Genomic DNA, 243793 nt, shown 5'->3' with positions numbered 1-243793 from the left:
ACATATTTTAGATTGGATTATAACTTTGAAGACTCATCTCCACAAATGCATCTTTGTTATGCCCTTCGCTGTTGCAGCAAACAAAATTTTGAGGAGGGAAACATCCCTGATATTTTATGCCATAAGCACAAGGTAAGTGCTCCCGCTGCATATAAATAGCATCATTTCATGCCAACCATCATTACGCACCACATCATTAAACATTGCCTCAGTCAATCAGACCTCCACAGAGAGCCTCTGGCCAGGGTTCGTAATGCCACAGCGGTTATACACTCAAGCCTGCAGCTGTCTGGAGTCTAGCGGTGGATATTTTTTGTCCTTGCATGGCCGTAATGTAGTTTTATAGATATTAAAAAGACAACTGGACAATGTTTATATTGTCCTACAAAAGAATATCATCGTCATGTTCAGAGGTTATAGCTACAGTTTATCAGCATGAGCAAAAGGATCCAGATTATAAAATGATTCATTCTAAAAAGAAATATCCACCTTTTCATACACTGACATCTTTAGCAGAATATCTGCTGTTAACGTTGTCCCCTATGTATGTCTTGTCAGGATAGAAACACCTAATATTTTAAAATGATGATCAGTCAAAATTAGAAAGTATATTGACCATTTGCTAAACCCTGTCAACCCCCTAAATTACTGTTGCTGTTACTGTCAAGCTTTCCATTCTTGCACAGTACAATTTAAAATGATAATGGTGGCAGATTTACCACTGGAAATTTGTAGTTAGCAGATTGTATCAGCTGTAGCTAATTAAGCTAACAACAGCTCAATGAGTTGGTGGAAAATACTACTGTATTGTATGTACTAGATGGGAAGCAGGTTTTTTTAATGTAACTTGTAACCCCACAAACTAATGTAGGTTAGTAACTAAATGATATGCACCTTGGCTTTGAAAGTAACGGTAGATGTAGGCAGTAAACTAGTTAGCTAACGATTGCAGCTTTATTTTTAGAGCAGATAAGCCTATTAAAAAAAGCTCTGTAAATGGAGGGTGGGGGTGACCGAGTACACTATTATCTGTGTCTGTTCAACCAACTAAATTATCTGTATTCGTGCCTGTACTCGGAAAGGGCGGGGCTTAAACCGAACATGGGTGGTGCATAAACCGGAAGCGGACGGGGTTTGTCAAAAGTCGTTAATAGAAGCCTGAAATTGATATAAGTTGCTAGAAGTTGCTATATTAAAACTATTTACAGAACAGCCTCAGAATTGAGCTTCAGAGCAATGTTTTTGATTACAAGAGTAAGAGAACTATTTTAGCAAGTTGCTAAAAACAAGGTTTTTTTTTTAAATAAAAGTTGCTACAGAGTACAGATATTGACACATTTTACAGTGATGATACTCGTACTCGTAAAAAGTACATTATCTGTACCATATACTTGTTTCAGCCGAGTACTCGCTCAACCCTAATGGGGAGTATTGCTCTTATTAAAATCCTGTGCACACCATGTGGAGAAAGCTCCTGCTGTGCCTAGTTACGGTTGCTAAACTATAACTCCACAATCGCTGTTTTATGGGAAGGATTTAGCGATCGGTCTGAATTAATATAAAACAGGCTATACCACTTTTTTCATAACACACAATGTTTGTTTTTTATATATAGTTATTTTTTTAGCAACTCTCAGCTCCTAAATACACAGTGATATGTTGTGTAAAGCTTATCTAGACAACAGTAAACTCCTCAAACAGACAACTTGAGGCTGTTTGAGTCCCTGTGTTGCAATCCTCAGAAGAATCTTAGATTAAGCACTGCAGCTTGATGTGCTTCCACTGTGAGAGGGTATGTGATTGCATTTCACTCTCCAATGAATTGGACATTTTCCTTTGCCATTACTCAAACCGTGGCAGATGGGAAGTGAAGTCATCAGCATGCGACACCTATAACGCCTGAACTGAGTTGATGTATTCTGAGGCGGGGTGTTGCCATAATCGGACTTAATGGAAACAGATGTTGTGTTCCATGGGACATGGCATCTCTAGCACAGTGTGCTGGCTGCCAGGCACTTGGTTCATGAGAGACATCTTGCTGCTTTTCATCTCCACACTCACATCACATCAGAAATAAAATTTTTGGGAACAATGTCGGAAATAACATCCCTACGCACTAGCTGAGGCAAAGTGCAAAACAAGAAAGGATCCTCAAATATATCACAACTACAAACACAAATCCATGCAGAGATTACATGTGCGTTTTTCTGTTTCTCTGCTTTGTACATGCAAGAACACAGAAAGAAAGAAACAAATTGCCTTTCTCAATAACCCAGACATAGCTGAATACAAAATTGCCTCTTAAAGGCCAGGGGAGAGGCAAAACAATTTCCTGACAAGTGCAAAAACAGTGGGTGCGAAAGCGGGGGTTGAGAGACAAAGAATATTATTATGCATAGCCAGTATGTTGTCTAGGAAACTCTAATTGGAAGTAATTTTGCACTCAGTTCTAATAAAGCTAATGGAAGCAGAGGTATCATATCATGGTCTAGCATACTTCTCTTTTTATTAGCTTGACTCTATGGAAGCAGGGTGTGTCTTTGTTACCTATTCCCTGGCTGTGCTGTCAGCAAACGTGCAGCCCTGAAAAGGCTCCTATAGTTGCAGCAATGGAAGTCAGCGCTGACTGACGATGGTGCCATCAAACTGATGACATCCCGACTCTGTCACAAACCATAAAGAAGGCAGGAACAGCAAGATGGAATCCATTATCCCATCCTCTCCACTCCAAATGAGGCATCGGCAAGCACTCAGAGCTCTCTTCAATGCCTCGTGAAGACATCTCACAATCAATGGGCTTTAATCACGTCCATTTTCCCTCTCCCCCCCCCCAATAAAGAGGAGAAAATGTCTCAAGCTCAATAGAGGCTAATAACATTGGAAGGAGCAAGATGTTCATGTGGGTGGGCAGGCTGCATTTGGGGAACAGTGAGAGAAGTGATGGGTCACAAGTTTATCACACTACAATTATCCACAGTGTTGTCATTAGGACAGGGTCTGTATAAGCCCTGTGCGCACTGTAAGTTTTAATTAGAAACATAAATAGATTTTTTTGGCCACATTGGGGCAGGGAGACTGAAATAGAGCCCAACTGATACTTGATTTTTGTGGCGATATTTAAGAGTTTAAAAATGTAATAACTATATATATTGGTATTTAATTTTTTTAACATAAATCAATTTTGCACAACATTTTTTAACCAAGCCCGGCTAGCTGTTTCCCCCTGCTTCCCGTCTTTATGCTAACCTAAGTTGACCGCTTGCTGGTTGTCATCTAACTCTCAACAAGGTAGCGAGTAAGCATATTTCCCAAAAAAGTCAAGCTATTCCTTAGAGTTGTAACCAAGATATACACTGAGTGGAACATTTTACATTTGAAAAATAAACATATCAGCGCTCTCTGGTTGACAAACTATGTTAATGGCAGCACTTTCTAAATTACTTTAAACAATTCTTTGGCATTTCTGTACTACAAAGTCTTCTTACTTTGCAGACACATACACCAATGCAATATATCTCTGAAAAGCTGAAATTATATGAAAATATCAGCAGATATGTGCCATAAAACCAAAACAATGAGCTAAAAAGCTCCTTAGAGCTGCAGAGTTTGGTTTGTCACTGCAAATTACCATTTTCACATTACATATAGTCATTTGATTTATTGTTTATATAAAAAGTAGTGGTTAGTGAAGCTTTAACAATACAGCATCAATTTGGCATGTTTTTAAGTCAGGTGTCAAAGTCACTGTGTTCATTTCAATAATGCTTCAGCCATTGAGTGGCTAATTATTGATCTGAGATCACGAACATATATAATGCAGTGTGGAATTAACTTCTGGCATCTGAGGCCACTACTGTAAGAGAACACTGATTTGTCGCAATGCTACCTCTCTTCACCGTGACAATAACAGCGAGAGAGAGAGAAGAAAAGGGAGTAAGTAGATTCCAGATAACAACAATCCTCTGCCTAAGCCTTAAAAAATGTCAGTGTGACACAAGCACGCTCATTTTGAGAATGGCGTGCTGCTGAGGCAAAGCTAAATGATGTTATTCATTAAATTACATTCATTTTATTCATTTTTAATCTGTGCTCCTCAATTGCTGGGGCTGCAGTTGATTAGTATTCCCTCATGAATTCAAAAATGAAGGTGTGTCTACCCCTGGTTGGATGCATTGCACAAATTTGGATTGGACTAGTAACCTATTTATTTATTTATGGTTTATTTGACAGGGACAGACACAGTCTGTCTGGCAACCTCAGTGCATTCATATCTTCTGGCATGTTTGGAGCAGTTTATTTGAACTCAAGAGCATTTACACCTTTAACTTGGTGAGAACTCAGCTTTTTTCTTGTAAGGAGTGAGAGAGCGTAATCTAGAAAACAACATCTAATTGGCAAATAAGTTTCTTTGGTTAGAAGGACAGATGTCAACATCTGATAGCCAGCACATCTTCACACTGAAAGTCTGACAAAATGTACCAAGGGCAGAAAGTCAAGCTGTAGTCTCGACTCCTGCTCTGAGTCACCTACATAATTTTGCGTGTCTCTGTTCATCAAAGTCAGATTTTGTGTCTGAGATATCAGACTTGATGGATACGCACATCTGGATAGCCCCATTGTGATTCACATGAAGGCGAGGACAGGATTAAGTTGTGTTTTTAAAGGTCTAGGTCGACATTTTGTGAAATATGCTTACTCACTTTCTTGCTAAGAGTTAGATGAGAAGATTGATACCACTTTCATGACAAATATGAAGCTACAGCCAGCAGCTAGCTTAGCTTAGCACAAGACTGGAAACAAGGGGAAACAGCTAGCCTGGCTCTTTCCAGTGGTAACAAAATCTGCCTACCAACACCTCTAAAGTTCACTAATTAACATGTTATATCTCGATGGTTTAATCTGTACAAAAACCAAAGTGTAAAATGGCTTTGGTTGTAAGGGGGGTTATGTCCAGGATTAAACAAACGAGATACGATGTGTTAATTAATGAGCTTTAGAGGTGCTGGTAGGTGAATTTGGTTACGTTTGGGTTTCCAGCTAGCTTGATATTTACTGTACAGACATGAGTGGCATTGATTTTCTCTCTGCAAATAAGCAATGAGCGTATTTCCCAATATGTCAAACTAAGAGTAGGAGTGAAAATATAGCACCAGTCAAAAGAGAGATGAATTGTATGTAGGCAGCATCTTCCATATGCCTGCCTGCTCTGTCTTTTCAAGGTAGGGGCCTCTCCGGTGGTGATGGAGCACCTCGAGGAGCTCTATGAATGCAGAAATTGCATGACAAACTTATTCTGAATAGCTATTTACAGATGACTGCGTGGTCCATCTTTCAATCCATGAAAGCCCCCTCCAACAGGAAGTCATTCCTGCCTGTGGCCATCAACCTCTCTAACTCCTCCCTCTAACACTCTAACTTATATCCACTTTGTACTAATTTATCTTAGCTGTATTATAGTGTATTATATTTTGATTTGCTTAGTACTTCTATTCCTGTGTGCATTGACGTGATAGTGAGCTGCTGTAACGAAAGAGTTTCCCCTCGGGGATCAATTAAGTATTTCTGATTCTGATTCTGATCTGATTCTGATTCAACCTTTCCCCATGTTTTTCTTTATCTCTGAACGCCTCTGAATAAAATATGCAGAAAGCTGAGACAAAGTTTTGATTCCTTTGGCGATCTTGTGTGGAGAGACTGAGATTACTCACTAGATATCCTCCTCTTATCAGAGCAAATCTTATCAGTGGAAGAGTGATCTCACTTTTCCAACTGGACGCCAAAGTCAGTGTGAAGGTTGTTGCTTAGAGCTGAGAGGATATTAGTAGACGTGCTCTTTGTTGAAATGGCAAAATCACAATGGATTTCATTCACAATTTTCAGAGCTTGTTGTGCGATAAGAAAATAAAAATAAAATTGGTGTCAGGGGTGTCAAAAATTAATTCAGATTCATACAATAGCTTTAATAAGTGAAAGACATCTCCAAACATGCACTGACCTTAAAGCAACAAAATGCCAAGGTCACCTTAGACGGTCTGGCCTTAAAAGCTAGTTGTTATCTCCAGTAGTGTGTCTCATTCTGAATAGCAATTTAAATGGCATGACACAAAATGCGACACAAGCTTTAGTGCTGCTGTCCATGCAAACAGAATACATGCATTACCTTACACTTACATTTTCAAGTCATGGGGTATGAATTCTCCTGGTGCTTTTTCCTTTTGATTCCTAAACTCTTTGTTACCCTCTGTTAATTTTTTCATGTCAAGATGATGGTGTGACTCTGTGTCACATACTATCTTGTCTTCTCTCTTTGGTAATTAAAGCGGGGGAAGCTGATTGGTCAAAGACATGCTGATAATTCCCCAAAACTAAAGCAAAAACTGGAATCGGTTGCCATGCTGAATCTAGTTGAATCCAGTGAGCTACTTTTCTATCTTTCTTACTTTTCCCACTGTACATGGCTTAGTCCCTGAAGTATAAAAAAGTAATGCCCAAGAGGGTGTTCTTTAAAGTGATTATGGCCACTCCAGTACTCGTCTACACCTTATAGCTAGTAGTTCCACCACTGCTGCCAATAATGACAGTGAAAAACTCCCTCTTGGGGATTTTTGCTTTGAAATTGCCTGCCATTATTTTGCCATTCCTCACACAAATCACCTGTTCTGTATGTCAAGGACATAGTCATACTGGCCTTGGCTACTGTCATGTCCCATGCTCATCCAAGGGAACAGGACATGACTGCTTGAAGTCATCCATAGGTAGATGACTAGTAGAGGTGGAGAGTGCACGGCAGAATATTAGAGCTACAACTTTATGACTTTTTAAGGCACTTTTTGATGTTTTATGATGTTTTAAGGCAGAACAGATCATAAGGATTTCATCTTGGTGAGTTTTCATAAAGAGAATGAAGGACTCACGGGGCTTTTTCTATGGTGAGCAAAAAGCAGTGGTGGAATAAGTATTCAGACCCTTTACATAAGTAAAAGTAGCAATAGACATATAGTACTTAAAAGTATAGAATAGTATTCTATTAGATTAGATTAGATTCACTTTAATGTCAGATTTCTCTGCGATGCAAGAATACTTGCAGAAAAATTTGACACTAAAATCTAATCTAATCAAAAGTAAAAATACCCATTGAGTGTTATATATGAGTGTTATATATGTTATTGAATTTTTAACATTGATGTGTTGATGTATCATCAGACAAGTCATTGTACTGTTGTGTTTTGTCAAGGTGGAGCTATTTCAACTACTTCATACCCTGTTGGGTAGTTAAATCTACAACAATGCATCAAATTATATAAAATGATCATATGTTGTGACTAGCAATTAAAACTCATATAATACTTTCCTCTGCAATGTTGTGGAGTCAAAGTATAAAGATATAGTATAAATATACAAAGTACAAGTACCTTACGTACTGCTTATGTACATTACTTGAGTAACAGTACTTATCACTGGAAGTAAAAAAAAAGTGAGCAAAAGTAGCTTTGTAAAAATAGTCCATTACAAGTAAAAGTACATAGGTATTGTCAGCAAAACGTACTTTGGTATCGCAAGTAAAAGTACTCATAATGCAGAATATCCCCTTACATTAACATGAGCAGGTTTTTAATACTGTAGCTGGTTTTGGTGGAGATCATTTTACAAGCTTTAGGGCAGGGCTGGATTACTAACAGGGCAAATCAGTACCTGGGCCTCAGACACCCGGGGCCCCCAAAAGCCCCATGTTCACTGTGTAGTAATTTATTGTAAATTTCTTAAGGAATTTGGGAATGTGCAAACGACCAACTGCCATGATAATGGCTTTCACACGGGTCCTGATTTTATGACCTGATATTGAAACCCTGTTTTGACATGGATGTGGAGAAGGGAGGGTGAGGGTGCTGCTTGGTTAAATGTGAAGATTATATCATCCACACACATCAATTGTACTTGAGTAAATATACTAAGTCACTACACTTTTTATTATATTAACCATATTTTATATTGCACAATTCAGTAATTGCTCTCATGCTATTCATAGGTGAAGAAATTAACAACAGTCAGGAAATCACACGGTTTATTGACAATGTGGGGATCATGTGAAAGTAAAAGTGAGCTGTGATAATCCCTTAAAACTGTGGGAAAGGCTGCAATACATGCTTCAAGTGCTAAGAGTGCTAAACATAGATGCTGTTTAAATGAGACAATCATCATTAGGCAATTCTCTTTGAATTAGCAGAACTGAGAGAAAAAACAAACACACACACACACACACACACACACACAGAAGTTTAATTTGTACAAGCTTAACTTTTCCTGGCTCTAAGTGGGGGAAACACACTACTTCCAAAGAGTATGATAGGGTATTCATGGACCAGATTCATGCTTTAAAAAACAAAAATAAATGTGCTCTACTAGCACAAGATGGTAAGTCGTGTTAAGCTTTTCTCAAATTGATAAATTTGTTTTTGCACTTGTCAGGAGAATTTGAAGTGGGACCTGTAAAAGCAGTGGAAGAGTATCTGAGGACAGTAGCATTCCTGGCACAAATAAAAGGATATTTCAATACACAAACGTATTTACCAGCTCAACTAGCTGAGGTTTTTCCCCTGAAGTCTCTATAGGTCTATGTTGTCACTATGGGCTCTGTGTAACCATGTGCCTTTATTATTACTGTTGTTATTATTATTATTATCATCACTCTGACTTTTCTTCTCGTGTGTTTGTTTCCTTCTTTCTTGTTTTCCTCTGTGTGTACTGTAAAGCACTTTGGATCAGCTGTGTTGTATATAAAGTGCTATATAAATCAAATTGAGTTGAGTATTATTTGAAATACAGTATACCCAATTCAGAAGCTCACGCACTGGCCTCCGAGACAGATGATTTATTTAACTTTGTTCTGCTTTATGTAATGCTGTAGAGCAGCTAAACAGAATAGTGCTGAGCGTATAAATAACTGATTCGATGACCTGATTTTGTAATGAGCAGTAGCTACTTAACAACGTGAATGTTTAAAATGATCAATATTGCCAAATGGTCCAGTGAGGCTGCAACTCTATTCCATAACCCGGGGTCAGATATCAAGAGTCAAATGAGGAGCTTGTACTGTGAATGAATTCCTCTCCCAGTGCAGACCTGCTGGAGAGTGATAAACTGGAGGAACAGGCGCGCACACACACACACACACACACACACACACAGGCCCTAGCAGCGTTGTCAAGGAGCTACCATCCTCTCTTCAGACCACCAAAGGCAAATTTAAGTCTGCCTGGATCCCACTCGGTTCCCACCAGATAGCGCAGAACGAGATTCAGCTCTCCACCCGGTAGCCATGCATTGAAGCGCTAACATGCAGTGGAGCGAATGCTCAATTTAGGGGGAAGAGGATGAAAGAGGGAATTCTGTGCTGGAACTGGGGATGGTGGGAGATTGCGGGGGGGATTTTTATTGATGCCCTGGGTGACTTTTTATGCACACGAGCAATAACCACCAAAGAGTACAACAGCTCCAGTGAGACTTATGAACAAATCCAAACCACAGCCAGAGCGCTGTAATGACTTCTGGTCATGGAAGGCCGGAGAGCTTCCTTTTGTTTTGCGCATGGTGAGTGTCAGCAGGTGTTTTACACACTCTAGTGAATAGACATGGTGCATGAGGGAAAATTGATTCATCACCAGAGAACTGTCTACATGCAAGCATCAAGTGCTCCTAATCGTTCCCTTGCTTACTCAGCATATTAATTTAAGACAGTATATAAACAACCACCTGCAGTGAAAGCTTAAGACTAATACAGTCCCAAAGAGAAAGAAATGAATCATTTGAAAGACCTGGATGTAGAGAAGGGAGGGTGACGGCTGCTGCTTGGTTAAATGTGAAGATTATATCATCGACACACCACTTAAGTGTGTGTAATCTCTATGTGTAAGAAAGACATTAAAGTCAAGTGGGAGTACTCTGAACAGTTGAGAAAACCCATTCAGGTAAACTTGGAGCAATCAGCACCTGCTCACATTTCCCCCCATTTAATAGTGATTGATATTAGGAGAAACCATCATGAAGAGGTATTGATTCCAGACAGGGGCAGGTTTAGAAACATTTTGAATGGGGGCAGTTTTAAAGAGGAGTGTGGCCCACATTAGTAAAATTAGTAAAAAATGTGTTAAAACTTACATTTAAAGCCCTGGTTTTTGATTGATGCCAACACATCTCGTATTAAGTGCCTCAATGTATGTTATTCTGGCCTTAACCAAAAGCCAGACTTGGGATGCAATAAAGGGAGTGGACAGGCATCACATTCACCATCAGCTCATTTCATGTCTTCGCAAGAGACTGAGCAATCACACCTGAAGGCGTCTGGACAACAAGCCTTCCGAGATGAGCCTTGCATTTTCTGCAGCATGGCAAAACAGTAATTGCCCTCCTTGTCAGGCTGTGTCATTAAGTCAGGCGAAGTGAAACATGCCATCCGGTTAAAGCGATAGGATACACAAGAGGCAAAGGGCCGGCTGCTCGGCAGGCCTGTGCTGAATGCCAAATAATTCAGCTGTTTACAAAGTGGAGGGATGGTTGAGAGCACCTGTGTGGGTCGAGTGGAACTGTGACGTGACTGGTTCAGCTTGATAATATTGAGGTGCTTTGTGATGTAGAAAAATATCCCCCTACGGATGATATGGACACCGAGCACTGAGATAGAAAAATACACTGAAATTCAAATGCTTGTATTTACCCTATTAACATTAATGACCAATTTAGGATATTAACAAACTTGTTAGAGCGTTATGCTCTATACAAATTTTAGAACTGTTCTCTAAAATACTGTTTCTCAATCAGAGGTCGATGAACCAATAATGGGCAGTGGAACATTTTTAAATACATATGTTTACTGTATATATTTGCTAAATTAAAGCAGCTATAATCAATATTGTTATATTAACAATGGATCACAGAAATACTTATATGTGACTTGTATGAGAGAATTACCACCTGACTCTGCAGTTACCCTCAGCTCTGCAGCGTTTGAGCATCTTTCAGCTATGTGTTCTGGTTTTCTGGCACACAATTTTACTAATTTGGCTTTGTCTTACCGCTCTCATCAAAAAAGCTCTGATAAACCCACTGTATGCTAGCTGCTCAGCACCAAACAACAAAGTTAGCAACTAGCTGGTGAACATAGTGGAGCATTTAGCAGCTAAAAAGACAGATATTTCCCTCAGTAGTTGGTAAAGACCAAGATCAGAGCTAGAATGAGCTACATTTTTCAGGTCATCAGAAACACAACTCCAAATGAATGCTAATGTTGCTCTTTATTTCAACTTATAAGTTGATAAAATCAGTGTTGTGTTCACAGCTTGTTTCCACTGCCCCCAAATGGTCAATATTCCGTAATTGCAGGATTAAAATCATACATATACTAACATAACTCTTTTGCTTATGAAAATGTCCATTAGATTACAAAAGGCATTCATTTTTTCATGATGCAGGCCAACAAGTTAGACAAGCCTGATGCTGAGTCCTTGTCTACACCGGCTGCGTGATGTAAGCAGCGTATCAGCAGCAGCTGCAGTCCATTCCTTTAAAGCGGCCAGGTGAGACAGTGGCAATGTCGGTCAGTCCACCACTTTAATCCAGACTGAAATTTCTCAGCAACTTGAAATTTTCTACAGACATCCATGGTCCCTCTGGGATTTGGTAGGAGAAATCCTACTGACTTTGGTGATGCCCTGACTTTTCCTCTAGCGCCACTCGCAAGTCAATGTTTTCACTTATCCAGTGAAATATCTGGATATGGCTTGGACATTCATGGTTCCCAGAGGATGAATCCCAATGACTTCGGTGATCCTCTGACTTTTCCTTTAGCACCATCATCAGGTCAAAATTTCAAATTTTCCAACACTTTGGCTTATGACTAAATACTGATGACACTTTCCATCAGGCTCAGCTGTACTTTGTGTTTAATGATAATTACAAAAGGTTAGCATGCTAACACGCTAAATTAAGATAAACATGATAAACACTATGTGTTTAACATCAGCATGTTAGCATGCTGACATTAGCATTCGGCTCAGAGCACCACTGTGCTTAAAAACAGCCTCACTGAGCTGTTAGCATGACTGAAGACTATTAGTCTTGTTAGTACACGATAGATGCTAAAGTCAAGGCAAAGTCTTTCTGGAAGTGTTGATTACCATGCCTAGTTTAATGCCAGCAAACTTGTTTGTGTATTTCATAAATGTCAACGCAATGACCCGTTTCATCAAATTATTAAAACGCAGAAAACATTTTAATAAAATCGAACACAGTACAAATCAAGAGTAAAGTTAATGCTCCACATGCAAATACAGTTGAACTAATCCAGACTGTTCACACATGGAGCGGATCACATAAAATGACAAAAAAATAACCTCAAAATACAATTTTTTTTCAAATAGGAATTTAAGGACTTTTAAAACATATTAGGACAAACCATCAGCATAGCAAGCAGCCTTCATTTCTTGATGAAAAAGGCAATACTGTATTCTTTTGAAAATGGCATGACTCCTGGTATAACGAAACTGTAACTTCTTCAGTGAAGGGATTAATGTTGGTCAGCCAAACCTGAAGCAATTCCTCATCTGTTTTTCAGTACAGTGCTTTGTTACACTTCACCAGTGAGACAGTTTCTGTGTGTCAACATGAAGCTGTTCAAGAAAAATAACTTAATGATAAATGTAAATAAAGACTGCATGGTGTACAAAAGATTTGTGTTTACAGCACGAGACAAAAATTAAAGTAGGCTCCTTTATGACCACGACAGCCTTCACACACATGCCACATAGTGACAAATAATGTTGCAAAACTGCCAGCTGTGTATACAACCACTTTGACTGTACTAGCATTTGGCTAATGTGGGAAAACAGATCAAATCTGATGAGACATTCTTGGCCATGGAAGACTGTACGCGCATTTATGTTTGTGTTGTGGGAGATAGAGTATATGATGAAGAATAAGAGGCCACATGTCAAACTCAACTGAGATGCACCACATAGGGAAATAGTGGATGAACCGGCGGGTGGATGGAGGGATGAATGAACAGGGGTTGGGTGGGGAGGGGAGACGTTTCACGCAGCCGACCGTCGACGAATGACAAACGCTCCCCTCTGCAGCTGTCCCAGGTAGATCCTCATCTTTGTACTGTCGCTCGTCTTCCTCACCCAAATCTGGAGAACAAAAACAGAGACAATTCCTCAATATAGTCATTAAGAAATAATGCATTCCAAAGAAGCGGTCACTGGTTAGATGTCAACGTAAACCACAATTATCTACTACAAGCCAGTTTGTGAGAAGACAGCCAAACTGCATTCCAACATTTTTATCCGAATGCTCACAGGAAAGATGAACTTTCCTTTTCCAGTGATCATTCCTTCTTAGTGATAGTCTTGTGTTGATTAGAGTGGGAAATTAGCACTTGTTACTAGTCAAACACTATTAACATCTGTAAAATAAATCTGTGGCTGGTATCTCTTTCCGTTCTACCATTCAAGCAAGTACTATTGTCTGGCCCTTGACTGCACAGTAAGACTGGTGTTATTTGTTCATTTACTAATGGTTAACAAATCCTATCGAAAGACCATAACTGAGAATGGCTGCGGACCCAAGCCCATGTGTTTCAGTTGAATACGTAATTGTTTAAAAATGTTATTTAATCTACTTTTAAAAGCTGTACAGCTGGGCGATGTATTTTTCAGAAGTAAATAGCGCATTTGTTGGAGACTATTTTCAGCTGTGGATTAATACACATTTGGTGCTCTGGTGAGTATTTACAGCAGCAGGACGGTGTGTGTGGGCTTGAGTCAAAATAAACAACAGTGTGTGTGTGTTCATGGTAATGAAGGAACATGTCACCCAGTGCAACAGTGTAACTCACTGATGTGTTTTTAATGGTTTATGGACAACAATGGAGTTCTATGGCACAGAGGAATAAAATATATCAAGCTTTGGCTACACAGACAATACTTGTTAGTAGGATCGATTAATTGGTCTTTTCATGGGATGTGTTGACAATAAGGAAAATATAGAATATCACCAGCCTTATTTTTTTAAGCAGTAAACCCAGTTCTATATGCATCAGGAGCTGGAGGAGTACTAAAGCTCACCTCATTGGTCCCCACTGAGCTGATGACACAGCTAATCTTTGTGTTGTCCTTTGACTCCAGGTAGATGGCCTGGCTCTTATGGTACCTGTCAGCATAAACACACACACACACACAGCACAGAATGAGGGATAGGCATAAGTGCAGACAGGAGAGGCGTTCATTATACATAATTTTACCCAGGTGAATAAACCACATTCCGCATGAGATGGCACTAAGTAGATAATTGGACTAGAAAGTCAAAACAAAAAGTCTGTTATTTTTTTTTTAAATGGCTCCAAACTGTCAGAGGACTGAACCAACCCAGGGGGAGGAGACTGACAACCAAAGCATTTGATCATTAAGGGACCACTGAAGAATAATGATGCACGCGTGTCCCTGCGGCTTCTTTGAGAAGGCTTTCCGGTGGCGGCGTCTTCTTTAGTGATGAATAAATGAGACTTTGCCTTGAAAGAAAAGTGCACATACCTCACAGCTCACTCCTCCTCACTAATAAGACAGAAGTCTATTATTTTTTACCCCTCTTCAAATGACCTTATGTTCCGACACGTGTCTGATGCAGAGCTCTGCTCTCAAACAGAAGGGCATCAGAGCCTTGTCTGGTCATGGATTTTCATTCTCTTTATGTCTGCATCAAAGCAGAATGCAGCACTGGCTCTAATGCAGCCACCTTCTCTGAATATGTACCTTTATGGTGGCTTCAAGCACCAGTACTTATTCAATGGCTCCTAAGAAATATATCTTTCTGTAGCCCAGACAAAAATAGACTGCCATCAAAGTGGTTATAAAACATCTTCTGAAAACCAACCAAACACCACAGCCATCCAACCCAGGGCAATGTGGCCATCTAGTGGTGACACAAGCTGTAGTCAAGCTATGTGAGAAATGGCACACTGAGATGCCTGTTTTAAGGATAAAACTTCAAATTCACCATCTTTTGTCGTAGTAAAGTTTCCCCTCCTCGATGCGGGCCTCGTAACGCTGGGAGGGGTTCTCCATTGGAGTGGAGGGGACGTGCTCTGGAGACGAGGGAGACACTGAAGAGGGAGAAACACCTGATTAGTATCACTATGCTAAACTTATGTACAAATTGTTCAATGTTTTAAAGAATAGTTTTGGGACAGTTTGGGAAATATGCTTATTCAGTATAATCCAGATTACCTAGCTGCAGGCTAGTTAGTTTCCCCGTTTCCAGTCTTTGTGCTAAGCTAAGCAGCAGCTGGCTGTAGTTTCATATTTATTGTACAGACATGAGTGTTGTCGATTTTCTCACCTAATTCAGCAAAAAAGCGAATAAGCATACTTCCCTCATTGAGCAAGACAAGTGTAAATTAAAGTAAAAGGTGAGCACTGACATACCTGGCCGTTTTGGTGACTTAAGCTGTAAAAGACAAGGTGTGAAATGTTTAAAAAGAAACACTTTTTTCAGCAGGGACATGCATAATAAAGAAATTCAGAAACACTTACCTTATTAAGGGTTCTTAGATCTTCCATTATCTGTTCATCTGTTAACAAATAATTTAGCTGAGGTTTGAAGAGTTAAGGAAGGCATTTTTAAACACAACTTAGCCGAGGACCTTAGCTAGTTCCACAGATGTTAGCTGACCCTGACCTCTGGCCTCCCTTAGACTGAAAATCTATCTTGAAAAAGTACAAATATTACCAGTAAAAAATAATTATTATATAACTGAATAATTTACCCCTCACAGATTAATCTAAAGTGACAGCTAACTGTAGCCAATCAGAGACAAGTTGATGTGAAGGATATCTGGTGCAGGTTTTCTCCGTTTGTCAGGTATTGGAACTGGATCATTGGGCCGTCTCCTCAGCTTCCGAGTCATGATAGGTTTTACTTCCATTGAGTCTATGTATGAAAGAAATAATGACAAACTCAGATATAACAATAACATCTTTTTTCAAAAAGCACAACAGTTGTAATTTATGAAAAAAACAAACATCCCACACAGACAATTCAAAAGGACAGACACCAACATCTTAAATTACCGTATCTGAAAGTCCTAATCAGGTCAACTTAATATTAAAGTGTGTAGAGAGAAAAACTCTCATTTCCACCCATACTTTTTTTTTTTAAAACCCCACTTCTCTCACTGAGCAAGTCCCTGATTAATAATCCTGTTCTGGCTCCCTTACCGCCCGTCAGCTCCATTGTTAATTTTTCGTTCTCGATCATCTTCTTCTTCTCCTCCAGCTCTGCAATTAGGTTTTCCTTCAGTTCAACCTTTTTATCGTCAAACTCCTTCACCGCTGCCTTCTTCTCCTTGATGTAGTTCCTCTCCACCTGCTCTGACTGCAGAAGGTTGAGACACGGAAATGACAGGAAAAGAAAGAAGGGATGTATTCCTTGTTATGCCAAAAAAGTAAAAGGTCAATTCTGTACAAACCACATCAGTCAGTCAGCAAGATGAATTATACTCACCTCAAGCTGTAGAAACAGATCTGTAAAGGGAAAGAAAAACATAACTGGTCACATAGAACAAACATCAGTTCAATGTCATTGTACTGGCACATTATATCTGACATTTGACAACTAAAGTCAACTTTGGTCACCCTGAAGACTAGAAAAGACAATGCTCCAGAAGAGGGTGCAGTACAGGGTCACAAAGAAACAGGAGCGTACAGCTAAAACACCCTAAAACCTTTAGCAAATAGCTACTTGCTTAAAAACCAGGGAGAATATAATGCCCCTGTAGTTTGGAATGCATCTTTTGCTGTGTTTGACCCATTTTTATGTTCAGTTTTCAATTGATCATTCATGAATGCAACTACTACCCTCCACTTGGGCTACTGTGGGTCAATTACCAGGGCCTTGTGTATGTTGTTGAATGTGGTATTCTAGGCAAAACAAACATAGTAAGTAAAACACACAGTGAGCAAAAGGAAAAAGCTGATCACACACACACAAGCCACTGATTCAACAAAAATAAAGTAACTAATATAATTAAAACAGTCAAGTCAGTTGAGAGCAGAGATAGGAAGACGGATCAGTCCTTTTTAAAACAAATTTGATTTCCGTTCCTGTAAGATTACAAGAATATGATGTCTTTAACCGGGTAGACACTGTACTTTTTCTTTAATATTGTATGTTGTGTTAAGTCACACTACATGTTTTAATCACCCTTTCTGCACATGCAAAATGTACGACTTTCTTAAACATCAAATTCAAGGACTTTTCAAATTCAAAAACCCAACATGGCATAGTTTGAGACCAACATGAAGTGTCTTAGTATGGAGTCAGGCCACCACGAGCCTCCAGAACAGCTTCAGTGCTCCTTGCCAAGTCTGTGGAACTCTACTGGAGGGATGAACAACATTCCTCCACAAGATATTCCCTCACTTATATACAAAACTTTTATTTAATCAGGTAATCTCTTTAAGATCAAGAACTCTTTTGCAAGAGAGACCTGAGTACAGCAGATAGAAAGAAAAACAAACATAGCCAGACATACCAAATGACATATAGCATCAGAGACAGTCACAGACATCACTAAATAGATTTGAAGATAAAAGTTTAAATTATAGAATTTGGTGTTATGGAGATGGTGGTGGAGAGCATTGTCTTACACGTAGGTCCAAAATCTTCCATAGGTGTGAAACTGGGTTGAGATCTGGTGACTCATTTTAGCATTTTATTTATATCATTTTCATACTCGCCAAACCATTCAGTGAGCCCTGGTGAACGGAAGCATCTGCATTTGATATGTTTCTCCACTCTTCTATTCAGGTTTTTCCTTTAATTTGTCCCCCGTATGTATGTATGTATGTATGTATGTATGTATGTATGTAGCATTTGAGCAAGTTTCTTTTTCCTAGTTCTTACTTCCAAGTAGTTGTTTTGCAGCACTGTTTATTGCCAATGTTCTCCCCTGGCCAAACAAACCAAACGAAAGCAGGAAGCACTCCAAATTTTTAATAATCTGCTCCTTATGGTTGGTGTGGATGCATCAGAAGCAAAGCAGTGTGTTCTGTCTCTCAATGTTGTTCAACTTGCCTGCATTTCGGAGTCTCTCTTTGTACTGCTGGTCCAGCTTCTTCATCCTCTTCTGATACTCCTGCAGTGTACCTGCAAAGAGAAAGTGTCATTTAACCAAAATGAAGATCTATGGAATCACAATGTTTGCTTTAAGAATTGTATGGTATTATCTAATTATGACGTATATGTTTGTGTAGGGTGAGAGCAAGTCAGTTCTTAAGTTATTAAAACTCCAATACAAGCGGTTTCATTAAAATACATCAGTACAACTCAAAGGTAAATTCTGGCATCCTAGACCTGCTACTAACTCACCCACCCACAATCTAGACTAGATTACATTGACACTGTACCTACATTTGGATTTACATAGAGCCCACAACATGTCACTCCACAACTTCTCTACTCAACATCAGTCATGGGACAGCTGATGGTGCTACAGTACCTTGAAACAGCCCAGCCAGCTGTTCAGAAAGAGTTCGTATCAGTAAACAACAGACAGACTTGACGATTCAAAATGAGCCGTTCATGGTGTAAGACTGTTATCATCTGTTTTTCAGCAGGTTTCTCTTTTAAGACAAAGACAGTGACTGTAATTTTAAACTGCCTCTGAAACTGCCTTCATGGCCTGATGATGTAATCCCTAACCACCACCATGACTAACCAGTTAGGATCTGGCTGTGTCCTGTATCCCCACGCCCACACAGATCAGATAAAGAGCAGCAGTCATTCACATTTGGAAAATTCCTGACACACTTCCGTCATAAAAAAAAAGTGATCACCTTCTTGTAATTGCTGCAACTGTCTTTTCAGAGAGGCCAGTTTGTCTTGGTACATTCTGCAATGAAATAAGCCAGAGCTAATATCACATTTCCTTTCACAGTGTGCAGCATTAGGGCAAACATTCAAAACTTTCACCTTCAAATGATTCTCACTGAGGTCAAAACAGCTGATCCATGGTTAGCAAAACACTTACTGCTCTTTGATTTCAACATAGTCATCCTCGTCATGCTTGGCAAGGTCTGTTTCACTGGCATCTTCCGTGTCTGGAAAAGGGCATGACAGCAGAAGAATCAACTCAAATTTCAAAACGATTTCCCCCAGCTTTTCCAACACAAACTTGATACAATTAAGTTGAGCCCACCGACAGAGAGAGAGAGAGCAGAGATCTGTGCAGATCAAAGGAAGTGCGTGGCACTTGTAAGGTAATGGTGAACATCCTACTTGGGAATGCCCTCCGGTTTGTTAGATTAGGAAACAAGGGGAAATCCAAGTTTGCCATGAAAGATCATACACTATATATTCTCGGATCAACAACAGAAATAAGTTCAGCTAGACAAAGCTAAGGCTTGTAAATTGAATCCAATTACATCAATATAACGCGCGATACAAATGTAGCTGATATTTTGAGTGTCAAGTATTTGCCGCATGGTAGGATTAATCAGAAACGGTCCCCGGCTAACTTGGTCGTGCTGTCAGTCCAACGGCAACTCTCTCAAGACTAAGCTAACATGTTTAGACTAGTGCGATGTGGCAAACTTGGGAGCCAAGTTTCTAAGCAACAGCTGACCGAGGTCAGTCGGCGTTACCTTCAAAACCCGACACAAGAGAAGGGTAAGGCCCAGTCGTATTAAGCTGACACAGCAGCTTTTATTTTCGGTTAGCATTAATGTGCTAGCTACAGTTAGCTAGTCTACTGTTTAAAGAGTAACCCGATTCTAGCTCACGTAGTTAGGCATAACAGACCCGTCAACATATCCGGAGGAGAAAAAAAAAAATAAGTCGAGCTCTTCGCTTGGAAGTCAATGTCAGAAAACTAGCTAACCTTGTAGTGCTGTCATCGCCTTGCTTTCCTCTTGTCTTTCCTTCTCTTTCACTGCAATCCGTCCTGTCTCCCTGAATAGTGTGAAAAGGGCAGTGCAGTGGACACAGCACGCAAGGTTTCGCCTGCCTGCCGACCTGTCAATGCTCGGAGCTAACGTTACGCAGCTAGTTAGCTAATTGACGCTATGTACCCCATTTAGAATATTATTTGTCAAAACTGTTATAGTCCAGGAGGACTGAAACATGTCTACAGTTAGCTTAACTTAGAGTTACGTTTTGTTGGAAACGATGTATTGCACAATAACGTAAAGCCAGTCTGGCCAATAATGTGGTTACAGCTGATTGATGCCTTACGCGCAACGTTAGCTACTTAACATGTAAACAAAGGCGATTTATTTGACGTTAACCGTGAGCTCTATTTTCCATCAGCATTGGAGACGTTCCGCTAATGTAAAGCGGTTTAGCTAGTTTACATCACCTGCTTCTGAAATATTTCTCGACTGGACAGAAACTTGGCTGGCGGTCGTCAGGTTGCTAGCTAACTTCTTATGTAGCTAGCAAGCTAACTACGTGTGGCTGAAGCTCGCATTGGACTAGATTTTCAGCTTTGGGAACAAACAGTTAAAATTTGACTTAGGAAGCGTTTAAAAAGTGCACGCCAACTGTTCCCACTCGAGCTTAATCTGTAGGTCACTTTAAATGCTGCATTCAAAAATGTCCTACATTAATGCAATTATCGTACGTTTCCGTCTCTTTTCCAACAAGTAGACCGAGCCGGAGCTTTTGGTCAATTGGTTTTGCATTACCTTCTTCTGAGTCCCTTCCCCTGAAACTTCGATCATCGTCGTCATCCACGCTATCAAGTTCTTCTTCATCATTGTAATAATCCACCATAGGTGATAGCAAAGTCGAAGCCATTTGTTCGCTTGAAAAATGTAAACAAACACAAAATAAACAATCGATTTGTGTTTTACAGCTTGCTTGGAACAGCGCCTACAACTGGCAGGACCTCCGAGTATCAAGCTGTCCGACCTTATGCCTGCATACAATGTCTGTAATATTAAGGTGTAATATGGAAAAAAAAACATCTTTAATCTGATTTTTCAAACAACTAAAATCAAGAATTTAAGATAAAGGATACCACTCAATAATCAGCGTGTTTTCCATATGCGCATTGAAATCTCCGGTAAAACATTGAATCAGGCATATTTCCGAACGTCAAGGGCTGTCGGGTCTTTTTGTTTTGGCTCCCTTTGGCTCGCTCTTTATTTAGTTTTTCTACACTCAGAGGATCTTCGAAGAGTCACTGGGTGGTCCTTAGTGAAATCCAGTGTTTTTCAATTAAGCCACCACCGCTGAAGATGTATACCTGCTCCTGTCTGTTCAATGCTTAATAAATGCTTAGTAAATGCTTAAACATGCTTATCCAGTAGGTAACTCCATCACTTTAAAGAATTTTTTGACAAGTAGGCACCAAAAGAGCTGTACAACTTTCTTTCTTTCCCCCCACATTTATGTAGTCATTCAACTGATCAATTATGTTTATGTTATCTCCCAATAATCTGGTATACAGGTTGTTTCAAAACCTTCACCAGGAATATAATACTAAACCCATCTATTTTGTTTGGATTAAATTATTCATGATTATTTATTCATCAATTTTTTTTTGTATCCAAAAACAGCGCAAGTTGTGTGTAAAAAGTATCAGAATCAACCCTAAAAACCTACCATGTGTAAATGTGTGTATAATTGTAGAATGTAAACTCCTCCTATGGTGATTCTCACATTGCCAAAAACAATTACGGAGGACATGACCTCAGTGTGCTCAAAGGTAGCTATGACCCTGTGTCTAGCCATGCTTCTTTGACCTTTATGCTAAGTATGTTTGTACAAATGGTCATTGCCAGTCACATCATGCCATGGAATAAAATCTTCCAATTACTGGCATGGTATTGCAACGTTGAGGTCCATGGTTAAATGCAAAATCACGTGAGATTAGTGTCCCTTCACCAAAATCTTGTCTATTCTTAGACCCCAGTGGGTATTTCTAATAGTGAAGTTGGTTTTGCAAATAATCTTGTGACATTTAATTGTTTCAGTTTTCTTTCTGTTCTCTGATCCTGGAACCTCCCCCTTGTCTGTGTCAAGTTCACAGTCACACACAACCACCCTCTTAATAATTAGTAAAATCACCTTAAAGTCAAACAGTTCATCATAATTGCAACCACCACACAGGTTACAGTTGATTTCAATGTACTTTATTTCACCAGAAGTGGATTGCACTTACTTAAAAATTAAATTAAATTCATTTAAAAACAAACAATTAAAACACATCCAACAGTGGCAACAGCCTGGTAACAGGCTTTTACATTTGCCTGTAGACTAGTTTGATTTGTAGGCCATACAGTTCCAGTTCACTGGTTCTAGCTTCTCAAATATGAATATGTTTTTCTTAGATGCCTGTGATAGTAAACTGAATATCTTTGGGTTTTTGACTGTAACAAACTAACAGGTATTTTTCACTTGTCTGATGTTTTACAGACATCAGGCATGCACTAAACACAATTCCCTGAAACCGAAAGAAGCCCCAGTGGCCTAATGGATAAGGCACTGGCCTCCTAAGCCAGGGATTGTGGGTTCGAGTCCCATCTGGGGTGTGTACTGGGCTGATAAACTATTACAGTTTTCAACTGATCATTCAATTGCAATGCAATCCAATTGGGCTATTGTCAATTACCAGGGCCTGTGTATGTTGTTGAATGTGGTATTCTAGGCAAAACAAACATAGTGAGCAAAAGGAAAAAGCTCATCACACACACACAAGCCACTGATTCAACAAAAATAAAGTAACTAACAAGTTAACAGTCAAGTTCTTAGGTGAGATTACAAGAATATGATGACTTTAACTGGGTAGACACTGTGCTTTTTCTTTAATATTGTATGTTGCGTTAAGTCACACTACATGTTTTAATCACCCTTTCTGCACATGCAAAATGTACAACTTTCTTAAACATCAAATTCACATTCACAAACATTCAATTCCCTGAATTTACTTCCCACAAAGGGTGTCATCCCTGTCCATAGAAACTGAACTTTTGTGAAAAGGATTATAGCGTCATTGTTACTACCAAGAAATACACAGTGGCTCCCCAATATATATGTAGAAGCCCCAGTGGCCTAATGGATAAGGCACTGGCTGATAAACTGGAGATCAATGGCTTGAATCCATCCTCTGCTGTGTACACTGAACAAAAGCTTTCACCAATCCATTGTGAGCTACTGGATTTTTAGACCTGCCTTGCATTTTTAGATTAGTATTTGACTAACTGGATACCTTGCTGCTACTAATCACACCACTATGTCACTCATACTTTGTAATTTTGACTTTTGAATTCTTACTTTTATTTTCCATACTTCTAATTAATAATTTGTTATTTTCTCTGTTTATCTGTACTTATTTCTGTCCTTGTGCTGCTGCAACACCTGAATTTCTGAATTGTATAACCACCCCTGACAAAAAAATGAAAAAAAAAAATGCTATAAATTCAGTGGTATTTAAATTTCAACATGAACTGCTATTATTTGCTTTTATCAATACAGTAATGGCATAAAGTAAATACACAAATAAAGGGGTGTTTTCCCAACCTAGTAACGTTCCTCTAGTATATTATTTTATACAAAGGATTCACTTTCGCCCATAATTCCAGGTACATCCGGGTTTGTTTTTTTTTTTTAAAAAAGGTATGTGGTCTTAATTAATTCCTGATACTGATGAACATATAGTACATTGCTTTAAAAGTGTTAGTTGAACTTCAAAACATTAACAGCAGGTGGCAGCATTGTACTGAGTACATTCAGGAGATTGCCATCACTTAAGTTGCAACAGAATCGGGATGACTCAGTCCATGCATCTTTAATGATTTGCAAAGAAAATAAGGTGTAGCATTGTCGGTCGTTTACTTTTTACATCAGCACTTGTTATTTAAAGCAGCATTACGGAAGATATATTTAATGCTGTATATTTTTGCACTTGATTTGGGTAAACCAATTGAGCAAAAGATACTTGCAAGACAGTCAATTTGGTGTTTATTCTGTACGAAGTACACCTGGAAAGTGCACATTCTTCAGCGGACCCTTCGCTACGTGAGGCAACTTTGTTTCCGCCTGTCTGTCAAACTAACTGTCAAACACGGGCGAGGGGTTGTGCTCCTGCTGCTCCGTCATTCAGGAAGTCCAGACCAACTGACAGCACTTCGCAAAGTCACACCGACATTTTCAGAGTCGGACTAAATGCTCCTGAAGTGAGCACGCTTTTCAACAACAACGACGAGGTTTTTTTTTCGCAAAGGTGAGCGTCTTTTTCTCTGTTGTTGTTGTTGTGTTGCTGTCACGGTTTGTTCCCCCTTAACGGTTAACAGCTCGTGCTAGCCTCGCGCTCTCAAACTGAAATGACACTTCCTCTCGTCTCAACGGTTAAGTTAAGCTACTGTAGCTAAACGTCAAATCGGTAAAAGTGGATTTAAATGAGCAGTACCGCTCACGGGTTGCACCTGAAGTTGTAAATGACCACCATCGCCTGGTTTCGACGTTGTTCGGCTTGTTGTTTCAACGCCACTCTACTCTGAGGTGGTGAGTACAGAGACCTGCATCAGCTCGCGGGGGTTAAGTGCGTAGGTTTGCTTTCTAAAGGTCTTGAGCAAGTGCATGTTTGTTGATTGATGTGTTTCTGCACCTGCTTCAAATCTACGCTAAAATTTAGATACTTACGTTGTGAACTGACGGGGAAGACTCTTTGCTGTTTGGTTTCTTCCTCAGGGGGTGAGTATGGAGAGCAAACGGACGACAGGTTGTAATAATGAAGTGTACAGTTGAGGGTTTTTAAAGCCGACAAGGCGGCTGGACGTTGTGTAAACTTGTCCTAGGTGTTATTTTAGCTTTGTCATGCAATGTGGGCCAGTCTGCGCGAATCTGTCACATCCAAAATGACTGTGGTACCTTCCATCGCTCATTGTTGTGAGTGAGATTTTACTATCAACGCAGTCACAATGGCTTTGGGTTGAGACGGTGTAACATCCACTACACATGACCCGAACCACATTTTACTATATTTACTACGACTCTCTGCACTCGTTCACCAGTCGACCATTATCTGCATCCTTGACACATTTTTATTTTTTGCGATTTCGATTGTAATATTGGCTTGCATTCATTTAATGCAAAGACAGTAACCGCACGCCATTCATCTTTTTTTTAAATTTTATTTATTTATTTTTTTTACAAGTCCTTTCTGGCGTGTATGCTACAAGAGGCCGTCATCCGCATGCAGGACAGCGCTTGGTTAAATAACCAGCGTTAAAAGTAAATGTAGGCAAACATGACGCGCTCGAAATGGCAGATGCAGATAGCAAGCTGAGCACCAAAACCCAAGCTGACCCAACATGATGTCATCTCTTGTGTGTAGAGCGCATGAGTGAGAGGCAGCAGACCTGTTTCACTGCTAAACTGTGTCATTTGTAATGATTTATTTCAAGAAGCATTTAATGCCTTATTATGACATTGCACCTGCAGGTCAGTTAAATCGATTTCTAGTATGTTCTGACTTTATGTCTTTCCACTCAGAGGTGATGGGGGTGTGGGTGGAGAAACCCATATAAACTCATTTCACACATTGTTTTGAGGTAATGCTGAGTAAGTAGTGTCACTGCTGATGTCAGATAAAGAGAATAAGATCTTTTGAGGAAACGGCTGAGTTTTTTGTAAGCAGCTGTTATGGTTGGTGCTCTTTACAATCTTTGTGCCATTATGTTTCTAGTCAAGAGTTTCAGTGTCCTTCAGTTTTGCAGCCGACATGCTTTCGTTCAAAGGGCACAGGACTGTTGTGCAAGTCCTCTCTCCCTTGTTCACATCACCCATATCTAGTAGGCTGTCTTGCAACCTATTAACCCACCAACTGAGAGGGAACAGAAAGTGACACACTTCCTTGTTAGTGATGGTATCTAGGGTGGTTCAGCATTTCTGATTTTGCTTTAACTGTGCCATTTTCAGGTAAATGTTTCACTCATAATATAAAACAATACGATGACGTTATGACGTGCTAAATGCTTGTTTCTTGTACAGTTGGACCCAAATGAGGTTAGCCACATCTGATCAGGTAAAAGCTTTTTATCGTGCATGCTTTGAAGCGTGAGACTTTCAAGAAATGGAAGAGACAAATTTTTAATAAGCACATAATCAATATTATTGTTCAGTGTTTTGGATATTTTATTATGTTCTCCTCTGCTTTAATTTGGCCTTTGTTAAACACTGGGTGATAGCGGCCTCTGTACGTAATGTGACAACAAGCTTCCTTTAGACAGGCAGAAGCAGTCATAAGCATATTGCTAACAGTCATGTCTTTTTATAGAGCTGTGTGAGAAATTATTGAGACGTTAGCCAGGGGTCTTCTCATGATTTTGCACAAATCCCTTGGAGTACCAGGGTTGTGTGTGTGTGTGTGTGTGTGTGTGTGTGTGTGTGTGTGTGTGTGTGTGTGCGTGCATGCTGATGGATGCACTGGGAAAGGACACATCAGCTGCTCTTGACAATTGGCTGATGTGTCTGTCAGAGACAGGGGTGGGGTGGGGGTGTTAGCCAGACAGACTTGCACTGAGGTCATGTTCACACTAAAGGCAGGCGCCCATTTGCACACGGCAGTGGCTTAAATCAGGTTCAAGATTAGGCTTAAAGGGACAGTTCACCCCGAAATCAAAAATACATATTTTTCCTCTAACCTGTAGTGCTATTTATCCATATAGATTCTTTTGGCGTGAGTTTTGGAGATATCGGCCGTAGAGATGTCTGCCTTTCTGGAATATAATGGAACTATATGGCACTCGACTTGTGGTGGTCAAAGCACCAAAAAAATACATTGCTGTTGAGTTTTTCAAATGTGTCTATCCAGAAATCATGACCCAGTTACTCAAGAGAATGTAGATCTTGTTGTGAGTAGTTTTATGTAGGAACTATTGGTAGAAAGAAAATAGTTCCTACGTGAAACTGCTCACAACAAATAGGTGGATTATCTTGAGAAACCCGGTCATGATTTCTGGAAAGAGACATTGCTGTTGAGTTTTTCAAATGTTTTTTATTTTTTTTATTTTTTTGCGCTTTGAGCACCACAATCCAAGTGCCATATAGATAGTTCCATTATAATAAAAAAAGGCAGACATCTCTACAGCCGACATTTCCAAAACTCGGCAATTCACACCAAAACAATCTAGATGGATAAATAACACTAAGTCAACCATTAAGTCAAATTGTCAAAATACACCTTTTTTTTTTTTAGGGCTGCGCCAACAACATGCTATGAGAAGATTGTCGTTTCAAAAATGCTTGAAATCAATAATAATAATAATAATAATTAATAATAATAAAAACTTTATTTATAGAGCACTTATCAAAACAAAGTACAAAGTGCCTCACAACAAGAGAAATAAAATACCACAGTGAATGATGAAATATAAAGAAATACATAAAATACACAAAAGCAATAAAATAAACAGCCAGTTCAGGTAAAGTCAGGATACGCTTTCCGATAAAAATGTGATTTGAAAAGAGACTTGAACGAAGACACCGACTCAGACAACCTAATTTCTTCGGGCAAGTTGTTCCAGATCCCCCTCGGGGCCTGATAGCAAAAGCTCTGTCACTCTAGCCAATTAAAACGTCATGCACGTACTAATGTTCCAAGTCGGATTCACCAACCTCTCTTAACTGCACAAACTTGGTGAATGCCACCTACTCATGAGGAGATGCGTGTTTGTGAGATTTCATCATAATCAACGTCCCTAAAATCACCATATAAGGCTACCTCTTCCATTCTGTTTGTGGACAAGTGTCCTTCACAAAAATGTTACCGAAAAGTAAAAAGAAGACTTTCACACTGTGGAGCATCTATTCCTGCCTTCGCAAATTAGCAGACAAAAACATAACAAATTCAGCGGTGTCACTAGTAGTATTAGAGGACCCAAAACAATTAGAAAATATTAATAATACAGCTGCCAATGACGTGTGATCAGACAGCGCTGTACTGTGACAGACATAACGAGGGAATGGTTTAACATCAAGTTAGATGCTAAAACATGTCGTTGTAAACCAAAGTGGCCCTTTTACTAATAAAAGAGGCAGTCAAGGGGACGTGGCAATCATTGAGATATTCCTAATAATTCCTACTCTGGTGAACTGACACCATTGGTCAGATACAGGTTAATAAAACCAAATTAATGATGAAACCTGTATTGTGTAATTGCTCTATTTTGGTATTCAAAATGAGCATTTGCAGAGAGAGCCAGAGGTGATGGAAAGTTGGCCTCTTATCATTACTGCTACACAGCACCTGACTGTGTCTGTGCAAGCATCATTTTGGATGAAACTTGTCCACACTACACCGCAGTTTTTTTTTTCTCGGATTAACCACTCTGGAGAGCACGATCAAGATGCACCATTTTTGGGTTGGAAAAATTATGGTTTAGTATTGATGGAAGGCCAAAATGAGGGGAAAAAAGGTGCATTTTCAGAAAAAGCCAGCTTAGTGTGGGTATGGCCTGACACAACCAACAGAACTGACATGGGCGTGGGGAGTTTAAACCCTTTGGCAGCAGGCTTAATACATGCCCTACTCTGTAAAGGGGTTGGATTATCTGGGTGTGAGTGAAGTTCAAAATAGGGCTGAACAATTATTCAAAATATTATCGAAATCACAACATGGCCAAGTGCAGTATCCAAATCGCAGGAGCTGCAATTTTTTGATAAAGGTAAAATGGGTCACAACATACCATTATGAATGAAGCTCTGTGGTGCTACAGAGATGCCCTGGCCTACAAATCATATTCTTCAGACGTAAGGGAACATGCTTGGTTGGTACAGACCCCGGCAAAAATCACATCATTTTATTTTTCAGTGAAAATGAAATGCAAAAATTACCATTCCCACTGAAATCGTGACTCATATTGCAATATTTATCAAAATAATTACAAATGATTTTTTTTTTGCGTATCATTCAGCCTTAGTTTAAAATATGTAGCAGAATGGGAGGTGGGTGTGGCCTCTCTTCTCAAACACAGGAGTACTGTCTCCAACACCAGCATCTATGATTTTGTACCAAATTCATTTAATCTGAACAATGATCATGGGATTTGCTCATAGAGGAAGTAAATCCACGAACAACTTTCAAATTGCATAGCAAGAAGGCAAAGCAGCATAGTATAGAACAGTGGGAAGGACATCCCCAAATTTAGATTCAAACCACATGGTGGCAAGCATCCAATATGCTGCAGAGTGTTTGAGGAAGACACTGAGTCTTAGTGTGCTCTAAGTCTGCTGTTCTGTTGCTGAGCCTAACCTCTAATCCTAATGAGAGAACATGTCCTTGTGGGAGCTGTAAATCATTGCATTAACTTCATAAAGAGGAAATAGACTCAACAAAACGGAAGCCTAAATTCCCACTGCTCAATCACAAGCATTTCTTGTTTCTGCAGGGTGCATGTCCACATGTCATTTTTATGTACTAAAGGCTACAGCTGATCTACAGTTGATCTGTACAACAAATAATCACTGCCGCCCTGTAGACAGGCTACAGTAGTTACAATTGTTTGTGTGACCTCTATGTGCCTGTTGTATCTTCTGCTTCACAGCTCTTCTAATGTGCTGCCGTGCCTAATGCAATCTCAGTTGAATCCTGACTTGTCTAATTTAAGAACGACCAGAAGGCACACGGGCAGGCTTTTGGCCTTACAGAACCTGGGCCTATATTAATTAGCATTGAAAACAGTGCTTTGGATAGCCTCCTCTGTCCTGCTATGACCTTGTAAGTGGTGTCTTACCAGAGTATGCGTCTCTTCTTTACTCCCCCTCCTCTTTACTTGTCTAGGGTCATGTAGATGTCAAAGTTAACAAGTTTACCTGCTCTGCTGTCGAAGAACCATGACAGCCCCACTAGTAGGCCCATATGTCTTATGGCTTACCACCAACCCTGTAATGAGTTTACTGGCTGTGTGCTAGGTCAGCTCTACATATCCGTGAGACAGCCATTATGATATTTTCCTAAAGTTTAAACCCTTGATGCCAGTAGAGAAAGTCTTGGCAGGTTTTGTTTTGCATCTAGGGCAACCTGTTGAAAGCACCAGTGAAAAACGCACATTTCTCCTCCCTGCTGACTAATGCATCTCAACATCTCTCACAACTCTCTGCTGAAAGTGATGAACTTTTCTCCACTTCCATGTGATGGAAGGCTGACTTTTGAAAAATATATTAGAGAATTGTCAGTTTAGCTGGTGCTACAACAGTTTGGTGGTTTATACCACGGTAGCAGTGCGCATCAAATATTAAAGCACTACTGTCAGGCTTAATGTTCTGCAGTGATCTGGTTTAGCATGTCTAATATAGGAATGCTGTCTCAGATGACAAGGAGAATTATGCCCTCCCTACCCCCACCTCTCCTCTACCAGCAGACGCATTAACACGTAGGCTACTGCTTTTAATGATGATTTCAAAAGACAGCAAAACTGCACTTCTGCAAGATCAGTCTTGTGAAGCCAGCAAGAGAGAGAACCAGTACAGATATTTGGTAACAGGATTAATCTAAAGTAGCAGTAGCACTTTATTTAATTACCCAGTTATGAGGACTGCATACACATACCCATGTTCACAGCGGGTGCATCCCTTAGCCTTCTTCTGGTGGGCATCAACGCAGTGTTTGTATCAAGACAGACTCAACCATCTATCTTCTCAATTTAATGAAATGTGTGTTTGTAAAAACGCAAACAAATGTCTTTGTTATAATCCATCTGATGGTCCATGTCCATGAAGGCCCAACACGCCAAGTCGTAATCATTAACTGTTTTATCTGCATTTACTTCTGGATTTGATGGAAACTTTGTATTTGCACCACTGACCATGATAGGAGTCACAGGGAAAAATGTGAAACTGATCTAGTCATGGCCCAGCAGCTGGTGCAGACCTGAGTCATGGCCTTGGTCTACTGAAAGCTGTCTCGGAGGGAGGAAGTCACGGCCCAACAGATGTCTCATCAACAAATGCCTCCCTAGTGAGTGTGCCGCTTCTGCTGTTCACTCGCCACCTTGCACTGCTGAAAATTGTCTTTGTCTGACCAACCGGTTTAGATCTAATGAAAATATCGTGCACATTTAAAAGACATTTATCATGGCATTTTAAATTAAATGTTATTTATATAGCGCCAGTTCACAACAGAAGTTATCTCATTGCCAGCCAAATGTAGGCTCATGTCTGAAGGCACATGCCAGCCTTTATTCACCTGGCAGGTCTAATCTTTTTTTTTTTTTCTTCACACCTTTCATAGGCTCTCTGCTAGTGTGACATCTGGCTTAACTTGTTTACCGCACGCAATACAGATGTTATATACCAAAATGCAGAACACATTGGTTGTTAAATACGTCATTCTTTGTTGTACATTACATGGACTGTTCTTGCCTCCATTGTTTTCTTCCTCAAGCATGCTAAGCTCTATTTCATAAGAGAGGCATTTTGGCAAGTCAGCCTCAGTGGGTGTGGAAGGTTAGCATGAGCGACTTGATTACAGCCCTTCATTAGGAGCGCGCCTCCAATCCTCTGGCGAGGTTGCAGCTGTGACCATGAGTTTGCCTCTCCACCCCCCTCTTTTCAACCCCCATTATGTCCGGCTACATCTGTCTCCAGCTCTCCTGTGAAAACCGCAAGCCTCTCTCTGCTCTTCCATGACTAGGCCAAGTTGAAGTGCTGGGGAATTATGGCTGCAGCCATCATCATCACCCAAAGAGACATCACCATTGCTGATGGCTGACTTGTCTTATCTCTGCCCACCACCACCCCTCCTGGGTCTGGGGCTTAATTTAGCTTGGCAGAATGAAGGAAAGGGCTTATGCAGGAGTATTTTTAGAACTACATGGTTCACTGTAACAGGGGTTTTTGAAAAATTTAAAGTGTCATGTCATAGGCTTACAATTTGCGTCTGTTCTGCTGACTCTCTCCTACTTGCAACTGGCTAGGAAAACTCCAATATGCACTGCTAGCTTAGCAGAGTGGGGCATGTCAGCAAGGCTTAGGATGCATGATTTTGATGGACACATTTGCTGATGTTAGTGGGGGTGAGGTAATACACTGCACCACACTGGTCTATTTTGGGAGCTTCCTTTGCCTGCCCAAAGCTCTTTTGTGTCTCATAGTCCTACATCATAATTTGTACTCAGCGCCTTTAGAACATGTTTCCAAACCTGTCTTTCATTTCTTTTTAAGTGTCATTGCAGAGCACATTTCACTGGTGTGTTGGTTGAGCACTTCCATGGCAACGCAGCAGTGAGCACTGTGGCCAATGTTGGTATTATTTAATGACTGTTGACAAGCTTTCATTCCTTAGCATTACCAAATGATGCAAGGCTTTTAAGGGTGATGTTGCCTGGATGAAGATTGCACTGAACCTTTTTGGTCTGGCTACCACAGAACGTAAATGCTTGAAAACTCCTCATCTGTTGGGCTACCAGAGTGTGTGCCAACCCCCCCCCCCCACAGTCCCAAGAGAAAGTAGGCCTCTGCCCAAGCTCTGTGCAGCCCTAATGCTGTGACTGGACAGCCTCCATTGGGTCAAATGGAGATTTGCCTCTGATGAATCGAGGGGATTCAGTCAGCAGTGAATCAGGCTAAATGTGATATTTATTTTTTTATTTTTTAGTTAAGTCTGTGGCTCGGCCTGGCTGAATATGTTTATCGCAGGATTCCCCACCACTAGTTTACAGTTCAAGACAACATCGAGGTTATCAAATTATGGAGGTTATGCTATTTTCTCCCATAGATGCTGCCATTATCTTACTGTATTTATCTTATTAACTGAGCTTTTCCACTGGCTGGATGTGAAGGGTGTGTCATATTGAATGAGGGAACATAGGAGTTGCACATGAGGAAAAAGAAGGCAATGAGAGCCAAAGCAAGTACTTCTGCCACCCTTTTCTTTCTTAATAATCCATGCTAGGACAGCTTTGTATGCCTTTGTGAACCCAGAGAGCCCAAGGTTGAACTATTGAGTCCAGTTAAACTGTAACTTGGAGAAAACTCTGCCAGTCAACACCCCACCCTACTACTTCCCTCACTCATTCTTGGTCTTGTTTCCTCTCTCACTCGTCATACACAAACACAAATGAACCAGATGTGCAGCACTGCTGAGCAAGGAGGCCACGAATCCTAGGATAATTGCAGGGATGATGTCGTCCCAGAGGGCAACTGAGGAAATGGTTAAATTATCAGGCCATGAGGGTATCAAAGAAGCCGATGCATGCACACGCCATTCTTGGCTTTTCATAGACGGCACGACCCTTGTCCAGCTATTGTTTCCTGTTGTGATACAGGGGCCATGTCAGATAGGAAAGCCTGTTGTACATTCTTAACCAATTCACAGGGAGGGAGCAGGAATCAGGCCAATATTACCATCAGATTAGATGTCAAGGTTCAAGTTACTGTTGTCACCAATAATCACAGGCTGGATTTTATTGCTGATGCACTTTATGATCACTGTAACACAGGATAATTAAGCAGTCCTTCATAGATTAGCATTTAAACTGTTGATTGCATCTAAGAGTTTTCAGTTGTACAGGTGTGTCAGAAAATCCACCACATTATAAGAAAATTAAAGAAGCTGGGTCTGAATACTGATACTTCCTCACACATGACTGTTATCATGGTAATGTCATGGTAATAAACATGATTGACCATAATAGATAGCAAGTGGGACTACTACATCTGACACTCCCTGACATCTATCTAGTCTAAGAGCTTTTGTCTATCTTTCTATGCCTCTCATTCATTCTCAAACCTACACACACACTCTTTCTCACTTTCTGCATCACAAATAAAGGGTTCCCGTTATTAATTTATGGCCCTTCCATTTTTCCTAACAAATATTTGCAATATAAAGATTTACCCAATTAATTATTGATTGGCAACACACACAGGACTACAGTGTTGTGTGGACTGTAGGGGTCTCTGACATCTAATCTGTGTGGTGAGATCAGGCTGCACAGCTAAAGTGGAGAATGGAGTGATATTGAAAATGTACTGGAAGGAACTAGTGACTGCTCTCCAATTCCCTTTCCCAAAGAGACAGGGTGTGAGGTTGCAGAACTTAATAGATCCCACCAGGAACAGCAAGCCTGAACAAACAGTGAATGTTAGAAATGGAGAGAAAACAGCAGAATAAATAAAGAACAGGCAGCAGGGTGATCTAGTTGTTGGACTGACACTGTCCTTTTTAAATATAAAACCTGGCTATTCCCTACAACCTCTATATTCCCTCAGACATTACTAGGCAAGAAAGGTACATACAGAGAGCTTGGCAATATGTAAGATTATGGTTATGAGCATTTGTTGAATATAGGCGAAACGATAAACTAACCCATTAATTGACAGAAAGAATATCAGCAATTATTTTGATAATCAGTTTATCATTTAAGTCATCTTTCAAGCAAAAATATCAAATCATCTGGTTCCAGCTTCTTAATTGTGAGGATTTGCTCTTTTTCTTTGAGATAATGAACTGTATATCTTTTAGGTTTTGGATTGCTGGTCAGACAAAACAAGCAATTTGATGGTATCACCTTGGGCTTTAGGAAATAAAGGACATTTATGTAAAGGGCATTTTGTAAATAATTTTCTGACATTTTCACTTTTTTTTTTAAATCTAATTGTTAATTTAAAGACAGTTATGTAATTTGTGGTAACAAAATTGCTAATATTAAACGTAGTGTTGAAACGGCTATATTAATTAGTCGATCAACAGAAAATTCAAATGAAATCCACTATAATTTTAATAATTTCCCCGTTCATGACAACTGTGAGGGGGTTGAATTTTTTTATAACTCACCTATTTAAATTATATTAAGGCTTAAAGTTACGCGGAATTAAGAACGTGGCCACTTTGAGTGACAGGTGGGTGCCCTCTTAGGTGGCTTGCCGCTAGGTGGTTCAGCAACCAGGCTTCAGCTACAGTTGGCATATTGATGCATATTGATTCTTTTTATGTAATTGGCCTGACCATCTACAACTGTATTTCTTGCATACACACACACATACAACTCTAAACATAGAATTGGCAAACACGTCATTTGATTTAATGACTTATATTAAACCACAGTACTATAATGTTGGTGCTACATTTTTTTTTTTAAGCAATTTGTGTGGGTAAAATCTATCCTCCACAGTGCATATATTATATTTTATTTTTTACTCCCCCTCTCTTTTTGTGTGTGTGTGCGCGTGTGTATATATAAAAGAGGCTTGGATGAATCAGTACAGATCTAAAAGAGGAAGAGGGAGGCTAAGTTCTGAGCCTGAATTAATTCCCAAACTAATTGCGGGCAGACTTTACAGGGGATAAAATTCTGAAATCCTAAAGTCCTAAAACCCATGGGCCCTCTCCCACTTTGTGTAAACCCCAGTGATGATGTACATAATTTATACTGTCAGTGTATATTTGAAAAAGAAGAAGAGGCAAAACACAAGGGAAATGACTCAGTGGCCTAGATGCATGTTTCCTTTTTGGGGTTTCCTCTCCTTGATTTCCTCCCCCTGTCTTTCTCTTTCATTTTGGCTGATCATTCTCTCTTTTTAAAAGGCAGAGGAGGGAAGATAGGTTGTAGGTTAGCATGCTTAGGCTTCTCCTGCTGTGTCGCATTCGATGAGGTGTAATAGCCAGTCAAATTACCCACCACCTTGCTGGTACTTCTCAAGTACTATGATGATCAAGGCATTTCTGTGTTGACTTTGACACACCAACAGCTCTTCTGTCACACTTATCAAATGAGAACAATGGGAGAACTGTCATATTAGCATTCATTGAGCAAGGCGAAGTTTGTGGTGTTTCTCTGGAACCGCTTTTAGAATTTGACACACACAACCCCCACGCCCATATCTCATTTTTTTGTCTTCTCTTCAAGGTCAACTAAAAGCCACGGGCTCCTTCAGAAAATAGCTCCCTGTGATACACTAGTGGTTGCAAAACATTTTTTATCCAGTCTATTATGAAGCTGACAGGTCTGGGAGTCCTGGCCATAAATGTATAACCGTGAATCACAACATCCCTTGCCATCGCGTGAGGCCCTAGCGAATGACTGCATGACATCATCGTTTTCCCTCCAAGAACACAGCCTTCAAGAAAGTCAAAGAGGCTGTCTCCTCCACCCAGCATATTCGTCTTACATGGAATCCATTCACTGAGCTGGGAGATTTAGAGTAGACTCGTGTTCATTGCTTTGGCTTTGTCTAGAGGGCAGTCAGTGTTGCTCTGAATTCGGCAAACCTTGGTTGGCAGATTAAGAAAAGAAGGCTGTTGAAAAAAAATTTAGATACTTCCTCAGGCAAGGGGTCTAAATCTTTATTCTCAGTCTCTTGCACCAGATCACAGAATGAGGGGATTTGCACACGTGCAAGAACAGTAGTAGATTGACTCTGCCATTCATGGCACTGGAGCACCACTCACACTTCAGGTAATGGCAGCTCACCATGTCTGTAAATTTGAGTCTCTTTAATATTTCATTATGAAAAAAACTCAAGCAAGGGGCGGCCGCATGTACTACTCAATGTAATAATTTCTCTTTTGCACTGCTTTCACTACAGAGCGTGCAATAGGCCTCTATTAATCTTTCTGCTGCTCTTGATTGGAAAATCCTGTTGGGCTTTAGAGTAGCACTTCACTATGCACAGCCCTCCCTATATACACATACGTACACACACACACACACACACACACACACACACACACACACACACACACACACACACACACACACACACACACATACATATGGAGCTGAAACTAGATCAGCTGGTGTGTACTTCCAGTCCCTCAGTCTGTGTGTCCATGCACACTGCTGATTAAATGACTATAGCACTTCATGTAATGATTACATGTGTTCTCCATGTAATGTGTGTGTGTCTGTGTACGTGTGCAAGGTATGTGTGTGTTTGCACATTTTCTCTTATACACAGTATAATTTTTAAAATGAAAACAAATCATATGAGATATATATATATATATATAATATATATATATATATATATTTTTATTTTTTTTTTTTTTTAAGGATTTGCTTCATATTGTCAAGAATATCGTTATCACAGAAATACCCTGAAATATTGTCGTATTATTTTAGGGCCATATTGCCCACCCCTAGTGTATGCACCTGAATATTTGTTTATAGTTGCACAAAATGTAGGTCTTAAATCATTTGCACTTGTGCCTTAGTGCTGAGTGCATGTGTGATTCCACAGCTATCATGTGTTTGGGTGTGCAACTGAAGAGTATTTTTGCAGCCACAATGAAAATTAACACAGCTGGGAATTGATAGTATCATAAACAGGCCCGGGTTATTGCCTAGTCAATATGGCCCATCTTGTCACCAGAGTCCCAGCTGAGTCTGGCTAGATGTGGCCAATGGCAGTGAGTGTTACACACATTGATGAAAACACAAGCACTTATAGAATGGCCTATCTTTGGCAATCACACCAGTTTAGCACCAGCAGCAGACCTATGTGTTACACAAGGTCAATAGAAACTCGTCCTCAGTGACCAAACCTAATTGACATTTACCCTTAATTGTTGTCTGTCCCTTTTTTGTGAATCAACAACATAATTTTATTTTGCCTGTAGTGGAAGCTGCTTATTCCACATGTGATTATTTTTAACTTGTAGGACATCCTAAATAAATCCCTCAGATTTTCCTTGGGTTAAATTTATTGTTACATTCCCATTTCCTTACCTAACCAATCTCCTCATGCATATTATTACCAAACTAAAGGGTCTACTTGCGATTTTTCCCTTTTTTTGTGGTAAGCATGAACTGTAAGCTGGCAACAGAGACTGAAACTAGCTAGTTGTGAAGGTGAAGAAGCACAGGCAATGGGTGTGTAAAGACAGTAATGGACACTGGCTAATGACAATTTTTGAAGTTGGAGGAGTGACAGAGGCTGCAAAAACAGAGCTGCCATTGCCATCGCTTTTTCTACTATAATGGCAATATTTGAACCAGAAACCGTTCTTGGGTTGCTTGAAGTGTTAATAGATAGAAAGGAGGTAATCACTGGCTTTTTATTTTTCCAGGCCGCTAGAATGCTATCCATCCATCAGCTTCTGTATCAAAGCATCTCTATATTAGTCATATTCTCCTTCTTGGTGAAAAATCCCACCATACTGTGTCCCATGATTTGCCTTTCACTCACCCATATTGGTAGACAAATTACCGGTGTGGAATAAATCATGGCGCCAGATTTGGCATATTTTCTGTAAACGTAACAGTCACAAGTTTAAATCCTTGTAAACGCCTTTTATGTAGATCGAATTTCCCTCAAATCATACTGCAGCTGAGAGAAAAATTTGCTTTGTTCATGTGACTGTGCTATCTTGGATTATGCTGTTTATAGTGTAAGCGTGCAATAGCAGGGGAAGTGTCCCAGTGAGAAAAGAATCTAAAAGTTGAATAATTGTTTTATTTTTAGATTATTTTTATTTTCCCTGTAGTATTCTTATAGTATTAAAACTGCAGTGCCTGAAGTTTAAATTTTGCCCTTGTTGCAATGCTAGATTTTTCTTACCACCTATGCACATTATGCATGCTGGCCAAAAACATATTTTTTAACAATATTTTTATGCCTGTGAGTATCGAGGAGTTTACGAATTTTTCATTTTTACATTCTCCAGTCGTTGGAGCCAGCCGTTGAAGTTGAAATGACCACTTAACCGGGTTAATAAAATTTGTGCAGCTATTAAAACTTACAGTGGGTACGGAAAGTATTCAGACCCCTTTAAATTTTTCACTCTTTGTTTCATTGCAGCCATTTGCTAAAATCAAAAAAGTGCATTTTATTTCTCATTAATGTACACTCAGCACCCCATCTTGACAGAAAAAACAGAAATGTAGAAATGCATGCAAATGTATTAAAAAAAGAAAAACTGAAATATCACATGGTCATAAGTATTCAGACCCCTTGCTGTGACACTCATATTTAACTCACATGCTGTCCATTTCTTCTGATCCTCCTTGAGATGGTTCTACTCCTTCATTGGAGTCCAGCTGTGTTTAATTAAACTGATTTGGACTTGATTAGGAAAGGCACACACCTGTCTATATAAGACCTTACAGCTCACAGTGCATGTCAGAGCAAATGAGAATCATGAGGTCGAAGGAACTGCCCAAGGAGCTCAGAGACAGAATTGTAACAAGGCACGGATCTGGCCAAGGTTACAAAAGAATTTCTGCAGCACTCAAGGTTCCTAAGAGCACAGTGGCCTCCATAATCCTTAAATGGAAGAAGTTTGGGACGACCAGAACTCTTCCTAGACCCGGCCGTCCAGCCAAACTGAGCAATCGTGGGAGTAGAGCCTTGGTGAGAGAGGTAAAGAAGAACCCAAAGATCACTGTGGCTGAGCTCCAGAGATGCAGTAGTGAGATGGGAGAAAGTTCCAGAAAGTCAACTATCACTGCAGCCCTCCACCAGTTGGGGCTTTATGGCAGAGTGGCCCGACGGAAGCCTCTCCTCAGTGCAAGACATATGAAAGCCTGCATAGAGTTTTCCAAAAAACACATGACTATGAGAAATAAGATCCTCTGGTCTGATGAGACCAAGATTGATCTTTTTGGCGTTAATTCTGAGCAGTATGTGTGGAGAAAACCAGCCACTGCTCATCACCTGCCCAATACAATCCCAACAGTGAAACATGGTGGTGGCAGCATCATGCTATGGGGGTGTTTTTCAGCTGCAGGGACAGGACGACTGGTTGCAATTGAAGGAAAGATGAATGCGGCCAAGTACAGCGACATCCTGGAAGAAAACCTCTTCCAGAGTGCTCAGGACCTCAGATTGGGTCGAAGGTTCACCTTCCAACAAGACAATGACCCTAAGCACACAGCTAAAATAACAAAGGAGTGGCTTCGGAACAACTCTGACCATTCTTGACTGGCCCAGCCAGAGCCCTGACCTAAACCCAATTGAGCATCTCAGGAGAGACCTGAAAATGGCTGTCCACCAACGTTCACCATCCAACCTGACGGAACTGGAAAGGATCTGCAAGGAAGAATGGCAGAGGATCCCCAAATCCAGATGTGAAAAACTTGTTGCATCATTCCCAAGAAGACTCATGGCTGTACTAGCACAAAAGGGTGCTTCTACTCAATACTGAGCAAAGGGTCTGAATACTTCAGTTTTTCTTTAATACATTTGCATAAATTTCTACATTTCTGTTTTTTTTTTTTCTGTCAAGATGGGGTGCTGAGTGTACATTAATGAGAATAAAATGAACTTTTTTTTTATTTTAGCAAATGGCTGCAATAAAACAAAGAGAAAAATTTAAAGGGGTCTGAATACTTTCTGTACCCACTGTACCTTCCTCTGAATCAACTAATGTTCCAAGTATAATAACTGTAGAGGAGTGTGTCATTATCCCATTGGCGCAAAGACATTACAATAACACTATACCAAGTACTGTACATACTAAGTGATTTGTCACGGTGTGTGGAGTATTGAGACTGGTTTAATTTTTTCTATTGAAAGTCGAAAGTCAACTGATTCTGACAGATTCTCTGTTGAACCCAGTGACCCTGGGTCAGCATTATGGATTATATTTGGCTTGTGTGTGGGCCAGTGCTTTACAGATTACACCCTGTTAACCCGCTGATTGACTGGCCCCCGTCACCCAATCCTGTCATTAACCCCTGATATGGGCTCTTTAGTCAGCAGGACCATCACCTGAGCAGGCCACAGGAAATGTGAAGGTGGAACAAAACTACAAAAGGGTTATGCTTGTCTGGAAATGTGTTTCTACTCAGATTTGTGATCTCTGACTTCTTGATAACAATTCCATCACTATTGTGTAATGAGATTATATGAGCTGAAGTAGGTGATGTTGGTGGCTAATAATTGCAATGGGATGTAAGCTAAGACTCAATAAGGCATGCATGTGTTTTTCAGCTGGGACTTTGAAGCATCCTGTGTGGTTACAGAAGCCAAACAAAGTTAAAATAACAGTGTGCAGTGAAATAGTATTACATTTAGAGTGACCTTTTTCTGGGCTGTCCACCCTTAGCACTAGAATTTCATTTTGATCAAATGGGACAAATTTACATCTCACTTAACAGGAATTAAACATTGGCTGCCATGATGGGTATACTTCTTGTTTGCTTCACATTTAAAAACTGTCCATTCCTACAGAGACAAAGATTATACTTCAGTAAACACCTTCCACTTTGGCCTTGTTGAATTCTTCCTCACAATGGCAATATCAGTAGAACAATAATGCATGAATGATTATCTTGTATGGAACCAGCTTTGGACACTTCCCACAAAAGGGCATCACCCCTACTTAGTTCACTACAGCTGTTGCATCTTTACTATCTATCCTCTGTGTTGTTATGCTGTGCAGATATTAATTTGTGCCAACTCAGTGCATTTAGGTGTGCAAAGCAAAGACACATTTTCACACGTCATAGCAGGAAAAGCACAGGTGTAACTAATAACGTTAATGATGGCTCTCCTTCATTAAGAGCTTCAGTGAGACATGTCTGTGAGCCAACATGCACAATAACAGTGACCTGGAGTTAGCACACCTAAATGCACTGCAGTCGTTATTAATGTTATTAATTACACCTGTGCTTTTCCTTCTATGACATGTCAAAGTATCTGCTGTGGAAAAGCCATTGTAGGTGAATGGAATCAAAGGCTGGTTTTCAACGCTTTGACAAATGACAACACTCAACAGTAAAGTCTCTTCACAGACATAGTGTCCTGGTTACTGAGGGTCACCCAACGGTTCCAAAGTGTGGTTGGGACCCTTCCTAAAGATCACACGGTAAATCTGAGCGGTTGTAAGGTGATTAACTGAATAGGAAAAACGTGTTCCTGGGACACAAAATGGTTGACTAAACATTTCTATAATTTTAGCTTTTTTCATGTCAAATGCTGGATAATTATGTCTGTATAAAACAATCTAAGGACAAAAATGAGTTTATCATCTGTTTAGTTGAACTGCTCATTGCTCGTATACACGCAGGTTCGCAAGTGGACATTGCTTTGTTTTAAGGGGTCACAGGCCAAAAAGTTGGGGAACCACTGGGATAAAACCTTGCTGTTGACAGTTTTCATTGGGACTATTTCTCTGCTAGAAACTGGTTCTAATGAAAAGGACCCAATTTCTCTACACTTATTCACCTATATCCCTCCCTGTACTGTAAAATTTTGCATAGCTGCGTGTGTGAGAGTGAATCTGTGATTATGATGGAATCTAGCAGTAGAGATGGAGATTCAGTCTCAACCTATTCTCCCCTTTGTGATGTCATGTACTCCCTCCATCCCTACCTCTCCTCCTTTCTCTCTTTGTCTCTCCCTTCCTTTCTCTTTTTCATCCTCTCCTCATGATCTCTTTATCGCTTTCTCTCATTTTAATCCAAAGATGCATTATTAGCACATAACACACACTCAGTCATACTTGTCCTACAAACTCTGCCCATACACGCATATATAGGAAATTGTCCTTTCACATACTCATGCTGTACACATACTCTTACTGACCCACAGCCAGAAGCTAATGTAGGATAGATTTTGCCCAAGCTGAAAAGAGAAGATCTAGGTTACGGTGCGTCTACACAGGAGGTGTTTCAGCTGCATTTTCCAGTCGTCCGTCTCACGCGCATAACCACAGTAATTGTGTATTGGGCTCTGAGCGATTCCAAAATGCGGGTGACCTACACTCAGTACTGTGCCTGAACGCATCCTATGTAGACACAGATGGAGGGCTGAATCTGCTGCTGCTGCTCTGCTATCATGCTGCTCACGTTATGCCTCCTGTGTTAGGGTGAGCCCTGGGGTGATTCAAGTGTTATTTTATGTTTATTAATTTATTTATTTCAAATTCTCCTTAGGTCAACGATTTAGGGTTGGGGGTTGCTAAGGTGCACATGCACAGTCTCTGCGTTTCGCTTCAAATTCATTGAATGGATTTCGGACATAATTTGCATAAAATTCAACACGCGAGCATGTTGGTGTTTGTTCAGTGAGTCAGCTTAGAGGAGGTGGCGCTGGTGGAGTCGTGCTTTTAAAATAATGAACTGGTACTGTGCGGGGCCTACAAGGGTTTCCAAAATAGAGTCAGACCAAAATGATTGCCCGAGAGAAAATAATTTACATAAACATCAAACTCCCACATTTGGATATGTGTTTTACTGCAGGCATGTCATGGAAGACACATGGTGCACCGGGAAGCTGTCATGATGCAGCAAAAAGTGCTCGCAAAGTAGAGTGATGAAGATATTACCAAATAATATCTGGTAGGTTAGGGTATGATTCTAATGTTTTTTTGATACTGGTACCAATAGCAGTACTTCGGCTCCAGTTCTTAAATGATCATCTTTCAAAAGCTTCGAAAGTCTTGAGTTAAAAAAACAAAACAAAAAAACAACAGCTTTTTTTTTTTTGGATCTTAAAAAAAGTTTTCAGAAATAAATATTTTTTAAGAAATGGGGAAACACCCAGAGAATAGACCCAGAGCAGGGGTATTTTTAAAAACTCAAAGCAGTTTTACAACATAATAAAGTTGTAAGTGCTCTTTTTTTTTTTTTTTTTAAGATTTTTACTCATCTTTAATACTCTGCATGGATTCACAAAACAAACACATACATCCTCTATCACCATCTTTATCTGAGAACTAAGGGCCGTAAAATGTCAGCTATTTCAGCCATCTAAAAGTGGAATAGAGTTGTGTGTGTTTGAAATCAAGGTTCGGTTAATTTACTCTCTTGTTTATTGCTCTCTGTCCAGGGGTTTAATCAGGTGCATCTGTTCCAAGTTTCTTTCATTCAGGCCACCAAGCCTACAATTAATGGCCAACTTGCTCTACCACCTTGGCTACTGTCTCCCAAGGCCCTTATAAACAGTTTAAGGGCAATAACAATCACTGTTAAGTTGGTGGTTATAGTGGATTACAAGGTACTTCAAGTAAAAGGATATGTAGCCTTCTCACTTTGAAAGTGAAATAGCATCTGATTACCTGTTTTGGTTAAATTGCAGCTTCTATAGCAGAAGGTGCTGCTCTTCAGCTCTCTACCCTGTTCTCTCTGTGTGTGTGTGTGTGTGTGTGTGTGTGTGTGTGTGTGTGTTTGTGTTTGTGTGTGTAACCTGTTGATCCTTATAACACTCAATCCCCACTAGCGGTACCAAGGAGTAACCCCCTGCTCCTCCTCCCTCACTTTCTCTGATGTGCAAAATTGTCTGTGAGGGACTGTTGAATAATTTAACAGCCCGGTGACAGCGCTCTGTGACACTGCACTTATGTGTTTGCTTGTTTCATTCAGTGCGTCTGTGTGTATGTTTGTATTTATTTAAGGGGGAGGGGTTTGGAAAAAGACAGTGCAGAGATTGATTTTGTGAATGTGTGTGTGTGAGAAAGACTGTGTGGGTTTGGAAAATGCAAGACTGTAGACCACACACACTATTGACCAGGCTGAAAAAAAGCTCAGCTGAAAAGGCCCTAGCACTGATAGCTGCCAGAGAGGATGAATGGCTTTAATAGAGAAAACTCCAGGCTTCACTCTGGAGGGATGGACACACACACTGACCCCTCTGGATTCATGGGATTGCTCTAAAAAAGCTTTCACACTGAATGAGGGATGGTCTTTGTGTGCCAGAATGTGTGTGTGACCAAAGCTGTGCCTGTGTGTGTATATGAGCTTGCCTAACATATGCCTTATGTTAGGTTATCGCTGAGATTTTGATTTTGCTGAAAGGATTTTGCTCTGTTTTCTCACTGTTTAGTGATCCTCGGGGCACTGAGATAAATACAGGTTTTCCATTGCAATCCATCTGAAAGAATGTTTTATTTATTTTGAGTAGGGCAACATTATTATGCCCTGTGTGAAAGCAGCAGACTCCCAAAAGCAACTGGTCAGTTGTGTGTTAGACATTCATTTATTAACCTTTTTTCAGCTTGAGGAAGTTTCACTACTTAGTTGACAGACAAAAGTTAAAATATAAAAAATGTTTGCACTTGCATGGCAAGTATGCATATAAGTAACTGTATATATTGTTTTTATTTATATGGGCTGCAACCAACGCTTTATTCTTGTAATTATTTTCTCAATTGATTAATGTGTGGTCTATAAAATGTCCCCAAATGCCCCTCACAAGTTCAAAGAGCCCAAGGTGAAGTCTTTAAATGTCTTGTTTTGTCCAACAACAGTCCTAAACCCAAAGATATTAAGTTTACTAATATCGAAGACATTTGAGAAGCAGAAACCTGTGAATTTTGTTGCCATTTTTGCTTAAAAAATAACTTTGCTATGATTATTGAAGTAGTTTACAAGTAATTTTCGTGTTAATCAACTAATTAATTGATAAATAATTTCAGCTCTAAAAAAAATAACTGTACGGAAATCTAATTACATAAATGGGGGATTCCTCCAAAAGGTTGCGTGTGCGTGTATGTTATGTGTATGTGTGACTGATAAAACCATTGTATAGTGTTATTTATTTATTTATATATATATATATATATATATATATATATATATATATATATATATATATATATATATATATATATATATATATATATATATATATATATATATATATATATATATATATATATTGTAATAGTGTTTGAAGTTTATATAGTGACAGTGCCATAGCATACTAAAGTCCCCCACAGCTCCTGGCTACTCCCAAACACTTCACAAATGTCCTAGGCTAGCTTAGTATTGCATAGCTGCCACTTGACATATGAATTCTATAGATGGACATATGTGAGGAAAACACTGTGTGAAAATATTTCTCACGTGTGAAGGCTTTCATGTGTCGTTGTTGTGCGTGTGCTACTCCCACTATATAATACCCTGTAAGTCTGCATCATTGCAAGTGGCTTTTCTACATCAATATGGAGATTAAGATTGATATTGACCTAAAGTTTTAGGGCAAAAAAGGAGCTGCACTCTTCTGCTTAGTCTAGTAGTGTGAATGATTTGGCTTGACACTATCCAGAGCTAATCTACTTTTAGTGCCATGTATATAGAGGGGAGGGTTTAACATTGTTGAAAATATGGATTATAGTAGCATTTAACTGCTTAAAATTTTCAACATTTCTTTTATTGGCAGTGGTAGCCAAGAAATTAATAGAATGTATTTAAATATGTTAACAGTGTTCCATCTTTTTTGGTAGCACCATCTTGCAACTACACATTGACCAAAAGGTTTGTGCTTTGAAATACCCAAATAGCTGGGAAAATCTGTGTCTGCATATAGTCGAGTGCACAGTGATGGACCATCTCCCCCTGACAGTGTATTAGATTGTCATACTGTCCTACTACATGGTACACTGGTACCTACCATTGTTTGGTATTTATCAAACTATTCCTTTAACTATTTATATTTTTCTAAGTGGTGACACGTAGCAGGTAGAATACCTATTATGTTGGTGAATATGCATGTTGTACCTGTTCAATATAGTCAGTTGCACTTCTACTATACTACCAGTTTGATGACTTGTTCAAGGGCAGCTCCAGAGTTTTTGTGCAGTCATTGCTCCCCAAAGACACTGATTTGTTTTTTGTCTCTCCCGTTGTCAGGAATGAAAGGCTCACAGGCTCATCTCTGATGAGCACTTCATCCCCAGAGTGCTCGAGCACGACGGAAATGTAGAGGTCTGTAAAAGGTCTTTGGTGCCAAGTTCAACTTTTAAACATCCACAACACAAGTGGAGTAGCCACTGTGAGGTTTTGGGCTGTTTTTGCTTTAAGGCAACAAGAGGAAATCGCTTCAAATAAACTACAGATTTAGAATTGGCCCAGGGTTTAAAGTTGGTGGATAGGCCACTTATTTGTCTCGTATTTGTCCCTCAATACACCAACACCCACATTTATGTTGGCATTAGCCTTAAAACTAATCTGAGAAGGTAACGGTCTTTGGTGTGTATGTGTGTGTTTGTACGTATGCATGTCTCAATAGTGTCACTAAGCTCCTGAGATGAGAGCTGCCCTGAAGTCTCCAAATCCTGCTTTAGAGTGGTGTGTGTGTGTGTGTGTGTGTGTGTGTGTGTGTGTGTGTGTGTGTGTGTGTGTGTGTGTGTGTGTGTGTGTGTGTTTCACTCTGTGAAAATGAGTCACTGCTATAAAAATCCACACCATGCCGCCCTGGCAGGATAATCAGGACATAATGTTTAGTTTCTTTCTATCTCAGTGGATTAGTTTATTTTCATCCTGGGAGAATTTCGCATATTGTGGAAATCGCCTCATATTTGGTTGTCTCAGCTGTATTTAAAGCAGTATTTCACAATGGGACGTGTGATTTAAAGCACACCTACCTCCAGCATGACTCATCAAAAGCCCACCTCAGTCATCATCAGGCACTTTAGGAATTATCAAGTGTCTCATTATCATTGATTCAATTCAGACAAAGACAGATAAAGTATCATAACCAGTTGTATATTTGTTTGTAGTGCTTTAAGTGTGCACATTAATTCATTCAGATTGACGAAATCTATTCACACCTGAGAGCTAGTCAGTTCAATATTTTGAATCTACTGATTGCTAGTGAGCAATTTTTCTGAAAGTATTGCTCGTTTAGTGACTTGCTCAACAGTACTTTTATAGCTGCTGGCGAACGGGAATCATTCCCTTTAGGCTACACAGAATCCCCTAGGTAGTCATCCAGGAAGTGATGTCATCATGGATACCTGCAGCAGCCAGTTTGTTTGTAAACATTTCATGAACTCTTGGAAGTCAGTGTCACTTGGCCACAGTTCCTCCTTGTTTGATATCCGACATCACATCCAACTTGATGAATTGTTTGGCCAATCCCTCTGAAAGCTTGGATTGTTTTGCCTGAGAACAGAAATGCAATACAAAGTTGTTGAAACAGTTTGCTTGGCCAACTTCTGCCACGGAATTTGACGGCTTGTGATTGAAGGATTTATGAGTCATATCACAGCGTGTGTCATGTAACAGGAGGAACGGCAAGTAGGAGTTGGATATCAAGAGTTTTATCATTAAATGCACCAACAAACTTTGTCAGAAAGCCTATGGTACTACTGTACCAGGGACGGTGTGATGTTTATCTAACTGTTAGAGCATACATTGCCTGACCTTAACCCGACAGGCCTCGGAATAAGTAAGAATTCGCTACAATGATCTCGCTTCACACACATGTCCTCACTCTGAAGGTCTGAAACTCTCAAAGATAGCAAAACACACACAAGTACTTTCTTTGTATGTTTTCTGTCTCTCCCATTTCTACTAATGGTTGTAGTTTGGAATGCACGTGGTGAGCACTGTCCAATTAATTTAGTCCTACCAAGCTGTCTGTCAAAAGCAGCTTAATATTAACCTAAAAAAGAAGCAAGGCTTGAAAATCAGGAAGTGGATCATCGCTGGCTTTAACTCCCTTTGCTCTCTTTTGGATTCTTTATAGCTATACCTATCTCTACCTTTTCATGTTACTGTTTATGACACTATCACATCACATCCCTTGTGCCTCTTTCTCAGCTTTTTTCTCACGCCTTTTCTGTGTGTTTAACAGATTGTTTCCATGCCATGCCTCAGCTGGCCCCCTGACCTTTGTAACCCAGTCTTTTCCTCAAACAGAACGCATGCACACACACACACACATGCACACACACACACACACACACACACACACACACACACACACACACACACACACATTGAATTCATGGTCACAGGGACAGGAACCACAAGGCCACCAGACAACCAAGTTGACCTCTTATTATTTATTTTATGCTGTTCCCACTCACAGCAAATTTGCATATATACAGTATTATAATTCTTAGTTTTCAGCTTCTCCAATGTGAACTATACAATTAATGGACTGATTGCAGAAAATATTTGGCAGATTAATTGAGAATGAAAATAATCGTTAGTTGCCGCCCTGAAAGTAGTATATGTTCACATCGTATCTTTAAAATGAGATCATTTTAAAGGCCTCTTGAAGTTGGACTTGCGTAAACCCTTACACCTTTTCTTACTTTTTCTCTCTATCTATATCTTTCTCTTGTTGGTTGGTCACAAAGGCCAAGCAGGGTGGAGTGAGCGAGGAGGAGGAGAATAGCAGCCACAACTTCCCCAGAGGCTCATGCAAGCGTCAGTTTGTGTTATAAATCATTCAGGGAAACTCAGAAAGGGCACAATACATTTTTATCCTTCTTCTCTCATCCCTCCATCCTCTCTCCTTTTATTATTAAATGCGGTTCCTCTGAGCACCCAATCTGCCACTCGGCACGATCAAAAAGAGAGAGGAGGAGGTTGAGGGGGGTGAAACCAATAAGACAAGAGGGGTGAGAAAAATGTATAAAATGGAAGAGATAGAAGAGAAGAAGAAAGGAACCGCTCCAGTTTGATTCCACCCAGGAATTAAGTGTCTCAAAGCAAAGGTCACAGGGTCATTTATGTACTGAATAATGGATCTACTGTACTTCCTGATTGTCAGGCTGCTTGTGGACAACAGTTGGTTTTATTGTGTGCTAGTCCTGACGATGTGTATAGTTCAGGTTGTGTTCACTGGTAATGCTGTGGATGCTGCACCACCTGCTTGTCAAAACGAAACACAGTCCAGTAGCTGACGGCACTCTGCTGTCAGAACAACTTGCTCCCATTTGATGTGTGTGTGACACTGTGTGTGTATGTGTGGGAGAAAGCAAAATATTGAATTTGTGCTTGCTTGTGGGTGTGTGCATGTAAAAGCTTGTGTTTGTCCACAGCACTGTGTGTAGTGTCCTTGAACTCATGTATTTGAAAGGGAGAGAAAGAGGATGTGTTCAGCTGCAAACAGGAGGCACTTCCCTTGTATAAAATGGCATTTTGTTTGAGATACCATCTTCCCCGTGTATTATGGGATAGACATTGGACTCCCTGTGACCCTGAATGCGGACAAGCAGGTGTGGAAAATCAATTAACATGAAAATCTTGCTATCATATACTAAATACACTGATACTTGCAACATTTTAAGACATCAGCGCCATGTACAGTGTATTTTTACCACCTGAGTAAGTTAACCAAAAGCCATTATCTTATACTGGCGATACTGTTCGTGCCAATACTTCTGAGAATTGAGACCACATTTCCTCATATCACATCCTTACATTGTCGTGTTTCCTGAAGCTGATAAAGGAAGGGATCGTTGCTGTGCATCCGAGAGTTGTTGAGAGGATATTAACTGACAATCATTAAAGAGATTTTCATTGGCTGTTGAGTCATTCCACCATCTGCTATCGTGAGGAAATTTGAAAGCTTTCCCCCTGTTTGTACTGGAAGATCGCCTTCCTCTTGCTCCTCTCATGTTTTATGAGCAAAAGCAAGCAACTCTTTGTGCTGTAAAGCAATCCTGCAAATTTCTTATAAACTCTGACTCTGTGGCACATGATATAAAATGTATAAATTGTTGTGCAGATGCTTGTGGAGGCTGCTAGTCTTGCCAGTAATGGTCTTGTGTTTGGTAATATCTCAGTAAAAAGGCAAATATAAGAGATTAAAAGACAAAAGAAGAAGGGAAGAGAAACTTTATTTTGGCATTTTGGTATTTGCAGAAGTTGCACAAAGTATATCAGATCATCATCAGTGTCAAAAATACCAAATTGAAAGACCCATATTTAAAACTAGAGGGTGTCATATAATAGTCACATTTAGGGCTGCAACTAATGATGACTATCATTATAAATCAAGCTGCGGATTATTTTCTCAATTAATCTAATAATTGTTTTGTGTATAAAATAGTGAAATTATACCCACAGGTGTTTACTATCAGAAGTCTAAGAAAAAGTTGGAAAAAAATAAATGACTTAGATGATTAATCCATTATCAAAATTGTTGCTGATTAATATTCTTTTGATCTATTATTCAATTAATCCACTTATCATTTCAGCTCTAGTCACATTATCCCATGCACAATTTTCTAATGTATTTAACCTAAATACAATCATTGAATCTTAATCCAACCATCTAACCCTATGCTACCCTTTGCTTCTCTCCTACCTCAGGTGCGGTATTATTCCAGTCATGAGGAAAGTCGGCAAGAGGTCAGCCCTGGACTTAAACTAAGGAGAGCGAAAAGGAGAAAAAGAGGGAGACAGAGGCTAGTCTGACACCCCCTTTACACATTTCTTACAGGTAGGTTCTACACATTTGACTCTCTGATGCTGTCTGGTCTATTATTTTCTATACCGGGGCACCTCATCATGCGTTATCACATCTATTCTTTGTTTTTTGTTTTTTTATATTTATGTTGTTTTTGTTTTTTTACCAATGTCTTCCAGCATGCATATAAGTTAACTAAGCAAAATGTCTGACAGGCCATACAAGTGATTTAGATTGTTGCAAGCATCCAACAGAAATATCTCATGCTTGTCTAGCTGAGGTCACCCTACACTTTCTGTTTCACTCTTTGTACAGTGTGTGTGTCAAAATCCCCTTCATGTTGCAGTTGGACACCCAGCGCAGCCATCATCCAACTGTAAACTGGGTCTTGTTTGCCTTGTAATGAAAGCTCGCTGGCCTGCCGGCTCTCAGATATACATAACAGCTAACCAACCCTCTGTCACACTAAATTAAAGCTGAGTCTGAAAGGAGTCAAAGTTTCTCTGGCCTATACTATACAATGGCTGTCTCAAGTTGTCTGTGTGTGTGTATATGCACATGTGAATTCCTGTGTGTGGGGATTGCTGCAACTTAAATATTTTAGGATGCTTGTTGGCACCGTGCAAAAAGAAATTGTTGCTTACTTTAAACAAGACGCCTGTTGGCTCAGACTTGTTTTGTAGCTGACAGTATTCAACTTAAATGTGTTTGATTGTTCATGTTAGACTTTCCATTTCCATTTTGCAGCTACACATCACTCTTAATGTCTTGTAGCCAAGTAAAGACCATAGTCATTGTGTTTATGTTTGTTAAATCACTAGAAATTAAATATTGCAGTTGGATGTGATGGACAATTGTAGCCTTGAAATGCAGATTTTTGTTTCAATATATATATTTTTTGACAACCACTTTTTCCAAAATACTGTGTGTCTTTGCTTTATTTTGTTTTGGAATGTTTTTCTTTAATTTTTCATAGAAAGTTGTCTTGCTCAGGCATCTTTAAGCTATAGTGATTGAAGGAAGCTTGAGATTTTTCTGTGGTTTGGAGTCTTTTGTGAATTGAGCAGTAATATAAATCCTTCTGTCAACTTGTCATCATCGCGCAGAGAGCCAACACCAATCACTGGATTGGTACATTCTGTGCCGTGGGCAAATCTTGCTTTTGAGTCACACCCTGAGTGGGAAAAGAGCTTGTGGGGATTGGGTGTGGTAGAGGGGAACAATTTGTGTTACAGAACGACCCTCGGGGCAAGACGAGGACTGATTTTCAAATGTCTGCACTTCCCCTCACTTGCAGACTGGTGAACTTGAGGGCAGAGTACCTGTGAGGTTTAGACTGGCCAGGGCTGTCCAATTCTACAGTCAAGTCCACAAGAAGGCTCAGTGTAGCCCTGCATGCCCATGGTCCACCTATTCAGGTGTTTTCACTTATTTGCCTGATTAGACCTCTTTTAGGGCAGTGAAAAAATGTAATCATTATAATAAAACTAAAAATAGCATTTGCAGACAAAATGTTGGTTATCATTACATGAAGAAAAACATGCATGGAAAGCGCCATTGGTTACCATCTGCCAATTCAGAAACATGGAAGCCTTATCTGACTGTTAACGGTCCGCCATGCTGTAGTGTTTTTGTTAAGGTGATGGTATGTTTGTGTGTGTGTGTGTGTGTGTGTGTGTGTGTGTGTCAGTGTGTATGCATGCATGGATACCTATACCCTATCCATGCATGGTCATGTGTATTGAATCACAGGAGGAACAGCCACTTCAGATTTTCTATTGATTAAGAAACAACCCTATCACATTTGGCCCTTTTTAAATTGGCATCATCTCCATACAACCCGACATTGTGCATTTAAATAGGCTTCTATTACATTCATAACGACATTGACCCATTTAATGTACACGTCACACACACGCATGCAGTACTCTCCAGGGATATTGCACTCCGGTGAGATGTGAGGCTATATCTGCTCGCAGTCTTGAAGTTTTTATTAGACAAGATTACTGAAGTGCAGTGATTTTAATTTTTTTTTTCTGAGTGTGTATATGATCCAGGCTTCCTTGCTCACTCATACAGTACATTATATGTGCACTTTTACACAGAAACACACACAACTCCAAAGCTCTAAGCCTGTTCTCTATAATGTCATGACAGGAGTTAAGGCTGAATCATTACGTAATTCTAATTCTTATTCTTTCTCTCTTATACACACACTGCCCTCACGCTATGTCTCAACGCGGATTTACCAGTTCTTTTTTTTTTCTGTTTCTGATTAGAGCTGGTGATTTTAATCCCAGTAAGAATTCCCACAGTCTGCCTAATTCCTGTTCCTGCCTAAAGCCGGTAGGGGGGCCAGTAAGCCGCTAAACCCCCTGGCTATACACACACATAAACGGACAAACACATATGGACACTTGTGTGCTCTCACTGATGTAATGGCACAAATATATTTTTGTGCACACTCTACATGTTTATATATAAATATGCACTTCAACTGCACTCTCATACGAGTTTAGATTTAGAAGGGTGTAGAATACAGGCAAACCCAGGAGACTGAGTGCAAAACGAATGATAAGAAAATCACATTTTCTTCCTTGTCAAAGCTTTTCTTTGAGAAAAGAAATGAAAGCGAAGTGTTATAGAACTGATGGAGTTAAGAGACAAGACTGAAGGAATTCATGCAGGATAAGATAGGAGGGAGAATGAGATGAATCCGCTTTGCAAGTGTCCACACAGAAGGAATTTGGAGTTTCTGTAAAGTTGTTTTCTATCAAACTCAATCTAACACATCTCAGTGAAGGGATGTTGTCTTATATCCATATTGTTCACAAGGGCAACTATACAATAACATCATCTGATATTCTCCTCTTTTCTGTCTTGTTTGTGTCAGCCCTGTTCATTCTTGTGATCTTGCAAGAGTGAATGCATATTCAACCATCCCTGCATTATTTGCAAGAACTTGAATCTTTTTCTAAATCCTCACAATATTTTACTGCACCTCAAATGAGTCTGAAATAAAAAAAAAAGCTTACTTTTAAATGTTAAGATTGTACAGGAAACACAACTGTAGATTATTTTAACAAGTTGTGTTAACGTATTGACTTGAGCAACTCTTTTCAAGTTTTTGAACTCGACTTTACAGTTCTGGACCTCTTTTGTTACAGTGTATATCTCTTATTCTTGTATATAATTGGCCAAGAATAGACAATGTGATGTCCCATTTGAATATGTCTGTTGCAGCACATGGTATAGAGCCATATCCACCAGCCTGATGGACTTGGTCCTGCACCAACATGTTGGTACATGAATTAGTCATAACAGCACCAACAGGGGGCCTGGGGGTGGGAGGTCGTACAGTATTTGTTTGTTTGTGTGTGTGTTTCTTGTGTATGCATGTTGAACTTTGGCCCACATTAAACACATGTATGCTTGCATGTGCTTATGTAGAGATACAACCATTGGAGAAGTCCCAGAATAAGTTCTTGTATCTATTAGATTGTGTTTAATGGCTTGAAAATAGATTTTACTGGCCTATGTGAAATATTGGATATCAGCCAGTCACTGTTGAGTCTTGGTGTTTTTTTTTTCAATGCTGCCAGAATAAATGCAGTCGTAAAATACTGAGTTCATGTTTTAAAATTTCTTTGGCAAGAAAATGTCAAAACTTTTAGATATTAGCCATCAAGACTTTTAGTTAAAAATCCTTTTTGTTGTCCTTCAAAAAACGTTGAATCCTACAGTGTTTTCAGGTGTGTGTGTGTGTGTGTGTATTCCAGGCCAGATTAGCATAAACCATATAATCTCTTTTTAAATATAATGTTTTTATGATGTATAGTTTATTGTATATAGCAAACCTTTTAGCACCATTACCCACCCCCACAGTAACCCACAGACACGTCATCTCATTTACTCACTCAGACACCCGTGCGCTTGTTAGTCCTGCACATACACACTAACACACACCCGCACATAAGTACAGTGTCATGTAGTGGTGTGTAGTAGTGCACATGTAGTAAAGAATTCACACTCGCTCACACACACACCAAACATTTAATCTGTCTAAGCCATTTGCCTAATCAGCTCTCTCTCAGCACAATACCATTCATAGATCCACAGTAACCACATGCAGACACACACACACACACACACACACAGTGGATGAACTGACCAAACACTGGGCTTTGCCGGACTAGTAACTGCTTTACCAAGCCCCCTGCGTTACAACCTGTTGTTGCCACGTTGCATCACTTTACACATCTTAAAGGAGAGGAGGAGGAGGAAGAGTGGAAAGAGGGTGAGAGGGAGGTGTGCAGAGTCTCCAGAGTGATCACATGACATTAATGTTTATTTGCTCCATTTTTATCTTTTACTCATTCGCTGAATCTTTCCATCATTGTGGTTTAGATCTTCTTTCAAAGCTCCTTCACATTGGGCAAAACTGCTCGTTGACTCTCAGTAGGTCTGTTTGTCGAACCTTCATTCTCTCTCCCTCCAATTTTCTTACTCCCTCTTTCCCCAAATTTAGCTTTTCTCTATTATTTTGTAACCTTTTCCTTCTTGTCTTATTTTCTATTAGTGAAAGCAGCATAGTCATACTGTGTGTGTGTGTGTGTGTGTGTGTGTGTGTGTGTGTGTGCACGCTCATGCTGTGGGCGCGTTTTTGATGGGGAGAGGGTTAAGATGGGGGTTGTGTCAGGCTTTATTTCAGTAGCTATCTGGAGAGCTCAAGCAGGAGAGATGAGACAGACAGGGCTGATGCAACCAGGAGACACACAGACACATACGCAGATTCACTAACACACATGGACACACACAAGTTCATATTGTAGATAAACAGATACAACAGAAACACACACAGTAAAATACACACTTAAGCACATATGATTACACAAAGACATAGGTATAAACACGTACAAATAGAGACACTGCATGGTTTTCTTGTAGGTCCTAATTTGTTGAATATGTACATATTTGGTACTATGTTTGAGTGAAGTTAACATGCACATTAATCAAACAGAGTACTGACAGCTAATTTACATCTTTCAGTGTTAAACAAATCCATTGATAAGATATCTAAAGAACCAGAATTACATGAAGCATCTAATGAAAGCCTAACAAGCACAGAGCCTAATACTTACTTAAAAGTGTAACCAAGTGTTTTTCATAGAACCATGAATAGTGTACGGTATACAAGAATCTGGAGCCTGCAGGTGGAATGCATACAGTTAACATTGCAATGCTGTACTCTACTTTTCATTCATCATTCGTCACACCTCTATCACAGGCATGGAGGTCTCAGCTGAGGTTTCATGCTTCTCAAAAATGCCTCAGTGACCACGAGATGCCTTAAGGCAATAAGCATGTAAGCTTGTGTATGGGATCTTTCGCATTATGTAAGCGGGAAAACTGAAACCATGCCTGTTGTTTATGTGACAATCCTACAGTGATTTCCAAGCATTCTTAGAGAGAATCAAAGCTTCATGCCATGAAATTGACTTTAGTCAGGCTGTAGTACAACTGGCTGCCATTCCCATTGCTCAGATGTTACTGTATGTTATAGCAGCTTTATAGCTTGAGCAGGTTGGCATGGTGCTTCAGGAGGCCCTTTCATGTACAGAAGGTAATAAGAGGCAGTATGTGCGTCCTTGTTGACGTTTACTTGGTCAATGCATTGCTCTCACCTGCTGTAGGGATAGCATGTATGAAAAGAAATAAATCCCTAATTTTATAGTCACAACCTGAATTACCCCCTCACTGCCGCCACAAACCTTTTGGAATCAGTATTTTCTATTTTCTGAGGTAAATGATCACCCATGTCTTCCCCTCAACTCTACAGGGTAACAAATAACCAGCATCTCTTGATGTAGGCCTTCAACACACAACCACTGGCAGAATCGCTTTGAGCTGCTTTGAGCCAGTGTTATTGAGAATACGATGATGCTGAACCTTGAGGCCACACTGGAGACCTTGGGTGTTCTGCACCTCTCGTATTTTACAAATTCTTGGTAAATCTTGTTAAAAAAGATCATTGGATTTTACCAAACATAATGCAATGTGCATATATTTATAGCAAAATATAACAATTTCATTGAGATTGGGAGAAAAATGTTTTATCAGGATATTCACATTAATGTCATTGTTCAAGTTCCTCAATGAAATAGTGCAGAATCCCATACCTAAAGTATTCCCCCCCAAGCTTTCGAGGCTGCCATCTTTATGCATTTGGTGCCATGGAACAGAGGGCACAGGACTTTGCCTTTTAATACTGATATTTTTAGAGTGGGTGTGATGGCTTGGATCCCTTTAAGAGCAGGGGATTAGGATGATGCTGATGCTTAGTGTCTTGGCCTGGGTGCCTGCGTGTCTTGCTGCCTCTGCCTGTATGTCAGCTTGCTCTGTGTGGGGCTGGCCTTTGGAGCCAGATTTACTTGCTGCATCTGGTTGATGTGCACAGAGATTTCATGGTAGACAGAAAAAGAGAGAGAGAGAAACAGGAATGAGAGAGATGGGGTGTGTGTGTGTGTGTGTGTGTGTGTGTGTGCGTGTGTGCAAGTGTGTGATGCATGTGCAGCGAAGCTAACTGGAGCAGAGTGTCCAGAATGCGTACACGCTTGATGGCCTGGCTGCAGCCTTGTGATACAAAACATTTAGCATTAGTGTGTGTGTCTCCATGCACACAGGCAACTGTTACACTGTGTTCATGGGTGGAAATGATGCATAAGTGACTCAGCTTCAGCTGTCAAGTGTGTTGTGTGTGTGTGTGTGTGCGCGCATGTTTACGTGAGCAAGTGTGACTGTGACTTGGATGAACAGCAGGACTAGACAGCTCTTTTTTTCCTTTCTTATCACTTATCAACTGTCCATAAAACACACGAATGCAAACATTCATAGAAAAGCATGCGCGCGTGCACACACACATACACACATACACGTGGATATTCTTGGAAGGGACTGTGAAGTAACATTAGATCAAACAATGTCTGGGTGTTCCCAGGTATCAATGACCAACCTCAGTTGTGTGTGTGTGTGTGTTTGTGGGTGTGTGTCAGTGTAATTTAATGCTTTAGCATGCATGCTATCGGTTTAACTACATAGCAATTAATGTAACACTGATTATATTAATAGTAATTCACTCTACATCCTGTTCATAAAAGTTTTAATATTTGTTTTCTTGGGTCAGGGAGTGATGTGTTCAAGCTTTTCTGGCAACAGCTTAGTGTCAAATTTAAGAGGATCTACATAGTTAGCCTGAAGGAAACAAATGTCACAATCCTGTCCAGTGCAGTGCACAGCGATACAAATGTAATCAGCTTATCACCTGTCTTCTTCACGATTCTGTTTCTCAGGTCTAGCTGGCCAATGCCGGGCCCGTCGTGGACATCTGGTGGCGGTAGCAGCAGTAGTGTGTATGTGAGCGTGGTCCCCGGCGCCTAGCCCATGTCCAGCCCATAATGCCGTCGTCCACACGAAAAGGGGTGCCGAAGGACCCCGAGCTGGCCGACCTCTTCTTCAAAGATGACCCCGAGGACGTCTTCTGTGACCTGCACGAGATCGGACATGGCAGCTTTGGGGCTGTCTACTTTGTGAGTGCCAATTCATGATTGTATGTACATAGGCTTCCACAGGCCATGAAGGTTCTTGAAAGTCCTTAAAAGAGTTTTGAACATGGATTGAAGGACTTCATCTAAACTGGTATTTAACCGCTCCATAAATGTCCTCTGTTCGAAGAGATTAAAAAAATGGTTTTCAAGCTGTTGTCACGGCCATATTGTCAGGACAACAGCATGTTAACGATGGGCTGGACCATTATGTCCATTATGGATGAATATTAATACATAAATATAGTTTTGATTTATTTATTAACTAGTTACCCTACATATTCATTTTTTGATTCACATATTTGTACACGTTATAAGTGTAGCCTGCTACATTATGGCTCTTTGAATGCAATTAAGTGGAGCCAGATTCCCTCTTAGCACTTTCTCTGTAGCCTTTCTTATTAATCTCATCATCACTAATTACTCATCAAGCCTTTGATTCTAAAGCTGCATGGAGGGGGAGTTGAAAGCATGCCGCATCTCTCTGCTCTCTCTTCATTTCTTCTCCACTTCTCTCGTCTTCAGTTCATTCCTCTCCTCCAGATGCAGGGCTAGGGGCGATAAGCCTCCCCCCTCCCTCCTAAGACAGCTGTTTTCTTGGTATAGAAAAATAGACGCTGTCGATAATGGGGCAGGATTTTCTTGGCTGGCAGGCCTTTACGATCATCTTCTATCCCATGTCATTTACACACACACACACACACACACACACACACACACACACACACACACACACACACACACACACACACACACAGAGCCCCAATACATCACTAGTAGCCCTGGTGCCCATGTCCGTCTGGCTAACAGGCTCCAGTGTGTGTCTAAATCCTGCCCTGGTGCCAGCGCTGTGCTCACTGACACACTTATGCTGTCCGCATTACAACTGGTACACTGCTAGCTTTAGCTGTTGGTCAGAGCAGCTTTAGTGAAAGTAGTCCATGTTTTGTTTTTTCTTCAAAGTTTAAATAGTGAAATTACTGATCTACTAAGAAATATAAGAGGTTACATGTCTATATATAGCAAATAACACATTATGATGACATTTGTTATCATGCTAATATAAGAAAAAAAATGTAGAGAAATGCTATGTATATTGTGCAGCTTATTGATAATAATCGATGGCAAATCACATGAGCATATCAACTAGAAATCAATCAGAGCTTCTCCCATCTGGATTTTATCAGCTGGACACTAAGAGGATACAGACATTTTAGTAAGAAAATCTAAGTGAAACTGTAAAAGTGGAATTATTGATACACCCCCTTTCTTCTGCAAAGACAATGAGCCTGAATGTATTTCAATATTTCAGTGTTACATGATTTTTTTGTTCTCTCTTCTCTATAGCCATCTATCTGTACACTACACCGGAGGGAACGGCTATTATGCATGAACTGACAGTCAATCATAGGGATCAAATGAATCTGAAAAAGTCAAATGGGAATACTCTGTTGCCTGCTGTTACTGTAATTCCATTTGAATCTCAACATGAGATTCCCATTCATTTGTAAGTGGGATGAAGCCGAGATAAGGGCTTAGGCTGAGCTACAGCGTAGCTGTCCATAAGGCCAAATGCCTTTTGAGGTTAACACCACAGGTTTAGCATGGGCATGTGGATGTGCACAGACAACGCAAACAACTACAGTAGCTGCAGAATAATTACACATCACTTACCTGCGGGCTTCCCCTAATCACGTTGTTGAGTGCTTTGATCAGGAGGAAATTTGTTTAAATTGAAATGTTACTGCCGTACCTCTCTGTTGTAGATGTATTGCTTTGTGCATGGATCATGATGTTGTGCATGCATTGAATTTATCCGGCTAACTTGGATCACCCTTAAGACATTACATGAGTTGGTAACACTTTACTTTATGTAGCATTTAGCATTCATGAGTAGTATATAAACATTTAATAGATGGTTTATAACACACTATAGTGTATTTGTAAATGTTAACGTATTTGTCAACAACTTCAACTCCTTCTATAGGCATGACCAAAGACAATAAAGTAAAATTCAGTCGTTGTTGATGTATTGTACTTTAATAAAACACTTAAAATATCCTTATATTATAAACCATTTATTAAATGTTTATATAATGCTTATAGATGCTAAATGGGTGGGTTAAAGTAAAGCATTACTGTCCAATGAAAACTCATTCTTTTGTAATTCAAAGAATCTTTTTCCTTGCCGTAACACTCTGTTAGTACATACTGTTCAATACTGCATGTGATGCTTTTGTAATGTTATAGTTTTACATTTTTAACAGAAAGCCATAAGTAGTTACCCTGCTTAATCAGGAATATGGAGCGTTCTAAAGTAATTTAACATACAACAATTAAATTATTTTTCTAACCAGTGTGTTAGCTCTTTACAGTGTGTTGTATCAATGTGTGTCAGTTTTTAAGTTATTAATGCCAGATTTTTTTTTTATAGAGTGTTATGGCCAGGGGACCAAAACAAAACTTGAATTCCTGTGATGTCTTGTGAGAGGTTTACTGTATGTGTGTTTGTAAGAGTTGTCTTGTGTTTTTAGACTTCAAATTTCAAGACTTTACTAGAATCTAATCTTTGTTTTCTTCTCCAGGCACGTAACTCCTACTCCAACGAGGTGGTGGCCATCAAAAAGATGTCCTATAATGGCAAGCAGACTACCGAAGTAAGAGAGACTATCAGACACAGGAGACATGCCAGACTTTGCCTTCAAAACCAAGTTGCCACTGTAAATGGATCACCACAATTTGGTGGTTGTCTCTGAACCATATCTCAAGCTCAAAGTCAAGTGGGCATTTGGTTAGGCCGCAGTCAGATAACATTTATTTCTCTTGCTCTGGCAAAAAAATAAAGTGAAAATAATTTAATTACTCACCACCAGATGCAAAGTTTGGAACAAACATGTCCCTCCCTCCGTGGTTTAGTAAACCACCTTCTTTTCATAAACCTGTGAGTGATGGTTTTATGTGAGGGCTCTTGCATGACATTGTCAGACTGTTCCTAACTAGCTGAGGCTTTTGGTTGCTATATCAACTCTTTTGGTAAGCAGAGAGCTAGCTTTCTTTTTTTTTTTTGTATTTTATTACTCTGTTTATTATTTATGTTAGTCCAGTGCTATTAAAAAAACTTTCCTGTCTGTCTATATACAAAGGTAATAGATGTATAAAAGCCATAATACCTGTGTGAGTGGTTACTACAGTGAGGCCAGCTGCGCCACTGCAATCAAAGTCACAGCAATGCCCACTTAAGTGTTACTGTGATTGTACCTGTAATGTGTAACCATCTGTGTGTCTGAATTTGTTTTGGACAGAAGTGGCAGGACATCATTAAGGAGGTCAAGTTTTTGGGACAGCTGCGACACCCAAACACAATCGAGTACAAAGGCTGCTACTTGAAAGACAACACTGCCTGGGTTTGTGGATCCTTCACATCTCTTTTTGTCCTCGTTCCCCTCTTTGTTTCAGTCTTGCAGCATTGTTAGTTTATCTTTTTCTTCCCATCCTCTTTGTCTGATTATTTTCCTCTGTCTTTGTTTCTTTTAGTCTCCTACTAGTCTGACTCACAGGAAGTAGGCTGTGGGTATAAGCCTGCCATTGGCCGACTATTTCAGTCGGCGTTCTCCTCCCCTTCCGCTATCTGTGTGTTACCGTTTTGCAAGGGCACCGTTGCTGCATCCTGGGCTTAGCGCCGCCCAAGACGATTGTGATTGGTTTAAAGAAGTACAGACAAGCCAGAGCGTTTTTTACTCCTATACCAGAATGATAATAGATTCAGCCAGACCTTTTTCCAGTGCTGGCACAGCGCAAAAATGAAGTGTAGACATAGGTCTGGCTATACAAGACTACTCTCCTACTGACTGTGTTTTCCCACTGCCTACTTCTGTTTCTCTGAATATATTGTAATCAGTACCACCTCCATTGGAGACATCATAATGTGATCAGTTTGCAATAGAGAAAGTTTTCACAAACTTTACCTGAAGCTTTGTATTCAGGATATTTTATGATGGAGCGCACACCATGTGAATGATTAGTTATTCAGCTGTAACTGTATTCTGTTTCAGCTGGTGATGGAGTACTGCCTGGGCTCCGCATCAGATTTATTAGAGGGTAAGTGTATTTATTAATGTATCAGAGTGTTTATCCTAACATTTTTCCAAGAAGCCACTACCCCCGGCCAAGAAATAGTCTCAAACCCCCCCCATAAAACAAAGACTTGTTGTTTTTACATTTGGGTTATTGTATGGATTAAACAAACGAGATATAATGTGGTAGTTAGTGAGCTTTAGAGGTGCTGGTAGGTTTTTTGTTACCTTTTGTTACAGAACCAGGCTAGCTGTTTTCCCCCTGTTTTCTGTTGTCAGTCTAAGCTAACAGATGTAGAAGTGGTCACTCTAGGCAAGAAAGAGTAAAAAGCATAATTCCCAAAATGTCAAACTATCCCTTTAAAGATCTTATAGTATTTGAGTATGTGACCGCTGAAATCAGACCAGTTTGAGGTAGTGATGGCTTTATGACCTTAGTTCATGAGGTTTTGCTAGACTCTCTAGACATGAGGAATTGCCTGCTATCAGATGGCTGCATTAATCTCTTAAACCCATAAAACCACATGTTCTTTGGTTGTTTCCTGTGGTTATTTGTTATCATTTTAGACATGTGAACCTTTCTTAAAAAAATACCAGAACAATGACCTTCATACATGCTGGGGGTCAATCACTGCTGTAATATCTACGAGTAGCTTCCTGGAGCAAGATAATACAATGTAAATGTAGAATCTACTCGCTTGTAACTGAATTTAACATGTTTATGTGGTCTGACCTGTGATGTTACATTGAGCACTTTTGATTCATAAGATGTATACAGATGGAGGACCACATCTGTGTTACTTAGATTTGGTTTCTAGCTTAACTACTTTTTCTAAAGACCAAATAACATTTTCCTGTTCTCAAAGCTTGAACCTCCTTCACTGTTTACCCTCTTAGCATTTCTGACCTGAAAAACTGTTCTGTTATTTTTATGCACCTGTGTGTGTACTCATCACTGATGTAGATACACAGACATGACAGTTGGCCTGCTTTTGGGACTTTAGCCTTCATGAAATTTCTCAGTAATAGTGACTTGTTACCTTTAGAGGGTTCCTACTTATTTCCACTGTACTTAATTCTCCCGAAGTTCATAAGAAACCACTCCAAGAGATGGAAATTGCTGCCATTACCCACGGTGCCTTGCTAGGACTGGCTTACCTACATTCCCATAATATGATTCACAGGTGAGTCAGTTTCTTTCCCTTCTGCAAACATTTCCCAACAGGACCATACAGTGACTTTAGCAAAAACATGATAAGATGAGATGAGGGACACTCATGTTCTCCCTTTATTGCAGCATTTACTAATTAGGCTGTAAAACCTCATGTCTGTACTTATGTTTCATCCTTGTTGAACATTGCTGTGTGGAGGTAACCACCCTCCTGTCTCTCTGGTGTCCACAGTATTATCTTTTATGGTAGACAATATGATTTGCCTCCAACAATGACACTGTATCAATCCTTTTGACTGTTTTGTGTCATCACAGGTCTCATTGCAGAAATAAAAAAATGACATAAAACCCATTTAAATGAACGTATCTATCTATCTACACATCTATAAAGACACCATACCAGTGACCAGTTTGTCAATATCGAGGGAAAAGCATAATGCATAATAGATCCTTGGAACTGATATGGTGTCTCTTGGCTGCTATGCCTATATCTTCTCTTCATCCCCCTCTCCCCATCCAGAGATGTGAAAGCTGGTAACATTCTGCTGACTGAGCTGGGTCAGGTCAAGCTGGCCGACTTTGGCTCTGCCTCCATTGCCTCACCTGCCAACTCCTTTGTCGGAACACCTTACTGGTCAGTATACACAAGACTACATATGGTAGAGCACAACACAGGACTACATGTCCTAAGAAGACCAACATGAACTAGAATATTTTTTGTTAGTGTGTTTCTTTAGTGTCTGCTTGCTTTTGCACATAAATGACAATTGTTTTGCACAAGTTATCGGCTTTTAGGGCTTTTGTTGTTTGTTTTTGCAGTGTTGTTGCCATCATGCTGTCAGTGAGTTTTGAATTTTGACACCTGAAGCCAATCTCATAAATGCTAGGAATTTTTGTTGGCACACAGACATGTATTACTCTAGAGCCCTCAGACATGCACCACGTTAAATGTGATGACAATTTACGTGTTGGTCATTTGTCTGAATTAAGCGCCTGAGTCACTTTTACATAAGTCACAACAGCAATTTTAGGTCGGACAAAATTATACTAATAAATGATGAAAGTCGTGAAAAATATAATTAGGGAGAGGAGAGGGGTGAGTATGCCTCACGCTCAAGATACAGCCTGTGAGAGAACTGACAACACTTTTCCTCATTCATATCAATAGTTTTCAACCCACCGCTGTTCTCCAGCAGTGACCGCGCTCCCTCTTGCACACCAGATGCCAAATGTTGTGCTAGCATTGTGGCTCTTTCTGTAATAGTTCTGTCATAACTGAAAGGAACATTTATGTATTTAAACCTTTTGTCTGAATGACAAAAAGACTTTTAACAACTTGATGAGGCCAACAATGTTACATAATCCATATCTGAAAAGAACTTTGTTTATATATGTATTTATATTGTTACAGAAGCAGCTGTAATGCCCTCTGTTGTTTGCCTCTCATAGAGAAAACATCAGCTCTACCTTACCCACCATAATACTCACTCACACACTTCATGTAGCTTTGAAAATCATCACAAACAGCTGGACCAGTGTCGGACTCTCGTGATGCGGAGTTTCTCAGTCGTCATGTTAAATTCACTCACTCGCTCACACACACACAAAAGCACAGAAGCACACATATATTCCAAAAACTGTGCTGTCATCACAGCATACCAGAGTCTTTAAAAGCTTTGAAAGGCTTAGCAGATTATAACATTTTCATGAATTTCCCCCCATACTTAATAAACTGTGTGTGTGTGTGTGTGTGTGTGTGTGTGTGTGCGCATCTGCACGTGTGTCTCTCTGTCCTTAGGATGGCCCCAGAAGTGATCCTAGCCATGGACGAGGGTCAGTACGAGGGGAAAGTGGACATCTGGTCCCTGGGGATCACCTGTATTGAACTGGGTGAGCATACATCTACCTACTGGTCAAATAATGCATTTATAAGCTCATACAGTCAGAACTTCAACTGATTTAAGCTGATTAAAAATGATTCTTGAAACAGGAGGACAAAAAACAAACAAAACATTTGTTCCTGCATGACTTTAAGACTTTGAATCTGTCTCTTTCGAGGAGAAGCTGATTGGTGATTGTGAAAACTTTGGCACTGAAACATCACTCTTCTCCATCTATCGCTGACTCTCCCATCTTTTCTTATTTTAGCGGAGCGTAAACCCCCCTTGTTCAACATGAATGCCATGAGTGCCTTATATCACATCGCACAGAACGACTCTCCCACGCTACAGTCCAATGAGTGGTGAGTTGAAAACATACCTCCCTTTTTGTTTTGTTTTTCAGTTTTTAAAAAAATCTTTTAATTAAATAACCATAGTCTTTGCAGAATGCTGTCCAATATGTAATCAGTCACAAAAACTTGTAATTTTATTGAACTAAGAAAATGGCCACAAACCAAAAAAATCCAGTGAAACTGCTGATACAGTACTTCCAGTCAACTGTGATTATTAAAGTCCAATCCGATCTGGGCCCAGTTAGGGTAAGACATCCCTGTGTTAATCTGCCCGACCTGTGATCCCTGCAACGGGCTTTGTGCAAGGTCACACTCTGAGTCTCTTATGTAATTACCTGGGAAACCTCTACCAAAGAAATACTGTGTAACTATCCACGCCATTGATGCTGGGGCTATAAGTTGTATTTTAATGTATATCAACATCAAAACAAAGCAGTGTGATTATTCAAATATTATTCTAGTAGTTAAAACTCTCATTTTTTTGTTTGCCATACTAACTAGGGTGTTTCTTTGTACACAGACTCAGTGTGTTAAACATATTATGGGAAAACAGCCCGCCTTGTGCAATACTTTATGCTGCTCTCAGCCTCACAGCTTATGATTGTAGATTTTAATAGAACCTCCAGAGACTGTCCTTCCAGACATCAAAAAACTTAAAGCAATTAAATTTGGGCCAGCAGGTTTTAAACAGCTCTTTGCTGTGTCTTTGAAAAAGGTTGCACACACACTGTGGGTGAGATGCTGTTGCAGTTAGTTGTCCTACTGGATATCATCATGAAATATGACATGGTCATGTTTAGTTAACTCATAAATTAAGAAACTGTATGTGAAATTGTTGATTTCTGCTGATACAGATTGTCTCTGTGCCTGTTCATATACTTTTCATGTAAAGAAATAAAACTGATTGGTTCTTTGTCAAAAACATTCATAACATCATGAGTGTTTATTGTTGCTTGGAGGAGGACTCCATTTTAAGAAGATTCATTGTTTCATAAACAATAGCATGTTAATACTTACTGTATACTCTACGCTATATAACTAACCAGTAAATATTCCATGCACACATACAGTATCCTTTATGTTAGCTAGTTGACACATTAATATACATCATATACCATACTAGTTACCTAGTTAATACGTAATTATTTTACATGCACATGTACTCAGTATGAGCTTGAACAAACCTGGAGATATATTATCAATATTTATCAGTATAAATGTATAGAGAAGTAGGTTATCTCAATTGGCAAAAAAAAGATGTAAAAGGATACTAGCAGGAAATTAGCGAGGCAGCAAATATTCCACCGTTCCTCTGAGTTGCTGTAGCCGCTGCTCACTTTGCATGTGAGGTGCGATTCTCATGGGGGAAACAATACTCATCAAATATCAGCCAAGGCCAAGGCGAGAAGCTGAATGTTGCTCTCTACTTGCCTCAGAGCAGCCTGAAGGCATCAGTGGTCTTCCTTTGCCTACCATCCAAGCTTTCAATTAAAACATGTTTACACCTTAAGAGTGCATATATCGTGGGCTCTGTCTGACAAAGAGCAAGTCATCAAAAACATGAGGCGGGGGAGTCTTAAGTTAGAATTTGCTGCTTATGACATGCATGGAGGACGCCTGGTATAAAATTAGCGTTGGTTTCTAGCATCGCGCTGAGGCAAGCGATTGTGTGGGGCGCAGGGTTGTGGTATTTTTGGAGGAGCTCCAGCGGCCCGAGGCATTAGCAACATCCCGCCAGATGAGATGAGTAGAGACATCAGCTCCATAGTGTAACTTCAGTACACATGCACAAGGCCACACTGTATACACATTGGCATGACATACTCATGTGCACTCATGGACCTTGGTTAACCACAGAGGGCACTGAGGTTGAGGAGGAGCTTGGTGGTGTATAGGTGCACTTACTGACCCTACAATGACCCTGAATGTGCATATTGACTACGAAAATCTTAAATAGCACCACAGGCTACTTTATCTTAATGACCCAAAGCAGCAACCCAAACACACGGTGTTACATATACTGTGTTATCATGAACATATTTCTAGATCGGAGTCAGTGGCACGGTGTTCCACAGCTCCAGTGGCCTATATTTTTATTGCTCCACATTACATAATCCATATATGGTTCATATATGGGGCTACACTAAGAGATTATATAGGATTGATGGTTTAATTCATTGATATGATAAACACAGCACAACAGAAGAAGAGATTACTCATCAAGTTAGATTAGGCATTGACAGTGAGTACAGTAGTTGTCATTAGATCAGTATCATTATATTGTCACTGCTATTTCTGCTTAAATTATTCTGATTTTAAATATGTTTGACTGAGAAGGGGAATCGCTGACCTCTATCTTACTGTCCTCTTTACCCAGGTCTGACCCCTTCCGGAGCTTTGTCGACTACTGCCTACTGAAAATTCCTCAGGACAGACCCTCGTCAGGGGAGCTGCTACGAGTGAGTGGGCTTCCTCTGTAATCCTTCCAGCTGTGACCTCACTTCCTGTCTCAGTCAGTCCCTGAGCCTTGTGGATGAGTCATTCCCACCCACCCACGGCTCCCTAATACGCAAGCATATACAGTGTCTTCTTCAAGCACAGGAATCAAGCACCCCGCTGAGAATGGCTTATTCTTTCTCTTTTTTTTCTTTGTTGTAACTCTGCTTCCTGTACTGCTCCTTGTAGCCATGGTCCTTAAGGGCTCCGTAGAACTGTGTTTATTTGCTGCTTTCACATTAGTTCTTTTATTTGGGTCCAACTGGTATGTGTTTTTCCAAATGCTGGTGCTGCCCATTATTCATGCAGTTATTCAATGTCCATTTGTTTTTTACATGCCAGAATTACAGATTTGTAAAATAAGAAGCATTCAGGCATTTCCTCATTCTTGACAGATTGGAAAGTTACTTTCCTTTTTTAAATCGTATTTTTTAGGCATTTTATGCCTTTTTTTGATAGTTAGAAGGTAGAGAGATGACAGGAAATGAGGGGGGAGAGAGATGGGGTTAGGACATGCAACAAAAGTCCCAGGGTGGAGACTGGGGATGTTAGGGTTCATGGTTGGTGCCTTAAACCCTAGGCCACCAGTGTGCCCTGTTCTTTTCCTTTTTCTACAACTTTTAGATCGTTTTTACAAAAAAATATTATCAAAAGGTCGACTTAGTTGGACCTTTCTGAAGTTTGGGGGGGTGCAGCTGCAAGTCAAAGTGTAAAAATGCAGTTGCAAGTCAGCCTTTATAATTCCATTTTTTTTAGCATCCTGTTAGCATCCTGCCCCACAAAATCACAATGAACTTACATGATGTTAATCCATGTATGTTCATTGTGTTTCCCTGTAATTGAGGAGTAGATCTTTTTGTTTGTGTGACAGGTAATCCTATTGGCCCACTAAGAGTTTTATGTTCTTGGTGATCACGCTCAACAGTGCAGGAGCTCGAGCAGGAGTTTTCACACCTGCCTGACCTTAGGGAGGATGAAGGGAATGTTAGAGGTGAGGTAGCCGTTAAATAAGGGGCTCTGGACTGTCGTCTGGATAGGATCGACGTTTAACCTGGAATTCACTCTTCCCAACACCCCTGACCCAAATCCTGGCCGAAAAACCATTAAACAGGGATAAGTACCAGACTTTGGATCAGTGTCGAAGGGGCTGCTTTATAGTGAAGAGCTTGCGGGGGGGGGGGATGTTAGCTTATGATTAATACCCCCCTTTCTCTTCACACACACAAAACCACACATCTTCAGTACACACACACACACACACACACACACACACACACACACACACACACAGAGGCACACGCCCCTCCAAGCTCTTTAAAGGAGAAATCAGGTCACTAATCTGGAGGCCTTGAGCTATCAGTGTTCTGGCTTCAGGTTAAACACACACTCTCCCTGTATACCTCATTTAGAGTAATAGTAATTATATACATAATGAAATAATAACCTCTCAGTGACCTCCCATAAGTACCCACCGTTTAAGCAAAAAATACTCTGTTGAACTGTTAAAAATAGTTCTAAGTGTCTGCTGGCTCCAGCTATATATTTACTGTACAGATGTAAGAGCAGTATCAATCGTCTCATCTAACTCTCGGCAAGAAAGATAATTAACGTACTTCCCAATATGTCTAACTATTCTTTTAATACATCAAGCATGTTAGTCTTGCTCTCTTGGGATTCTCACTACTGCTACTGTAATTGCAGGAGAAGTAAACGAGATGGACTAAAGCGTAAAGTAAATCTGTGAGGATGGATTGGTACTTCTGATAGAAGAAGCTGGTGATGCTACAGTGTACAGACAGGGAAGGGACTGAAGATGCTGTGGAATTGCTGTCGCTTCTTCTTAACACTAACCTTATAATGAGGAAGAATCCTGGAGATAACTTCTCGCTGGTCGATGGGACGGGGGTGGCCAACCACCCACACTCTGGTGTAGGTCCGTCAGAAAACGGGACAAATCACTCTCATCTCTATTTTCAGAGCGTGATGTCATTCCCCTGTGTCCTGACTAACCCATTACACCAGCATCTGTCACATGGAGAGGAAGGTGTGCAGAGAAAGCGAGCTGGAAATTTATATATATATCTATATTTATATATATATAGATATATATATCTCACATTTTTGATGCATCATTTATATTTTAGTCCTGTACTCTGAGGTTGCAGATACATCATATATATTTTAGCCCTATATTCTGAGGTTGCATACATTACAGCCATATAAGCACACAATATTTTTAATGAATGAGAGTGACTAAGAGGTGTGTGTGTGGGGGGTGCGGGGTGGATGGAAGCGCAGGGGAGAGAAGATGTTGTGTTTTATTTTCATCTTGATACTAAAAAGTACACAAATTTTAAAAACAACAACAAAAAAAACCCCACATACATCTTCACCACCACCACCACCACCATACCCACCTTAGCCAACCACCACCAGCCTCACCCACCCTCTCTGACCTTCGTTATGTAACACAAAATAAATAATCACATAAATGCATAATGCCCCGACCTCCACCAAATTACACCTCCATCAGATTACAGAAGGGTTGGTTCCTTACAGTAGAACTGGTCACAGCTTAGAAATGTGATTTAAATGAGTTACACCAGACAGTTTAGTGTAAAAGTGTGTTAGAAAATATTATTAAATAATCCTATTTTTATAAAGAAAATCTGACCTTTTGTGTAATTTTAATGTTGCAGGGATTTAACTTTCTTGCTGTAGGACTTTCTTGTAAGAAATCTTTGGTTGGCAGTATCCAGTGTGTATACAATATGGTCCTATTATACTTTGTATCCCACAGATTCTGTTATTATCCTTCCAGTTAAGTTAATGTTTGTAGGCCTTCTGGACAAAAAATTCCCAGATTAAAAGATTGAAACCTCTCAATTAATTATCAGCATATTACTCAATGGTTGTTTTTGTTTCTTGATATAATTTAATTGAAGCTGGCATTAATTCTGTGCCAAGGCAAATACAGTTATGATATTATTTATTGGAATGAAAAGGATTAAGAGTATTTATGAAAATCGATTTTTACGGACAATCTTCCATGTACTAGAGTGTGTACTAGAGGATGTGAGTGCTGGGACTCCCAGGATGGGCTGAGCAACCTACAGGCGCCCTCTAGTGATAGTCACAGTTGTGGTGCTCATTGAAATATTACACTGGATGAAAGAAGTTGATGGCAATGCAGTCCTAAAGTGTAAAATTAGATGTCTTTTAAACACAATTTATAAGACCTGTTACGAGCAGCAATGTGTATGTCAAAGTGTAAAAAAATGTCCTGCAGCTATGAAATGTTCTCAAACCACAGTTGTCATATAGTGCCCATGCGCCAACGTGCATGCTGCCTGTTACCATAGCTCCGTCTCGTCATCTCACTCTGACGTGATAGTGAGCAGCTGTAACAAAAGAGTTTCCCCTCGGGGATCAATAAAATATTTCTGATTCTGATATTTACTGAGAAGTAACTAACCTTGTATCATTGAAATTCCCTGCGTCATTCCAGCAAACCTAATTTCCCGAATACATGTTTATTGGTTGCTATTAATATTTTAATTAATAGGTTAAATTGAAATAAAGTGTAACATGTAATCTATAACACATATTTTCAGGTGAAAACTTTGGAAAAACACAAATGCAAATTGTACTACAACACACAGACAAATTAAAGAGTCCATTTCCAAATTGCTATTCAGCTATTTTGACAAAAAAAGTCATTAGCATTACCTGAAATTAGCCATTTAACATCCATAAATTGTATGTTATGAAGGCTAAAGTTAAAACATAATTTTAATTAAATCAATTACTGTATAAAAAAGGTTATTTTTAAATGTATAAACCAGTTGTTCCCTTCTTCTGACCCAGCTAACTAACTCACTTTCTCCCTCTTCTTCTCTGTCCAGCATGATTTTGTGCGTCGGGAACGCTCGCCGCGCATTCTCATCGATCTCATCCAGAGGACCAAGGATGCGGTGCGTGAGCTGGACAATCTGCAGTACCGCAAGATGAAGAAGATCCTCTACCAGGAGAAACACAATGGGCCCATGGGAGAGAGCCAGGAGGAAGAGGAGGTGGGAGGAAGAGGGAGAGGGAGGAGAGAAGGGTTAATGTAAAAGATAAGGGGGAGTTGATTGGACAGAGTCTCAGTGGAAAAAGAAATCATACAGAGATGAGAACAGACTTATCTTTTGAGCTCTACTGCAGAGTATCAATTTCTTATTGTAATTTAGCACTTGTATTGCCCTGCAGTGTGAGAGTTTTTCATTTAATTTGAGTCAACATGCAGGACTCTTCGAGCTCAGATTCACAGCACAAAGGGTGAGGACAAGATAGTTTGTCTGAAGTGATGTTAATGAAACCCCAAAAAGGCACTTAAGTCACAAAGGGGGAGAAACCAGATACTGCGCTTAAGTAGGCCACTTATCTGGCCACTTAACTGCAGTTTTTTCAGTTCTAATAACGTTGGATAGAACGCAGAAATACAGTTGGTGGCTGCTCCAGCACTTTGATACCACAACAAATAGGAGCCTTCGTCCTGCAGCCACGGTAGCCTGACATTGAGATGAAATGTCCCTTAGTTGACCTGGCCTGAGACAGCATGGACAGCCAGCAGCCACAATTTTGTCATCCTACACCACGTGAAGCAATTCAGAGCAGCCACCAGACCTCACTGCAACAAGATGCCGCTGAAGGCTTTACTGAGAAAACATGCAGTCCCAAACCTCATTTTCTGGTTCCAGGGGAGACGCACTGCATGTGGAAGCGCTGATTATAACACTATAATATAGTCTGTTACGGCAGACTTAACTGAACTGTCTGCTGCACCTAAAAGCTATGTTGTTTGATTCCCTTTATCTATCATGTACACACACTCAAGTGGCCTTCTAATCTGAAGACATCTCAGTCAGAGCAATGCGCATTAGCATAAAAATTGACACAGGTGAATGATACAAACACACATGTGAACAACTTGAGGTTAATAGGCAATTTAGCATGACTTTGACTCTAATACACTCTAGACGTCATTAGTTAATTTCCCTGTATTGAGGTGACTGCATTTAATGATACAATTTGGAGAAGCCTGTGTATATTGAGGGTGAAGTACACGGGAGTCAATGTGTGTATATTTGTATCTGTGTATAATTTCACTCTTGAGTGTTCACTTGCGGAAGCATGTATTTATGAAAATGTGTGTGTGTGGACGTTCATTTGCAGGACAGCGAGGCAGCCAGCTGTAAGATGAACAGCCTGGGCAGCAACCACTCCATCCCCAGCACCTCGGTCAGCACGGGCAGCCAGAGCAGCAGCGTGAACAGCATGCAGGAGGTGCTGGACGACAGCTGCTCTGACATGACCATGATGCACCCCCAGGACTACAGCAGCACCCTGGAATCCTCCCCACACATCAAGAAGGTAAAGTTCAGGGGTGAAGGTTGGATGGTGGGAGGGAGGGGGTGGGTATTTAAGGCTTGATGAAGGACTAAAAGTCACACCAAACCACCAAACCAGAGCTGGAAACTGGAAAGCTGTGTGAACAGTTCTCACTGGTTCCCAAAATCTTTCGTCTGATGAGATGAGCTCAAGTACCCTTTCATCCGACGCCACCTGTCATGTTCCAAATGTGTTCATCTGAATGTATTTTAAACTGGACGTAACTTAACACTATTAATAATATAAAAGTGGACACATTTTCATACATCTTTTCTAAGATGTATTTCGACTTCTCTGCCTGCTTGCTTAATAGTCTTCACAAAATCTTTAATAGCAGCACTTGGAGTTAAGATGTTTCAACTGATTCAGGTTGGTGGGAGGCATGTCCCACGGCACAGTATGGGATCCATACAAAGTTGTGAATAACATATTTACTGCACCATAATGTTATGTCAACCAAACAAAAAGACAATAAGCTTTAAACACAGCAGAGTTAAGACATGTACTTTTAGTAATCAGAATTTTGGCATAGCACAGACTCGCCACTCATGATGATGCCACACCTTTAAAGTGCTGCTGTTGGTTGAAAACTGCATTTGAAATTGAGTATTTAGTTAATGCTGTCTAAATCCTGTCCAAACCGTCCTGCCAAAATAGTTCAGCACAGACGAAACACTATAGGACACTATGCAAAATATTGTAGGAAAACATCAGAAAAGCTTGCCGCTGCTCCGACAATAAAAATAAATAAATAAATCCTATGTGTCGGACTAAGAGAGATGGAGTGTTATGTGACAGGAAAAAATACTTGCAACCTGTATGGCTGCTCAGTCTTGGTGCCCTAGGGAAACTCTACCTTGTTTTAAAAACTTATACATTTTTTAAAAGGTTACTAGTTATGGACAGGTGTTTTACTGGTCGCAATGGCCTCGGTTTGATAGTTATTGTGCGCTTCCTAGAGCCAGACGGCAGCGGTTTACAAGGTGATGCTAAATTATGCACTTTTATATCAAATCCCAAATCAGAATTACCACAAAAGTCTAATTAGTTATTCATTCACACAAGGCCTATGCATTTATTTCCATTCAGGTTTTTGAGATCTTCGTTTTCTGATATATAGACAAACAAACCTAGATTTGTAAGAATTTTAGTAAGCAAGCATAATCAACAAATTCCATGTTACTAGAATAATCACCCCCGAAACTATGGAAACCATCGCCACATTCCTCACTGTTTGGCAGATCGCTTCAAGTTTATCACTGACACCGTTCACACTCCGAGAACAAAGGCTGTGTACACATGTCGACAAGCAGCACACACTCCCCACCATTTCCCCACTTACAGCTCTGTCATCCTGCGCACACACACACACACACACACACACACACACACACACACACACACAGGTCAACACAATGCCTGACATTCTTATTGAATATCTCATATGACTTAAAAATCTGTGAAGAGAGGGCTGTCACTGCTCTGTCATTCTCTTTCTTCATCTGCTCTTTGTATTTTGACAGTGCATGAATAAGGATGTCACTTTATGAACAGACATCCAATGTGTTGTTTCAAGTTCAGGGGCTGAGCTGAGAACAAATGAAAGTGACACATTGTTTTCAGATGCTGATGAAGTTCCCTCTGCACATGAATCAACTCCGTGGTCCCCGGGCTCCTGAAAATGTTCAGTCAGTTTTTAATGGGGGGATTGAGTGTTGACATTTCATCATGTTTTGCAAGGTTACATTTGACACAGTTTTAGCAAATGCTGAAGATTCCTTTTGAAATTTAGATGTCATATGGTTAAAATCAAGGGGGAACTTTGTTATTTAAAAAGTCACAGAAAGATGGTGAAGAGTATAAACATTGGCACAGTTTTTAGTGAGTTAAAATCTGTGAAGTGTCCTGTAGCATCGCACAGTTTTCACCTTCTTTTTTACACCTTGTTCACTTGAGTTCCATTTGTTCTTGTATTATTTTAAAAGAAGACAACTCTGTGACTTAATCAATGACTTGTACTCAGTTTGCATCTCCATGCTGTCTGTGTGTTTCACACAGGACCATCAGTACAACTGGGACGATGGGATCCACAGGGACTTCCGGTCAGGACTGAGGCTGGCCTCCTCCGACAAGAGCAGCCAGGCCCAAAACTACAAGAACCAGGGCCGCTTTGCTACCATAAAATCAGCCTCACTGGTAAGTTTAATAAAACTCTTTTTTTTTTTATGCGCCCTAAGGGTTTCAGGGTCATTAATTTGTGGAACATTCACCTTTTAAAGTTGCTTTGAAAAACAAAAAAAGAAAAAACTACTTCTTGCAGAAGACACATTATTTTCTCAGTGTTATGTTTACACCATAGCAGCATTTTTGTTTTGTTTCTCTTTGTTAAAACCTGTCTGTGAATGTGCTGGTTGAATGTTGAGTCTGGGTGTGATGTACTGTAATGTCTCCACACTGAAGAAATGTGATGTGGATCCATGTTTGAACAAACTGATGTTTTAAAATGGTGTATAAAAGCAGGCCTGTCTTTCCTTTGTAGAGTCTCCTTTTCTTTTTGCTGTTTAAAAACAACAACAACTAAAATCTCTTTTTCCACCTATTTGATATATATATTTTTTAGTTATTTTTCTTCCCGTTAGTCCATGTTTTGGTCTTTACCTCTTCCTGGCTCTTTGTCTCTGCTCTCCAGTTTCAGCCCTGTCTCTGCAACGCATCTCTGTTTCTCTGCTGTCTTTCCTCTCATTCACTTCACTCCTTTTGTTTTCTCCTCTTATACTATGCTTCGCATTACCCCTCCCCTGCCCTCTCGTTTATTTCTTCCTCTCCTGCACTTGATAATACATCATTCTCAAATCTGACTCAATGTTCTGAGTTGAAGGGGGTGGAATTCTCTCTCTCGCTCTCTCTTTCTCTTTCTTTCTCCATGTCTCTCTCACCCTTCCTGTCTGTTGTCATGGAAACCGGCTCTAGTAACTAGTAAGTAGTTGTGGTGTTGTGTGTAAGCGTGTGTGTGTGTGTGTGTGTGTGTGTGTGTGTGTTTTACCCATCCATGACCCCCTGGTTTTAATTGTGAGTCCCGTCTGCTGTCAGGTCTTAAAACAGACATAAGAGAACATGAGTTAAGAAGATATGTGTGTGTGTGTCTGTGTCCTTATACTGTCCTTGACCAGAGCGTGAACCACTGATAGTCCAGCATTGTTTTTTTGTTTTTTTCTTGACCACGTTTCTCCTTTATCTGTATTTGCACGAGACTGGAAATTTCTTTGCTTTTTTATTAATCTTTCAGTCATAGTCACTGGTGACATGCAGTCACATAGATAACCATAGGAGCTGTAAGATTCAATCCAGCTGGAGGTGCTGCAAATCCAGTGGAAAATTTGAGGGTTGGAAATAAAAACATGCCACAGTAAAGTAGGTCCTCAAAAAACAGAAACTCTCAAATTCCCAAATGAGACGATGAATAAAAAGAATCCACCCTAATGCATCTATTGATGATCTACCTTGCATTTCTAGACAAATGTTGTACTTTTCCTTCTGTGGACACCTACTCAACATGCTAAACGTAGCATTATGTCAGTTCCCTTTCAAACATGTGTGTCTCACTGAAACGCTCTCTATCCTCAGAAGCCTCTATGCCAGTGGTTCACAACCTTTTTGACTTGTGACCCCTTAAAACGAAGCAATGGCTACTTGCCACCCCCCGTCACTGGTTGTATGTTTACCAGTTGTGACCAAAGAGTGATTTTCTTTCTTGTTTAATATGAATCATTTTTAGAGGCCTGAAAATGTAAAGCAAACAGTAGAACAAAGTCTGGAAAAAAGCAATGTAATTTAGTGTAGCAAAAATGTTTTTTTCTGCTTTTTTCCCCTGTTACTATGGAAGCATATTACTGGCACTGGCACAAGGTTTGTTATAATTATAATTATTACTATTTTTTTCCCATAATTGACTAATGAAATCATATTTTGCAATATGATGATTTAATTAAAGTTACTATCCCATAATTATGATTTATCTCATTATTTTGACATATTAGCCCATGATTATTAGAAATTCTCTCACAATCCTAATCATAATTCTCCTCTCAATTATGTTGTAATTATGAGGAAAAAACAACAGTCCAGCAGAACAAGCTAATGCCTTGATCTACGGATGCTAGCACAGACTGTGTTTGCAGGTCGCTTGGCCTACTCTTCACCATTTGGCGTGGCTATTTGCTGACCAAGCTAATAGTATTAGCTGCTAACGGCCACCAAGCCAGGTAGCACACGCTAGCCACTAGCCAGGTCCATGTAGCTTACCATAGCTGCCGACCCCAATAAAGTTTTGCCAAACTTTCCTGTCTTCCTTTCTCAAACTTAGCTACACCAAGCTTTGTTAATATGAGAGACAGCCAACCTGGCGCTAGCTGGGGAGACAGATTATATTCTCCCGCTAATGGAGTGTGTTGACAATAAGCCTACCTCTTCCTCGCTTCACACAAGGTGGTGTTCTGGTAAGACACCTCACTCATGTTATCAGAGAACTGGGGTTACAAGACACGTAACCTTACGTTTAAGAACATTAGACAGGTAATTGTATCCTGTGTCCTCTACTCACATTTAACTTAAAAAGAAAATAAATTATTCCCTCTCCCCAACTCTTCATTAATTGCTTCTACTATCATGTATCTGTTGAAGAATCACTTTAAAACCACAGATATATTGCCAGCACCCTACAGAGTTCTAACTCATACATTCCTGTTTTAAAACAATTTTGGCTCATTGTAAACTGCTGTGGATTAAAGTCAAACTAAAATACATCAGATGTACAGTAAGCAGCTGAGGTGGCACACACTGTGTCAGCAGCTCTGTGTAACTGAGGCTGCCTTTCTTAAAAAGAGGTGGCATCGTGCAACCCACACTATCTGTGTTGTGCGATAGCGCCGGTCCTGCCGGTGCTGAAAGAGATGACATCATCTTTTTCTGCCGAGTGCAGACGTCCTCAGATTGGCCTCGACTCACTGCGACTGGAATCAGCAGGTAGACAAAGAGAGATGGAGAGAGAAGAACGGGGGTCCAGATGGTGAGGGGTGATGGAACACCAGAGAAAGGAGGGGGGACGAGAACAGGAAAAGAGAGAGAACATTAACGAGAAGAAGGGATAAAGGAGGGAAAATTAAAAAAGATACCGCCAGTAATAAGTTGCATCCTCTAAAACACAAGTATGCAAATTCCTGAGTGAGAAATGTATGTTGAATAAAACTTGATCATATTTCCAAAAGACAAAGGAGAAAATTGTGGTGATGGAGGGAGATTCAAAGAGATTAAAGGGTGAATGAAAGAGCATGGTGGCTGGAAAAGGTAAAGACGTGGTGGAGGACACAGACGGCAGATATTGGGGGGATGAGGAGGACAGATAAACAGAGGTGAAACAAAAGAGCAGTGCAGAATGAAATCTGGACTGACGGGGAGGGGGGCAAAAAGAGATGACATGAAGTGTTGAGTCCAATCTGATATAGAGTTGGGAAAACATGGAGAGAGAGAGAGAAGAAGAGGAATGAGAGTAAAGGAAGGGGTAAACAGAGAAGAAAAGGACAGATAAAAGATAATGTGGAGAGGGCAAGAAAAAGAGAAGGAGAGCAGGATGAAAAATGATTGAGGGAAAAGGATAAGGAGGGAGGGAAACGGCAGAAAGAGATGGATGTAAAGCGAGAAGGAGAACGAATATGAGACACAACTAGCTTGTGAGAGGGAGGGCAGGGGTTATTATAGGTCAGATGAAGTAACTGGCTGAAGCGTAAGGCTATGTGAGAGACGACATCATTGTCAAAAATTTCACCTCATCTGCCGCTTGACTCGTCTTCAGCTCTCGGGTGCAGGTTATAACCTGACAGCCTGTAAACCTATCAGCACGTCAACAACGGAGCAGCAGATTAGTCAAGTTTAAGACGCATCAAAACATGCACCTTCCCCATCAAGCAGCTCTTTTTGACGACAGTTAAACCTTATAACTCATAGCAATTATTGGTATCTGCTATATAGTTATATAGCAGAAAAGAATTAAGACTTATTTCACAGGTAAATGTCAGAGGTTGTGGTTAAACCAGATGCACCTCTTTTGCATTTGCATCCCTTTTGAGGCCCAAACAAACATATGAGAATACAGAGCCCCCCACATTTGAGCATCTACAGGAAAACAGGACAATAAACGAGGGTCTGTGAAGGCTTTTTGCTTCCCCTCTTTAGCCCGATGAATTCACCATATGTCACTATACATCTGTAGCAACATTTAAAGTGCAGCCATGTCTTCTTCTTCTGTCTCGTACCTGACAAAGAGCCAGTTGAAATGTACTTTTCTGACATGACAGTGTTGCAAGTCTTTTGGAAGAATCAAAACTTTTCTTCTAGTCTCCAATAAAATATTAGCTGTGTAATTAAGAGCTGCTCACTTTATTACTTTTTATTTCACTTACTCACTTAATTTATCTCCTGGCCTAAAATAATTTCAGTGTTCGGCAGAGCATCTTTCATTTTCAGCAAATTGAATGCCTTCTTTTTAACACTGAATTCTGTCAGGAAAACAACCTTGATCTGCTCTGTTAAAGGGTTTTTACTCAAAACATAGGCAGAATTGGGAAAGGAACTAGCTCTACTCATTCCCTGTATGTTATCATTTAGTCCTTTAGGGTGCTACCAGCCAGGAGCACACATTTTTTTATCTTTATATTTTTTTCTTCTTAAAACTCTTTTGAGACTCTTTATGATAATGTGTGTTTAAAAATCAGCAGCCACCACCATCACAGTACTTCTTCTATTCAACAAATCATGCCCTTTCAGTACAACATTACATTTATATATAAATAAAATACAGACCACCTTGAACTGCAAAATAAGCAAAATAACTAAGCTGCTCAATTCCCACTGATCTCACTGGAACATTCACCTTTAGCCTGCATGCCACCCCCCCTCATCTCCCTGAATATGATCTCCTTTCCAGTCCCTGAGCCTTGTGTGTGTGAAAGAGGCCGTCACATGACGTGACTTGGCCCTTTGTGACAGCATGCAGGGTGGCAGCGAGGCAAGTGACTAGGATTGGTAGCTGCTGTTACAGTGGGGTATTGATTCAGCACAGATTATGGGGGGGGGGAGCTAAACCTCCATCTATTTCCACACCAACCCACCCTCACCCCCTTATTCCGTCTAGATGCTCTTATTTTACTTCTCATTATTTCCATTTTTTCTTTTCCCTTCTAACTCTCTTCCAGTCACTCTCCATCTGCTGTTTCTCCTTTGCAATGCCCCCCCCCATCTCTCTGCCTGCTCCTCTCTAAACCCCCCTCTCCAACTTCTCTCACTCTTTCTCAATGAGGTATTCATGTGACCCACCTGCTGTCCGCCGCTTAGCGTTAGCCCGACTAAAGAGCCGCTCTGTGCTCTTGTTGGCCCGCGTGGTCGGCCTGCCTCATTCACAGTTCACACGCCTGCCTCAGCCGCTGCGTGCCCAGGGCGCGAACCAAGGAGAGGGAGGGGGGTCGTCGTCCAGTAAGGTGGGGTCTCAGGGTGGCATCGGAGCTCAGACAGGGTTCTGTCGAGCATAGGATGCTGCACAAGGTTCCTGGATGCTGGTGCACTTGGCTAAAGTCGCCATCATGTTTGGCCTGAGGAGTTCAGGTGGAAGTTATGAGAAGATGCGGAGCGAGTACTACCTAGATGTGGAGAACCCTTTCTGTACTCAGGTTGGTGTGTCGGGTGTAGGTTTTGCTAAAAAAAATAAAATAAATTAATGGGTGACATTACTGTTAAGACATGCCAGTATGGTCCTTGTCTTAGAACACATTTAATTGTAATGTAGCTGTTTAATATTGTTTTTATAACTTTTTTTCTGTCTGGCTTAAACACATTTCAGATCCTTTTGCAGTTGCCTGATCTCTGCAGTGACTGTGTATGTGCAATGGTCAGATGAAAGAGCTTTTGTTGGGCTCTAGTGGTAACTTCATCTAAAGGGATTTCATACATTTCTTTTTTTAAGGTCTTAATTTCCCATCACTGGTTGAAACTTCTTTCTTGCCTCTGTAAAACTGACAAATGTTGCTGACTGATGTAGCAGTCGAAATGTAATGCTTTACAGTATAGAATGAATTCTGCTTTCAGTTCTTGGAAAAGATAACCCGGATAAATCCATATTGCATATTTACATTTACAGGTGGCATGTTAAGCGTTGCTGTTTGGATGCACCCAAATATATTGTTTGTTTCCATATTGACATTTTAATACACTTTTACTCTGTTGTTTATGCGTTAAATAATTTGGTTTTCTGATCAAAAATCACATATCACAGCACTCACATCTCCAAACTTCTGTTTCTCCACAGGTGACCAAGCAGATCCATGAGCATGAGCAGGAGAGCGAGCTGCGAGAGCAAATGTCGGGCTACAAGCGCATGCGGCGGCAGCACCAAAAGCAGCTGATCGCCCTAGAGAACAAGCTGAAGGCCGAGATGGACGAGCACCGGCTCAAGCTGCAGAAGGAGGTTGAGACGCAGGCCAACAACGCCTACATCGAGCTGGAGAAGCTGGCAAAACGCCACTCTGTGCACACTGAGAAGGAGGTGGGATTTGTGAGGGGTGTTACAGTAACCCCTAATTTATTTTACAGATGATCACACAAACATGATGTTTGAATTTGAATGATTCTATAGCTGCAGGAGGAAAGTTTGTTGAAAAGTTTAATTCTGTTAAAAACTGTATTGTTTTGAACCATGAAGCTCCAACCTCAGTCTTACATTGAATGCTAAGGAAAGTTTTGTTAAGACTTTGCACACTGCTGCCACCCAATGATACATTTGATGAAACACAAGGGCAGAAGTGGGTCACAGAATGCCATGCTCTGAAAAACAGGCCGCATATCTCTGTGATTAGCACACAGCGTGCCAGACCAGCCAGGGAGATAGTATATCTGTTCATATACAGTAGACCAGCGTGCACACCTAAACAGCAACATAAACACACAATGTCACATGTGAATGACATGTCACTCAGCTAAACCAACAAGTCACTAGATATTGGCTTACATCTATGTGGTCTGAACATGAGTTGTTTTAGCAATTAAACCTGCAATTTTCTGAATACTTTTATCCAGAGCACCTACTGTGATGTTTTTGTAAGCCTCCTGTATTAGGGCTGGACAATAAACCTATCAAATTACTGACATTATGAATCTCCTATCGACCTAAATTTGCTCATATTGCAATTTTTTTTTAAATGTCTATAAACTGGCATTAGCTACAACAGCCAATAATGTAAAAAGTTCAACCAGCCAATCGGGCCCGTGTCTTTAACTGGTCATATTATAATATAGTATACATGACAAACATATCAAAAGTTAGCTAACATGAGATTTAGGGATGCAACTAACAGTTATTTTAATTGTCGATTAATAGGGGATTAGATAATTTTCCTGATTAATAGATTCATTTTTTTGTCAACAAAATGTTCATGCCTGCTATAGTTTCTGTGATCTCAAGGTGACATCTTTATATGTCTTGTTTTGTCCGACCAACAGTCAAACACCAAAAATCCTCACATCAGAAAATCTGAGACCAGAGTTTGGCTTTTTTAATTAAAAAATTACTGAAACGATTATTCCTTATCAAGGTCAATCTCGAAATGTAACCTGATATACTGTAGATATTAGGTGGTATTGTACAACCCTAGTTAGTATATGACTTTATTTGTTCACTGTTTAGTGGTGAGCTTGTAGCCTGCATTCGGTTAAGGCCTCCATACTAAGCTATCCTTGCCCTGTTTTCCTCCTGTTTCACGTGTCCCCCAGATGAAGACGGCACTGGCGGATGAGAAGAAGTTCCAGCAGCAGATCGTGGCCCAGCAGAAGAAGGAGCTGACCACCTTTCTGGATAATCAGAAGAAGCAGTACAAACTCTGCAAGGAGAAGATTAAGGAGGTGTGCCGCGTTTGTTGCTTTCCTTTTTCCTCCTCAGGCGAGCTCCTTTGTACGCCTCTCTTTGTGTGTGACACATGGTACTGTATGCTGTTTACTGTTGAATCAGCCCTCCTCCACACAAACATGCACATTCAGTACCTCCATGGTACTGAAGTGTTTTTTTGGAAGTTGTGTTGAGTCACTCAGCCTACTCACTATGTACCTACACATGTATATAAACACAAACAAGGAAAACCACAAATCCATATGCACAATGTGCATTTGTGTGCCTCCACAACCTTGAAACTGAGTCCAGAGAATACTCCTGTGGGCCGAGAGTGTGATACACTGTGTTTTCAGTGACAAGATAAGTTACCAAAATTAGGTCAGCACAGTTAAAAGAAAGCATCGCTGGCAGGGACAGATATTCCCCACCAACTGAGGGCTATAACGGAATTAGACACCACAGAGAGCGGGGATCAGGCTCATGTGCTAAGTGCATTAGCTCAAGTTGTAGATTACCTTAAAGCCCACGAAAGAGAAAAAGAACTCATACTGAGGAGGGATAGATTTGGCTGAAATGCTTTTTCAACCCTCCTCTGGCTATGAAAGTCATCTGTAGTACAAGACAGAAGGTCAATTGGAGTTTGCCGTATGTTGTCAACACTTGATATTGTGAACACTTATTTATTTAGGAAGGGTTGTTACTTATGGAGGCTTTGTTTACCTTTACATTCAAAACATGCATATCATGGCCAGTGTAGACTATATTTGCTTTTCACATATCCATAGATAGTCCCAAACTTACCAGTCATTGTATTTATTTCACCAGTTAAACGATATTCGCATGGATAAATAAAACTTTAATAACAGATCAGTTACCCACCCAAAATGTCAACCTACCACAGTTCCAATGAACGGATAATTGGCTACAGCCTAGTGCCACCTCTGGCTATCCTTTGTCCTGTATTTGTCAAAACAATCTCCTCTCATAATTCCTCAATTCCTCTGCTTTGAACTTTCAACCCTTCTCAGGAGATGAACGAGGACCATAGCACACCCAAGAAAGAGAAGCAGGAGCGTCTGTCCAAGCACAAGGAGAACATGCAGCATTCCCAGGCCGAGGAGGAGGCCCATCTCCTGTCCCAGCAGAGGGTTTTCTACGACAGGAACTGTCGCGCCTTCAAGCGCAAAGTCATGATTAAGAGGCACGACTTGGAGCAGGAACAGATCCGAGAGGTGTGGAGGACGTACATCCTTAAAAACATCATGTGCGATTAAATAGGTCGTCAATTAAAAATGGACTTGGTTGTTCATTCAATTGTTAAATGTACAACTCAAGTTCACCAAGCCATATATGTTGAGTTTGAATTTAAGTAAAAACCCTGTTTATTAGTTTTTATTAGTGTTGGTGTGAACAGGCTCAATGTGATCATGAAACCAAAACATTTTTCTCAGCAAACAGCAGTGTGTCTTTAACAATTACGCCCATTGTTCTTTATATCTGTGAGGTGTTTCCTATTAACTATAAGAAGATTACTACAGGGTAAAGTAAGGCAACAATGTTATAATCTGAAAAACTGTTGTGTAAATATGCAGGAAGTCTTAGAAGGTCTAAAAACTTTCTGTGGGAAAATACACAAAACTCTGAGTCCTGTTTTAGGTGATAGTTTTAATTTTTTGGTTAATAGAAAAATGACGTGTTTAAATAGAAAATGAATGAGAAAGATTTAATGGGTGATATTTATTGATTTTGCAGCTGTTAATGGCAGCTATTGTTCTAAACCTGAAACAAACAAAGAGGAAAATTGATTTCTACGTGTGAAAATGTCAATGTCACATTGAAAAGAAGCTGAACAAACGCACTCTGCAAGTCATCCATGCGTCCTTTCCCCCTCTTCCTCCCTTTCCTCCCGGTCCTCTTAGGAGCTGAACAAGAAGAAGACCCAGAAAGAGATGGAGCACGCCATGCTGATCCGCCACGACGAGTCCATGCAGGAACTGGAGCACAGGCAGCTGAAGACCCTGCAGAAGCTGCGGATGGACCTGATCCGCCTGCAGCACCAGACAGAGCTGGAGAACCAGATCGAGTACAACAACCGACGTGAGCGTGAACTCCACCGCAAGCATGTGCTGGAGCTCCGGCAGCAGCCCAAGAACCTCAAAGTGAGTCGACACAGAGACAGTAAAGTTTTCGATCCAGGATTTTATAATTGTGGTGGTTATTGTCACAAGGATGCAGAAATGCAGGGGAAAAAAACCTTTATGAAATGCTTTTGTTAACAGATTCATTTTTCAAATTTTTCTTGTATCTTTGAAAAGACAAATTGGATCCACCTCTGAGATGGCGCAAGCCATGAGCAATGTCTTTTATGTTTTTGGAAGATTTTGATAAAACTGTGATGCAAGATGGATGTAACAAATTCATTCTGAAAAAAACGGCGAAAGAACATACAAAATGTGTCATCGCTGTCATTTCAGTTTGATTTGCTTTTGAGGATAAGAAAGACTAGAACTGTGATTTTTTGCCCCTGGCTATTTTAAACTTTTAACCTTTAGCAGCAGAATTCTTAAGGCATGACCAAAGAGAGAGCGTTAACAACAACAATCTTTAAAAATAATAAAATTGAATACTCTTGAAACTCCTCCTCCTCGTCTGTCCCCTCCACCAGGCTTTGGAGCTGCAGATCAAAAAGCAGTTCCAGGACACATGTAAGGTGCAGACAAAGCAGTACAAGGCCCTGCGCCACCACCAGATGGAAGTTACGCCCAAGGCAGAGCACAAGACGGTGCTCAAGGCCCTGAAGGATGAGCAGACACGCAAGCTGGCCATCCTGGCTGAGCAATATGAGCAGAGCATCAATGAGATGATGGCCTCGCAGGCGGTGAGTGGAGAGACGTTAACGTGATCATTTTTTTCCTGGACAATAATTTGTTGTTCTTCTAAATGCAGGAGTGCATATTTCGAGATAAGAAATTTTAGATTGAGGCCTTTCTCTCCACCTGTTGCTTATACTTTTACATTTTCCTCTTCCTTGTTTGTCCTCACTTCTTGTCTTATATCTTTCTTCTCTTCCTTCCCCCTTCTATTTCACCCTCATTTACAATCTCTCTTCATGTCTTTATCAAATCCCTAACCCTTCCTCCTCCCCTCCCTTTCCACTGTCATTCCTTGTCCTGTCTGTCCCCGTTGCCCTTTCACTTTCTTCCATCCTTTCATCGCCGCCTCCCCTCCCCTCCTTTCTGTCCTTTCTGTCTCTATTCCCTCTTTCTCCTCTCTCTCTCCTTCTGTGTGTCTTATCAATGTACCCCCACCCTCCCCCTCAATCTATCCATCTCTCTCTCGCTGTCTCTTTGTACGTCCCTGTCCCCTGTTTTGGTCCATGCTCGCCTGTGTCAGCTGCGTCTGGATGAGGCCCAGGAAGCCGAGTGCCAGGCCCTGAGGCAGCAGCTGCAGCAGGAGATGGAGCTGCTCAATGCCTACCAGAGCAAGATCAAGATGCAGACCGAGGCGCAGCACGAGCGCGAGCTGCAGAAGCTGGAGCAGAAGGTGTCGCTGCGCCGGGCTCACCTGGAACAAAAGGTGCAGTAAACAGAACGCTCTCATCATTTTAAAGGAGCCATACATTTGATTTTGTTTTACTGCTCTGCAGTGATCGATATAGACAACAAACACAATGGAAGAAGTGTTTTTTACTGTCAACAAGAGAAGTAATGAATTCCCCAAATAATTCAAGGTGCACTCCTTATTAAAAGTGCAAAAAAAATAAATAAATGTCTTTATTGACATGGCTACATGATTTAAAAGAAAAAAAAATTGAGAGAATTGATTCCCTCTCAGGTATAAAACCAACTTATCTTCTGGTCTAAACCCGCTGTTTCATTTAAAAGACCCCCACCAGTTTGAGTTCAAGGCAAGTCCAATCCTTCCACCCAGCTAGTTCAATTTTTAACTTAACTTTAAACACAACCCAGTTTATCCAAAGTGCCTTTTCAACACAGAGAAAAAACTAAACAAAAGAAAGGAGAGGACAAAGAAAAATGTAAAAATAAAAATCACAAATTGTTTTGCTGCACCTTCGAATGCGGTCATTTAAAACACCTATAAACATTTTTGCCTTTAGTTGTGTTGAGACAACACTTCATACCAACTACTTTGCTTACTGAACCCTTTAGGATCATAGATTACTTAAAACTCCTTAAAGACCCCATACAAAGGACACTGTCTGGAAAAGTCTCACTAACTTTAACATAGTGACCCCAACCTGCATAAGAAGACATAAACAAAAACTCAAAACATAAACATACATTTTTAGAAAATCAAAAAATCCAACACCCTTCCTGTCCTTAACTGAGATTGATGTTTACAGTTTAATAACAGTAGAATAATCCTTATTTGTATTCTGTCTTCCAACATCCCCAACAGGACTTACAGTACATCACATACAGGAAGTAAAGAAGCCTTTTAAAGGTCTGAAGTATGCAAGTTTGTAGAAAAACACAAACTGGCGGTAATAAGTTGAAATACAAACAGTCCAGCGCTGGTTTTTGAGCACGCCTCGATGCTTAAGTGAACAGGTCCGGATACACATTTGCATCCACCTCAGCAGGCAGTGTGGGCATGAAAGGCGACCCAGACAGACATTCATGAGTTCACACAGACACACACACAGATTTCCCTCACCACAGGTGGTGATGACAGTGGCATGCCTTCCTGCAGGGAGCAGACAACCATTTCTCTCCCACACACTCCTAATGGTGGTGAAATCTCTACACAACAGTACTGTTCTCTTATTACGACATTTTTTGTCATCCTCTATTTATAATAAGAAACAATGAATACAGTTTAGCTTTTTAGTATAGCTTGTTCTTAATAGGTTGTCGCATGTGTCCAATCTAAATGCCCATAGATATGCTAAAATCATCCCAATGTAAACCCATGACATTTTCATTGCTTTTATTTTGTAATTTATCAGTTATGAAGTGGTATTAATTATGGCATCTGCAGCTGTGTTGCAAGCTTTTGTTATAATTTAACTTTTTCTTACATTTATTTGACAGTTTTAAATCTGTGTCCCCTAATTTGGGTGCATGACACTCCTGATAGAGACACATCTTTTATGTGACTATTCGGACAACCTGCCATGCATACCAGTGACATGCGGTAAGATTAGAACGGCAGAGTACGCCTCCTTCCAAAGTGACCGACGTCATCGCTACAGTCTAGTAGACAGCACTCCGACAACAAAGGAAGAGACGTTTGAAATGCCGCCCTGAACCAGTTCTGCTGGGTCCAATGGCGTCTGAGCGTGCTGCAGTGGTCTGTCGCCATCTCCTGGCTGTGTCCGGATCTGCACTCTGGGACTGGGATGATGTCATGGTTTTTAGAAGCACTATTGTCCTCCGGTTCGGTTCATGGTCAAAGTCTGGAGTTTTCTGTGCATGCTCAGTAGTTGGCCAGATTGCCGTATTGCGCCATGCAGTGCTTTGTCTGCACCTGTGGATGTGTGTGCCGAGCTAATGTGGGTGTTCGGCTGAAAGATCCAGCAGACACAACTCCTGCCACAACAGAACCTGATTAATACAACTTAACACACTTACACCACATCAAAGTCTGCATCCAGATGCACATATCATAGTATGCCACTTCTTTAAGGTTATTTAGTAAGGATAGATAGCTACAGGGGGTGGACAAGCACAGGAACGACTCTGCAGTATCATGAAAACCAACACAATGGCCCTGCGATAAATACAGCATTTGTAAAGGTTACAGCGTGACTGTGTCAGAAGTGCGTTTTGAGGCTGCAGTTTGTACTGTGGTGTATTGAACTGCATTATACTGCAAGGCTTTTCTACCTCTGGCAAATACCAACTACAGAAATTAAATATTAGATCTAAAAAATGATGTTGTATCCCAGAACTGCTATCTTAAAGTACCTACACACTCATGATTCCCAGCCAAGGTGTTTTTACTCATTTTGCTCAATTAGACCTCTCCTTCAGGACTGTGTAGGCATGTACAGATTAAGCTTGATTGACATCTCCCCCACTTTCCTGTCAAATTTGTTGCACCTGTTGGGACAGGACAATTTCAACTTTTAACATCCTTATTAGTAGAAGTATTTGACAAACAAAAATCAGCTCCCACACAATGTCAACACTTAACGGAGCATTTGATTAGCTGCGTTTCGGTCAAGCAACCTTCATTGGGCATTTCAAATAACAAATGACAACAGGTCTGCATATTTGGTAAAGTTCCATAAAATCCAGCAAAGCAACTTTAATCTGAGCAAAGGTTTTACCAGAATAACTGCAAACACTTGTGTGTGGGTGTGCTGGGCCTTTAACAACTCTATACCTTAAAATTGTAACTTTGGTTTGAAAATGATTCTATTATATTCTTAATCCTGGACAGATGAAGACATCCATAAATTATACTATCATATTGCTCCAATCATCTCTCTGCTAGGTTGTGCATTCATAAAGTTATCCCTTTTGGTTTACATTGTAGCTGCGGTGTTTTTGACTTTTTACCTGTTTCTTCTCTATCCCTGTGTAGAAGTTTGCACCTCCTTTTTAATTTGACTGGTCAAACACAGGTGGAATTAATACCACTGATAATGGCTGCATTCCCTTTGTGTGCCAGTTCCAGGGCCCTGGTGTTGTGCATGCTGCCTCACTGATGTCTTACTGGGACATTTAAATTACACATTAGGTGGAACTAATAACATTAATGTCATTGGTTCCACCTATGCTTCTTTTGCTATCACAAGTCAAATTGTCTGCTCAGGCTAAAATATGTCAGCAAGAATATTAGTAAGTTGCACAGATACTATCGCTTTTTTTCTATTTTGAGAATGAATTCGTTTTTGCACACTTGTCTTAAAAAATGTACATTATAAAAAGCGATATACTGTAGTGTTTCTTACATTGCTGTTGCATTTGGACTGTATATTTTACAGATGTTGTGTCTAAATCTTTCATGACAAGATTATACAAAACTAAAACTTTGTATAGAATAAAATCAAAACTACCAAACCCATCATTGTAATGCCAACTAAACTACAAATGAAATAAAAACGAATTAGAAATTTCTACTGAATATCCCTCATTCCTCTGTGTTTCCTGCAGATTGAAGAGGAGCTGGTTTCCCTTCAGAAGGAGCGAACCGACCGGATCAAACACCTGCTGGAGCGCCAGGAGCGGGAGACCGACAGCTTCGACATGGAGAGCATGCGGCTGGGCTTCGGCAACCTGGGCACCCTGGACCTCCCCAAGGACGACTACAGATGAGGGACTGCCGTCACCGCTGCCGCCGTCTCTCGTGGTCCCCGGGCGTCCGTCTGCCTCAGTACACCCCTCCTCTCCTTTTACCTGACCTGACAGTGCAGGTGTTTACTGCTGCTGACGCCCCCACTCAAACAAACAGACGCAAAAAAAAAAAAAAAAAAAACTGCTCCAGAATCAGATTTCTTGGGCTGGTCAGACAGAGCCGATGGCAGGTTTTAATGCCGCCAAACCCACCTAACTTCCTCCCCCTCCTTGCCTCTCGTGGTGTCACAAGATGACAAAAAAAAATATGCTGGATAACTTCCTGTAGTTGTCATGTTTTTGTAAGAATAATGATAACATAGTCACAGTGTTTCTTGTTTATTGTGCAATGATGACACTTTTGGTGTGACTAAAAGTGGAAGACGAGAGAAGGAGGGAGAGAAAAATGAGGGCAGTTCGATGAGCGAAATCGCTCTACAAACATGAATTTTTAGAGATGATTTCATTTTTTCGTTAGTTTTTCGGTCTCAAGCAGTGCAAAAAAAAAATAATCTCTTGAAGCGATAAATCAAACAGCCGATCCTTCCACAGCCGTCCGTCTGCGCTGCTTCTTTCAACACTTTTTGGTATTTATTCATCAGGACATTTTTATGACAAATTTGAATAATTTGATACTTTGAGAGACAAATATCACGATGTACATACAGGTACGCTTATGATAAATGTGACTCCTTCGGGTGAATTTGATTACTGAGGGGAGGGTGAATCATGGTACTCAATATGTGTATCGTACAGATTTCTCTGCACTGGCAGCCAATGTGAATAATACATGTGACACGTGAACTCCAACTCCCAGCTAGCACAAAGGGCTTAATGTGGGGGGGGGCGCGGGGACTTGTACTTTGTGTATAGAAGGATTTATGGAGAGCTTTTACTTATTTTCGTATTGTATTTTAACTGTCATTCAAATCAAAAAAGAATTTTTAAAGGCGCTTTTTTTCCTCCCCCCTCCTCAGATAGTATTTGAGTCCTCTCAGTGGGATTTTAATTTTTTTTTTTCTTGCTTTACACAATTCTCAAGCTGTGTATTTTCTTATAAACCAGACCAGTATGATGCTTTATTATTGCATGCACTTTAATTTTTTTCCAGGTTAAAAGAAAGCATGAATCTGTCAGAGCTTTTAATTATATTTGTAAATAAAGTGCTCATCACACAAATGAAGGATGTGTTGTTATATATATGTCCAATATGAATTCCTCATATCATCATATTCACTGTATACAACAGCAAAAAGCATTTAAGATGAACAAACCAGGAGATAAAGTAATTTAAACCTGCTGATTTAAATTTGGAACATTTTGACAGCGCGCACGGCTGCTGACCTCTGAGCTGAAAACATGGTTGGACAAGTCTTCAACATTTCATCCCTTTTTACTGTGCAGAAGTAGCCGACTGGTTTTAAATATTCTACCTGATAAAGCTTTTTAAGCATGAGATCCTGGAACTACTGTATCGTAGGCATCTGTCTCTTTTTTCAGTGATTTTAAATTTTATTAGTAGTAACAGTAGTGCTATACAGTAAAAATAAAGTGAAAACATGCTATTTCAATCTGATTATCAGGCAACTTTCTGACAAATCCTTATCTCACATTGCACAGCTGGTGCACAGCTGAGGTCACGAAGGTTCAAAAATGAAAGACCCAGTTGTTAGCAAGAATAAAGGTTACTTACAGTATGTTGGATAAAACTGAGCAAATTTCAAGACAATTACTCCTGTCTGCAGTACTGTTACTAACCTGAACTTCAACAGTTATATGATAATAAAAAAAATGCAATAAAACAATTGCAAATAAAGTTTGGTGTCCCTCACTTCAGGGCTTTTGTTGGACCGACCAACCGACGACAGTTTGTGGGTGACTGAAACTAATACCACGGGAATAAGGGGGGAATCATTTTGTGGGCAAGGACCTCCCACCCACGAACTAAATTTAGACCCTCGTTACTCCAGTCGAAATGTAGGTATATTGTACTTGCTGACACCTTTTACAGTAAATGATATATATACATATAACCAATGTCCATAATTGAAATGCTCCTGGTTCTAATTATCTAGATGTCAGTGGAACAAATTTCTCTATTTCTCAAATGATTCCTCCCATTTATCATCACATAATACTTTACAATATGTTTAATAATAAGATGTTATGGAGGATCCAAATCTATCAGCCACCATAGGATCAGAAAACATCTCTACAAAGAACGCAACCATTTCAGTGTTTAACAGATTTATTGCAGAATAGTGCAGGTGACGTCATTGAGAGGAGCGGTTATGTGTGTCACAGCATGGGTAGGCAACAGTGGGGAGAAAAAAAAAATATTCAGTGGCACACTAAAAAAAAAAAAATGCTTTGTTACTGTTGGGTTTTTTTTGCTTCTTGCAAGAATGGGAATATCCTACAGACCAGCAGCCTCTGTGGGAATTCCTAGTGCAGAACGCTCTGGAGTTGAGTCTTTTTATTTATTTTCCGGCCAGCTGCTCGTACAGTTTGGGGACGTAGTCGTCCCACTCGGCCTGGTAGCAGGTTCCCGCCACCGGGGCTCCCAGGTCGTATTTCTGCCTGAAGCTCTTGATCTTGAACTTGCCGCGGCCGTCTCCGGAACGGTTAGTGAGGACGGTCTCAGAACAGGACAGGCTGCCTGGCTGCTCGTACACCAGCCACACGTATCTGTGGAGACCTGACGGGGACAAAGACTGAGGTTTATAAATGTGGCATTACAGTGCTGCTCGAAGGAAAAAAAAAAAAAAACTCTAAATGATTGAGGCCAGGGTACAGATACTGTTTAAAATTAACAGTGGCAAAGGCTGCAGACGTGCCAAACTCCAAAGCAGTAGTTAAATATCGAACAGCAGATAAAAGTAAACTGATGGATGACCAGTTAGATGTCTTCAATTTAACAAGTCCCGTGGAAAGTTTTATTTCAGCTTGACATAACCTGCGCGTAGTCTCACAAACAGACCAGCTTCGTCAAACTTCAGCTTAAAACATGATGTGTTTGTTAGGCATTTTAAGCCTTTCTGACAGCCTGCAGATTCCAGGATTACATGCACTATACTCCTTGTGTAGAAGAACATTATTTGTCTTGAACTTCACCCCAAATATGGGACATTCAGCAAAAACATGGACACATATCCATCCAATCATGTCTTGGTCAAAATGAAAACCATCTCTATCCTTTAATAGTGCGTTCTCTAAGCGTCATTCTCTCTTATACCTGTGCCCTTGGGAGGACCAGATCCCACGTAGTCCGACATGACGCAGCCAGAGGACACATCATTCCCTTTCATGTTGACCACCAGAAAGTGGTGCCACTCCCTTTAATGAAAGGCAAAACCCCCCCAAATCAAATTACGATGCAGATACAGAATTAAAAGCACTATATGACATCTGACTTAATTTTAAATAGAGTACAAGAGATGTTTTCTGTTTTTACACACAACAAAGTTTAGCATTGCCATTCTCGGTGTGCTTGTAGTAACAAGTGCAACGAACCAATCATAAGCAGCACCAGAGACAGAAAGTGGGTGGGGTGGGGAGTAATTTTAATCATGGGTCCACCAGGGGCCAGTGTCCCTCAGACCACAATACTGAACCCCCTTTTGGTTCCCTACAATGCAGTGACATTTCTCTAGCAAAAGAAAGGCCAATTCCAACCGTTACTTGCATTTTATGGGCACAATTTAATAGTTTTCTTTGTCACATAAATTACAGTATTCAGTGTGCCTGCTCTTCTCACCTGAATTTGGGGTCTTTCCTGCTGGGAGCATCAGGGTCGGTCAAGGCCAAAGTGTACATCTTACTGGAGTCACATCCTTCCCACTCGATGCCGGTGGGACGATTCTGCACCTGCAGGTGAACACGGGTAAAACTGATCAGAACTGATGCGTCAGCTTTGACGCTTAGATGGCTGGATGGCCAAGCTTTGGCAGCTTTGACGCCCATGTGGGGCCGCTATTCGCCATCTATTACAGCTGCAGACACGCTGGAGGCATTATGTAACCTAATTCATTGTTGGCAAACATTTACAAACATGCTGATACCAAATAATCAATTACAGAGCAGTGTTTATTAAAAGAAATACGTGTTATCGTGGCGCTAGCAATATAGCTTTTAAGCTAACACTAGACATTAAGTTAGCTGACTAACCTGTGTTGGCGTGAGCACTTTCCCGAGCTCGTCGATTTCCACAGAGTCGTATTTAAGTGTCAGGGGGTGTGCAGGCTTTTCATCGACCTCCTGCAGGGCAAGAGGCCCGGTCCACTGGCTCAAATCTACGGGCATTTTGACTCGTTGTCCGCTGCGAACTGAACCGCTAGCTACTTGCAGGTACACAAAAAACTGCCACAAGTGCTGCGTTCACGTACCACAAGAAGATATGGAAACTGGTGAAGATTTTGTGTGTTTAGCTAACAAATTGAATCAATTTAATCCAAAATGTCTTTATTCGAATTATTAATCAGCCTTAGACGAACTACAGTAGGTGTTAATCATGTTTTGTAAGGTAATTCCCTGCTGTAGCGTTAATAACACCAGATAATTTTGATGTAAATTCCCATTAGGTAACTCATTACCAAGTTTGTGGCCCGTTTTGACCCTAGTAGTGATATATTAGTAGTGATATATGCTGTCATGCCTTCGTAATTTTAACGCCAAGTCAAGTGGGAGGTAAATTAATTTACTGATGCTTCTTGTGTTTGGTACAATGAGGTGATTTATATTTTCCCAGTAATCTGACTACATGTGAACGGCACAAACAGCACCAGCTGCAGATGACCACCACGTGGCGCTGTCGCCTCACTGCTACGTGGATTGTGGTTTGCTAAAATGTCTGTCAATCAGAACACCCGTCCTGAGCTCGTCCCCCTCCAGCTCACATGCTCCATTAACACACTTTTTGTTTCCAGACATGCCATTTTTAGAAAAGGGGGTCTGACTATGAGAGAACTGTTTAATTAATTTAGTAAATTGAAAAACATTATTATTCCTCTATGGGGTTAGAGCAGGTCTGTGGTAATGAGTATAGTTGTTCATAGAAACTAGTTGTAGTGAATGATGCCTGTTATCTCCTTTATGGCAGTGGTTCAAATTGCATGCCACAGACCTCAAAACACACTCTCACACACAAAACACAGTTCTGTCGCATTGCTTCCTTATACAGTATGTGAATAAGTTTGTTAATGTTGACTTAGAGAATTTAGTGGAAAGGCTACTAGTGAGAGAGTAACGACTAATTAAATGAACAGTCAACCTATAGTAAATGAAATTATACTTAACATTGTTATGAATATGAATTGCATTTAAACACTCACAGATAATTTAAAGTTTGCCAGAATACATGTTTTACATGTGTTATTATACATGTATTTTAAAAGAATTGCAGGTTTAAACAATGAAGATAACAATAACTGTATGTTAAACCAGTACACACAGTCATTATTATTACTATCCCGTGTGCCATAATCCAAGGCAACGTTTCAATTAGGGGCCCAGTTCAAAGTCAGATGATATGCCACCATGCAGAGTCCGAACGCTCAACACATATCTGCTTAAGTAAAATCAGTTAAAAGACCATACCAGTGGTTTTGCATGTTTTAATCAATTTACTACAAATCACATGTACTTTATATCACAGCTGTACATTTTTTCTGTGTTTTTGATTAAAAAAAAGTATTTTGGATCTATTTATGACTCTATTTATTTGACCTTTTGTCAACTTTTGACATTTTTGTTGTGTTGTAATGCATTTTATGTTCAGATTGATATGGAGAGTTTGCATTGCATCACCTAATAATGATTATGTAACTTTGACAATTATACAGCTTAAGCAAGTTTCAAAAGTTGATTTTCATACCACGCAGAAGTGAATGGTCAGCTAAAATCTCTTCCCAACTGCAGCTGACCTCATCAGCGAGGCCCAGAACCCCCACTGACACGGACTCATATCCCGCCCCATTGACACTGCACATTACATTACGTAAAGTCTCCACATGTGAATGCATTACATTAACGCACATTTTTGGATTATTAGCTTGCACACATGCTCTTACTGTGAACATGCGCACTCCTTGGTCAATATTTTGCACATTCTATCCTCTTTGTTTCAAACACTGTATGTCTTTTCATTTTAAAACAGATATATGTTACATATTTTTCATATATATATTCCATTTTTTATTGTAAATTTCTATTTCATATTTCTGATTCTTTTGCAGTACTTGCTTTTTCTTTTCTCTTACTATGTTTATTGTAATGCACCAAAAAATACCAAGGCAAATTCTCAAAAAATGTGCAAACCTACTTGGCAATAAACCTGATTCAGATTCTGAATGTAAAGCAAGCAGCTGAAGTGCTAAAGCTTGCAAAAATCCCTGCTACTGTCGTGTAAGAGCCTCTTACAATCTGTTAAAACCTGTCAAAACAGTAGAAATCTGTAACACCGTCACACAGGCTGCCATGTTCAACACTCTAGGTCACCAGCAAATCCCATTCAAAAAACTACAGAAAGTGTTCCTTTGTGGGGTGAGAAAATTCTCCTTCTTAAACTAAGTAAACTATTTTACCCCGCCTGATTAGATGGAAAATGCATCATCACAAAGCTGATAACAGGGCTGTTTTTCTGAGCTCGTGAAAAGTTGACTTTTTAGAGAAACGTGCTTCTCACAGGACAGCAACATGATGCAGTGCTGTAGATTAAACTACCCAGCAGTATATAAAGTAGTTAAAATCTTAATCTTAAACATCTACAGTAGCAAAATGCAACATACACATTAATGCAGCAGTAATATTAATCCATAAACATCAGATATAATAGTAAAACACTGACAGGGAACATTTTACTACAGAATGAATACTTTTCCTTTTGATACTTACATTTTGCTGATAATACTTACATACTTTTACTTAAGTAAGGTTTTGAATGCAGGACTTTTACTTGTAGTGGAGTATTTTCACAGTGTGGTATTAGTAATTTAAATGAAATAAAGGATCTGAATACTTCTTCCACCACTGATAATAATAATAATAATAATAATAATAATAATAATAATTTACCATCTTATAATAAGTCAATTGTGTTACTGTACCTTTAACAAGGTGAGGTCAGGGTGTGGTTTATCGTGCCAAAGGTTCCGGATCAGCATGCTCTAGTAAACAAAGCACGTCCGCCAGAAGTCACATCATGTCAGACTGGTCACCTCTGCTTACACTGTAGTCTTTCTAAGGTTTATAATGGGCGTGCTGGTGTCCACTGTGCTGCTGTGTGTTACAGACGTGCTCACACAGGTGGACTAGTCACACAGGTTTGGGTTAGAAACCTTATGTTCACTTTTGTTTGAGGGCGATGTAGCTATTTGGAAAGTTAACATGAAGACAGTCGCAACTGTAGCGCTTCTACAACTGTGTTTATCTGCAACAGGTGAGTTTTTACTGCGACCAGACAGACAGGTAACACAGGTGAGTCTGAAAGTCCTCCTCACGGTGTTTTTCTATTTTTCTCCCTCTTCTGGTCAAAGCGGCAGTTTCGGTTAATGGCTCCACCGGAACGGCCCTGACGGCCGCACCGGGCGATATCGCTCTACTTCCGTGTTACACCGACGGTAATGTAACACCGACTTTAACGACATGGATGAAAAATGGACGAGAAGTCAGTCGAGGTGTCGGTTCCTCGCCGAGCCCTTCACCCGCCGGACAGCGCCTCACAGTGCTGCATGATGGGAGTCTGAACATCAGGGGCGTGATGCCTGGAGATGAGGGTAGCTACCTGTGCAACTCCACGCTGCCTGGCAACAACTCCTATCGGGCAAGTGTCCTGCTTCAAGTAACCAGTAAGTGAATGCTCCTGTGTCCAATAATGAGTCCAGTATGATGACTTGGGCGTTTCTACATTCACTAGAATTCCTTGAAGCATCATTTCTAGTAAACAAACTGGTTCTTCAACAAAACAGACAGACCTTACAGGCAGTGGTGGAGGAAGTATTCAGGTTCTTTACTTAAGTAAAAGTACTAATACTACCAGTTACATACCAGTAAAAAATACTCTGTTACAGTAAAAGTCTTCCATTAAAAATGTTACTTCAGTAAAGGTATATAAGTACAATTAGGAAAATGTTCTTAAAGTATTGAAAGTAAAAGTGGTCATAGTGGAAAAATGTCCCCTGTGACTGTTATACTATTATATATTATATCATTAGATTATTATTGCTCATGCATCAATGTAAAAGCAGGATTTTACTGTTGTAGTTGGTTGAGGTGGAGCAAACAACTCAAACGTGCGAGTGAATGCACTTAGTTACATTCCACCGCTGGACGAATGATAGTGTGCCGGACTCCAAGGTGATGTCATCATATTACTTGTTTTTTTTAATCCAACCATCAGTTCGAAACCCACAAATATTCAATTTACAATGATTTAAAACAGAGAAAAACAACAAAATCTCACATTGACTATTCAGTACTTTTTTCTTTATAAATGATTAACGATTAATCAGTTATCCAAACTGTTGTCTAGTAATTATTCTGGCAAAACTTCACCTACTTCCTAGGTGCATGGAGAAGGGAAAGGTTACAGTTCTCTGTAATGTGTTCATGGCCTTCATCAGGGTCATCATAAAGCACATTACAGTTCTCTTGATTAATTGACTCATTTCAGCACTACACTAGAGAATAACTAATATACCTCATTCTAAAACTTGTACAAATCTCTAGAAAAAAGTGCCATGATACTGTTAATACCCGATAACCTTATTTTAACCCTCAAAGCAATATGGACTAGATCAATAAGTTGATGTGCCATAATAATGTTGTCGCACTGCACTACCAGTGTTATAATGACCATATATGTAGTATTTTTATAAGAATCTCATAGTAGCTTGTAGTTTTGCATTTGAGTGTAGGACTCTTACAGTGTAATTTAATGATAGGAGTTGTTTAATGGTTGTTATTTCAATTTAGTGTTTTCTACTATAATATGTCAGAAAATAGTGAAATATGGCATTCACAGTTTTCCACAGCCCAAGATGGCGTCTTCATAATGCTTGTTTTTTCAAACTCAAAGACATTCAGTTTCAAACGGAGAAAAGTAGCACGTCAGAAGCTTGGAACCCAGCAACTATTCAGCATTTTTACTTGATAAATGACTAAAATTGTGGTTGATCAATTTTCTGTCAGTCAACTAATTGATTCATTTACTAATCATTTCAGCACTACACTAGAGAAGACGTTTACTTAAAAATGAAACCACGAAGGGGAGCTACATATAAAAACGTAGAGTGTCCCATTCCCACTAATGCTGCTTTCACATCTGAGCCACAGTCTGGGAAAATATGTGATTATCTTTGGCGTGAATAGATCTTCAGGGGTCACCTAACCCAGGTCAGTCACCACCCTCCTACCAGGATGACACACTGATCAATACTTCTCAGCTTTGTTATTAAAGGATAAACACAGGTTACGCTACCAAATCTCACTGGTTACAATCACAGGGGTATTAATCAATTTAGTTCTAAGAACTTAAAAGCGAGCAACAGTGGAAACAAAAGCAGAATTGGGCTGCAACTAAAAATAAATCTGAAAAATAATGAAAAATGTCTGTCACAATTTCACAGAGTTTGAAATTAGGTCCTAAATCTTAAGAGATTGAGTTTACTATCATGTAAGACAAGGAAAAGGAACCAGCATGTATTTGCTATGTTATAAAACCTTTGTACAAAACCCCTCATTGAATGTTTTGCAAACTGCCTTGTTTACAGAAGCTCGTGGTTTTCTCCTCCTCTTTTACTGATGCGTTGCTGTGTTTTACGTTTACGAATGCGTTAACCTGCTCTGCCGTCAGGAAGAGTGTGCGACACATCACTCGTTCATCAAAAGACTGCTCTTCAGCCTCAAAAACTCCACACGATACATTTTAAAATCACTTCCAGGTATATTCTCTTGCAAACATGACAAGTTGCTTCCATAATTTACTTCATCATGCGATCATAAGGGTTTTTAAGTAATAAGAAAGTTAATCAAATCATTTACCCTAAAAAGTAACATTGCAAACTAACTCTTGAGCATGATAAGAGATGAGGATATGGTCTGTTGTAAGGCACTGCTTTTACTCCTTTCAGGTGGTCCAGAAAATGTATCTGCATCCATCGGTCCAGCCACTGCCCTGTCCAATGGGACACTCATCGCCTATCGGGGTTCCACCGTCTCCTTTAACTGCTCCGGCTCCTCCTACCCCTCTCAGCAGCTGACCTGGGCCTTCAGAGGAGCTTCGTCCAGCAACGAGTCGCTGGTTTCAACCTCTGGATCCTGGCTTGACTTCAGGATAGAAGACATTCAGCCCAGTGCTCAGGGGATTTACAGCTGCGTGGCCCACAACACCTTCTCTCATCAGGCAGTCAATAAGAGCACACAGCTGCTAGTATACTGTAAGTACCGTGAGTGGAATACCCAGAATACCCTACTCCGACCACAGGTCTGGCTATTTTTATGGTTATTTTCATTCATTGGGCTGCACTTTAGAGGGGGAGCTGGAAATGGCAAGAGTCAGGCTTGATTTTGTAATTTTATAATGTTATGAGGAAAGAATATATAGCTGTTATAGCAATATATACTGTATATAGCAATATATATAAAGAAACATTTTGTTTCAAATGTTTTAATACTGGTGCCAATACGAAACCTGAGTCCGATACCAAAATTATACTGTTTTCAGTAGTTCAGTAGAAATTTAAACACGTTTTTCTTCTCAGTGTTTAATGTTGTCTTAACACAAGCAACTGTACAAGTTAATAAAAGTAACCATTTTGATTGGGAAAGACTCAGCATCCCACTAAGCATTCAGTGGAAACTTTCAGTACTTTTTTAAAATTTTATTTTGTGTCCAAGTATTTATTAAATTTTGGTAGAAAAACAAACAAGTCAAGAAATCACGTACACAAAGACACTTTTTTTTTTCAAAACAGGCCAGAAACAGAGATATCCTCAATATCTCACTACTAATACACTTCCTCCAAAAGGAAACAAGGATAATGCCTCGGAGTACAGGAAAAGAAAAAAAGAGTAAAGATCACCAAAAAAAGGAAATACATATCTAGAGAGAAAACCTTTTAAAAGCTTACCATAACCCAATAAAATCCTAACCCTAACAAGGGAGAAAAAATGAGAAATATTATGATGAAAATGACCATTCTGGCATTTGTGTGACTTTATTAATCATGTGACCTAGATTAAGGCTTCATTATTTGAATTCTGCACTTGCGTTCTTGCAGCCGCTACGTTAAGACAAAAGATCAAAGAAGGCAGACAACCAATCAGCCACAGCGACAGGTTGGTTACTGTAATCCCCACTAAGTACCGTAAACTTCTTGTTGACTGACCCGTTTAGTAAGGAATCATCACTTAAAAGCAGAACTTTGATACTTGACAGTTTTTAATACTTGATTCAGACACATTTCGGTCAGAACTCAAAAAGCGTTTGGGGTTCGATACTCAGCCCTAGTAAAAAGAAACTCCAGTTCAGTTGTAGAGATGTTTTCACTTTGATATTTAAGGGTCTTTTTCTGTGGGTCATTGTCAGAAAAACCACATTAAATCCTCTCCTTTGAGTCAATATTGTAAAGCAATAAAACAGGACAACTTCCAAGGGGGGTGAATACATTTTTATAGGTACTGTATGCATATTCATGTCTTTCTTCCTTTCAACTTCTAACAGATGAGTGGACATTAAATACACAGGTGTAATCTCTTACTGTGCTTCTTGGGAGCAAACAATAGAGGGGATAGGCAGGAAAAAAGCTGAGTCATCATCCAATAGCAACTGAGACCAAGACGAGTGAAAGTGAAGAAGCCAGTGGAAGTCTGAAGTGAAACCTTGATTGAAAATGTTACACTGACAACATGAAGTGATAAACTAAACACAGTAAATTCACTATGACGTTACAATAATTTCATCTGTGTGGCCTCTGTTATGAAAATAATAATTTTTATCTGCAGGGTCAGGAGGTTGGGCCCATTTTGCAGTCAAGATAATGATACATTCTCAACACACACAACAGTGTTTGTGTTTTTGCTGACTTCCTGGAATTACTCATAGGTGCATGACATATCTACAGGAAGGCAAGCTCCAACCATTTCGTCCTAGATTTCCACTTTTATGTATCAACCTGTTTGTAAAATTTGTTTTAAAAATGACATCTATGGTTTGCTTGTAGATGAGGCACAGCATTATAGTTACACATTTCATAGATTAGGTAAAACTTTAGTTTACAGGTCTAATAGTTTCTTGTAATTTCCTAGAAAGGGACTGATATGTAAATGAAAATTTGGTAATAATTGTAGACATTGGAGACACTGTTCAATTGGTACACTTCTATTTAATTACATCTATAAATTGTCAGTCTTTTAGTCAGTGCTCAGCAATTCAGCTGAACATGCAAACATTTGTCTAAAGGCAAGAAAACAGTTCAACATCCTGTATTTGGAGAATATAGTTTCCAATAATAAATTATAAATAAATCAATATTTACTTGGCTTGAAATTGAGCAGATCTTTTGAGAAAATCAGAATTTCCCTGTTTCCTTATAATTATTACCAAATTACATAGTTCTTCCCAGGAAACTTACTAGGTTAGGAAGTATATTGACAAAAAAGTCAGCATTAGGGAAGAAATGCTGAGATCAGAGTACTAAACAAGATGTTGACTAAATATTTTTTTTTCTTTAAGGAAGGTATAGAGCAAGGGTATCACCTCAATGAAAAAGATACCTTGGGATAAAGATGTTTATGATTAAAAAATTTTCCTTATTCATCCCTTATGTTTCAATACTAAAGGGCATCTAAATGCCAGTGTAATGAAATGCAATTGTGTATTTGTTGTATGTCGTGTTCACTGCTACAGTTAGATTAAAAAAAGATTACTTCAGATAAACTGTACAGACTGCAAAATCTTGATCACCATTTGCACTTAATTTGGCCTTTGGCACAGTCTAAAAGAGTTTTGTCTGCTGGTCTGACTGTCCTTCTCTGCACATAAAGAGGTGATGGCCCTAAATAAGCTGGATATTTAAATGATAGCAGTCATAGTACACAGTTGCTTTTTGTAGTTCCTTACAGATGTTTTTGTCCTGACTAGATGTCCCAGACAGACACCCTGAGTGTATGTGGGCACCAGCACTGGACCCCTCCCATGTCAAATTCACCTGCACCTGGTTTGGAGCGTATCCCACCCCGACGCTGCGCTGGGGGAAAGACCAGGGTGACCAAGGATCTCACTGGAAAGGACACGTTTATGCATCGGAAGTGATGGACAGCCTGTCAGTGACACTGAACCGCTCCATGCTGTCCGACGGGGAGATGCTGAGGTGCATGGCCCAGCACCTAGCGCTCGCTCCAGGAAAGGAGAAGTCGTGTTCGTTTACTCTCAGTAAGCATGTTGTGGTGAAATGAGCCTCTTAACAATCCTGAGATGAATCTTTCATGTGCTTTCCACTTAAGAAGCCACTTTAAATGAGCCACACTGAAGAGTCTCAGTGTGGCTCATTGCACTCATTCTTAGTATTGACTTCAATTTAAAGGGTCGGTTCATCCAAATTTCCAAAAAACATATTTTCTCAATTACCACCAGTCACATGTAGCCATGCAGATAGTTCAGGTTTTATTTGTCCGTGTTTTCAGATATCTTTAGATATCTGTTTTAGAATTTAGATTTTGGTGCTCACATTGTTGAAAAATAATATTTTAAAAATGTAGCAGCAGCATCTTGCTCCAGAAACAAAGAAATAGTCTAAACAGTATAAAAACTGACTGCAGTGAGCTTTGTGGATTATTCACAGTAACAGGGACATTTTAGTATGGTATCTTGCCATGCAGATAACATTTGGGTTAACGTGGGTTTATCTGTTTATCTGCTGAGGCTTTGAGATATCTGTGTTTGAGAGTCTGCCTCCACCCAAGTGAAATGGAGGTCAATAGGATTTTGGTTCAGGCATTCACAGCATTGAAACACTACATTTAAAAAAATCTAAAGAAACATTTCTCTCTGCTGAAGTAACCCTGTTACTCTGGATAATCCACAGAACCCAGTGTGACAGTGGTGTGAAAAAGTGTTTGCCCCCTTCCTGATTTCTTATTTTTTTGCATGTTTGTCACACTTAAATGTTTCAGATCATCAAACAAATTTAAATATTAGTCAAAGATAACACAAGTAAACACAAAATGAAAATGCAGTTTTTAAAATGAAGGTTGTTATTATTTTGGGAAAACAAAATCCAAACCTACATGGCCCTGTGTGAAAAAGTGATTGCCCCCTAAACCTAATAACTGGTTGGGCCACCCTTAGCAGCAACAACTGCAATCAAGCGTTTGCGATAACTTGCAATGAGTCTTTTACAGCGCTGTGGAGGAATTTTGGCCCACTAATCTTTGCAGAATTGTTGTAATTCAGCCACATTGGAGGGTTTTCGAGCAAGAACTGCCTTTTTAAAGGTCATGCCACAGCATCTCAATAGAATTCAGGTCAGGACTTTGACTAGGCCACTCCAAAGTCTTCATTTTGTTCTTCTTCTCAGCCATTCAGAGGTGGACTTGCTGATGTGTTTTGGATCATTGTCCTGCTGCAGAACCCAAATTCGCTTCAGCTTGAGGTCACAAACAGATGGCCGGACATTCTCCTTCAGGAGTTTTTGGTAGATAGCAGAATTCATGGTTCCATTTATCACAGCAAGTCTTGCAGGTCCTGAAGCAGCAAAACAGTCCCAGACCGTCACACTACTACCACCATATTTTACTGTTGGTATGATGTTAATTTTCTGAAATGCGGTTTTACGTTTTTTTTTTAAGTTCAACTTTTGTCTCGTCAGTCCACAGAGTATTTTCCCAAAAGTCTTGGGGATCATCAAGATGTTTTCTGGCAAGAAAAAGACGAGCCTTAATGTTCTTTTTGCTCAGCAGTGGTTTTTGTCTTGGAACTCTGCCATGCAGGCCATTTTTGCCCAGTCTCTTTCTTATGGTGGAGTCATGAACACTGACCTTAACTGAGGCAAGTGAGGCCTGCAGTTCTTTGGATGTTGTTGTGGGGTCTTTTGTAACCTCTTGGATTAGTTGTCGCTGCACTCTTGAGGTAATTTTGGACGGCCGGCCACTCCTGGGAAGGTTCACCACTGTTCCATGTTTTCGCCATTTGTGGATAATGGCTCTCACTGTGGTTTGCTGGAGTCCCAAAGCTTTAGGAATGGCTTCATAAACTTTTCCAGACTGATAGACCTCAATTACTTTCTTTCTCATTTGTTCCTGAATTTCTTTTGATCTCGGCATGATGTCTAGCATTTGAAGATCTTTTGGTCTACTTCACTTTGTCAGACAGGTCCTATTTAAGTGATTTCTTTATTGAGAACAGGTGTGGCAGTAATCAGGCCTGGGTGTGGCTAGAGAAATTGAACTCAGGTGTGATAAACCACAGTTAAGTTATGTTTTAACAAGTGGGGCAATCACTTTTTCACACAGGGCCAGGTAGGTTTGGGTTTTCTTTTCCCTTAATAATAACAACCTTCATTATAAAACTGCATTTTGTGTTTACTTGTGTTATCTTTGACTAATATTTAAGTTTGTTTGATGATCTGAAACATTTAAGTGTGACAAAAAATATGCAAAAAATAAGAAATCAGGAAGGGGGCAAACACTTTTTCACACCACTGTATTATTTATTTGGTGGAAAGTAGTTCCAATGAAAACTGTTCACAGCTCAGATCTGTGGACTATCCAGAGTAACAGAGACACAGCGGAGAGAGATGTTTAGAGTAAGGGAGTAAGTGACACTGTTTCTGGAAAGATATATTCCTGCGTAATTTTAAAATGTGGTTTTTCAGTGTACGCCCTCTATCATCTACTCTGTTTCTCCCATGAAGCTGAACACTTTGTGTGAGCGTCGCAACCCAGGAAAACTGATGGACAGGCTAACTGATGCTCAGATTCTCAACAGTACATTACTACAGCAATGTGGCTAAAATTGCTATACTCTCTATGTCTATCACAGTGCTCTGCTCACTGTATAAATGTCTTTGTAACATCGTTAAGATTAAGGTTTATACGCTCCTTTAATTCTCAAATTTAATACTCTCATAATTAGTTTACCTTACATTTTAAGTCCTTAGCCAGAGAGACACAGTTGGTAGTGTGCCCATAAGGACACAGTGCTTGTTAGTGAGTCACTCACTAGCGTAAGGGTTATCAGCACAGGACAGGATTGCGCAAACAATGAGATGACGCAAAAGTGCGTGACAGTATATACATTTGCTTTAGTTTATCAGCATTCTTTGATGTTTGTAAAGCGCTGAACATGAGGTGTGTCTTTAAATAAGATCCAACATCTACCTTTCTAGTGCAACGTCCCCTTAAAGTAAAACTTTGACATAGTCTCATGTAATTAGATACGAAATGTACTAATTTATTGATATAACACAGCAATGATTCAAACAATGCGCAGTTCATGAAAACCTTTACATTTTCTGTTCTCTGGAGTAGGTGATGGGTAGTTCTTAGGTCTTCTGACACACGAAAAGTATAAGTTTTAGAGCTGAAATGATCAGTCGATTGATCAAATTGTTGAAATTAGCTGGCAACTATTTTGATAATCGATCGTTTCATTTTTCAAGCAAAAATGCCAAACATTCACTGGTTCCATTTTCTCAAATGTGAGGATTTACTGCTTTTCTCAGTTTTATATCATGGTAAATTGAATATCTCTGGGTTTTGGACTTTTGGTCAGGCAAAAAAGCAATCCGAACATCTCAAAATAATGTGAAAAAGAAATTAGTTTGAAGTCCACTTCCTCCCATCACCTCCCAAATATTGGGCAGATTAATCGATGATGAAAATAATGGTTAGTTGCTGCACTAGTACATTTTATGCTTGTGGCAGCAGCAGCAGGATTTAATTGGAATAAAAAAAAAAAAAGAACTGGGTAATTAGCAGCAATAGTCATGAGTGGTACCTACAGAAACTTTAGCAGCAAATTCAAGGAGAAAGACAACAATCTATCATTCCTTTTTTATATTATAAGTTCCTACCACCCAAGATGACCTCTTCAAATTGATTGTTTGATTATTTTACAATCATTTCAGCTGCACATGTAAAATCCTGTGTTGCACATGACATTTATATTGCCATGGTAAGGGATGATTCCCACTGAGGCCAGCTAGAATAAAAATGTAAACCCTTTATAGTAATGAGAGACTCTTTGGACAAATCATGTTTAAAAAAGAAGAGTCTGAAAATAGTTCTGTTTGTCCCTCTCTCTCAGAGCCTCCATTCCCTGAAGGTGAGCCGCTGGCTGCGGCTCTGGAGGCGACCAGTGTAACTCTAACCTGCACTGAGGCCGTGTCCACCCCCCCTGCAAACACCACCTGGAAAAAAGGGCTCCAGCAGGAGGACATTGTACCCGGATCGAAGTACGTCCTGTCTGAGGATGGCCCCGTCTTCAAACTGACAATACTCAACATCAGCAAGGACGACGAAGGCGTCTACTTCTGCCGCAGCGAGAACCCCCTCGCCATCCGCGAGCTGGAATTTTACCTCACTGTGAGGAGTGAGTTTGGGATGAGAGGAAGGGTTTGGGCTGCAAGATCACATGTACAGGAAACAAATAGCTAGAGAGAGATTAACAATTTAGAAATGGAAACAAATGAAAGCTGTAACGGCTGAGGGAATGATGAGTGATAAACCATGAACATACAGTTCTTACTACATATGAATGGACCAGAGATTATATAAGATTAGACAGCTTTGTTAATCCCCAGTGGGGAAACTCATTTGCCACAAAATCAACTCAATCAGCAAACAATATAGACATTGCATTCACAGTACCCAATAAATACATAAATAAATAAATAACACCATAAAAAGCCATTTGAGACATGATTAACAGCTGAAAGGTGCTGTGGCTCCAGACCACGCCTAAAAGTGTTCAATAACACTAACAATGAGGTGTCGACTCCACCTCTGGAATGCTGATAAACCTGTTGCTCCTTTTTTTTTTCTGCTTCATAATCCTCTCCTCTCGTGTTGTTTTGTCTCCACAGCCTCCTCTGCATACACAGGAGTGGTCATCGGTATTTTTATAGCTGCACTGATTGTGGGATCAGCCGCAATCATAGCTAAAACTGTTTACTCCAGCCGCCACCGGATTTGCCTGGGTAACTTTTGTTTATCTTTGCAACATGAGCACGGAAGTCACAAATGCATGCAACGGATGACTCAGCCTCACTCAACCTAGATTATGATCATTCTTTGTACATATTAAAAATTCATATACACAAAAATCACAATTTCTCTTCATATTTTTGTTTCAGGAAGTGGCTTTGGGTGAGTATCACACATTTACTTCTCTAATACTCACTGCATGCTTATTTTAGTGCCATTCAATCCATTCAATTGAAGGGATTAAAAACAGCCATTATGTACTGCAATCTGGGTTTCATTTTAATTGTCTTGTTCAGTAGTTTATTATATTTTCATTTCAGCAGTATTTTTCTTATTCCTGCAAACACCGGGCCAAATGCACTGTAGACGTTCTCGTGTCATGTTATAGTACTAACACTGAAGCTAAAATTGAGATGAATTCAATTTGATGCAACAGTAAACATCAGATTTTTGAGTCTCTGAATCAAGTAGCCTGAGCTTCTCTTTTGTCTCACTATTTGGCAGCAGTGTTCAGTAATCATACTGGTATAAATCCATCAGAAAAGAAGACTAATTTATAGAATACCAATTTCTGCACTTATTTTGGCCTCAATAGACCAGAATGCAATGCAGCTGCAAGGCATGTTGTAATTAAGGATTAGTTCAATATTTTGGGAAATATGCTTATTTGCTTTTTTTGCATTAGATGAGAAGATTGATACCACTGTTTGTAGCATGGCAGCTGGTTAGCTTAGCTTAGCATAAAGACTGGAAACAGGGAGAAACATGCTAGCCTGGTTCTGTCCAAAGGTGACAGAATCCACCTGCCAGCGCTTCTTAAGCTCACTAACACGTTATATCTGGTTTGTTTAATCCGCACAGACATGAGAGTGGTAGCATCATTTGTTGAGAATTCTTTTTCCAGCTTTGAGCAGCTCCTAAATTTCCATTGTGCATTGAATTTTGGGACAAATGTGTCAACATCAAGCTGTTATTTTCCATACTGACATCTTTGAGTAAACTTCAAGTGGATTTTTTTTTCTTTGTAAAAAAACATTATGTTGTTTACGTTCAGTATTTCTCATCAAAGCGCTTTGTGTGTGTCCTTGAGGCCTGATTAATGTGTTGAATGCATTTCCTTTCTCATAAAACATTTGCAGAGCAGATTTTTGGAAGAATGAATTGTTTACATTCATGTTTGCTAGCTAGCAGTATTCTTCTTCGTCACTGCTTTTGTTGGTGAATTGCTACATCTCTTACCAGCGACAACTGTGGATCAGTTAAATAATATGACTGTGTATCATGTGCATGTGCACGAGATACTAACAAAAAAGGGATCTACTTTAAAAACATTGCTCCATAGTGGTCAAAAACTCCAGAGGGTACTTTTTTAATTTGGTCACTTTTCCAGTATGAATGCACTATGTTCTCTAAACCTCCTTGGAATTTGGTCACAGACATTGACACAACACAAAACATAACGTCATAATAATACCTCTGCTCTCTAGGCAAATGGAGGAGGACAGAGGAGACGTGCTGAGTCTGGTGGAGTCAGACGACGAGCAGATCTTTCAAGACGCTGTTCCCCGGCTGCCTCCGTTAACCAACGGATGCCACACAACGCTGGTCCAGATACATCGAATCCCATCGAGTAGGACCTCATCATGGCATTGATTTTATGGCTTGTAAATAAAGTGTAAAAATGTTTGGTAATGTAAAAAATGTCCTCCTTTGTTTCTAGGCGATCACGAGGATGCAGAAACTGCTGACACAAGCCCCCAGCAGCAGGAGGAAACTGTACAGATAGAAGAGCCAGGAGATCTTGTAACATTTTAGGTATCGGGTGTTTTTAGATAAGTGTTATTTTAGGTAAATACCATTTACTCCCAATGAGAATGTGAACAGAATCGATGGAAGACACAAATTTTTAAAAAAGCAACAAAAAATCTCTTAATTTGTTTTTTGTTTTTTGTTTTTTAAACAGGGTTTTGTAAGCGTATTTCTATGATTGATTTGTTTGTACAGCATTTTAAATGTGTTGCTCTGATATTGAGATTCATGCAGTAAATGAAGCTGTTTAACCAAAATGTGATTGTTGAAAAAAATGGCTTTGGTCATCCGTAACTTACTCCCTATTCATTGATGCATGTATTTCTCCACCCTGTATTGTACACACAGCATCTACTATGCATACAACTATGACTATCCCAGACTAGACTGGAACCATTTTTTGAAATGTGGTGGAGTCAGTCTGTCAGTCGTCTTATGTTGCGTAGAATGTAATGGAGGATAAAAACTCAGTTTTCTCGCCTGCTTGAAATTACTTGAATCCAGCAAAGTTTACATGAGATCTGGTCGATAGTGAGAGTGAAATATCATTTTATTTTTGATTCAGTATGTCAATATTGGTAATATAACAATATTTTGGATATGACTGTTCTTTTTAAATATTTAAACTAGAGATTTGTGATATGATATGAGAGTAAAATCACTGGCAACCTGCATATAAATATTGAGTTATACATTTTGCTAGCAGTGTAGTAAGTTTAAAATTGTGTTACTTAACTAACGCAATGTGTTGAATTGAATATCTTTGGATTTTGGATTTTTGGACGAGGACATTTGATAGAGCAAATGATTCATCGAAAAAATCATCAGATTCATCTGTAATAAAAATAATAGTTGCAGCCCTAAAATGAATAAAGTAATGTTTTAAGTGAATGAACACTTAATTCAAAGTATATCATTCTTTATTAAGTAAAATATTGAAAGTCTGTATGTCATTATTATAGCTGCACCACTACATCAGATGGAAATATTCTATATGTTTTAATAATAACAATAAAATAATCTGTCAAGATTTGTATAGCTTTTTTAGTGAATTTAAAGACACGTTAGAGTTAAAGGCAGAGGGGAATATAAACTTTTAAATCTGGTTTGAAAGGTAAATAATAAAGGTTAAAATAATCTAACCTGCTGGAAATTAAAGGACATACTTGGACACCAATCCTTTTTTTTTTTAGCTATATTTTAAAAATGGTAGTGTGCAGCCTTTGTTATTGGTTTGATGTGGCTGTTGGAAGATAATTCTCCATGATCACACCAAGGTCTTTGACTTGGTTTCTCGTTTTCAAAGTCAGAAAGTTGAGATATAAAATCAAGTTAAACTAATGTTGTGAGAAATATTTAAAGTATGTTTTGGGAATCTTTCTCTGTAGTTCAGTCTGACATTTTGACACATTTTGACAGCACTTTAAAAAAAAAATTGGGATCTTGGCAAGAATACAAAATAATGTTCTTGATTTGTAATTCCATTAATCACGTGTTCAAATGTCATTATCATCAGTGGGATTGTTAACATAGGCCTATATTATAATTGAATGAGGGGAGGTGTGGCATGTCTTGGTGAGGTTACGTAATAAAAGAAAAACGTGACTACGTTGGGCAACATTGTAGCCAATGGTACAAAGTGACTCAGACAACAGGAAATCAGCTGAACAATTAGTTTCTCACTCGCACATTTTTCACATAGCAAACAGTGCATCACAGGAGAAAGAAGGTCCCAGCTCTCTCCGGACATAAACGCGTATTCTGCCGTATTTCAAATGGACGGTTGGACTCAAAGAGTCAGGAAGTCAGAGATAAAGCGAAGAATGTGAAGAGGGAAACAATGTGCACCACAGAAAACAACGCGGAATTACTGCCAACATGTAAGTCGCATTACTAATATCCGAGCTCGGTCATGTTGTCATCGCAGCGCTGCGTAACCAGGCAGCGGTGTCTGGAGAAACCTCCAGAGAAAACGGTCGAACCGAGCGGGGGGAGGTGGTTAAGTAAATAATGTTGTCAGTGTCGGTGAAGCATGAATCTGTCAGCCGTTGAATTTATGTTGCCTTTCCGCCCCCCTCCAGCCTCGGACCCGGCTCTTATCCTGGAGCTAAAGACCAGGCGCCCTCCGTCCTTGGAGGGCCGGGCGGGATGTGAGACCTGGAGCGTGGACTTCTCCCCGGACGGAGCCTGGTTCGCCTGGTCGATGGGACACGGGATCGTCTGGGTGGTCGCCTGGCCTCTCGACTCCGAGTAGGTTTAACCTGTCCATTTAATCCACGCGTGATGCATTCAGGTCTGTCTTGTGTTAAAAAAGGGTAACATGGTGGCTGTTTTTCGTGTGAGAAATCAAGCCACGTTGGGATAGAACAATCATTAATGCATGCTTGACTTAATTATTCAAATACCTATTACAACTAAAAGTAAAAAATGAAAATATAACCATAGAATAATACCTTTAGCTTTGCATAATACGTACAGCAAAAAAATCAATCACAAAACTGCCCTGTTTGTCTTGATTGTTGGAGACGCTGATGAAAACTGGCATTGTGAAATTAAATGGTCAGTGGGGGAAAATGTCATTGTGCAAGAGAAACAGACTTGGCAAAGAAGACATTTTGAAATAAAAACTGCTGGAATGAAAGCAATAAACTGCTATTGTGAAAAGAATAAGAATTTATTGGATTATTTCACAATTTCATAACTGTATTACATATTTTGTTTGTATTTATCCATGGAATTATTTATTTCAAGTGTCTCTGGGTCTCCATACCATATGCTCTGTGCTTCCCCCCCTTAAAACATCTCATTTTGATAGCTGTACCTTTAACAGGTCTGTGATTTTACCAGAAATACACCTCACAGTGCCCAGAAAGGATTTCCTTTTCCTTTCAGCTTCCTGTGTTCACTAGGTTGGAAAAATTGAATATCGGTGCCAATATGATACCTGCATTTAGGTACCAAATATGAAAACAATACCTTTTAGATACCTTAATTTAGGGAATCTATAGATTTTAACCCAAATTGCTCCATGCATGGATGTTAAATAAATAAATGTACCTAAATAAAATAGCAGTCTTCAGTAAATAAGTTTCCCGATTTAGAGCAGAACATATATTATCAAAGAACAAGTAAACAAGCAGAAAAATCTGATCGACATTCAATGGCAACTTTTGATACTGGACAATTCTCAGTGCTCCGTACATTTCGGTTGGTACTCAAAAAGTGTTGAGGTTTGATCAGTACGGGGGTAGAACCAGCAGTATTCAGTGAATCAAATCAAATGTGTTATTAGCCCCTTCTCTTTTTCCATTAAAATTAAAAACGTTACAACCTGTATTAACCTCTCTGTTAAGTTGTTGTAATTCTGATTGTGACATTTCTAACAGCACTTAAAGGCAGCATCTTTTCCAGCTCACCAATTCCAGCTTCACAACGCCTACATGAGAGTTTTTTTTTATGGTGTCTGCATACACGATGCTCTTCTCACCCACAGAGACAGTCAGAATGGAGAGACCGACCGAGGAGACAAGAGCTTCAGTTGCGGTCATCCAGTGTGGGGCCTCGCCTTCGGACCCAGACCTCCAACATCAGCTGCAGCGGTGCGCCAAGCTAAAACAACACCAAAAGGGAGCAAAAGCCTGCTTCTGGCCACAGGCTTGGAGAACGGGGTGATCAAAATCTGGAATGTGTTAACAGGTGAGATTTCTGCTGGTGAGGATTTTTCGGATATGACGAGTCTGTTGTAGCTGATTTTTGAAATTCTTTTCATGCGTTTTCAGGTGATGCTGTATTTGATCTCCATGGCCACGAAGGCGTTGTGAGGGACCTGGTCTTCCCTCAGAACGGGACCCTCACACTCGTATCGTCCTCTCGGGACAAGACTTTGAGGATTTGGGACCTGGCTCAGAAAGGTATGTGCAGTTTTGTACTGTAATTTTAATAACTGATGTGAAGTCCAGACTCATCACTGCTTCAACAACTAAATCCTTGAGACAATCACAAGTCTTTTTCAAGTTTCCAAAGGAGTAATATTTTCACCTCCTCTTGTGATAACATCATTTTAAGTGGTGTTCATAAATAATCCTTACTGATATGACTCAAGTGTTTACTTATCAAAATGCAATGCAAACATACTGTTTCATAGTTAAATAGTTTAAGGAGCAGTTGTTTACATTCAGGGTGGATATTACTGAAGAGCCGTTACATCATGAGATATTGTCTGCTTTTATTAGTTTTATGCTTGGTTGGTTTTGTTTAATTTAATTGTTTGTTGAACTTGTCTGTACATTTGCATGTTTAACCTATAAACTACCAAATGTGTAGACCATTTCCCATAGCATATCAAATGTTTTTATATTGATGCCCAGTATAAGGAAAAGTTGTCAAAGTTTTGTCAAAGTAACATCATCAGGCTGTTTGTTTAAAAAAAAAAAAAAAAAAAAACCCTCAATTTTATTTTTTGGTGTGTTCATACACATGAGGGAAAAATCTGACATTTAAGACTTGACATTTAGCTTCTGTAAAGCAATCTTATGATTTGACAAATTTAAGATTAGGTCCACCTTGCCTTTTCCAGAGCTGCCAACTGCATCTCTCAGCTTTAAGGCCTTCAAGAATGAAGCTCAAATCTGTAGTATGCATGAAGCTACTAGTGTCACATTATACATTTATGGTTAGCATGTTTCCCATATTACTTGTGCAGACAACATTGCTCATAAATGCGAGGCTTTTTGGCAGCTGGCTGAATTGTCAAATGTCGGAGCATCCTTGAACGCACCTACATTGAACTGTCCCTGCTGGAACATTAAAGCCATTAAATGCTCACTGTGAGGTATTACCAGCTGGTTTCATGGCTCTGCAAACTGAATTTCACACTGTATTGATATTGACTGAAACCAGTGGCTGCCCGGAATGTTGGAAATCTGTCATGGTATGCATTGATAATTAGTGGGCAATAAGCATCTGATGTGTGCAATTTCAGTTTTTAGTTGAATATTTTTCTGCTTCTTTCTGTGTATTTATCACTTCGCCTCTGTGTTTTGTCACTGCGCAGTCCAACTATTAAACCTTCTGTTCGGATGGAAGAGGTTAAAGCAAACAAATGTTCATGTTTACACACTTCAGGAACTGATAATGTACAAGGTTTTTTTTTTTTTTTGTATCCAGTGATGTTTTTGTAGTGCGTCTCATTCTATTCTGTCTATTATAGGTAAAAAGGTGCAGGTGCTCTCTGGCCATAAAGACTGGATCAGCTGCTGCAGCGTATCATCAGATTGCAGCATGATTGCGTCTGTCGGCAGATTTGACAGAGTGAGTTATATTATTAGAAATATGTTTTATATGTTTTGTATTCAAGGCAAAGCCAGACATTGCAACACAGAAACACAAAAATACACATTACTGTAGATCCTGAAGGACATTATTTTATATATACTTGTTTTTTTGCATGTGTTGTTTTTATGTATTTACAGATTTTTTTAATCTGTGTATTTAAAACTACAATATTTCAAAGTGCACAAAGTCTCCCAAGCTGACAGAACAAAGCTCCCTTTTATCCTCCTGATTGATGGTTTTTAATCTAGATTCTCTTCATCAGTTTAGGAAATCTTTATCAGTTCTCTGCCAAATCTGTGAATTTAAAAACATTTTCCATCACTAACCATAACTGTGCAAATATTCAGCATCTCAGTTCAGGGGAACGGGACACTCTTTTCTGTTGCATGGTGTGATTTTAGGCTGACAGGAAGGGGCTTTTTCTTTTTTTTTTCTTTTTTTTACATAATCCTGCATCAAGTTAATTTTTCAAGGACACTGGAATGATTATTTACTGAAGGCAGAGTATTTTCTAACTCAAGGGTTTTCCTCGCTAATCTTTTACCTGTGCAAATATTCATGGAGAATTTCAGCGTTTACAGGCTTCTGTTCACAAGCCTGTTTTTTCTGATCGTTAGAGCAGCATTTCCTTTTGTTAGCTAATAGTTTTGGAACATTATATTTGAATCAGCAGTTACATTTATTCACTGATTTTTGACAGGCAAGGATGAAACTGAAGGTCCAGGTGGGTTTAACTAAGACATTTGTTTCCAGCACAGTTTGCTTGTTGTGCGTTTGGCCAAGTCTGTCGCTCCCGAGCATGCAGTAATGTGGTTATCTTCATCTGCTCCCGTTTAGTTGCTGTAAGACTGACAGAAAGTTTAGCATTTTGATTCTTTGTTCTCTTCGTTTGGAGACATTTGGATCACCGGGGAGCTCTTCCCACTCCTGTCAAACTGCTAATTTGTCATGTTCTCATTTGCAAAGAAAAGCAGACAGCTTAACATTGTGTAACACCCGACTCGAAGATCACAGTCACACGTTTAAACGGTTTGCTGCGTGCTCCAGCATGTCCTATTGACATTCACTGAGTCAGTACATCACTGAGAATCAAATCATTAGATTTTCTAGCATTGCAACTTCTGCAATAATTGCCAGAGGGCAGAATAACTGAGCCCTGACTAAACCTACATGAATTATTCCAAATTTAAAAACAGGACTTACAGCGAGGTATAAAGACTCATTAACCCTTCATGATTTTACCTTCATCAGATGGTGTGTCTGTGGAGTCTGCGGTCATATACGTTCATGAGGAACCTGACAGGAGGGACCCATAAGACCCTGTACCTCCTGTCTTCCTGTGACTTCTCTCCTGACGGGGCACTGCTCGCCACCGCAGCCTTCAGTGGCTCCAGCTGGTGGATCGACCTCTGGGACCCATACACTGCAGAGAAGCTGGCCACTCTGGTGTAAGTTTACACTCAGTTTTCAGTCTCAAAATGTACTGACAATTTGGTACTGTAAATGAAAGGCATGTGTATTCCTAAAACTCATATTCTGAGCCTTCACATTGGTGGCAAATGCATCTTAGACTCTATGACACTTTTTCAGGCAAGGCAATAAATAGTATCTCAAGTTTCAAATGAAAACACCTTGACTTTGCTCCAATAAATTTGATTTGGAGTTTTATTTTTTATGCCGGTTTTCACCAGGAAGGTGTATCCTACACTGTCACAATCACCGTTTACATCTGATGTATTACCTGAAACTATGTCCTGGTGCAACATGTTTTTGTATCTCATTCTTGTTTAGCGTTTGCATATAATGTGAAATTTAACATTCAAGCAAAAAGTTTACAAAAGCACGCACATCCAAATGCGATTAAATACTATCTGCTGCATCGAAGTACATGTGAAAAACGGAAAAACAGAGTCTGCACGCTAGATAATTCTCCCATGAACATTTATTAGTATACCACCATTTGACGTTTCGGGTGCAAGCCCTTCCTCAGACAAGAAAGAAACGCAGAGACACACCTTAAACTTGGTAATTTCTTGTCCAAAGAGGTCTCCTCACAGGTCATGTGATTACACAATGGTGAACCAAAAAGAAATCCATAAAATAGTGAACCCATTTGCATGTAAGTGCAATTAATATGTTCAATATGTTCTAAACCACCTAAATATACCATAACAGAATCATCAGGTACATTCAGATGAGAAACAAATATACCCAGCACATTAGTAAAGCATATAATGCATAGAAAAATGCACAATAAAGTCCCCACAAAATAAGTCATATGTTTAACATTCAAGTCATGAACATTAAGGATGTCTGACTATGGCTACTCAGTCAGGGGCAATATCATTTCTTTTATCCGCAGTGACTACTTCGAGGATTACGGCCAAAACCAAATCTCAGCATTACAGTTCTCCCCCAACGGTTTGCACTTGGCGATCGTGACTGACGACAGGTGAGTAGTTTATCAGTTCCATCTCATAAATCTTTAATATTATGTCATCATGTAAATGTTTCTGGATGAAATGATTTCAGCAGACGTGTTGTGTTTGCAGAGCTCTTCGGATCTGGGAGCCGGGAAATAAAGGGATGGTGATGCAGACGAAAGCGGACCGAGACTCTAATGGACTCTGCTGCAACTACCATCCACGAGGGGGAGTGGTCGCCACAGGGTAAAAATCCTCAAGTGTTTATCACAATTTATTATTTGAATATAAAACTGATACTGCTTGAAAGGTAGCTGTAGAAATGTTGTAGCTGGTGGAGGTTGGTGGCTGAGTTCTTCACAGCAGTCAGAACGGATGTGAATTGTGACTCAGTTTCTTAAACCACACCTGCAGCCTAACCCGCTCCCTGCTGGCCATTTGTATGCTGAACAGACAATTAAATGATGATGAATCCATTTATCAAATGTATTATTCAGTTATTAATTCATGAAGGAAAAATACCAAACATTTGCTGGTTCCAGCTTCACAAATGTAGGGATTTGCAGCCTTTTCAGTTTCTAATTGTAAAGTGAATCTTTTGGATGGCTGGTCAGACAAAACACGCAAATAAAAATAAAAAACAAAAACACATTCATCAAGCTGACAACACACATGCAGCCTACAGAAATGAACTGTAAATACAGAAACATACAGTGTTTCCTATTAGTTCTCGTTTTATTTTTCTATTCAACTGAAATTTTTGTTGCTTTTGTTTAAAATGTTTTTACAGTAGCTCAAATACTGCAACTATTTACAGTGCACACACTTTAACTATCTCTTCGACAGCTTTCATTTCTAACTCTTAAACCCCTATTCAACATCTCACATGCAAATACATTTTAACCTGTTTACAGTGTTTTCACCTGCAATGTTCAGCGTAAGCAAGATAAATCCTTTTCTAGTTTGTGTTTTCTGAAGTTGCAGTGCATTAAGCCTTCTTGGCCACCATACAGCTGTAACACTAACCATACCCCTTGTGACAGAACCAGAGACGGCCACGTGAGGTTCTGGAGGGCACCCAGGACGGTGCCCAGCCTGCGCCACCTGTGCCGATCCATCCTGCGCCACTCTGTCTCCACACACCAGATGGAGCCGCTGCCCCTCCCCAAGAGGATCCTCGAGTACCTCACCTACAGAAACATCCCTGACCACCTCAATACGTGCTGCTCCTCAGATGAAGAGTGGGAAGGTTAAATAGCACTATTAACACAATGCAACAACTGACAACTACAGCAAGTGATTAAGCAATGCCTAATAATAATAATAAAATGCCTTTTTCGTTTGACGAGATGCTTGATTTAGCACAGGAAGCATCTCATTGTAATCTACTTTAGTTGCAACATTACTATAGTAAGGACTTCATTTATTGCAGTACTACTGTAAGATGAGCATAAACTCAGTGTTCACATGCTTGATTTAGCACAATTAGCACAATTTTATACTTTTAATTTATTGTGTAAATATCAAATGTATATGTATTTCTAATTCCTGTGTTTAACTTCATAAGATGCAAATGCACTACTACTGTAACAGCACATGTTGATTGTTAATATAACAAACTGAACTTCTAGGAAATAGTTTTATTAAAGTTTTATTAAGCAGATGTACACCAAGACGTGTTCTTACACAGGTGTATATGGTGTTGTGTTCTGTAACATAATGGCATGTTGTTTGACATTTAAATTTTTTTTTTTTACCTCATCGTCTATTTTCAGTGAAATAATAGTCGACAATAAGTTGATCCTGCACTGTAACTAAATTTACAGTTTTCCAAGTCCATATTTTAAGTGCCCAAAGGATAGACCCTGTTTGGGTCCAATCACAAACGACTGTCTTCCATTTTGCTCAGTTTGTATGCAGATGTGAGTGACTCAGATAGCTGCTAGCATTTGTGTTTGTGCATCAACTCTGATTGCAGTGGACACTTAAGGACATCTGCTTTCTCTCTAAATAAAGATAGTTAGGTCATTTTGATGAATTTTGACTGATCTCTCAGTGAAATCATCTGTTTGGTTGAAAAGAAAATCTACCTATTCTCTTCACACACACTCCCAGAAAGGACCTGGGATACAGCGTTTTAGTTACATTGACCAGGACAGCAGAGTAGGAAATGAAAGACCAATTAAATATCGCCTGACTTGTGGTACAAAAAGAAGTGATGGTGGTCACCAAGGAATGGGTGAAAACTTTCTCTCCACCAGCGGTTTGCATTCAAGAGACAGAATTTCGTTGTGGGGTAAAGCAGTTACTGTATCTAAGAGGCCTCGCTGACCACGAGGTCTCTCACTGCCTGGAAAGCTGCAACCATGGAGCTCAGCTGGATCTTCTCATTGGTTCCTGAGGCGAGCCTGTGTCTGAGGAGATGACACACAAATCCAAAAAACTAAGTTTCCCAACATCTGGATGCCTTCATGACATTAACGTGTGACTGTTTACAATAATTTGTATGTGATGTAAGGTTTTCCTTTTTGTTAATATTCGTTTATGAGAGGAAACATGAGTGATCTCACTTACTCAATGTCAGCCAACTTGATGAGCAGACCAATCCGAATAGCTGGAGGAAAGTCCACTTAAGGGGGAAAGTAAAACAAATATTCAGATATTTGTATAGTATCAAAACTTCTGAAAGACTTTGAAGTCGCAAAAGATCATCAACACATACCGACCCTGAAATAAAGCAACCTCGGGGAAAAAAAAACAACAACTTCATATTGAGTTATTCAAGTCAAAATGAAGATCTGGCGGTTCTCCTGCTAGACATCAACTGCAACTGCTAAAGCCAAAAGAGCCAAAAGTCATCTAAATAAAAGAAATATCAAATGCCTGAACCCTAATCACAGAGCAGTATGACTAAACCTACAAGTACAGCACAGGCTATACCAACCACAGCTCAGGTAATTGTTCTTATAGGGAAAACTCTTACTTTGGTTAACAAACTGAAAACACTAACATAATGCCTGGTTTGCCATCTGCAGTGGCCTTACCTCTGTGTATGAGCAGATGAACCTCAGTGAGGATATCATGCAGGGCCAAACCCTTTAAAGTCTTCAGCTGAAGGATTTCTGTGAAGGTGTTAAGGATTTGCAAGAACACAAACTGAACTGGGGTTAGTGGGCGTCTTGTTTTACATTTTGAAAAGTTTAGCCAATCAAATTCCCAAACTTCATATTAAAATCTAATTTTGCTGCAGTTATCAGCCGTTTAAATGTCCAATAGCCCTGTTTGAAATTGAGTTATTACTTGGCAGATTTAATGATCATTTAGCTACAGCCAGCTTCTATCAACCTGACACTAAGTATTATCAGTCGCAAGAAAGACATGCCCTGAATATACTGCAACTTCAGGATGTTTAGCTTTTTCTGAACTGTACAGAATAATACTAAACACACCGGTTCACATTTCACGAGATTGGAAAAAGCGTGTAGGTTATATGGAGTATAAATATCGACCGATTATTCTACAGTAAAGCTTCCTGAGTGAATTATCCTGAAAGACAAGGCAAGCTGAAGGATACGGTTGTACGCTGTGGTGAAGTCTTTGTTGAGCGACCAGTCGAGGATGTTGGCTATATCTGAGCGGAGGGGGTGACCCGTGCAGGTGTACACTGTGTCCTCTGTGACCTTCTCGTACGCCATACTGGTGCTCTGAAATCACAGAGGTGGAATACAGTTAGTACAGCTTACCCTTCTACGATATATAAAAACAAATGTAATTTATTTGTTTTTCAGCTGTTTTAAAACGCAATATGAATTAAAAACACTGAGACTTCGAGAAAACGGCAACACAACACCACAAGGCACAATGATCACAAGGAGCTTTTGGTCGTACCTGCAATATGTTGAGTGATCTTCTCATATCACCTGATGATAAGGTCACAATGGCCTTCATTCCATCTGGAGTTATGTCAATACTGCCACACAAAGATTCCCTCTTTCAATCATCAGTCAGATCAATGTAAAACTAAACTGAGTGACATGTATTATATAGGTAACATAAAAAACCTTTGTATGAATACTGTAAACAAACAACACCGTTGTCTACATCATTGATTGTTTTTTTGGTTTCATGCTAATGGTACTCATAACTACTCCAAGTTTTCTATTTTCCCCATCAACCATATTAATTGTTGTTTTAAATCAACCTTTAACATTTTTTCACAGCAAGAAAACTAATGTTTGGTGAAGTCTGTCCAAATAATAACAGCTCCGTTTTGTTTTGTGCCATTAATCAATTTCTCTCTATGCTGTAAAATAACACGTTTCCTGTGAAACCCAAACCAGAATCATTATTTAGCGATGGTCTCTCTAGTTTTCGGGGAGTAACACATAACAATGAGTGTGGATAAAGTCAAAACAACACACAGCACCTTGAAATCCCCTCTAGATACTCTGATACTGTTTTTACAGTAGATTGAGAAGAAACATTCACACATTCCCCTTCACACACACACACACACACACACACACACCGTTCCTGCTGGACTACATGCTCCAGCCGAGGGATCATCTGGTCCGGGGACAGCGGGCCGAAGCGAAACCTTGTGCAGCGAGACTGCAGGGCCGGGATGATCTTGGACAGGTAATTGCAGATCAGACAGAATCGAGTGTTTTCTGTAAACTTCTCAATCACTGAGACAAAGAGAGAGAGAGAGCAAGTTAGAAATCAGTGTAACTAAGAAATGTGAAAGATGCGTTGCATCCAAGAACCCAAAAGTTAAATGCTATCAGCTGACATGTCTCAGGCTTCTCAAAGGACTCTCATACAACTCACTTTTAAAACCTCCTTTTCCAACTGCTATAGAGACACTTACATTCATCACTACTTGACATTCTTGCTGTCATTATCCACACTTAAAGCACTTTGACCTTCCTACATGCCACTGCTAAGTCACTTCACTAAGAAACTACATGCGTTTGTAAATGTTTACGTGCTGCATCTCGTCTGTTACAAACTGAGCTGACAGTAATGAAAGTAAATTCAACAAATCAACTTACAATCTATCACAAAAGTAGCCACAATTAAATAAAAAATAAAATTAGTTATATAAAATATGTATATGTGGCCTGTTATAAACAAAACAACATTGTTTTTTTCCAACGATATGGAGCAACATTTCTTATAACTTGCTTGGTATCAGCGATAATCTGTAGAAAAGTTGTGAACCCCAATTAGGAAATTTCAGTGGTCAGTTATCAGTACTGCACTTTCAATATTCTTTTGACTAATTGTGCAGCTCTTTCTAAATCTGCAACAAATTGCCTAAATATTCTTTGACTTCTGTCCCCGGAGTAGCTGAATTCAAACACTATATTATACAACTGCACTCGCTGAAAGCACAACCACTTGCAGCTGCAACATTGTACTGAGCAGTGAAATCATTGCTCTATGATCACACAAGCTTATGTTATAAGAAAAAACAGAGGTTAGATGAATTCCACAAAGACAGAAAGTTCCAGTTTAACTCCATCAATCGTTAAAACCAAATCTTCAGATAGCTATTGGTTTGTAAAATGAATATCAGGGTGTACAAGTAGATACGCTGTAATTCACCAGCAGCCAAATTGTCTGGCTGCTCAGTGAGCCCTGTGGCTCACAGTGGGCGACGCCCGGCCGAACAGATGGCTTACCTCGCCGCAATGCATTCTGGGCGTCCTGGGTCATGGCATCGGCCTCGTCCAGTATCACCAACTTGAAGCCTTTCCTGGAGGACAAGAGGGACGGATAAAAAGGCAGCAGTTTAAATAATTCCCCTTGCAGTTATGGGTTGCAGATCAAAGAGCATTAAGAACACGCCTTTCAGAAAAGAAGGTATGTGATGTGTCGTAGATAGATTTTTAGTCTTACTTGAAGATGGTCCTGGTGCTGGCAAAACTCAGAACGGGGCCGCGTACAACATCAATACCTCGGTCATCTGATGCATTTAGCTGCAAAACAAAATTTGTCAAATATCAATATCAAAGAGCCACAAGGTGTCAGGTGCAAAGAGAAACAGAAGCCTTCACATCCCAATAAACCAAACGCTTGTTATGAGGAGTTGTAGTGTACCTCCAACACCATGGAATTGAACTCTTTGTCCTTGTACAGCTGCCTGGCACAGGCGAGGATGGTGGAGGTTTTGCCCGTTCCAGGGGGGCCATAGAACAAGAGATGGGGAAGCTTGTCCTCACTGATAAACCTCTGAACTGAAGAGTTGAAAAACAGTTGTAAAAACAAGGAAATGAAATTAACAGTCTGAATATGATGCAGTCCTTTTGAATGGTACTATTAATTTAAAACATGAGGAAATTTTTAAAACCGGTTGGTTGCGCACTATTAATTATTAACGGCGCTTACAGTACAACTATAATAAACAACAAAGACAAGCGTGCGCAACACTGACAGATAGCAGGGAAAGTTCTCCCTACACAGGTATCTTATACATTTGTAATTCATATGTATGTACTATTTGGTGGCTTCAAGCAATAAATGTGATAAAACATGAAGCAGCAGATTGATTATCCATAAAAGGAAAGAGTTGATTGATGAACCCTGTTGTGCTGAGGATTTAGGGATGATGATGATTATATATATATATATATATATATATATATATATATATATATATTTTTTTTTTTTTTTTTTTTTTTTCTGGCAGTCCACATACTTACTGGTGCTTAGAATATCTTTGTGTGAGATCAGATCATCAAGTTTCTGTGGTCTGTATTTTTCAACCCTGGAAAACGAGCAGAAACACATCTTCCATTGTTATCAATAATAAATACTTCCAATTGCTAAAATGACTAATGTTTGTGACACTTGGAGTAGTTACTCAAAGTACAGCAGAAGTTCACTTTACACAAGTAACCCAAAATAACAACGGATTGGTAACTTGTTAAGCCCGAAAATTATAACAAATTCTCTGTGTACTGGTGTGAAGTGAACTTAATTAAAATGTGTCTATTTTAAAACATCTTAGTTATGGGTTTGGGTGCATTTGCAATACTTTGTGATTAACGTTAGAGACGTCAAATTGTTGGCTTCCACTGTTCAATTCGGCATCTATATTTTGCACCAATATATCAAACAAAATGTCAACTTTATAATAGTTGCTGCAGCGTTTCCGATGAGTCAGTTGGTTCGAGTGGCAACAAGGCGATGCTTGACGCATTAATTAGTTAATTATGTATGCCGAATTACAGAAAAGCTCACATAACTGCTGATTAAATATTCGTTTTACAAGTATGATGAATATCTAACGTTATTTGTAAATACCAGAAAGACTCTACATAATTCCGTGAGCTGCTATCTTGACTCCATAGTAGGCACGTTAGCTAACGTTAGCTAGCACTAACTATTTTAAGCCATCTGTGTTAAACAACGACTTTCAACTCACCATGGTAAGTTTCTGGTCTGTAACGGTGCTTTACTTGTAGAAGCCATGTGTTCTTCAAATGTGAATTTAGCTCCAAGCTGGGTTATTTTTTTAAGTTTTAAGCACTTCCACTAGCTGTTGGTAGCCGTGTTTGGCGCGCTCCACAACAAAACGTGGGTTAACGTCACGGCGTACAACCAATCGGATCACTTTGTGGGCTCCTACGGGCGGGGTCTCGGTGACATGACTGGCCACTGTAAAAGGTGTGTAGAAGATATGAAATGTCAAAGATTTATACTTTAAATAAGCATATACAATACATGCACATATTTCATGTCTACGTTGTAAATACATTTCAGGAACAAATGGATTCTTGAAAATATTTGATATAATGCTGTTAAAATTAAAATGATTAAACCAAGAGTCGGCTCAGTATGCTATTCTATGTCCCTCTCTACCAGGCAGTCTTTACAGCTGGGCTGGACCCAATGCTGGCTCCTTAAAATTCTACACACACTTCTCTAGATTTTACTTCAATTTCAGGAAATGATGCCCATTCATTCCCCTCTTAAATGAACTTTACTCCGCTTTACCTTTATGACCTTTTTCGCATTGCGGTTCTTGATTTAGAATTATGTGAAAATGCCGGTTCAAAGGACACAAGGGGATCAAAAAACCTCAATCTGAGGGCTTCACAGTCTGAGAGTCAGCAGTCCCGTGTCGGATTCTTACATACAGCTGGTCCTACATGCAATTCTCTAATAATCTTTACATCATTTGAACCTGATTTTGCTTTTAGCCATTTGATGAAATGATAAAGACAGTATTGCACAAACCTTTTCTCAACTGACTTTATATGTATTTTCAGTTATGTGGAGAATATTTTCTCCTAACAATACTGTGATGACCATTAAAATATACCTGTTTATATACGTATGTAAAAAAAGTGCAATTTACCGGCATATTTTTTCAGAGAACATGTTTAGCCTGCATTTGGGTCATTATTTCACCCGATACCTTATAGCCGTAGTTCCCAGCCTTTTTGGCTTGTGAGCCCTTACAATAAAGCAGTGTCTTGATGCCTTATCACAGATCAGTGACATGAGTTGTGAGCAGTTTAACCAAAGAGTGATTTTTCCTCCTCAGAATGTTTCATTTGAAGGCTTTTTTGAAGCCGGAAGTGGTGAAAGTATGCAGTATTTCAAAAGAAAAAAAGCAACATTTAGATTCAAGTCAGAAAAATGAAATATAAGTTTGTGTAACAGAAATATCTTTTTGATTTCTTATCTCTTCAATCATCTTATTTGAAATCCATCCAAATATGATAAGACTGTTCCTCATCCAGGCCTGGAGACTGGTTGAAGCGGCGAGCCCACTGTATTTAGCGCTAATCTCGCGAGAGCGGCACCTCACGGCAGTGCCTGGGCGATGCGATGCTGTTGCTGTGGGTTTGATTGACAGGAAACATGTCGGTGTGGTGGGAGAGAACCGGGATGCAGCTGCTGCCAAGGGAGACAGGGAGTACCTGCATCCAATCCACACATCAGCACCTTTAAAACCACCAGGCTTTCCCCCGAAACGTCTGCTTATGATGCGCTGAACAGCTTCTCTTTCTATTTTGAACATCCATTTGAAACGAAGGGGCACCCAATGGATGCTGTGGCAAACCGTGTAGTCCCGCTCGGTATCTTCATATTGTGTTTGATGTAGCCTACAACCAGAGACACCTGGATGAAACAGCAGGAACTACGAGGACTGTTGCTGCAATGGAGTCGAGTCTCTCACGGCTCAAACCCCGTCTGTAAACCTACAACATCTCGTTTCATGGCGTTTTGCAGGTTGCTCTGTTCCGTGGGCTTCTCCACGTATCTTTTCTGAATTATTGCTATTATTATTATTATTTTTGTTGTTGTTTTGAATTTTAAGTGCAAAGGGAAAATAACGACAACTGCTCGCAAAACTATGAACGAGGAGATGACAAAAAGCGAGGAGCAGCATCTTAGTTTGCAGAAAGCCTTGCAGCAGTGCGAGTTGGTGCAAAATATGATAGACATAAGCATTTCTAGTTTGGAGGGTTTACGGACCAAATGTGCCACATCCAACGACTTGACACAAAAAGAGATACGAACGCTGGAGGTAAGCACTCTTTGAGCGGAATGACTGAATTTCTAGCGTGCATCTTCATCTAAATCAATACGGAGGGCTGTCACCATCTGTTATTTATTCTAGGCCACTATGCACATTTTTCAGTGCTTTTTCAACGACAAACCGGTTTTATGCTGTCGGTGTTATCATTGCATACATATGCAAAGATTTTCTGCTAAAGCCCACTGCTATCTGTCTTGTGCAGTGCAATAAATCAAGAGGCTACGAGGCTGCAGTGGGCTGTTATAGACTTGCGCATTCTGCAGGTGGCGGGGAGAGAAGGTGGCTCTTCTCCATCAGAATAATATCTGAGGCAGCCGAGGCCTATAGGCAGCCCGTGTTTACAATCCATTACCAATATGCCAGCCTGCGCATCTGTCCTCGCAGCGCATCCAGGCCCCGGCGTTATGCAAGGCGAGCAGATTAGTGAAATTGTTACAAAATATCGTTATCCGTTTAATTGGCCCGTGGGGTATTCCGTAAATTGCCTTACGTAATGGCCATATTATGTTGTGGTTGAGATATCAGACTGTCCGTTTTGAAACCACTTAAACCAGCAGAACCCCAGTGTGAGGCTGTTATGGGACATAAAAAAATGACAAAGTGCGATAAGGTCACTGAAAACTCACTATTGAGTAAGGGCCTGCGAGAATGCTATGGTGATGCCTCAGGAGATTAAAACAAATACCATTAAGTGCGATAAGGTCGCTATAAACTCACCACTGAGTATCTGTGTGTACCGTCAACGCAGTTTAAGTCCCAGTGGGGCTATAATTTAGATATTACATAAAAATATCATAAAGTAAAGACACTTGCACACTAATCCCAACCCCACAGGAATATGAGGCTACGTATTTTAAAATATATAAACATGCAGGAATGTATTCAATGCTATGTCTGAGCTATAAAGTGAAGTTTGCAAGTGTTGCACAGGAGAGAGGAGAGAGAACTAATATTAAGTACAAATGTGCTGCCAGCAATGAGCAGTCTACAGTGTGAAAATAAATGTTCACTATGTTCCCTGAGTGCCTTGCAAAGCATTGTGGGTACTGGATTATTTGTTATAAGCATTACAGAAGTATTCTCTTTTATGTTACAACATATTAATATCAGCCTGACAGATCTTTGTGAATGGATTTTTGAAACTAAGATTCAATTGATTGTGTCATGATTTCACCTTTTTGTGCAAACTGAACAAAAGCGATGGATATGTTTATGACTTTACCTTTTTTGGATAAATCCTTCAGTTTTTCCCAGAGCGAAAGTAAAGATACCCAGATAATATAGTCAGTTTTTTTTTTTTTTAGAATAATACACATTGGCAATCTTAAAGCATAAATGATCAGCATGTGCAGATATATCTATATCAAGTATCACATCTCTACCACAAACTGTGCTATGTGGCTAAGGGACTATATGGATATTATTCGGTGGTTTAAGGGGGTCAGAAAAGGGGGAGGGTGTCGCAACTTTCTTTTTGGTCGAAGGTCAGGACGTCTGACTTTTTGGTGATAGCAGGGGAGGGTCTTGTACTTTTTTCTCGTCCTAAATGTACATCTAATTTCAGCCTTACTTTGCAATATTGTGAAAAGTTACATAAATTGTGACATAAAAAAGAAAAGGGTTTTTATTAATGTGTACATTAATGGTGCACATTAAAAATATATTATCTTTTAAAAAGTGATGGTAATGTGACAAGTACAAAGTTGAAAATGTGCAGCATAGGCATTTGCAGTGAAACCTATGCGGTTAAAGGGATCTTGCAGAGTTTCAACCGTAGACTGTATATAAAGATGGACGACGCGTCTCCACTTCCTCCCACTGTACAAAAATGAAGCCAAAATATCCCACTTACGGGCGCTGCCATCTTGCGCAGGTGACGTCATTTGGAGCCAGAATCTGCGCAGTAGTGATTGGAGTTTGAGCCGCGGTATCGAGGTCCCGCCCATACACCCGGCTGACTCAATCCCAAGCTGGCCTCAGCTGTCAATCACGGCGTGAAAGCCCCTTTTTATAACATCAAATAACTAATTAAAACCAAACTATAAGAAAAATTGAAAAAAACACTTGAACATACACCAGCATGATAAGAACTATCTAAAATGACAGAAACCATCTTTGGGCAAATTTGTTTGAGGTGCACTTTGATTTTTTAGTTTGGCCCATGTCCCATCCGCTAACATGGAGGGGGCGGGGTTTATGACCTATACTGCAGCCAGCCACCAGGGGGCGATCGAGATGTTTTGGCTTCACTTTTGGGGAGCTGTCATGTCGTCCATCTTTAACCCGTTCTACAGGCTGCAGCCAGGTATACTTGTATACAGACGCACAAGGTACCCTTAAGCGTCTGTGTGAGACGCACCAGGCTTTCAATGAACTCCAATGTAAAACCATCCGCAGCAATATTATATAGTGAGAGGAACTACTCCGGCCGTCCATTCACTCCAATATTAACCTGACCATGGCGCTATAAGACACTGTGAGCATCAGTCCCATTGGAGAACTGAGGACCCACCGCCCGGAAGTATTTTCCTAACTGTTAATTCCCATGTTAAGGTTTTCTTTCAGTGATATCCTCAACATTACTCAAAACTAAAACACGAAAGTGTCCTTGATAATTCAACAATATGATAGGTTAATGTAACGGCCATCAGTTTGAATGATTTCTCCTTCACTTGTGAAAAATAACGTTTTTTTGTCCTATTACACGTCACATTCATTTTGCTCTTGTCACCTTCACATATTTCATATACTTTATTTCTTTGTCCATAGCACAGTCCATATTTCCTTTGTACAGTCAATATTTCATTTCATGTTTTATATCCCATTTCAAAACTATTGCTATTCCCTTCTGTAAATAGATTTGAAAATGTCAATTTAATTTGAATATTTCTTTGTTTATTTAATTATTATTATTATTACCTTACTTTTGTCTGTTCTTATTATTCTGTGTTGTGTTTTTTGGGAGCAAATGCCAAGACCCATTCTTTGTATGCTTGCATTGGCTAATAAAACATATTCTGATTGAATGGGCTATGTCATGCTGACATAAAATCCCAAAACCAAGAATCATAAAGACACGAAAAGTCTCCAGGGTTGTGTAAATAGTAGCCAATGCATGCCTCGGTATTTGATGACCTGTAAATGAGAACAAGTTGGTCTTTTCAGCCATAACCCAAGCACTTCAGGCCTTCCTCCAAGCCTGTTCTAATGCCCTAGATTGTTAGCAGTATTGTACAATAATCTCTGAAGGTGACTCATTTTAAGTTCCACTAAAAAAGAAAAAACAAACAAACAAAAAGCTTCATTTTATATATTGGCGCAAACTGCTCTGCTTCTGAAACGCTCCGAGCAGCAGCAGCGCGGGGAGGGAAGTTGAAGTCTGGGAAACTTTATGGTAATGAGCTATGACGCGGTTCGGCGGCAAACTTAGAAGTCCTGCGCTTGTATTTTTATTACCAAGCATTCAGAGCATCCACAAATCTTTCTACAGCATTGTTGGCAGGGCAGCCATTTTGAAGCTCTCGCCGGTGGCGGTCTGAATGCACAGTAATATTGGAGTGAAAGTACGGCCGGAGCAGTTCCTCTGAACGTCTAATATTGCTGCGGATGGTTTTACATTGGAGTTACTTGAAAGCGTCCCCTTGGTGCGTCTCATACAGACGCTTAAGGGGAACCTTGTGTGTCTGTATGAGGCGCCAAGGGGTGTGACAAAACTTCGGTATATGACGACCTGGGAATGAGAATGGGTTGAGAGTTTTTGACCACCATTGATGCTGTAGAGTGTTTTAATGTGGCAGTATTGTTTGTATCACTTGTTCTACCAGACTGGCATGCCACGAGTAAGAGGGGTGATGTGAAACACATTTCTGGTGACTGCAGAGGGCAGTAATGCAAGGTAGCAATGTGCCAATAAAAGAGAAGAAGATAAGCTAGTGTAGAGAGGAAGTGGTAACTCTCAATTTGGCCAATCAGAGGCTTGCAATCCACTGTCAGTCAAAAACTAATTTCACCAATACGTTGCCTGAACCAGTTGTTAATCTATTGTTAATTCAGCAAATCACTTCATAGTATTATACATGGTGGTACACAAACAGCTTACGCTCTGTCCATCATTTGTTTTATACAGACAACTTTTCAACTAGCTAGTGCGCATGCTATGATAGCTAACACTGTCTGCTTATCAACTCCTTGATCATAAGAGAATATAGTAACTTTCAACACTGCTCATTTTAGAAAGGCCACGGTAAGAAACCATGTTCTTTGTTTAGATTATCAAACGGACAATGGATCATAGATGTTTGTTTTTGGCTGCCAGCATTAGCTAGCCTTCATTTTCCCCGGATCGTGCCCGGTGGGAGGAGAAGGATCCAACTGCAGTCGTCCCTCCTGAGGCCCCTAGTTCTGTGAACCAAAAGGGGGTTAAGCCATAGACTGTATGAGCATGAGTAGTAGGGTTCCGTTGTATGAAGTAGGCTATGTAAACTTTCACTTATTTCACCTTAGCAGTACACCAAAATCTGCTTGTGAACAAAGGGGCGAGAAATAAGAAACCCAATTACTGAATCTTAACTCATATTAGATCTACAAGGCCTAATTTAAAACTTTGTTCCGACTTTCGTAAGCCAAAGGCACTACTGCCGGTTGCCACTGCTTTTCTAGCCGATTAGCTTACTACTGTAATTTCCCATAGAGTTTAGCGAGTTAGCTAACATTAGCTTGCAGTTTACTGCATACAGCCTGTGGTAGCTCATTAGCCACCAGCGTCTAGCTTTCCAACAAATGCTGTTCTAATAAACTTACAACGTGTGATTTCTAAAATGAGCAGTGGTGAAAGTTACTATATTCTGTCATGATCAAAAGTTGTCTACTTCTACCTTGCATGTACTAGTGTATGTCGATTAAAAACGTATCTGTTGATACTTTGATACTTGGACTAGAGCTGAAAACGGATCTAAACATTGAGAAACAAGGCAGGTTTGCTTCTCCGTGTCGAACCTTCCCCATCTCCTATGAGAAAGATGATTAGCTGAATTAAAAACTGATTGACAACTGGTTCAGGCAGTGTATTGGTGAAATTTGTTTTTGATTGACAGAGGATTCTAAGTCTCTGATTGGCCAAATTTAAAAAATGATTGACAGTTACCCTGCCCATTCAGTCCCAGTCTGCAGAGACACCCTACTCGGCTCTTTAGCTTCATTACATTCACCAGCTAGTTGCTATATTGTCTCTCTGTTTGGTGCTGGGCAGGTAGCACACAGTGGGTTTATCAATGCTGTTTTGCTGATAACAGATAACTGTTGCAGCTGGAAACATGGTTGATGAGAACAGACTTTGTGGGCTTTTCATATTACCCATAGTCATTTGACTAATATAAGAATATTGATTACTGTAGTTCTAAATTGTGTGTTAAATTTCACATCTCAGTTCCCAGGACTATTAATGTCCCATCTATGATTTCTCTCTCTCTTTATAACTGCATAGAAATCCATAGTGATGACTTAGATTTGTTGCAGACTTCCTAAAGCTTTAAAAGAAGCAGTAACAGTGAGTGATGTAGCAAAACTTCACTTGCTCAACTGCAACTACAAGTTGTATCTCTGTGTTGAAGTTCTGGTTTAATACTGATTTGACCATGCTGTAGCACTCTTCACAATAAACTGTGTGAAAAGAAGAAAGAAAAAAATATTATTTTATATGCTACTGGGACATTCACAGTGCTTGAAAAATACAGTCATTGGCCACATTTCTATTTAGTGTATGCCCACCAAACAAAATAATAGAAACACAGACATGAATTCAGGTCAGAGTGAGATATTTTGGTAGTCGTGTACTGTTGTGGGCTGCAATTCTTCTGTTGTTAAATTTAGGCTACAATTCCCTTGTAAAACACATTTTAGCAATACCTGGGAACCAATAGAGATATGGCTTGAGCTACTGCACAAACTTGGTCTGGATAGAGCCGCATATCAGTTTATTTGTCGTTTGTATTGTTTAATTTTGTGAGATTTTTCTCAGCAGAAATTAAATAAACTAATATGCGAAAGAAAGGCTCAACAGAAAGAAACAAGTATAAGAAATGAATGAGAACAAAGGAAAACACACTCAACGGTTAATTCACAAGTGCAACAAAGGAGTTACTCCTGAGAACCGTCTAATCTTCCTCAAATCCTCTGAGTTGCAAAGCCTTTCTGGATGGCAGTCCTCTTATTGCCTCAACAACAAATGAGTTGTCCACCAGGGATTTTGATCAGGATCACAATGACGTCAGCCATACGCAAAGCCTTCCTCGTTAACCTGTCCTGATGTTTATTGAGTGTTGTGTGTATGGGAGATTTCTCTACAACGTCTCTGTTTTCCATCTCTATTATTAACCTACAGTTAAGGACCCAGATTGTGCCTCAGACACAATCTCTTAGAGGCGTTGAGCACTGAACCTGAGCCTATATCATTACCTGGATGAAGTGTTAATACTGGTTTCCATTAATATTATTATGCATTGTCAGCGGTATCCCTTGGATACATTGGAATGATCAACACACGATGAATGATCTTTTTTTTTAGGCTTTTGTAGAGATGCAGACACATGATAAAGCATGATGTGATCTAATTATGTATTTCATACAATATATAGAAAAAATATATATATATAGAAAAGAGGGCAAGTCAAAACAAGTGTTGTTATTCATTCATTTTTAAGTACATGAGATGGGTAAAGGCTTTAGAATGTTTATTTGAACAAGAAGTGTAGCATCAGCTTTTTTTGCATCAAAGGTGAAACCATGGTATTTTTCATCTAAAGGCACAAGTATTTATACCTGTTCTGAATGGCCACACTCAAAAGGTGTATGGAAAGCTTAACATTATAGCCTCCTCTTGTCTGTATCAAACTGCATGCATTCCTGATCTTGTACAAATGGGAATAAAGGTGTACACCTGGCCAGTTGCTGCGTAATGTGGGCATAATTGTCGCATTGTCTGTCTGACATATTGTCATCTAAGTTGATATGTTTTTTGTGATCAAATTTTTATTATCATTTGAACCGAAGAGATGTAGATCTACAATCGGCAATACAGCAGTGAATGAAAGTAATAAAACAAAACACTTTAAGGACCGGTCAGTAAAGAGTAACAATAATACATACGTACCTGCAGTAAAGCACATAGTGATAACCAATAATGTAAATGGTACTGACATAAACAGGTTGCTTGACCCTTCATAAATTTAACCGGTATTATAACACTGAAAGACGTCTACAACAATTAGCCCAAACAGGGAACAATGAATTAAGAAAAACTCACACATAAACAGGACCGGAGGGGGAATTCATCAATAAAATAAAATTAAGCTAAATTAAATAAAAAATAAATAGATAAATAAATAGATAGAAAAAGAGGGGGTGGGGGGTGTTGTTCTCTTAAGTCAAAAGGCCTTTAAAATCCAACACTGTTTGGGCCCAAAGTCTTATAGTTTCCTCTTTTTCCCCATGGATGCGTGCGGTGGACAATTCGAGATCAACAACATCCATAAAAGTGAGTTGGTGTATGTGGAGTTTTCCACCTAGTTGCGAACATCTTCTTAGTAGCCATCAGACTGGCCAAAAACACACGCTCTTGGGCTTCTTGTAATTAAAATAGATATTATTGAGGACTGCAATGGAAGTAACCCTTCGGGCTTTATTGTGTTTTCATCTTCGGTGTTTTTTAATGTATGTAATGGCTGCAGTGCAGTGTTACATGTGTTTTTTAGTCATCAAATAAATTCATTCAGTCATTCATTATTCGAGATCTAAGAGAGTTTGGCAGTGTTGACCATTTTTCAAGATCACGAGTGATCTTAAACAGGGTGTCCTCAATGTTGATTTTGACAATGGTCTGCAAAGTTGCACAAATCTCAATGCCCAGATATTTAAATTGTTTTACCACTGGTATATCCAAGGGCAGTGTTATGCTTCTCATCGGGTCATTCAGGAGCTGACTTTGCCCAATTTATTCTGTACCCTGATATATCACCAGAACTTGTGAAAATAGATACAATTTTAGGTATAGAGCATTCCCTACATAAAGAAGGACATTGTCTATATATAAGGATATATGATGTTTTATCCCGCAGATGGTAATAGGTGATTCCATTGACTATGCGAATTGTCTGAGCCACAGGTTCCAGAGATAGTGTAAACAGAAGCGGGCTTAAAGGACATCCCTGTCTGAGACCTCTGGCTATGTTAAACAGGGAGGAACAAGTTCTACCTCTCATTACCATAGCTGTTGGGTTAGCATGCAACACCTTAATCATACATATGAAGGAGGACCAAAGACCCACAACCTCCAACACTGACCAAAGATACATCCACTCATTGGAGTACAATTTTAATATGAGTCTGCTTTAATACGGTTTATTTGTCTGACTCTTTTTGGCCTGTGGACAATCCCCTATGTCCAAAAAAATTTTGTTCCCTTGCCATTAAACTTTGGGAGGCACTTTCACTGTGATGACTTCCTTGGCCTTCCTCTGTTGAAGGATTTTATAACTACACTATCTCATGTGACTGAATGTTGCATTTACAAAGTATGACAAACTCCCAGATAATTCTTGGATGCTAAAATTTCACACTATCAATGAGATCATGAATGAGTGATGTCTTTTTCTTCACTTCATTTTTACATACAAACCAGTTCGGCTGATAAATTATTAATTACTACAGTATGCTGCAGCTCAGTAGGCTAAATTTGGGTACTACCAGTTGATGAATTGCTGTTTTACTAAAGTACTATATACAAATAAATGTGTATATTTTAAGTTACTTTTGACTTTTAGTTGTGTCTTTCCCTGAACTGAAGTTAAATTCACAAATTGCACCAATCTTTGCTGAGAGACCATTTATTATACTCTTGAATAAGCTTAAATGATAGTGCTGGACATTTATAATGCAGGACAGTAAAGGACTCTAGTTTAACAGATCAGATAAAACTGGTGTGGAAGTTATCATCTGCTGTACATTCATTAAGTGCCCTAGTTTATCTGGATTAACTCTGAGTGTAGCAGTTGCGAAGAGGTCAGTTGAGCTCATGTCTCAAATGGGAATAGCACCATATAGGCTCATCTACTTCAAGAGTCTACTTAAAGGAACACTCCATCATTTTAGGAAATATACTGGTTTAGTAATGTTAGCCAGAGTTACAGTGCCTATAAAAACTACTTCCACCCCCTTGGACTTTTCCAGGTTTTATTGTTTGACAACATTAAAATGGATGTAAATTAAATTACATTAAATACATTTTTTGACACACATCAACAGAAAAAGATCCTTTAAAGCCCCTTTAAGTAAAATGTTTATGTTAGCCAGCTTAATGTAGAGGCAGTATGAGAAAACTGCTACTTGGACTCGAACATGAACCAGACAAACCTAGCACATTAAAAACTCTCTCCTGAGCCTTTGATTGATCAGTTTCTCAACTTAACTTTTCCTTCACTTAATACATTTAGGGGTATTCATCTTTTTATTTATTTTAACTGCACTAAAATAACACTGTTACTTTTATTCCTTTGAGGTACAACATGGATCTAGGTCCAAGCTTGTTTGCCGTAGAGACTCACCAATGTCAGTGCAATTCGAGACACAGGACAGGCTTGACTTCTTGTTCAGAAAGCATGGATTGTTGTGTGTTTGTAACTTGATGGTGAAAAAGTACAAGCAGCATTATCGTAGGGATTCTGCATTTCTAGCAGTCCATGCAAGGGCGGAGACAATACAGTGTTAGAAACAGGGATCATTTTCAGCTTGTGGCGTGCTATTGTTAGCCTGCTAACCCTAGCAGCTTATGCTTGTACACCTACCCACAGTTCAGTATGTTCCGTCCCTTCTGGTTTTCGCCACAGCAAGGGAGTAAAGTTTGCGTTGCCAAATCTGCTCCGACTGGAGCGTTAGGATGGCGATGCCGCTTGGTGGTTTGTTTTACATGCTAGATCAGAGGCATTAAACTCACCTGGGGGCCACTGGCCACATTGTTCTTAATTAGGGGGGCTTCTTGAGTGGTTAGTATAAACAAACTTTTTTTCAGCAATAAATTTGAACTATATACACTTTAAAGTTTAGCAACTCCCTTTTCTCTTTCCTCTATCTTGTACCTATAATACTGTTCTGCGTGTTTAGTCAAGTGTCACTTGAGATTGTATTTCTTTAGAACAGCAGCTTTCTCCTCGCAGAAGAGACGGGGAGAAGTCACATTAAACTCCCGACAGAATATTATATATTTTTAATCTAATATTTTCCACCTCTCTTGAGACTCGCTGTGCTCCAGGTCAACCTGTATTTCAGCTTTAGAAAGAGTATTTTGGTGTCAGGTCAGGTGCAGTGTGGTAAATCAGCGTGCTGTTGGTCATAGGCTACCTGAAGTATTTATGTTGACAAGTTGCAGAGTTAGGTGCAGCATGCTAAATGTTGAATTTAAAATAGAAAGACAACTGGGCTAGACAAAAGTGCTTTTTTTAAATTAAAGAGTGGGGAAAAATCAAAATGGGTTTTATAAAATCATCTCGTGGGCCAGATCTAGCCCCCGGGCCAGTAGTTTGAGACCTCTGCTTTAGCTTCTTTGTGTCTCTGCCTTGTTTGTACAAACAAACTTAATTAAACAACTCTAAGGGTCTATATCCAAGCTAGACTAAGATGGTGAAAGAGGGAGGCCGCACTTAGGCACAGTTGTGCTTCGAGCCAAATGCTAACATGCTCACAATGCCACTGCTAACATGCTTATGTTTAGCAGGTATGTTGACCAGGCCATCTTACTTTATCGTGTTAGCATGCTAACATTTGCTAATTAGCACTAAAAAACAAAGTACAGCTGAGGCTGATGGGAATGTCATTAGTTTTGCAGGTGCTTGGTCATAAAGTCAAAGTATTTGATCAGATCAGAGGATCACCAAAGTGATTAGAATTCACCTGATCAGCTGACCGACAGCTCGACAAACTGCCATTGCCATCCCTAGAGCCAAGCCGCTACCATATAGGGGTAACTTTTTGAGAAAGATACACTTTGATAATAGTGGTATTGACTGAAAAGTCTCTTCAAAAGTTTCTGTCTATTTGTCCCTCTCTCTTTCTGTCTCGCTCACACCTCCTTCTTTCATTTGCACTGAATAAGAACCAGTTACTTTATTCTATGTCATGCTATGTTGTCACATTTATGCCATTATCACATAAACAAATACAAATGGAAAGATATATTTTAAGTAGATGTAGCATGAGAGTAATGATATATTGTAAGAATATGATATACAGTAAAAAGTCAACATGTTTAGCCAGGCTAAATGTGTGTTTCTCTGTGGGTGCGGACTGAGCAGTCACCTTATTGGGCAGAGAGCTAGCAGCCGTGGGCTGCTGCTGTAGGGTTTTTTTGCATTCAGAGGTGACTTGCGAGTCCCTCCTCCACTGGTTTCTACTTTGGTATGCACTGATGTAGGCCAGCACTGTCTAATTTCTAGCAGTCATTTTGTAGGTGTATGTTTGGAATGGGGCCATCCAAATGTATCATCCTTAAGTCTTCAAGCATCACGTCACCCACTGTGTGCCTGGACCTTGTTCTACCATCATTTTCAATCAGACCAATTGTTTCAGCTCAGAATTGCTTCACTACAAATATACTTGCTGTTTATCTTGCTTGCCCTGTTGTAGAACTTAAAGGGACAGTTCACCCTAAAATCAAAAATACATATTTTTCCTCTTACCTGTAGTGCTATTTATCCATCTATCCGTCATCGATTGTTTTAGAGATATCAGCCGTAGAGATGTCTGCATTTTTTTAATATAATGGGACTGTATGGCACTCAGCTTGTGGTGCTCAAAGTGCCAGGAAAAATACATTTGAAAAACTCAACAGCAATGTCTCTTTCCAGAAATCATGACCCAGCTACTCAAGATAATTCACAGACCTTGTTGTGAGCAGTTTCATGTAGGAGCTATCGGTAGAAAGAAAATAGGTCCTACATGAAACTGCTCACAACAAATGTGTAGATTATCTTGAGTACCCAGGTCATGATTTCTGGAAAGAGACATTGCTGTTGAGTTTTTCAAATGTATTGGAGCTTTGAGAACCACAAGCCATATAGAGTGCCATATAGTCCCATTATATTTAATAAATGCAGACATTTCTACGGCCGATATCTCCAAAATTAGGCAACTCGCACCAAAACAATCTAGATGGATAATTAGCACTACAGGTAAGAGGCAAAATCAAAAATATGAACTGTCCCTTTAAGTACAGTCAAAACAAATCAAAATATCTCTTCTTCAACAGGTTAATTGTTCACTCTGTAATAAGAAATGTTGCTGAAAAGATGTAAATCACATTTGTAAAAATTATACATTCTGACATAGGTTTGCAGCATCATTTGCTCCTGGCAGGCTTAGGCTGCTAGTCTACGTGCCGCACACTGTGCTCAAAATAAATAAAAGTTGCCAGGTCACAAAGGAAGAATGTTTACACATTCACACACTGTGGGCTTCAATATGTTAGCAAGGGACATGTTTTGGATAAGGCTATTAAAGAGTTGTGAGTAAGTAAGATATAAGCAGGGGTGGAAGAAGTATTCAGATCATTCAAGTAAAAGTAGCCATACCACAGTGTAAAAATACATTGCATTCAAAATCTTACTTAAGTTAAAGTACTAAAGTATTATCTGCAAATGAACTGCATTATCAAAAGTAGAAGTACTGATAATACAGAAAACTGGCTGTCGTGGGTGTCACATTAATATATATCATATTACTGGATTATTATTACTGATGCATTAATGTGTAAGTAACATTTTACTATTGCAGATGGCCATGGTGGAGCTAAATATAACTACTTTATATGCTGATTGGTAGTTTAATCTAAAACAAAAAATTGATTATATGTTTTGTGTGAAATCATGATCTGCACAGTTACTTGTAATTCTAGCTGTCAAAACAATAGAGTGCAGAGAAAAGTATAGTATTTTCCACTGCAATGTAGTGAAGTAGAAGTATTACGTTGTATAAATTAGAAATACAGGGAATACTGCAAAGTACAAGTACCACAAAATTGTACCTAAGTACAGTAGTTGAGTAAATGTACTTAGTTACTTTCCATCACTGGCTGTAAGGAGTATGTAATTCATGAGAGTTTTGTTATAAGCGATTGGTGTATAAAGTAGTATAAATTTAACAAATGTGTACTGTCCAAATACCAAAGAAATCCCAGTTAGTTAATGTTAAATAGCTAATGCTCTTCTTACATTATGCAGTTATTTTTATTTCTGTTTTATTCTTTAATTTAAATATTTGCATTGTCTTTGGTTTTGTGAAAACAGGATGCCTTTTGGTTGTCCTGAATTCTAAGCTGCCTTATGCCATTTTCATACATATACTTTGTATGTATATACAAGTATTACATACTTTGTAAGTATAGTAGACTCTGTGTTGTATACTCTGCATTGTTCAAGTCCTTCAGTCTTTGTGGCAGTGTGCCAATATCTACCCTGCTGAGGAGCAGAAGGGAGCAGAGAGCAGACTGAGGGTAGATTGATTATCAAATTTAATGTTAGGTCTGCCCCCGTCTCGAGTTTTTACTAAATAAATCCACAGTAAACAAATATATAACAGAACCATTTCGTGTATATTGGAAATAAACACAGGGAAATAAATAAAGCGAAGTGGCAAATTAACCAGGAATCATTAAAAATGTATATAAATAATTAAAAAGGCTATTGTACTGTAAAGGCCGTAGTATTTTATTCACGTCATTTTCAAAAGCGTTGTTTTTTTCCTTTAATTTGTCCCCCGTCTGTATGTTGCTGTTATTGAATAAATATAGTACTTTGATGTGACCCCATGACACTAGAGTGAACTCAGCCATGTCCCACCAAGCACGCTGTCGTTACTTATTTCTTCCAAGCACAGGTTTACTGCCAGGTCACTGCACTCTCCTCCTCTCTAAGATGTACTTAGCAATACATTTTTAATAACAAGGAAACAAGGATGTATTAAATAGAGCACTGTCATGAGGAATAAAGGAATGCATTATTAAATGCAAAAATACAAGTAATGTGGCATATTTTCGAATGTATTTAATAGAAAAATGTAGGATATGATAATGAGAACCTACCAAAAGTGTATCATTAATAAAACTGTGACAGAAAAAAAAGCATGTTGACAGTTACATTTACCTATTAGTTTGAATAACTGTACTATAATGATAGATTGATAAAAGCATTTACATGATTCAAACAATTACCTGTGTTCTGATGGATTTATTTGATAGTTGGGTTAATTTGTTCAAAACAAGTCTCCTGCTGTCATCTTTTTCATTTCATGTTTTTGGTTCAGCATGAAATGTGTTTTGTAGGCGCTCTTTTCCCACCACTGCTCACCATGTCAGCTGTGTAAAGAGACACATTTCTGACCTTTTTTGGCACAAAACCACATTTAACATGTAACAAGGCAGCATAATTTGAAGATTGACTAACTCAAAGGTGTTAATAGGGTTATGGTTACACTGATAATGTCCTCACAGGATGTAATACTGTGATAATCAGGTTAATTATTAGCGTGCATGGGATTCTTCCCCAGGGGTAATAAAACCCGAGGGAAATGCAGTTTTGAAATTACAAAATGCATCAATCAGAAAGTGAGAATCATTTCCTTAAATCAATAAACTTTAGTTTGCCAGGGACATGTTGTTTCTCCTCTGACAACTTGACACTGCAAGAAGTGTATTAAAGATTTATTATGGTTGCATAAATAACAATTGGAGCACTGTTAGCTAAACAGATAACAGTTAACACCAGGTCTGGTGAAGTTTGTGTGACGACCACTTTTAAAGGTAGTCATGATCAAGACCAGAGCCAAATGAGTTACATTCAAGAACAAAATAGAAAAGAAAGTGTTCATGGCTTTTCAGATGTGTAAATAATGTGTAAAGTTTTTTAAGGATTAATTGAGATGAGTTATTCAGCAGGAACTTTACACTTACATCATGTAAGGTAATTAAATGTAGGAGTAAATAAATATATACCTTGGTGATTTAGTAAAAGTCCAGAGTGATACTCTTGGTACTATTTAATTGTATTTTATTATGATTTTTTGTAAATATAAATATATAAAAGTCAGAGGTCAGTGCGAGCTACAGAAGATTGTTGCCAAAGCTGGTGAGATTCAGCGTCTTGCTCAAAATCTCTTCGGTAGAATGTATACTTACGGACACAGGGGCTTAAAACATCTGTCTATTGTTAATTTTTCAAATAACAACGAAAAATTAATCTTTATTTAACTATTTAACCAATTAAGTCGGAAACTTCTTTTGCAAGGGAACCCACGCCAGCATAAAAAGTTGCAGAAAAAACAATACAAAATCAGGCAAACAGATAAAACAATAACAAAACTGATAACAAAACTAAGAAGGTTAAAATGAGCTCATAATCTCTTTGAGGTTTTGAATACACCTCTGTCACCAACCCAATTTAAATGAGGTGAATACAATGTTGTTTGTTGTGCTCAAAAAATGACATTTGAGCGATTCGACAGCAACGTCTCTTTCCACAAAGTCAGGGTAATCAGATTTCTGTGGGAACTATTTTCTTCCAAAGGTGAAATTGCACACAGAATTTTCACACATAAAATCTGCATGGTGTTGTGGTTTCATCGTATCCTGCAGTTTTAATATACTTGCGAAGATAAACAAGCTTTTCAAAAGCTACAAAAACAGTCAAAACTTCAGTGGGTTTTTTTTGTATATGTATTTTGCTTCAATGTTACATCAGTATGCAGTTGAACCCCAAAAAGAACATGAATGCAGGGCTATTAAAATGTTATTAAAGAAAATGTGATGTATTTGCAGCCCTCCCTCACTGTGTATGTCCCTCTTGTTCCTAGGGGAAGTTGGTGAAGTACTTCAGCCGCCAGCTGTCCTGTAAGTGCAAAGTGGCCTTAGAGGAGCGCAGCGCCGAGCTGGAGGACTTCCCTCGCCTCGGCCACTGGTTCCGCATCGTCAACTTGAGGAAAGAGGTCACACAGGTAATATGTCCAGTCACGATTTTTATGTAAAAAGTTACTCATCTCATCTTCCAGAATTACAACCTGGGGATGTAAGATATAATTGCTGAAACTAAAAATCTGGTATCTGATAATGTGCAGATGGGTGACAGAGGGTGCTGTCTAACAAAATCTCCCTTAGGTGTTTGATTGAGCTGAGATCTGATGACTGTGAAGGCCATATCCTATGATTTAACATCACTTTTTTCTCTTTATCATTTAGTCCTTTCTCTATAAAGCAGCAGCAACTCCCACTGCTGAATGTTCAAGCCACTGCAGAAGTGTTTTAAGCTGCAGTTCCTCTGATGGCCACTAGATGCTGGCTTCAACAAAACTCTTCACCTCTTGAATTACAAATGTCAACCACGTTTTTCTACAGACAGTTACACTCTCAAAGGTTAAAATTACATCTTCTAATGCGTGATTTAGTGGCAATTTGGAGAATTATTGTTCCATTAATGAGCCTTTAAAGCTTAAAAAGAAGTCGATTTCCAGGCTTTTTTGCTTGATTGGCAGTTGTCTCAGCCCATCACAGTCAGCCATGGTGGTTGCAGCTTGTTTGTTCTACCTCAGAATCACCCAGACTTTAAAATGTAGGTTTTCTGTCTCATTTGACAGTGTTTTTACAGTCCATGACCTCTTTCCACTCTTAACTGACAATAAGACATAATCACTGTAATTTTCATTGTCATTTGAGGCAGCTTATTCAGTGCATCTTTAACTGTAAACTAAGTGTTCCATGTATTAATATGAGACCATAACTATGTATGTGTATCTGTGTGTGTTTGTCTTTGTATCTGTGTGTGTTTTGTAGGAGATGAGCCCACGTGAGGTGACCCTGGAGGGCCTGCTGGATTTGAGCGAGGAGCAGGTGTGTGAGCTGCTGCAGAAGTTTGGTGCCAATGAAGAGGAGTGCGCCCGACTCAATGCCTCCCTCTCCTGCCTCAGAAGGGCCCACCAGCTCGGTAAGGGTCCACCCAAAACACAGAGAGATGAGCTCACACACAAACACACACATTCATAGAAATACCTGCCTTTATATGTCCTTAAAGGGAAATTTACTTCTACCTAGTTTGAAATCTCTGCTGTGCGAGCTAACAAAGATGCTCTTTATAAGAAGAATTTTTTTGCATGTCTTTCCCTGGTAGAGAGCTCAATTTCTCTACAAAAATTAATGCCATCAATAATGTAACATATAAAAAGGGCGAACTAGATGATTGGTACAAAATTGACGATCATTCTGGTGGTTTCACCCTAAAATAAAAATCATGTATACAGTATTTAACATTTGTTTTGACACTTTTCAAAAACATGCCGTAAGTTTTTTGATTGATTTCCTTGATTGATTGTCCTACCTCCAGGCTGCCATTGATTGCCATCAATTCATTTCTACAATATGTTAAAATCTTGTGTCTTGCTTGATTATACACCATAGGGAACACTTAGTTACCCTTATTTATAATTTAAAAAATATATTGTTGCAGGGTAATACAATTTGAAGCAGGGACCATTTTGGACAATTCTCTCTAGTGCATTCAAGGACACTCTGACATTTGTGACTTAAGAGCCAGCTGCTGAAGAGCAATTTATTTTAGTTTTTTTGGGGGGCATTTTGTGCTGTTGTTAGACGGTATACAGTAGAGAGCTGACAGGAAATGAGAGGACAGAGAGGGATGACATGCAACAAAGGTCTCCGGCCAGACTCAAACTAGGGATGCAATTAAATTGTCATCATTGTAAACTTGTTGACCACCAGTATGCAATTAATAGCAACTTATTTAATGTTATAAACAACTAAATTCTCATAATAATTCTCATAATCCTTTTCACAACAGCTGTGCTCACTTATTGCTTGCCCTCTGGGTTTGATTTCCCAACAACATGAATTCTTTACTTTTGAGGGCCAACAAATCTCATATGTTGATGCAAACCAGGTAAAACAACAAATTAAACCTAATTATAAAGAATATAAGGTGAAAACAATATAAAAAAACATATTTAGATTTGATATTTAGATTTTGATTTTGTAAAATACTATGATAGGTGAGATAGGAGAATTAGGTGACACCCTACATACATATGACACTAATCATCAATGAGATGATTATGTCATATCACAAATATAGTATATATATTACCACAGTATATATCATAATATAATAAAAATAGTGTCCAGATTAATGTGTTTGTGCCAGTGATGCAGATATTAAAAGGTTTTGAAAGAAAGCTTTGTTAAGAATATAATGTATACATCCACATACTGAACTAATACTTATAATATACATAGAGGTTGCAGTTTTATTATCTCATGGCACAAAAAAAAAGTTTATCAGTGATCTGACATTATCTTTGAATGAGACTGCACACGTGTGCATTGAGCAGCACCTCATTCACGCCCTCACCAAAACCATTGTGTATGTGTTTGATGTCTTTGTTTATGGACTATAAAAACAAGACTAGAATTTACAGCAGTCATCATCTGTGGTTTGATGCGGGTTATGTATTTTAATGATGTTGGAATGGAAGTCAGTTTTTGCTGTGGTGTTAATCCACTGCCAGTCCTAGAAATTACTTAAATACTCAGTGTGCCCAGTACTGTTTGAGTTTCTGTAGGTGGCACTGTTTTCTTCAAATGTTCAGCCACAGTGGTTCAGTTCTTCTCTTTATTCTTAATAAACTGTAAGTTAAACTGAATCACTGCTTATGTGCCAGACAGTTCCTTTTTTCCAGAAATAAGACACCAAGGATACATCACTATTATGTTATTATAATCATCATTACAGCAATTATTGATAGCAGTTTAAAAGATTTATAATAATAAAAATAATAAAACTTTATTTATAGAGCACTTATCAAAACAAAGGATAAAGTGCTTCACAGAGAGAGAAATAAAATATCACAGTGAATGATAAAATATATAAAAAACAAAACAGAAAAACAATAAAATAAACAGACAGCTCAGGTACAGTAAAATCAGGATATGCTTTCTGATAGAAATGCGTTTTGAGAAGAGACTTCTCAAGACACTGACTCAGACAACCTAATTTATTCGGGCAGGTTGTTCCAGAGCCTCGGGGCCCTGATAGCAAAAGCTCCGTCCCCCTTAGTTTTCATTCTGGACTCAGGAACAGACAGAAGACCCCTGCCCGAAGATCTCACACTACGTAAAGGTTCATAAGGGATTAAAAGGTCTAAAATATAATCTGGAACCAGGCCATGAAGAGCCTTAAAAGTAATCAGTAAGTTCTTAAAATCAATCCTAAAACAAACAGGGAGCCAATGTAAAGAGGCTAAAACAGGTGTGATGTGATCGTACCTCTCGGTCCTGGTTAAAAGCCGAGCAGCTGAGTTCTGTATAGTGCTATACATTTACATTAACCAAGGCGTGAGGAGATAAAAGCATGTACAACAGCTTCTGCATCACTAAAATTTAAAATAGATCGTATTTTTGCAATATTTCTGAGGTGATAAAAACATGATTGGACAAGCTTAGTGATATGTTGCTCAAAACATAAATTTCTATCAAAAAGGACACCAACATTTTGTGCTTTTAGGTCTAAATTTAGGTCCCCATTTATGGGGTGTTGCTTCAAATGTCTATGTCATGTAGTCATTTGTAACAGTTATCATTAAAAAAAAATCCTTAATGACTAATGTGACGCAAAAAGGCATGGAAAAGTCAGCAAACTCAGTTTTATCAATTTAACTTGCTTTCCTGTCTTTGTAACGACTTGGTAAAACCAGGTTTGGACCTAAAAGCATGACTCAGAGACCAGGCAGGTAGAAAGTTCAGCTTTACTCGTTATTAGAAACAGGCAAAGATCAATACCAGGCAGACTTGGAAGAGAAGGCAAACGGAGGGATCAGGCAAAGGGGCAGAAGTCCAAAAGACAGAGCAAAAGGCTGGAACGCTAAGTATAGCAAGCACATTAGACTATACGATATATACTGCAAGGCTAATGGGAACAGGTGTGCAGGTGGGCGGGGGAGGGCAGGTGATGGTGGGAACATAGAGGTTAATGCAGGGCAAGTTACACCTTTACACACATTTTATAAGTACACGGACTTTGGTGACCTCACATAAATCTTATCAGGGCTCCACCCACATTCAGCCTTAGCAGAGCTCCAGTCAGCCAAGTGAAAACACCTGTGGGTGTGCAGAACCATTTAATGTATGGATTAGTCTATTATCCTGCAGTGATGCCTGTGTTTTGATCTATAAAGTGTAATTAACACAGGTATAATGTTACACAGTGACTAGTTTGACCTATTGCTTTAGGCGAATTACAAAAGTGCATTTATTCACCATTACAGTACTTTATTATCCAGACCTAAACTGAATTTGAAGCTTCTTGTGTGCATTGTCAGTTTTCATGTTAAGCTCATCACCTCCTGGCTCTAGCGCCATTCTTAATGCACAGACATGGGAGTGGTATCGATCTTCTCGTCTAACTCTCGGCAAGAAAGGGAATTTCCCAAATGTCAAACTTTTCCTTTAATTCATGATTTTTAACCTCTGTCTGTAACAAGGACTTTCTTTCACAGCTCAGTACTTGACAAAAACAATAGTCACATGTTTATAGTGCAAAAAAGAAGAACAAGTTACTGATTACGATTTGCGTTTTTAAAAGAAAATTCTGTAACAGACAACTGAATGAAACCTCATTTATCTGCCACTTTATCTACTCGGATGGCTGGTATCTCTGAAACTCATAAATACAGTAGGAATACCTTCCTGCTACCGCTTCTTAAAACACAGTGATCTGAAGTCTTAAGTGATAATGTAACATTATAACGCCAGTAAAAGCTTCAGTTTACCACATTTGGCAACAAAAAAGCAACTATCTAAATATTTGCTTTTGTTGATGTTCTGTATGCAGAGGTTTATATACTGGTAAATGTTGTCCACAAAGGAACATATTATTATGGGTAAAGTCAATGGTAAATGGCAGCATTTATATAGTGCTTTTATCCAAAGTACTTTACCCATTCACACACACTCACTCTTATTTACCCATTCACACTCACACACTGATGGCAGCGAGCTACCATGCAAGGTGCTGGCCTAACCATCGGGAGCAATTTGGGGTTCAGTGTCTTGCCAAAGGACACTTTGACATGTAGACAGGAGGAGCTGGGGATCGAACCGCCAACACTGTAATTAGTCCTCCTGAGTCATAGAAGGAGTCACTAAAATATGTGCATATGATGGTGGGGTTTCTACAAATCATTTAACAAGGAAACTTATGTTGGTGGGGCTGAAATTGTTTTATTGGGTCAGGGGATATTTGATGCCATACATGAGTTAAGGACCAAAAACATTGGCATTTTCTCTCCTATTTTGTTGCTTAAAGCCACATTTTTAAATTGTAGAGATTGCCTGTCTCACAATGTAACTGGTGTAAGATCTTTGTTTTTCTATCATTGTGTTCCAGAGGATTAATTCAAAGGTAGTCACCCAGTCTTTGTTGTATTTTGTTTCAAAAAGTGGCTTTTACAAACAGTGGGGACTTGCTACGGCATCTGCTGGGATGCCATGAATGCATTTCTTTTGTTTCATGGTTGCACACCAGGTGGCGTTACAGACCGCACTGTGTTTTCTGTCTGTGAGGTCAAAGCTTTTGCAATGATACAAATGAACCAGAAGGGGGCAGTAGATCATCACTAAAACTGGGATGTTAGGTTTAGTAACAACCTTTTGTAAACCCGTTTGATAACATATCTGTTTCTACTCTACTCCCACTCAAACACACACACACACACATACACACGCACTCACAATCAACAACATGCACAGACACACTGTTCTGTAACAGATGTCCTTTCAGACGGAAGGCTCTGCTGAATAATTAAGCAAATTAACTTGAATAGTTTTTCTTCAAAGTGCCCTCAACAAAACTGTGCTTTATTAAAAGAGTGTTTTATTAGAGCAGGTTTAAATTGGCTGGTCTTCAAAGCATTTAAAAAAAAATATAATAAATAAGGATTCAGACAAACAGGTTTTCTACAGCATAACCATAAAACCAGGCTCTTTGTGATTCTGCGGGTACTCAGCTGTCCTCTTGAAATATTCACACCTCTCTGTTGGTCCATGTGCTAGTTTGTCAGACTGCTGGCGTTGCTCACCTTCCTGTGTGCTTCTCCAACTTCCTTCCTATCTTTCTGTCTCATTGGCTTAATTGGGGATGGAGGCGGATGTTGTCCAAAATGACAGACATACAGGCAGGCAGACGTCCCCTGGCAAAGTTCGTCAGGCGGTCCCAGCCCCCCATGCCTCAGTCCAGCTGGGTTCGGACCAGTCAGGCTTCAGGCGTCTCTGGAGACTGACTCTCTTTTGCCGTCACTGTCTAGGACTTTGGCTCATGTTCACACTGCATCTAAAAAAATGGCCCAATTTCGATTTTTTCCCCCTTGCACCTGACGTAGATATTTTTTTCTAATCAGAATGAGTGCGAAAAAGTCCAATTTGGATGTGACTAAATCTTATATCATTCATCTGAGAAAAACTGTCGTAAATGAGAGTTCAGTGAGACCTAACAATAATAAAGTGAAAGAACTAATGTCCCTAAAGTGATTGATATCTCAATTCAATAAGAAAGTCAAAACATAAAGGGAAAAAATAGATTCTAAATTCTATTGGTATTAATCGTGAAAGTATATTCTTGACTGTTACCTGAGTCCCAGACCCCTGCCTGCTACAACTATAACACAGGCTTCTAAACAGAAGAAGCTGCGACGGAAGAGATTTGTCCAGCTGCTAAATGTTTTCTTCCTGAAGCCCCCAACCCGTTGCCCTCTCACTACTGACCTGAAATAGAGAAACGCTGTATGAACGATTTAGCTAACGACAGTTCCTTCCTGTAGCAGCTGTTGAATTTGCTGGAAAATTATTTACTGCTTTCCAGCCGTCTAACAGTTCCTTCTTTTTTTTTTTAGAATCAACATTTAATTTCTAACAGTTGAGCATGAAAGTTCATTCTTGACCTTGGAAACAGTGGTGTGAAGAGAAATTATTATTTTTTCTTAATTCAAGGTCAGCTAGTATTTTCTGGAGCTTTCAACTGCATTTCATCTTCTTCACTGGATTGATCCCAGTCGATGCTCTGACTGGTTTTGATTTTGGTCTGGTGTTCACAGACAGATTATGTTGTCTGTCTCCTGCTCATTCAGTCTCTGTCTAGGGCCCTTGCTGTTGATGTATGTAGTGTTCCCTACAGCTGTTGCATGAGATGTCATACGCCACTCCAGTTTTCCTCATTGGGCAGTTCCTGTCTTTAGGGTGTAGCAACAAAGATCCTAAGGTGGTAAAGTGCTGACCTTTTGTGACTCTGGTGTCACTAGGATGTTTCTGGTGGTCCCTGTTGTTTTAGCAGTGTCTGTTCTGGTCAGGAGGGGATTCTTGCTCAGGATCCTTATCATCCACTCTTTTCATCGAACCGAAACCGGTCACAGTATTGAGTAGGGCTGTCAGTTATTAAAAAAAAAAATCAAGTTTGAACAAATCAGACCTAACGTGTCATTCGTTCAACTTAATTTAACCACAACCCACATAGCCTAATTCTTAACTTCATTGTAGAATTGACATTGCTCTGTTCATTCTCAGTGCCTCTGCTGCTGCTTTTTCCATCCATGGTGTTAAATGCTTTCTCCCATTACTTTGTTGATTTGTTGCCATGATTATCCATACAGCACAGTTACTTACTATGTTTTGTAATCAGTGTTGGTTGATTAGTATGTGATTTTCATGTTTTTATGGGTTAGGGTGAGAATAATGAATAAATTTAAACTTGAACGGCTAGTTTACTCAGAGGGCAACAAGACATGCAATGGGTGCATATTCAGGAAAGCCCTCTCAGTGGCGTACAAAGCACGGCCTGGTGCGCTTATACACTGCAAATTTTGAATTCAAACAGATCATTACAGATCGAATATTACATTTTTCCCATGTTAGAACTGCGGTATGAATTTCGAATAAAAAGTGACAGCCCTAGCTAGCATAGACTGGGTTAAAGATCATGGAGGCCATTTACATCTGACCCCAAAAACCATCGTTGAACAGAGATAAGGGTTATGATGTTGCCCCATATATGACCACCTGTTATCACATCACCAAAGTTCCATACATGGGTCACACTAAGCCAACTCCATCTCTGGTAAAGACCACGAGATGTGGTTGAAAGCTCATGAAAAAGCTAGTAAAAAAAACTTGTCAAACAGATTAGTCGTGCATCAAGGGTTACATCTTGTATGGACAAGAAACTGCCATAAAAAAATCTCCTACTTTTCAGAATTTACCATGAAGGTCTGTACTGTGTTTGTTTCATTTCTTTGCTGTCTGCCTCTTTTTCCTGTCTTTTCCTTGTCTTCCTGCTTATTGTTTATCATCTGCCTCTCTTCTTTGCCCATTTCCTCAACCGTACTCCCCTCCCTCCTCTCTCTGGCTCTCCAAAGGCAGGGTCTGGCCACACAGAGCCACTAATGGGTTCTCTAACAGGGGGGACTGGCTAAAGATGTGTGAATGCACCACAGCAACACCACAACCCCCACACAGAGCGGTGAGAGGCACTTTCAGCCGAGAGAAATACAGGGTGTGCAGCACAGCTTTTCATATTCTTACCCAGATGGAGCTCAGAGAGGGAGATATGTCATAGCTTCGAATCATTACCACATTTGCACATCTGTGTGTGTGTGTGTGTATGGGATTGTGCGAGTACCTGCGTCAGCATGTATATATGCAAGAGCAGAAGACGTGTATGTGCTTTTGAAGGGTTAAACAGCCCCATGAGAGCATTTAGAACTTATTTAGAACACTGCTAAGCAAGAAGCGGAGGATGTTCTTACATCTTGTGTCTTTATAAAGTGTTATATTTTTCTCTTAAAAATCTGGAGGTTGTTGCAAAAGTACAAATATATTCAAGCGTTATGAATGAGAGCACAGAAAAGGATTTACAGATTTATGTTTTTTCAAAGAAAATATGTTGCTCCAGTTAATGAGTCATCAGGAATTATGTTAAAATTGGCAGACATGGATATTCATATACTTTACAATCTTGGCAGTTTATACATCACATAACCAGATAAACAGAGAACATGATAAGTGAATGTATGTTGCTCTGCGGTGTAATGGTGGAGGAAGGAAACTAATGCAAGTTAATAGAATTTTTCACTACAGGCTCTTGGGATTGCAGTCCACGAGTTGCAATGAGGATGAGTCATACAATTCGGAGGCAGCCGGTCGGTCCTTTGTGCCGCAATATACACACATTATCCAGCCAGCCCCTCTAGACAAGTCCACACACACACACAGAGACACACACACACACTCATACAAACATTTTCACATGAAGAATTTCTTGAATATGAGTTCTTCTGTTGATCAGGCTAATAGTGTTGATATTTGTTTAGAACGACAGGTCGCCTCGGTGACTTTCCTCTGTAATCTTTGATAGCTTAAAGGAATGTCCCCATGCCCTGAGACAGCTTCACATGCTTACAAACACCTAATTGGCTTCAAATGCCATCAGCAAGAAAAAGAGATGAAGAAAGGCGGAGGAGAGGGAGGCACAGAATATGCAAGAGAGGAGATTGGAGGAGAGGAAAGGAAAGTGAAGGAGGCATGTGGGGGAAGAAGGACGTGGAATAACATGAGAGAAAATTAGGGTGAGAAAGAGTCAATGGCGACAGGAGGCGCAGAAGAAACGTAGTCATGTTGAGAAGAAAAGAGCAGATGCAACAGGGAAGGAAAACGAGCAGAAGAAGCATTGACCGAACCCCCAACACCCATCTTCCTGAACACCCCTGGGTGGTCCTTATTGGATGTTAACTAATTAGCTGACTCTAACTTTGAGTCCCACTGATTACACTGCAAGAACGTCCACAAACCCTCAACTTAAAAGAGTCCAGATTAAAAAGGGACACTGCATCTATTGAACACAGTCATTGCCCTTTTTGCCAAATCCTGTTTACAGTAGCAGTAAGATAAAATAGCCTCTGTCCTAGTGGCATTTCACTGCCATTTAGCCCAAAGAAGCAACACATCTAGAGTTAATTAGTCCAATTATGAGGCTGTTATCTGCCTTTCTCAAAGCCTCACCGCATGTTAAGAATGCCCCATTAATGGTGTTGGTGTGTCCTATTTGCATTAATCACTGCAGAGGAGAAGCAGTCATAAATGCTCGGTGCATTGTTTGGCTCGACAGTTGATGTGGAGATGCAGTGTTATTCAGGTGAGAGGAGAGAATGGAAGATTGATGATGTGGCTCTAAAATTACATCTGAAGTTATGCATAAATGCGACCAGCATTTTCTAATACATAGGAAGAAAAATTGGTGTATGAGGATTTGTTTAAGGAAGGGTTTGACATTTTGGGAAATACATTTATTCACTTTTTTTTTTATTTGGAGCTGAAAAGATTGATACAACTCTTATATCTTTGTAGTAGAGACCCTGAAAACTAATTTCCTCAATCAGCTTTTTACTATAAATTATAGGATTCTACACGAACACACTTTATTTCTCGATGCTCTTCTCACTGGTTTGAAGTAGGTGGGGCTGATTTTAGAAAACTGTGATGTCAAGTACATCCGTACACCAATCAGGATTTAGCAACATTTGAGTCAGACTCAGATAACAGTTGGTAGGTTGTTTGGTTAGATGTTTGGCAAACAGTTAAGCTAGCCTATTCACACATCCAGCAGACATGAAACAACATTATCATTATCATTCATTTGGAGTTGTGTTTCTGTCCACTTGATGCATGTAAGTCCAATATTCACTCAGTCATTTTAGCTCTGTTTTGCTCCCCACCAACTTCTGAATGAAATATCTGGCTCTTTAGCTATCCACTGTGTTCACCAGCTAGATGCTGTGTCAGTCGATGTTTGGGCAGGTAGCCTACAATCTGTTTTTAGAGCTTGAAAACAGCTGCCTGTTGCATCTGGAAACAAGGAGAGAGGAGTGAGCGAGTGGACCAGTAAAGCTGCAGGCCAGAAAACCAAAACAGTTAGCCGAAAAAAGGTTTTAATGCTCCGAAGAGCTGAGAGGAACTGCTAAATTGGGTGACATTTCCCTGTTGGTTTGTCACTACAAGTAACACCTTTCATGTACAAACATATAAAAACATTGATTATAGCCACTTAAAGGTTTGAGGCCAAGTTTTCAGGAAGTGTGAAGCTTGAGCCAGTACCGAACTGAACAAACTGATTAGCAAATTAGCAAAGTGATTTGTGATTTCCACCTCTAGCACAAACATGAGAGTGGTTTTAATCTTCTAATCTAATGTTCAGGCAAGAAAGCACAGAAGTATATTCCCCCAAAATGTCACAATGTTCCTTTAATTCATGATTTAGTATCTAACAGTATCTTATAGTATCTAACAAAAACATTAAAGTCATATATATATATATAGTGTTAAGAGTTTTCTGTACAACTGAAGACACAAATGCAAATCTCACTGGACACCAGATCTTCAAAGTTATTTTTCATGTCTGAGTCTTTTCATAGAGTGTTTCACATCCAGCTCCTTCAGGTTCACCAGTCCTTCTTTTCAAGTCACATTTTCATATTAGAGGCAGTAATCCAGCTAATTAGAGCAGACATCTAGCAGAAATGTCCAGTCAAGAGGTAATATTTCAAGATGCACATTTATACCATTTTATGATTTGGCTGGAGAATGTGACATTGATTGCTTGCTCATAGCACCATCATCATTTTTTGTACAGTTGAAAATGAAAAGTGCTTGCAAATGTCTTATGATCATTTTGCACTATGATACAGTTTAAATATTACTTAATGCATCTCAAAGAAAAGCAGCAATAAAGTAAAAGAAAAGCAATATTGTAATGTGAATTCAGGAGCAGAGTAGCCAATACACTTTTTTTATCAAAGCTCTCCATGAAAAGCAACTTCTAAAACTTACTCTCTAACAAGCACAAACCACACAAATGAACATAAATCACAGTTATCAGAGTTATGCTCAGCCTGTGTTCTTCATCTCATTTAGCAGCAAGCTTTTTTCGTTTGCCTGAGGCTTTTGCTTAGGTGAGATCATGTGAAACAAGAAATTCAAGTTAAGTCCTGTTACTATTTTGCTGAAGCAGTTGCTAAGATACTGTGCGCTTGATGAATTGACTCATTACTTGAAGCAACAGTTGCATGAATGTGATTCAAGTTCATTGCTTCACTTGCAGAGAAATTTCACTTGGGTATCAGCTTGATAAGCACTGTCAAAAGCATTTTTAAAGTGAGGTTGCCTCATGCAAGAATATAATTACCAAAGGGAAGCTCATAATTTAAATCAAAAGTGATTGGTCGACATTTCCAAAAGCTATCTTGTCAGATTTTGCAAGGAACTAATTTTTAAATGGACAGTACAAATTGGCACATCATGTGTCAGGTATTAAACACCTCTAGACCTGACCAAAAGCAATCAGCCTTCTGTTGCCTCCCATCTGTAATCTCAGCCTCAGTGGTGTGAACTCTTCAGCGGCCGTTGATTAGTTTTAGTCGTTCATGTGGGGTCAAGCTGAACTTTTACTTTTCTGAGTGTCCCGTTGTGGTTTTATTCCTGCTAATAAAGGAGGCTTGATTGAGCATCCCCCTCATCTTTCCCTACATTTGTGGATGAGCACTCTTTTGGGCCCACTCGTCCTTTCTGCATCTTGATGTCTTTCTGAAGGGGTTTTTAGGGTTGAGATGTGGGCCTCTTAATGTGGGTCCAGGCATAAGTGTGAGTGTGGTCCTCAGGCAGCCCCACTGAGGGCAGAGCAGCAGCGACAGCTTCACTCGAGAGAACCCTACTGACTAATATCCATGGGTGTGAATCACAGCTGTCAATAGGGTGTATATTCGTGAGACTAATCAATCCTTGCAGATGGTATGTATTTCTGGAACATAAATCAATATTAAAAAAATGACAGCTAATACTATTAATTTGACTGCATGTCTACAAAAGTAAGCTTTCCATTTCACATTTTGTACTTTGACTCTTCACAGAAACATATTATGTGCAGGGGATAGATAACCATGTGCCATGCAGTGCTGAAAACCAGCAGGTTTCCATGACAACCAAAGCTTACTGTCACCAGGTTCAGTGATTCACTGGTTGGAAAACTTCAGTCAGAGAGCAGGAACTAAGCAATTACATAATTTGGTTTACTGTAATGTTATGTTTGTGTTACATTTTTCGATAGCCTTTGACATGTGTTTGCTCCTGTCTGGTGGATGTGTCATAGGTAAAACTAGAGTTACAAAGTCGGAGTAGTCGCTTATTCTGGAAGTATTTTTACAACTGGAAATTCCCATTTGAAAGTTGATATTTTCAATGTTCTCACATGGGAGTCTCCTGTATAGTTTGAAAGAGTACTCCACAGATTGGACTTTTATAACATTGTTGGACTCATGACGGATACTTAAAAAAAAAAAGCCGCAAAAGGGTTTATGCAAAAGTCCCCAAGTCATGTAAACGGACTTCGATGTGTAAAATTGGTGGAGTTTTTGTCAGCTTGGTATGGCAGATGGCTTTAAATTCTACAATACCCATGAGCTTCGGCAGCTGACAGAAGCCTGTCATGTAGTCATTTGACCCATTGTTAATACAAAAATGTTGATTCCTTCAGCTTTTACCAGCTTAAAGTATCATCAGGGTTCTACAAAGTGTTGTCTTTAGCTTCTTTTTGCCGTTAGCAGTGCATGCAACAGAATTTTAAGCTTGATGATTGGAACTTCTCTCCCTAAATGTTGGGTGTATACTGTAGCCTTAGCCCTTTTACTTTATAAAACAAACCCCTGATATTTCCTGACTCATCTGATCATCATTTGTACTTATGATTCAACCAGGAGAGTTTAATGCCCAAGTGCTTCAACTGGAATTAACTGGACTTATACTTCAGGAACCAAGGAAGCTGAAAGTCCTCCCACTTTGCAATTCTATTCAAGGGGAAACTCAATGTGACATGTTTAAACAATATAGTGTTCCAAACAGCCATCAACGCACGATGGAGATCTTTTTGTTCTATTAAACACACATTTTAACCTTTGCTTTTAAGGTTCTCTGAGAATTACTCGAAGAAGACACACAGAACTACATTCATTTGCAGCCATAATAACTCTTCTGAGATTAACTGCACCACTGTTTCTGTTAAAACTAAATGGTATATTTCAGTAGTGCTAAACATAATCTTTGGTGAATGAAAACTTGCAGAGTCTCAACACTGAGTGGGTTTTTGGGGGGGGACTTTAACAAGAAATTTAAGAGCCCACTGTCAAGATGATTAAAATATATTTAAAAAAAGAAAATGACAGCCTTAAAAAATTCCTATATATTATGTCCCTTGTGTCTTTGCAGCCGTCTCTTCCCACAACTCATCGTTCCTTGCGACCTCTTCTTCATAACATTACAGAATAGGAAAGGCTGCAGGCTTTTTTTCCATCAAGTTTTGTAATTCCACCGGGACCTTTTATGGGAGATATTTTTCATGGTTCATTTGATGTTGCTGGTGTTGATATTGTGTTTGAAGTTTGTGTTTTTGATGCTCATAGTTCCTTAGAGACAATGTCATAGGGAAGAAAAATAATGACACAAAACAAGAAAAGAAAAACGTGTAAGGTTGTTGACAAAAATTTGCATTAAAAGCAGCTCAGTGGTCAATAGCAGGTTTTGAAGACTGTGAGGTCAATTTTGCCCAGACTCAGTCATGCATGAGATACTGCGTCTGTTGAGATGTACCCAGGTTCAATTCTATCAACATCATGTTTTGTTTTGCTGAACAGCCTTTTGGCTATGCATAACTGCAGATGGAAAGACAAGTAGAATACTGCAGACTATTTCAACTGTGTCTCTGCCAGATCAATAAACACATTCTTTGTTTGTTTCTTTCTGAAGAACAACTTGAGGAGGATAAATTGCACACTAACGGAGGTAAAGTATTGTCATCTGAGCTCAAAAACACTCATTTTGGCTGCTCGCCGTTAACTATTTTGCCTCTGTTGCTTTTTGTTTCTCATTCACAGAAAGTTTAGTTTCGGTAGAAGTCGTCTTGTGTCATGACTCATGCAGCTTTGCCCTGTTCTGTTTTGATGCACTCTTCCATTTGTGTCACTCACGTGCTCCATCCATTCATGCTAATTTGCTCCACATCAGCATATTTGAACAACACTGCTCTACTAATATGTTCACATCAGATGACAGCAACGTTAATTCTTCATTACCCAAATTGAGCACATTTGTAAATGTCTGCCTGCTGCCAGGATTACTCTTACTGCCGCAATCAAGTAGAGCTAATGGATGTTTTAGTATTAAGTGCATAACAGGAACCTTAGTTGAACGTGATACACTATATTACACAATAATAAACATATTAAAAAAACATATTTTCTCTCTCACCCCAAGTGGTGTCTAGACAAGCAGATAGTTTTTGTTTGATTTACTCTGGTTTTGAGATATCTGCCCCTGAGATTTCTACAGTGGAGGTGCTCTCAGTGCTGCCTTTTTACATAAGAACATGATTTCAACAGTTTTCATAGGGACTAATCCTTCAGTAGAAAGTAGGTCCAATGAAAATTATGAGGTCTATGGATTATCCAGAGTAAGGGGGACATTGTTTCTGGAAATATTGCTATTTAGTTTTTCAAACGGCTTTTTTAAAAAGCTCAACATTAACAAAATTCAATTTACCTCCATTGTATAAGTTTTGAGGCAGAAAACAGACAGATATCTCAAACCCTGGGCAAATTATACCAAAACTATTTGCATAGCTAGAGACCACAACAGATAATTCTTTTGTAATTAGTGTGAACCCTCTAACATGCATTGTGTGTTGGTGTTAAATCAGTCTCTATCTCTGTCCTCTTCCAACAGGGAGCCAGGCGAAGCAGGATTGGTCCATCCAGTGGCCCACCTCTGAATCGGGCAAAGAAAACACTCCGGTGTGCCAGCCAGAGGCCAGTCAGTGGATCCGGTTCCAGCTCTCCCAAAGCCCCAAAGTCCAGTCCAAGTACAACCAGCACATGTGCCACAGCCCCCAGGCCCTGGCCCCCCCTTTATATGCCGATCGACTGACCGTCGACAGCCCCGCCACAGGGCTCTTCAATCCCTTGGACTCTGGTCATCGCTCCCTGCCCCCATCACCCCGCCAGAGGCATTTTGGCCATACACCTCCTCGGACTCCCTTGGTGGTCAACACCATGACCCCGCCTGGCACTCCCCCCATGCGGCGAAGGAACAAAGTGAAGGCCCCAGGAACGCCACCTCCGCCGAGCCGCAAGCTCATCCATCTGCTGCCGGGCTTCACCGCACTGCACCGCAGCAAATCCCACGAGTTCCAGCTGGGGAACCGCTTGGATGACACACAGACACCAAAGTAAGTGTTTTCCTCTTCTGGATTTTTAATGACAAACAGTTGTGGCAATTTTGGAGCTTTGCGTTTACTTAATAGCCCAAATACAAATGTAAACACAAAGGTCAGAATTCTAAGCACAGGATCTGAAGCTATCACTCCTAAATTGACTAACAGGTCTTATAGTGCAGGAAGGAAAACTAGACAAAAACTAATAATTAAGTTATTAATGTATTCAGATGCTGTTAAAGGTTTGTTTACCTTTGTAAACATGCCTGTGTTTTAAATTATAAACAGTTGAAAACACACTAAATAAGTTTTGATCCTTACAAACTCTTCAGTTATGTTGGTTAACTTAACACACACACATGCACGCACGCACACACACACACGCACACACGCACGCACGCACACACACACACACACATATGCAGTCAAGTGTGTATGCCAGTTTCTGCTGAAACTCTGTGTCAAGGCTTCTATCATTTTCTGAAGAATCACATCATCGTTTTACTTTAGTTTTGTGTTATAGATCATGTGTCACATAAGAACCTCACACACAAATGTTTCCCTTTTCCTTCAGTCTTCCATTTTTTCTTGCAAATTTTCTTCGAATAGCCCTAAACATAAATGTGCATTATTTGCTCATTTTCAAGCATTTTAAATAATATTATATATATATATTTGAAAATGTATTGATTACAACTAACAGCAAACCTATCCACAGAGATAATAATAATTGGAGTGATATAATCAGTGGAGGAAGTATTCAGACCCTTTACTTGAGTAAAAGTAGCAACACTGTAATATAAAAATTACAAGTTAAAGTCCTGTATTAAAAATGTCACATAAGTAAAATAAAAGTAAGTTTTATTAGCAAACATATCAAAAGTAAAAGTACTCATAATTCAGAACAAAGGCCCTTGTAATTGTTATACTATTATAGTATTGGATTATTATTACCGATGCATTAATGTGTAAGTAGCATTACACTGTTGTATTTGAGGTTGAGTTTGAGCTTATTTCTAACTATTCTAAATACTTTTAGGTATTTTAATCTAGTACCAATGTATCATATTTTACAAACTCATCCTATGTTTTTTATCTTAATCTGTAAAGTGACCAGTAACTTTTGTTGTCAGATAAATGTAGTGGAGTAAAAAGTACAATATTTCCCTTTGGACTCAAGTGGAGTAGAAGTAGCATGAAATGGAAATACTCAAGTAAAGTACAAGTATATCCAAATTTTACTGTAAATTCAGTTACTTTCCACCACTAAATATCATACGACGCCTTACTGGTTACAGCAGTAGCTCACTGTGCTACTATGTCAGTAATGTTTGCTCTGTTGCATCGGCACATAATTAAATTTTATGATTAGCTCCTCTACAATATTTTCACCAGTAAGTGTCATTAGTGACTATGTTAAATGCCTTTGAGTAATTAGTCTATAGATGATACAACTTGCTAGAAAGTCTTTAGAAAGCCTCATTTTGCCTTGAAAGTATTTGGACTTTACATTTTCATTACATGGACTTACATTATGAATGCTTGGAAGGAAGATGATGTGGAAGCAATGATAACATTACGCCTAATATTGTTGTAATTTAGGACTGAGGCTGCATGGTTCCTATTACACACATTTGTTTGACTGTTAAATGATCTTGTTTATAAAGTTTCTTAGAGACAATATAAGTTATTACAGGTCAGTCAATTTCAGCAGATAGCCTGCCTGAAGCGAATATTCAGAGATTCAGTCCCTCTCCCTGATCTGTACAAGGTCTCACAACGTAATTCCATCTGATGCAAGCAGCACAGAAAGGAAGTTAGGGCCCCACCTTTCCTTTCAGCCGTTTTACTAGAGCATAATCTTCCAACAGAGCTCAATCAAATTAATTCCTAGGAGGACATCATTGCCCATAAAGACCCAACGGCCTGTCGGTAGAGATAAGAGGCCTCAAGGCTGAGTTCCTGACCAACCATGCCTGTGTCTGGTGCTATGCTGATCAGATTTGGCCATGAACAGGGTCCACCGCTGCTAGGTAATCAGGAACCAAAGTCTGCCTCAGGAGAGCTGCACTCATTTTGATAATGCCATTACATGACAGTGCCCTGTCATTGCTACACTTGGTAAGTTAATATTTGGGAGTTGTCCTATGCTTTTACGATGGCCATCTGGGTTATATTTGGTGTGTATTTGGTTACAGACGGGGCTACATCCACACATGTCTGCATACGTGGGCAGTTGTATCTGCACAGTGAGGAGTGGATCATAGCTGCAGTGAATAGGCTCAAACGGCATTAGAGAATTGATTACCGGTCCCTGAGCGCTGATAGACTGCAGGCTGTGAGTTGAGCCCTTCTAATCAATGGCCTGTGTGTGCCTGGAAATGTTACAACTCATTGAGACAGGGCAGATCTTCTGGCTTCTCTGATAGCCAAGTACCTCTCATAATACATCATAATTGGTTGGAGGATGGTGCTGGCAAGCATCAAGTTAGTGGTTCAGTTCTGGCATGAGGCACTCGTACTTTATTTGTTTCGTATTTAATGCGCAAGGGAACTGGCTTCATTGCAAAGCTGGCATATGTTTTTTTCTTGACGTAAGAGTAGATACCTGAAGTTAGAAGCCTGATTTTTTCTTAAATCCTGCAGGTTACTATTCCTTGCCTTGTTTTTTTACTTAATGGCTCAGGATGAAATACAACTTGCAAACATTTCACCGGAGCAAACCAACCCTAAAAAAACTATCTAAAATATCACACAAAAGGCTATTTCATACTTTAATGGCTGCTTTTCTGTGATACCCTGTTCTACCCATATTCCCCCCCATTATCAACCTCAGGATTTTAATAAGCTCACAGTGCTCCTTAGGTCCTCATTTTCTCTTGCTTAATTGCCTGGCACTGTGGCCAGGACACAATAACCAGGGATTACCCTCTGACCCCAAGAGACATTTTTCTTCCTTTATCTTAATGAGATATGGCTTAATATCTCATTATCACTGTATAATACAGCACAAAGACTATGGAGCTGAATGTGCAAGAATGCTTGGCATACCATGTTGAAGGAAAACTGAGGTTTGGTTTTAGACACTGATAGCTAAGTGATGTTTCATTTTATGAAATGTAGTAATTGGCCATTGTCCTTTTGCCTTGGAAACTTTCAAGTATTTCCATTAACTTCAGAGATAAAAGATTGCTTAATTGCTGTACCACATATGAATGTAAGTTAATTGCATTCTGCTTTGCTAGAGCATGTGCTTTCAGGACATCTTAGTGGCCTTTTTAATGTGTATTAGCCTCTATTTCAATGTTTATCTGTCTTCAGGTGCACAAGATGTGTTTTTCAGATATTGTACAGGGATGTTTTTGCTATCACGGTCTGAAAATAGTTTTCAGTCACTTTTATTGAAAAAACTCAGCAAATACTCTGGTCTGCCTGTGTGGACCCTAATCTCTTGCTTTATAGCTTTGTGCTTCTTGGTTTCATGTGTTTGTCTGTGTGATAATGTGATTCCTTTCAACTTGCAGTGAACCATCTGTAGAAATAATGGGCAAATTGCCTCCTTACCGATGTGTTCAGTAATATCTATGAATCCAAAATAATCTCACCCTGAGATGAAACAGCTTCCAATTTTGCAAGTCGCAATGCATAAGAAAGCAAACTTTCACCTGTGTGGGGAAATTGGAGTCTTATTTCTCACCACCTGTCAAGTACAAGTTGGTCCTGGTTTGGTCCTCCGTCAACTGACAAATATTTGGTTCTGTTTCGCTAGCTACAGCAGCTGCTTAACTCTCTTCACTTTTAGCCTTTTTGGACTGTGCACATATGGTCATTTTTGGATGACCCCAGTTGTACTTTAAAGAAAATCATTACTAAAAATATAGCACTAAATCATTTTCCATTGGATTTCACCCAAAGGTTCTTCCTCACCTTCCACTGGAAACCAGTATGACTTTTTTACTATACTGACAAATATTGTGTAATGATTATTTAGCTATGATTAACTACAGTATGGTTAATTAAAAATGTATTAATTTATCTGTGTGTCAAAGAACTAGCAAATTCAGCATCGAGCTTTAACCAGTGAGTTGTAAAATCAAGGAGGAAGGTCTGATCATGGTATTGTAGTCTTTACTACAGGAGGACCCATGCTATGTTGAATACAATAGTTTATTTTAAACCTATGACTTAGCTCTTGATCTACTGTGGGTACAATAATTGTACACTACATTTGGAAATTATGTAAAACGTAATATATTTTGAATATCTACTTTCTGCTTAGTCCTTTAATGGAAAGTGAAGACACCACTGATATTGATAATATTTTCTTACTGTACTGTGGAATTTCATAGCAGATTCTTCTTGTTCCTATGGTAATGACTCAGGATCTTGGTTGATAGATGTAATGGAAAAAATAATACTTCTGCCATGTCTTTAACAAGTAGCATAATCTTGCCAATTACTAGCATGTGACATCATTTGCAAGTGACACAGTTTCCTTTATTTTATAGCTGAAACCATCAAAGAAGTTTCACATAAGTTCAAGTTATTTTTTACTTGCTTCGACCCTACATTAGCATCTAAGATTTCAGATATTAATAATAATAAAATGTAATATTAATAATAATAATATAACTTGGCTGATTGTGATAGAGTAAAGCATTTTGTTTTTGCATTTGTGTCATTGTATGTAACAAATCTTTAAACCAACAAATTGTCAGAATGTTACTTGTTCCGGATCAAAAAAGCAAGACTTTGTTCAAAGCCTGAAGCAAGTATGCAGTTCAGGAAGAAGTAGAAGTTTTACAGTCACCCCTCCTGTTTACATCTGGACCTTCTATATCAATTTGTGATGACTACAAAGTAGCAAAACACATTCCCCATCCTATAATTAATGAGTTGTTTCCCAGCATGAAAAAAATATGCTGAGTCCAGGGATGTTGCCAAGTTTAGGGGAATTTAATGAAGTAATTAGTTTGAAAGGAGTCTGAGTCATTCAGTGTACACTCACAGTAAATATGCATACAGTGGTGTGAAAAAGTGGTTGCCGCCTTCCTGATTTCTTATTTTTTTTGCATGTTTGTCACACTTAAATGTTTTAGATCATCAAACAAATTTAAGTATTAGTCAAAGATAACACAAGTAAACACAAAATGCAGTTTTTAAATGAAGGTTGTTATTATTAAGGGAAAACAAAATCCAAACCTACATGGCCCTGTGTGAAATAGTGATTGCCCCCTAAACCTAATAACTGGTTGGGCCACCCTTAGCAGCAACAACTGCAATAAAGTGTTTGCGATAACTTGCAATGAGTGGAGGAATTTTGGCCCACTCATCTTTGCAGAATTGTTGTAATTCAGCCACATTGGAGGGTTTTCGAGCAAGAACTGCCTTTTTAAGGTCATGCCACAGCATCTCAATAGGATTCAGTTCAGGACTTTGACTAGGCCACTCCAAAGTCTTCATTTTGTTCTTCTTCAGTCATTCAGAGACCCCACAACAACATCCAAAGAATTGCAGGCCTCACTTGCCTCAGTTAAGGTCAGTGTTCATGACTCCACCATAAGAAAGAGACTGGGCAAAAATGGCCTGCATGGCAGAGTTCCAAGACGAAAACCACTGCTGAGCAAAAAGAACATTAAGGCTCGTCTCATTTTTGCCAGAAAACATCTTGATGATCCCCAATACTCTGTGGACTGACGAGACAAAAGTTGAACTTTTTGGAAGGTGTGTGTCCCATTACATCTGGCGTAAAAGTAACACCGCATTTCAGAAAATTAACATCATACCAACGGTAAAATATGGTGGTGGTAGTGTGATGGTCTGGGCCTGTTTTGCTGCTTCAGGACCTGGAAGACTTGCTGTGATAAATGGAACCATGAAGTCTGCTGTCAACCAAAAACTCCTGAAGGAGAATGTCCGGCCATCTGTTCGTGACCTCAAGCTGAAGCAAACTTGGGTTCTGCAGCAGGACAATGATCCAAAACACACCAGCAAGTCCACCTCTGAATGGCTGAAGAAGAACAAAATGAAGACTTTGGAGTGGGATAGTCAAAGTCCTGACCTGAATCCTATTGAGATGCTGTGGCATGATGCTGAGATTAAAAAGGCGGTTCTTGCTCAAAAACCCTCCAATGTTGCTGAATTACAACAATTCTGCAAAGATGAGTGGGCCAAAATTCCTCCACAGTGCTGTAAAAGACTCATTGCAAGTTATCGCAAATGCTTGATTGCAGTTGTTGCTGCTAAGGGTGGCCCGACCAGTTATTAAGTTTAGGGGGCAATCACTATTTCCCACAGGGCCATGTAGAATTGGATTTTTTTTTTCCTTTAATAATAACAACCTTCATTTAAAAACTGCATTTTGTGTTTACTTGTGTTATCTTTGACTAAAATTTAAATTTGTTTGATGATCTGAAACATTTAAGTGTGACAAACATGCAAAAAATAAGAAATCAGGAAGGGGGCAAACGCTATTTCACACCACTGTATATGGTAGGAGACTACAGTTCATTTAAATCATTAAAATACTGAATTACTTTTCCAGAGTATTTTAATAAGTTATTGTTGTTGATTTTGTCTCTTTATTAAAAATCTCAGGCAGCAAATACTTGTAATAAAATAATATACTTGAACAGTGCAGACTGCTAATGGAAGGGAAGGAAATCAAAATGACAACTATAGATTCATAAAGATTTGATTCGCAGTTCAGTCTCATGCCAGAAGAGCGTTTTACTAAGTATGTTTGAAGCCCTTCAAATGAACTTAATTATGAGTTTTGTTCATATTGCTTCTATGCCTAAAATGTGAGCTGAGCTCATATAGATATAAGAAGGATTTATTTTTACAGACTCTTACACAACCATTACACAACAGAAATGGAAATTTTATTTCAATTTCATCCAAAGAATGCAAAATGTGCTCTTGGACCTATGTGACTTAAAACATGAGACTAACTAACTCACCTAAGTTAGTCTCCAAGTTAAACAAGAAATCAAAATCTTCTGGTCATCAGTCAAAAAACATGTACTTTCTGTCAGCACATCCATCTTGGCAACCCATTTGTGTTTGCCACTGACAGGCTTAAAGAGCACTGCTGTACTGGATCAATACAGAGCCAATATTACGTTTGTTCTAGTGTGATGACTGAAGTGTCTGCTGGTGTGCCGTGAAAATGTCATCAAATCATTGTTAACTTTACGTGACATGATTGATTATGCCTAGTATAAAATAATTTTTGAAATCCTAAGAGATACACTAAGGTGTGGCTCACATGATGTTTCTGAATAAAAACAAAACCCTGCCTTGGTGTACTCATATTTCCTAGAGAGAGAGAATATTTTTTGTTAATATATTTAACGTCTTGTCAGTAAGGTGAGAATTTCTTAATGATGCGATCCTTTCCCCACATTTACTAATTTGACTTTGAAATGTGAGAACCAATTTCCGCAGTCAGTCATTATCATTTCTATCCACCCCACAGCGCACCTGCAAACACTGAATCACATACACAGTGTACAGGCTCACACACTCGCACAATCAGTAAATCAGTCAAACCAACAGCGCCCTTTTTTGACACAGTCAATGCTAATCATTCGCTAATCTCTCTTTCGAGGATTATCCTTTTGTCACTGTTGCACTGAGAAATACTGATTCTCCATCCTCAGACCACTAAATTAAAAATCCTAAAACACAATAATGATATAATGATAATAAACATGAATGCCAATGTCCTGTGCAGGACAAAACTTTGGAAACTAAAACCAGGAGCTAAAGCAAGAACTGTAAGTCCCTTTTGTACATTCCTTTTTGCATTTCCACAACATATAGAAAGTGGTAAAGATTAGACAAATTAGACTGATAATGGACTAAAATGCAACAGCTATTTTTTAGATAATTTTGTTTTGTTGTTTTTAAACAAGAGGCAAAAACCCCCCAATCTGATTTGATTTCCCTTTTTTTGATTTACAGTGAGGAAACCAAAGTATCAGTTGATTGCTATTGATCTCATGTTGAAACAAGAGTTCACCATATTTGACTTTTGACTTTTTTTTACAGACAAATAAATACAAAAAATAAATACATTTCCATATAGACTCAATTGTGAAGCCTTAATAATCACTTTGTGGGTATATGAGCTATGAGTGCTGACTCATTTTGTCCCACCAGCAATAACAACAATAACAGTTCAGGCCCGAATCCTTCAGAATAAAATCAATCATCTCCTGAAACTTACCAGAAAAGTTAACTCACTTGCTCCCACTTTTCAGATTACCACTCTCCTTCATGTTTTTCCACTCTCTCTTTTTATCTCTGTCTTTTTTGACAAGTGGGGACATTTACAACAGAAAGTGCAAGACTACTGTTTGAATGAATTTGCACAAGTAGTAACAGCCATGAGGTCTGTATTTGACCTGTCAGTGACGTTTAAGGTTGCAATACCCCAATAGCTCCCGGGCCATTGGAAACTAGTAAACTCTGTGGCAAAGGAACTAAATTTACACCCTACCTCTGTTGTAGTTGCATCTGGAAACCTGAAGGTAGAAATTGACAATGCCAGTTGAGTCTTACAAAATACCTTCTGAAACGCATTCTTCACCACAAATTGATTATATCCTACAACGTAGAAGTGTCTACAAGTGGAATATTTCTTTGAGGCCTACGATAGCTGTTCAACATGTTAATAGTTTTACTTAGAAAACACAAGTGCGCCGGATACCTAGCACCACTTTATTTTGGGGTTGTACCAGAATACCAGAATAGGTTTACATGGTTTAATTTTCAAAAACACCATATTTTTTATTCATTTGTAACTAATTTATTAGGTAAAGTGGTCTCTACATCACAGTAACAACTTTATTGACTGCCTGGAGGGTATCGAATGTTATTTTAATTTCATATTTAGGTGTACATGTGGAAACTGCTCAATTCGTGCATTATGACACGTGTGACATAGTGACGTAGATACGTTACAGAAGTGAAGGCTGAACTACAATCGAGCTGTTTTCAGGCAGCTCAGGAGGAGTGTTTTTTGTGGGAGATGGTAACTCCCTTTGGGGTGGACTTTGGGCTTTTTCGCTTTGCAAAGCTATTACATGCACAAAAAGGATATATAACACAATAAAGGAAAGGTAAAAAGCCAAAAAAGCATAATATAACCACTTCAGTTTCTAGGCAGGAGTGCGGCAGCAATTTCATTTTGCTTATGTTGCAGCCTTTCTATATCTCTCCTTCTTCTGTCTTTATTTCTCTTTATTTCTCAACACCCCCCCCCCGTGCCCTTTTCAAAGCGGAGAGGCACTTTGGGCTGGAGTGTCAATTAATGAACCTCGTTGTCTATGTTAATGAGTAGTAACATGCGTGCATGGAAAAGGCCAAATGAGTTTTCAGTCTGTCACAGTCCCACTTGGCACGTCACACCAAGATCGTTCTGGAAAGTGGGCGTGTTTGTTTTTCCACGGCTTCTTGTCTTGCCTTCCCCCCGCCAGTAGAAATGGTAATATCATATAGTTAATGCCACCTTATGAGACTTTCACAGATTTCTGAATGTTAAGCACTTTCTTATTGAATTGGATGTTTGCTAATAAATCACATGGCGCCGGGGGTTGGCATGATTCACCCTCTGCTTCTCTCAGGGTAATTCTACCATACAACGCTCAGGGGAAGCAAATTTGCATCCCTTCCATGACTAATTTAGCTGTTTGCTTTCACTGAGCTGGTGTACACATCATATATCTCTCTCCCCCCTTTCCTTTCCCCTTTCTCTCTCTGTTTCCTTTTCTTTCTCTCCTCACCCCTCTCATTATGCATCTCTTTTGAGAGCCTGTCAATGTGTTATTTTACCGTCATCCGTAACAGCTACCAATTCAGACAAAAAAAAAATACATTTTTTTATTGGATTTAGTTTTCTCTGTGGTGTGAAGGAAACTGTGATAAGGTTGTGGCGGTGTTGACTGATATGAAGCGATGAACATCACTGAGAGAATTCACTAAAGGGCAGCTATGAGGTGGTACATACTTAAAGGATCTGTGATCCAAAATAAACAAATAGGTTAACCTCTACACAGGACTGGAACCTGCTATTACTTACTGCTATAATTTATTTTCACATGTTTTAATACAAGGACTAACAGCAGACTGCAACTAAATATACTGTAGGCATTAATGTTTTCTTATCTGATGCTGTTAAAGGTTTGTTTACATCAGCATTGTTTGAAAACACAGCAGTTAATTTGATCTATAGTTTTAATTATGATGTGACCCAAACTACATAAAAGCTGACTTTTTTCATTTAGAAGTTAAACTCTATAATTATGTATATGCATATGCCTGTAATTTATATAGAAAAAAAGAATAATTTGTTTGTAAGAGATGGAAATGAAGCATGTGAGCAACATGTCCTAATGAGATAAAATGTAAATGTACAAGGCAAAGAACACCACAAGGCAAAACAAGGCCATTGTTTTCTAGATCAGGATAACTTGATTGAAGAGTGACTTATTGCGATTATTACATGGCCTTTGACTAAAGGAAAAAAAGAAAGGCTGTCTTCAAGTTGCCCAAGACTGATTCAGTTTTAGATATATTAACTCTAGACCATATTAACATGGTATGGAGTACATCCGCTGATGAAGCCCTGTGATACGGTTCCAAGCTCTGGGAAAAGCTAGTAAGTTGTTCCCCAACTGATCCACTGAGATACAGATCAGCCTCTCCCCAGGACACACACGTCGACACAATGGCCTGCGGCCTCTGACCCTGGAGGGTTATTGGTCCCACATGCTCTGCTGCATGGGACATTTACTGCCTAGTTAAGTGTATGGCACAAAGCCATGTATGTCGGTGGGGTAAGATAATGTATGTGTGTGTGAGAGAGCGAGGAGGAAGCAGCGGCTTCAGTGGGTGGGTTAAGGGGGAATGTGAGTGTGTATCGTATTTTCTCTGCGAACAAAAGCTCATCCATGTTAATCAGGGCTTTGGCCCCTTTGCCTTAATGACAAGTCAGGTGAGAGGGGATGTCAACACCAGGCCTTTAGCAGCCAGACGCTGCCACCCCTCTCCTCCATCCATCCACCCATCTATCGGCTGTAATGAGCGCTCACTCCGGCCTCCACCGGCGGCACAGAAATTGGAGTCATGATTTTGAATTTATATGAGTGTTTAGGAGTGGTGGTTAGCACAAATGCCACTGTTGCTGGTGGAGAATGGATTTATTAGGCTGATGGTTTTTCTGTGGTGATTTGTGAACAAGTGGGAGCTGGGTGGGGCGGATTTAAGTGGGTGATTAGAAGTTATCCTTAAAAGTTGTTTAATTCTGTTCTAAGTAAGATAGGGGGAAAAAAGGATCTGAGGATACCAAGCTGTACACAGGAAAAATGTATAGCATTTACACTGTGATCTAAGCAGTTAGTTAATTTTGTGAAAATCTTGTTTTGTTTTTGAATTAATTATATGAATCCTAAGTTTCCCATCATGATCATTAAAGTTTAATTTCAATCTGTTTTATGGGAAGATCAAACACTAAATTTGAAGTGTGAAAACATCGCTCTGACAGAGACCAAGCAAACTAAAACAGGCCATAATGACAAGCTGCCGTTTGATTTATTAAACAGTAGAGTATGACTGTTTTACTGTCCAACAACCATAAAGGGAGTTATTACCATCGTTCATCATTCAGGCCATCAAGTGGAGGCTTTCATCTCAGTATTTCTCTCTGATGTTAAAGTCAAGACAGATAATATCTGCTCCAGTTTTCCTATTGTCCCTGACCCCCTCCTTCTTTTTAGGCTCGCTGTCATTTACTGCTCTGCCTGTGCTTCAAAACTACCACTTAACCCGCACGGCTGTGGGCCAGTTAGTTGGTCTCGCTTCCAGTGCTGTTGCTTTAATGCTTGGATTAGAGAGTTTAAGGTTTGAGCTATAGTTTCATTTTGACTGAATTGGGAAAATAAATTCTCATTCAATTCGATGATGGGGAAAATACACACAGCCAAGAACACACACAGACCTGTTGGCGTGCATGTGACAGATAAGAGAGGGAGGCTGGAACATGATAAAACCTCAATATTTAAGACCGCTGAATGCTAAAAAGACAACTATATAGTATTTTTTTGTACAAAAAGATTTAATTCAGTTTTATAAAACTGACATGTCAGTGTCTAACTTTCATGTACATGTCCTGAATTTACAGTACAACTGAGTTTTTTACATTTTTACATTTGCACATTTAGAATGAGAAACATCTGAATCACCACAGTAAAAGAAAATTAGCAATATAAAGGTACCCAAACACATGAGCAATGGAGATATATCAGTCCTAATAGAGAAAAATAAAGGACAGACGTAACTCTGAGCTTCTGTCAGGAAAAACTTTTCTATATTTCCTCCTCTGCATCGGGTTCAAGACCGTGACATTTTCCATCTCAGTAAGTTCAGTGCAATGGAAGATTCTGTATCACGCCAATTAATTGTACTCATCTGCGAAATTCTGGTTGTTATTATGCCCATATGATTTTTTTAATTTATGGCTTTTTTGTCCCCAACAATATTCAATGTATTGCATTCTCTAATTGCCATTCTATATAGAAGTTTTCATTCGGTTATTCACTTGTCTTTCCTGCACGGGATTCAGATTTCGTACTGAAACACAAGGGATTCACAGGAAATGATGCATGCATATACAGGAGGTGATGCAGAGGACAAATGCTGATGCATGTAATGTGGAGCACGACGTTCGATCATGAGTTCCTTGTCAGACGACATTGTTGACTGTCTTCTTACTCTTTTTTTTATTAAAACAACTTGAACTTGAAAGCAGCAATGAATCCTCTTAGCCCAAAGTTTGTTTGGCTCTGCTGTCAACAGATACACAAGTTGCTCTTTTTCCATTGCATTTCTGACTGAGTAGCCGTGTTTGCTGCCCCTAGTGGTTGATATTCATGTAATAATAAAGTTGATTTTATTTTTTCAGCACTTCTCAAAACCAATGTTACAAAGTGCTTTACACAAAACAATCAATTAAAATGTCATTTTAAACAGAAATCTGGAATCTCTCATGTTAGTAATGTTGTTGTGGTTAAACATGGGAAGGTGTTAAATACCCACTTTCATGTATTAATGTAGTGTTTCAAAATCTAAAGGATTAGATCCATTATTACTACATCATAATACAGTTAATGAAAAAAATCACTGTGGCCTTTGAGTACTCGTGAAAACCTATAAAGCTTCTGGGCTTTATGTTTTTTTCCACAAGCTTCAATTTGACAGTTTATGTATTATATAAATGGTTATTTAAATGTGGGCGCATAAGCATAAGTACGTAGTGCTCAACTAAACATCTGTATGTCACATACAGATATTTACACAGTATTCTACATGTAGTGATTTAGTGACAAAGGATCTTGGAACACCTGTTTATATTTTAAAGCCTCAGACATGAATGGTTCTTTTTTCCTATTCATCCCAAACAATTCAGCAGCAAATGAGGTACACTTAGAACAGTGCGTTTCGATGTTCAAAATGCATGACGACAGTTTTTGAATGCAGTCCATCAGTGGCAAACATCCAAAAGTTGGATGCCAAGAATATTTCATCACTAATCTGCACAGCTTTTCCTGATTGTGGGCTGATTGTGAGTTTTATGGAGCCACAGAACATCTCTTTAAACAAGAAAATATCACCATATGGTGGAGATGCCTCATGTACAGCACTGGTAATGACAGTGGTAATGGTGCCTGAAGAAATGGTGCTAGACTGAAGAGTTTTAAGAACCAGTACTCAGTCAGTACTTGTTTTGTTTTGGATCACACTCACTACCGCTCAAACCTGAAAACAAACCTGAAAACAAAATGTCATGTGTCTCAGAGAAAGTTGTATGGACACAAAATGTTCTACAAAAAATGTTGAAAGGCATCTCATCTCATACATTCACAACGAGAGGGGTTCAAACTGACAATGCCAAAACATTAATCTAACACTGACCAAATCTAACTGACAGGCAGAGATGCTTTCTTCCATCTCCATGACAACACCTCTCTCCCTTGTCTCCACCTATGCTTCCTATACTTTCTCACTGGGGGTTTGGTTCCATTATACAGTTTGAAACAGTGGAGCTTAGTACATCTTGCAAAGAGCAAAATGGATGTTGCAGTCAGATTAAGGGGCTCTTTGCTGTTTGTATTGAGAAATAATGGCACATCGAAGACTCTGGAGTAGAGTACATGTGTTATATCATGAAGAAAGTGCACATGTATATTGGATTAGATTACACTGTCCTCTGAAATTCATCTTGCATCAGAAACAAACTCTAAACATCTAAGTACGGTATATAATATTACAAACAGACAGCTGCAGTGCATTGCAATTCATTGCCTAATATGCATGTCTGACATACAGTTACACTTTGCCAGTCTTAAATCTAGTTTCCGGGCTAACTGCAAATTACATGGCCTCTTGAGAACCCATCTTCTTATTTAACTGTTTGACAGATTTGAGAATAAATGAACCTGTTAAGTCTAACTCGTGAAACTCTAAATCTTCTATTAGATTTCAAAACCTGATATTCCCTCAACAAAACATGAGAGAAATCTGGTGAAATACTACAAGCTAGCCAACTTTCTTTTGGTAGATGCAGTTTGAATCTCGAGTCAGGTGTCTGGTCCAAGGTCTACGAGCATACCTGTCAATAAAGATTGTGGATCAAATGCTTGACTCAAGTTTTTAAACTGAATATACCAAAAGAATGCGGCCTCTAGCCTGTAGCTGGCAAATCAAGTTTAAATTTGTGGCACGCAAATTAATGCAGACACGGACGGCAGATGATCTTTTCTTAGTATCTCATGCTTATTCCCAAAGCAGCATGCTAAGTATGGACTGTCCTTACTTTGACCCCAATGGATTTGACGTTCTACTGCTCTCAACCACCATCTCAGCTTCTGATGGAGAAATTCACATTACATATTACTATGTGTTTTGTCTGGGTGAGAATCTCTGTTCTTAACTGCCCTTTAAAATTCTTGCATTTTGACCAACACTAGGTTTTACTACATGTTTTAATAGGCACATTTTCAGATTTTTTTTTTTTCTGCTGCACTGCTTTACAGTGGAAGCTACAATATGATGTCTTTGTCAGGCAGATTGAAAGTTTAAACCTATTTGAAGTTTCAAATGTTACTTAAAATATCCGTTACATTTGAAAATAAGGCTGCAGTTAACAACTATGTTTAAAATTGATAATTGGTCACTTACCTTTTTGATTTATCAATTGATCATATAGTTGTTAAAATGTCAGAAAATAGTGTGTGAGGTCTGTAAGGCTATACTTTGATTTGAGCTAAACGGTTACATTAACATGCTCACAGCGACAATGTTAACATGCTGATGTTTAGCAGGTATAATGTTTACCATGTCTACATCTTAGTAAAAGTAAGTCTCTCACAATCTCCCACAACCAAAAGTGATTGCTTGTTTCGTCCAATCAATAATCCAGAACCCAAAGATATTTAGTGATATAAAACAGAGAAAAGCTTCAACTTTGAGGCTGTAACCAGTGAATGTATATATACACAATTTGTGCACTCTCTTTTGAGAGTGTAGTGAAGTTTTTTCTTGCAAAAAAAAGCTGTTTTACTGGTTTGCAAGCAGCCAACAACCCTGTAGAATGAAAAGATAAACCACATCATATGCCCATAACAACATTACCATACTTCATACCTCTTCACAAGGCAACAGCATGTAGGAATAAAACTATTTTAATCAGACAGGCTGTGCAGTGTCAGTGTGCACCGACACACAGCCCTGAGAAGCTACTGAAAAGAAACCATGTCACAGTCCGCCTTCCTGCCAACTTGTCACTCCTCTGTCCCCGCTCCCCAGTCCAAAACCACTGGTCTCGCTTCTCATCTGGTCATCAGCTCCCCCACCCCCTCTTTCTCCCTCTCATTTTCTGTCTCTCACACAGGCTTACTTTTTCAATCCTCCCTTTTTCAATAACGATATTAGAAAAACAAATAAATCTGATTGACAAGAGCTGTGACACTGTTTACAAAAAAAGTTCCGAAACCTTTGAAGTAAAAGGCGAGGTCTCCCCTTGGCCTCTGACAGTGCACTGACACCCATCCATATCTCTGTGGGATCTGCTGACAGTTAAAGAGGAGATAACAAGAGAAGGAAAGAGGGAAAACAAGTTCAGTTTTTTACTTGCATGTTATTATCATCTGACCATCTCAACAGGTGATCAACAGATGTCGTCATGATGAGACATCAAACTACGACCAGAGCAAAAAAAACTCATGGGCACGCACACACACCGACACAAATGGATTGACAGACACGCCCATCTCCATGAAACAGTTGTGTTAACAAACATGCTGTTATATTTAGCAGTGACATCTGCAATGGCAGAGCAGCAGTGTCTCTTGGTTACTTGGATGACCTGTTGGTACAGTGGTTGGTACTCCTCAAGATTAGCTCTTCTGACAAACAAATGTAACATTTGGATAAGCCAATAAAGCAAGCAAGTAAGAGAGTTTTGTAAAAACACTGCTGACTGTAGCAGTGAAGGTAGCATTGAAGGTTTAGCAGTTACAGGATACAGCTTCTTTTTTTTCATTGCCTTCTTTTCAACACAACAAAGTGACGTTTGCAGATTCCCTTTTTCATTAAATCTGAATCCACCTTCTTTACTTTGACTCTCCGGCTCTCTTTCTGTTATACTCCTTTATCGCTGTAAATCCAAGAAATACATTTCTGATGGATAGACGCTCTTGTGAGAGACCTTCTGACTTATTTTTAGCAATGTTGTTGCAATCCCAGATCTTACACTTTGGCAAAAGTGTAAAAACTTTTTCACCGATTATCACCAGGATAATCTTGCAACAGGATAATTTTGCAACAAAATTGAAAATTAGTTTTTGCATTACTACAGTATGTGTCTGCAACCACACTTGTTCTGTAATATTTGAATAACCTTTATGTACAGTATATGGACTCATGGCATATGTATTGTCCAAAGTGAATCATATGAACCAAAATCTTGAAGTCAGGAGTTTAAAATTTAGAAAATGCATTTAGTTTTTTAATTAATGAAGGATAATATTTGGATTGTTGCAATTACTGTGCAATAACAATAGATTGCTTTTAGATTAAGCTTCACTATACTGCCTCAGGAAAGAAAAATAAAAAGCCTACCCAGGGTAGCAGACTGCCAGCTCAGGCTTGACACAGCAGACTTCGGAACAAGCTTATTATAGTTTTGTATTTTTAATTACTTTTTAATTTTATTTCGTTCTGAATTTTTGTTTTCAATTTCAGTTTAGTTTAATTAGTTTTTAAAGCAGGTTTGCTAGTTTAGTTTTATTTATTTTTTTAAAAACTTAGTTTTAGTTTAGTTTTTATTATTTTTAGTTTTTATTTGTAATATGGGGTATTTGTCAGAGGCGAGATTCAAAAAGGTCAGAAAAAGTATTGCGTAATTAAAAACAAAACATTATACTACAGTACAGTACATTCGTACTGCCTGGCCTCGATCTAACATTAGTTTTTATTTCGGGGGAGGGGGGCTGGTGCTGTCCCTTACCTTGTTAAATTAAGCTAGGTTAGCCTTCTTGTGCAATTTTTTCAAAAGGACTTTCAGATTTCGTGGGATTTTTCCCTTAGAGAAATGTTTCACATATTTTATCACCTTCCACTACTACAAGGCACTTGCTTTTATCTGTGACACAGTCGTATTCAAAGTAATCCCAAATGGGACTTGTTTTTTCACATTTAGTTTCCGTTATTTTGTTAGTTTTCGTTAACGATAATAACCTTGCTTCTGAAAGCAAGACAACCTGCTTTGGATGAAACTGCTCAAAAGGCTCATAGTAATTCTCTGTTGTAATCATTATTCTAGCCACCTTTATTTCATTTTCTACCAACTTTATTAAAGCAGCAAAGATCAGTGGCTGCCAGAAATATTATTCCACAGTTGCATTTGCATAAAAAGCAACAGGGTGCTTTTCTCGCCATATGGGTCTCAGCAGAGCTCTGCATATTTCTGAGGTAAAAAGTGGAGGTATGCAGATGGAATCCTGCAAGTAATTTACTCTCCTAGATGGACACAAGTGTTAATTAGACTGAGCATGAGTGTTTTGCAGTATCACAGCATCACTGTTGAGATATGCCAGTTGGATAGTGAGCAACTGCTAGCTAGTAAGGCAGAAAGCTGTGCAATATTCATGACCCTGCCTTTTTAAAATCCTCTTGATATGTCAGCATGTAAAGGAAATATGTCATTGGAAGGATCGCTGCTCTTCTGTGCTCTCCCCTGTCCTTGATCAAATGGAACTTTTACTTGACGGTGTCACTGTAATTAGAGTCTCTGCAAGTGCGGGGGAAGTGGATGTGGAGGGAGTGGGTGGATGAATGCGTGTATGTGTGTGCATGAATGTCAGATTTTTTTCCTTGCTTGCATATTGTGAAGGGAAAATCTTATCTTTCAAAAACATAAACCATCTAGGAAACTTAAAGCTTTGATCCCACCTTGTGGGATTCTTAAATGCAAAAAGTCAAGGTTTTTACATGACAAAATTGATACGTTGGTTTTGGGAATATACTTTTTTTTGTACTCTGCCCACACAACATTCAGCAGGATTCCCTTGCTTCCCGCTGACAGAGCTGATGCCAAAGTCAAAGTCCAACCTCCACAGATCATCAGCAAGAAAAAACAATCTATCGTCGACAAACATTATGAATTTTGATCACTGAATTAATGCAAATTCATGTCAAACTTTAGATTGCACATTCACTCACTTCAGAATAGGACTTTAAAGATTAAAGAGAAAACTGGGACATTGTAACAGGATATAACAGCAAGAAAGAATATGAATAAGAAATCAGCAGGTAATAAACACGACACAATGGGTAATTTAATCACTACAATATGTCAAGTGGAAATGCCTGAATGATGCTGTGAAACAAAATCTTTGGTGTTCCTGTTTACTCAGTATGGAAGACAGGGGGGATAAAAGACTCAAAAATGCTACCTGAAATGTGACACAAACATGCAGTGATTTCCATCTGTGAGAAATGCATCGTGATGTACAATTCTAGAGTAGATCAAAAGACAACTCTACTATTCACACCTTCACTGATTTCTCTTGACACTTGACAAGTCACCCACCTCCCTCTTCTGTATCGTGTATTCTTTAAGTTTCTCTTCCCTTGAACTTTTCATGTGCCGAGTAGAAAAAGGTATCTGAATAGAGGCTTTAACAACTGTGGAGTTGACAGTCTCCCCCTCCCCCCGCTTGCCTTCACCGACAGCCGTTTTCAAAACCAAAATTGGGAATCCTCTCACTTCTCTCTACATTCATTTTCACTTTTCCCTCACTGAACGTCTACAAATCATTTGGGGAGAGGATAAAGGCATGCATACAGGGAGATGAATGGTTTAATTTAGATTCAAATGGCATAAAGTGGGCTAATCGGAATAGCTGACAAAAGCTCTATGACGGAGAAGTGATAACCTGCAGGCTGCTTCCTTATTGCAGGAGATGGGAGTGAAGTGCTGGGCTGGTTTACAGGTCTAATTGCATGACTCAGTGTAGGGAGTGAGAGACTGACATGCGAGGAAAAATTCCTTTGGGATTTCACACTTAATGAGAATGTTACTTTGCATGAAAAGTCAGGACTCACAGCCACAAGTGTTTTACTTTTAAAAGTCTATTTTTTATGGATAAACTCTTTTTCTTTCCTTTATATACTTTTTCTCAATGGTCTCTTTCAGGGTTGTCTGTCTCTTTTGTTTGCATATCGGCCTGCTGTTATTGCTGTTTTTGCTGGTTTGGTTTGTGTTTAGCTCTATACTCAACCATACTAGTTCCTTCTGGTTCTTCTCTACAGCTTTTCCTTCTGTAGTCTCCATTTCCTGTCTTTCAGTCTATGCATCGCTTTCACCTGTCCTTCACTGTCTTGGCTGTGTATGTGTCTGTGCATCACTCAGACATCCAGACTTTTGAATCTGATGTTGTTGCCCAACAACATCTCATTCAGGGTTTCCGTCACTTTTCTACATGTCATTCAACTTCAGCTAAGCCTGAGGACACAATGTTACCTCGGGTTAAAGGGAGGTTTCATTTTGTGTCTCTGCATGCATTTCTGTATGCATGCACACCTGAGGTTATTTGTGTATATTTTCATGTGTGTTTGCCTCCTGGGACCTGTAGCAAGAAGGTAGTTCCTCTAAAGCCCCATTTGTACGGGATTAGCATTACAGGGAATGTGAGGAATTAAATATTCACTGTGCTTCTCTGTAATTTAACTCATCCGGGTGACATTTTAACCATCTGGAAATTACAGGATATGGTCTGTAATAGACTTGGACATTCTGCAGGACAAAGCCAAAAGAGAAAGCCAAAAGCCTTTTCAAGGGGGGCATGGGTGAGTTGAAAGGGAGGCCAAGATACTGCATGGGGTGAATTTGACTCACCTCGTACCCCTTCTCAGAGTCATAACTCAAATCTTAACACACAGACATGAAACACATATTGATATCATTCACTTTTTGAGGATATAATTATCTCCAATGTCCATTGTGAATGAACGTTCGTAAATCTGCTTAGAAATCATAGAAAAAAGACGCTTCAGAACTTGCCTGAGAATCATCACGTTTTTAAATTTTCGTAACATAATCCAGTGATAGTTGTCTGTACATCCATGGGTACGTTGCAATCAGGAACTGCTAATAGCTAATTCAGCATACTTTTAATGGTGCCAATTTGCCAAAATGTAAACAAATATAAGCTAAAAAACACCAGGCTCAAAAGCGAGAGAACGCCAGTTGTAGCTGACATTACAATAGCCCATTTGATGGCTTTAATTTTTTCTGTCATCATATTGGTTCCCAAATATGCCTATATGTTGATGTTAGCATCTTTCCAGATTAGCAAAAACATTTTTGACTTCCTCCATTTTCACACAAAAGTCAAACTTCACACTGAGCTGATTAAAAAACAAATAAAGTAGAAGGAAAAGCAGCTTTTCCCGCAAAAAAAAAACTCCACTGCACTTTTTTACTGGGGTAGGGGTGTAAAATTACCCACATACACTCTTTACACTCATTAAAATCACTGACCAGCGCAGGTAATGTTAAATTCACCCCATCTCCCCTAGAGAAATACAATCAGTCCGAATGGGACTTTAGTTTCTATCTCTTTGGGTTATCTGTTTTCACTGAGCCTAACATTGGAGGATAACTGATATCACTGGTTATCAACTGGCTCTCATAACTCTGGTTTTCCTTTCTGGCTATAAGCTTGTTCACACAAAAGAGGCAGAGTTAATAATTACAAGCTGCATCATCAGAACCATGAGTGAAGCACTTGATATGATATAAAATGAAACAGTGATACCTGCAAAGAAATTTAATTTAGCGAGGTGAATAAATAATAAGAAGCAGTAAAAACATTAGGAATAATATCCAAATATTCAAAGGCTGTAATGGCTATAAATGGTATAAGGTTATAGAAGTGTGAGAATTTTTGACTTTTTAAATGCATTTGGCATTTGTTCAGCATTTTCATTAGTAGGCTACAGAGTGAGTAAATTCTTTTGCTTTTTTGACTCATGATTGAACATGAATATGTGATACACTTAAAAATAGTCTAATGTAAGACTGAGAAAGAAGAGGAGGAAAAAAGTGATTAATACATGAGGAGTTGCATTTGAAATTTTGCATTTATAATATACTGGGCACTAATCAACAGTGTTTGGATAGTTTTTCTAATAAAAGACGACAGAGGGTAATTATGTCCAATTATCATCCTGTGTTATCCTGAGCTGTAGTGATGGAATAAAAATGTAAAAGTAAACAGTTGTAATAGTCAACTCTGCAAGTCAACTGAGATATTCTTAAATCAAAGAACACAGTTACCCCTATCTCATGAGGATCTGTGTACCTACAGGTGATATCTTACTGAAACACACAAAAGTTTTACAGGAACAAATTGTATGACAAGCTGACAAAGACAAATTGCACCACAAGCTTAATTATCCAAAACTCATGGATAATAACAGGTCTCCCAAAAGGAAGCAGGCTGACAAACAGAAGGCAGTTATTATGAGAAATTATTGGTGACTTGCGATTTGACATGAAATACTCAAAAAAGATGTTTTTCAAGTAATTCACAAGCTTCTGCCGAAAAGTAGGAATGTAACCACACAGACAGCTGTTGGGTATGGTAACACCCCCTCTCAGCTCAGTCCAAAAAGCCAATTCATTAAGCCTTGATCCCACCACTCCTGTCACAAAAGAACCTCAAACTTTCAAATTCACACTGAAGGTCTCAATGCTGCTCAGATGGCTGAGCAGATTCCATATCCTTAGGCTGCATGAACATTCCCTCGAAAACCAATAATACTTTATCAAATTATAAATGAATGGCTGTCAACCTGAAAACCTGGCTGTTTCGTTCCAAAACGTTGCCAAGTTTACTTACTGTTTCTTGCTGGAGTACGGCACACATTTTCTGCATGTATCTATCGATTAATAGTTGTTAGAACAGAAAGGTTTGCAAACACTCAACAGCAGAAAACAAATCTTTAATTTAAACCTGGCAGGAATATATTAAAATTATTGAACATGACTCAGGGTGTCTTTGTATTTGGTCTCTTAAAATGAGTAAAATGATATAGATTTATTTTGTGGGTATTGTGAAATTGATGAACTACTAAGCTACTGCACAATACAATACTTGCTACTTACTGTATACTCCTAATACTGCAGCTATAATTCCATCCATTGTAATAATGGAACTAGTATCTGTGTATTACATTTCTTAACAGGTAGTTTTTAGCCATGCTAGCGGCACACTGAATTACAAACATTAAATCCATCATTAACTCCTAGAAGAAAAGCTTACTAATACATAACTTAACTGCCTTTTCTTTTTCTTTGTGTTGTCTTGTGTAATCTTCTGTCCTTCTAGCCTGCATATTTTTCCCATCCTGTCAGCAGTTTGTTTCTGTCTGGCCTGATGCCAGTAGCTTTGTAGTCAGCTTATGAACATGACACCCAACCTTACACACAGTATCATGATCACTTAATCCCATAATTATGTTGTAACAGTACACCATGCTTATTGCGGCTTAGGGTTGTCACACCTAGTTTGTTTTCTTTATTTGTGCAAAAACCGTTATATTGTAGTGGTTTTGTAGTTAGTCGGTCCAGAGTGCAAAATTACAAGTTAATCAGAGCTTGTGCATTTAGCTTCAACAGTAGTATGGGATAATGTAAAAAACAAAACAAAACAAAAAAACATGTTCAGTGCTTTCCAGAAGTTAATTGCAGTTATGTTATTGTAACTGACTTTTCTTGGTGCACCTTTCTTTCACCCTGCTTTGCCGACCAGAGTGACTGTCATTGAGATATTTGACTCAATGCCCGAAAAAGGCAACCTCATGGTGGTGCTAGAGGAAACGTCAGGATCATCAAAGTTATTGGTATTCATCCTCTGGGGACCATAAATGTCTGCACCAAATGTCATGGTAATCCATCCAATAGTTGTTGAACTATTTCAGTCTGGACCAAAGTGGTGGACCGACTGACTGACTGACCAACCAACACTGCTGCTACCATGGCAAAAAAAAAATACTGTATTTTACCTACAAAATGGCCAGGACAGTTTTATGTTTTATTTTCGCTTGAATTTGTCCTTTAAAAACAAATGAAGCAATAGCTGGACATCACTTGAAACAACTTTCCATTACAGTATTTAAGTTGTTTCCTGTAGTTAGTTTAGAGTACATTTTCACACTTAATGACAGAAACAAACACTCATTGTCAGACTGTGTCTGTGCAGATATTTACTACCATTGGAATTTAAATAGCATTTTTTACTATAAGAAAAAAAAAATCTCTAGTGTGTGTACACTCCTAATCTGTCAACCTCATAGTTTTTCTTTTCTTGTCTTGTTTCCCTCAGAGCCAAGAAGAAGACCAAGCCCTTGAACCTTAAGATACACAGCAGTGTGGGCAGCTGTGAGAATCTCCCCACGCAGCGCTCGCCCCTCCACACTGAACGATCTCTGCGATCCTTCTTCTTCCCCTCCTTCATCCCTTCCACACCTCCTGTCCATGCTGAAACACCCTCTGCAAGTAAGTGAACTCTTCTTTTTTTAATCAACACTCTAGCTTTCATGAAATTAGATTTTTTTTTTAATGCCTTTAATATATCTCTTTCATATTCAAATCCCTTTTTTTGACATGTGCTTATTTAGTTCTCAGGCAATGTCTCATTTCTGGGATGCCATTCATACCGTGGCCTAAAATGCAGCTTTGCATCAGAAGTCTCCCTTTGTGTTCCACTTTTTAGTGTCAGTTTGAAACCTTCTGCCTTGACACTTTACCAAACCGACCTCTCTCACGCACTCACGCCCATTATAATTCTTACCACTATAATTCTTTTTGTTAAATATATACTTAAGTACAGCTCTGTTGGATAATGCAACAAATGAACAATCAGGCTGTGCCATAATGACCAGAGGTGGTGTGTTGCTGCACATTGTCAGCCTTATTGGCTGATGCATTATGGGCATACTGCGGAAGCCATTAGACTGAGGAGGAGATGGGGAGTAATGGGGGTTGTGTCAAGGAAAGGAGTGATGAATGGTCGTCACTTAGTGCTGTGAATAGTTGTAGACCTTGACTAACAGGTTTGTGGGGCACAGCAGTGCAGATTTGTTGGTGGAGGCATGACATGGAATAATTGCACACCATATGCATGAGAGGACAGGCAAATAAAGATGTACTTGAATTACAAAATACAGATGTTGAGATGACAAGTACCCCTGCAGATATATGTGAATTTATTGGTTTAGTCTGACTTGCTAATGTGTGCGAGTGTCAGTACAATTACTCATTTGTAATGTTTGGTCCAAACCACAGTGAAAAGGTTTTTCAGTATAACTTTCAAATAAGGTACTCTTTACAAAGGGTTTATAAGTTGTACTTAACAGCTTTATTAATCATTAATAAATCATTTAGTAATCCTTTATAGGTCACAAGTCTGGTGTTGCCACAAGAACACTTGCTTTGTCTTTTTTAGTTATTTAGTTCATTATGTAGACTGCTCCAACTGACCATTTAACCTCTAACCTTCTGGAAAAAGTGCTACTGAGCATCTGGACCAAAATTAATTTATTAACAAATTATTAATATTTACAGTTTAATACTTGATTGATTGTTGTTTAAGGTTATATTGATAACATTTTTATGTAGACAAATATAAAAAAAACACCCACAGAGCTTTTAGAAAGGTGTGGAATAAAAGTAATTTAACTTAAATGTTTTTCGCCTGAAATATGTTTTTGCATGTGAAACAAAAGTTGTCAAATCTAATGTTATGTAAAAATATGAATGCAGTATATGACCTAATGCACAGCTTTAAGAAAGAGATCTAAGAAAGAAAGAAATCTAATGAATAGGTGGAGGACTCTTGCCCACTATTTGCACAAAATGTATTAAAGAAGCAGCTACATTTTGGTCATTGAGCTTTGTTAGGCATTGGAATGCACCAGTTTTTCACATGAAAATGTGGGAAAATATGTTTAGGTGTCAATTTGGGTTTTTTACCCAATGTCCACATGTTAGGAATTAATATTGAAATCAGGGATTTCAAGTTTTTTGTGGGAATGCAAGTTAATAATGGTAGTTCATTGCCCTTCTACCCCCAGATAAAGATAGAAAGTCAGGTATCTAAATCTGAATCTTAAATGTATAAAGACTGTAAATAATGATCACAGGCCTGCAGTCATTCACAATGAAGCCATCTCCCATGTCTTCACCTGTACGTGTGTTGGAGTGCATACTGACAACCCACTGAGCTGGAGCGTCCAAGTTAACAACATCTGCTCCAGGCTACAGCAGAGATAGTACTTCTTACGTAGATGGAGAGTTTTTAGGAGTTGGAGGAAGTACACATTGCTTTTTTTATCCTGCTGTACTAGAACGCATTATTAGACACGGTGGGTATCACAGCTTGGTTTGGAAACCTGCCTATATACCTGAAATCCAAGATAAGCCGTCTGCTTTGGACAGCTCTGAAGGTTGAAGGAGTCCTACCGCTTCATACGCTCCTTCAGGCTTTCTGGGAGGAGTTGCTGGGCATGTTTGCTCAGAAATATCACCTCTGACTTCTCACCTTAATATGAGCCGCTCCCCCTGGCATGCTTTACAGTTTTCCCAAAGGCAAAAAACTTTGCTTGTGCTGGTGTCGATTACGGTTGTAATTTCTGAGGGTGACATGCAAGCAGTGTCTGAGTATCAGTAATTATTAGTCCTATTTTTAATGTTGTTATGTTCAAATTGTATTGTTTGGTAAAATGAAAAAGGAAATATGATGGCATGTAGTCGTTATAAGGTATAGGCAAAATAGTGCTTAATAACACAAAAATAGAAGAGTCTTATCAGTCAGTGCTCATTGTGCTTATGTGTAACTGAGTAAAGAGAAAATGAAATGTTTTCTTTTTCTGTGGAGATCCTCACATATGCCATTCTAAAATAAGAACTGGAGACGGGTCCCAGTTCGTGTTTATGTGTGAACGCTTGTGTGATCAGTGTGTGTGCGCCCTCTAAGCCAGGCTAAACATCCGTCCCGGGAACTATGTTTGGGATGATGGTATCACTGCCATCTCATACGTCAGGGCCCTCCAGCCAAAAGCGTTATCACTCATCTCTCTAGTCGTCTGAATCAAAACACACAGAGGACCCACAAGACTGTCTGAGGTGACCAAACGCAGTCTGCTCGGGATGAGTCAGTGCCCAGTCTAAGCTGAAATGTCAGAGCCTTCCTATGAGTTTGTGTTGCTTTTCACCTAGAGATACTGTTTGTGATAGTCAGGTTATGATATGGTTAGATTACATAAACGATTCACACTAGTGTATTTTTGCTGTGGCGGTGCTTGGCACATAGTTGGGTTCTGGAACAGATGCAGATAGTTTTGTATTAAATCTGCAGATAGCTGATATTGTGTTCTGATGTTTAATCTATTTAAAAGGACAAGGCTGGCATTTTATATTTATTTTATTGTAAACAAACCCCATGGATACACCAAAACCAACAAGGCATTAGTCCATCTCTTCATACTTTGACTTTCCTACATTTCCTACTGAAGATTTAAATGTTTAAACAAAAGGGTCACAAAGCTCAGCAACTTCATAAAACAGCTAGCGACATGTAGTTTTAAGCAAACGTTATCACACATGGTTAAATAGTGCATTACTTGGGGGCCGTGTTGAGGACTATGTTGGGTGCTGTGTTCATGGTAATGAAGGAACATGTTGCAGTGCAACTGTGTGGCTCATTTACAGTATGTGTTTTTAGTAGTTTCTGGATAACAATGGAGGTTTATGCAACAAGTCCTCCAAATTAAATGACAAAACAAGTTGTTTGTCCACGCCCTCTACGACAACATATAGAAGTGATCTTATGTCACTATCGCAGGATGACATAATTTGTCAATGCCCTCCAAAACTGTTATAAATCACTGTTGAAAAATAAATCTGCTCTATGATATGACAACGTTATGGTTAAGGTGAGGTTAGGTTTAGGCACAAAACGACATGGTTAAGGTTAAGAAAAAGATCATGGTTTCGGTTAAGAGTACTACTTCGTTAATGTTAGGGGAACTTCATCATCATGGTTGCAATAATAACCTCTGTGGACTTTGTGGCTCTATAATAATGTCACAGTACTTTCTCCTTTACTCACGATTGACAAGAGTCATGTTTACTGCAGCTGCTAGAGGGCTTTGTCACTTGAATGCAAATATATGTTGTTTTTGGGCATTAGCTGAAATTACTTAGTTACTGATTTAGTTTTTCAGTTAATCACGCTTTTATGATTAATTACGCTATATATATAGTACCTTTCAGACAAATCAAATGCAATTCAAAGTGCTTTACAAGGGACTGAACGCATGCACGCACACACAAACAAAATCACACACATCACTCACTCACACACACACTCACAATCAACACAACACACAAACTTTCATAAACATCATAGGGAATATCGATCAGTTATAGATTTATCCTATAAGAGTAGGAAAACAATAACTTGCCAAACACTAATAAAAACCCATCAATATTGGCAAGGGTTTCTAACCTGGACCTCTGAGGAATAACAAAAAGACAACAGAAAGCTCCTTGTCGCCAAAACTGAAATTATTAAGTAAAGCTTCTGATGAACATACATAAACAAAAGTCTGCAGACAATGAACATTTAAGTGGCCATGCCAATACATGGAGATAGATGGGCTATTGCACTGGTATAGCCACTCTCATGCTCATTTTCTTGTGCTGTGTCTGCTCATGTTGATGTAACATAAGTTTTAAAAAATAATTTCACTTTTTGCAAGCAAGTAGTGTCCTATTGATTTTTTGTTGTTTACCCTCATGGTCAACTTGAATAATAAATATTAGGTTTTCAGTGTTTTTGCTCTTGCTCCAGGTGTTGAAATGCTGGACATTGTTTGTCCAATGTGAAAAGTTAGGGTGGCCATAGAAGGACATTTTCCACAGACAACTTACTTCTAGTGCCTCAGGCTGTTTGAGCTCACACAGTTGGAGCAGACAGACGCCCCAACTTGTGATGATGCCTCGTATCCACTTGGAGGTCCAGTACCGGCCCTGGGACTTGACCAACACACACACCTGATGCAAAACCTGATGTGTTTTAATGATGTCACCCACTCACCCTAACCTCACATAGATGCTTTGCAGTTGCATCACAGATCTCCTAGCAACCAAGTGTGGCACCACAATGGAGGTCCCTTTAAGAACTGGCAACTAAATAATGGCTACAAATAACAGCTAAATTTAAAACAGGGGAAAGAGGAACAGAGGAAAAAGAGATTACCTGAGAATAATAGTTGAGGTTAGCGTCGATTCAGTATTTCAGTAAAGATGTACAGTTTTATGAGAAAGGTTATCATTCAGCCATTGTTTCATAGTTTTATAGATATGGGGAGATGGATGTTGACATGTTGACTCATGTTTGGAGAACCAAGCATAGACATGCACTACACCACATACTCATAATCTCTTGTTCACTTGTAATTGGGCAGTGTGAACCAATAACCAAAAGACAACAAAGTCAACTTTCTGCTAGCATCGTATGCTGATGCTACATACTGCAGCATACGGCTCATGCTTCGAAGAATGAAAGATAAAAAGATGGAGTAAACGGACAGTAGAGCAGCAAACAAACCTTGTTTACGACAGAAGAAACACACCAGGATCAGAATACAACCATCCAGACAACAAGAACAGCTCAACTTGAGGAAGACCAGGAAGAGCTATCTAGCTAGACTAGCAGGGAATGGGGATGCCTCAGAAAAAACAGTCAGATGAAGACAATGTATCACTTACGGTGGTGCACGAACTCTTGGAACAACAAAAGGCATTCTGCAAAGATTTGATTAGCCAACAAGAAAATTGCTTCAAAGACTTTGTCCAGATGATTCTGAACTTGTCAAACAAGCAGCTGGATGGTTTGACAAGAGAAGTGCAGGACTTAAAAACAAGGCTACAGTTTACACAGAATGAGGTGGAAGGGGTAAAACAAATACAGGTCCAAACATCTGAACATCTTCATTGTTTAAAGGCTGACCTCACTTCACTACAGGAGACTGCTCTTGATATATCTATCAAAATGGATTATATTGAGAATCAATCAAGACGAAACAACATCATCATAGATGTCGTTGATGAATCCTCAAATGAATAATGGACTGAGACGGAAAAGAAATTTTGGAGCCTTGTTACAAAGAAGATGAAAATAGTTCAAAGAGGCATATTGAAATAGAACATGCTCATCGATGGGTAGTAAACAACGACCAATTGCAGTAATGCTCCTAAGGCATAAGGACAAACTTTCTATTCTGACCAAAGCAAAAATCCTTAAGGGGTCGAACTTCTATATAAAATGAGAATTTCTCTGATACTGTTCGTCAGAAGTGGAGAGAACTTTTGCCAGAGATGAAAGCTGCACGAGAGAGACGTGACATAACTTACCACCATCACACAAGCCAAAAAGAAATGAGGTAGCGCTGTAAGGTGTCCAGCCTTGGGCGGCTGGTTGGAACAGGTTACTGCAATCGATTTACTCCTGACACCATATGACTAAACATGCCCAATGTTCACAGTGTCAAAAAATATCTGAATTCATGCATCGACTGCGTGCTTTGCAATAATGGTTTTCATATCAAATGTACAGCGGTATCTAAAATGACATCTGGCATATGGGCATCATGAATCTATAAAGACTGTGTTGCTCTGTTTCCTTTCTATATACTTGATGATGATGATCTTTCCTCCTACCCATTGGACAGTTATGACTCAAAGCACATAGACATTGATATGTTGTTTAACCCATTTGATTGAAATCATAAAAAAGAAACTTGTCATGATTCAAATTTTGAACTTCTTTTCAACAAACACTATTCTAGGTCCTTGTCACTACTATAGAGAAAACCAATTTAATTCCTGTATCAAATCACTTTCCACAAAGCCAAACATTTATTCACTATTGCATCTTAATAATCGCAGCCTACCAAAAAAAAATACGACCAGCTTGTGCATTTTTTATCACTTAGAACATGACTTTTTAGTAGCTGCTTTAATGGAAACGTTGTTTACTGATGAAAATAAGGAATTACATGGAATCTCATCATATAAATCGGTTCACCGTATAAGGGAACATAAAATCAGAGGTGGTGTTTCAGTTTTCGTGCATAATAAACTCATTTTGTGAATAGATTTGATCTTTCCCTCAATTCTGATAAAATTGATATAGAATCTGTGTTTATTGAAATTTCCTGTCACAACTCTGAGAAAAATGTGACTGTAGGCTGTATATACAGACCACCAGACACAGACACAAATAGCTTTAATGATGGTTTGAACAATACACTGGTGGTAATAAATAAGGAAGGAAAAACATGTTACATTCTTAGAGATTTTAATATCAACTGCTGTCCTACACCCTTAAACTTCCAACTTATAAGATATATAAAAACAAATATAATGATATCCTTAGAAGAGCCAAAAAAAGTTTTTCAGTGATCAGTTCAAGAATTCTGCAAGTAATGTCAAAGCTGGAAAATTATAAATCAATTACTACAAAAGAAAATCCACAAAATATCCTCCTAGTTTTTCGTATGGGAAAACATCCATCACAAATCCCTTTGATATTGCTTGAAAGTTCATGAGTTCTTTGTGAATGTGGGAGTTTCCATTTCTAAAAAGATTGTTAATACCAATGACAGTCAAACTGATTATATAAGAATTTCCTTTCCATCTGTTTGCTATTTTGATCCTCCTGATAATAAAGAGATAAATGATATTATAATAACGCTTAAGAATTCTGCTCTGGGTCCTGATGGAATTAGTGCGTACCTTGTATAGGAGGTAACCAGCTCCATTATGAAACCTTTAACACATTTTTTTGCGTTGTCCAAGGAAACTGGTGGATTGGTCAATAGTTACTATGTTGGTTCCTAGGAAAGTAGGGCAGGTGTTAGAAACAGTGTCACAAGTCAGAGGAGTCTTTGTGAACACTGTGCTGCTACTGCATCTACATTGAAATGCTGTTTTTGTGCAAAAGATCCCACTGATCTTACTGTGAATTTTGCAAACCTCTGCTACCAGAAACAACTAATTAGTCTTTAGTCTCTAAAGAAGCTTGAGTCGTAAATTGACACCTCAGCTAATCTAAACAAACTGTTTTAATAGCCAACTATCCAGCAGCGTAGCGTAACGAAGCAACAGATGTTAATAACATTCAACTTGCCACTAAAGCTTAATCAGATGTGTTCATTTTCATGTTTCAATAGGTTGTGTGCTGTACAAGATAATAGTGTTTGGTCATGATACATTGAATGCTACATGCATGTTTGAGTTTCCCATCTGTCAGCACCGCTGAAGCATCCTTCCAGTCTACTTTTGGGATCTTTAAGTTGCTATTTTTTCAATTTGATACAAGATGAAACAACACACGGAGGGCATAAGAATGCTGTTGCGAAGGAGCCCAGTTCTAATGAGACAGCAAATTTGTATATTTACTAAAACAATTAGCTGGTCGTCATCAGTGTTGTCCAAGAGCTATGGACCTCTGATACGGCTGTCAGAGGGTGCGTTACGTCACCTGAAAGCCTTCCGTAGCATCATACTGGCCTCACCACCAAAAACTGCTCTGTCTGTCGGTCGATCAGTTTATAAGTCTGTGTGCTCAGAGCCATTTGAATTCTCCAGCTGAGGAAGTCACTACTGAGCCATAAGGCCTCCAGCCATCATCTGTTCTCCCATCCCTCCTCCCTCTGTCTCACTGGCACACTTTAAGCCACCAGTCTTAAAAGACTCCCACTATGTATAAGGCCGTGTGGAGATACTTGTTTCATCCAAGATAATTGCTATTTTTCCAGCACTGATTGCTATTGTCAGTTTATCACAGTGATTTTGTGTGTGTATGTGGGTTATTTGTAAACGTGTATGTGTGTGCTGGCTCGTCAAAGATGACAGCACAATATTCTGCAAAAAGGCTGATCGGCGTGTGGCTGTTGCCATAGCAACTGTGCAGCCTGGCTTTGTCTCATCTTTGTTCATCGGAGGAGTTTCTTTTCTCACACTCGGATAGAAAAAAAACTCCCCTCTCTTCTATTCCCCCCTTTTCTTAGTTTGTTTCTTGCTGCCACTCCAAATAAATACTTCAGTTGTGTACTTTCACCTTGTAGAAAGTCTCATTAAAACACATGGATGAGAAACGATGAGAATATGGTGAGCAACAGCCTGTAACATTTTGCTCATATAACACTCATGTGCTATAATGCAGCACATTGTGCAGCAAACGCCCACACATTTTTTACAGTCCTGTTCACTTCTTCTGCTGCGCTGCACAGTCCACTGTATATACCATAATGTCAGACTCTTATCTAGTTAACCAGGCTTCTCATCTGTATGTTGCGTTCTAGTGTTGTTTTATGCTGAATTTGTTTGGTATTCCCATCTTAAGCTATTGATTATCTCTTGACTGCATTCAACCATTTGATTGAAGCTTTTATCCAAACTGCCAAAGTGCTACACTCTTCCCATTGAGCTGGAGGACCTTGATGTTTCTGATAATAAGAGTAGGTGTGGGTGAGATGACTTGGTGACAGCGCCGACAATGAGAATAATTACAATTTGGTGGGGTTTTTTGTGTTGTATATATCTTGTGCTGTTTTAATTGTCACACACTCCGCTCTGCTTTTACCCACAGTAAAAATTTCTCCTCCATGGGGAATAGCAATGTTTAACGCTCAGTCAATCACTTGGAGAGGCATCTCAGTCTAACGTCAAATAAACTATATTTGGCTCTAAATAGGCTCCTAGACTCAAGTAGTCTCTTTATCTCTGCACACATACACACACCCGCCCCCCTCTGTTTAACCCACACACAGACACATATATTCCTTCATCTTTCAGTGTAGTTACATTTCTCTTTTCAACCCACACAAAAATACACACACACACACACACACACACAGTATACTCAACCCCATGGCCTGCTGTGTGTCATGTGACCGGCCAATGGAGGAGGGGGAAGGAAGGCCTTGGCTTAATTAGGCTGAGACCAATCAGAGAAGATGGAGTAGGACACTGTTGTCTGGCGCCTTGGGGTTTCTCAGCTCCTGCATGCTCATCTGTCACACACACACACACACACACACATACATTCCTATATTACCAACAGTGGACTATCACTCTACACTACCAAGTGTGGACCTCTGTTTCTGGTCATTTTGAAAAAACAAAAATAGAATACAAAATTTACTTGAATGGTCTTTCCCTATAATATTACTGCAAATCTGCTTTTTACATTTCTTTTAAAGAAATTGCCAAGAGGGGACTATCAAACTATCAAAGACCTCCATAAACTGCAGTGGAACTATGTTTACCCATTCTTTCACCTAATGAGGGTTTGTTTACCGCAAAAACTGTCTTTGTTTCTTTCAAAAATGGATAATTTAACTTTAATGTTATCAATATTTAAACATTTCTCTATGATAGAAATATGTAATAAGTAATCATGGCCACTTTAATTGAGAATAAATAATGTTGTACCTGCAATTCAGAAGTAACCTGGCTGCATGCACTAATATCAATGAATGCAGTATTAGCAACAAAATGTACTTTCTCTTGATAAGTTTTCACAAGCACAGGATTTCAGTCAGTTAGTCAATGTACTTCTAGTCTTAAACTATATATGAATGCATTTTATTTGTTGATTCACATTACAGAAAAAGGTCCACACTTGTATTATGCAGATTCAGCATTTTTGTATTTCTTCTCCTTTCAGGGACAGACTTTCTGGTTAAAACAATTGAATGAATGTTCTAACTATAGATAATTCTATGTTTAATAATATTTCTACACTTGTGAAAAACTTTCACTATTCAGTGTTGATGGCAGTAAGAATACAGTAAGACTCGGAAGATTCATAAATGATGATCACATCAAGCCAATTAGCAAAATATTTTTTAATTATCTGTTTTAATCATATCATTTATATATATACTAATGAACATACGATAATATTGTTTGACATTAACATAGCACTGTTAAACTGATTGTAATTCAAATTTTTGTGTCTGTGCTTACATGACCAACAGATACTGGATGAACAAAAAAACGCCCACATCTGACATCAAATTGTGTGCGACTATGGAGACCCTAACTGTAAATGGCGACGTGTATTTATATTTATATTTAAGCTAAAAGAGCCCGCTCGTAGAGCCAACTCGTTTGCAACCGACACATCACTAGTGCAGCATAAAATAATGCTGTGGAGGAAAGTAGGCAGAGAATGTTGGTGACTAAACTCCATCCTTGAAAAAGAATTGTAAGGCCTGGCAGTTGTGTGCCCCTAATAAGCAATAAAAAACAGAGCAAGTGGATGTTATGTATGCCTGTCTGTACACTCAGAGAGTTGTAAGATCAGAGAGTGAGAAACTCTCAGTTTAGGAGTGTTACGATGCTGCACCATTTGAAAACCCTCAAATATGCCTTCTCTATTTGGCAATAAATGTATACGTTTTTTTATAAAATGAAAATGAATCTTGCTGCTGACCATTTTATTCCTAATTTTAGGAATTTTTCCCTTTTTTTTAGATTTTAAAATACTTATTACTCCCCTGCTTTCTGGGTTGCCCTTCATTTTAATACAGTGTCACACTTGAAAATGGTTAAGCCATCCACTAAAGCTGAACATTTATATTTTGTTACAAAAACATAATAACAAATCATGTTTGAAGAATAATTATTGAATTATTTAGTTGGGATTATTCAGAAGTATTATTCATTTTGCTTATTTCTTCTACCCCTGTCATTCCATACCATATAAGTGTGGACCTTTTTCTGTAATGTAAATCAACAGATAAAATGCACTCCTATAAATATAGATGCAATTACTTTGAAAAATTTATTAAAATCCTGTGCTTGTGAAAACTCATCAGGGGAGTGTTTTGGGACTGAACAGTTTTGAAGGTATAGTAAAAGTCTCATGTTAATGATTAAAAATGAAAAATTATCTTACTACTGCCCTTCATTTTAATAGTCTGTAGCTTGAAACTAGTTAGGCAATCCATTAAAGTTGAGCCTTTATGTTTTATTACAAAAACATAATAACAAATCATGTTTCAAGAGACATGTATAATTAATTTTGCTTGTTTCTTTTATTCATCCATGCTGAAGTGTGATTATCGCTCCATGCTATCTGAGAGAACTTGTGTCATTATGTACTAGCCAGCAGGGGACTCCCATCGTTCCATACAATAAGAGTGTGGACCTTTCTTTCTGTAATGCGAATCACCAAATAAAATGCATTCCAATAAGTGTAGACTGAGTACACAAGTATAATGAAAAATTGATTGACATCCAGTGCTGAATACTGGTCAGGTGAGTATTTTGGGACTGAACAAATTTAAAGGTCTAGTCAAAGTCTGATAGTAGTCAAATAGTTTTTTAGGGATTAAATAAAACTGAAAAGAAATTATCTTAATGACGACAATTGTTTTTCTAATTCTTTCCTGGTTGTTTTTATTTTTTTAAGATTCTAAAATACTTATTACTCTCCTGCCTTCTGGGTAGCCCTTTATATTTTGTTACAAAAACATAATAACCAATCATGTTTCAAGTGACTGGTTTCTTTACTCTGTAACCTGTTTAATAGCCCCTAAACAGTCTGAAAGACTGCCTGGGACTGCAAGCCATTCACACTATGGGGGAGTGTTAAAAACAATGTGTGTGAGTGAGTCGTTAAAATCCCTGTTCCAGCCTGCAGAGGCACTGCTGAGTATGGACTTTAACACACTCACACACCTGCTGGTCCCCTCTTGGCTAAAGTTAAGAGGGTTTTAGACATGATTTTAGCATCATTTAAATCATGACCAACAGGGACCTCCAAAATGTCCCCTGTTGGCTTGGTGGGCCCCTGTTGCTGAGTGTGTAATGACGCTGAGGTCCACTGTTTTATAAATAGGTAACACACACACACACACACACACACACACACACACATGCACGTAGAATCTAGACACCCTTGTTAGTCTTGGTATGCTGATTTGGCAATACAAGTTTCCATGGTTTTGCCTTTATATATGACTGGATGTTTATACAACTGCATGTCTCATTGTAAGTTTGAACAAATGTTTATGACCTCCATTCAGCATTTATTTTTCCCTCATGCCTAAGGAGATATCATGGCAAGAACAAAATATAATGCTTACATGTTTTGTTTTTCTGTTACACTGGGAAGAAAAATATCTAATGGTTTTAGGCATGGCAAAGATAACATTGAAATATAAACCGGTAGAGCATGACACTGTTTTTCTCAAGGTCATGGGTTTGAACTTGTTAGTGTAGATGTTGAGGTGTTTTTGGATTCTTAGGAAATGAGAATTGTTTGATTTGAATAGATTTATTTATGGATCTACAAAATACACCAGTCCAACATGATCCCAAGATGTTAAAGATGTAATCCTTAAGATTTCAGTCCTGGTTGATTTGGAAACACCTGTGGTTACCATGGATGGTACCAGCAAGTGAGGTTTAATACTATAGCAAACACTCCTTGAGCAGCTACTTTGTCAGAAATACAACAGTGGACTAACTGATGTATTTGTACCCTGCAACCAAGCAAAGTCACATTGTTTTAATAAAGAAGTTAAAATAATTGCACTCGCTATCTGATTTCATGCTGAGCACGCCGTTAGTAGTTTTCTACACAACAGCAAGACCTAGTAAAGTTGGAAGTATTGCGTGCAGCTCTTCATTGTTTCTCGCTCCCTTACTCCCTTGCAAAAATTAAAAATGATTTACTGATGAAAAAATGCTGAACTGACAGTTGTCTTGTTTTGTAACGCATTGCATTTCCTGTGATAGTTTCACAATAAAATCCACCCAGTGTTTTGTCATGGGAACGCTTTTAATGTAAAACAGTGGCAGTCTGTTTGCATTAGTAGTAGTTTAATTCAGCTCTCACACGGTGTAAATAGTGAAGCTGATATCAATGAGATAAAATTGAGCTGGATTACCTGTGTGCACTGTGAATCCCTCATGTTAGGTAGGCAGTCTGAATCCAGCATGGGAATGGTGGACTCCGCAATTTCCAATACTACTAGAGGGATGGAAAGGACAGATATAAGACATATAACATAAAATTAAACAATACAATCTTAAAACCAAAACTACATCAGTGCAAACCAAACCAAAAGATATCCACATCAATACACCTAAATACAACAAAAACAGATTAATAGCTCAATTAAAATTTTATTCACTCACTTATAAATAAGCTCTGACCTGATCTCTGACTTAACCTCCAAAGGCCATTCTTACAGGGAAAGCCAAAATCAAGTAGTCTGTCATTTCTCAAGATTATGGTTTTTTAGATTAGATTAGATTAGACTGTTATGTGTGTGAGCATGTGTTCTCGTGAGTACTTACTGACATAAACCTACACTCCCCCGTTCTTTGAGGGATGGTGGGATCATCAAAGATTGTTGTGGAAGACAGACAGCGATGTCAACAACACACAAACACAATGACAAATAGCGCTGACCACGCCGCTGACAAGTCCGATCATCTGCCAGTCGCCAACAAGGCCGACAAGAAGCAGATGATGTCAGTTTCCCCTCTGTATTGAGTTATCAGGTTGATTGAGTGTAATTGAGCGATGCATCGGAGTGCGGAGAGAAGACACTAAGCCTCTGGAGAGACTGGAGGAGGAGGGGGGAAGGGTGTTTCAGGAACCAGGAAATGCTATACGGCACCGGAGCCATGAGATTAGCACAGTCAATGACTCGCAGCCTCGTAATCAATTAATAGGACTGATTGAGCACCTCACCAGATGAAACATTTGTGTCATACAAAGATTTCTTATCTTTCTTATCTGCTGTCGATGCTGTCATTAGAACTGACAGCATCTGCATCTTCAATTCAGCACCAATCATTGTTAAAAAGAGGGAGAGAAAGTAAGTGCAAATTACAAAAAGTACATAAACACAATTAGAAGTCTCTTTATTAGGTACACCTGTACAATCTAATGCAATGCACTTCAAAAGCTGATCATAAACTTGTTAAAAAAAACCCATCATCATTGCCAATTTTAGATTATGATTGGAACTCTTTGGACTTCAGATTTGCCAGTTTGGAAACTTGAAAAACTGTGGTACTTTAGCTGTAACCAATGAGGTTAAAATCAACCAGTGAGAGTAATTCTGCCGCCAGCCGATATTGGTCTCTGAAAACATTTTTCATCTGAAGACTCCAATCCACACCTTTTCAAAAGGGTTCTAGGAGGAACACTGGCATCTCAGCAATGAAGCTTAATGTCTTTTCTGTTTACTTTCAAATAAAAACACATAATGAAGAGCCTGTGAATACAAAAATTCATAGACAGTTCATTCCTTTGGGCAATATTGTGGGATTTCCAGCTGAAACCAACTCTCTTTCTGCTCTTGGCCTAATTGAGGTGGACCTCTTCTTTCCTCTCACATGGAAATCAATCTCAGTGCACACCTCGGCCCACAGTTTCATTTTCAAGGCATTAGGAGTTTGATACATTGAGGAAAGAACTTCTAGGCCTGTTTTTTTTTTGCTTGTGTTTCTCTCTTTATCCTCACAGTTCCCCAATTTATTGTTCAACTCCTCCACCCACCCACACACAAATATTTCAGGTCCCCTCTACTCCCCTCTTCCTGACATTCATTTACAGCTTAAAAGTGACATAATACTCATGAATATCTCTGTATGAAGGTCCTTGGAAAATTACTGAATTATTACACATTTGACTCTATCTATCTATCCTTTCCTCTTCTCTTCTCTTCGGTTTCATTTTGTCAATTCAAATCTACACATTTATTGACTGAGCTATTAAAACACACTTTCCAATTGAGATTGGGAGTGATAGCCAAAAAGATGCAAAAGATGAGAAATGAGACAGTGTGTGTTTATGCTTATGAATAGCACAGAGCATGCGCATAGTTATTCTGTTTTTATAAAAGCTGTTTATCCTTCAGTGAGACATACACATACAACTTTCCTTAAAAGGAAAGTGTGCCGATTTTACACATCAAAGTATGTTTACAGGTCTTAGGGAGTACCACTGCGTATGTGAAAATGTGTATAAAACAATTTCTTGCTCCAAGGGGAGCTGTGTCAAGTCTGAGAAATTGTAAATAAATTGTAATTGTAATAAGTGTTATTTTAATTGATAAATTGTTGGGGAAAAAATCTGGGGTGTGTAGTTAGAAAGAAGTGAACTTACCAGACCTCTGTGGCCTGCTCCTCATCTCTGCTCGGCTAGCGGCTCAAGGCTACATTAGCCGCTACTAGCATAACACACCAGAATCTCAGACTGAACTTTCACATTTGTCCATTGTGAGTACAACAATGTTTTAGGAGTGCAATGTTAAATCAGTGGCGTACTCTTTTTTTGAAAGATAATTTTTTGGGCATTTCCACTTTATTTGATAGCAGAGCAGAGAGAGACATGAAAGGCAGGGGAGAGAGGATGACATGCAGCAAAGGGCCCGGGCTGGATTTGAAGCCAGGCCGTTGCGGTAAAGACTTGATTTGTGGTACGAGCTCCACCAGGTGAGCTACGGGGCACCCCATGCACTATTTCAAGAAATGTTTCAAAAGGTGTTGGTTGGTGTGGTGAAAATGTGGTGAAAATGTTATTGATACCTTCCAGTTCCATGTTTTGTTTGGATAAACTGCATTTATTCATTTCTAAATTTGTCAAAATTGTAAGAGAATATAACCTAAATAGGCCTGTAATATGTGGGATTTTTGCAGAAATTGAAATAAAACACTAAGAACAAAAATGATCTTGCAGGGTGCACTTTCCAGTATGACCTATGACTTTGCCAGCATTTTTCAGCATGGCTCTTCTGTTTTTGAATTATCGGCAGCCAGCACATCATTAGAGTGCGCAATCATCTCATCAAGCATATCCACCATATTGTTGTGTAGGCTGCCATTCTCACCTGGTATTAAGAGGTGGCGCATAAATGTATCGGGCTGCTCAGTCATTGCAAGCACTAATGGACTAAACAAATGTTTTTTGTTGTGAAAACCTTTTGAAGCGAGAGTGCCTCACAATGGAATACAGGTAGCACAAAAGTAGCCTTATCATATGAGATATCTGCATCTAAACATGCAAAAAATTCAAACAGGCGGTTCAGAAATGACCTTGACATTTTGATTGTTGGGATTTACAATAGTTAAAAGCGGGCACCCACTTGTGTAGGTGCCAACAATTAATTATGGCTTCAGAATTATCAAAGATAATCATAAATGACTTTAATGAATAAAGTCCTTGGGGGCACCACTCTTCTTAAAGAAGAGAAATGATAGCCAATTAATTGATTGAGTCTCATAAAATACACTAAACTATCAATTTGGAACTCCATTGATAGCTAGTAGGTTGAATGATTTGGAGTTCAACATAGAAGAGGTTGGTAAATTACTCACTCTTGTGCAACATTAAAGAAGCCATCATAATTATACACAAGCATTTATTTAAAAGATGAACAAAGCAAAAACACACAATATGAAAACTAACTCTAAATACACTAAACTACTGAGCAAAGGGTGTGTGTATGTGTGTGTGTGTAGGTCTGGGTGCACGCCAAAAGGAATGTGTGTATGTTTCTTTGTTCTGCCTCCGTATGTGTCGTGTGCACGAGCATGATCCCATGTGGTCAGAAACAAAGGAACATGTGAAGGGGAAACTTTAAAGTTACTCTCCGCCGGGTGTGGTTGTCTTTAACTAGAGGTGTATGTGTATGATCTGTTTAGGATAACGGTGCAGAGTTAAAAGGAATTAGTTAGCATTCAAAGACTCCTTCTGTGTGGAGCATAACATAAACTAATATCAACGTTAACCATGGAGAAGATCACAACAATAAAACCTCAATTAAAACACATCAGTAACATCACATGTACAAAAGTTAGACTGTCCTTTGGTTAGCTATCTACACTGTTACTCTGTGCTCTGCCCAGTTGTTACATTACCCGTCCGTGGGTGGGAAAGAGAGGTGGCTTTGGTGTTGCTGTTAGCTGGCGGTCAGTCTGTTGTAGACGCGCCAAGCTGGGAAGAATTGTGGTTCCACTGTGGAAGCGTCTTTTGCTGTGCAGTGTCCGCTTGTAGAGATCGGAACATGATTCTGTTTTCAGCCCATAGGCCTGAGAAAGTGTTTCTTTCATTGTATGTTGTGTATGTATATGCTCTGGAAGCTGGGTTGTCTTAATAATGCACTTTGTCTATGTATGTGTGTATGTATGTATGTATGTATGACAAACCACATATTTTTTATGTTTTCCCTCTTCCGTCTTGCAACAATGTTTAAACTTTTTCATGTTTTATGTTATGTTGGTTGCCTAAACCTAACCACACATGGGACTCAGGATGCAAACCCCATCAAACTCCTGCAGTTTGTACGAATAGCAAAAACATAGCTATTGATGCAGTTGAAACATTGACTATAAATCAGGCATCTATCTATCTATCTATCTATCTATCTATCTATCTATCTATCTAGACAATTAAGACAACATCTCATTTACAGTGATGAGTCGACAGTGAGTCATGACTAACTGTGTGCATGATATGCAAACAGCTAATTAAGTCTGACACCAAAATGTCAGCTTGTTGCTACATGCCATATGTGTTAAATGAATGTTTAACGCAAGCCATTTTGTCAATTCTGAAAGAAATTCTGTCAGTATTACCATTTAACTTAAAAAAAAGAAAAACATAACCTCCCGTCTCTCCTGTGTCTTCCTCTCCAGACACTCTCTCAGTGCCTCGCTGGTCCCCACAGATTCCCCGAAGAGATCTGGGAAACTCAATAAAACACAGGTAGGCCTAAAGGAAAGTGTGTGGCTGACTGTGTGTGAGTTTCCCTGTGTGCATACATACTCATACATCTGTGATAGAATGCCAGTCCAATTAAAAAGGGCCTCTTGCATAACTCATCTCAAGTCTCTTTCTCTCTTTCACCCTGCTTGACTCCAAATGCTAGTGATCTAAAAAGTAAAACAATACCGTATTAGTTGTCGGATCTCAGCAACCTCCAGAACGTGGGCGTTTTGCCTGCTGAAAGTTAGCGAGGTGGTAAGAGAAGCTCTAAGCCTCATCATACCCAAACTGAGCGCAAATGTAATTTATAGAGCCGCTATGTGAAGATTAAGGCTGGTTTTAAGAGAAATGCCATTAATCCATCCAACAATGTCCTTGACGTGCCAATTTGCATATTTCTAACGTGTGCCCTTGATCGCATTGTTGGCTTGTTAAAATAAGTGCATTTGTGCAATTGGTACACAATGCACCACTTTGGCTTTAGGGCCTCCATTGTGCGGAAAGAACATTTCTTTATGCAGAATCTGCCCTTAATGTCACATCATCGTTCATATTTGACAGCAGAGTCCACTAAAAATCCGTCAGGGGTTGGATTGAGTCGTGCCTCTCAATTGAGGCGAAGGAGGGGCCTAATAAAGAGATTTGGATTCTGTCAAACTACATTTGTCACCTGCCATTAGCCAGCCAGCAGCACTGCTGGCACCCGGGCGTCGCATCAGTAAATACAGCCAATAGTCGCATACGTGCTCGAACCGTTCAGTCAGTCTGTGCAGGGAATTGGTTGCTACTACAGAGCACATTGTGGATTTGTTTGTTTGAGTGTGGCATGGGCCTCTGAGCTCCCATCACTCGGACTGACTGTTGTATTGATGTAAACCCTATGGCCTCTGTCCTGCGCTGCAGAGCGACTACGTAAGATGTTCATTCGCACAGGGTTACTGAAAGATGAAAATGAAATGGGCCCAAATTAAATCAGCAGGTGAGGGAGATTAGGATGGTAGCTTCTTCAGGCATCTATTATCCTCGCAGAAAGGTTACGCAGGGAATGTGAGGCCTTCTTTGACAAACGCTGTCTGTCAGAATGAGAGAATGTTATGAAAGGCAAAAGGTCAGAAGCAGTGTTCTCCTCACGGTAATCCACAGCTCTTACATGTCATATAGATGTGCAACAAGCTGAAAGTGCAGTCCTGACGTTTTTAAATGTCCTTATCTCATTCTTTTTCCTTTTGCCTGCAGGTTTTCCACAAAGTATTGGATGTCCCAGACATGCATAGTATGTGGAAAGGGAATGTTGTTTGGACTGAAATGTAAAAACTGCAAGTAGGTATTGAGACTGTTTTTTGTCTTAAGTACAGTAGTACTGATTTGTGTCTGATACATATTCACCGTCATCTTGCTTGTTTTTTGTTTGTATTGATATTTTTATTTATTTACCTCACTTGTCTGTTTTTCTACATGTTATTGCTCCCACTATGCATTGGTTTCATTGCTGTGTAAATAAACTAAAATAATAACAACATTAAGACAAACACTAACCAAATGAACTGCCCTTTTGTATACACTCAGGCTGAAGTGCCACAACAAATGCACCAAAGAAGCCCCACCTTGCCATTTACTGATCATACAGCGAGGCGGACGAGAATCCCTCAAAGGTACAGTTTTCATGATCCAGGTGTCATATTAAATGTATTAAGTGTGAATGAAGTTACCTGAATCTGCTTGTTGGAAATACGAATAATTGTCCTTCCTTTTTTGAAGAAAAATAGAATGATGGATATTTCATTAATGTAAGGGTAGTATGTTGTCATTTCCAGATGAAATTCAGTAATTACATTACAGTTACTACTACCACATTCTGTTACTTCAGCATTTTGGGAATTACTTTGTTTTTAGTCTTACCGAGAGTTTGATGTGGGGTTGAATGGTTAATGTGTTTGTGTGTGTGTTCAGTGGATAGAATGGTCTGAAGGTGTGTTCAGACAGAAAGCGAAGTGAATTTTTACCTTTTGTCATTGCTGCAAATTTGATCACTGGACTGTTTGTGTAGTCTGTGTTGATTCCCCCCAAACTGCCAATGTACCGACTATATAGATGTTAGTTGTAAGGTTGCTAGAAACATAGGCAATGGGAATGTCCCTGTGTGTGTTTGTGTGGCAGCTCAGCATCTGACTGAATGCAGAAGTCACCAGAAACTCCAGCTCATGTCATTTCCATCCAGTCTCTCCTTTTTCATCATCTCTGTAAGTTTATGAAGAAGATTCATAAAGGCCTAGGATAACCACGAAATTTTCACACAAGTTGAAACATTTTCACCTTTGTCATCCTGGGCACATTTGTGCGCCCACATGCGTCTTTCTATGCAATGGAACATGTAATGCAATGCTGCCTCTAAAATTTGCCTCGTGTTCTGTCTGAACACACCCTGAGATGTGTTAGCTTTGTGCAGTGGCTGGAGGTATGGGGAAGTAGTGCGCCTCCCTGTAACAGGAAAAAGGCATCCCAGTAATTCCAAAGCTTACTGATTTACATGTTGTGTCTTAGCTGCTAGCTAGCCACGGTTAGCTGTGCCAACATTCAGGAACCACCTGGTTTTGAACAAAGGATGGTATGTGAACCACGTGTTGTGTGCAGTCACCGTGGCTAATAACTAGCTGTAAATATCTCCAAAATGTAGGCTGGCTGCTTGTTAAACCACAATGCCACGTTTTTGAATTCCTACACGTTAAATGTGATGTGTGGTTGTGGAGGCTTTGTAGCACCTTTGACAGAGCTGATCATGATTATTCATATATTTGAATGTATCTGAGTCCTTAGAGATACTGAAGAGACATTTTTTTCAGTTGAATCTCCATTTAAAAAAGTTAATAAGCCTCTGCTGGTTTAGGCAGATCTGCTGATTAATTAAGCCACTTAAGTTTGACAAATGTGACTGCGTCATGCACTGTTTGTACTGACACCGACAGCATTAAAAAAATTCCCATTATCTGCTATCAGAATTGAGATTCTTTTGTCCTTTCTCTGCCTTCCCCCCTGTCTTTATACCTCAAATAAGACCACCAAGGAACAACTCAAGGTAAGGACACTAATTAGACTTCTTCTTCCGTGCTTTAGTAAGAGAAAGTGACAGTTTCTTAATGACACAGTTTGCTTAAGGAAATTCTTTTTCTGAACAAAGTGTCTGCTTCGCGATAACAAATGGATGGTGTTCAAGAAAGGGCAGTTTGTTAATTTTTCACATTAGAAGCAGAGCCTGATAAAGAGTTTCTCCTAATTATCCTAAAGCAATTAGGTGAATATTGTTTAATTTTGGTCTCCCACAGTGCTTCATTGTTCATCTGTGCTTTTTTTCTGTAGTAGCTCGTCTGGTACGGACCGAATCAGTGCCGTGTGACATCAACAACCCGCTCAGGTACACAGACCTGCACATCAGTCAGACGCTCCCCAAAACCAACAAAATCAACAAGGTAAGTGTAAAAAATAAACCGTGTATTACAATCTGTGTGTAACCTGTGCAACTTATCACATTTCTTCCATTTTTTGGGGTCTGGAAAATGGTAATGAGTCATCGTGTCTTTCCCAGGGGATCATGAAACCATATGAAAATATCTTCAGCAGTACTGATGTTTACACAGATGGATTTGTTTTCATACACTTAATATTTTCCAGCCAGCACATCTAACAATTTCTCAGTTCCAGAGGAAAAAAGTTTATCACAAGATTTCCATGGTGGTGACACTATGATGGGAATCTTGTGAACCAAATGTGAGTGTTAAGCAAGAAAGTGTGTGAGTGTGTGTGAGCATGTGAAAATTTGACCTTGGCGAATGCTCAACTTTCATGTTTGTCCTTTTAAAATGCTAATAAAGCATAACCAGATCATGTGGAAATATCTTTGTAAACAGATCTTTTTTATATAGCATTCTTGTTGCTGTTCTCTGCAATATCAAACTGCCATGGTGGTAGCTGTGGAGGTTGAGGTTTTAAGAAATGTGACTGTGTTTGTTTATTCTTATTGTTGTGTTTGAAACTCTTTGACTCAGCAGATACTTGTCATCCTTGTCATCATGAATATAAATACAGTGGTGTGAAAAAGTATTTGCCCCCTTCCTGATTTCTTTTTTTTTTTGCATGTTTGTCACACATAAATGTTTCAGATCATCAAACAAATTTAAATATTAGTCAAAGATAACTGAAGTAAACACAAAATGCAGTTTTTAAATGAAGGTTGTTATTATTAAGGGAAAACAAAATCCAAACCTACATATCCCCATGTGGAAAATGTGATTGCCCCACCTGTTAAAACATAACTTAACTGTGGTTTATCACACCTGAGTTCAATTTCTCTAGCCACACCCAGGCCTGATTACTGCCACACCTGTTCTCAATAAAGAAATCACTTAAATAGGACCTACCTGACCAAAAGATCTTCAAAAGCTAGACATCATGCCAAGATCCAAAGAAATTCAGGAACAAATGAGAAAGAAAGTAATTAAGATCTATCAGTCTGGAAAAGGTTATGAAGCCATTTCTAAAGCTTTGGGACCCCAGCAAACCACAGTGAGAGCCATTATCCACAAATGGCGAAAACATGGAACAGTGGTGAACCTTCCCAGGAGTGGCCGGCTGACCAAAATTACCCCAAGAGCGCAGCGACGACTCATCCAAGAGGTCACAAAAGACCCCACAACAACATCCAAAGAACTGCAGGCCTCACTTGCCTCAGTTAAGGTCAGTGTTCATGACTCCACCATAAGAAAGAGACTGGGCAAAAATGGCCTGCATGGCAGAGTTCCAAGACGAAAACCACCGCTGAGCAAAAAGAACATTAAGGCTCGTCTCATTTTAGCCAGAAAACATCTTGATGATCCCCAAGACTTTTGAGGAAATACTCTGTAGACTGACGAGACAAAAGTTGAACTTTTTGGAAGGTGTGTGTCCCATTACATCTGGCGTAAAAGTAACACCGCATTTCAGAAAAAGAACATCATACCAACAGTAAAATATGGTGGGGGTAGTGTGATGGTCTGGGGCTGTTTTCCTGCTTCAGGACCTGCAAGACTTGTGATAAATGGAACCATGAATTCTGCTGTCTACCAAAAACTCAAGGAGAATTTCCGGCTATCTGTTTGTGACCTCAAGCTGAAGCGAACTTGGGTTCTGTAGCAGGACAATGACCCAAAACACACTAGCAAGTCCACCTCTGAATGGCTGAAGAAGAATAAAATGAAGACTTTGGAGTGGGATAATCAAAGTCCTGACCTGAATCCTATTGATATGCTGTGACATGACCTTAAAAAGGCAGTTCATGCTCGAAAACCCTCCAGTGTAGCTGAATTACAACAATTCTGCAAAGATGAGTGGGCCAAAATTCAAAAGGATGAAACAAAGAAGGATGATGCTTTGATCAGCTAAACAGTGACCTGTATTGCAACAGATTCTAGTTATTTTCAACCTGGGCCTGGGATTTCCTAGTTTTTCCTATCATGATAATTGTGTTTAAAATTCAATAAGTTACTGCAATGTACTGTAAAACTCAACAAGCAGTAGCTCCTAGTTACGAAGAGCACTGCTCACCATAAACACACAGAACAATTCCACAAACTAATTCAACTTCATCCTTTGAAGGCAATATTTAAAGTCACAATCAATAATCTAAAGGTAAACTAAGGTGCAGTCCCACTACCAAAATTCAAAAACACAGGAATGAAACCTGTTATTGAATGAAATGTATTATATTACACGTACAAACACCAGACAACAACTAAAACAAAATGAATGTTTTGTTAAAGTTTTGTTCACGTCTGAATGTTTATATATACACAGGGATAAAACAGGGCAATATTTTCAATTTTGAAAAGTTGAGAATCATACAACATGCTATTTTTTTCATCTTAGACTGTCATGTTAGACATATCAGACTCTTCTATTATAAACAGTTTATATGCTAGTAATATTTATGGTAAAAAGGTGTGTTTATAGTTTTTTTTAAAAATTAATTCAATTGTGATTTTTAGTACCTTGAACTTCCAGTATCTGTGGCTAGGTGGGATATATTCAAGACTATCAGATATTTCCTAGATATCCTTCTTTATTAGAAAGTTTACACATAGGTGGAGATTTTTCTTATCGGTAGGATGCATTTTTGGGACTTCTAATGAAGTATCAAACTACCTAATCAAGCTTTCATAATCTCTGATGTCACCCAATCTAGTAAATATGATTGTTCTGCTGTAATTTGTCACTACCTGTGTTTTATGATGATTTCCAGTTGAAGTCAGAACTACATGATTTTATTTGGGTAGATAAGATAAAATTGTAAATGACCATACACCAGTACACCAGTTTTAGCTAATTCATTACAAATTGCATATACTTTACATAATTTCAGAGAATTTTTTTAAACCATACCCTAAATCTTCAGATTGATTTCCCACTTTCAAGGCAGCCATTGATTTCTATTCATTTTAGTGAACTACGAAAATCAACTTGAAACAGAAACTTGAAACTTCCATGAGAAAGATAATCCATCAAATCGAAAGGGGGCTGTCTCTATTTTTTCAGTTATGTTATCATCATGTTGCAGTTAAGAGCTAGGTTAAGTTTGAAACTTCTAACTCTTGGTGCATTCAAGGGTGCTCTGACATCAGAGATCTAAGAGTTGGCTGCTGAACAGAAGGAAATCTGTTTTCCCACAACACCAATGTTTGCTTACTGTTTGTCTTTTGGAAAACATTTTCAGATTTTATGTAATTAATAAAGTAGAGCGTGATGTGTGTTTTGGCTGCTTTGCTCCTGTCAACCTTCTTCAGCTGACTTCGACGATTAATTCATCTAAGCCATCAACCTGTCTCTTAGACCCCATTCCAACTAGGCTGCTTAAAGACGTTTTACCCTTAATTAGCACTTCTTTACTGGATATGATCAATCTGTCTTTATTAACAGGCTATATACCACAATCCTTCAAAGTAGCTGTAATTAAACCGCTTCTTAAAAAGCCCACTCTTGATCCTGGGGTTTTAGCCAACTATAGATCTATATCTAACCTTCCCTTTCTTTCTAAGATCCTTGAGAAAGCAGTCACCAATCAGTTGTGTGACTTTGTAAATAACAATAGTTTATTTGAGGATTTTCAGTCAGGGTTTAAAGTGCATCATAGCACAGAGACAGCACTGGTGAAAATTACAAATTACCTTTTAATTGCATCAGACAATTGACTTGTCTCTGTACTTGTCTCTTGTTAGATCTTAGTGCTGTGTTCGACACCATTGACCATCACGTCCTATTACAGAGACTGGAACATGTAATTGGCATTAAAGGAACCGCACTAAGCTGGTTTAAATCCTATCTATCAGATCGATCTTAGTTTGTACATGTTAACGGTGAGTCCTCCGTGCACGCCAAAGTTAGTCACGGAGTTCCACAAGGTTCTGTGCTTGGACCGAATTCTATTCACCTTATATATGTTTCTTCTAGGCAGTATTATTAGCAAGCACTCCATAAACTTTCATTGCTATGCAGATGATACCCAATTATATCTATCGATCAAGCCAGATGAAACTAACCAGTTAACTAAACTTCAGGCATGCCTTAAGGACATAAAGACCTGGATGACCTGTAACTTTCTGATGTTAAACTCTGACAAAACTGAAGTTATTGTACTTGGTCCCAAACACCTCCGAGACAAATTATTTAAAGATATAGTTACTCTAGATGGCATTGCCCTGGCCTCCAGCACCACTGTAAGGAACCTTGGAGTTATCTTTGATCAGGATTTATCCTTTAACTCCCACATGAAACAAACTTCAAGGACTGCCTTTTTTCACCTACGTAATATTGCAAAAATCAGGCACATCCTGTCTCAAAATGATGCCAAAAAATTTGTGCATGCATTTGTTACTTCTAGGCTGGACTACTGCAATTCCTTATTATCCAGCTGCCCGAATAATTCCCTTAAGACTCTCCAGTTGATCCAGAATGCTGCGGCACGTGTACTGACAAAAAGTAGGAAAAGAGATCATATCTCTCCAATATTAGCTTCTCTGCACTGTCTCCCTGTAAAATTTAGAATAGAATTTAAAATCCTTCTCCTCACCTACAGAGCACTTAATGGTCAGGCACCTTCGTATCTTAAAGATCTCATAACACCATATTATCTGACTAGAACATTGCGCTCCCAGGTTGCAGGGTTACTTGTGGTTCCTAGAGTCTCCAAAAGTAGAATGGGAGCCAGAGCCTTCAATTATCAAGCGCCTTGTTTGTGGAATCAGGTCCCAGTTTGGGTTCGGGAGGCAGACACCATCTCCACATTTAAGAGTAGGCTAAAGACTTTCCTCTTTGATAAAGCTTATAATTAGGGCTGGGTTGGGTGAGTCCTGAACCATCCCTTAGTTATGCTGCTATAGGCCTAGACTGCCGGGAGACTTCACATGATGCGCCTCTTTCCTCGCTCCTTCTCTCCCTCTCCATCTGTATGCATTTTCATCCCATTACTGCATGTTACTAACTCAACATCTTCTCTCTCCCGTAGTTCTGTGCTTTCTCGTTTCTCTCCTCTCTCCTTCTGTCGCTTTCACCAGGTATTTCTGCCTCAGGAGCTGCAGAGTCTGGATCTGTGGTTGTGGGCCACCTGCTGCCACCATGTTCCTGCTCAACAACTGCTACTACAGTTGTTGTTATTGGCTCTGATACTACTGATGCTGACATTATTCTTCCTATAGCTGTCATTCCTATTATTACTAATTTATTAATATTAACACTACAATTACTATTCTACAAAAAAAAAAAAAAAAATTCTACGTGGTCTTTGCATTGTGCCTCCCTAACCCTATCCCCTTCCCCCAAACCCCTCCTCTCTCTCTCGCTCTCTCTCAAAACACGGCAGCGGCGGATGGCCGCCCACCATTGAGTCTGGTTCTGTCCAAGGTTTCTGCCTGTTAAAAGGATTTTTTTTCTTGCCACTGTCGCCAAATGCTTGCTCATGGTGGGATTTGTTGGGTCTCTGTAATTGATATTATAAAGAGTACGGTCTAGACCTGCTCTATAGGAAACGCGCAATGAGATAACTTCTGTTATGAATTGGCGCTATATAAATAAAATTTAGTTGAAATGAATTGAATTAAAGTGCTTTTTCGGCACAGTCTGTACAATCAGAAGAGACTTATTGTCTAAGTAATAAGTGATTATTCGTGAGTTAATTCTAAAAAAAAGTTGTCCACAAATAGACTTTGGTTGATTAGACTCCATAAAGAAATTATTATGTTTAGGTATTAATTGTATTGAAATTGGATGGATTCTTGCCAGTGGTTGTGATGTAGATCTGAAAATTGAGTTTGGTAACAAAGAGACACGGTGCACGGTGGCAGAGCGGCTAAAGCTCCTGCCTCCCAATAAGGAGATCGTGGGTTCGTGGGATCGATTCCCGGACCAGACCATCATCACACAATCTCTCTGGGTGGAGTCTGCATGTCCTCCCCGTGTTACCGTGGGTTCTCTCCGGGTTCTCCGGCTTCCTCCCACCGTCCAAAGACATGCATGTGTAGGTTAATTGATAACTCTAAATTGCCCGTATTGAATGTATGTGAGAGTGAATGGTTGTCTGTCCTTGTCTGTGTCTGTGTTAGCCCTGCGACGAGTTGGCCACTGTCCAGGGTGTACCCTGCCTAAGATAGGCTCCAGTCACCCGTGACCCCTAACGGGACCAAGCGGTAGAAAATGGATGGATGGCAAAAGACAATTAATAAATGCATCATGGTGAAATCAGACTGGTTTAAGTGAACATCTGGAACACACAAAGTCAGCTGATTGAGTGAAATATACACAGATTTGACGAGAGTATGTATGTTAAGTAGTTTTCCTAATTCAATTTAAGTTAACCTTATTTTTGAGGATGTTGCAGCATCCCTGAATGCACCACTAAGGGCAGTTTTTAAAATGCTTCCTGTTCACAACTGCAGCCCTACACAATGATAACATAACTTTGTCAAGAAATAAAGGTAGCATATTGCTCATTGTGATGGATTACCTCTGTCGGGCAAGTTTCAAGTGTCTGCAAGTTGATTTTCATATTGTACTGAAATTAATGCTGCCTGGAAGGTAGAAAATCAATCTAGAAACGTGTGGTATGATTCAGAAAGAGACCAACAATAAAGTAGAGTGCAAGCATTTTGTGATTACCAGACTAAAACTTCCAAAGTCACCAATATTGAAGTTTAAGTACAGCTTCTGTTGACCTCTCTTTTTTCTGTCTCTTCGCAGGATCACATCCCAGTCCCGTACCAACCAGACTCCAGCAGTAATCCCTCATCCACCACCTCCTCCACCCCGTCCTCCCCAGCTCCTCCCCTGCCCAGCAGTGCCACACCTCCCTCGCCACTGCATCCCTCCCCACAGTCAGCGCGGCAACAGAAACAGTTCAACTTGACAGGTATTAGAATGTGCAAGATCTGTATACACAAATTTAAATGGTTGACAGGTTTATCACAGAGGAAGCAATTAACCCTTGCATCCCCTAAAGCATTATGGAAACTGTGGTTTTAAAACATAGAACATGATTATCCCAAACAGTAGTAAGAAAAAGAAAAACAATATGAGTGCACAAGCTGTGGACATACAGGCAAACAAGACTAAGAGTCTACAGCCATGCTAGCGGCTCTATGAGGCTGTACTCAGGCACAGCGGTGCTTTGAGCTAAATGCTAATGTCTGCATGCTAACATTCTCACAATGACAATGTTATGCTGATGTTAAGCAGGCATAATATTTACCATGTTCTATCTCTTCATTTAGCATGTTATGCTAACATTGCTAATTAGCACAAAAAAATTACAGAAGATTATGGAAATATGATTCATTTTGTAGATTTTTGGTCATAAACAATATTAAAATTATTATTTCACCTGATGATGGCACTAAATGAAAAGACGATCACCAAAGGGATTACAATTTATCCTGATGGGAACATGAATTTGTGTACCAAATGTCAGGCAATCCATCCAATAATGTCTGGGGATCACAAAAGTCAGTTGGATACTTTGTCTTGGAACCACGAAAGTCTGTTTGTGCAAAATTCAATGGCAATCCATCCAATATTTGCTGTAATATTTCAGTCTGGACCAACGTGGTGGACTGAACAACAGACAGACTGAGATTGCCATCCTCAGAGCCATGCTGTTAGCGTGGCTAAAAACTTTTAAAATTCTATAGTTCATAAAACAATGTTTTCATAAAAATGTCCTAGAACATGTACAACACAAAATAACACAGTACAGTACTGTATTGTACTGTATTATTTTTAGAATAAATTAGCATGTCAGGCAAATTCATGTAGTGACTGTGCTAAAAGCTTGTAAATGAAGGGAGTGAAAATCAAGTATACTGTAAAGGACTAGAGTACAAATGGTTAATCAACATAAATTATTGTTTGTTTGTCTTTGTGGGAACTTTAAATTTGTGCTGCGAAGCAAAACGGTGTTTATAATCTGGATATGAACTCATTTAAGTACAGTATAAATACTGAACTAACAACCATGTAAGATTGGAGTCCACATGACTTCAGATCAAACTCCAGCTCTCCTTTTGTCTGTTTCTGCAGCCTCCAGTTATTTCAAATACAAACAGCAGTTCATCTTTCCAGGTAAGTACCTCATAATTGATCATCACCCATAATGCACTGCAACCAGCCCAGGAAAAGTAAGGAGGAAGAGGGCTCTTTTGATGTTGGTGGTGATTTTCATCTCCTCACCTTGGCCTACTTTAAGACTCTTGGCCCCTACACCCACTCATTGCTGGTCTCATTTGGGTCTCCTAATGATTTGTCAATGCGCAGACTATTTGCTTTTGCCCACACTGGTACCACACGGTCTTTTCTCATTTGGCAGGTTATTAAAGCAGAGACAACCTGGAGTGGTGTGAGGAAAAGAATGAGGTGTAATTGAGATCTGGGGAGACAGGTTTTTGGAAATGCATAAATATACAGCACACAGCGGTATCCAGGTTCTAATTATTGTAGCCGCACATACTGTTGTCTGTTTTTCAGCTAAATTACATCAGCTACCTTTATATGCTGCATAACAACATGGTCAAACACTACCACTTATAAGTCCCATCAATCAAAAAACATTATGTTGTAAGTGGAACTAATGTCACATCCACGTCATATTAAATGTACTATACTAATTGATTGATTGATTTGTTTATTTGAATGTCCTGCACCTTATGGTGCCCAACCTGTATGGGCTTACAAGACACTGGACAACAATTACAACCAGGATGGCCACATGACCAATCACAACATACAGTTCCACAAATTCAACATGTCAGAACATTCACTTTCCATAACAAATAAGGTCTTATTATGATGGATATAGTGTTCTCTGTCTTAGTTTCCATGCATTTTCTCTAAATCTTGCTAAGGCAGAAACCTTCTCATTAAACAGCCAACTCAACATATTACCTTCAGACAACCAAAACAAATCAGGATTCCTCAACTGCATTTTTTCATACAAATGATTCCTCAAGTCTCTGGACATGGGGGAATGGAATACAAAATGAAATTCCTCCTCAACATCACTAAGATCACAAAAAACGCATAAACTCTGCTCTTCAGGGATATCCTGTACTGAGTATACTGTACTGAATATACCTTTATACTGTAAATGCTGGCTCTTGTTTAGAAAAGAAAAGAAAACAAACAAAAAGAAAAACATTTACATAAGCCTTCCAGGGGCAATTACAGTCTGATTTAAAATGTATCAATTTATTGTCTTCACACAAGTGCTCATTTTCAGTGTCACAAGGGGCTTGAGCATATCCTAGCGTACATTTTTGGTAGAAAGTAGGAATACCCTGCAGAAGTTGTCTGTCACAGGGATCACAGACAAACCGACTGGCTCACATTCACACCATTGGCCAATTTAAAGCCTTCAATCCTCCTGGCTTGCTGGTCTTTGGAGTAAATCCATACAAACATCCATGCAGGTTCCACACAGAAAACAAAACCACGTCCTTCTTGCTGTGAGGCGATGGTGCCAGCTACTAATGCACCGTGCCACAAATGGAATGTTTTTTGTGGCTCCCACTTTGTGCCACAAATTGTCAGAGTGTGCCAACACAGGCAGCAAGCGTGGCAGTGAATCCTCTGATGTCTTTCAGAGGTAGATAGAACACAACAGCTGGCCTTGCTCATCTTACATGTTGAAAAGGAGTGCTTCCAAAGAAGAGCAAAGAGAATTCAACCTGCTGTTTCTCTTTCTCCTATAATATGACTGTATGTGCTGTACGTCCTTTTATGGTGATCAAATTAAATGTGCTTTTCTACATACTTTAAAGACACATAGTGTGAAGGTGCAGAAAAGTGATATTCCATTGCTGTATAGCAACACATAATTGCATCTCTCCATACCACAGAGTCTGCTACTGTTCCCACCAGGAGGACATTTTCTACATTAACTGATATTTCCATACAAGTTATGTCAAGAAAAAATATATAGCAATTCAATATGGTTAGGAGAATGTGAGGAGTTTCCATTGTACAGCTAACATTTCCTTTGCTGCATTCAGGCAAAGTGGTGTCTAGTGCACACCAGGTGCATAAAAAAATAAATACATGTAAAAGTAAGTGTTGAATTCTAGCACACGACCAGCACTATAGTAAGTGTTTCAAAAATGCAAGGTTTTAGTTATGAACCTTTGTTAGGCACTGCAAAAATGCACAATATATTCACAATATATCATTGTAAGGTAAATTTGATGCCTGAAAAATGTCTCTAACTGAAATGTTGCATTTTTAAAAAACCTAGTGCTGACAGTGTGTGAGAATTCAATACTTTTCTGCTGTCCAGATGTGGTGAATAACAAGAGGTCCACAAATTAATTTTGATTGAAGAGATTATGCATTAAGCAGAGTTTCAGAGGAATGTGGTGCACCCCATGGTACCCTGGACGTTTGCAAACCCTGTCTAAAGCTGGGTTTATACTAGATGCAAGGGGTTAACAGGAGCCCACCATAAATACCTTCAACCTAGGTTTTGATTTATAGTTCAGCATCAGATTTCAACCATTGATGGCACCACTGCAACACTAGACAGATTTATTGTATGTTGGGATTTTGTATGTTTTTACATTATTTAATTTACTCTGTGATATGAAGGTTTGCAGTGGAGATGGCTTTGTTACATGTGTGTTACTGAAAAGGAGAAGACTACTGGGCCATTCCTATCATATATAAATAAAGGATAAATAAAGTCTATCTTATCTTAGCCACCTTAGCTCCAGCTTAAGATACATCTGTCCTACCTATAGCTGATATCTTCTACTTCCTTTCTAAAACATGGACAGCATTATACACAATGTTAAAAAGGATTTAATACTAACTGCAACTTTCTAATTTGTTGGTTTGATGTTTTGTGACTCTAATATCTCCAGATGTTGCTCCAGAAGCTCCTCCAAGCAGAGCACCACAGGTCATCCTGCACCCTGTCCTGTCTGAACCAGGGTGAGTAGAATCTATTACACAAGCAATTCAATAAAACCACGTCTACCTTTAAAGAAATTAAGAAAGTACTTCTGATCTTAATCAGGCCCATCTCTCCTCTCAGTAATCTTCCTCTCATCTGCATGCTCCCTCGTCTCCTCCTCCCTCTTCTCCTTCTCTCTGTGGCTGCTGGTCAGAGGCCAAGTCAAACTTATTGGAGCACAGATATTTGGGTGACAATTTCAATGTGAGGACCAACATGACGAATACTCAGAGACTAATGTTAGCATGGCCTTTAGTTCACGCTACACTTGGGATGCCAACTGGATTTTCACTGGCTCTTTGAGGAAGCCAGTGGTCACGGGAAAACAACCGGAAGAGGAGGAGTGATGAGATGCCTTTCGACCCAGATGTTAATTAGATTAGGATCTCAATCTATCACAAGAAACAGGGCAAGATAACCTCCATCTATAGGCGGATGGTCAATTATGATGAAAAATGGACTGTACTCATAGATTGTAATGGTTTAATCAATAGCAAATAATGCCACTGTTAATTTTATTTTACAAATATCAACATAGTCTTGAAAAGGTCCTAGACAGAGGAAGGCAAATGGTATGAGTTTTTAAATTAAGGTATAGGGCATGGGGCTGTACATTTTAGTGATGTATCTGGATTTAAAAAAAAAAACTGCATTTGATGTCTTCATGCAGAATTCCTGTAGCAGCTGCCAGCTTTGAGATAAAGAAAATGGAAAGCAACGCCTGGAAATATTAAGAATAAGAAGAAAATATAGGACTACAAATAATGGCATATATACATCACAGTAGGCTGCATGTGTTTGAATAGAATGGGATTGTTTGAGGTGTAGCGCAACATTCATTACCATAATCATTATGATGTGACATAAAGATTACTTTCTGTATGTTCAGATTAAATTCAGCCATTGAATTGAAGCCTTAGTGCACAAGGTGTGATAAATGCATGTAGGAATTCTATTTTTTAAAGCAGCAAAGTGACAAAGATGATCAGGCCAAGACAAGCTGGTCTCTATATACACACTGGGACTGAGTGAGAATGAGTGGCAGCTGTGTAGGAAGTTGATCTCTAGGGGAAGGAAACTCAGTGAAGACAACATGGTCATTTTCATTTGGATAAAATGGACCCCTGTATAAATATGTAAAGTTATATAGGGGACATTTTCCATTTCAGTGGTGGGTGGACAGAAAAAAAATTAGTTCGAGGCCTAGATTTTGTCCACAGGGTGCTATTAGCCAACCCTTCTAAGCCAAATGGGTATACAGGTATAAGTAAAATCTGTGTAGCTCACCATGAAACAATTATTTTGTTGTCAACCCTTCAACAATTACAACTCCCTTTGACAGCTAAGACCTTGGACATAACTTTGTTGTTTGCTAACATAATAAGTTTAATCTTTATCAAAATGATGACGTCAGTACAGCAGTAGACTAGGTACTGACTTAGCTAGATACTGATTTAGATACGCCTTCAGGGTCATGTCTTAGCTTCTTAAAAATATCAATGAAAGAAACCATCTATAAGCTAATACATCGTCAGGCTGAGGCTAGTAGAACAGGGTCTGGTTTTCAAGTCAATGTTAAGTCAATGAAAGTTAAATCAAGTATCTATTACAGTAAGTGATAATTTGTCAATATGTAATGCAGTGTTTCTTAGTTTGTGTAGGGCTGGATCAGATCAAAATACCCCTAATGGTTTGACTAAAGGGGCAAAGAATCCCTTCTGAACAAAACATTTATGTCTTAAAGTCTCTCACAAATATTGGATGACTCTAGTGACTGTGACAGCCAGGTTATTGAATCCAAATTGACCAATGACCAATCATATCCTGATGATAAAAAAGGTAAATAATGCTGTTGAATGGTAAGAGAAAGCCTTTGGTTCACTTACCTTAGACAGCATTGCAGGTTTCTTTCTGGTCACTGAATTTCTAGATAACATTGATTTTTTTTTTATAGGTGTACTCCAGACAGAGAAAACTCGGAGATACCTTGTACAGCTTCTTTTCTCACATTCTTTGTGTGAGATGGTGGGAAATACAAAGTTTTTCATTGGAGGAACTGTTGCAGTAAATAGAGAGATGTTCTTGAGAAAAATATTTAAAATCTACTGGCTCAAGAAGTGCTGTCCTTTACAGTAGCTCATTCTGCAAGCTAAAATAAATAAATAAAAGCATCACATTATTTACCTAGGCTTCTCAAGAGCTGAGGAAACATACCCCAGTGTATTCTAAATTAAGGCAGCCACGTTTCACTATTTCTCCTTTTCTCACTAGCATCGTTTACATACAACCTTATATTCCGATTATAAATGGTTTAAAAGTCCAAACAGAATAAAAATGCTCCAGAGGAGTAGGTTAAACCTTTTCATAAACCAATCAAAAGAAAAATTGTACCATGTAAACGATTTAATCTGATTACTGTCTGGCTGCGTTCTTTCTGCACATGCCATCCATCGTGACGTAAATACGTGTGGACGTACGCTTCTCCACTTCCAAAAAAAGCACACATTGTCATCATGCTGTTGCTTGATTAAGAGCAACACACGATAACGGCAAATACTGCGCCGAACAGGTGATAGGTATCCATCTTCAGGGAGCTGATCAAACAAATTCCAGGTAGCCTTCGAGGAAGATGGATGCATGACTATTCATTACTTTTGTCCATGTCACACAGCTGTTCCAATTAAATGTGTCGGCGCATGTAAACACCAGACCATATTAGATCACATCCATGTAAACAGTTGACCTGAAATCTTCAATCAGAATGATTTCAATCAGAATGACAAAAAAGTGTGCATGTAACTGCAGCTAGTCTCACAGTCTCTCATTCTCTGCCTTTTGAAAAATGTGAATACATTAGCGCGCTTATAAAACCCATATTCCTCTGATTTAATTAATGCTTGTCCCTCCTTTTCCACATCTTCGTATGCTCTTGCAGTGGCAGATTTCTTTGGCCTTAATGGCCTCATCTCAAGGTTAATGAGGGCCTTTCTCAGACCCGGCAGGTGCCCCTCATTAGAGCAGAGATCGAACCAGTGGTAGGGCGCCACAGCGATCACATTTTATACGCTGCCTCACCTGTGGTCTTTGCCCAGAGTCCAGGATTGCTTTGCAAACCAGTGTTAATATACCACAGAAAGGTTGTGAAAGGTTACACACTGATGTTACACAGCCAGTTATGTGGACAGAGGACAATGGGTTGAAGAGGAGAAGTGGGTTCATTTGTATCCTTAGCACACACAGTGTAGGTGTCAGTGTACATGCCGGGGTCAGAAATTAATAGGGGCTCAGGGTGAAAATGCACTTGAAAGTTCATAAAACTGTGAAATTAAAAATTAGGGTCAGAAACCAGTAATTAGGAGCGCCCTCTCTTACATTTAATTCTGTTCACATTTTATTCATTCATCTGTCAGATAATTTGGATTTGAATGTGCTCTTGCCACCTGTGGACCACTGCAGGTGAGCTACAGTAAAAGCCTGTGGTCCAGTAATTCTTTACAGTGTAATGTGGGCACGAAAATATTTTGTAATATTTTAGAACAAAATCGACAGCCTGAATGTGCAGAATAGTATCAAAGAAAAGCTCCACAAAAAACTGTCAACAAAAATAAACAAGATAAACACGACATAAAAATAAACAAAGGCTGGAGGATGGACTAGTTGGAAAAAAAGGAAGGGGAAATGTAAAATCTTCTGTAAACTGATTTGCAGTGGCAGGGGGAAAAAACTTAATGATTTAAAAATTGGAAATTTAAATAAAAAACAGTTTAAAAACAGTCACAGTGAAAATGGCTCATCTCATAGTCATTAAATTGCCTCAATAAAGGACCTTACTTATAACAGAGGGATTCTGCATCAACAGTATGTCTCTTGTCTTTGGTGTCTTGGTAAAAGAAGACTGAAAGACTTTATTGCATTGTGTTTCAGCAGTTCTTACAGATTCAAGGTTTCACAGGTGCAATCAATGAGCAATAAGTTCAATTAAGTAGGAGGAGAAAGTACTGCAACATCACGGATAGTATTTACATATACATACTGGACATATACTTAAATGGTTGCTGTCATTGTAACATATAGTAAGACTTGATACATCATAATTTAAAATCAAACACTGTAATAATGCTACAACGTTGTGTATGGCCATCCCAATATTATATCAGGTGCATTGGCAAGAAACTGTTCTAGAGCAAGGCACCTGTTCATTGAACTGATGCTCCCAAAAATGTTTATTTAATACAGCTATGATTATAAGTATTTCAGGCCCTACACCACTATGCAGTCATGTAGTTCAAGAAAGGAACAATAATAAATCCACAAGTAACCAACACTTAATGATAGTCATAAATAAATATACCAGTAGTTACGCTAAACAAGCAAGATTTACACATGACACAGAAAGTCTAATGTTAACTGTGATTTATTGAACACCAAAGGGCTATGGCAGCCAGTGGTTGAAATCCGGGCAACATAGGCAAACAGATACAACAGGGAGCAGGCAGAGTCCAAAATCCAGCAGGGTCCAAGGGAAATAAAGGGAGTCACAATGGCATAAATATCTAACGTCGTAGCTGTACTAAATAAATCTTTTTAGGGGCATCAATCAAGACTGCAACATTGTCAGGATACTAGAGATCAAAAATGTATCATTCACACTTTATTAGGGCAATAAAGAACCAAAGCTCCATTAAAAACCTGCTCAATGGAGCAAAAAAAAAAATTAATAAAAAAAACAAACATGAAGGCTAAACAGTTATATGTGTGAAAGGAGTCCTACTTTATTTACATTGTTTTCCCATGGATTTATTTCTACATTTATTCTTCTTGCTTTTAGGAATGAAGGCAACCCTTTACTTCAAATCGAAGTTGAACCTACATCAGACGTGAGTCCTTTTGATCTCTAAGTGTGACCTTTGGGATGCTTTTGAATGTACACGAATGTAAGGTTGTCATTCATTACGTTGTTTTACTTCTCCACATTTTAGTAACAGTCAACTTAACATCGGCATCAAATTACTTCTGAATCAGAATGAAGACAAGATACAGCTCTCACCGTTACTTGTCACAGTCATTTGCGTTGTTTCTCATTTAGCATAATTTGGCTCAGCTCTCTTAGGAGCCTGCAGGTAAGTTATGTTTCGAAAGCAGCAAGAAGGAAAAAAAACATCATCGCTGTTCCTGTAACAATGATATATTTTGAGAAAATGTGATGCAGATTGCCTTGAATGATATTCCAGCAGGCATCTTTGAATAGGTAATTTTCACTCCTGCAGAGTTTATTGTTAATGGCCTAAACAGCAGTCAGTATCAAAAGCACACAGCTTGAGTAAAATGTTATGCTATTTTATATAGAGGCAACATAGAAGTATGTGTAGAGTATGTTTCTTTTTTACAAATATGTCAGAGCATATTTACGATTTAAACAGTACTGAGTACATATTTATTGATGATTTCAAATACATACATTTATGGAGTATATACCTTGGGATATGAAGAGATTTTTTCTTATGAATTCACTGCCATGCAACCTTTGAGTCAGAAAGGAACTAAAATTCAGAAATAAAGTTAGAATCATTGCATATCTAGCAATGTACAAAAAAAAAAACATGACAGGGCATTACTGTCTGTGGATAAACAACTATGTATGTATCTTACCTCTGAAACTCTAGTTCGGAGGAGGTTATATCAGATTGTAATCATCCAGCTGTTAAATGATATTTGTCAGAATCTAAGCATTTGACATCTTGGTAGAATATTTTAACACCACCTCTTTGTGTTGTATAAGTGCATTTTAATCACCATACTTGCAAATCTTTAAATCTGTGAAATGCAGGCTTACAGCTGCCAAAGAACAGTTCAATTTTACCTTATCACAGAATGAGGAGGGCAACGACGAGGACTCCGGTGACGAGTTTGAGGAGATGAACCTGTCGCTCCTGTCGGCTCGCAACTTCCCGCGCAAGGCCAGCCAGACCAGCATCTTCCTGCAGGAGTGGGACATCCCGTTTGAGCAGCTGGAGATTGGAGAGATGATCGGTAAGGGACGCTTCGGCAAAGTTTTCCATGGACGCTGGCACGGTGAGGTGGCCATCCGCTTGATCGACATCGAGCGCGACAACGAGGACCAGCTCAAGGCCTTCAAGCGTGAGGTGATGGCTTACCGCAACACTCGCCACGAGAATGTGGTGCTGTTTATGGGGGCCTGCATGAGCCCACCACATCTGGCCATCATCACCAGGTAAGGATAAAGATGTAACAGGTTGTGTTGTACAGAAAGCCTGAAAATCAACTCTACAGGTGTAGACTAAACTTGCTGTGTTGTCGTGTCTCATTAGTTACAAATTTTAATGTCCAGAAATACTGTTACACTTCCCTGGCAAAAAAGAATAAAACCATTAAACTGTGTTTTGCCTCAGTTGACTTAGCAAGCTTTGTTTAGTATGTATTATATACTAATCATTATAGTATCAATCAACATACAATATATAGTAGATTAAATACATGCACAGACGGGCGTCAATCAAACTGTGACTTTATAATGCCACTGCGATTTAAACCTCACAAAGAGAAAAATGTCTTTTTAACTCGTTTTTTAACTCACTATCTCATTTAGCAATGTATGTAATTTTTTTCCCAAGCATCCCCATTTCCCTTGTTAATTGCATTGACAATGGTGTCCATCAACAACACACTCAAAATCAAGCGTATTTTAGAATGCATACTGCCTTTTTTGAGTATGCTTTTCCAGTTTTCAAGTGTGAACACACTACATACTCTAAACCTGCTTATGTAGTATAGATTTGGGGCACAGCTTTAGTTTGAAGGATTTGCTGCACAATGCACAAAACCATATAAGAACATGAGTACAAATATAATATGAACAAGGCAGTAAAAGCAAATAAAAACATGAAATACATTATAAAAAGCAGTATAGCGTGAGTTTAAGTAAATATATGCTATTGAATTCCAGCACTTACGTGCCATACAAAGAGAATGCAGGAATAATAATAGATCCAGAGGGAAAACATTATGTGGAATCTGTCCAGTGTAAGGGCAGGAATTAATTCAAGGATATATAGTATATAAATATAGTTATTTCTAAATATATTCGGATAATTGGCCAAGTGGTAATTGGTGGTAATTGTTAGGTCTCTGTAAATAATATTATTATTAACGAGTATTAAGAGTACAGTCTAGACCTGCTCTACATGAAAAGTGCAATGAGATCATTTCTGTTATGAGCTGGCGCTATATAAATGAAACTGAATTTAATAATTTTATTTACTTGGATATCTTTACATTGCATCTATATAAATAGAAGTATGTATAAACAACACTGTAATCTTGAAAAATATCAGTATGCTGACAGTATGAAATATTGCAACCCAAATGAAATAACCACATTTTAAATTGTATTAAATTGTGTAACACTGAAGAAGATAAAAGAATCTACTTATCTTATGTTATAAGTGTGGATAAAGCCTGACACTGCAAAAGTGTTTTGGCCTGGAGGCTATCACTATAAACTTTTTGTATTGTCAACACTGTACAGAAAAGTATGCATTTATTGAAAGAATTGAAAATATTTATGTATATAACAGCATGCTGAATTAATACAATTAATAATTACAATTAATTTTCCAGTATGAAAAAAATTGCATTCATTTTTCCATTAGCAAAATTAACATTTCCACATAGGTAATTTGGTATTCCAAATTGAAAGAAAGGGGATGAAAATGTGTGGAATAAAAAAACATTGCATGTGTTCCTCACATGACCATTTGGTCCTCACTCGTTTCTTGCTGACCAAGAAGTCTCCTGAAAGTTGACATCACAGCTCGGAAGTCTGTGGTTTGCTCTGCTCCTGAACTCTGAGTGGTTGTTCTGTGGTTACGTAGCTGTTTGGCATCCAGAGCTGGTCCTTGTCCTCTGGGACTCATTTTAGATCAGCAACAGATCTGCCCCCCTCTGGAACAATGACTTTAGAGTGGGTGACAATGAAGCGTGCAGAGGTTATGATTAGAACAGGCTGCTACTGTTGTTGAATGGATGAACCACCCACACCCCCTGCTGCATTTGTCTTGACTACAGTACAATTGACTATAGCACAGGGCTGGAGTGAGCTTGAATGAATTCTGTCACATAGTGAACAACAATTTTTTCATTGATTAGTGTTCACATTTTTTGCAGCAAGTATTTTGTCATTTGTAACAAGGAGGATAGGGTTGTGTTCTTGTTAAAGACCATCTCAAGGGATACTTTCTTGTTCAGTGGGAGAAAAAACCTTCATCTGGGCCAGATGTCTTCAGGTCCTCTCACACAGTTTAATTCTTCTTCAATAAAACACTTTAGTCGAATAGAGTCCAATGCAATATAGATTTTACTGTAATATCAAAATAAAGTACACGTAAAACCGAGTTGGTTCATGAAGCAACTAATCAGGCTCAGTTGTGCATTTCAAAACTTGCTCCTCCTGGCGGGTTGGTCCATAATCAGAACACGGAAATCAGTGACAGTGTCTGATTGGTTATGAATTATTGTTCCATTAAGCTTTTACCCGTGTGAGGGTGCCATTACACAAGGAAACTTCTGATTAAAGACACGAAAATGTGATTACCTCACCTGTCCTTGAATAAATTGGATAAAGATAAAGATATAGTTGTTTTTGAGACACTAAAACAGGAGGATCTGGGCAGAGAGATATGACTCCTGGGAAGAGCGGCTTTTCTGTCTCTTAAGACAGAGAGTTTATCACGAAACGTCCCAGGCTCTGTTCAACGAAATACAAACTTTCGTGTGTTGTTTCTGGATCATAAATTCAATGTTTCTTTGATTAAAATGGAGCAAATCATAGCTCTGCAATAACGGAGCACCCTCCGACCTTTGGTAAAACACATCAAAGCCCACAGCAGTTGGTATTACGTGTGTACAGAGAGCATGCACATTTTCTTCTCTCAACTCTCATGTATGTCCATCAACTGTAGACAATTATTATAATCTATAGTGTGTTCTAAAATATATAAAAAATAAAGGCTTTGTTACAACAGTATATGTATTAATAAAGAAATATATTACTTCCAACCAAAGAGTGAGCTAATTCGTGAACTAGGAACACAGGGAAGGGGAAGGTCACTGTGCCCTGTGTGCTCCACAGTGTATACACAAATAGGAGTGCCATTGCACGGGAGGGGCAGAGAGCTTCTTCATACAATGGGCTCCCTTCCACAGGAATGTAGGTGCAGTACAAGCAGGCTGGTGCTTTCACTTAGCAACACAACCTGAATGATTATTGAATTTGATTGTCTATATATGTCTATATCAAGGAAAATATTTTCCACATATCTCCCCTTTGTGACTTTCAAGTCACACATACTCAATCTCTTCTCTAGCCTGTGATGACAGAGTCCATCTTGGCCTGAGCAACTTACCTCATTGTCTTGTGACCCTATTTCTTGTGGATGACCATCAAATTATGGCTTCTCATCTTGAGGGAGGTCTGTGATTACAGGCGTACAATCTGATAAACCTCTCCTCCGTTTGGCGGGGAGTGAGTAAAAACCAAATTGTACCTAGCTCCCTGGACCAGTACTGTGGGAAATAACCTCCAATATCATAAGAGTAAAAAATCCTCCAGCATTGGTTCACACTCTATTTCCTTATCCACATATCATCACCACATGTTGCCAAATGCTGTTCTGGGGCTAACATATTTGTGAGCAAGCCTATAAAATCAACTTGTGCTCTATTCATCAAAAGATTATAATTTTCAGATAAACATCATTAAGTATAAATAGTAACACGTTAAAGAATTAAAGGGACCAGACAGTAATGCTGTGAATACAAGTTTTACATAAAATAACAAATGGATAATGTCATACTTCAGTGAGTGTAAAGAAACCCCGTCAGATGTTAAGAAATCTTGCATCAGAACAATATAAGTCCTGGTGAATTGAATATTTCCAACTCTGGTTCTCAGGTGTTAAGAAACCTCTTCTGGTGCTAAGAAATATGTGGAAATCTTCCCTTCAGAATGTATCCAGTCTCCGTTCCCCAGTGTTTTGTCTTGCATCCGCTGTGGGAGCTCCTTGGTCATTTACCTTGATGTTGGTTGAGTGTGTCTGTCACTTATCTAGTCTCCTTTTTTTCTGGTTAGCTGGATGTGGTGGAGTGGTCTGCTCTCATCTGCTTCACCGGTGCAGACAGTCTGTCTGTTGATGTCACCACTGGATAGGCCCGCCTGAGTCTTTGCTGCTCTGCGGGTCGGTGGTGATGAGCCGCTGCCATCGCCGTGATTCTCCTGAAAGGGTGTCAGGGTCCTCTCAATTGTCTTCCTACTACACTCTGAATGGCTCCTCTTTTTTAGAGCTATTTCTAACTATCTTCTGGAGTATGTCAGAATCCAGTAGATTTGGTGCTAGCCAATCTGGTCTTTTGACAGGCATCGCCATTGGTAACCAATGATCATCTCATGGGGCGTTAAGTGCGTAGTTCTGTTTACATAGTTACGCATGGCCATTAAGGCCAGTGGCAGGCACCCCACCCATGTGCCACCTGTTTCTCTGCATGCTTTAGCCAATTTAGTTTTGAGGATGCCATTAGCTCTTTCTATCTACTCCAGCTGATCGTGGGTGGTGAATGCATGAAAATGTCTGGCAGATACCCAGTAGTCTGCATGTTTCTTTGACAATTTTAGCAATAAAATGTATGCCATTATCTGATTGCAGGGTTTTGCATACTCCAAATTTAGGGAAGATTCCTTTTGCTAGACACTTGGCAACAGATTTAGCATCAGAATGCATTCATGGGAAAGTTTCTATCAATCAATATAAATAATAATAATATAAAATCAATAATTAGGTGTTGTGTCTTGCAAATTGTGCATGGATTAAAAACACTTTGATACATATGCAGTCAAACATGGGCAAAACCAGTAACTGAAATTGCAATTTCTTTAATCTTTGATCGTCTCCACTCTTGCAGAGTGGCAAATGCCATGCGCCGCTCTGCACAATGCAGGGATAAATTTAACAGGAGCCACAACCTTGCCAGTTCCTTAATGCCTACAGAGACTTATGTCTGGGCAAGCAATAAATCCCGCTGCTAAGCATGTATCTTTCTCAGACTGCGGGATGTTTTCTGTAGAGTCAACAAGTCAGTGAGATTACAATCTGTAACATCAATAGCTTCAGCAGACATGTTCCTGACAGAGATAGTGGGATCAGTGGAGATTGCAGCAGTTTTAGCCACAATGTAATTCTCATACATTGTTACCTCTAGAGGTCGAATCAGAGCCTTTAGTGTGAGCAGCACATTTCCCAATAGCCAGGCTAGCACACCACTGAATGGCGGACAAAAGGTCCTATAGTTGAGATGTATGTTTAATTGGTATGCCATCTGTATGAAGAAAATCTCTTTCGGCCCAAATGCTAGCAAAGGAATGTGCAGTTTCACAAGCGTAAGCAGAATCAGAATATACAGTTGTGTTTTTTCCAGCGGCGTATTCACAGTATCAAACTAATTTGTGGAAGGGTTCCAGCTGATTACAGCCGCACCTGTAAGATTAGTCTATGTAGATTTGTGTATTTTTTCTTTTTTTTTAACACAGTCATGAGTCGTTCCTTCACCAGGTGTCATCATAAATTGGACAGGGTTTACAAAAGAACAGTGGATGATATTAGGATTAGGTTTTGTCAACAATACTTCATAACCGGACAATCTACTGGGTGTTATGGCAGATGTGTGTTTGCGTGTATGTATAAAGAGTTGGGGGTACATTTACTGGAATCTGGGGTCTCCTCCCTTGCTCATGTGTGGGTCTGTGCTCTCTCAAGCAGATTGTGATTGGTTACCCTTTTTATTATTTGCCACTTGTACACATACAACAAAGAATGGGGGTCATATTTAACCATTTGTGCAGGCAACATGGACTGCCTTGACACAGTGATTCCCTTGATATCACATATTAAAGCTACGCACAAGAAAGAACATCATACATCCTCCCACTTAATTTTGGAGGAGGGCTTTGGTCAGCAGTCTTAATTGCTGACTCTGCTGCTTCTAAGTCGAAATGTGACAGTTTGGCTTGAGACCTACAGCGTCACTGTGGGCATACTTTTAAAAGCTGTGTGTGTGTGTACATAGCAAGCTTACAGCATTGTTTGTGTAGTTCACATTTCTTTTTTAATGCTAAATCAGCATCTTGCACTAATTGTAGTGTGTCAATTTCAGGTGATTATGTGTTGGTGTCAGTGTCCCTACTGTCCCTAGTGCCATTGTCCCGCTCCAGATCCATCCCCAGGCCCAGCACCACATTGATCCCCCTCTGGTGCCTCCTGGCCGCCCAGGCCCTTCTGACTCTTAGGACAGTCCCTGGCCTAATGTTGATTGCTGCCGCAGTTGAAACAACCATCTGGTCTCTTTTTCCTTCATCATTTCCCTCCACATCCAGCCCCATGACCCCTACTGCGTCCTTGGCCTCTGGATTGTCCCTTATTGACTGCGGACTGAGCCATTTGCAGTATCTCTGCAGCATCCTGGCATTTCTCTGGTGGCGGTGGACAGTGTCTCGGCAGGGCTGGGTCAAGATCCAGACCGGGGACTCTGTAGAGTTTAGAACACTGGACGGTAATGGTGTTAGAGGGTCCTAAAAATATATTTGTGAAAGCTGAGAAAAATGACCCCTGACCTCAATTTGCTGTTAAACACTGGTGTTATCTCTGCTATTGGAGTGGGTATTATGTTTGTCATTCCAATACAACCAAATACTAATCATGAAATCACTTTCTTTCCCTTACTGAACCCAGCTTTTCTCAAACTCTGTCTCTGCTCATTCACTAGCAGTGGTTGTGCATGTAAATCAGATGTCTGCATGGACCTGTGCTGCGACGTCGTGTGTGTGTTTTTGTGCCAGTCAGGCAGAGAAGCAGTGAACAGTAGCAGCAGTAGTATTTAGTAAGACTTGGTGTAAAAATGTCAAAACAAAAGAACTCTTAAGATTAAATCAGTTGAACAGAACGGGTTCAGGTATTTAAGAACAAAGCAAAGATGTAATATTCTTCCTATGTGCACCTCTCCTAACATAAAGTGTCAATCAAAAAATAATCCAATTCTCTTTATGATAACTCCTTAAAGGAAAGGTAGGCCCACAAATGTAGGGAAAAGCAACAAAATGCAATGAATACAAGGAATATAGTGTGTGTGTGTGTGTGTGTGTGTGTGTGTGTGTGTGTGTGTGCCTTTTTTCTCTTTTTTCTTTACCCAGCAGAAAGAAATTATTCGGATATTTGCCGCTCTTCCACTGTCATCAACACAGGCTATGATCAAAGACGGACGTCTCACTAAAATAATAATAATAATAATTTCCCCGCTGTTTCTTTTTTAATGAAATTAACAGGGTTTTTTTTCAAACTTTCTTGTCCTTTCAAAAGAGAAGAAATAGCAGGATTTCCATGCTGGATTCACAGTTTTAAAAATGCTTCTGAAAACTAAATGAGACTAAATGTAAAAACATTATCATCGCATTCGCTGTGGTTGTCCATATCTTTTAAATAACTAATTGAATGATAGATTTACTGATTGATCGAGATGCATGATTGCAGCTGATTCCAGCTGAAATTGTCATGAGTGCAGGGGAGCTGACAGATGTGCTGGCTGCTTCTACAGAAATCCTCATTGCTGATTGCTGAAAATAATACGAAATGTCAGTGCAACAGGTGGCTTTGTTATCCACCATGCTCTGCTTTACCGATTGCACAGTTTAAAAACTAAAACATGCAATCTTTATCATACTCTTGCAGTACAAAGTGCAACATGATAACCCTGTAAAATTAAACCTAAGTGTGGTTTATTGGTTTATTAAGGATGAGAGTTTTCAGGTTGCATTAGTGGAAACATAAATATTGATTGTTTCTTTTTCTTCGATTGTTTCATTTGTCACAAGTGACTGTGGCTCGATTTTCGGCGAGTATACAGAACACAGGGTCATCTGTGACGTTACTGCTGGGTTTTTATCTATGGATATGGCATAATTACTTAATTTCATAGCACATAGGTGACCTCATTAGCTTTTCGTCAGCTGAGTACCATGAACTGCTGCCTCTGTATCCTTAGTATGGCTTATACGCATCCTGTTTGTCTGAGAAAAACTGTGCTAATTGTTGTCATAAGACGTAATGTTTGCGTAAAGGTGTCGACTGACATGACATCAAAGCTATAAGCAGCATTGAAACAAGCCCAAGGGAAGAGAGCTACTAAAAATGCAGCTGCTTTCAGGTCAACGTTGGTAATGAATATGCATGAACTGTTGGCTTCAGGTCCTTTGTTGGTCACCTGCGTGGCACAGTCGGGGTTGAGGGCTTCAGGTGTGAAGCAGGGGGTAGTTGGCCGTTGTGATGGCACCCCTCCAGAAATATGACACCACCACCATGAAGCGCAGTGTAACAGCTTCACCCTGGCACAATGGGCCCATGTTTCAGTTCAGAATGATGGCATTTTATCCTCTAACAAGATCTCAAACTGCACTAACTCACTGAGTCTTACACATGTGAACTTCAGGGTAAGCCTGTGGTTAAAAGTGGCAAAAACACATTGAACATCAAAAGATGACTTAAATGAAGTGAGTGCAGCAATGTGCAAACTAATACAGGGTATCTTGTATCACCAGTTATATAAAAAAAGAGAGCAAAAATACTGAATACTGCGTCAGTATGCTTTCACACTGGAAGTTTACTCTGAATCCAGAAGCTCTTTGCTTAACAATGTGGTACTATTTTGTATTTGAACATGGGTGGGAACCAAGAAAAGAGATAAGGTCGTAAAAAAATTGGTTCCAGTCCACAATCCACAATCCACACTCCCACCAGTAGAAATGTGTCATCATTGCTAGCAGTTCAGTGTAAATAAAATCATCAACACTAATACATTTGATTTAGCTCATTAAAAATTAGCTAAATAGCCTACACAACATGTTCTAATCTGATTTTATGATGTTAATAAATTGCTAATTTAAAAAAAAAGAAGAAGCTAATTTAGCCTCTTTTTCATACTAAGGGTATGGTAAGTTACCATCTTGGAATAATAAGTGAAAATAGTAACAACGGGGCATTTTCCTTCCTCCCATTTTGCTGACAAAACCTCACTACAGTTAATTTGTATAGTACCTTTCAACAACAAGAAAATCAAAGTGCTTTACATAAGACATAGGACATATCTTTCCTTATGACAAGATATAAAAAGAAGCAAAAGGGAATATAAAGAGACACAAATAGGATTTAAAAAGACTAAAATCAGATAGAAGATAATAAAAAAACAGCTAAAATGGAACAGAATAGAATAAACAGAAGAATCAATATTATAGTGCAGTTACAGTGCGAGATATGGATGAAAGTCCCAAATTTAATTTATCAAAAGGCAGTGGCAAACTGAAAAGCTTTAAGCAAAATTCAAGCCTAACTTGATGCTGCACAATTTAAGTTTGTAGGGCAGTAGTGGAAGAGGGGTGCTCATTTTTAACTTCTTTGGGATCCCTCACTTTGCTAACTGTGGGAAAACAAGGGCACTTTAATGAGAAAATCATTACACAAATGTACATTGGATTAGAGCAACAGTAAATGATTGTACAAGTAGACTACTGTGGTTAGTGGCAAACTCAGGTTTAATGTCATTCTTTATTTGTTCGAACAAGAAAAAATGAATTGCAAAAGATGGAATGTGATCAGTGTTGACCTGTAATGTTTGTCAAGTGTTTTGAAGTTATTACATAAGTCAACGCAGTAACTTAAAATCTTGTCCTTGTCTTTTTCCCTCTCTCAGCTTGTGTAAAGGCAGGACACTTTATTCTGTGGTGCGCGATGCCAAGGTTGTCCTGGATGTTAATAAGACCAGACAGATTGCACAAGAGATGGTCAAGGTAAAACAACTCAACACTGAGTTCCCAGAACACTTCCACTGTACACATATTACAGAAAATTCACATTTCTCTCTCTCTCCTCAGGGAATGGGCTACCTTCATGCTAAGGGGATTTTACATAAAGACATGAAGTCCAAGAATGTGTTTTATGACAACGGCAAAGTCGTCATCACTGACTTTGGACTCTTCACTATATCTGGGGTTTTGCAGGCTGGCAGGTAATTATGGTCAATTATTATAATAGTACTGACACACATGGTGCAGGGACAACACAACACTGAGTGGAAGTAAATAGTCTACATCATCACAAAAAGACAGTGTGTCAGTAATTATATTCTTTTACAACAGTCAGCTTTATTTTAAAATATTTTAAGACAAGTAATTAAGACCATTTAAGAAAAAAAAAAGACCAAATTACAAAAGGCCAGCAGTCTCTAAACATATAGTATTTTAAGTAATACAAACCCTTACAAACCTGTTTCTCTTCAGCTATTTTAATCATAGTGGTCTAGTTTAATCTAGTGTCAGCTTTTCTGCTCAGATGAGTATTTTCTCTTGTCAAGGGTTGTTACTGGCCCCTATTTTCCCAGTTTCTTTCAAAACAAATAGACCAATATCAGTGGGCAATTAGCAACATCCTCTTTTTGACAGGAAACAACATGGATTGTGGGTAATGAGAGAGATGGTGAAATACAACTCAAAGTTTATAATTTTTTGTGCAATATTAAGTCTGCACATGAGTGCGATCATTTACCTTAAAATTGGTGTAAATCAAATGAAAACTGTGTTCTTCAGTGGAGAAGTGGGAATTTCTTCCATGACAACAGTAAAGATGGACTGAAGACGAAACAGTATTAGAGAGCTATTTGAGAAAGAAAAAAAAATTATATATATATAAAAAGCGCAACAGGGTCAAGGATGAGCAGAGAAATTCAATAATGGTTGGATAAAGCTGACAGTACTAACAGGTAACGATCAGAACGCCATAAATTGATTCTCACTCTACTAACAAATAGAGTATATTTTCTGTCATTTACCATGTCAAGGCTGAGCAAACCAGTAATCACATATTGTATCCACTCAAGATTGACCTCATGAGGCCAAGACTTTCATCGACCTTCCAAAACTGTAAGTAGTGAAAGGGTTTCAGAGACAGACCAGTGAGAGCAGCACAGTGAGCCGTCTGAATACATCTACAGGCACAGTAGGATGATATTAACAGTATAATTAGCAGATTAATACAGCTAATCTAAAATTTTACAATGTTTTACAAATCATATTGTTATGAAGTAGGCTACAGTACCTACAACATCTGTCATATTTTGCAAACATGAAAAGCTAAGACATTAAATGATACAATTATATCTCAAGTGAAGAACATACCTGTTAGGGTAAGACGGTGGGAGAGCTAAAAATTATACACAATTTCATGGTCCACCTAGATATTTGAATAGTGTTTTATAGCTCTACATATCCTACACATTATTTGCATGTGTTTTCTATTCTGTTTAGTCCCCCTCATTTTAAAGGAATAGTTCAACATTACGAGAAATAGACTTATTTGTTTTCTTGTCGAGATTTAGATGACAAGATTGATACCATTCTCACATCTGTGCCATTAACTATGGAGCTAGAGCCAGGAGTCGATTACCTTAGCTTAGCATAAAGACTGTTAATGAGGTAAACAGCTAGCCTGCCTCTGTCCAAATGTTAAAAAATAAATAAATAAATAAAAAAAATCTGCCAGCACCTCTAAAGCTCACTGATAGCATGTTGTATTTTGTTTGTTTAGTCCAAAATTTGTTGCCTGGCAACATCACTATGACAGCAAGACTCCAGAAGTCACTGCTGCCGGCCACTGCTCGCTGAGAAATAGTTACAGTACATAACTTCCAGCAAAACCAACTAGTCTTTTTTAAGTTTCTATTTGTGTAAGTATTAAACAAATGAGATTTTTTACAAAAAAAGAAAGTTAGTGAGCTTTGGCTGATAGTAACTAGTATAATGACTACAATCAACATCACTTTTTGTATCGTAGAAAAGGTTTCAGTCGTAGTCATCTGGACACTGTTTTCAGAATCAAGACGTTTTTTCACAAAAATGGCTTCCTTGACACCCCGTTCAAACCAACTCTTCTCTCTACTTAGAATCTTCACCATCTAAGTAGAGAGAAGAGTTGGTTTGAACGGGGTGTCAAGGAAGCCATTTTTGTGAAAAAAGAGAATCCCTCTTTGAACAGAAATGGTGGTCTGGGATTCAATCTGCCCAAAGTCTATTACAGTGTATTAACACCTTGGTCACGCCAATCACATGCTAATCAGGTACTTAACAGTGATGAGGGAGGTGCAGCCAGAAAACAATAGGCCTGATTACTGATTACTGGGCCATCATGGAAACAATTAGGTCAGTTTCAGGTGAAACTAGCTATTAACAGATACTCAGGCAGATTCCTTCCTGAGGGCAGGGCTTATGTAACACAGAGTAGCTTACATTTCTGAGTTCCCGTCCCATTTTTTCACAATTGGGAATGACATCCGGATGGGAGCCGAAACGTCTTGATTCTGAAAACAGTGTCCAGATGACTACGACTGAAACCTTTTCTACGATAGAACACTCCTGGACGAATGAGGGACTACACCGTATCACTTTTTGCAGTTCTGACCACAAGCCGATCAATTATGATAACATTTTACCCAACAGCATTTTTACTGACATTTGGAGATGCAACGATATTCAACAGAACACGAGTACTCACATGGCCACACAGAATGCAATTAAACCCACGATTGATAGAAATGATGAAAACTATAAAAATGACAACACAACATTATTTTCCTTTAAAAGGTGGATGGATATTTCTAATCAGAGGATTTGCCTGAAATACAGCCTGATCAGTTAAACTCACAGAAAGACATTAGAAGGATCAAATGTTTAATGCCCATTAACACTATATGACCAAAGGCCAGCTATGCCGTCCACTTCTCCTTCTTTGAGGTTTAGATATGTAAAAGTTCCAGCACTAAGGCAAAAGCTGTGTATTGTTTTGCTACACATAGCGTGACTTAATGACATGTTTTTGCTTGCATCTTTTCCCTCCTCATGACAATTCTGATCAGGACTTTAGACCCATATTTCAGTGTGATTCAAAATGAATTTGTAAGCCTATAGGTACCTTTAGTAAATAAACACATTTTAATGGTTTAAAACACAAATCCAATGTATACTTAAAAGGACTGATACAGAAATGGGATGGAAATTGCAACAATATGCTAGTGATTCAAATCCTAGCGCTCATACAATAATTGAAAAGCAACATCCAACTTATATTACGGCTATCTGTAATGACAACGTACTATAATGAAAATGCAGAAATGTAACATCTTTAATGGCTTGGCAGCATGATACAGCCGATCAATAAACCCTGACAAGTCCATCTCCACGTTTCCTCATTCTGCAGCCGGAGAGAAGACAAACTGAGGATCCCCAATGGCTGGCTGTGTCACCTGGCCCCAGAAATCATCCAGCAGCTCTCTCCGGACACGGAGGAAGACAAGCTTCCCTTCTCCAAACAGTCAGATGTCTTTGCTTTTGGGTAAGTGTCCTATTACCTGATGCCCTGACAGTCATAGCTCACTGTTGACAGGGAGGGTTTACAAACCCCAAATATGTGTATGTATTCAATAAATTCTTACTTTTACAGAGCAGTGTCCTAAAACTCCATATCACCAGACAAAGAGGCAACTCTCATTAACAGGTTTTCAGATGCCATAGATACAGATGTAATGTGATATTTCAAATGACAATTTTACTTCTGTTATTGTCAGACTTTAGATATCCAACGGGTCAGTGAAGACCCGTGACTTGGCACAGATCCTTCACAAATGGACCCTTGGTTATAATGGCGCTGGGGAAGGGAATGGTGCACACAAACATTAGCAGCTGGAAGACAGCAAGATACCAGAGAAGCTGATTGGAGTAGAGAGAGAGCAGGCTGATTCGTGATTGGTTCCCCCATGCGGGTGCAAGAGCAGGTTTGGAAGCTTAGTTGATCAATTGACCCAAACCAAGAGAGTTACGATCTTAAAATAAAAAGTCCAAAACAGCACGAACGTAAGATACATAACCAAGACAAACTAACAAAGAAACAAGAGAAGCACACAGACTATATACAGATAGGCAGGATAACTAGACACAGGTGAAACTAATTAGGGCAGAGCAAACAATCAAAACTGGAGGGAAACGCAAGGCAGGTACAGGAAGTAAAACTACACAAGACACATGAGGCAGCACACTTACATAATAAAACAGGAAATAACAAAACCCAAGACCCAAAACCATGGTACATTTTATTCTGCAACTTACAGTAACAGAAAGCAGAACTACAGTAAATTTAAAACATGTCAAAACAAGAAAATGTGTCATAAAAAAGTGACATTGAAAATAAATATTTGCTAAACATCATTTTGTTATGTGTATGTCCACATTTTTGTGCTAAAGTGCTAATTCCACTTGTGTTGTGCGATTTGGTGGCTCCATTAACAATTCACCATCTTAAATTCTTTGTGCACTTTTAGTTATTAATTGCAATTATATTATTTTCAGATATTGTGGAGAGGGTGTTGTAATTTTTTTCTTAGTCAAGGGTAGGGCCCAAAATATGAATAATTCTGGGGAGAGCCTTGCTTTTAAAAAAAGTGAAAACCAATGATCAGCCCCCTCCCCGCACCAAAAATTTTCATACAGTCCCTAAGTCAAATGCATTACTGCAATTTGACCAGATGATTGGTAACCTGGTGTCAAAACTTAGATATGTATTTGCCATTTTAAGTCAGCTATGTTTCATAGAAATAAAATAGGACCAGGCGTGTAGGCTCCAATATGCCCTCTGGGTTTGTTTAGTGTACTTTCCTGAAAATTATTTATTCATTTTCAATATACTGAATTCTTATTTGTTAAACTGACATGACTTTTTCATGTCAACTTAAAATAATTTTATTATATTCAGTATATTCAATTTCTATCGCAGAAACTAACGCGATCCCTTTATGCATTGCGAATGCAATGTTTTCATGTTCAGTCAAGCTAATCTGCTTGTAGGTCTTACGCCACTGAGTTATAAAGCTTTGACATGTTTTGTTTATCAATTCTACATGTTTCTACAATCTGATGTCTGATGTGTTTTGTACATCATTATACCCATCATTATGGCCTTGGTCAATCTTACAGTACAACATTTAGTATTGTACATTTTTGAAAGCAAATATGGCAATAAGCAAAAAACACATTTCTTGCACAAAAATAACTTGTATTTGGTCAAGTTAGTACCAAATCCCCTCTTTTTGACATTGTTAATGGATGCATCCTGGTAGTCACATGACTGACATATTCTATGCGGTGTCCATAACTGGGGAAGTTTTTTGAAGCTTAACAAGATATGAAACATACAATCTTAAAATACTGAACCTTAATAAATTAGACTCACCACGTAGTACAGGTAGTACTGCGTCCCGTGCTTCTCATCGAATCAACATCGTCATCCTGGTCAAGACAGAGCAGCAGAAAAGGTTATTTGTCACTCATATGTTAGAAATGTGTACAACAACGTTGTATATTATGTGTGCCATGGGTGCCATAATGCTCTCTAGTGTTTCACCTATCTGTCATCTCTTTATGAATATCTTCAGCAGCTTGTCAGGTTGCAGATCCGGACTGCAGGGGATGGTGGTAATACACAAATTTGGCATTTATCTGAAAACAAGAATAAATAACAGACATAAAAATACTGTAATTTAGTAAGGCATGCAAACTTAAACAAATGTTTAACACCAATTAAGCTACTATGGAAATTAATGAGCTGAAGTAAAAGTGATAGGTACTGACTGGTACAGCAACATCAGACTGTCTCTCGTCTTTGTTATTTGAATACTTTATTTTTTTATTTATGTTATGATTGTGCTTGTTTTAAATATCATTTACCCCCGTGAATTTTTTTGTTTTGCTGCTGCAACATCCAATTTTAACTCCTATCTATTTAATTCTATCTATTTAACTATCTATACAATAACAAAATGTTATTTTTATATATTCTTTTAAGAGAAATCAGGGCATTTCCCGCCAGTGTAAATCTACGATGGTCCATCCAAGTGATTATTCAACCTTAAAATGCTCTCTTTCTCGCATTTAAGCGGTTGTAGGATTCTAATCTTGTAGCAAAAATGCCCAACATGTAACAAGCACCGGCCTACCTTGAATCTCTTTTTTCAAAAATGTGGGATAATTGACTCATTTTGACCCAGATCATCTCACTGACTCCCTTAGTGTCACTCAGGTTTCTCAAACCAAGGTGTCCTCCCCCTCCTCCTCTAAAGTCTGATTTTAAATTTGTCCTAAGTTGATTAAAAATCCCACCACGGCTCCTGTTCTTCCTCCGCTTCCATTACTGATTCATTTGTGGGGGTGGACCCTGCTCTGTTGACTCCTAGCACAATTGCATTTTCAGATGGTGCCTCATATGGAGGTTTTGCCGCTATATCGTTCTAAAGGGAAGAAGAGTGCAGCGCTGGCGCATAATGTCCAGCTGCTCTGTTAGCCCTTGTGTTACCTAGAGGTGACCCTCATGGCTGTTTTACATATTCATCAACAGTCAGCCGTCATTTTTTCCCCTACTCCTGGCTAAGAGCTATTTTTATCATACTCAGACTTGCTGTGCAGGAGCAGAATGAAAACAACCACTTATTTGCACAGGGTGGGTGGTGTTTGCTGATTTTTTTTTTTCAAAATGTGTTGGGGTTTTTTTTTAACTTGAATGAACTGGATGAAATACTTCTTCAAAGTGTTGAAGACCAAATTCATCCACAAAACGCAAGTTTTTGTAGTTTTTGCAGCAGCACCGGCTGGGATGTGAACCCTCCATAGGTGTGTTTTGAAGACAGTGCTATTATTCTGTTGACTAGACAGTCCAAAGCACTGACCCACTCTATTCCTCTGTCTTCACAGCACCATCTGGTACGAGTTACACGCACGTGAGTGGCCTTACAAGAGTCAGCCAGCAGAGGTGATCATATGGCAGATTGGCAGTGGGATGAAGCCCAACCTAGCCCAAACTGGCATGGGGAAGGAGATTTCAGTAAGTTTTTCTTTTTAATTTGTCACAATTCATTCTCTTTTTTTCAAACTTAAGAGAATTGCTGAATAATTTTCATGTTTAAGCACTCATTGAATCCTAGACTCATTTTGCTTCAACACGTTTTATTATTTATTATTAAATTGACTTGCATAATAAAGACAATAAGCAATCTGGGGCTGGATTAAGTGGATCTTAAGACGATACCCAGGAACAAAGAACGTTTTTAGACAAATGCTCATAAGTGAAATTTCAACTAAAAAACTTTCTAAACAGGACAATTAGAAACTTTTTACCACCATTATGTAATTTTGCATAAATGTATTTCAATGACCCTGGTGGTTATAAGATGTATGGAAAAGTATTTTTAATGGCTAATAGTTTAATTAAAGATAGATTTAACTAAGACAGAAGATTTGCACAAAGCTGTGGAGTTTATTAAATTTGGGCAGTGGTAACAAAATATATTAGTTCATGAATGAATTTTAGTTTATAAAAAAAAATGGCATGAAATTCTATGCTTATATTACCAAAAGATGCCAGGTCAGGATTAGTCTTTTAGACCAGGGGTCCCTGTTGACAACTGCACCTTCCTAAACTCCTCCACCCCTCTCTTCTCTTCTTGAAACACCTCCAGTCTCAGTTTGAACACATCTGGAGGTTTACCTGCTAATTTAGCATGCTTAGTCTCAAGGTTTTGCAGGTTAGACACTATCTTTAGCTAGCACGTCTTTACAAATCACACACTGAGGCCGTGAAGAGTCACTTGAGCCAGCTCAGAATACTTTTCATATTCCTGACATTTTGGTTTAGCTCCTATAGTTTTAGGCAGCTATGCTCTTGGTATAAATAAATCGCTTAATTTTGCTACTTCAAGTACCTTAATTGCCTCCATGAGCTGTTTTCCACAGCCACTGCTCCAACTGCTGACCGTGTTGGTGAGCTGGCCAAATCAGCAGGCCAAACTACAATAACTAACTTTCAGTTGTTTTCAGAACACTAGCATGCAGCTGTCCCTTTCACCTCACGCAGTATCTTTGCCTCGTATGTCTTCCCCCATGCCTCCACTTCAACTCGCACACCTCACAGTTTGAAAACCTGTTTTAGACAAAATAAACATTTGAGAAAAGTATATTTTGGCTCAGTTTTAGAAAGTAAATCCAGGGACTATTATTTGCACAACCCTCATTCATTCAGTAATTATGCATTCCCTCTGATATCAAGATGATTCAATTTGAAATCTATAAGCCTGGTTTTCCATTTATCTCTGTCTTTTCCAGGACATTCTGCTTCTGTGCTGGGCGTACAAGCAGGAAGAGCGGCCCAGCTTCTCCAAGCTGGTAGATTTACTGGAAAAGTTGCCAAAACGGAACCGTCGCCTTTCCCACCCAGGGCACTTCTGGAAGTCAGCTGAGTATGTCAAATGAGTTAGGGACACAAAACAGCAAACAATCAGCAACTATTAAAAAAAAAACAGCCGCCATAACTCTACATAAATAACCCACCTCCTTAAAGAATGCACTGAATCCAAAAGCCAGCCCAGTGATGAAAACTGCCCGTGCTGTGTGTATTTTCATGGAATGTTGGCATGTGTGTGTACAGATAAGTTGACTGTCCAGCTTCTCAAAGCAGTCGGGACTCATTTTTTCTTTGGTTTGATTTAAACCATACAGGATATTTTTCCTTTATCTTTTTTGTCTCTTACTATTGACTTGATCCCTTCATAATATTTCATTTATTTCCTGGATGTATCTTGTTTGTAAAGTTCAACTGATCACATCATCCTGGACCTGAAAAATACACGTCTGAGTACAAATGTAGATTTTTTTTCCTCTGTCCTCTTTTTTGTTTTGAATGAATGTAACTGTTGTACATCACACATTGTATATTTTCACAACATTGTCTTGCCATTCCTTATGTCTGTCAACTGTGTAGACCATTTTGTCAGTGTGACCTCATGGTCTCTCATGTGTGGATGTCTGTACAGGTCACATGTTTGTCTCAAAAGCTTTATTTAACTTAAAAATGTCCTCGTATTTACACCGTACCATTTGAATGTGAAGAAGCCAGCGTCCCTGTTTGTGTGGGGATGTGTTGGTTCTCGGATGGGAGACTGTTCTCTGATCAGCCTGTGCTTTAAATATTGCCTGTGAACATAAGCGAGATGTTTGAACAATAACTTTGGGGGGGGAAAGCCGCTGGTCAGACCAGGACTCCCTCACTTGATGCTGTTCTGTGAAATCGCTGACACTTGAAATGTATCTCGTCAGCTGTTTCAGAACTAATTACTCTTCAGAAATGCTATCAATGAGCACCCCCATATACAATAAATGTATATTATTTTACTTTAAATAGCTAATGATAGATACAGAATATAATGGATACAGATTAAAATATAAAGCTTGCTACTGTATAGACCCTAATCAGTGACAAAGTACTTAAAATGACATGTTAGATTTCTGAGTGGTGTATGAAACTGTTAGAAATAGTTTGGAAACCTAAATGGATCAAAGACGTGTTGCTAATGGGCCTGGGTCTCGGCTCCGTACAGGAAAAAGACGTTTTAAAATTCCAAGCTCTATAATGATGTGACTGTTAGACGTGTAAAGGGAGAGCACACATGACCTTTAAAAAGACATAACAAAAACCCTGAGGAGTCAAAGTAAACGCTGAGTTAGTCTTTGGCAACATTGCTTAAAAGCAGTGTTGTAGTCACTTTGAATTGGAACTCTTCAAATTCATCCTGCCTCAACTTGAATTTTTATCTCTAAA

At 39.2% G+C, this 243793-nt stretch overlaps 7 protein-coding genes, 1 long non-coding RNA gene and 1 other non-coding gene across 18 annotated transcripts in view; 5 read left to right on the top strand and 4 right to left on the bottom strand.

Annotated features, from left to right (window-relative positions):
* Positions 1 to 11269: 11269 nt before the first annotated feature.
* suds3 (SDS3 homolog, SIN3A corepressor complex component) lies at positions 11270 to 20953 on the bottom strand. 3 transcript variants are annotated; one of them, XM_044196562.1, is made up of 12 exons: positions 20733 to 20953; positions 19079 to 19148; positions 18885 to 18940; positions 18124 to 18195; positions 16552 to 16571; positions 16266 to 16422; positions 15883 to 15978; positions 15582 to 15643; positions 15474 to 15495; positions 15046 to 15151; positions 14118 to 14202; positions 11270 to 13181 (listed from the first exon to the last, which is right to left on the bottom strand). In XM_044196562.1, exons 1-12 carry the CDS (start codon positions 20842 to 20844, stop codon positions 13083 to 13085), a joined length of 957 nt encoding a protein of 318 aa, XP_044052497.1. In that variant the 5' UTR covers positions 20845 to 20953; the 3' UTR covers positions 11270 to 13082. The 3 variants fall into 3 exon arrangements, with proteins under 3 accessions (XP_044052497.1, XP_044052499.1, XP_044052498.1); XM_044196564.1 differs by lacking the exon at positions 20733 to 20953 and adding an exon at positions 20405 to 20633; XM_044196563.1 differs by lacking the exon at positions 20733 to 20953 and adding an exon at positions 19928 to 19998.
* Positions 20954 to 22510: 1557 nt separating this feature from the next.
* Positions 22511 to 22583, top strand: trnar-ccu. The gene has a single exon. It is a non-coding gene; the product is annotated as a tRNA-Arg (tRNA).
* A 1277-nt stretch (positions 22584 to 23860) lies between these two features.
* taok3a (TAO kinase 3a) lies at positions 23861 to 92509 on the top strand. The gene is given in 24 exon segments (XM_044196554.1): positions 23861 to 24274; positions 26044 to 26077; positions 30866 to 31009; positions 50991 to 51120; positions 58437 to 58673; positions 61274 to 61345; positions 61991 to 62092; positions 62741 to 62786; positions 63849 to 63945; positions 64453 to 64566; positions 65731 to 65822; positions 66081 to 66174; positions 68543 to 68624; positions 72567 to 72734; positions 73879 to 74076; positions 76153 to 76290; positions 82448 to 82684; positions 83908 to 84036; positions 85051 to 85254; positions 85942 to 86181; positions 86688 to 86900; positions 87416 to 87598; positions 91147 to 91302; positions 91304 to 92509. Coding segments are annotated over 20 exon segments (2787 nt in total). The 5' UTR covers positions 23861 to 24274; positions 26044 to 26077; positions 30866 to 31009; positions 50991 to 51120; positions 58437 to 58541; the 3' UTR covers positions 91394 to 92509.
* A 1047-nt stretch (positions 92510 to 93556) lies between these two features.
* Positions 93557 to 99160, bottom strand: pebp1 (phosphatidylethanolamine binding protein 1). 2 transcript variants are annotated; one of them, XM_044196568.1, is made up of 4 exons: positions 98430 to 99160; positions 95084 to 95193; positions 94562 to 94662; positions 93557 to 94024 (listed from the first exon to the last, which is right to left on the bottom strand). In XM_044196568.1, exons 1-4 carry the CDS (start codon positions 98484 to 98486, stop codon positions 93807 to 93809), a joined length of 486 nt encoding a protein of 161 aa, XP_044052503.1. In that variant the 5' UTR covers positions 98487 to 99160; the 3' UTR covers positions 93557 to 93806. The 2 variants fall into 2 exon arrangements, with proteins under 2 accessions (XP_044052503.1, XP_044052502.1); XM_044196567.1 differs by lacking the exon at positions 98430 to 99160 and adding an exon at positions 95494 to 95713.
* vsig10 (V-set and immunoglobulin domain containing 10) lies at positions 98620 to 112231 on the top strand. Its single transcript, XM_044196555.1, has 9 exons — positions 98620 to 98761; positions 98859 to 99170; positions 101454 to 101759; positions 104465 to 104755; positions 108629 to 108913; positions 109407 to 109520; positions 109677 to 109689; positions 111015 to 111157; positions 111248 to 112231. The coding sequence occupies exons 1-9, from the start codon at positions 98710 to 98712 to the stop codon at positions 111340 to 111342; spliced, it is 1611 nt and encodes a 536-aa protein (XP_044052490.1). The 5' UTR covers positions 98620 to 98709; the 3' UTR covers positions 111343 to 112231.
* A 735-nt stretch (positions 112232 to 112966) lies between these two features.
* wsb2 (WD repeat and SOCS box containing 2) lies at positions 112967 to 121131 on the top strand. The gene is made up of 9 exons (XM_044196560.1): positions 112967 to 113216; positions 113418 to 113586; positions 114830 to 115032; positions 115116 to 115247; positions 116546 to 116646; positions 117922 to 118118; positions 119033 to 119122; positions 119223 to 119339; positions 120137 to 121131. Exons 1-9 carry the CDS (start codon positions 113177 to 113179, stop codon positions 120345 to 120347), a joined length of 1260 nt encoding a protein of 419 aa, XP_044052495.1. The 5' UTR covers positions 112967 to 113176; the 3' UTR covers positions 120348 to 121131.
* Positions 118595 to 126701, bottom strand: rfc5 (replication factor C (activator 1) 5). The gene is made up of 11 exons (XM_044196561.1): positions 126526 to 126701; positions 125801 to 125865; positions 125199 to 125335; positions 124998 to 125077; positions 124781 to 124854; positions 123622 to 123781; positions 122982 to 123063; positions 122668 to 122797; positions 122138 to 122215; positions 121668 to 121722; positions 118595 to 121507 (listed from the first exon to the last, which is right to left on the bottom strand). Exons 1-11 carry the CDS (start codon positions 126570 to 126572, stop codon positions 121408 to 121410), a joined length of 1008 nt encoding a protein of 335 aa, XP_044052496.1. The 5' UTR covers positions 126573 to 126701; the 3' UTR covers positions 118595 to 121407.
* A 1210-nt stretch (positions 126702 to 127911) lies between these two features.
* The window catches only part of ksr2 (kinase suppressor of ras 2), a 129747-nt gene continuing 13865 nt past the window's right edge, over positions 127912 to 243793 (top strand). Inside the window, exons 1-21 of one of the 5 annotated variants that reach the window (XM_044196551.1) lie at positions 127912 to 128640; positions 144541 to 144681; positions 145514 to 145664; positions 159581 to 159616; positions 160556 to 161057; positions 185000 to 185172; positions 203416 to 203485; positions 204722 to 204805; positions 205052 to 205137; positions 206538 to 206558; positions 206840 to 206949; positions 213740 to 213908; positions 215075 to 215116; positions 217906 to 217975; positions 222826 to 222874; positions 223868 to 224229; positions 233802 to 233898; positions 233983 to 234116; positions 237356 to 237490; positions 240895 to 241024; positions 242302 to 242435. In XM_044196551.1, coding sequence (XP_044052486.1) covers positions 128467 to 128640; positions 144541 to 144681; positions 145514 to 145664; positions 159581 to 159616; positions 160556 to 161057; positions 185000 to 185172; positions 203416 to 203485; positions 204722 to 204805; positions 205052 to 205137; positions 206538 to 206558; positions 206840 to 206949; positions 213740 to 213908; positions 215075 to 215116; positions 217906 to 217975; positions 222826 to 222874; positions 223868 to 224229; positions 233802 to 233898; positions 233983 to 234116; positions 237356 to 237490; positions 240895 to 241024; positions 242302 to 242435 — 2870 coding nt within the window. In that variant the 5' untranslated portion in view covers positions 127912 to 128466. Of the gene's footprint in view, positions 128641 to 144540; positions 144682 to 145513; positions 145665 to 159580; positions 159617 to 160555; positions 161058 to 184999; positions 185173 to 203415; positions 203486 to 204721; positions 204806 to 205051; positions 205138 to 206537; positions 206559 to 206839; positions 206950 to 213739; positions 213909 to 215074; positions 215117 to 217905; positions 217976 to 222825; positions 222875 to 223867; positions 224230 to 233801; positions 233899 to 233982; positions 234117 to 237355; positions 237491 to 240894; positions 241025 to 242301 lie in introns of all 5 variants that reach the window. The other 4 variants (XM_044196550.1, XM_044196549.1, XM_044196553.1 and 1 more) reach the window with 4 other exon arrangements.
* LOC122876341 lies at positions 233196 to 235500 on the bottom strand. 3 transcript variants are annotated; one of them, XR_006378063.1, is made up of 5 exons: positions 235282 to 235500; positions 234936 to 235091; positions 234653 to 234760; positions 234374 to 234491; positions 233196 to 233853 (listed from the first exon to the last, which is right to left on the bottom strand). It is a non-coding gene; the product is annotated as an uncharacterized LOC122876341 (long non-coding RNA). The 3 variants fall into 3 exon arrangements; XR_006378062.1 differs by having other exon boundaries at positions 234936 to 235024; XR_006378061.1 differs by lacking the exon at positions 234374 to 234491 and having other exon boundaries at positions 234936 to 235024.

Source organism: Siniperca chuatsi, linkage group LG5, assembly GCF_020085105.1.
Source record: "Siniperca chuatsi isolate FFG_IHB_CAS linkage group LG5, ASM2008510v1, whole genome shotgun sequence".
In the NCBI taxonomy this organism is placed as follows: Eukaryota; Metazoa; Chordata; class Actinopteri; order Centrarchiformes; family Sinipercidae; genus Siniperca; species Siniperca chuatsi.
Note: the sequence above shows the minus strand (reverse complement) of the source record. Positions and strands in the feature narration are given on the sequence as shown.

What these genes read in the sequence shown, in the direction of transcription:
- suds3 (XM_044196562.1), bottom strand. Translation starts at nt 20,844, where the DNA reads ATGGCTTCGACTTTGCTATCACCTATGGTGGATTATTACAATGATGAA. An exon ending in ATCTGTTTCTACAGCTTGAG is followed by an intron (nt 16,423 to 16,551) that starts GTGAGTATAATT and finishes AACCTTCTGCAG; the next exon opens with TCAGAGCAGGTGGAGAGGAA. An exon ending in GCTCAGTGGGGACCAATGAG is followed by an intron (nt 13,182 to 14,117) that starts GTGAGCTTTAGT and finishes TTTGTTCTCCAG; the next exon opens with ATTTGGGTGAGGAAGACGAG.
- pebp1 (XM_044196567.1), bottom strand. Translation starts at nt 95,628, where the DNA reads ATGCCCGTAGATTTGAGCCAGTGGACCGGGCCTCTTGCCCTGCAGGAG. An exon ending in AAGTGCTCACGCCAACACAG is followed by an intron (nt 95,194 to 95,493) that starts GTTAGTCAGCTA and finishes GTTCACCTGCAG; the next exon opens with GTGCAGAATCGTCCCACCGG. An exon ending in TGGTCCTCCCAAGGGCACAG is followed by an intron (nt 94,025 to 94,561) that starts GTATAAGAGAGA and finishes TGTCCCCGTCAG; the next exon opens with GTCTCCACAGATACGTGTGG.
- vsig10 (XM_044196555.1), top strand. Translation starts at nt 98,710, where the DNA reads ATGAAGACAGTCGCAACTGTAGCGCTTCTACAACTGTGTTTATCTGCA. An exon ending in TGTCCTGCTTCAAGTAACCA is followed by an intron (nt 99,171 to 101,453) that starts GTAAGTGAATGC and finishes TACTCCTTTCAG; the next exon opens with GTGGTCCAGAAAATGTATCT. An exon ending in GATACATCGAATCCCATCGA is followed by an intron (nt 111,158 to 111,247) that starts GTAGGACCTCAT and finishes CTTTGTTTCTAG; the next exon opens with GCGATCACGAGGATGCAGAA.
- wsb2 (XM_044196560.1), top strand. Translation starts at nt 113,177, where the DNA reads ATGTGCACCACAGAAAACAACGCGGAATTACTGCCAACAT. An exon ending in CTGTCGGCAGATTTGACAGA is followed by an intron (nt 116,647 to 117,921) that starts GTGAGTTATATT and finishes TACCTTCATCAG; the next exon opens with ATGGTGTGTCTGTGGAGTCT. An exon ending in GGGGGAGTGGTCGCCACAGG is followed by an intron (nt 119,340 to 120,136) that starts GTAAAAATCCTC and finishes CCCTTGTGACAG; the next exon opens with AACCAGAGACGGCCACGTGA.
- rfc5 (XM_044196561.1), bottom strand. Translation starts at nt 126,572, where the DNA reads ATGGCTTCTACAAGTAAAGCACCGTTACAGACCAGAAACTTACCATG. An exon ending in TCAATTCCATGGTGTTGGAG is followed by an intron (nt 125,078 to 125,198) that starts GTACACTACAAC and finishes TTTGTTTTGCAG; the next exon opens with CTAAATGCATCAGATGACCG. An exon ending in CATGTAGTCCAGCAGGAACG is followed by an intron (nt 123,064 to 123,621) that starts GTGTGTGTGTGT and finishes TTTGTGTGGCAG; the next exon opens with TATTGACATAACTCCAGATG.